The sequence below is a fragment of the Panthera pardus genome, unplaced genomic scaffold (genome assembly GCF_024362965.1).
Source record: "Panthera pardus isolate Hobbes unplaced genomic scaffold, ASM2436296v1 HiC_scaffold_8, whole genome shotgun sequence".
Lineage (NCBI taxonomy): Eukaryota > Metazoa > Chordata > Mammalia > Carnivora > Felidae > Panthera > Panthera pardus.
In genome coordinates, this window is record NW_026527013.1 from 154,408,330 (window position 1) to 154,696,687 (window position 288,358).

General features: G+C 40.7%; 4 protein-coding genes across 9 annotated transcripts; 2 read left to right on the top strand and 2 right to left on the bottom strand.

The window, feature by feature from the left end:
- The first annotated feature begins 11,043 nt into the window (after positions 1 to 11,043).
- Positions 11,044 to 28,619, top strand: ADCK2 (aarF domain containing kinase 2). 2 transcript variants are annotated; one of them, XM_019452946.2, is made up of 8 exons: positions 11,044 to 11,978; positions 13,884 to 14,030; positions 16,484 to 16,612; positions 18,632 to 18,727; positions 21,006 to 21,257; positions 22,638 to 22,766; positions 24,075 to 24,128; positions 28,189 to 28,619. In XM_019452946.2, exons 1-8 carry the CDS (start codon positions 11,046 to 11,048, stop codon positions 28,330 to 28,332), a joined length of 1,884 nt encoding a protein of 627 aa, XP_019308491.2. In that variant the 5' UTR covers positions 11,044 to 11,045; the 3' UTR covers positions 28,333 to 28,619. The 2 variants fall into 2 exon arrangements, with proteins under 2 accessions (XP_019308491.2, XP_019308492.2); XM_019452947.2 differs by lacking the exons at positions 24,075 to 24,128; positions 28,189 to 28,619 and adding an exon at positions 23,048 to 23,490.
- Positions 28,620 to 33,089: 4,470 nt separating this feature from the next.
- On the top strand, positions 33,090 to 41,260 carry NDUFB2 (NADH:ubiquinone oxidoreductase subunit B2). Its single transcript, XM_053897738.1, has 4 exons — positions 33,090 to 33,239; positions 38,261 to 38,405; positions 39,557 to 39,659; positions 41,182 to 41,260. The coding sequence occupies exons 1-3, from the start codon at positions 33,142 to 33,144 to the stop codon at positions 39,629 to 39,631; spliced, it is 318 nt and encodes a 105-aa protein (XP_053753713.1). The 5' UTR covers positions 33,090 to 33,141; the 3' UTR covers positions 39,632 to 39,659; positions 41,182 to 41,260.
- Positions 41,261 to 53,422: 12,162 nt separating this feature from the next.
- Positions 53,423 to 221,434, bottom strand: BRAF (B-Raf proto-oncogene, serine/threonine kinase). 5 transcript variants are annotated; one of them, XM_019452950.2, is made up of 21 exons: positions 221,092 to 221,434; positions 143,193 to 143,294; positions 128,292 to 128,555; positions 121,985 to 122,088; positions 121,034 to 121,136; positions 116,163 to 116,311; positions 115,088 to 115,207; positions 108,907 to 109,066; positions 101,395 to 101,431; positions 99,864 to 99,983; positions 97,598 to 97,734; positions 97,233 to 97,350; positions 95,114 to 95,198; positions 94,089 to 94,265; positions 75,755 to 75,801; positions 74,813 to 74,931; positions 71,110 to 71,241; positions 63,918 to 64,052; positions 60,906 to 60,956; positions 59,852 to 60,005; positions 53,423 to 53,565 (listed from the first exon to the last, which is right to left on the bottom strand). In XM_019452950.2, the coding sequence occupies exons 1-21, from the start codon at positions 221,218 to 221,220 to the stop codon at positions 53,543 to 53,545; spliced, it is 2,466 nt and encodes an 821-aa protein (XP_019308495.1). In that variant the 5' UTR covers positions 221,221 to 221,434; the 3' UTR covers positions 53,423 to 53,542. The 5 variants fall into 5 exon arrangements, with proteins under 5 accessions (XP_019308495.1, XP_019308496.1, XP_019308497.1 ...); XM_019452951.2 differs by lacking the exon at positions 60,906 to 60,956; XM_019452952.2 differs by lacking the exon at positions 99,864 to 99,983 and having other exon boundaries at positions 221,092 to 221,433.
- A 54,782-nt stretch (positions 221,435 to 276,216) lies between these two features.
- MRPS33 (mitochondrial ribosomal protein S33) lies at positions 276,217 to 286,836 on the bottom strand. Its single transcript, XM_019452956.2, has 3 exons — positions 286,761 to 286,836; positions 280,795 to 281,036; positions 276,217 to 276,989 (listed from the first exon to the last, which is right to left on the bottom strand). The coding sequence occupies exons 2-3, from the start codon at positions 281,007 to 281,009 to the stop codon at positions 276,884 to 276,886; spliced, it is 321 nt and encodes a 106-aa protein (XP_019308501.1). The 5' UTR covers positions 281,010 to 281,036; positions 286,761 to 286,836; the 3' UTR covers positions 276,217 to 276,883.
- Between the last annotated feature and the right edge of the window lie 1,522 nt (positions 286,837 to 288,358).

A 288,358-nucleotide genomic window follows, 5' to 3' on the forward strand; every position in this document is an offset into this window, starting at 1 on the left:
TCAGGAGAAGCTTCCCAGAGGGGACACGACTTTATAGTGTCCACTGCCCCCGCTTACGTAGGGCAATCAAGGAACACAGATCGCGTGAGTTGGGACTGCCAGAGGAGGAGTACACGCGAAAATGCTGTGGGCTTCTCGTGCTGAGGACAATGGGGGGCCACGGAAGGTTTTTGAGCGGAGGAGTTCCCTGATGAAAGGGAGATGGAACTGACAGTGGTGATTTATGGGTGTGTGTGTGGAGGGGGTGGGGGGGAGACTCCAGGCGAATCTCTATACCAGAGAAAAGTCACTCATGTCTTTAGCTCAGGGGCCCCTAGAAGGAAGGGTCTAAAGCCTAGGCAACGGGGGTGGGGGGTGTGGGGTGTGGGGGGGGGGTGTGGGGAGATAGAGCCCTAGCCTATAAATCCACAAAAGGGGTGTGTAGGAGAGAGAAAAGAAAAACTATTGCAGAACATGGGGAACATTAGATACTGTCTAGGCAGTCCTTATAGACTGGGGCCCAAGATTTGAGGGACTAATTTAGATATCAAAGTCACAGAACAGAACGTCGCCTGGATGGCTCAGTGGATTGAGCATGGGAGTCTTGATTTCCACTCAGGTCATGATGTCTGGGTCATGGGATGGAGCCCTATGTGGGGATCCTTGTTGACCCGGGAGCCTGCTTAACATTCTTTCTCCCTCTGCCCCTCCCCCACTCTCTCACTCTCAAAAAAAAAAAAAAAAAAAAAGTCACAGAAAAAAAGCTGTGTCTCCTTAGCTCAGGGTTTTGCTCATTCTGTGAGATTTTTGAAGCTTTTCTAGAGCTTGTTAAAGCTTCCTAAACTCCATCATGCTATACCCACTTCAACTAAGCACAGTAAACTTCCAGAATACAAATTTGCAAGGTACAAGCAAATTACTTTTTTTAAAAGTATAAGCATTTAAATTATTGTTTTGTTTGCTGAAGCATCATTTAATACGTTTCCACTTTATTTTGAGAGAGAGCAAGCACACGAATGGGGGAGAGGGGCAGTGGGGGAGAGGGAGAGTGAGAGACAGAGACAGAGACAGAGACAGACAGAGAATCTTAATCAGGTTCCATGCTCTGCTCAGAACCCGATTCGGGGCTTGAAGCCAGTCTGGATCCCACGACCCTGGGATCATGACCTCAACCAAAATCCAGAGTCAGGCACTCAACTGATTGAGCCACCCAGGTGACTCAATACCTTTTCACTTTCTAAAAAATAATTCTAGGACTTGGCTTCAACGTTTATTACTCCCGGGGCTCTGGGTTATCATGGGCAAACTGGCAAAGTGGGGCAAATGGCAAATGGAGCTGAGAGCCCAGCTGGCTGCCTCCCCCAATCCTACACACAGCGCAGGCTGGTCACCTTTGATTCCGTGGCTTCCAAATTGCCAATCCCACGTCAGCTGGACAAACCAAGAGGAGGCTGGCTGGGGAGCTCCTTAGTGGCAACTCCTTGGTGGTGGCCAGCACTCCTTCTGCTCCTTCATCTTTGAGCTCTAGACACTAGCTTGTTTTAGAACCAGACCCTGCCTCAGTTCCCTGGGGCGGACTCTGTTGAGTGGAGCCTGTGCTTTGCGACTTTCCATCCCTGCCTGCCTGTTGGAGCCCCCAACCCCACGGCTGCTCCTGTCTCTGGGCCTACCAGCCACTGTCGCCATGGCAGTGCTCGGCCTCTCCTGGGTGGCCCTGCCCCGCCTGGCTCTCTGGAGCTTTCCCAGCTGGTGTTTGATCCATCCCAAGCCCTGGTCTCCAGCTCCAGAGGTCAGGGTAGCCATCCAAGGTGAGGGCTGTGCACAGGAGCCTGGAAGACCCTCTCAGTGGTCCCTCTTCGCCCCGTTCCTGACACTTGACTGCTCCAACAGTGCCCCCGGCCCTCCCCGTCTGTCTTCGACGTCTCTCCATGTTGGAAAATGAGGTCTAGGGTAGGAGATACTGCCTGGCCTCAAGGCGGGAAAGGTGTGGATGGGAAGAGGGAGACAGAGTTGATTTTTCTTCATCTCGGATCCTGTTTTTTCCACCTAGAACAACCAAGGAGCGCCGCAGAACCTCTCTTACCCCTCCCTTCTCTTCCTTCAGCATCCTGTCGAGGAGCACGGGCTCAGGAGCAGGTTGCTTTGCCTCTAACAGTGTCTTCATCTGTAAGGTGGAAGTAGCAATGGTTATAACCCACTTCATCCTGTTGGGAGGGATTAAAAACAGATCAGCAAGTAAATGGTGTGGTACTGGGTTTGGCCTGTTGGGGGCACTCTCGGTCACCTCCTGTTTGCTATTTTCCTAGGACAGCAGCCCATTTTCTCCTCTCATATCCGAGTGGAGCTTCCCCCCAACCTCTTTTAGGTCCAGGGCCTTCTGCACCACAGCACTGAGCCTGCTTCATCTCAGCTATAAACCAAGGGAAGGAGTACCCAGGGCTGGAAGAAGGCTAGCCTGATGAAGACGGGGAGAGAGCCTGAAAAGGAGCCTTTGAACAACTCCTCTTCCCCAAATTGTTTAATTTCCACTTAAATTCCTTTTTTAAAAAAGTTCATTTGAGAGAGAGTGCATGTGCAAGCAGGGGAGGGGCAGAGAGAGAGAGAGAGAGAGAGAGAGAGAGAGAGAGAATGCCGAGCAGGGCCCACACTGTCAGTGCAGAACCCATGGGGCTTGAACCCGCAAACCCTGAGATCATGACATGAACCCAAATCGGGAGTCAGATGCTTAACTAACTGAGCCACCCAGGTGTCCCAATTTAAATTCTGTTCGGACGCTAAACATTTACCGAGCACCTTCACGAATGGTCTTGCCACATAATCCTCCCCGCACCCTGGGCAATCCGATATCATCCCTGACATTTTATGGACGGGAAAACTGAGTTCCAAGGCCTTTTTGGCTCAAGCCAGGTTCTTTGTTATGCCAGCTTGTCTGAGAGCAGTGGTTCTGCCCAGTGCCAGCCACTCCGGACTGGGATTTCTGGATCAGCGATCAATCCGCGTCCTGGCTATGCTCCCCCAGGCTCAGGCAGTGCAGTTCCCCCAGACCTCTCTGACACCCCTCCTTAGAGACAGCAGACCCCCTGCTTGGGTCACCGGGATCCATTCCTTCTCAGCCCTTGAGAGATAGGAGCCCTCTCGTCTCACTGGCACGCAGGCGGCATAGTTGAAAGGTATACACACAGCGGACAACAGAGGAGAGGTTTGGTTGTTACTATTAAATGTTTATTTAGTTATTTGTTTATTTGAGGAACGGTGGTGGAGAGAGAATCCCAAGCAGGCTCCACACTCAGCACGGAGCCTGACTCGGGGTTCGATCTTACAAGCATGAGATCATGACCTGAGCCGAAATTGAGAATCAGATGCTTAACTGACTGAGCCACCCAGGTGCCCCTGGGTGTTGTTATTATTATTATTTTATCCAGAAAGCTGGTGTGGGGAGAGGAATCGCTCATTTTTAAGCGCATGACATCTGAATGAGGTAGAGCGAGGAAGGAACTTATGTTAGGGGCAGGAAAAAATCCACAGCCTCACCTTGATATGCCCTTGGCAAAGCTCCTCCACAGCCCTCCAGTGGCTGACTGGAGCCCACTAGCAGCAACGCTCCCCTGCTCTTTTCCTCCATAGGAGGCCCGCTGCCTTCTTCCCTTCTCATTCCATTGCTAACTCATCCTTGGCCCATTCTGCTCCCCTGCCTACAGACAGCTGGACGCACGTTCCTTCCTATCTGCCACAACCCTCATGTGCCTCCCTCTGGGGAAACAAAACCAAGCCAGCCATCCCACCCAAACTTCAAATCCAGGTTTGGTTTGTTCTTGGTCCCAATCAAATGTCATCCAGGAGGAGGGTCAGAGGCGCAGCCACCCAGGGGAAGCAGTGAGCAGGGCCCACACTGAAGGCTTCAGGTTCCTTTATCCTCTCCTGGCTGTGAAGGGCCCGTCTTCCGCGGAGATGGCTTTGTCTCCTCTCTTCCTCTCTCCGGGTGCCCTGCTGCCTTCGGTACTGGCATGGGAAGACCGGCGGTTGTGGGGGCCCATGAGGGGGCGCTGTGGAGTAACTGACGTTCGTCATCATAGACCCACTGACATTTCTCAGGGTACCCTGGAAATCTCAAAGAATCACTGAATTGGCAGCTAACACAATAACATAATTTTTGCCTAAGAACCATCTGTTGCATTTCCATGCCCTTAGCTTTGGAGGGTCATTTTTTTTCCCCCACAAAGAATTAAGGCATTCATCACTTTACAAGAACTAGTGTGTTTACGACAGAAAGCCGAGAACAAAGTCAAGGACATTCTGCAGCATTCACCGCCAGGCAGTTTCAGATGTTAGCCCTGCAAAGCCAAATACCCTTGACTCATATATTCTCTTCCTGTTGGGAGACCCAGTTGAACATTGAGGAAGGGACACAAGAGTGCGATGGTTTAGATTCTCTTTTCTGAAGTCACAGATTTGTTTGTAGGAGCAGTTCTAGCTCTTCCTGTTCATTGTGATTCCAGAACATGCCAGGTCAGTCGGACCAGCTCTGGACTGTGCTCAGGACACAAGACTCCCGTCTTGCTTCTCAGAGTTTTCCTTGACCTACTTCCTGGCCAGCTAGACGATCTCCTCAAACCTGAACGGGGAGGCAAGAATTCTCCAAACGTTTCCATCACACAACGTTATGAGTTGGGTGCTGCACCCACGGCCTCAAAACCTGCCAGCTCAACCCCCCTGGCTAACGTTCACCCAGGACCTGATCTCAGCCTTTAGACCTCCAAATAATTGCAAAGCCCTGCACTGCCTCTCAGAGGCCACACCTCGCTTAAAGGAACATGTTTCTGGGAGGCCCTAATATCTTTTTTTTTTTAATGCTTTAAAAATTTTTTTTTTTTTACTTTTTTTTTTTAATGTTTATTTATTTTTGAGACAGAGAGACAGAGCATGAACAGGGGAGGAGCAGAGAGAGAGGGAGACACAGAATCTGAAACAGGCTCCAGGCTCTGTGCTGACAGCTCAGAGTTCGACGCAGGGCTCGAACTCACGGACCGTGAGATCATGACCTGAGCCGAAGTCAGACGCTCAACCGACCAAGCCACCCAGGCGCCCCTTTTTAAATTTATTTTTGAGAGAGAGAGAGAGAGAGAGAGAGAGAGAGAGAGAGAGAGCTGGGGAGAGGCAGAGAGAGAGAGGGACAGAGGATTTGAAGTGGGATCTACACTGACAGCAGTGAGCCCGATGTGGGGCTTGAACTCACAAACTGTGAGATCATGACCTGAGCTGAAGTAGGATGCTCAGCTGACTGAGCCACCCAGGTGCCCCTTAGGTTTATTAATTTAGAGAGAGAGAGGGAGGGAGGGAAAGAATGAGTGGGGGAGGGGCACAGAGAGAGAGAGAGAGAGAGAGAGAGAGAGAGAGAGAGAGAGAATCCCAAGCAGGATCCACGCTCCATGCCAAGCTGGATGTGGGGCTTAACGTCACAACTGTGAGACCATGACCTGAGCCAAAATCAAGAGTCGGACGCTCAATTGACTGAGCCACCCAGGTGCCCCTGGGAGGCCCTAATATCTGATCTGCTTCCTCTATCTCTCAGATCAACTTAGAGCAAAATAGAAAATATTGCCCAAAGGCAAGCCAGGTGACATCTGACTACCCTCAGATGTCAGTGTGACCTTGGGCACGGCACCTCCCTTTCGCGGGTCTCAGGTGTCCGGGGAGATCAGGCCACTTGGCCCTCAGGCCCTACCCAGCTCCCGCCTTCTCAAACAGTCAGAAAAAGCACAAAGCAGCTACCGGTTCTCATTCTTTCTGCTTTTCCCCGTATGGCTGAGTGTTGCCAGGTAATGTTAAGGTGCTGCAGAGACCAGCTAGGAGGGAGGTTCTAATAGCCTCTTACCAATGCAGACACAGCCAAAAAGAGGTAGGTGCCTTGCTCAAGGCCACTGCGAATGAGTGCCAGAGCCCGGAAGTACCTAGCCGTCTGACCCAGGACGACCTGAGTGGCTCTGCCAGTAGGACCACTAGCCGGGGCTACTGGTGTCATGGGCCCGGTTTGACAGCAGAGACGTGGAAGGCCCGGGAACATCAGAGCTGCGCATGGGTGGGGCCCCACAGAGCAGAGCAGAAAGGGGCCTCAAAGGTGGGCATGGCCAAGCCCCTCATCGAGGAGGGAGGGACCTGCCAGGACACCTGGCGTTGGCACAAGAGCGGCACCTGCCCCGGGTGGTGCCGGAGCAACCCCAGAAAGCGGAAAGCGGGACTCAGAGGAGGGGCAATTCCTCTGACAAGCCCGCTAAGGAGAAAGAAAGGAGAAAGCGGAAGGCAGCCAGGGGGCCCGCGTGAGGAAGGTCTGGGACAATCTTTGTGGCAAGTGGGGAAAGAGGTGGGCGAGCCCGCCTGCTTCAGCCTCGTCCCAGACTGTCCTTTTCCAGTGTTGTTTCTGATATTTTCTACTCTGCAGGCTTGAGGAGTAGATGTACATGGGTGGCCCACGGCCAGCATTTTCATGCCAAGGTCCAGCTCTCTTAGGCGCCAACTGCAGGCCAGGTGTACCAAGCGGGACCTGGGGGCAGGATAGAGTCAGTCCTTCTCCAACTTTTTGTTTGCCTGATAGGGCCCTTGTATTGGGAGGGGAGGGGAAGCAGGGGTCCTAATGAAGGGGGGCTGGGTGGGGCCCGGGGATTGCAGCTTTACAAGCTCCCCAGGTGTTTTCAGTGGAGGTGGCTCAAGTCCCCGCCGGAGACACGCTGGTCTAGGGTCTGCTCGAGGCAGGACGAAGAAGGGGGTGCTGCAGCAGGCGTGCTCCGGGCTTTCCCTTCGCTGATATCCTGTTCTGAAGAAAACGAGTATGTGTGTTGAGGGGGGAGTGGCTGAAAGGGTCTCAACAGAGAACTGTCCTCCAAAGGAGCTAAGCCCAGTGGTTCTCAGCTGGGGGCAACTTCGCTCCCCAGGAAACATTTGGCAATGTTTGAAGACATATTTAAAAAAATTTTTTTAACGTTTATTTATTTTTGAAGGAGAGAGAGACACAGAGTGTGAATGGGGGAGGGGCAGAGAGAGAGGGGGACACAGAATCCGAAGCAGGCTCCGGGCTCTGAGCTGTCGGCACCGAGCCCGACACCGGGCTCGAACTCACGAACCGCGAGATCACGACCTGAGCCGAAGTCAGACGCTCAACCGACTGAACCACCCAGGTGCCCCATGAAGACATATTTTAAAGTCATAATCGGGAAAGGGGGTTTCCAGCATCAAGTGGGTTCCAGCATCCTACAAGGCACCGTTCGGTTTCCCCTCCCCCTTGCCCACCCCTCCTCACACACAACAAAGAATTATCCTGCCCCGAATGTCAAATGTGCTGAGGCTGAGAACTCTGAAGCCAGCCAATCCTGCATCTTTATCCCCTATCCTGGGGCTTTGAACAAGCACTGGCCCTGCATCACATCTGCTCTGTCACAATGTTCCATGGGAAATGCTAAAATCACAGTCATTTGGATCACGTAAAAAGATAAGCACAGCCAGGTGGGCCTTTGCAATTCTCTTCCCGCACCGTCAGGTCTGGGAACCCCGAGGAAGCCTCGGTTGCAGGTCACGAGAGAATGGTGCCACCTAGTGGTGGCAGAGTTAACAGCATACGCAGGAGCGTCTCCAAGAACTGGAAGCTATGAATAGTTAGCGGGCTTAGGTGTCACGAAAATTTCTATGGAAAAAAAACGGAGATCACCCAAGTGAGAACAAACGGAGGCCGTGTATCCAGAGCTTTCTATAGCAAGGAAGTCAGCCATCATCACTTGCATGTGGCAGAGACTCAAATACAAGTGGCGACTCAAATGCTAGTGGGGACAGGTTATACAGAAAAAAAAAAAGCACCAAATGGGCCCTAATTGGAGGTTGTTGGCACAGGGACGCTGGGGGCCTGGGCATCTCCTGTGACCGGTTTGGAGTAGACATCTGGCTTCCCGTGGTTGGTCCTGAGATGGAAGTTGGGGATGAAAATTAGAGAAGCTGGCAGTCATTGACCGAGTCCTGACTGTCCAGGACCTATTACCACAGAGGCTGCAGGTCAGAGTTCCACCGTCATATATCTGGCCAGTGTCTGTTTGTATATTTGGTCTCTCTCTCTATTTAAGTTTATTTTGAGAGAGAGAGAATCCTAAGCAGGGTCGGTTTTGTCAGCACAGAGCCCGATGTGGGGCTCAGACCCACAAACTATGAGGTCATGACCTGAGCCGAAATCAAGAGCTGGATGCTTAACCGACTGAGCCACCCAGGCACCCCTGTTTGTATATTTAGTCTCTTAATTCATTCATCATTCCAAATACACTCCTGCTGTTAAACGTCCTTTTTTTTTTTTTTTTTTTTTAATGTTTATTGATCTTTGAGACAGAGAGAGACAGAGCATGAACAGGGGTGGGTCAGAGAGACAGAGAGGGAGACACAGAATATGAAACAGGCTCCAGGCTCTGAGCCGTCAGCACAGAGCCCGATGCGGGGCTCGAACCCACGAACTGCGAGATCATGACCTGAGCCGAAGTCGGACGCGTAACCGACTGAGCCACCCAGGTGCCCCAACACATCCTGAAACAGATTGCATAAAATGACCCATGTGAGAAGCAGCTTGACTGCAGCAACATCTGCGATTTTTAAAGGCTGCCCCTTACAGGTTCTGACTTAGGGTTTATATTTGATATAACTGATTTTGCTGTCCATGTACCTTAATATGGATAACATCATTCTGCTCATTGACATTCACATGGGCCCCAGGAATCCCTCAACTTCACCTGCTTGGGTGCCTGTAGCTCCTTAAGAAGTTGCACCTTCACCACCACCATCACCACCACCACTAGCGTCCCACGACCCCCACCATCACCTCTGTTTCTCTGCCCCTTGGTGTCTAGAACCATGGGACCTTCCTTTGGCTTTTCAAGGTTAAAGCAACCCCCCCCCCCCATCCTCACACTCAACTCCTTCCTCTTGAGGACCTTATTATTATTTTTTAAAATATTTATTTATTTATTGAGAGACAGAGACAGAGCATGAGGTGGGGTAAAGGCAGAGAGAGGGAGTCACAGATTCAGAAGCAGGCTCCAGGCTCCCAGCTGTCAGCACAGAGCCTGACACCGGGCTTGAACTCAAGAACCATGAGATCATGACCTGTGTGAAGCAGCATGCCCAAACGACTGAGCAACCCAGGCACCCCAAGGACTTTACTCTTTATGAATCTGAACACCCTCCCACTCCTAACGCCTCTCTCCCTTCCTGTCCAAAGTAGTCGCCATGCTTTGGGTTCTTCCGATTCTTCCTGTCTTTCATGCTGTGTCACACTTGGAAATTGTACATTATGTGTTCCCCTGTGGGATCTCCCTCATAAGTGATCAGCTTGTAAAGTCAGGATGTGGGTCTCCACGTCCCCGGGGCCTAGCGTGATACCTAGTTCAGAACATATTATGAGCCTCGAGGCACCTGGGTGGCTCAGGGGGTTAAGGTTCCGACTTTGGCCCAGGTCATGAGCTCGCAGTTCATGAGTTCCGGCCCGGCAAAGGGCTCTGTGCTGACAGCTCAGAGGCTGAAGCTGCTTCAGATTCTGTGTCTCCCGTTCTCTCTGCCCCTCCCCTGCTCATTCACTGTCTCTCTCTCTCTCTCAAAAATAAATAATAATACATTGAAAAAATTAAAAACAGAACATACTATGAGCCTCGATAATATTACTAGATTCTGCTTAAGAGTTACGTATTGGGCTCAAAAAGCATTAGTTAAATGAATATGCCATTAGCCACTCCCCAATGTCCAAATACATCCCTAGATTAATGCAGCCTGGTACTCCTGGTCCAAGGATCACCTCCCTCCCCGACCCTCCTCACATTCTGCTTAGCTGAACACTCAACCTGTGTGCAGACCGGGCTTTCAGTTCACTGCGCGTTTCCACGATTTCTGTAAGGAAGGCTGCAAAGATGTCCATGGAGACCCAGAGCACGGGCAGAAGGGGAGGGCGTGAAGGGCCCTTCGAGTTTTGCGCGAAATCGATTTATGCAGTCCTGGAGCGGAGGGCGGGGACGAGCCTCCGCCGCGTCCGCGCCGCTTCCGCTTTAAGGGGAGGTGCCCGAGCGGGCGCGCCGGGCGCTCCCGGAAGACGCGGGCGGCACGTCCTCTGCGCCGGATCCTCGGCCCTCCGCACGCGGTCCCGGGCTCTCGGCGGCGGGTTCCTCGGCACCGGGATCCCCTGTCCCCCGCACGCCCTTTCCGCTCTGGGCTCCCGGACCCCGGCCGCCTGACTCCCGCTCTCCTCGCCCCTCTCCCCCTTTTTCTCCAACCCGATCGCCGGCCCTCCGCACACCCTTCCCGCTGTCGGCGTCCGGATCCTCAGGCCCTCAACGTTGGGTCTCTGCACCCGCCCCTCCCAGCCCCCACCCGCCACCTCCCGGCCCCAGGCTCCTTCCCACCCTGGTACCCGGGGTCTGGGTCTTCGGCGGTCCGTACTGCCCACCGCCCCGGCTTTCAATCCCTTGACCCGGGTGTACCTTCCTGCCTTCCCCGCACCCCTCCCTCCTGGCTCTCAGCACCCGCGCTCTGCGCCACGACCCTCACCCGCACCTCCACCCAGCCCCTCCTCGCTGTGGCCCTCCGCGGGTGCCCGGCCAGCGACCTGGAGTGGGGTGGCACCGCCTGCGCGGCCACCTCGCCGCAGGTCGCGTCCCCGCTCTGGGCCTGGCCTGGCGTCTGGCTCGGCCCCTCCGGCCCTCGCAGTCGGTGCAGTTCTGAAAGCCCCCGAAGGCGCAGGCGGCCTCGGACCTTAGATCTAGGCGAGGTACCGGGAGGGAGCTCGGGGTGGAGCCGGGACGGAGGGGCCGGGCTGCGAGGCCTAGGGGGCGCTCCCTGCAGGGCAGGACCGGGAGCCAGACTGAGCACCGCTTGCACTCGCGTAGTTAGCACGCGGGCTCTGAGCGTCGCCGCATCTCGCTGCTGCCCCACTTTTAAGTGGGATACTCAGCTGTGGCCTGGACTCATGTCAGCCTTGCCCAGAGCGTGAACATAGATGGGTGCCCTTTAAGTCGAGGGCGGGCAACCTAGGCGGGGGACCTGACCTCTGGGAGAGGATGGTGACCCCCTGGCGTTTTTCTGTTAGGGTCTGCTTGTCGTACCTAAGAGGTTTTGAGCTCAGACAGGAACTCGGCCTTCTAAGATCATCTGGGTGCTCTCGTAATGCCAGACTCTGTTGGCTTCTGCTTGGCACTTTCCCCAAACTTATCTCAGCCTATGGAGACGTTGGTGAGGGGGGCCCTGAGAGCGTGTGCCAGCAAAGAGCCAGCTGGAGTGACCTAGCTGAAAATGGGCCACCCCAGAGAGTCTCCCAAGAGGGGCCGCTAGGATGCCTCCTTCTGCACCTCCGTATCTGGCTCCGGGCTGGGGCTCTCTTGATGAAATTCTTCCCCCTCCTTCTCTTCTACCCCCTCACCTACCTGGCACCCAGCATCTCCAGCCTCTGGCTCTATCTGCTTCTGAAAGCCACGGAGACCTCGGGCCCAACATACATCAAACTGGGCCAGTGGGCCAGTACCCGGCGGGATCTCTTCTCGGAGGCTTTCTGTGCCCAGTTCTCCAAGCTGCATGTCCAGGTGACCCCCCACCCTTGGACTCACACTGAGCACTTCCTGCGGCAGGCATTTGGGGAAGACTGGGGAAGGGTCCTCTGCTTTGAGAAGAAGGAACCTGTGGGTTCAGGCTGTGTGGCCCAAGTGTACAAAGCACGTGCAAATCCCGCCTTCCTGGAGAATGTCAGCATCCAGAGACTTGCCGAGGCCTCCAGTCTGCAGCCTTCTTCAGAAGCTGGGGCAGTCGGGAGGCTGGGAGAGCTCTTTGGACCCCTGGGAAAGGGGTGGAAGTTTCAAGGAAGTCTTGCCGACCAGTCATTTCTAGAAAGGCTGCTCCTCCCTAAAGCTGACCCGGATGGATCAAATGCAGTCCTGTCTCAGTCTTCAGCACCTGCCCACCAGTCTGAGCCAGATCACCTCATCCCTGTGGCAGTGAAAGTAAGTGCTCTGATGTTGTCACCTGTCCCTCCTGTCTCTAAAATCTCACCGACCCCACAGAGCTGTCCCCGATCAGAAACCCCCATTTGCAAATCACCCCACATTACCTTCCACTGATTTCTGTTAGCTTGACCTTTATCTGACTGCCTATGCTTTGCAAGCTGTTATTTCTTGGTTCTAGGGAGTGGTTGTGTGACTAGTCCAGTAAAGGCAAACGAAGAGGGTTTGGGGTCCGCTGCCTCTGTGGCTAGAGGAACCACCCAATGGACCCACTACTCTGGGGTCAGGGTAAGTCACAGACAGTCTAGGTTAGATACCATGTGGTGAGCCCAAGATGGCAGTCTTCATTTTTACAGAAGTGGCTCCCTTGTCTCTTCATTTCTTTTTTTTTATTAAAAAAAATTTTTTTTTACATGTTTATTTACTTTTGGGAGACAGACAGAGTGGGGGAGGGGCAGAGAGAGCGGGAGACACGGAATCCGAAGCAGGCTCCAGGCTCTGAGCCATCAGCACAGAGCCCGACGTGGGTCTCGAACCCATGAAGCGCAGGATCATGACCTGAGCCGAAGTCAGATGCTCAACCGACTGAGCCACCCAGGCACCCCTCTTCGTTTCTAGTCACCCCTGCCTGGGCTCCATCAATTTTTAGTCTCCACACTTTTCCATTCCTTTTCAGCATGACCCCGGGGGTCTGGCCGACCCAGGTAGCAGGGGTCTGATGCTCTCTTACACCTCCTTGGAAAAAACCCTCCCAAGCGTTCCTCAGTTCACACCTACTGAATCACACTTTCCAAGAGAGGAAGCTGAGGCCTGTCTTTTTATAAAGGCTGCAAGTGATTCTCATGAGTAGGCATGTTTGGGGAACACTGGACCAAAGTATCCTCTGCTCTGTGGAAGGCAAGGAGTGGGTGCCTGCATGATTTAATCTGTTCTTAAAGAACAGATGTTATGTTCTGCATGTTAGATGCATGATTTAATCTGTTCTTGGTGCCTCTGAAGTAGGCATTTCTTTAATTTCTATTTATTTATATTCCCATTTTATTCCGGAAAGGACTTGAAGTGGGGGTAGGGACTGTTATCTTCATGTTTTCAAAAGTGGAACAGGGGCACCTGGGTGGCTCAGTAGGTTGAGTGTCCGACTCTTGGTTTTGGTTCAGTCCATGATCCCAGGGTTGTGGGATCGAGCCCTGCATCAGGCTCCACACTGAGCATGGAGTCTGCTTGAGATTCTCTCTCTGTCCCTCTGCCCCTCTCCCCAACTTGGATGTGTTCTCTCTCTCTAAAAAGAAAACGGAAGAAAAGCCAGAAAACTTTAAAAAGTGGAACAGGAGGCTGAGAGGTTGAGTACGTGCCCAGTTTCGGACTGGGCAAGAGTTGCAGAATGAATAAACAGGCATTTGAAAGCAGACTCTTCCCGTCCCACCGTGGTGCATCCTTGCTGGAGTTCTGTGACTCTAGATCCTTATCCGACTCAGGCTTTGGACTACCTGACTCATTTACCTGGTGCGCTGGCTCAGTAAAATGCAGATCTCTGGTCCCATCCCCAGGGTAGGTGATTCACTAGGTCTTGGAGGAGGCCCAGCAGTCTTTGTTGTCACGAGGCACCCCAAGGTGACTTTTATGCATGCTAATGTTTGGGAGCCACTGACCTAACCTTAATGTATTTGGAAGGAAAAGCCCATCTCTTCTTCCCAGCAAAGCCAAGTGCAGCACAGAGGAGTTGCCCTGAGCATCTCCTTATCGAAGGCACATGGGAGTGAGGGCGGCAGGAGCATCCCGGGTGTCGGGACCCCATCCGGTTTTGCTCTGATGAGCATCGGGCTTGGCTCTCCTTTGATGGTGGGACCCAGCCCTGTCTGGGTGAATGTGCCCTCCTGATCCCTCTTCTGTCTGTCTTCCTGGCAGGTGTTGCACCCTGGCTTGCTGTCTCAGGTACAGATGGACCTGCTGCTGATGAAGACGGGCAGCCGAGTCCTCGCGCTTTTGCCAGGAGTCAAGTGGCTGAGCTTGCCGGAGATTGTGGAGGAATTTGAGAAGCTCATGGTCCATCAGGTGAAGCCTCCTTCCCTCGGTTGTAAATAGCATCTAACATAGTTCTTGCCGTTGGCCGTTTCGTAAATGCTGAACGAATGCGTGATTTCCTAGAATGTCGTGGCTCGTGTGGTGTAGTAGTCGGGGTAGGTACTGCTAACTGACATAACCAAGAATACCCCAATCTCAGAGGCCAAGTGCAGCGAGGTTATTTCTTGTATCAAAGTGCCATGCAGATGAGCCGAAGGAGGGAGAGGGGACTCTACTTCATGGTTATCCAGGGACCCAATTTCCTCCCAAGTTTGGTGCTGCCATCTTCAACCTGGGTCATCTAGGGTCCGTGTGGAGTGGAGAGAGAGGCCACTGTGGCCTTCTTAGTCTACAGGTCAGAGCTTTAATCGCACGGGCCCAATGTCACTGCAAGGTGCCTGGGAAACACCATCTTCCTTAGCGCCTGGGAGGAAAGTACCAGGATCCTGGTGTTACCTGTGTCATCTGTGTTACCTGTGCCACAATCGATGGCTGATGTCCAGGGTGAGAAGAATTAGTGAAGTCACACACTGTGCCTTTGCTTTGTTTCGTTTCCAGGGTTTTTGAGTAGACAAGGACCTGCTCCCTGTCCAGGACCCTTGGGATACTTGTTTAAGTAGCCGGACTTGGTGAACATGTTTTGGGGGCAGCCGGGGCTTCAAGTAGGCAAGTGCACTGGCTCCCTGTTGGAGAGTGCAGAAACTGGCCGTCTTTCAAAAGCAAGGTGCTCAGTCTTCATTTCTGTCCTCTGATGGAAGGTTTTAAGTCCCGGTCGGGGATGCATTTGAATGTTTAGAAAGCTTTGCTTTATGCTGCGGGCAAGGTAGTTTCCATGATAAAAGAAAATTAAAATAGAGGAAATAGCTTCTATTCCAGCAACCAGCTCTGCATCACTGTCATTCCTACCACCCCTCCTCCAAGTCCGATAGACACCATGGGGTGATGGGGGAGATTTTCTCGTCCATAAGGAATATATAGTACGCAGAAGGGGACTGGCCCATAAATACCTGCAAAAAGAGCACGATCCCGGTTATAGTAGGAGTCTCTCCAGGTTCACGTGGGTAGAGCTGGGGCCCGAGAGGGGAAGTGGTCATTCTGTCCTGAGGGTCAGGCTCCCCAGACTCCAGCTGAGTCTTGAAAGGTAAGTGGTGTTTACGGTTGGACCAAATGGGGGAAGAACATTCCCATCAGAGGGACTAAGGAAGGCGAAGGGGATGGGGAGCATGAGGCAGGCCAGGATGTTCAGCACCGTATAGACTGGCTGAAGCTAGAGTTCTGGGAGGTGGAGGAAGCGGGAGGCACAAAGAGATGGAGCTCAAGAGAGCAGTGGGGGCCAGACAGTGAGCCACCTTGGATGTCATCCTAAAGAATTTAGGCTTCGTCCTACAGGTGGTAGGGGGCACCAGCAGATGGATTAGAGAGAGGGAAGATGGGGGTCAAGGAGCCCAGTGCCTCTTTTGGCTGGGAGTCACCCTGGGAGCTGTAGTGAGGGGGAAACGGGGGAGTGGATCCGAGAGAGGTGTGGCTGCAGCCTTGGTGGCCTGGAGTCACAAATAGTGTGGAGGACAAGAGAGGGGTAATCTGCAGTGACTCCCAGGTGACTGGCTGCATGGGGGGCGGGGGGAGTAAATTCCGTTGAGATGTGGAGTTCAAGGGTGTTCAAGGGTGGACTCCATTCAAGACACGGAGTGTGGGCTTCTAGGAAAAGAAGTGTGGAGTTGGTAGCGGGGTCTGGACGGGAGACCACGGTTCTGTCGTGAGGAGGTGCTGGCTGAGGACGTGAGGGGATGGAGAGGGAGAGTGGAGGCTGGTGGAGGTCAGCAGCTGAGACCGCGCGTGGGGGCACACAGGGGAGGAGTGGCCAGGAGACCAGACCTAGACGGAGCGGTTGGAGGCAGGGGGAGGACCGGGGGAGGGAAGGGTGGGTGCCAAGAGAACTGTTCAGGAGGAACAGGGTCATCAAGGGCACCGGTAGCAGGTGCCTGGAGAGATGGGAGCGGTCCCTTGAGTGGCAAGGGAACGGCTTGCCGAGCGGAGGGAGCTGCGTCAGCGCGGTGGGCAGAGGGCAGCGCCGGCCCCTGATGGAGGTGGACCTCAAGAGGGGGACAGGTCTAGGGCTGGTGGAGGCCAGAGGGCCACCGGAGAGCACGGGAGAGAAAGCCCTGGGACGTGGGCAAGGGCTCCGTGGCCTGGAGCCACGCGGGGTGGGCAGAGAGGGAATAGCGGGGAGGCAGTGGAGTCCAAGTGCGGCGAGGGGGTCTGCAGCTGTGGCTCCCAGGAGTTCCCGCAGCCAAAACCGCCCTCCCTTGTCTCCTGAGGAGTTCTGCAAGAAGGCAGGTGCAGAAGGCCGCTGCACGTGGTGACTCACTAGCTTGCTGGCCATCCAGATACTGCTCTCCCTGGGACCAGGTTACCCCTCATCTTTTCTCTCCACTTCCCTCTAGATCGACCTGCGTTACGAAGCTCGGAACCTAGAACACTTCCAGTGCAACTTCCTGAATGTGAATTCTGTCAGATTCCCCACCCCTCTGCGTCCCTTTGTCACCAGGGACGTCTTGGTGGAAACTTATGAAGTAAGAGTGAGCGCTTCCCAGGCTGTGCCTTCCACTCACAGCTGGGCCATCTCCGCTGTTCAGTCTGAAAAGGCAAAAGCCAAGAGAAACTGAGGGCAACTCAGATATGGCATGAGGCAGGGAGGTCGTGTAGCGGGGTGGCTGGGAGCCTGGGCGTGGCTTCAGACTTTCTGGACTTGAAAATCTGCTTTCTTTTTTTTTTTTTTTCTTCATATGTCAAATTGACAGAGATTTTATTTTACTTTATTATTTTATTTTATTTTTTTAAATTTAATTTATTTTTAAAATTTACATCCAAATTAGCATATAGTGCAACAATGATTTCAGGAGTAGATTCCTTAACGCCCCTTACCCACTTAGCCCATTGCCCCCTCCTACAGACCTCTCTAGTAAACCCTCTGTTTGTTCTCCATATTTAAGAGTCTCATGTTTTGTCCCCCTCCCTGTTTTTATACTATTTTTGCTTCCCTTCCCTTATGTTCCCTTCCCTTATGTTCATCTGTTTTGTCTCTTAAAGTCCTCATATGAGTGAAGTCGTATAATTTTTGTCTTTCTCTGACTAATTTTGCTTAGTATATAATACCCTCTAGTTTCATCCACGTAGTTGCAAATGGCAACTGATTTGATTGCTGAGTAATACTCCATCGTGTATATATACCACATCTTCTTTATCCATTCATCCATTGATGGACATTTGGGTTCTTTCCATACTTTGCTATTGTTGATAGTGCTGCTATAAACATTGGGGTACGTGTGTCCCTTCGAAACGGCATACCTGTATCCCTTGGATAAATACCTAGTAGTGCAGTTGCTGGGTCATAGGGTAGTTCTATTTTTAATTTTTTGAGGAACCTCCATGCTGTTTCCAGAGGGGCTGCACCAGTTTGCATTCCCACCAGCAGTGCAAAAGAGATCCTGTCTCTCTCTGCATCCTCACCAACATCTGTCGTTGCCTGAGTTGTTAATGTTGGCCATTCTGACAGGTGTGAGGTGGTATCTCATTGTGGTTCTGGTTTGTCTCTCCCTGACGATGAGTGATGTTGAGCATTTTTTCACGTGTCGGTTGGCCATCTGGATGTCTTCTTTGGAGAAGTGTCTATTCATGTCTTTTGCCCATTTCTTCACTGGATTATTTGTTTTTTTATAGATTTTGGATACTAACCCTTTATCTGATATGTCGTTTGCAAATACCTTCTTCCGTTCTGTCGGAAAAACTGCTTTCCATTTTATTTGCTGGTGACTTCAGTTTCTTGGTGTATAACAGCAGGCACCTGCCCCTGCCTCATAGGGTTGTTCCAGGACACAGTGACACATTGAATACAAGATGCCTTCAGCAGAGTTTACACAGAGAAAGTGTTCAGCAAATGTTTGTGTCACATCATTGCCCTTAGCTGTTGCCTGGTTCAGCCTCCTTTGTAAAGATAGTAAGGTGAGATCCAGGGAAGTGACACGAATGACCCGGTGTTACTAGCTGTGTGATCTTGAGTAAGTTATTTAAACTCTCTGGGCTTTAGTTCTTTTATTTGCTCCTGAGGAATAACAAGATCTGTCTTAGCGGGCTGCTTTGACAATTAAATAACTAACCTGTGTGAACTGTTTATTTACTAGCTCTTTCTTGTCTCTGCCCTTTCATCGTCCTTTCCGTTTCCCTGCCCAAGGCCATAGAGCTCATTCACGTCCCTGTTGACTGACTCTTGATCAGAATCTAGTTCTCCTGGGGTCTGTTCCTGTCTTCTCCCACCATCTTACAGCATCTCTTACCTGTGGGGGGCAGAGTTGTGGGTTTCCTCTGTAAAATGGGACTTGTTTTCCTTTGAGAAGTGTTTTAGAAGGGATAAGTAAGTAGATTAAAATTAACTTGTGGGTGACAGATTCATAGGGATTCTAAGGAAGGAAAAACTCTTGAGAAGAGTAGGGATGGGAAGGCAGTGCCCATGTGTCACGTGGGGATGAGGAATACGTGGGGTGTTCAGCGGGCTTTTCAGGGTAAAGCTGTCTCTTCCTTGACCTTTCTTCCAGGAAAGTGTGCCTGTGTCCAGTTACCAGCAGGCGGGGATTCCTGTAGACTTGAAGAAGAAGATTGCACGTCTGGGGATCAACATGCTTCTGAAGATGGTGAGTTCATGGGCATGGAGAGGGTGCCCCAGCCCAGCATGTGGTCAAATCTCACGTGGGAAGATGGTGGAGACACTGGTCGGCTCCCATGGGCGGGAAGATGAGGAAAGCAGCAAGCCGCCATCTTGAAAATCTGCTCTAGGAAGAGCTGAGCCACCCACCACGAACGTTCATTCTACATCTTTCTGTTAAGCGCTTTCTTGGTGGCATGTGCTTGGTCACCATGCAGGGTGCGGTGGGAAGAGTGGGGAGCAAGACCCAGGCTCTGCCCAAGTTGCCTACAGTTTAGGCAAACAGCGGAAGATACCGTATGTTAAATGGTACTTCATTCATTCAGCAGTGTTTATGGAGCACCCTCTCTGTGCTCAATAAACTAAATTGAGTGCTGACTTTACAGTAGTGAGCGAAACCGATATGATCACAACGTTCATGGGACTGTCACTCATTGGGAAGACAGGCCACAGATGAGTAAATGATACACAGGCACAAGAGGGTCATTTAGGTGGGGCCCATCCTAGCCTCAGGATTCATTCAGAAAGCGATGCCGTCTGAGCTGAGATGTAGAGGAAGTCTAGGTGTCACCTATGAGGGCTCAGCCTGATGATGTAAATGAGCTGATGCCCGTAAAAGGACATAGTGAGCCCTAAGCAGTGTTAGCTTCCGTGTCATCATTAGTACTAACAGCAGCAACTGGGATTGATAGCAGCTCACGTGTAGGAGTAAAGAAAGTGGGTACTGAGGTTATCCAGGGTCTGGACTCTCCCTGGCAGTTGGCACAGAAGGGAGTGGCTGAGGGATGGATGGCATGTTGTAGGCAAGAGAGAGGATATGAGCCCAGGTCTGCAGCATGTGGAATACGGGTAAGAAGGAACCAGGTGTGTCGGCACAGTGGGAAGAAAGAACCTGCGTGACTGGCATGGAGCTGTGGGGGCCGAGGCCAGTGGCCAGAGAAGGGCAGGGGTGAGAAGAGGAGCTCGGAGCAGGCCTCGACTCCACCTCTGGCCTCTGGTGGAAAGTCAGCAGCACCCCCCCCCACCCCCCCTACCACCAGCTACTCCCAGAGAAGCCGGATTGTCTGGGGAGAGCTGGGTGTTCTCTCAGTCGGTGCAGTGGGAGTTCAGTGGGGAGAGGACTTTGTCCCCAGCAACAGGGCTCCAAGGGGCACCTTGGGCCAGAGGGGAGGGTGCGGTGGGGGCAGCCAGGGGGGAAGGCAGCAGGAAATAGCACGCAGAATTGGGGCGATCATGATGGGTTCCAGCTTGCAGAATCAAGGATGGGGGTGAAAGCTGGGGGGCCAAGGGGACAGCAAGGTGCCAGGAGGTTCAGCCCGGGGTCAGGGGTCAGCCAGCCTCTGGAAACCACATCCTGCGGGTGTGCTAGCCCTGGCTTCTCTAGTTCCAGGATTTTCACCAGGGCAGCGGGCTCTCTTACCTCCTTCACAGCCAGAACCTGGCCCAGGAGGGCCTCTGGCCTGGGTCTGCAGCCAGTAGGAAGTAGGAGGGTGTCCCTGAGAGCCTCTGAGGCTCTTCTTCCCCTTTGGAAGGATTGCTGGTGGTTTCTGACCACAGAGATGAGCTTTCATAGGAGGCAGATCCTGTCCCACCAAGTCACACCTGACTTCCTGTCTGGCATCGTCCTGGGGCTTTCTTTCCTGCTTAGTGGGTTCGAAGCCACTTCTCCCCACCCACCCGATGCTGTGTGCCCGTGTGGGTTGTTGGTATCATGGTTAGACTCTACCGTGTGGACGGATGGAGGGAATGGAGGGGATGTCTGATTAATGAAATGTTTTTCTAAAAAGGTGGTTCCACGAATTTTAAGAATATAGAATTTGGGGGAACCTTTAAACAATGAGTAGATAATTCGTGATTAGAATATCAATTGCTCAAACTACAGTATAAAAATAAGTCCTTTGAAATGCAGTTTGGCCTTTGATTTTTCATGTTCCCTTCTAATCTTTTTTAATGTTCTTTACTTTGAAAATAACTTTTCTCTTAAAAATGTCAACCTGGCCTTCGGCAGTACAGATTCTGAAGTGAGAACAGAAGCCACGAGGCTTTATAAAATGTACACCTCTTTGCCATTGTACTCAATCGATGTGGGGCTCGAACTTACAAACCGTGAACCCTGAGATCATGACCTGAGCTGAAACCCAGAGTCGGACACTTACCCGCTTGAGCCACCCAGGCAGCCCCCACCCCTGTCCCGGAAGCTTTTTCACGTGTGGTCTGGTGGTGATGGGGTGGTGACTCAGCCTTGAATGGCACTGATCTCCTTCCAGATATTTGTGGACAACTTTGTCCATGCAGACCTCCACCCTGGGAACATCCTGGTCCAGGGCGCCGACGGTCTTTCCAAGAGTCAAGAGGCACGGCTGCAGCAGGTGGATGTCTGCGATACGCTGGTGATGGCCATGACACCTGCCCCATGCCCGCTGCGCCTGGTGCTGCTGGATGCCGGCATCGTGGCCGAGCTGCAGGATGCCGACCTGAGCAACTTCCGGGCAGTTTTCATGGCTGTGGCGATGGGCCAGGTGAGACCCACTGGGCCGGCGGGAATCGGAGATGATCTTTTAGGCTCTTGGAAACCGTGGGGTTTCCCTTGTCACTCTTGTTAATGCCTGCCTTGGCCGGGGGTGCTCTTGATGGACGCAGGTGGAGTGGAGTGGAGCGGGGAGAGGGAAGGAGAGGAGAGGAAACGAAGCTATCCAACGGGTCTTTGGTCAGAATGCGCTGATGCCCACGCGTGACGCCCGTTCTAAGCAGCTCACAGTTTGGGACAGCATCCCGAATGCTGTTTCGTACTGGTAGTTTCTCTTCCCTCCTCAGCAGGCATGTGGGTGGGCACTGGGAACGCCGGCTTCTCGTCTGAATAACGGCTGGCCTGGCCTGTGCCATTTGCTGCAAGACGGCAGGCTGGTGAGAAGCAGCAGCTTAGAGAACTTACTCTCCAAGTGTGGGGAGATACCTTGGAATCTGGAGTGGTCTTTAACCCCCAACCCTGTGGCTCGGAGGGGCTCCAGTTGCTGAGAGTGATTATTTACAGAAAGGGATTCAGCAAAACCTCCACAGAGTCAACTTCAGGTACTACATCAAGAGTGACCGTGAAGAAACCCTCTGGCCAATGATGTGGAATTTTCTAGCAAAAAAGACCCTGCCAAAGAGAGAGCTGGTTTAAAAAACAAGGCAAAATTCAGGGGAGGCTCTGCTTATTTAGGAGGCTTCTGAGGGGACAAACCAAAGGCTCGAGCCTGAGACCTTATGAAAGCATCCCCTGGGCCAAGGTTAAACACTGAGGTGCAGTGGCAGGTGGAGGGTGGGGGGACGTTCCCCTGCGCAGGTGGGGGAGACAGAGCTTGGCTCCTGGGGTGGCTCTGTGGGAGGTGAAAGGCATTGTAGTGACCGCTCGGGTGTTCGGGGAGACCGGGAGGCTCTCTGGTCAGAGGGCGCCCTGGGCAGAGGAGGCGGAAGGCTGGAGCGCAGAGGTCAGGTCGGCTGTGAGGAGGGAATTCTCCTCGGGCGGGGAGAGAGCCCACGAGGAGAGTGTGGCTGGTCCGGTCCAGCAGCAGGTCCTGGTGACTCTGGGGGATGGGCTGATTGGTCGGCAGTGCCTCGTGGAGCGCGAGCAGCAGGGCACTGGTTTTGCCCCGTCCCCCGTGTGGCTGTTGAAGGTGAAGGAGGCGAACACAGCCCCTTGCCCTGACTGCACTGGAGCCTGTGGGCTCCCAGCGACCGACAGAGGCTTTGAAAGTCTTTGTTTGGTCACCAGGTATTTTGGAGTGGGTATAATTAGAAAAGCTCAGGACGGTAGACAACTGAGGTGGAAGCAACTAGAATACAAAGCAGTTTGGGCAGAGCGTCCAGTTTTATGGCCTCTTGACTCTACCGAGTTTCCTTTCTTTCACGTCTTGCAGGGCCAGAGAGTGGCTGAGCTCATCCTGCATCACGCCCGGGCCAGTGAGTGCAGGGACGTGGAGCGGTTCAAGGCCGAGATGGCCGCCCTGGTGACTCAGGCCAGGAAGAACACCATCACCCTGGAAAAAGTGAGCAGGCCACTTGAGGGGCAGAGGCCTTGGGGTGTTTACTGCCCTTGCCCACGGATGGAGCAGAGGTTGAAGGGAGACCTGTTCGCAGGGAGAAGTCTTGAGTGGGGTTGAGCGTTAAGGCAGATAGAGAGCGCACGTTTCCTCTGCCCACGTCTTCCGGGTGCAGGGCGACCCACTGGAGGCCCGGCTCTCAAGAGTGACTCCTCGACCAGGTTCTCCTGGTGGCTGCTGGGGCAGGGACATTTACAGTGCCACTCTCCCACCCATCCCCCATCCAGGTTGTGGCCCTTCTGCAGCTTCGCCTGTGTCTGGAGCTCAGCTGAGTGGGGAGGGAAGGAGGACGAAGGCCCCGGAGCAGCCAGAGGACATGCCTAACCTTCGTGTCCTTTATTTACAGCCGAACCAAAGCCCACTCGGTGTTTTATACACAGTTCTAACCCGTTTTCTTGCCAAGTTCATGGCCTACACTAGCAGGAGCAAGTCAGAGCAAGGAGTGGCCCCCTGTAGCGAGGAGCTGGCACACTGGCACTGGCCATGTGGTGTATTCACCTAAGATTTCTGTGCGCCGAGAGGGATGGGATCCACGGGCCCCCAGGCTAGACCGTGGCGGGGGGCTTGGAACTCAGTTGTGCGATGGGAGCTGGGCTTGTATGTATGCGGTCCTTTCTGGAAGTTGTCCGAGAGCCCCTTTCCCGACGTCTGGTGTGTGTGTTTGCGGGGGGCGGGTCGGTGGGGTGGGGTGGGTGTGTGTGTGGTTGTGGGTGTGTGTGTAGTTTGTGTGTGTGGTTATGGTGTGTGTATAGTTGTGTGTGTGTGTGTGTGTGTGTAGTTGTGTGTGTGTGTATGTGGTTGTGGCTGTGTGTGTGTGTGTGTGTGTGCGCGTGTGTGGCTGTGTGTGTGTGTCTGTGCGTGTGTGGGTGTGTGGTTGTGTGTGTGTGGTTGTGTATGTGTATGTGGTTGTATGTTGGTGGTTGTGTGGTTGTGGCTGTGTGTGTGTGTTTGGGTGGGTGTGCGTGTGTGGCTGTGTGTGTGTGTGTGTGTGTTTGGGTGGGTGTGCGTGTGTAGCTGTGTGTATGTGGTTGTGTGGGGGGGGTAGTGTGGGGGTGGTTGTGTATGTGGTTGTATGTTAGTGGTTGTGTGGCTGTGTGTGTGTGTGTGTGTGTGTTTGGGTGGGTGCACGTGTGTGGCTGTGGCTGTGGCTGTGGGCAGGGGCGGGGGTGGGTGGTAGGACGGGGTGGGACAGGGACCTGGAAGGTACAGAAGTGGTTGTGGGGACTCCGCAGTCCGTTTTATTCTGTTTTCCAGCTTCAAGTTTCCAGCCTTCTGTCGAATGTCTTTAAGTTACTGATGACTCACAAGGTGAGGCCCGAGGCGCAGCTGAGCCTCCACGCGCTGCTCAGGCTGGAGGGCAGGCGTCTGGGGAAGCCGGAGGGCGGCCGCAGGGTGGAGGGAGGTACTTCCCCTCCGTGCGATCTCGTCCTGGCGGACATTCGTGTGGCGAGTGCTGTTCGTGTTCGCTGACGCGGGCGTGGCGGGCCGTTTCCCTCTCACGGTGACTCTGAGTACCCCTCGGTCGAGCGGCCCAAGTACCCGCGATACCCAGCTGGAGAGACGAATACCCGGCTGTCTTCACAAATGCCAGAACCGCCTCACTCGGGCTTTTCATGCCTTTTCCATCCTCAGTTCTCATTAGTGATGCTTAGTATTAACGTAAGTCATACTTAACCTCTTTCCCGTGTGGCATAAAGTCCCGGGGCCAAGGGTGGCCCACGAGGAGGTGCCTCTTGTCCTGGTGGGTTCAGAGGCCCCGGTGGGGCTGTCCTGGCCTTCGCCTCCTGCCCCAGTCCCTTAGGGGGAAGTGGCCTCATGGTTCTTCACCTTGGCCTTTGCCTCGGCTCTATCTGCTCCTGATGGAGTGTGGTCTTGGGCCACTCTTCAGAGTGAAGCCGCCAGCCAAGGCGTTGAGGGTGGGGAAGGGAGGATTCTCCTCTGAAGATGGCCTTTCCCATCATTTCCCGTGAGGCTCTGCAGTCTGGTAATAAAACACCACGTGGAGGAGGCAGCTCTTTGGCAGGGATCATAGCACAGAGCTGAGAGTCCTAAAGTTGTCTGGCCCGGCGCCTTCACTCTACAGAAGGCACAGCGGGGGAGGCCGGTCTGCTCTCTTTCTCGGGCCTCAGTGGTGGAGCCGGGACTTGACACGTAACCAGGTCTCTCAGTCCTGTGCTCTCTGTGCTGCTCCATGACTCCTGTGCAGTAGCGGCATGCTTGGGACAAAACAGACTCACAGACCAGGGGTCTCCAAGTACCCTATGGATTCATGAGATAACAGGTGCCGCTGGCTCGTGTAGGACGCCTACCACCTGGGTCCGTTGCGCATCCAGCTTCTCGTTAAATCTCAGGACGATGCCCGCAGGCAGGTCTGATCTCTATCGTGTTATCTGAATGAAGAGACGGGGCACGGAAGGACTAAGTGACTCCCCACGTCCCACCAACTGTGCGTGGCACAGCCTCCCCCCTGCCCCCCTGCAACTGTCTCTTGACTCTAGAGTTGGCTTTGTTGGTGGGGTTTTGGTAAAAAACTTTATGCTTTCCAAAACTTCTGACACTTTCTGTTTTGCAGGAGGCTTCCATACGGCCTCGGGGTTGGGGAAAGCTTTAGTCATCGCTAGGGAGTTGGGTTGGAGGGAAACAGGACTGAACATCCGCTCCCGGGAGTTCAGTCGCACACAGTGCAGAGCAGGTGGCCAAGACTCAGGCTCACCAGCTCTGACCTGAATGAGCGCCTCCCAGCCCCCAGGGCCGCCGTGAGTAACCACAGTAGTGTGCAGGGGCTCCCTGTGTGCGCCCTATATCATGTTGTCACTGTCCCATTTAAAGCCCTCAACATCCTCAAGGCAGGCACCTGTGCCAAGAGGCCCAGCCACGAACCCACGGCCACACGGCGCCTGTGGTAATGCCAGGACACGGGTGCCGGCCGTCTGACCTCAGAGCCCGGACTCTTCCTGCTTTGTCCTCCTGTCCCCCGTGCTCTAACTCCACAGACAGCCTTCCTTACACACAGTGTGGGACACAGTGGTTCAAAGCTCTTGAAGTGTTTGCTGTTATCGTTGCTGTTCCCAGGATGGGAGAGCCGACAGAGTACCTAGTACAAGTACCGCATTCTGGACACTTGACCAGGCATTTAATTTTTTAACAAGCTTAAAAACGTTTATAGGTAAAATATATGTATACATTTATCCTAACCATTTTTTAAAGTTTTTTTTTTAATGTTTATTTACTTCTGAGAGAGAGAGAGCGCACACATGTGTGCTCGAGCAGGAGAGGGGCAGAGAGAGAGAGGGGGAAGCAGGCTCTGTGCTGAGAGCAGAGAGCCCGATGTGGGGCTCAAACCCATGAACCGTGAGATCATGACTTGAGCTGAAGTCAGACATTTAACCGACGGAGCCACCCAGGCACCCTAACCCTAACCATTTTCAGTGCATAGTTCAGTAGCGTCCACCATATTCACATTGTTAACAAATCTCTAGAACTTTCTCAATTTGCGAAATGGAAGCTATATCCGTTGATCGGCATCTCTCAGTTAATTTCTCCCTCCTGGCAACCCCTGGCAACCACCGTCCTACTTTCTGTTTCTGTGATTTTGACGACTCTAGATATCCCGTATAAATGGAATCGCGCCCTATTTGTCCTTTGGTCACTGGCTTCATTCCACATCATGCCCTCGAGGTTCCTCCATATTGTAGCACGTGACAGGGTTTCCTCCTTCTGTAAGACTGAATAATATTCCACTGTATGTCTACACCGTATTTTCTTTATTCATCCAGCCACGGATATTGGGGCTACTTCCCCCTCTTGGCTGTTATGAATAATTCTGTAGTGAACATGGATGTGCAAATATTTCTTTGAGGTCCTGCTTCGAGTTCTTTGTATATTTACCCAGAAGTGGGACTGCTATATCATATGGTATTTTTTTTTTGGTTTTTGAGGAAGCTCTGTACCGCTTTTCCATGCGTGATTTTACCTGTCCGTCACCAATATACAAAGGATCCAGTCCGGCTTTTTGCTAGTGCCCATCCTACCGGGCGTGAGGTGGTATCTCCTTGTGGTTCTGATTGCGTTTCTCTAGTGATTAGTGACGTTCAGCATCTATTCATATGCTTGATGGCCATTTATACATCTTCTTTGGAGAAATGTCTATTCAAGTGACACTTAACTTTTTAATAAAATATTTGCCAGAGGGGAGCCTGGGTGGCTCAGTCGGTTAAGCTCTGACTTCGGCTCAGGTCATGATCTCACAGCTCCTGAGTTCGAGCCCTGCGTCGGGCTCTTTGCTGACAGCTCAGAGCCTGGAGCCTCCTTCGGTTTCTGTTTCCCATTCTGGCCTTCCCCTGCTTGTGCTCTGTCTCTGTCTGTCTCTCTCTCTTTCTCTCAAAAATAAATGTTAAAAAACATACACATTTGTCAGAAACAGTGGAAGAAAGAATACAACAAACACAAGCTCACCCCTCAGCTTAAGTTAAGAATGAAAACATTTCTGGTGGTGCTGAAGCACGACCTGACCCCCAGACAACTTCTCAGGTCTTAACTGAGACAAATGCCCTTTACCTTTTTTTTTTTAAGTTTTATTTATTTTGAGAGAGAGAGAGAGAGCATGTGTGCCAGCGGGGGAGGGGCAGAGGGTGAGGGAGAGAATCCACACTGTCAGCGCAGAGCCTGACAGGCTCGAACTCCCGAACCGTGAGATCATGACCTGAGCGAAATCAAGAGTCGGACGATTAACCCACTGAGCCCCCCGGGCGCCCCAATAACGTTTCACTTTTAACAGAGAGTATTTCCCCCTGAGTCAGCCTTCCATTTTCTGACCTTCTGTGCTCTCGAAAAGCAGATTCTTGCTCTTCCAGGTTTCAATTCTGGCTCTACTCTCCCTCACGCAGCGGCCTGGAATAAATCACTTAACCACCCTGCACCTGAGCTTCCTTTCTCTAGCATGTGGAGAACAGTACGTTTGCGGACTAGTTGAGTAATTTACTTAAATCGCTGCTACTATTCCCCTGGCTCCAAAGGGGAGGCAGCCATGCTGTATGAGCAAAGCCACTTGCGCGGTCTCACAAAGGCCGTTGCAGCTCTTGAAGGATGACCCTCGTGCAGCTGTGAAATAGTCATTTTATCATTTTTAAGTCATTCATCCACACACACCCCTAGAGAAGTACGTGCTTCATCCCCCAGATTTTCCGTCAATATTTCTAGTAGAGGGGAGGTTGGGGGACTGGATGATGGTGGGGAAGACGATGGGGTCGGGAGAGGAGTGGTAGGTAGGTGGTAGAAATCCCAGGCATGGAGTGGACGGTCTCATGGTTATCCGGGATCCTCTCTCTCTGTCGGTGGGCTTTGGCAAGAACCAGTTTTTCTGTTTCAGGTAAAGCTAGAGAGCAACTTCGCCTCCATTGTATTCGCCATCATGGTGTTGGAGGGGCTTGGCCGCTCCCTGGACCCCAAACTGGACATCCTGGAGGCAGCGAAGCCCTTCCTTCTGAAAGGACCAGCGTCGTCCTCCCGCTGACCGCAGCCGTCGGCAGGCAGCGGGCTTTCGTCTCAGAACTGAAGGCCACCCCCGGCAGCCTCCCCTGTGGCAGCTTGGACATTTTCAAATTGGTACGCGTGGAAGGCATGCCGAGGTCTGGCACTCTGACCTGGTTCAGGCTTCTGTGTGAAAAGCTTTGGGTTATTTGGGGAAGGAAAGGGAGGGGAGACTCCTCTCCGTTCAGCGTGGGAGATGGGCCCGGTGTCAGGGAGACTTTCAGGGAAAATGTTCCGCGGAGGAGGACAAATAAACTTAGTTATTTTGTTTTCTCGTTTCTCTCTTTTCTTCTTAACCCTGTACATTTCCCAATCAGGGAGGCCCTGCAAGTGCTCTGATATTTAGGTTAGAAAATGTCACAGAATCCTGTAGACCCATGGCTTCCAAATGTTTTTGATTAGGTACCCTCCTAGTGAAAAGTTGAATCTATTTACATACATACCTGCACGCACATAACGTATTTAGAAGTTTTACACAGGTTCTACCGCCACCAGCAGATCTCTGAAGGCACGGTATATGCTCTGGGCAAATTTTGCTGTACTTCAAAGTATCTTCTTGATAATCTTTCATATTTTTTGGTGACCTGCTAAATTTTATGACCAGGTAAAGTGATTAATATGGCTGCCACAGTAGGGACAGGGACGGAATCATCTCTGCCATTTTCTTAAAGTTCCCCGGTGCTCACATATCAGCATTCATACTGCAGTCTCTGAGCAGTGTTCAGGCCCTTTCCCATTCGTCCAGGGTTAATTTTGGCTGATATTAACACAGAGCTAACATAATGAGAACTTCCTGTAAACCAGGGCCCGACATCTGCAGTAGCACACGGTGACACTCTCCAGCAATGAATTAAGGAGGCCACTGCCTGCCTTTCTGCCCTGGGCCCACTCACGGTCAGTTCCCCAAAACGGGTGGGCCCCCATTGGACTAAGCGGGTTCCAGGGTCAGCTTGTAGAGCCAATATCAGTAAAACTTAGTTTCTTTCTTTTTCTTCTTTTCTTTCTTTCTTTCTTTCTTTCTTTCTTTCTTTCTTTCTTTCTTTCTTTCTCTTTCTTTCTTTCTTTTCTTTCTCTCTCTTTCTTCTTCTTCTTCTTCTTCTTCTTCTTCTTCTTCTTCTTCTTCTTCTTTTCTTTTTGATAAAAAATAGTATTTTCTCCCACATCACAGTGGATTCTCTTGTTTGTTTTGGAGACTGCTGCTCTAGATAGTAGTAAGTCAAGCCTTCCCACTCTCTGGAAGTTCTGGTCTGACCACAGGACTAGATTCTTCCACTCTTTCCTTCTCAAGGATGAAGTTCCTCCCCTTTGTCTTTTAGGGAGCAAAGAAGGTTTAGTTGCACATAGGATCATTTGGGGCAGTTTTTTTGAGGGGTATGGATAGCAATTTTACTTATCAGGTCTTTTTTTAATGTTTATTTTTGAGAGAGAGTGTGTGTGAGCAGGGGAGGGGCAGAGAGAGAGAGAGAGAGAGAGAGAGAGATTGATTGAGATTCCCAAGCAGGCTCCATGCTGTCAGCACAGAGCCCCTCGCGGGGCTCGAACCCACGAACTGTGAGATCATGACCTGAGCCCAAATAAAAAGTTGGACGCTTAACCAACTGAGCCGCCCAGGCACCCCTTTACTTATCAAGTCTTGAGGGGAGGGCACTCTAGTCAGGCAGTGAGGGGTTGGGGTGGCTCCAGATAGCTGGGGTGGGCAGTGGCACTGTTCAGCTTCCTCACGGGCACTCTAGCCAGACACAGAGCCCTTGTGTCCGGTGCACGTACACCTACGCTGTGAGGTGAGAGAGGGTCCAAGTGCAGGGTGGGTGCCGCCCTGAGCCTGTCTCAGCAGTACTGAGCTTTGCCTTAAAGCCGATGGATTTAATCAAACTATTGGCATGTGTTAGTTATCTAACATCGCATACAAACTACCCCAAACTTAGTGGCTGAAAAACAACAAAACTTAGTACCTCACAGTGGCAGGTCAGAAATCTGGGTGCAGTCTAGCCAGGTCCCCTGCTCAGGGTTTTGCCCAGGCTGCGGGCATCTTGAGTCTCCACAGGGGTGGGTGCGATGCCAGGCTCATTCACGTGGCTGTTGGCACACTTCAGTTCCTCGTGGGCTGTTGGACTGAGGGCCTCAGTTCCTCAGGAGCCATTATAGCAGCAGCCGAAAATGAACACAGACTGTCTCAAAGAGGAGAAAAATGGGCAACAGATGTGCTTTAATGTAGGTAATTGGCTGATTTTTAAATTCAGCATCTTAAAGAATGCTACATCTGATTTCTAAAGTCGTCTTCTTACCGAGAAAAGGCTACTTCCTTGGGTGTAAGTGGATAAAGGGGCAGCATGGTGGCTGTCCCCTGAAGAGCGACCACAACTCAATCCCTTCTAAAGTAGAAAGAATAAGGTTCATTTCTGTGTTACTAAAACCGCTGGACAGATGGGTTCCTTTCTTCTTTCTAAGACTTCTAGAGAAAGGGAGATCAAGCCTTTAAACGTAGGAAATGAAATGATACATGAAGTTGTGTGAACAAAAGTTTGTTTTGTTTTTTCTCTCCCCTCCTTGCTTCCTTGCTTTGTTTTCTATTCCCAGCCAAGGAATAGGTTCTTGATTTGGGGTTAGATGCTGTATGTTAGGTCAGTTAGGGTCTGTCCCTAACTGACAGAGCCACCCAGGCGCCCAGCCCCTTTGGAATTCTTAAAGCGTGTCTAGAAAACAAATAGGCATCACTGCTACCTGGTCAAAATATTTTACTGATTGGGACCATAAACTTTATAGTAAAATCAGAATTTGTTAATGCAAGGCATTAAAGCTAAGGGTCCTACAAATGGTCTATAAAACAATATTTTTCTTACAAGCATTATTATAATTATTTAATATTACAAGCAAGCATTGAAGTTAAAACTTCTTGTTTAGTAATTCAGCAAAAAAGATGGGAAGAGTGGATGAATTTTAATTCCCCTGAATAGCTTTTGCTAGGAGGAAAGGAAAGAATAACAAAGAATAAACATTTCCTGAGTACATGTGGTGGGCTAGGTACTCTTAGAAGACTCGCACTCAGATGGGGCCACTGATACTCAGAGAAGTAAAGTGACTTAACTTTAATAGAGCTAATAGAGCTATTAACTCGATTTGACTCTATTCACTCTATTTGAACTCCAGATCTTTTGGCTTTTTTTTGTTTAAGCTGTGCTCCACCTCCCCCCCCCCCCCCCGCCCCGCCCCTTGGCCTTGCAATCACAAATTCATTCTTTGCTGGGATCGGGGAAGTTGTGTAGCTTGGGCAGTGAGCTCCCAAGGAAGAATGGAAAGCTCTGTCTTCCCAGTTCATGAACTTCATATCTTAGTGGTCATACATGTCACTAGAAAGGGTAAGTGGCTCAGAGGAAGCCATGCTCTTGTGTATCAACTGGAAAGTCAACTTTCATCCAGAAAATAGTGGATTCTCTCCTCTATACACCAGTTTACAAGTTGGGAGGGGAGAGAGTTCTACAGGGCCAGGGGTTAAATTAATAGGCTGCTCAGAAGGTCACAAGGCAACTCAGTAATCCCAAGCTTTATGTGAGTGTAACTCCAGGGAGACAGGTTTCCTGTTACAGGGCACATGGAGACCCAGATCTTGGCACAGGAAGGATGTCAGTTATATTCAGTGCACTGAAATCCCTAAATTTAGGTCTGCATTTCTCTCCGTAAGTATCCTCTTCTTCATGCTTGTGACTCTGAGAATGAAGTCTTCAGGGCTTAGCAAACGATGCATTTCAAATCTCCAAGGTGTGAGGCTGGCAGGCTAAGTTTATAAATTAACCTTGTGGGGGGTGCCTGGGTGGCTCAGTCGGTTAAGCAATCGACTCTTCACTTTGGCTCAGGTCACGATCTCAGGTTGGGGAGATCAAGCCCCAGCTGGGCCCTGCCCTGACAGCATGGAGCTTGCTAGGGATTCCGTCTCTCCCTCTCTTCCCCGCCCCCGCTCGCATGTGAGCACACTCTCTCTCAAATAAATAAACAAACTTAAAAAAATAAATCAGTTAATCAAACTTGCAACTTTTTAGGAAGACCATAACCGGTAAGTAAAGACCCTAAGAATTTCTGGGAGGGTTGGGGGGAGATGGTGGTGTGGGTGTCTAGAGGAGCTTAGAGTCCATCCAGGATTTAATAGAAGGCAATATTAGGAGACAAAAGTCAAGAATCTAGGGTTGGCTCAGGATCAGGGAATTAGAGCACTGCATAAACTGGAGGGCACGCTAACATGCAGATTCCTCGGCCTTGCTCCAGACTGAAGAGTATCTGGGATCGGGCTCCTTAGGTGATTCTGATGCCACCAGTCCATGTACTGGTATTTACGCACCACTGGCTGCTGGTTGGTAATCAAGTGGCAGAACAATAAAAAAAACGAAGACTTTAAAGAAAACTGTTGTGAGCCTCTTGCAGGAGAGGAAAGCACAAAGGACTCGCTTTGGGCAGGTCCTCTGCTTCAGAAAGGGTCTAGCAGCCTTAAGGGGGGTCCAGAAGGCAGTTAACTAGGGAAGAACAGGCAGAGGAGCGGATGGAGGTGGGAAAACACCGTGTAGATGAGCAGTCAGAGAGGAGCGAGTGAGCAGACTCAGTGTTGGTTTCCCAGCACAAGCGCGCCAAGAGGGTCTCCTAAAGCTGAGCCTGAAGCCAGGAGACTCCTAAAGCCTTTCCCCCGGCAAACGCCACCTTCTGGGAGAGGGGCGGGGCGACGTCATGACGTAACGGGGCGGGGCGCCGGGGGAAGTGACGTAAGAGGCGGTGCGGCCTGGGAACGGCGATCCGGACGCGGGCTGGCATGTCGGCTCTGAAGCGGTTGGCGCCTTTCTTTCGGGTTGGAAACCACTTGTTCAGAGGCCGCGGCTCCGGGGCGGCTGGAGGCACTGGAGTCCGTCAGTGAGTGTTGGCTGGGAGAGGGGCCCCGCCTGTTTCTAACGGAAAGCGCCGGTCTTCGGGACGCCCTCACCTTGACGCCGGGCACCTGGGCGGACCGGGTCTCTCCAGCGATCTCCGCCCCGAGGCATGCTGGGACTTGGAGTCCCGGTCCGTGACGTGGGGGCCAGGGAGAGCCGGGGGGCAGTGGGCGCCGGGGCACTGTTTGCTTGGCAGGTTTTCCACTGTGCGGGGGGCCGCTCCTGCCCCAGGGGAGCCTGCCTTTGGGAAATTCAGTTGAACGTGGAGGCAAGCTGGAGCTGATCTGGAAGCGAGAGCAGGAGTTGGGGGAGGCGAGGGCGTTCTGGCAGAGGAAACAACCTGTACGGTGTGTTTTGAAGCGTCAAGTGCGAGGCAAGGAGTGTCCGAAGTGCCTCGGGAGACCTTGGGACGTAGGGAGGGAATGTCCGCATGCCCGGCTGGAGGATTTCTAACGGAGGCGATAGCGATCCCAGCGAGGTTTTAATTAGATGTCACATAACCAGATTTTAATTCCATTCTGAATAGTTACTCTGGCTTCAGGGTGGAGGATGAATTCTCTTAAGGTTGTGGAGGTGATCACCCAGAGAGAGTGCCGAAGGGTGAGAAGAGAGCCAAAAGTGGATGCTTGGACAATATAGGAATAAAAAAAAAAAAAAAAAAAAGAAAGAGATCTTATTTTTTAGAACTGTTTTGGGTTCACAGCAGAATTGAGTGGTAGGTACAGAGACTTCCCATAAGGCCCCTGTTCTCATGCATAGCCTCCTCCATTATCAACATTCCCTATGAGAATGTTCCCTTTGGCAGAATCGATTGACACATTATCTCCGAATCCCATAGTTCGTGTTAGGGTTCACTCTCGCAACGCCAGAATTTAGAGAATGAGCAATGGAGGAGTCACCCGTGAGGCAGCCCAAAAATTCAACTGGAGATCATAGTGCTGGGATGCCAAGGGAGGGCACTTCTGCCAAAAATGAATTGGTAGTGCAGAGATTCAGTACGAGCAGGACAGAAAGTAGAACGCCCGATTTTTACAGGTGATGTCCCAGGCCCCTTAGATCATCATCTACGTTTTTCCAAGAGGCAGGGTAGGGTAGTGGTTAAAAGCAGGATTGTGGCCTCAAACTGCCTCAGTTCAAATGTCACCTCTGCCACAGTCTAGCTGTTTGGCCTTGGAAGTTTGTTTTTTTCTTTTTACTGTTTATTTACTTATTTTGAGAGAGAGAGCATGAGCAAGGGAGGGGTAGAGAGGGAGAGAGAATCCCAGGCCGACTCTGCACTGTCAGGGCAGAACCTGATGAGGGGCTTGATCTCAACTAACCGTGGGTTCGTGACCTGAGCTGAAGTCAGGAGTTGCATGCTTAACCCACTGAGCTACATAGGTGCCTGTCTTTAAAAAAAAAAAAAAAAAAATTGTTTGTTTATTTTGAAGGAGAGAGAGAACGTGAGCAGGGGAAGGGCAGAGAGAGAGGGAGACAGAATCCAAAGCAGCTTCCAGGCTCTGAGCAAGCTGTCAGCACAAAGCCGGACATGGGGCTCAAATCCATGAACCGTGGGATCATGACCTGAACCACCCATGTGCCCCTCTTTTTTTTTTTTTTAAATGCTCTCTCCACCCAGTGTGGGACTCAAATTCATGACCCTGAGATCCAGAGCTGCGTGCTCTACCAACTGAGCCAGCCAGGCGCCCCAACGACCCACTTATTTCAAGTCATAGTTAAAACAGCAGGTCACTGTGGCAATAATGAAATGTGGAGAGTTCCTGGTAGTGAGTTTGAACTGTAATTCTCAAATATTATTTTAATGAATTTAACTGATGGGCCCTTGTATCTAAAACGTATCAAAGAGGAAGCCTGTTGTTACAATATATTGAATTCTCATCCCCATAGTTTGTTTGTAAAATGAAGTATTTATATGCATAGATAGGTCCTGAATAAATACTGTTAAATAAAATTGGCACATGATGGCATTGCAGAAACAGTGTGATATATTCTTCAGGTCGTAAAGCAATGATGCTTGAGGGAGCCTTTTATTTTTTATTTTTTTTAACTTTTATTTATTTTTTGGAGACAGAACAAGCAGGGAGGAACAGAGAGATGGGGGAGACACAGAATCCGAGGCAGACTCCAGGCTCCGAGCTGTCAACACAGAGCCTGCCGTGGGGCTCAAATCCACAAACTGTGAGATCATGACCTGAGCCGAAGTCAGCTTCCCAACTGACTGAGCCACCCAGGCGCCCCTTGAAGGTACCTTTTAAAAGTAATATGTGGTCACTATTTAAAAACAAACAAACAGGGGCGCCTGGGTGGCTCAGTCGGTTAAGCGTCCGACTTCAGCTCAGGTCACGATCTCGCGGTCCGTGAGTTCGAGCCCCGCGTCGGGCTCTGGGCTGATGGCTCGGAGCCTGGAGCCTGCTTCCGATTCTGTGTCTCCCTCTCTCTCTGCCCCTACCCCGTTCATGCTCTGTCTCTGTCTCAAAAATAAAAATAAGACGTTAAAAAATAAAAATAAAAAAATAAAAACAAACAAAAAATCCATATTACTCAGCCATAAAAAAATGAAATCTTGCCATTTGCCACAACGTGGGTAGATCCAGAGTGTAATGCTAAGTGAATTCAGTCATAGAAAAAGACCATATTATTTCATTCATATGTGGAATTTAAGAAAAACAAATGAGCAAAGGCAGGGAAAAAGAGGCAACCAAGAAACAGACTCTTAACCCTAGAGAACAAACTGATGGTTACCAGACAGGAGGTGGGTGGGGGGATGGGTGACCTAGGTGATGGGGACTGAGGAGGGCACTTGTGATGAGCACTGGGTGTTGCATGGAAGTTTTGGATTTCTATATTATACGTCTGAAACTAATATTACTCTGTATGTTAACTAACTGGAATTTAAACCAAAACTTAAGGGGTGCCTGAGTGGTCAGCCAGTTAAGCATCAGACCCTAGGTTTCAGTTCAGGTCATGATCACGTTATGGGAGATAGAACCCCACGCTATCCGCTTGGGATTCTCTCTCTCCCTCTGCCCCTACCCTGCTCATGCTCTCGCTGTCTCTCAAAATAAATAAAATAAACTTAAAAAAAAGTTAATAAAAATTTAAATACATATGCAAAAATAGGAATCACCTCTTACACCATCCATTAATATTTTATGTAGAGCCTTCCAAATAGATGTGTAATATACTGGGTAAATACTTACATAAAAATGAAACTTTATCTCTTCAGTGTGGTATCATGCTGATGGGAATTCTAATTAAGAACTGTGTCTTTGATTCATAAAATGAGAAAATTATTAATGTTGTTTGTAGGCAGTATTTAAGAGCTTGGGCTTTGCCACCAAATAATCCCCCAGTGTTTTCATTTGTGAATATTAGTAACCATAGGCTCAGTCTATAGGGTTATGAAAATAAATGATAATGCATTTAAAATGCTTACTTTGGTGTTTGGCACATGGTAAACAATATATGATGATTATTAATAACCTTTAACAATTAAAGGGAGAGGATAGGGGCGCCTGGGTGGCTCAGTCGGTTAAGCGTCCGACTTCAGCTCAGGTCATGATCTCAAGGTTTGTGAATTTGAAGCTCCCAGTTGGGCTCTTTGCTGACAGCCTGGAGCCTGCTTCAGCTTCTGCGTCTCACTCACTCTCTCTGCCCCTTCCTTCCCTTTCAAAAACATAAATGAACATTAAAAAAATGTTAAAAGAGTAGGAGAGGATAATAAGGGTGGTGGGTAAGAATGTATAAGGAACCATAGATCTAGTGATGTTCTCAAATCTACAGCACAGTTTGAAGAAATGTTAGTGCAGTTTTGGTACAGTTATTCATTTCTATGCTGCACAGAAGAGAACATTGTTTTACAAGCTGGGTCTTACCTGAAATGAAATTTGTGAACACTGTACATTTTATATAGAAATTCTCTTTAAACTTCTGTATCATAGAATATGTATAGCTGCTAAATAGATCTTGACAATAACACCATTCGGTACAAATTATATTATGTTAGAGTCCACCTATAATAATTAAAATCTAACTGAATAAAAAGACTGCAGCCCTTAGGGATTGTGTCCCCCAGTTTATCAATATTGAAATGAAAACAAAAACCAGGAAGAGTTGATTGGACTTACTGTTTTGAGGCTCTTTGCTCTGTTCAGAAGTATTAGCTTATTATTTATTTTTTTAAAGTAAACATTTGCTTTTATGTATTAAAAAAATTTTTTTTTAGGGTCATGAGTTCCGGCCTCACATTGGGTGTCAAGATTACTAAAAAAAATAAATAAACTGAGAAAAAAAAAAAAAAAGGATTTGCTGAGTCGTCATTCCCATATAGTGGTCTTTTAATAAAGACTGTAATAGAGCAGAGGACATAATTTGCCTTTGAAATAGATGGCTAAACAGAACAAAATTAATTTGCCCATTTGTTTTTCTGGATCAGCTAAGTGACGTACTGCTGCAGGTTCACTTCCCTGGACTAAAACTTGAGGCCGGTATCCCATTATCAACACGTTCATATTTCTGCTGTAAAATACATGAATATTCACTAAAGGGAAATAATAATCTCATCAGTGCAGGCCAGTTTTTTGCTGCCAAACAAATTTAAAAGCAGGCTTATGAAAAATGAGTTTCAAGGGACTGTGCAGGTCTGTCATCCTGTATTTCATGGAGGAGATGAGAAATGTTAGATTTGGGGGCACCTGGGTGGCTCAGTCGGTTAAGCGTCTGGCTTCGGCTCAGGTAATGATCTCACGGTTCGTGGGGTCAGGCTCCGCGTCGGGCTCTGTGCTGACAGCTCGGAGCCTGGAGCCTGCTTCGGATTCTGTGTCTCTCTCTGTCTGTCTGCCTGTCCCTGCTTGTGTGCTTTCTCTCTCTCTGCAAAATAAATAAATAAAACTTAAAAACAAAAACAAATGTTAGATTCAGTTTCTAGATTTAACTTTAAAATTTTGTATGATTTCATACTTTGAAGAGGCACCAAGCGGTGTAACATTTTGTTTTGCATCATAGTGCCGGTGGCGGGGGGCATATCGAGCCTCGGTATAGGCAGTTTCCCCAGCTGACCAAGTCCCAGGTGGTCCAGGCCGAGTTCTTCAGTGGGACCATGTGGTTCTGGATTCTCTGGCGTTTTTGGCATGACTCGGATGCTGTGCTGGTAAGTGCAGGACAATAATTCTAATATATTAATAGAGTATTATAATTAATTAGATTGTTATTACTAATATATCAATAGCTTAGCTTTTTCATTTCCTGTCTGTAGACCGTTTTGCTGTCTGGATGTATCCCTTTACCATGTTGTCCTTGGGGACATGCAGAATCCTATTAACAAATGAAATACATGATCTCTGACCTTTTCTACCCACAGGTGTACAGGTTGGTAATCCATCTCTTACGGTTTCTGTTAGGTTGTCATATTCGGAAGGAAGACTAGAAACTAATTCTTTTACCTTCTGAACCAGGGGTTCCTTGGTGGGTTAAGTTTCAGACTTCACTTGCTTTAAATGCTCAATGTCATCTAGTCTGTGCAGGGGCCCAGGGCAGCCAGATCGGGGTGGGAGAGACGTGGGCTAATTTGTCTTGAGAAGTTAGCTGCTGGTAACCTTCTAACATGTTACTAGCCTCAACTGAGTTTTTATCACCTTTGCACGGACTCTGTTCTCCAGGAAATTAAACCTTTCCACCGTTGAAATCTGTGCTCGTTGATCTAGATAGGAAAAAAATCTTCATACGCAAATCTTTGATGCATCGGCTTGATTCATGTCCCATTTCCCTTAGAACTCTGTGCTCTTGTCCCCCTGTAGGGAGCTGTTTGGTGTCTGAATTGGCAGCACGTGGACACCCCTAGCTCGCTGTAGGTCCGCTGTCAGGCCTGTATGTGGCTGCTTGGCCTGAGACGATGATGCCACCAGAAATGCCCTGAGTCGGGACTGAAGATGAATGAGCCCACCTGAGGCTTCCTGATCTCCCGTCAGGATTGACAGGACACTTTGAGACGTTATATTTTACCAGGGCTTTAACGCATTGTCGAGATGTGGGGTACCTTCTCCCTACCGTCCATCATGGGTGCATACTGAAATGCTGGCTCGGGCTGCTGGCTCCAAAATGGGTAGGCTTTGAAGTTCAGGCCACAGCTCATATTGAACAGGTTGAAGAACAGTCGGATGAGCAAATAGTATAGTAGAATTTGTTCCTGTGGCATGTCAGCGTCTGTGTGTAGGACAGCCTTGAATTTTTTTTCTTTTGAATTTAATTCACCGTATGGAATATATGTAGATTCTTTACCTTTTTTTGAACGGTTGTCCCCAGGGTCACTTTCCATATCCAGATCCTTCCCAGTGGACAGATGAAGAACTAGGTATCCTCCCTGATGATGAAGACTGAAAGTGTCGATTGAACTCTTTACAGGTGGGTATGCCCCACATTCCTTTGGAAACTTGTTTGCCTTGTGTCAATAAAAATGTTTTTTGACTTTATGATGGTCTTTCTAAAATCATGATGGACAATTAACTGTATTGTGTCTGACTTCTGCCTTTAGTATTTTCATATTTGCTGTCTCCTCTTCCTTTTCAATATTTGTTTTAAAAAATTCTCTTTTCCTGAGTCATGTTATGATTTAGGGTCCCATTTAGCCATTTTTTTTTTTTTTTTTTTTTAGTGTTTGAGAGTGCAGGAGAGGCAGAGAGCGGGAGAGAGAATCCCAAGCAGGCTCTGCCCACAGCACAGAGCCCATTGTGGGGTTCCGTCTCATGAATGTGAGATCACGACCTGAGCCGAACGTGAGTCGAACACTTAACTGCCTGAGTCACCCAGGCGCCCCTATCTATTTATTGATCAAAGACTTTTCTAAAGTATCAACTCCACAGGGGGATTATAGTGGTGGATAAGGCAGATACAGAGCTTGCAGTTATGTTTGTAGTTGCAGAAATACCATGCTCTACTCTGAGTGTTAAAGTATAGAAAGTTCCAGCTTATGAGAAGTGTTACGATACGGAATTGTGTGGAGATTAACCCTAAACAGTAAAAGGTTATGGTCCTTTCATTTTTCCAAATTAGGAATCAGAGTTTTTCTTAGTTTGAAAGGAAGGTTCTACTAGCACCTTCAGGGGTTAAGACATTCTCATGTAACATGTTTTTTAAATCAATCATTGCATTAATAATTGCCAGCACTCAGAAGGCCTTAGAAATTGTTTTATTTATTTTCAGGAATTATTTTAAATGCTAGGAAGCATTAAATGAAAAATGTTCCCATTCCATCATACTATTAGTATTGCTATTATAATTTTAATTAGAAGTAGCTTATTGAGGGGCACCTGGGTGGCTCAGTTGGTTAAGTGCCCGGCTTTGGCCCAGGTCATGATCTCATGTGAGTTTGAGCCCTGCGTCGGGCTCTGTGCTAACAGCTGAGAGCCTGCAACCTTCTTCAGATTCTGTGTCTCCCTCTCTCTGCCCCTCCCCTGCTTGCATCCTGTCTGTCTTGCTCTGAAAAATAAACATTAAAAAATAATTTTTTTAAGGAAAAAAAAGTAACTTATTGACATGAAAATTACAGCAGTTTTAGGGTATGTGGGGAGGAGAGGGAGAGGAAAAAAATGTCCCCCAAGGGCAGGTGGTTAAACTGTCTCACAGCTTGTTTTGTGTCTCTGGATTTACTGTGGGTAAACCAGGGGTCTCCGTTAGCAGGACCCTCCTTCCCTTTGGTAACGTGACTGCCAGCACAAACCTCCTCTTCTTACAGATTTCCCAGTATTCTCACACAGTCATTAGCATTTTATTTTAAAGATGAGACTGTAAACCCTTTGAGAAGGTACTCTATAAGACTACTCTCATGATTGGTGCTCAGTGAATGCTTGAATAATTGAATAAAAGTTATGGATTTGAATTATTGAAAATAAAAGTACTTAAAGCTTTCTACTTTTGTTTCCCTGCAGGAGTCGGGCGAAAGTTTCAAGCGATTGAGGACTTCATATCGTACCTGAAAGTTGTACATTAAAGTGTTTTGGTCAACAGTGAGGAACTGAGTTATGGATGTTTCTGATAACGACAGCCACCCTCTATGGATTATTTCCTATGCTCCCAACTGCTGTCCTAACTGGTTACAGGCCCCGTCACTGGATCCTCTGGGGTACCCCATGGTGTAGACAGACATTAGCTCCACTTCTCAGTGAGGAAATTCAGGCTCAAGGAGATGAAGTAACTTTGCCTTAGGGTCACACGTTGATGAGTAGTGACATTAGGCCTGGTCCTGCACTTAACTGCAGAGCGATACCGCCCTCCTAGTGAATGTTGTAGTCCTATGTATGTTGACAGTTAACGTGAAAACTCTTGCCACTTCTCTACTGCTGGTGTTTTCTTGCCCGACATACAGAGGTGAGAGGTTTGTGTGGTCCATTTCTTGTGTTTATATTATCGCTTGTGGGCTGGGCGGTGTTAAGTGGCCATTTGTGGACCTGAGATACATGTCTAACTAGGAATTCTTACGACTGGAGGAATGGGAGATACTGGTGAAATAGGATATTCCACTTGTTCTAAAATGTGTTTCGAAATACCTTCCAACTTTCTGTAGCATCACAGTTCTGATAGGACAGAATTTTCTTCTGTCCACAGATAAAAATCTGCAGTATAGAATGGCTTCATGATTTGCCCAGAAACATAACTGTTCATATTTTTAATTTAGGTTTTTAACCACTGGAGTGTAGGCAATACATTGCTGAACAAGACCCATAAGATGATTTTTTTTTCATGTTTAAGGTTTTTGATTTAGAGAGAGAGCAGGAGTGGGGGAGGGGCAGAGAGAGAGAGGGAGACAGAATCCCAAGCACAGTCTGCGCTGCCAGCACAGAACCTGATGTGGGGCTTGAACTCACAAAACCATGAGATCATGACCTGAACCGAAACCAAGAGCCAGATGCTTAACCGACTGAGCCATCTAGGCATCCCAAGATGACCCGGTTCTTAAGGAACTTAAAAGACTTTAGGAAGGGAAGACAGACACAAATTGATTACGTGAGATTTACTAAGTGCCCCGAAGGAAATGATGTTGGGTGATGTGCTACAGATAGGTGGGTACTGATCTTTTGGGTGGGAGGCACCTGAACAGGTAGGAGAAACCATCTGTGTGAGAGTCTCAAGGGGAGAGTGCTCCAGGGACAAGCAGTCGCAAGAAGCAAGGTCTAGGGTGGGACCAAGGTCACTATGTTTCAGGAGCACAAAGTCCGGTGGGGCTCCAGTAGGTGAGGAGCCCAGGGGACTAGGTGAGGTTAACAGGTCATGGTTGCAGGTTTGGATTTTATGTTCGATGCAGTGAGAAGCCTCTGGCAGGCTCTAAACAGAAGTGATCCTTGGTCCTCAGGTGTCAGGAGTAGGCACAAAGGCAGCAAAGCTGAAGCAAGGGGAACAGTTTCCCCCTCCCCCCTCCAGCTCCAGTAGTCAAGAGCCTGTTGCTAGACACTTCTTTTTGTTTTGTGTTCACTTACCTGGAGAAGAGGGCATGGTCTCAGCTGTTAAGTCTGTAAGATCTTTAAAAAGCCGTCTCTTCTCTGTACTTTTTAGGTCTAACTTTTATTCTCTCTGCGCCCCCCCTCCCCCTCACAAAGTGTTTTATTGATCCGTACTCATCTGTAACCCCGAACTCAAGTAAGATAGTCCCATTAACCTCTTTGCCTTAGAAGTCAGAGTTGCCTGATTTGAATGAAAGGTAACTTTAAAAAGCCTCCACCCTATCACATTTGACTCGAACCACCCAGGGGTTGGGGTGCCACCCCTGTGGAGTCGAAAGTCCGGGTATAACTTTTGGCTCCCCCAGAACTTAATGGCCTACTGCTGACTAGAAGCCTTACTGGTAACAGGCAGTTAACATGTTTGGCACATTATGTGTGTTATATACTGTATTACAGTAAAGCTAGAGAAAAAAACAGAAAATACGTTTATAGTACTGTACTGTCTTTATCAAAAAGAATCGTGTATAAGTGAACCATTATAGTTCAAACCCATGTTCAGGGGGCAGCTGTACAGCTTATGGGAAAATAAAGTAGGAGAAGGTACCAAAGCGTGACGTACATGTGAGCGATGGCTATGTAGTTAGAGAAAGCTTATGGCTTAACTATGGGCCAGGCACCGTGGCAAACACTTTGCACATGTTAAGTCCACATTTTATAGACGAGGATACTGACCTATAGATTGGTAACTTGCCCAAGCTCACACAATTGAGAGCTGAGGTTCAGATCCTGGCTCGCCAGCCTGGCTCTAGGCCGAGTCAGCTTGTGAGAGTCAGTACAGCATTGTGTGAGCCTTTTTGATCATGACCTACTCGCTAATTTTACACGGTGGCCTAGAATATATGCTTGTGTGTATAATCCAAAAGTTTTATGACACAGTACTTACCTGTGATACACACTACTTTCTCTTATTCTAAAATGGTTAACTGAGCCAGGTTCTACCACCCACTAAGGGACTCCGTTTGAAAAACTGGCACAGTGCTTCATGAATTCAGTCTGGGGTCAAACTTGCTGGATCTGACTCACTGCTTTACCATTTACTTGATGTGACTTTGGGTGCATTCCTTATTTGATCTCTTCTTCAACTTCCACATTTGTAAAAGGGATTAGATTAAATGTGTTAGCACATGAAGCCTCTAGAACCACATCTGCTGTGAAGGAAATGATCTCTAAATGTAAGCAACTGTTATTTCTAGACCACTGGGTCCAAGCCAAGTTTATGGTGACGCTTGAGTCCCAGTCCAATTTTATAGGAAAGCCTCAAACTTTCCTGTAACTTGTGAAACATTCCCGTATATGCATACTCCGAGTGTTAGGGTATGGCCTGCTAGATGGAGGGAAAAGATGGACCTTCACAAAAAGGAAAGGCAGGTGGTGAAGAAATGACTGATGGCAACAGAGAGCGTCAGATTTTAACACAAATTTATAACGTTTCCCATGGAACCCTGAGTACAAACACCACAAGGGAGGTACTGTGTAAGGACCCCTGGTTGTACGCATGTTACAGGAAGGTACGGAAGTCCTCTGGGTCCTGTGTGCCCCCAAAACTGTTCTGTGGGAGGTCAGCCTGGCTGTCCGCCGCTGCCACCTCCTAGAAAGCACCAGTGGGGCCACAGCGTATGGTGCGGGGAAACAGGAACTGCCCATCCCAGCAGCCAGGCCTCCGCCTCTTGTCACGTACCTGAGCAGGGGCTTGACCGACTGGCAAAGACAGCAGGGGCAAGTGCAGTATGCTTGGCACAACATCCACTTCTTGCTACAAACTCACTGTCACGGAGTGAACACCCACTTCTGTCCAAATTTTGTTACAGCTATTAAACCATAACAAAATCGTACACACACACATACATGTAGAAAATAAATGGCGCATGCTGCTGATGTTGGAAACAAAAGTCCGGAGTCTTGGCTGTGTCATCCTTGGGGATTCCTACTGAGTATCTGACAATGAGGGGACCTGGACCAGAATATCTTTTTTTTTATTTTGAGAGAAGGAGTGGGGGAGGGGCAGAGAGAAGGAAAGAATCTCAAGCAGGCTCTGCACCGTCAGCACAGAGCCTGATGCTGGGCTTGAACTCATGAACTGAGATCATGACCCGAGCCAAAAGCAAGAATTGGATGCTCAAGCGACTGAGACACCCAGGCGCCCCTGGACCAGAATTATCTTTAAGAGCTCCTTCTGCACTGGCATTTATCAGCCTAGGAGTACTACATAATCCAGACAGCAGGTCCAATTATCACAGCCCCTGATAAAGTCTCAAAACTGGTGTGGTAGAGTGCTTTGTGATAGAATTTTATCACAATAATGAAAGCGTTCACGTTCTAGACCAAGTTTTAAGGAAAATTTCTAGTAGAGTAATACGTTCTTAAAACATAAGGCCCCAATCACTTTGTTGTAATCCTCTATGAAGTTTACTTTAAAATGAGTTTCTAAAAAAAAGTTTTGGGGCACCTGGGTGGCTCAGTCGGTTGAGTGTCCGACTTCGGCTCAGGTCATGATCTCACAGTTCGTGAGTTCAAGCCCCGCGTCGGGCTCTGTGCTGACAGCTCAGAGCCTGGAGCCTGCTTCGGATTCTGTGTCTCTCTCTTTCTCTCTCTCTGCCCCTAAACCCACTCGCATTCTGTCTCTGTCTCTCTCAAAAATAAATAAACATTAAAAAAAGCAATTCAAAAAAAAAGTTTCTATAGTATCTGTATTACAGAACTACTTTCTTTTTTTAAGATGAGAAAGCTATAGTTCAGAGAAAATAGTGGTCTCCACAGAATTTTATGATTAGCTGGAGGGGCATGAAAAACAAACCAGATTCCTCAAATAAGGTACCAACCTGAAGATATTTCTGTTCCTTCGCATTATTCTCAGACATAGGGTTTCCAGGTGAAGTTTTAAAATGGTTGACTTCTCTTCTGGAAACTGCCCAGTTATCTGACATCACCTGACGTTATTCTAGGAGTCATTCAGACTTCAGGTCGTGAAATCATGCACAAAATGAACTGTTTGGGGTAACTAGCATTTTTAAAAAACACAAGTGCGTAGTTTCAAATACATGTCTATGAGCACATTCTGTGTTCCTACGCAAAATGTTTTGGAAGTTGTGTCAGAAAAATTGGAAACCTATACAATTCAAGGGGAACTTCTCCAGACTGATTCCTTCAATGACTCAGTTACTGCACACACTTCAGCTGAGCCACTGGAGGGCAGCAGTCAGCTCACAGCACCGTAACATACTTGAGGGTCACCACCAACACCAAACACTGGACAAAAGGCTGTCCCCACCACCCTAGTGCAGTCGGTACAATGTACCAGGCATTCATCGCGACTACTTACTTTAAAAATATTTTTCATACAAGTAACTTCTACTCACCAAGCAGGGATTGACATGTATGAAACAAAACGCACATCTCCGGGTCTCCGCATCGCCTGGAAGTACTGTCAAAACCCCAACTACTTACGTTACTGGATGGGATAGTGCTAGAAAAAGAGTCTTGATAAAGACTTCTCCATGCAGTCAATCTTTATTATAGCAGTATTCGCATATTCACATCAAGTACATAGAACTTTTTGCCTTTTATATAATACAGAGTTTTTAAATAACTTTACACAGAAATAAATCTCTTCAATCTGAATTTCAGCTATTTTTTTTTAATTCTCCATGCTTTCTATCCAAACTGAACAATATTTTCCATTGTACAAATTTACATGAGAAAAACTCCAAAGTACAAATGAAGGGACCTGAGCAGGAAAGAACCAAAGTATCAAGGAGTGGGTATGGGGAAGATTTAAAAAAAAAAAAAAAAAAAAAAAGAAAAAAAAATTTCAAGCAAACACTGAGGATTGAGGGACAAGAGGGAGACATTATCCATTTGACTGAAAATAAATGTCTTTTTTATGAATTGAAAAATAAGCTTTAAAAATAGTTACTCCATTGTAATTTTTGCAAAGCAGGTATAAAGAGGTCTGTGGACAATTTAAAAGTCCCCATTTTTTTTCACTGGGCACACCCCAGACTCCATGAGAACCTTTTCAATGCTTGAGTGGAACCGAAGTGAACTAAAGCCAAACAAACCTTTGGCAGCAAGAGAGAGAGGAATGTGTGTGTGAATCGCCGTAAGGTCTGAAGTGGTAAACCAGGAGCCATTAATTCACTGCAGTTAAAACACGAAGGATTTCCCTTTCCTCTCCTTTCTAGAAGAATTGTCCTCAAACCAAGAAGTGAATGACAACGGGGTGATTTCCTTTTGCCTGGTTTAAACCAAAGAGCAATCCTAAGTACTGAACTAGAATTCAAAGGGACGTATGTCGAGGAATGGTCAAATTCAGTCCCCTCATCAGCTGTACGCTCCTAAGAAAGCTACTGCTGAGTGAGGAAAGGGTCAGCGTGTACAACTAACAAATGAGAACACCACAAAAATACAGCACTGTGATAGAGTCCTTCAAATCAGGCAATATCACGAAGGCCAAATCAAGAACATAACCTGTGGCATGGCCACAGGAAGAACAGAGGACCCAATGAATGCATTTCCAAATGGAGGGAAATACAGCACATACACACATACACACACGCACACGCACGCACTCCTGTATGTAAACTATTAGAACATGAAGATAAATAAGACATAAAGGTTAGCCACTTATGTTGGTAATTAACATGAATAAAAAGGCATTATATGTTTACATAGCCGGTTTTAATCAGCTATGGAACATACACAAATGTTAGTAGGAAGGAATAATTTCTTTTAAAAAACTGTTCACAGCTTAGAATAAAAAGCACACTTATTGCACTCTTACGTTTTATTTCAGGTAATTATAGTTTATTTCCCACCATCACATCAATTTTTCCCTAGCCCCCGACTTACTCCCACACCCTCCCACCTCCCATTTTGGTCCATGTTCTCTACATCTGTGCCTACTCCATGAGCTTTGCTGCTTATGCCAGTCTCAAGTTTCTTCCACCAAACTACAAGTGGGTTAAAAAAGGCTTAACACACAAATGCAACACAGAATCATTTTCAACACAAAACTGGTACTGAAGCAACTTTTAACCCCATCTCGGCCCCTGTAAGCAGAAGCCCTCTGCCGCGTCTCTTCAGCGAATTTCCCGCCCACCTCCCCAGACTGATGACAGCCGGCTGCTCGTGGCGGACCATGTGCCCAGCCTGCCAGAGCGGCAGATGCTTGCCCAAGTCCTGTGTTCGGGACTAACACGAACAGACATTTCGGCTGCTTTCCAAGAGTACTTTGATCTATAGAATCCTTAAAACACAAACCCATCACACACACACACACACACACACACACACACACACACACACACACGGATACACTGGCTGTGTCCCCATGCACTACAATTAGAACAGAATTCTGTTAAATAAAATTATACATTTTAATAAAATTAAACATTTTAATAAAACTAATTTAGTAATTAATAAAACTAAATGAACAGTTGGGTAGAAGGGGTCAAAGGATAAAAAAATTAAATAAAAAAGGATTAAAAAATTAACAGCTGAAGTTGTGGATGTTGAAATTAAAGATCTACCTAATCACTTTTTTGAGGTGAGGACGAACAATCCGATGCGTGTTAAAATAAAGCACTGCTGCCTTACTTTAAGATTGTGGGACTTAACGTTTCTGTCATCCTCTACCTTAAAAATCCTGATAGAAACCATCAATTAGCCTTTCCGCCACTGGCAAAATTTAGGAGTCAATTTCAATTTCAATATCTTTACCCAAACAGAAGTGAAAATAAGTTATCTGAAAACAACAAAACAAAGCTTACTCTCTAGTGTGCTGATTAAACAAAATCTTCCCAGTATTTTCAATTTTATCAGAGCTAGCAATACACTGGCTACCTCCCTCTCCTCTGGTCAATGTACACATCAGGCAGAGATCCTACTGCACTCCTTGGGGCTCAAGAGCCCATGGGCATCATAGTACATACGTACCAGAGTACAACAGCCTATGGGCATTTACAACCTAGTAAAACATCTAGAGAACCTGCTGGAGACAGTACAGTGCCTTTCCTGGGGGTGGCAAGAAATGAAAACAAGACACAAAATGCACACCATGGAGTGTGTCCAGTTCACAGCCACCGGCCACGTCCCCAACTGGTCCAATGCCCCCTCCTAAAGGGGCCCCCCGTGGCACCCCGAACAGCATGACCAGGACAGCCCCACTTAATTTGCAAACAAGTCCTGGGAGGCCAGTTTACATTTTAAACTCTGAAAAATCCCTGTTCAGGTTGGCAGTACTCTGGAAAGTGATAAAATCAAATTCTGTCCTCTATGTTACTAGCATCCTCCTTCTCACTCTTGAGAAGGGACTGCTGCCCAGCATATATTATTTCCAACCCCAAACGACAGCAACTCCTTAAAATGTCTGTCAAACGTTTCTGTTATATAAAAGTTCCATGCTTTGAAGAACCTATTGGAGTAGAAAAAGTTTCTCTAGAAATGTCACTGAACTATAATTTTCAACCTACTTGCTCTATGTGATAAATATATCTGACTCTACTAGGGATTACGTGCTTTAAAAAAATAATTTTGTTCACCGAAAATTTACCTGTGTGTTTTCTCATTTTTTAAATGTGATTTCGGCTATAAACCCGTGAGTGCACTGATCTTTGCGGTCTACGTTGCGCTCTACAAAATATTAACACAGCTGAGTTAGACCAGAGTGGCTGCTCTCTTCACATATCACTGATTTCTGCTAAAATTTTAGCTTTTTTATTGCATCGTGAAGGCACAGTAAAGATCATTTGGCAAATTGTCAAGGTATTTTTCTAGAGCCTCGTCTACACCGTTTCAGTGTATGACCCCTAAGCTATCTGCTGTCATACTCACAGTAAACTTTCTATGTCTGGTTACTGTTTTTGTTTTTTTGTTTTTTTAAATAGCCTTAATGGTGGGAATCTGCTAGTCCCAAGGTGCTGATATTCTAGTGCTAACGATGCCAACTCAGACAAAGAAGAGGATCAGGGGGCATCATTCCACCCTCTTCGCTGGGCAGTCTCTCTACAGGAGGATCTGTGCATGTGATGAAGCTGCGGCTAACTCTTTATGAAGATGTACTGTCTTGCCAAGCCTACTGAAAATTAAGTGTATCACTGTTAGTGAACTGTTACCGTAACTATCTAATTTCATGCAACTGACTTAAGGTTAAGATTCTGAAGCGTACCCCTAAACAGATTCTGGCACCACCTGCATTAACAATCAGAAACTCTGAGCTACATTTTTCAGTATTACTGCTGAAATGCATAATGCCCTTTAGGACAAAATGAGAGTGCTCAAATACAAGTACACATAAAAGCTAAAATCTTAAATCATCTTCATGTTCTAGAGCTCCCGACTTTTCATATTTTAAAATAAATAACTATTCATTACCTCATTCTAAGGAGGTAGTTTTTTGAAGAGGTCACCTGAACCCTGCAATGTGCTTCAAACTAAAGCTAGACGGGGTCCACACAAGGCTGGGGAGTGAGTGCACAGGAGGGGCAGTGGGGGCCTGGGAGGGGATCCAGCAGCCCCAGCACTGCCTGGTGACGCAAAGAGAACATCGTGTGCTAAGAGAGCTGGGACTGCACCAAAGGAGAATCTAGGAAATATTTACAGAGTTTCTGGTTGACAGTGTTGAAGCCTTGATTACCTCTTTAGAACTACATAATAGGCTCTTTCTCTTCCAACAGCAACATAAATGTAACATACATGCTTTACATGGCATTTTATCTTCTAGGACGCTCCAGTACATCCTACAAGATCGTAAGTGCAATCAGGGACTGGATGTTCAGGAACCAGAATTTGACAGCTGGACAGAATCTTCTTTTAAGGTGCATATAAATACGAATGGTCACACTGGATTTTCTATTCACAAATCCCTTTTCTAAGTTTTTTGGTCAATTTATTTCAGTGGCAAAAGTCTAAACTCTACACTCTGGTTTGATGACAAAAAAGTCCATCAAGAATACTACATATTTTCAAACAATCTTTTATGTTTGCTCTCAAATTTTTCAGAAGGCTTCACCTTTCCTTACCCAAAATAAAATACACTATAGAAGGCACCGCAGCCACTTTACGGAAAAGACAGGTTAACTACAACCTTACAAGACAGTCAGTGAAGCAGCCACACACTATCTGTACAAAATTATTCATAAAGTGCTTTGCACAAACAAGGAGTTCTTCCTTGTATCTTCTTAGGAGCTCAACAAGTCTATCTGTAGTCTAAGCATCAAAAAGTAAGAGGAAACCCCTTTATCATGTCATTTGTAAACTAGAGATGGAAAAAAGGGAACAGAAATATTAAAATTTTATTTTTACTTTTTAAGGGCGCTATAAAAATCTCCCAAGAACACCCTGAGCCTGGCTTCTGGGCACAGCTTCATCTGAGATCAAGTCTGTTTCCTCTTTTCAAGTGAGACAGCAACCTATTCTAAATAGGATGGAAAGAAAAACGTGTATCACCTTGAATTTTATTTTGAAGATTCCAATGCTAAGCTTCCTCCATCACTAGTGCTGTGCTGGCTCCCGCCACCGGAGAGTGATGCGGCCAGGCCTCCTCCGGCAGGCTCTACCTGCTCAGCAGGACAGGCCTACTTTTCCAGCCCAGCTCTCTCCAATCTTGGTAAAGGGAACACACCAACCAGCTTAAGAGCATGGATGGGGACATATTTAAAAAGAAAAATAAACAATGCTTTTAGAAGAGAAGCAAAATTATGCACACAAGATGCTGTTCAGATCAACAAGAATCTTTGCCATTTCTGAATCTGTTAAGATATTGCTCTGCTCATGTAGGACTTAAGATAAACGCATTGCTTTTCAAACTCATCAATAACTTCAGGATACTTTCCATTTTACTAGGACAACCTTCTACAAGTCTGCACAGTTTTCAGTAGGCCTTCCCCTGAATACAGGTATTTTAGCAAAAAGCATCGAATGGCAGTGAGCTTAACAGGCTGAAAGATAGATAGTGGAGTGAGTTACAATTTGAAATGTTTAAATACCAATTTCTAATTCCCTGATTTATTTCATAAGTCCTAATTTCCGTAAGGTCCTTGGCTTCATAGCTTGGTTGTGCTAAGTATGTCTGATTTGATTTACATTCCTAAATGCTGACAAGAGATTCTAGGCTGGATTTGTCATTAATTTGCCATTAATAAATATATCCAGAATTACTTTCTTTGTTACTACTGCAATTATACCACCGTTTAGTAAAGGCCAAAGGAAGCTACGAGTAGATTATATTTTCCACTTATGCAAAGACAAAGGATGAGGTTCTTGGTACTACAGCAGCCCTTTCTATAAAAACAACTGCTGTTAGGCCTCATGCATCCTCCCCTCAGTCCCAATACACCTAAAATTGCTCTATTCTCTACTAAGGGAACTCAGCTGCCAAATTACCCGACCTTTTGAAGACCAGGCTTGGGAAAAAAGGAAGAAGGAGAATGAATGGAGACACCACCATTTTTATTCTCGGTTGCATATTCCAGATAAAGACTGGAAAGAGGACGGAGCATGTAGTGTAGGCATAAGTTGGAGGAAAACATGAGATATTAGCAAAGATGTTAGTGTGGATCCAGCAAGTACCATTAATTTAAAAATTATAAATATCTGTCATTACGCTAAGACTCCCCATATTTAGGTAGAGAAAAGGATAACGATCTTTCTTTAAAAGTTGTTTCTATAACAAAAATACAATTTTCCAGGAATATAATTCTGGCGGGAAGTATTATTTTATTCCGATTCAATTAAATCTGAAAATTATTTTCTTTTTAATAAAAATATAATAGAAGAAACTCAGAAATTAAAACTTGTACCTTACATTTAAATTACATAAATGTCTCACATTCAAAACCGTTATCAAGCAGTTTTGTAGGCTTTTAATTAGATAGATACCGCCATGGCATTTGTGCCCTGGACCAAGTAGCCACATAAGTACTTGATGACTGGAAGAGCTTAGGAGGAAGATATCAACTGTATTTTCCTGAGAATGTGCTACATTGTGGAGGAAAAAAAAAAATCCCCAACACTTGTCTTCATTGCTGGACCCAGTGAGAAAAGAAGGCAATGTGTGCCAGCACGTCCCAGCCTGCGCGGTTAGGCAGACACCCTCAGTGAGCAAGGAAACAAAGGCCAGAAACCCAGTAGGTCAGGAAAAAGATGCAGCATCCCCTTTTCCTCTACACCAACACGGATCTCGTCCTCACCTCTCGTTCTCCATTTAAATAAAACAGCTTCACTTGATAAAAATGCGTCAAAGACTGGACATGCACCACACAGAAAGGCCATGCTGCATTTTTGTTCCATCCCTCAGAAATGAACGGTGGTGGCTAGGGGAAAGAGCTCCGCGACAAAATCCCAGAACAGGAAAGAGAACGATGCTTGGCGATTGCAAACTGCCCCGTCAGGTGACCAGCCACACGCGGATCTGGCGGTTAGAAGGGCAGAGCCGATCGGCAGGCTCTCCACAGCCAATCTCCCAAGCTGTAGCAGCAGCTCCTTTCCATCATGCCAGACCACCAAAAGGTCAGAACTCAGGCTCTCTCCTCTTCCTTCCTGGGAGTGGACAGACTTGTATGCACGTGGTATTTGTGTTGAAGAAGAAACACTGGCAGCAGAGAATTCTGGTTCCTAAAACATTCTTCCCTCTTTTGTTGGATGGGAAATTCCATTCTGTTCCACACCAGCTTATGCATTGAAAATTCTGTATCTTTAAAAAAAGAGTTGAGGAACAGAAGAACTGTGTTTTGATGTTAACAAACTGTACGAACACAAGACTTAAGAAATAAGAGTAGATGTTGCCATGATGGTGTGGCTACTTGAAGGCTGCAAATTCTCCTGTAGAGGGAGGACAAGAGCTAATTTTAAAAAAGTTATCTCAAATAACCTAGAGACCCAGAAAAGCCTCACTGAAAGGTGACTAGCTATCTATTACAAATCTAGCATCATCATAACTAATTTAAAAGCAAAAATGGCTGAAACCCATAAAAGAAGATAATTTACAGTATAGAGAGTAGGGTTCAGTTACATCAATTACATATCAAGTCTGCAAGTAACTTCCCAGCGGGGATGTACATGTTATGGTTCTAGTCACGCTGAAAAGCACTGCGACGAACAAAATTTCTCAGAAACTGACTGTAAAATAGTAAGTCTGATTTGTTGAATACTTTGCCCCCCAATTATCAACTCATTTCCATTTTTATAATGCCACTATTAGATTAGAAAGGAAGAAACAAGAATTCTCCCCTTTTGGAAAAAGATAAAATTAAGAGGTCAGCTGATTTGTCCACATGACACATTTGATTGAAGGAAAGAAAATCTAGACTGTCCATTTTCTAGTTCATTTCCTTTTAAACTACCAAAATATTACACATAGGCACGTGTGACTGAACATTACTGTCAGCACAAGGAATTCTTTAAACCACAAAGTCCCTTTGAGGTCCTATATTCCGTTAGCTTACCGACTTTGAGGGTTCATGCCATTATTTTTCATCTATCGTTTTGTTCATAGCTTCTACTTGTAACTAGAGGCTGGTTCTTCTTATTATATACACTGTAGTTAATTTTGGGGGGTTGGTTAATAACCGACAACCCTCGGAATTTAGCCAGCCTTAACATCGTTTCTCAGTAGTAACAGCTTGTGTGATGAGGATCCAAGCAATCACTAACATGAATACGCTATTTAATCTAGGAATAACCTATCCATCTTCTAATTGCTGTTAGATTCCAACTGGTTACTAGAGAACACTGGTATATCCCAACAGACTGCTAATGACTGGATGGCAGAACCCTCAGACTGTAGGCTAGTAATATTAGTCGATTAGACTAATATGAGACTGTTTGAATGCCTGTTATATGCCAGGTGCATCAGTCAATACTTTACATACATTTGCATCTAAGCCTCACAATAATTATAAGGTAGGTGCTATTCCTTCTCTTAGTTTGTAGAGAAGCAAGCTGGGGGTTTAGAATAGTTAAGTAGTTTGCCTGCTATCTCACAGCTAGAAAATGGCAGAGTTAAAATGCAAGTCTGGTGGTAGAGAAGAGTCTTCACTATTAACACACCCCTAAACAATTTTCAATAATTAATCACTTGTTTTCCCATTCTGAATATTATTACTAATTGGACTGCACATAGTGAAACTGTCTTTCTATCTAAAGATTCCTTTCACCAAGGAAGTAACCACGGCATTGTGAGTCAAAAGGTCAAGGAAGGGTAAAAGAATTATTACCTCATAATTAAAGTTAAAAGGATTAGGGAGTATGGCACTAGTGAAAAAATTAGCCAAATTACTAAGACTTTGGAGAGCCAAATATAGCATAACCACAGGAGGCTGTTAACAGCGACTCTAGAAATGTATAAACATTCACACTACCTTTGCTGATAGCTTGAGTGCATTATGGTTTTAAGGTTGCTATTTTTTCCAGTATTTTAATACATTTCTTCAAAGCAATTTCCAACATTCTAATTAGTAATCACTGTATCTGGCAGAATCTAAATCTCATCGAAGGAAGCCAATGTGAAAATAGGATTTACTTAGAAATCTTTATTTTAAAAAATGGCTAAATTTTAATCTATTAAGTGAGAGTATCAAAAGTGACAAAATTCTAAGTTAAATCTTATATACTGCATTAAAAAATAACTTGAAAAAATCTTCAGATGTTGTCCATTAATTATGATTAGGCACTCCACTTTGTTGAAGTGTTTTACTCTACAAACTTAAAAATGTGAGCCATGAAAAAAAAAAATTACAAAACAACCGCCCAAGGACAAACTCTTACCAACAAACTGCAAATCATACGCCAGTAAAGGAAACAGTTAAGATCATTCTACCACTGTCTGCTGCTTCTAAAGGAATGGACTTCTTTACATCAACAGACTTCAGGTCCAGGAAAAAAAAAAAAAAAAAAAAAGACAAAAAGAACTCAAGAGTTTAGGGACCAATAAAACTCTTTCTATATATGACCCTGAAATCATGGAGAAATTTAAGAAAAATTGGGGGTAAGAGGCGATGGATCTGCTTTTGGGAAAAAAAAAACATACTCCTTCTTGCGTATCTGGAAATCTCTATTATCCCATCCCCTACCCTATTTTATTTGAGGTAATAACAATTATTTGAAGTGAAACACCCAGAATACTATGTGGCTTTTTGAAATCTTGGTATATTAACTTAACTGTTGCCTGAAAAATCAGAGGCCAAAATGAAACTTTTTTTTTCATCTCTTTTCTGGCTAAGAATAACCTAAGTTCTATTTTCCATGTGACTTTAGTTAAGATTAGGGGAGAGAACACTTGGGAAGGCCCTGTGATTTTAGATACTCTAAACATCAAGATTTGTTTATTTGAAAGCTAAGGATTTTATTAACTAGTTTTAAGATATTACGAAATAATTATCTTTTAGTCCAGAATTGAATGTATTTCAGAGGCTCTCATACATATAATTTGATGTATACTTCTTAAAGATAAAATATGCTATGAAAAATCTAGTGTTATTTTGCACACAAATTGATCACTGCTTTAGATGTGGGGACAGTCATCTGAAACTAAAGCAAGTCCCATTCTTTCTCTGTGGTGACCTTTAAGGAAGTTTCAAAAGTATAACATTCTGGCACGGACACACTGGACTTGTTAAATTCTTAAGAGAAATTATCACAGGAGAGATGAAGTATTTAATAAAATAAAAAGTGCTATAGAAATACTCGATAATTCTCAATCTAACAGACTGTAACTGATAAAATGTTTTAGCCATAAAGTACCCGTTTCATAATATTAAGCAACAAAGGCAGTTCATTTCCTTACATCGAGAGCGACTCACTTGAGTCAGAGGCCATTTAAGTTGCTGTGTTACATGGTCTCTATTTAAAGAGAATGATTTTTTAAGAAATATTTGTAATGTTTATTTATTTTTGAGAGAGAGAGAGAGAGAGAGCAAGCAGGGGAGGGCAGAGAGAGAGGGAGACACAGAATCCGAAGCAGGCTCCAGGCTCTGAGCCGTCAGCACAGAGCCCAATGTGGGGCTCGAACCCACAAACTGTGAGATCATGACGTGAGCTGAAGTGGGACCTTTAGCCAACTGAGCCACCCAGGCGCCCCCAAGAGGATGATTTAACTAATGCTTTAGTATGTAAATGCCTAGTACAATATTAATATCTGAAAATAAACAACCTAAAGTATTTGATTAAATGTTGTGATCCCTCAACTACTTAAAAATCAAGATGAAAAATCTTAGTCCTCACCACTTGACTAGTAAAATGCCTAACATGTAAACCAAATTTTATAAAAAGGCTGTCTGCTGAAAAAGGAAATCAACTTTAATAAACATATCTGAGGGTTCAGGTTTTAAGAAAAAGAGCAGGTCATAAGAGAACGAATGTCCTTCTGTTTCAATTACCTAGTCAGAGAGGTGGACTCCACATACGGTTAGAAAAACGGTATTTTTCTTTATTTGGAGAAAGCATCTACAATACAGCATAAAAGAACAGAAAAGGAGACTACCATATGTCATTCTAATGCTCCCTACTCCTCTGCATCTACGCTTTCTAAACATCTCGCTCTGCCAGATTTTTCATGTTCTTCCACCACACGTCCAGGGGGCCGGGTTTGAAGACAAGAGAACTATCAGGTGACCCTTTGGAGGCACAATGGAGAGTGTGAGACAACGCTGTGGCTGGAAGAGCTCAGCAATGCCCTCTGGCAGAGGAGGCTGAATGGAGTCAAAGGCAGACAGTGGGGTTGCTGGGTAGTTTTCAGTGAAGGGGGTAGTCAGGGGTAAAAACGGTGAGCAAAGAAAAGAAAATATGAGTGAAGCAAGTATAGTGAAGAACTATAGAAAGAACTGTATCAATATAAAGATCATTTGACTCCTGTGCCTTAAAATGCTTTCCAAAGCTTTGAGCATTGAGCATTCCACAGACCAATGTAAAAACTTTATCAGCTACATTCTTGCTATTCAATTTGTGATAAATAAAACCCCATTTAGTAATTACTACTAATCACATCTTTAAAAAAAATTTTTTTTAATGTTTACTCATCATTTTTGAGAGAGAGCGAGAGCGAGCGAGCAGGGGAGGGGCTGAGAGAGGAAGACACAGATTCCGAAGCAGGCTCCAAGCTCTGAGCTGTCAGCACAGAACCCAACGTGATCATGACCTGAGCCGAAGTCGGACGCTTAACCAACTGAGCCACCCAGGCGCCCCACTACTAATCACATCTTTAATGTCACTGGAGGATTTGGAAATCCTACATTTTAATGTTTTCCAACATGCTCTATTCTTTTATGCCTTTCTCATTTTTATTTTTGAAAACGTGAGAAATGTTCTTTTCCACTACTCTTGCCTAAATTGAAAGGCATGAATCCATTTTGAATAACATGAATGGTATTACTTGTCTTAAACTGCCCAAATAAGGGGCCAAAGGTATGCCATGCTTCTCACTGGGTAGTTTTCCTGGACGAAATTTCATCCATTCAAATTAGAAAGTTATTTTATTTTAATTATTTATTTTGAGAGAGAGAGAGCGAGAGAGCACAAGTAGGGAAGGGGCAGAGAGGGGGGGGAGAGAATCCCAAACAGGCTCCACACTGTCAGTGCAGAGCCTGACATGGGGCTCAAACTCCCGAACCGTGAGATCATGACCTGAGCCGAAATCAAGAGTCTGATGCTTAACTGACTGAGCTACCGAGGCGTCCCAAGAAAGTATTTTAAAAACTTATTTGTGGTACCTAAGAACTAAAATATCATTAAAATCTTCCCAATTTTCTTCTTTATTGGCTTCAAAGGATGGTATTTACGCAGATGTTGTCTGTGTGCCTGCATAACCCTGAACTGTCCGTTATATTTAAAAATCATCACAGTTCCAAACCGAATAAATGAAAACGTATTTAAGAGGCTGGCTTTTGGCACTGACTCACAAGTAGAGATGGTAATCTCTTTGATAAGATGCCAGCAATACTGCCTCTTTCACTTTTGATTCCAGTAAGATTTTGGTTCACAATAAGAATATTAATGACTGCCACAATACAGCCATTTTTTACATAAGAAAATGTTAAGTATTAGCTCTAACAAATACTTCGTACCATGGGATTAAAAAAAGAATAGCATTCACTCATAAGAAGAAGAACCTTTCTGGGCAAAGAACATATGGAACACAAATTTTATGAGACACATGGATAAGGGGATTGTTAAAATAGGCATCATGAGAGGGAAGTATAATCTGAAGTAACAATATTTAAGAAGTCTGTGACCTTGCTGTTTGGCAACTAAAGACATCTAAACAAACAAACCCAAAACTTTCACAGAATTCTGTTAAGCTTTTTTGGGGGAGGAGGAGGCAATGCATTTGTAAGGTAATTCACCTTCCATGTGTATATGACACCTTTAGTAATGAGGAAATACTACTTAGAAGGAACCTCAATTTATAACATTTGTCCACTAAAAATCCAAGCTTCAACCGTATTACTCATGTCAGACATCCACTCCTCAGCAATGTCTTTCGTTACCCACACCCATAATTTATAAAAAGAAATTCAGTCTATTGCTAAGGTGTATAAAGGACATCCATATTTTCCAAGTTATAATAAAAAGTAGTTATAGAAAAAATACTAAGAATAAAAATAACTTATTCAACTCTCGTGGCTTCCTAAATGAGATCTGTTCGGACTGCCTTGCCTCACACGGGCGTTAAAACCTGTCATCCCCTTTCTACCTGCAAGCCCATACACGGGGGCAGTACTGCTTTTGCGAGTCCCTAAGGGACATGTGATAGCTCATAACAAAAGGTGCAGGAGAAAAGTTTAACTGAAGTTTAATAATTAGGATAAGCCAGTAAACAAAACCAATTTGTAACAGGAAGTAAAGCCTCCAGAAGAGGTACCGCAAATGTTCAGCAATGTCTGTGCATTTTGAAAACCCTTGGATATTTAAAATCCAAAGCTAAGTATACATTTTAGATCAGGAAATAATTATATCTAGTCTTTAAAAGCATACACATTCTTTGGTTCATCTTTTTTTAAAAAAGAAGATGCTATCCAACTTAGTACAGAAGCACGCACATTTCCACCTCCTTGGCCCCGGCCCCCTGCACTCGCGCAGTCATCTAACTTATCTCAGTGGACGGGAAACGCACCATATCCCCCTGCCTGGATGGGTGTTTTTGGAGAAGCACAAGCATAGAGACTAAAATCCTCTGTCTGGAAGCCAGCCCGATTCAAGGAGGGTTCTGATGCACTGCGGTGAATTTTTGGCAATGAGCGGGCCAGCAGCTCAATAGAGGCAAGAATCTAAAAAAGGGAAAAAAAAAGAAAAAAAGAAAAAAAGAAAAAAGTAGAATGAAAATCTAGGTGGTGTTAATCTTTAATATCCGCATCATACTTAACAAGAAAGCACCTGAAATCTTACACTGTTTTGAGTATTATCCTAAACGCTTAAGAAATTGGTATTTTTTTCCTTACAAAGAAAAGATTATTACCAAACTCCATTGTCTTTAATCTCTGTAAAATAAATGGGGAAAGCAACCTATAGTTAGCTTTTATTTACATTTTAGATTATTTGCCAGCCTTGGAACAGTAAATAATACAAAATTTTAAACCAATTATATACCTATCCCACAGACCACAGTCCCTTTTGGGAAGAAGAAGGAGCATAAATCAGTAAAGCACTATATGGCTTCACAAACAGAATCATCAGAGCAACCCATTCTTTAAGAAACTCAGTAATAGGAAACGTCTTACACATACATGATTAAAAGGAGGGTCCCAATGACCCAGACTGCTAGTGGCACAGGAGTGAGAAGTGACAGGTGACAATCCAAGAGTGAAGGAGAAGACAGGAAAACAACAAATAGACACCAATCCACAAAATGTAGAAACTCAGCATACTTTAAGGTACAAAGAAACAGGTTATGACTTTGAAGGCGTACAGTATAATAACAGATGTTCATAATCATGAGACATATGTGTAAAAGGCTTGGCACAATGCCTAGAATATATAGTAAGTACTCAATAAAACTTTAGCAGCCAACACTATTATTTTTCTGAGCCACCAAAACTTTTTTAAAAGTTAAACTATAATCTGTATAATGATTAGTATAAGGCAAAGAAGCAATGTTACAAAACATTTTAAATTACAAGCATAACACACAAATAAAAATTCAAATAATACAGAAAAAGTATAAGTCCTACCTTCCAGGGGTAACCACTGTTAAAGAGTCTATACTTTCTTCTGGACCTTTCCTATGCATAAACATGCACATATGAAAACAGAGCCCATCCCCACCCTCATCACCATTTAAAGTGGTATCATTCTATACATACTTTTCTGCATTGCTTTCTTTTTTTTCCCCCTCCCTAACATCCATGCCATCTAGAGAGCTACCTTGATATTTAATTTTTCCTAATGGTAAGCATTTTTGTCTATATCTGAACACTTGTGGAAGCAGGCTCTGTAGTATACCTTTTCAGGAGTGGAATTACCAGAGCACAAAGTATATATATTTTAAGTTTATGAATTCTAGCAAGTCCTTTCAAAAGGCCAAACCAATTTACATTCCCAACCACACTGTTAAAAAATTTACAAGGAAGGCTCTTCCTTACTTCCCAACATCGTTCCCAATGCTGGATATTGTCAATCTGAGAGAGAAAATCAAAATGTATTTCACCGTTACTCTACATTTTACTGACTGTCCCAGAACTTTTAACATCCTAAGTTCATTCGCCATTTGTATTTCTTTATGATTCACCAGTTCATATCCTTTGCTCATTTTCTATTATCTTTTACTTACTGATTTGTAGGAGGCCTTTATATAATACCGGTATTTATACTTTATTATATACATGCTACAATTATTTTTCTATGTTTACCTTTCAATATTATTTTTATTATACAGAAGTATAAAAACTTTTATTGTAGTCAGACATGCTCATGTTTTCCTTTATAATTTCTGGATTTTGTCTCTTGCTTATAAGGAAAGCCTTTTATCTCAAGGTTATAAAAAATGACTTCCTATTTTAAGGTTTTGTTTTCTACATATAAATCTTTAGCCATTTAAAATTTATGTTTTTATATAGTGTGAAAAGAGATCCTGTAATGAAAAATTAAAAACAGTACTTAAGGTAGCCTTCAATAATCTGAAAAATTCAGATATGCATTTCATTTTCTGACATCATGCAAGGAATAAAATGTTACTTATATTTAGAAATATGAACATTTTGAAAGAAAAAAAAGAAATATGAACATTTTGTCCCTTTTAATACCACTCAGAAAGTGGGTCAGTCGCCTGGCTGGCTCAGTTGGTAGAGCATGCAACTTGATCTTGGGGTTGTTAAGTTCGAGCTCCATGTTGGGTGTAGAGGTTACTTAAAAAAAGAAAATCTTAAAAAAAAAGTGGTCCTATGGATATAATTTGCATTATTAATGTACACCAAGCAGGTTAAACAGGAAGCTCTGGCACCTGGAATATGAAATGAGAACATGGTACAGGGGACCTGCTGACAATGGCCAACAGCACTGGTCCTTTTACTTTGATATCTTCAGCCAGTGGTTTTCCGGGTTAAAAAAAAAAATAACTCTTCCTCAAAATAGTAACTTAGAATTCCAATACGTAAAACCTAGATCTACCGACGCTGAGGCAGCCCCTGAGAGATATGTTCAAATTATAAATTCTATCTTTAATTCTTTATTTAAAAAATTTTTTTTTTTTTAAATTTTAAGCAGGCTCCACACCCAACGTGGGGCTTGAACTAATGACCCTGAGATCAAGAGTCGTATGTTCCACCGAGACAGCCAGGTGCCCTGGTCTTTAATTCTTTTTTTTTTTTTTTTTTTAATGTTTGTTTATTTTTGAGAGGGAGACAGAGTGTGAGTGGGGAAGGAGCAGAGAGAGAGGGAGGGAGACACAGAATCCAAAGCAGGCTTCAGGCTCTGAGCTGTCAGCACAGAGCCCAACGTGGGGCCTGAACCCGCAAATTGCAAGATCATGATCCAAGCTGAAGTTGGGCACTCAACCAACTGAGTCACTCAGGTGCCCTGGGTCTTTAATTCTTTAGATGGGCATAAAAGATCCACTAGCTCCTGTAACAGTGACTTCTGTCTAAGAGACCCAGCTAGCGCTGTGCATTCAAGGGCAGAAGGTTCACAAAAGACCAACTCTGTGATTACAGTAGCTGGATAATTAAGGGAGTTAGCACTTCCCACTTGCAAACTGTATTGATTTATCAAGACCTATTTATGTGGTGCTATCAGGAACTTCCTAAGCATCATAAAAAACTCAATTTATATTACAATACCTAAACTTTCTAAGTTTGTTCAGGTACTTAGTTTCAGTTCATGAAGCTTAATGAAAGATTATGAACTTCAGGGCTGTAGCCTTATAACATGAAGAGACAAAAGTGATAATTCATTTTCTAAGAATCAGAGAAAGGCAGACAGTACCAACAGCTGCCTTTTCTTTTTGCTCCAGGTGGAAACGTTCTTCCAAAAGACCCAGTATGTAGGGAAGCTTGGAATGTGTTTATCTTACCACCAAGAAGAATTAAAGCAGTAGTTCTCAAAGTACAGTCTGTGGGAAAACTATTTTCATAGTAACACTATGGTATTATCTGCCTTTTTCACTGTCATTACTTTGCAAAAGTCAGCAGCGTTTTCAGAAGCTACACAGTGGAAGGTACTGCAGCATAATGGATGCAGAGAATCCAGATGTCTTCTTTTTGTAGAGATTTGCAAAAAAGGTAAAACAATGCCACTCGTCTAATTTTGTTGGTGGGGAAAATGTAGTTCTTTTTAATTTCATAAAAATGTTATTTAGCATGTAATGGTTTTATTATGCTTAAATAAACATCAACATTTTTAAAACTTAGTTTTAATTTCTAAAATGGCAATTACTACTTATATAAACAAAAGCTCTTTGGGGGGCCTTCAATAATTTTTAAGTGTGTGAGACCAAAAATTTTTGTTTGAAAACTGCTAGACCAAAGTCAAGTCTTTCTGAATACTCTGTCCTGGGATTCCAGGTTTCTAGATGTACCACTGTTCAACCTTTATAAAATCATCTCTGTGCAATTACTTCTCTGCTGCCTGCACACGATCACAAGGCATCCAAATCCATAAAACACAAAACTGTGTGCCCCTGAAAGTATTTAAAAATCTGCATCTGAGTATTAGTCTGTCCTCTTAGGTAACATCAAGCTTCTTCTTACTTGGGGAAACAGTGGCCTCTCATCTCTTTTCTTTTTTAGGCACTCTGCCATCAATCTCTTCATGGCTTTCGGACAGTTACTTCGTACCTTACTGAGATCTGGAGAAAGATATCCTCGTCCCACCATAAAAATTATCTGGGGAGGGAATAAAAAAAAAACAAATCAAACAACTGCACTGATAAATTGAATAATACTCCAACACTGAGAATTCAACAAGCTGCACATTTGTGTGTACTTTTCTGCGTGTACATTTTCCCTTAATAAAAAGTTAAGAAACACAACGCTAGTAATCTGATTCTCACACATCTTATCGTGGGGACCCGACACTGCACGGGCCGTCAACTGAAAACTTCATGACCCATGGACTGTTGTAAAGGTCTCCTAATCGCTCCCCAGGTCTCTGGTCTCTCCTTCCCCAATCCATTTCCCACTGCCAGGGTAATCAATCCTGAGACACAGATCAGGCTGTGCCTCTTTTCTACTTAAGTATTTTACTGAGTACTTGTTGGGCATCATACTGAGTCCTTTATATATATGTAGCTGGAACTAAAAATGTTAACCTTCTTAGGAGTTGTTTTGGCATCTGCGTTTTAAATTTGTTTGCTGAGGAAATGGGTGATATGGGGCATTTAGTTATGTAGATATGAGAATCACAGCCTCCTCCAAAGAAAAGAAGGTAAACCATCTGGGAACTGAAGTTTTCTGTTTAATAAAGTAAAAAGGCTTGTCTTCCCTGGGTGCAGAGATTTATAATTTTTCCAACTTCTTAACTTTCTAATTCTCAGCTCTTTTGATAATGGGCAGAGACAGACATCAGAAGTCTTGGAGAGGGGGGGCGGGGGTTTGATCTTAGAGGGAACAGTTCCAACAGACAGCCTAGTGGCTAGGTGGACAGCCAGTAAGAGATCCCTTGTTACAGGCCGGAGCTTATCAACTTTAGAACAGTCGAGCCTGGTCTCTTAACTTGCTCTTAGTCCCTGTTCAGTGCTGTAAGAACCGGTGCTGACCCGAGAGCAGATGTGCTCGAGGACCACGCGGTGCAAGTGTGCAGCTACCCTTCCATCTCCCCTGGCAGAACTGCCCTACTCCTGCTTTGTAAAAAGCATACCTTTTTTACCCACATGAAATTTAACGATAGTACACATTGCACCAAGGTATAAAACTGCTGGGGTACCAAAGGGACACTATTGGTATTTAACAGGGCTTTCATGAATGGGTAACAAATACCTTTGCAAGACAGCTAGTTTCCAAATCTTTGCTCTCAGTAAAATTAACTGAACCGTCAGCTGATTACAAAACTCAGTGACAAGCTATTACGCAATTTTTTGGTACATTATAGACATGAGTTTTGAGTGATATGGTGTACGGTAAAGAATTTATCTTGCCCAGAAAAAGGGATGGCCTTTGCCTTTGGCTCCTAGGAGATAATCCCTAAAAGTTTGGAATGTCCTGCCTGATGAGAGTATTTCTGTTTATTTACCTGGGGGCTTATAGAAGGGACTTTGAGTCATATAGTACCAGTTTGACTTCCTGAGGGCTTGAGAACTAAGGCCAGCCACAGAGGTAGTCAACCTTATCTACCTGACAGAGCCCCAGTGATAACTCTGGACTTAAGAGAGTCTCTGTGGTTGGCAGTGTTCTGCTGTCGGGAGAATTCAGTGCGGTCCACAGTTACACTGGGAGAAGACAACTGTGACCTCCACATGTGGAACTCTCCTGGATTCTGCCCTATGTGCCTCTTCCCTTGGCTGATTTTAATCTGTATCCTGCTGTTGCACTAAACCATAACTGTAAGCATTAACAACCTAGAGCGAGTTCTCAAACTTAATGAGCAATTGAGTCTGAGTGTGGTCTTGGGGACCAGTGAACTGTGCATGTGGGTACAACAAATTCCTGACTTTCCCATCTTTGTATCTACCTGAACAATACTGCTCAGTGCTTAATTCTTTCTCATTTCAGCAAAAGCCTATTTATCCACAAATACATGAATGAACTGAAAAGCCCCATATGTTCATGAAGACACACATTTCCAATAAAATTTTACCTTCTTTATTTCTATATACCAAAACTTACATTATTTTCATCAGTTATATATTAATACTCATTAATAGAAGCATAGTTCAGAATTTAAAAAATTAACCTTCAAAGACTAAAGTCACAGGAAAGATTTTTGTAATTCTAAATTTAAATACATATTTTTTGTTGCAGAGATGTTATTTGAATGATCAATAAAAGGCTTGAAAGTATAAAAGTATGTTTAAAAAAGAGCCATATCAAACTTTGAAAAAATATAATACAAAGGAAATCACATTCTTTGCAATTACTTAAACTTAAAGGGAAGACTCTCCAGGATATAATTCATGTACAGAAGATTTAAGTGGCACATAAAAGATAAAATCAGCAGTTCAATTTGAAATTCTGGAACTGACTGGTCATTTCCATTCTCAATCCACATTCAGCACTCCTGGCACCTCCACCCCTTGATTCATGCCTCTGCATTACTGGAGCACAATGTCTACTCGTTCTCATCACCCCCTCCCCTTGTACTGCTTCAACAGATTGGTAAACTCCACCAAAAGCATGGCCTGTGTATTATTCATCTTTGTATTCCTTTATATCCCATAGTGCTTTGCATATAGTAGGCTTTGAAAATTTCTTATTGAAATAATTTGTGTGTAGGTAAGATACTGGTATTTATCATTTTGTATCTCTTGAGAGCTTGTGCTTAGAACCTAGCCACCAGGCTCTAACAAAGTCCACACTTTCTAGAAGACGTCCCCATAGAAAGGTCCATGTCGACAAGAACTAAAGCCCTTGGCCCTTGACCCTGACCAAGCTTCCAGCAGACAGCTAGCACCACACCTTGTCAGAGGTATGAATGAGCCATTTTGGAAGTGGATCCTTTCACACCCAAATGAATGCACCCTAGGCAACACAATGTGACACAGACATAAATCTTCCTCACTGAAAGCAGTCCAAACTGCAGATTCATAATTTGCTTAAGCCACTATGTTTTGGGTGGTTTGTTATACACCAACAGTAACTGAAAAAACAGACTTAAATAACGGTACTTAAAATAACAGATAAAAATTAGTTGTTATTTTCTTCTAAGATGACCCAGCACTTCTACTCCAAGAAAAGAAAACCATGAGGACAGAGAGTCAATACACGTAGCCTAAATGAGCACATTATTAACCCCAACTCAGTAGAAAAGCTGCACTGGAAGAGGAAAGAGCAGGGTGATTAGAGAGCAAAATGGAAGGATAAAGAGGGGGAAAAAATGACAGCAATGTCTTAGATTTCAGCACTAGAGTAAGGAAAGCAAAAGGCATGCTATACGATGGCTATCCCTTGAAGCGCTAAGAGAACTGCTCTAGGAAAGAATCTGATCTTTACAACCAGAACGAATTCTTTAGTGCAATTTCTTATTTTTATAACTGAAAAAAAAAAAAGACACCTGAAGAGCTAAAGTGACCAGGTCATGAGTCCAAGGTCGGCCATTACACTGAGTTTCTTAACCAGAGTCCTGCTTTAAATTTACAGGCAAAACCTGCCACCCAAGACTATGGGGGGAAGAGTACACAAGAACAGTTCCTACAGTGCGTAGTAAAGAAGGAGATGTCCTATCTCCCATGAGAAAGAAGAATATTCCTAAATTTTCAAACAGAAGTCCAATCTGAGAGCCATGGTGATGAAAGTTCGAGAGAAAAAGAAAAATCAAATCAAGGGGACAGACGGAGCAATAGCTGGGGTTACGTCACTGAAAATGACTAGAATTAGCAATTCCCAAAAGGGACTTCCATGGAAAGTGCCATTTGAAGAAAGCAGACAAGAAGTAATGAAATAGAATAGGGGTAAGGGATAGTGCATATATCATTCTTTGACCCCCTTTTTCTTTCTTTCTTTTAAAGTTTATTTATTTATTTTGAGGTGGGGGGCAGAGAGGGACAGACAGACAGAGAATATCCCAAGGAAGCTCCCTGCTGTCAGCAAAGAGCCCCAAGAGGGGCTCGATCTCACAAACTGCGAGATCATGACCTGAGCCGAGATCAAGAGTCAGACACTTAACTGACTGAGCCACCCAGGCGTCCTCCTTTTTCTTTATCAAATATTCAACCTGGTTTCAGACTGGCAAATTCCAGAAGGTTCTTACTACCAGACAGAATTAACCAGTAAAGGCCTTACCCTTCTGTTGGTCACTCACTTACTTCTCTTATGGAGAGTAAGCCCTTGCCACATCATTTATTATACTCCTGTGGAAGACAAAGCACCTAAAATGCCAAGAAGTGGATGAGTGCAAAACTCTGGGTTGCTTTTTATCCATATTTTGGAGATAATAATACCCATTTCCATAACGTATTATTTTATTAAAACAGAAGTATTCACTGGATTTCATCCAGATCTTAGATTCACAAATTTTTATTTGTTGTCTCTATGATAAATCAACTAAAACTAAAGTTCCCTTGTAAAGTGGATCCTTTAACACCGAAATGAATGCACCCTAGGCAACACAATGTGACACAGACATAAATCTTTTTTATGTAAATCCCTTTTCCCTTGTAGAAAAGTTATATGCAAAGGAAAAGTGAACATGGCACAGGGTATTATGTCTTATGGTTGAATTAATAGGACTGTAGGAGGCAGGGCACAGGAAGCTTGCAAATTAGAACCAACCTTGCTACTCAGATTGCCATCATCCAATCAATCATCTCAGTGATCTAGAATCTGTCACAAGTCCAATGAGTGCAATGGGTTGACTATGCTCCTTTGCTAGTAGTTTGGTCTATCTTGAATCTATGCTTCATGCAGGGCTTAAAATGTCAGGTAATTAGGAATCAGGTCACAGATTTTTTTTAACACTCAAAGGTAGTATTCAACATTCAAAAGCTATGTAGTAGTTAGAAAGACCAAACAGCAACTAACCAATTAGCTTTGTGCTGACCTTGGTAGAAACAGTCATTTAAATCACTTTTTTCATCTACATAGAATCCAGAGCACTCTGGGTAAGGGGCCATCTGGTCACTCAGCAAGTATCTACAAAGTACAGGACAACTGAGACTACTTCTCTGAAATCACATACTAGCTGAAGTTCTTAGAAAGATACTCAGAGTTATTACCAAAAAGATGGAGAGTTGAACTGATGACCAACACACATACACACACACTACTTACATGAAGTTAACACATTTATAAATTAAAAACTATCATTTCACTAGATTGAGAGCTTATGATAAAACACATACCACATTCATACTGTTGGATTTTTTTTTATTCTTTGGATTGGGGATTCTCAACTTCGGTATGTATAAAAATCACCTGGCGGGGCGCCTGGGTGGCGCAGTCGGTTAAGCGTCCGACTTCAGCCAGGTCACGATCTCGCGGTCCGTGAGTTCGAGCCCCGCGTCAGGCTCTGGGCTGATGGCTCGGAGCCTGGAGCCTGTTTCCGATTCTGTGTCTCCCTCTCTCTCTGCCCCTCCCCCGTTCATGCTCTGTCTCTCTCTGTCCCAAAAATAAATAAAACGTTGAAAAAAAAATTTAAAAAAAAAAAAAAAAATCACCTGGCAAACTTATTAAAAAAGCAGGTGCTTGGACTTCACTCCATGGAATCAGAATCTGCTCTAGTATCTCTATGTTTAAACAAATTACCCAGGTAATTCTTCTTCTTCTTCTTTTTAATGTTTATTTACTTATTTTGAGAGAGAGAGAGAGAGGTGGAGGGGGAAGGGGAAGAGAATCCCAAGCAGCTCCAAGCTGTCAGTGCAGAGCCCAATGTGGGGCTCAATCTCATGAACTGTGAGATCATGACCTGAGCTGAAATCAAGAGTTGGGTATTTAACCAACTGAAATACCCAGGAGCCCTTACTCAAGTAATGCTGATGCAAACCACGGTACAAAGTATAAATATTATTTATAGTTTATATGGTCAACTATTGTTTTATTTTTATTTTTTATTTTTTTAAATGTTTATTTATTTTTGAGAGAGAGAGAGAGAGAGAGAGCAAGCACGAGTTGGGGAGGGGCACAGAGAGAGGAAGACACAGAATCCGAAGCAGGCTCCAGGCTCTGAGTTGTCAGCACAGAGCCCTACACGGGGCTCGAACTCACGAACCGTGAGATCATGACCTGAGCTAAAGTCGAACGCTTAACTGACTGAGCCCCTGTTTTTTAATATATTAATGGTGGAACTGCTGCAATCTCTCTCTCTACACACACACACACACACACTTTTTTACATACTGAGGTATACAAGATAATTTTAGTAAAGACAATTTCATTTTCTTGGTTAGTGTCAAAGTCCTGGTGAATTTCATGCGGCTGGGACAGAAAAGGCAAAGAGCTGCCTGAGGCTAAGTTGGGTACTGGGGGTGGGGCGGGGGTGGGGGAGGTAAAGGACAGAGAACAGGAACTTAGGAAGAAATAAGCACAAAAATTTCCTATTAGAATTCTCCTTCTAGAAAAATGGAAAGCATGAAATAAGTCTTTCCATTTACCTAGTTAACAAAAGGGAGAAACCGTACTAGGTTCACAAGAATCCGATATGAAGAACAGCACAGCCAGGCCGCTTAGCACAAGCGGTGACGGAACAGAGAGACGGCATAAAGCCCAGTCGCTGCAGCGGCAGCGCCTCCTTCTGGCCGAGCTCGGTCAAGAGATGTGACCACCACCCACCGCTGCAGCTCTAGCTTCTAGTCAGAACATCAGGAGCTATACTCCATCACAACACTTAGCACTGAGCTTCCAAGGAGAGGCCTTACATGCAGCTACTATTGCTGAGAGTATACCAAAAGTTTCCAAAACTGGTAACAAAGATCAAGATACCCATTTTTCATGCCTACCCGGACTCAACGCTTCTTTTCTTGCAACAAACTGGAGTCTTTTTTTTTTTTAATTAAAAAAATTTTTTTATTTAACTTTGAGAGAGAGAGAGAGAGAGAGAAAGAAAGAAGGTGCACAATCAGGGAAGGGGCAGAGAGAGAGAGAGAGAGAGGAGGAGACACAGAATCTGAAGCAGGCAGGCTCCAGACTCCAAAGCTGTCAGCACAGAGCCGGATGCAGGGCTTGAACTCACAAACCTCCAGATCATGACCTGAGCCGAAGTCGGACACTTAACCGACTGAGCCACACAGTTGCTTCCAAACTGGACTCTTTATACATATAGTAAAATAAACCCCAAGAGATGGTAAAGATTTACCTGGTCCCTGTTGTTGATGTTTGAATAAGGTAACTGTCCAGTCATCAATTCATAGAGAACAATTCCAAATGCATATACATCTGACTGAAAGCTATATGGGTTTTTATCTTGCATTCGAATTACTTCTGGTGCCTGTCAGAACACAAAAAGACAAATATTCTTGTTTATTCTTCAACTTCAACTGAATAGACTGAAAAGCAGATTATTAAAATTCCCAGAACAATGCTTTTGCCATTAAATAATTCATCTAATATGCAATCAATTCTCTTATTAATGGGCAAAGAAGTAGAACTGATCAAGAAGAAAAGTGCTTGGTAAACTCTGAAAGAGGTGGTATTACCCGAGATTCCATGTGCATTACTAAGATTTTATAATTTTATCAGCCATCCTCTTTCAGCACAAAATCCTGTCATTGCTATTTGAATCCTTCCCAGGACTAGTCCTATCAAGAATCAGTTCCCATTTCCCATTCTTGATTCAGTAAAGAAATTTTAGATCTGTGTTCATGTTTGGGAGTAGCACAACCACTATGGTAACTGCCTTAGAATTTTGGTTTTCCCCCTTGGTACAATGGTTTTCCTCGTCTCAGGGCACCTTAGAGAATACTGGTAAAACTCCTGCCTCCAAAAGCATTGTCAACATGCTGTGGATGCTTTATTAACAAAAACAAGAGACAGCAGGTTGACTTAGAAGATGGTATAAAGAATCTTGGCTGCTTGCTTCTTGGGAAAAGCTATAGACCAAAGCATATTTGCTACATTTTTACACATTTCACTCACTGTACTCTAATACTTAATTTCTTCTTGGCTGTTTACATAAAATACAATAGATGGTCAGTTAAATATTAGCTTAAAGGAATTACTTCACCTTGCATCTTCTGTTCTGTTTCATTTGGAAGAATTGTCTCATTAGAGAAATTGCAGAGTATAAATAAAAACTCTTGTGAAAGCGTTACTTTGATACCAAAACCTGGACTGACTGCAAAAATGGCCGGAAGACCTGGAACAAGATTCCTGGTCACAGGTCAGGGTAAGGCCAGTCAGACTCTCTCAAAAGGCAGGCAATGACATTCAGCCTTACCCGAAAATCACAATCACCTGTATAGACTTTAACCTCTCAATGTCCAGACTACAATCTAGAACAGAATCTGGGGAGGGGATCCAAGCACTGTTGTTTTTTTAAGTTCCCCAGATGATTTTAATGTCTAACCAAGGTTGAGAACCACTGATAGATGTGCGGAGGCCCTGATGGAAGGATGGGGGCGTAGAAGACTGTCTACTTCCTTTGGTCAAACATCTTACTAACTGCTTTTAGTAATATAGTACAAAATAAACCACATACAACTGTGCTATAGTGAACAAGCCAGAATACTGAGAGGCTGGTTATGATAGACACAATCTGAAAAGCCAGAACACAGTTTTGAGAGGAAGAGAGTAATAAATCAGTTGAGGAACTAAATGTCTTTTTAAAATTTAGTTTTACCTCACTGTTGTTGGTAGATGGCTTGATGTAAAGTTGTATGTCATCTATTTACAAGAAACGCATAATCAATCCTCAATTAATTTAGTGATTTAAGATCCTCAATTAATTTAATGATTTAATTTGTAAAAATTTTCACAAAGGTGTCTTTCCCCTCTAAGATAAATAAAACAAGGTTGAGAAGACTATTGTAAATAGTTCAGAGAATTACATAACCTTAGTCCTGACCCAACTCTTCTCTCTTGTCTACGGATGTTCCATATTTGCTTCTGAAGGCACTATCAACCCAAAAGGATTTATTCAATAATTAAGTGTACTATTGGCTACTCTTGTATTAGAACTCAGCTTGATGGAACAAAGGATGAACCAATCTACCTAGGTATCAACAAAAAAGAAATTAGAAGAAAATGTAACACTTCATGTATAATAATCTACTAACTGTATAAAACTACGGTTTTTGAAAAAAGGACAAACCTGGAGATTTAACTGAGCCTCTCGTCCACACTAGTTAAGATCAACACACCTTTAAAACATGTATTAATTGTTTCTTTTTAATATTAGGTTTTATAATTTCAGTACTTAATATCTGCCAGCCCACCCCTCCCTAGGATACACTGCCATCTTGTAACAAGGTGTAGGACTTAAAGGTGCGTGAGATCCAGTTTACAATTATCAATTAGCCTCTGGTTTATAATGACTTATTAAACAATTAGAATAATCAAAGTCACAAACCTAGCTAGCTCTAATTACTGAATCTTAGACACAGAAAAGGTATTAGAAATCCACTAGTCCAACCAACATTAAAAACTGAGAGATGTGGAGGAGGTTAACAAACATGCAGGCTAAGAGTCAAATAGAGCACTTAAGTACCAATCTCCTAATTCTAAGTCCAGTGAGCTCCTTCCGCTTGCTACTTGGCCTTAACTCCAGTTATTATTACAAGAAATCATAGCCGAATTGAACCCTAAGTTTTCCTCACTGATTCAGACATCTATCTTGGAATTCCCTTCCTGGAGACTGCTATGGATAGTTCGGGGAATATACGCAAATGTGGCTTCAAGAGCCCTTGCAGCTTTTCTGTTTCCAGCATCGTGTCCCAAAGTCTTTGTGCAGATTCAATTATTTAAACCTTCAAATTGCACTAATGGCTTGGGGACATCCTATATTCAGCTGAGAGCAGCGGTTCTCAAACTTTTTTGTCTCAGGCCTCTTTTAGTCTTGAAAATTACTGAAGATCCCAAGGGCATACATAGGTATTTATCATTTTTAAACCTAAAGGGAAACTGTTAAAATATTTAGTAATTCCATAAATAATAAAACAACAGCCATTAGATGTTAACACAGATGACCCATGTTTAATGAAAAGTGTATTTTCAAAACCAAAAACAGTTCAGTGAGAACAGTACTGCAATTCTCTTTGACTGGTTTAACAGAGTCAGCTACAGACACATATATGTTGCTGCATCCAATCTGTTGTGATGTGTCATTTCTGGTTGAAGAACATGAAACCAAATGTGGCTTTACACAGGGATGACCTTGAAGACCTCCAAAAGGGTCTCAGAGTCCCTTTTAAGAACAGCCAGCTTAGAGGTTGATTCCTATGCCTGCCCTTTTCAGAGCCTGCAGAAAGTAACTGAAGTTTTCATTCCCTTTTTTCCAACAAAGCAGAAATAGGAATAAAGCAAGAGCTATGCAGGGCAGCACATGGCTGACAGTGTTAAAAATCTACCTTTTTTTTTTTTTTTGTCTTTCCTCTCCCAGCTGCCCCATAATTATAGGTTCTTTCTAGTCTAACGGAAGTACTTGCCAATTTAGGCTTAAATAAGATTGTGAAACAGCCTCTCTCCCAAAAAAGAGGAGTTCTCTTAGCAAAACCTTAATAACTGCTGCAGATCATACCTGCTTAAATGGCATACTTGTTTTTTTCTTTTTGCAACAGGGTACACAGAACATTTTGAACACAAGATATTTTAGAGCCAATTCTGGGTAAAATTTAAACAGTTTATAAAATACATATATTTTGTTTGAAATGTACTGAAACTGGTATCATAATACTTTTTGTAAAGGTAAAGAAAAAGGTTAAAATCTATTTACATAAAAAATAAGATCAACATTGATTTTTGTGAATACTGGGCATTATGAAACCTTCAATGATTTTCTAGTAGTTCAGCAGCATCGCGGGGTCCACAAATTTCATTAATGGAGAAACAGCCTCAATTCTTACCATCCACAAAATGGATCCAGACAACTGTTCAAACTGATGGGACCCACTCCATCGAGATTTCACTGTGGCTAGACCAAAATCACCTATTTTTACTGTGAGGTCTTCATGAAGAAAAATATCTGAGGTGTAGTAAGTAAAGGAAAACAATAGATCTCATTTTCCTATCAAAGTAAGCATTATGAAAATTTTAGGTAAGAGATCTAATTTCTATAAGCCTGTAATATGATTTTCTTTCCTTGGTAATAATGATATTCCTTTAAAAAGTACAGTTCTTCCTACTTCCTCTTAAAGTTGACAAATATGTTTTAAAAAATAATTAGTTCTGTTTGGCCTATGTGGCCTGCTTTTAAGATTTTTGGGGCTTGAAATGTGGCAGGGTGAGGTGAGATGCTTTCCTGAGTTTCTGGGAAATCGTGAAAACTTTCCCATTAGATTTCAGTAACACAGATCCATTCTTTTGGCACTGCTGACAAAGACACAAAGGTTCTTCACTGGAATGAAGTTTAGTTGGCGGACAGGGTCTTGAGCTGGGTTTATGGAGGAAGAAGGAAAAATATGTCTTTCTCACCTCCTCGTTACGTAAGTTACAACTTTCAGTTACATCTGCACCACTGGGGGGCAGCGTCAGAGCACTGACAGAAATGAGTGGGCAGCTGCGCAACTCTCCGTTTTATGGAGCTGACAGAGTGGAGGCACGCAATCAAAAGAGTACTACTGTTAGGAAGACTTGGTAGATTTTTTTGATAATGTTCAAAAGTTCAGAAACCAAAAGCAGGTGGTAGTATCCTGCTTCAGTATGCTCTCATGCAAACCCGTTTATTAATTCTCTTTACAGTATATTGAACTTAGCATGAAAATTGTTTTTACATAATGTGAAGACAAAATGCAGAAGAAAAAGTCAGGATGTTTTCAAACTTCGCAGACAAATTTCAGGAAGGATACTATTACTCTTGAGGTCTCTGTGGATGATTGACTTGGCGTGTAAGTAACTGAAAAACAAAACATCATTTCAACCTGAGTAGGGGTAAAGACTCTGGCCTCAAAATCTATAGAACATATTTAGGGGTGTAAATAAAGACTTATTCAAAATTATGATACAACTGCAAACTATACATTATGATAACCTCTTTACATAAGAATATTAAAATAAACGGTCAATGAATTTAGGATTATAGGAACATATTACTATTACGGTACAGCCAAAATCCTGTATTGTGTTAAAAGACTTTGCTTCATCTTTTACTATTTACCAATACAAACCTTTCACTCCAGCCAAGCCTATTTATCCGTGTCTTTTCAACAGACATTGATATTTAATCCCACCTCTGTGATCGATGCTCCCCTCCCAAACCCATCCCCAAATGAACTTTCATTCTATTCTCCCCCATTCATTCCTATCCTTTTAGACTGAACGTTCACTCTAACTTCTGAATGAAGCTTTCCCATGATTAACTCAACTGAAAGTGATCTTTCAGTGTTCACTCATGTAGTAATTATTTAACAGCTTGATTCATGTATTTTTCCCTCTGTGCCTTTGGTTTCCACCAGAATATGAAGATTTGATTGATAAAACCATTTTAAAGGTAGTAGTATACATTACTAAAATACCTTCTTCTTTTTTTTTTTTTTGAAGATTTTATTTTTAAGTAATCTCCACACCCAACATGGGGCTTGAACTCATAACCTGAGATTAAGAGCCGCATGCTCCACCAACTGAACCAGCCAGGCATCCCTAAAATACCTTCTTAAAAATACAGAGGAGCTTTACCAGACATGTTAATCTTAAATTAGCTACTAATGGCCACAGTAAATAATCCTATTGTTGATTAGTTTAAAATAGCATATAATAAGAGAAAATTAAGTAATACAGACTAAATTTTCAAAACAGACAAAAATGGTGAGGAGGAAACGTGCTATATAACGTCCCCAGTGAGTCTATTTTAAAGCCGATGATAAATTTAAATTATCTGTTACCCCTAAAAACTGCTTGAGTTCACTGAGGGAAAGGGCTCTGCCTACTTTACTTCTGTTTAGTCTCCAGGGCCTAGCACAGTGCCTGGCATATGGTAAGTATTCAACATGTCTGTTGAGTGAACTACAATGAAATGCATATAATATTCTAGTCAAAGTTATTTTTCTTCATCTGATACTACAGAGAAAAGATACAGGAGACTTCTGAAATTTGACAATGACCATTAGGAAACAAATTTTGCCTTAAAATGACACTTTAAAGTCTAAATGGTATAATCAAAATTATGTAATAAACAGTTAAAAATGGAAGATTTACAATGATTAAGCTTTATTTATGCTTTTACATCTTCATTTAAACTTCCTCATTCTCCCAGAGATCAAGATTTTGAAACTTTCTTCTCAGACAAAATTTTCATTTCAAACTACTGTTTATACAAAGTAACTCCTTCTCTTCCAATTTCTCTCTTGTATCAGTTTACTTCCTGCATAGATTACTGCATTTTAAAGTTTTCTTGTTGTCATGACTTCTTAAACTCAATCTCACTCTATCACCCGCTCTCTCTTATGTTGAAGGAAAACATGATGTCATTTATGGGTCTCATTTGCTTAAAAAGTTCTGCAGTGACAGAGAGAGGTACAGATGGAGAGAAAGGGGCCTCAATCAAATGCTTTTTCAAGATGGGGAGACCTTGTCTCCTCTTCAGAAAGAAAGGAGAACAAATGGTGATGGTGCTCAGTGGCGGAGCTTGGTGCTTTGGTCAGAGATCTGGTATTTAATGCACAGAAAAAGTGTTGGTCTTTGAAAAGAGATTGTTTTCTTTGAAATTAAAAACAACAACAAATGGGTGGTAGAAATGAACTATATGGCAGCATGATTAAGTTATAAGAGAAGATAAAGGTGTTCCTGATGTTGTCAATTTTTTCAACGAATCTGATACAAAGAAATATAGCAAGAATAAAGTAAATAGAAATGTAACCAGAGGGTTGAGGGGAGAAAAAAATTCTGAATGGGAAAGTACTAGATAATTAACAAGATATAAATACAAGTGCTGAGCTAGTGATATAACCCTAGTAGAAGGTGGACAATATAAATCTAACACAGGCCAAAGTCATATACAGCTGCAACCTGAAACAGCACCCCCTTATCCTTGGGTAATCCTTTACTGGTTGAGGGTAGGGAAGGGAACAAGAATAAATTAACTTTACTATAGATTATACAGAAGTCTATCCATTATTTAAAGCAGTCAAATTGGACTCCCTTCTTAACTTTTCAAAGATGTTAAAGAGAACCTTATAGGTTTATAAAAGTAGCAAGAAAGAAAAAACATGCTATAAACTAAATGAGTATCACATCTTCTTGATAGGTTTCCCTTGGGAGTTTCCTTCCTTGAAGCAAAAGTATCCACCTACAGAATCATTTAATCTGAAAGCTGGGCAAATCATCTAGTAAAATTTGTTCTCTATGCTACTTCTTTCAAGCTATTATCCAAGATTCAGGTTTTTAACATTCTTTTAAGAGCTTAATATGATGCCTCAAGAGTAAATACAATACTCTAGATTTGATCCGATCAACACAAACTAGAGCGACTCTCATCTTAATTTTCTCCTTGAACATAAGACCTGAAACCATAAAACTCCTAGGGAAAACAAAATAGGTAGCAAGGTCCTTGACATCAGTCTTGATAATCATTTTTTTTTTTTTTTTGATTTGACACCAAAAAACAAAGGCAACAAAAGCAAAAATAAACAACTGGGACTACGTCAAACGAAAAAGCTTCTGCACAGCAAAGGGCACAGACCACCAACAAAATGAAAAGGCAACCTACCAAATGGGAAAAAATATTTGCAAGTCATATATCTAATAAGGGGGTATCCAAAAAATATAAAGAACTTGTAGAACTCAATAGCAAAAATCCCAAACTGATTAAAAAACAGACATTTTCCCAAAGAAAACATACAGATGGCCAACAGGTACATGAAAGGGTGTCCAGCATCATTCATCATCAGGGAAATGCAAATCAAAACCACAATGAGCTATCACCTCATACCTGTTAGCATGGCTATTATCAAAAAAACAAGAAACAGGATGTGGTGACAAGAATGCAGAAAAAAGGGAATTCTTTCAAGGGTACACTGTTGAAGAGAATGTAAACTGGTACAGCCACTATGGAAAACAGTATGCAAGTTCCTCAGAAAAACTTAAACATAGGATTATCATATGATCTAGTAATCCCATTTCTGGGTACATACCCAAAAGAATTTATTTTTTATTTTATTTTATTTTATTTATTTATCTATCTATCTATCTATCTATTTATTTATTTATTAACGTTTATTTATTTTTGAGACAGAGAGATACAGAGCATGAACGGGGGAGGGTCAGAGAGAGGGAGACACAGAATCTGAAACAGGCTCCAGGCTCTGAGCTGTCAGCACAGAGCCCGACGCAGGGCTTGAACTCACGGACCGCGAGGTCATGACCTGAGCCGAAGTCGGCCGCTTAACCGACTGAGCCACCCAGGCGCCCCAAGAATTTATTTAAAAAAAAAAAATTTTTTTTTTAACGCTTATTTATTTTTGAGACAGAGAGAGACACAGCATGAACGGGGGAGGGCCACAGAGAGAGGGAGACACAGAATCTGAAACAGGCGCCAGGCTCTGAGCTGTCAGCACAGAGCCCGACACGGGGCTCGAACTCACGGACCTTGAGATCATGACCTGAGCCGAAGCCGGCCGCTTAACCGACCGAGCCACCCAGGCGCCCCGATACCCAAAAGAATTTAAACCAGGCTCTCAAAGAGACATCTGCACCCTCATGTTTACTGCAGCATTCTTCACAATAGCAAAGATACAGAAACAACTTGGTGTTCATGAGTGAATAAAGAAAATGTCACACATACACACTCACACATGAATATTATACAGCCACAAAAAAGGATATCCTGCTGTTTGCAACAACATGGATGGACCCTGAGGGCATTATCTGCAATGAAACAAGTCAGACAGGGCAATCCAAATACCACATGCTCTCACTTAGATGTGGAATCTAAAAAAACAAAACAAAATTTAATTCATCTTCATCTTCCTTATGTGGGCTAAAAAATTATATCAGCCATTATTGAGAGTGTTATGGCAGCCACAGTCACTCAACAGACTTCTATTAAAATTATATTCAGTTCCAACCCTACAGGGTTGTTCTTGCATTGGTCCTACACAACAGTTTCCCCATCCTATATTTGTATGTGTATCTTTCTTTTCTGACCTTGGGTAAGATGTCGATTATCTTGTAGACATGGCCTATAATCTCAGCTGATTGAAATTTTAGTTTTCATTAAAAAATAAGTTTTAAAAGATCAGTGTGCTCTTGATGCCCTCACCTAAGTTATGTGTAAACATGCTAGTCATACTCAGCAGCAGAATGAAACAAAAATCTCCTTCAGCTTAATAGCTTCAGGGATGATGATCGTCATACACTTATGAACCTAGTCCAATTCTCCATGCATTTACATCTCTTGATCCTCTTCTCAACGCCATCATGAGAATTATCACTCAAACGCCTTGCTGAAATGCAATCGTTAAGGCTACATCTGCTGTAGTATTTGCCTGATTTATCGGTGTTGCCTGTTTGTAACAGTCCCAAGTGTCTCTCACTGAAGTTCACTCTTCTTTTCTTGTATTTTCAACTGTTTCTAAAACCAAAGAACTGGCTTCCAAGACATTAGCATTTGAATCCCGTTTCACCAAATGGTACACAATTTCAAAAATGTTCATTAGACTTCACGTAGCAAGCTGAATCTCTCCCCAGAAACCTAGGGAGGGTGTGGCAGCTGACGGGACTAATATGCATGAAGGTGGTGACAATATTTGATCCAAACAATTTCAATTACAGTGTCCCTTCTGCTTTGATGCTCTCCACTCTCCTCATAACCACACTGTGCAAAGTGAGTAAGACTGAAGGGAATGAGACTCTGCTACTCCTCTGCAGTCAACAATCATTTATACTTTAAACAATAATTTATATTTTAAATAATTAAAATATCAGGCACCTGGGTGGCTCAGTCGGTTAAGCGTCTGACTTCGGCTCAGGTCATGATCTCACGGTCCGGTCCATGAGTTCGAGCCCCAAACTGGGCTCTGTGCTGACAGCTCAGAGCCTGGAGCCTGCTTCAGATTCTATGTCTCCCTCTCTCTCTGCCCCTTCCCCACTCATACTCTGTCTCTCAAAAATGAATAAATGTTAAAAAAAATTAATAAAAAAATAAAATAATTAAAATACGTAAGAAGTGAAGTTCACACCTTTTCCAGCTGTGTTGTGCTCTGAGTGGCCTAAAATCCATTTTTAGGTAGTTTTTGGTTTCTATCGCATTAAAAAAAATCAAACTTATTAAGGTATAACTTGTCTACAACACAGGATGCACCCAATTTTATGTACGGTTTGAGTTTTGCCAAATATATATATACTTGTATAATGACCAGCCACAATCAACATGAAGAATATCCATCACCCCCAAAACTTTCTTCAGGTATTTCTGCAATTAATAACACCCTCTTCAGCTCAGGCAACCACTGATAATGATTTCTGCCACTAGAGATTAGTTTTGCCTTTTCTAGAACATCACATAAACAAAATCTATGGCTTCTTTTGCTCAGCATCATGATTCTAAGATTCACACACTGGCTGCATGCAGTATTACAGACTATGGACATACCACAACCTAACCATTTAGCCCTTGGGCATTTGGGTTGTTCCTGATTTTTGGCAATTATGAACAAGATACTATGAACATTCAAGTACAAGTCTCTGTTGTTGACTTATGCTTTCACTTCTTTTGGGTAAATAACTAAGACCAGGATTGCTCATGTGGTTTTTTTAACTTTAAAAGAAACTGCCAAAGTGGTTGTCCCATTTAAGATCCTTACCAGCAACACGTAAGAGCTCTAGCTGCTCTAGAAACCTTATCAATAATCGGAATGGCTGGTTTTGATGGTAAGAATTCTAGTGGGTGTGTAGTGAGTGGTGTCTTGGAGTTTTAATTTACCTCCCCTAATGTCTACTGATGTTGAACATCTTTGCACATGTTCATTTGCCATTCTTATGCCTTTTAAATAAAATACTCCAATCTCTTGCCCACTTTTTTTGTTGGATACTTTGTCTTAACTACTGAGTTGTAAGAGTTCTTGTATGGTTTAGATACAAGTCTTTTAATCAGATAATGTATGTTACAAACATTTTCTTAAAATCTGTGGCTTATCTTTTCATTTTTAACAGTGTCTTCAAAAAGCAAAGGTTTAAATTTTGATGAAGTCCGATTTATGAATTTTTTCTTGTATGATCCTTACTTTTTGTATCCTAAGAAATCTTTGTCTTTCTTTAGGCTATAAAGATTTTCCCCAATGTTTCTTCTAGAACATCTAGATTTTCAACTTTTAGTCTTTAATCCATTTCAAGTTAATATTAATGTCTTGTGTTGCGTAAGGGTTAATCGTGTGTTTATTTGTTTATTTATTTATGGAAATCCATTTGTTCCAGCAATATTTGTTGACAGGACTACCTTTTCCACATGAATTGCCTTGACGTCTTGTTAAAAAAATCAACTGACCATAGACTTATGGATATATTTCTAGGCCTTCTATTCTGTTTTGTTGATTTATATGACCATTCTTATGCCAACATCACATGGCCTTGTGGCTTTATACAAAGTTCCGAAATCTGACACTAGAAGTCCTTCAACTTTGCAAAGATTTTCTTGACTATTCTAGCCATTGCATTTCCAAGTACATTTTATGATCAACTTGTTAATTTCTACAGAAAAGTCTGCTGATATTTTGACTGGGGTTAAAATGAAATCTACAGATCAATTTGGGAAGGAAGACATCTTAATAATATTGAATCTCCTAATCAATGAATATGATACTTCTATGTGTTTTTTGTTTCCTAGCTGGGACCTGCATTAGAGAGGGTATAATCCCCCTTGGAAAATCAAACCTTCTAAGTAAAACATTGGCCTAAAAATAATAAGTGGGAATGTTTTATAAACATGGAATATCATGGTACTGATGGAATAGCAAAAACCCTATTATTCTTTTTAAAAGTTCATTTCAAATACAAGTCCAAAATCAGAAGCATATTTATTTTTTTTTGTAAAAGCAAGGTAACTCAGTGGAGGAAAGGATAGTCATTTCAACAAATTCTGCTGGGATATCCATATGGAGAAAAAAAATCTTCAACCCTCATCTCATTCCAAACTCAAAAATCAATCTAAAGTGGATTTAAGACCTAAAACTAAAAGCAAAAACTGTAAAACTTCTATAAGAAAAAAATTTCTACCACCCTCATGTACACATACAGCCTTTTAAAGTTTTCAGGATATTTTTGCATCACTGCAAAAAAAACAACACTGTTTTTTGCATCACTGCAAAAAAAAACAACATTTTTTTTTGCATCACTGCAAAAAAAACAACACAACAAAAAAAACCCCACTTTGTGTTTCTTTGGGAGGCAAGCAAAACAGCAATAACTGCACTTATACTAAGGGGAAAACCAGAGCCAAGAAGACGTAAGAGACATAACCAGAGGGACAGAGTGGAAAGGGCATGGGTTTGGAATTCCAACTGCATCACTTACTAGCCATATGACCTTGGGTACATTTACATAATCCCTTTTAGCTTTAGATTCCTAACCTAAAAAATGGAGGTAATAATGATTACCTTGAAGGGGTTCCTTCTAAAAAAAATTTTTTAATGTTTATTTATTTTTGAGAGAGGAGTATCAGTGGGGGAGGGACAGAAGGAGAGAGAGAGACAGAGAGAGAGAGAGGGAGAATCCAAAGCAGGCTCCATGCTGGCAGCACATAGTATGATGAGGGGCTTGAAACCAAGAACCGTGAGATCATGACCTGAGCCAAAGTAAGACACTTAACCAACTGAGCCAGCCAGGCACCTGTGAAGGGGTTTCTTCTTTCTTTTAACACGTGTTTATTGAAAGCCCACTATGTGCTAAGCAACAACTGTTCTAAGTCTTGAAGATAAAGCGGAAAAGCCCTACCTCAAGGTGCTTACATTTTAGTACAGAAGATGGAAAAGAAAAAAGATGTGTCAGTATTCTGTGAGTGGGGGGACAGGAAATGATGAGTTGGCAGGGGGTTGTGATTTTAGGGCAGGGAGGGCCTCTTTTCAAAGGACCTTTTGATGAAAGCCTGAAAGGAGGGGAGGGAGAGAGTCACGAAGATATGGGATAAGAGCATAGAAGGCAAAGGAACTAGCAAGGGCAAGGCCCTAAGGGAGGCACGCGCTTCCCAAATTCTAAGAGCGGCAAGAGGGCAAACTGGCTTGCAACAGAGGGAGCAAGAAGGAAGAGCAGTAAATGAATTGAGAGGTAATACGAAAGCAGAGAGATTGTGGTGGTGGTTACCTTGAGGAACTATTGTAAGGACTTTGGCTTTCTTTCTGAGTGAAATGTGAGACGCTCGGAGGCCAGAGGAGCAACATAACCTGAGTTAAGTCTCAAGAAAGACTCTGGGTGCTGAACAATAATAAACTGAAGGTAGGTAAGGGTGGAAGAAGAGCACTAAGTCAGCCAAGAGTTAATGGTGGCTTGAATCAGAGTGAACGGCAGAATAGGAGATGAGAATTTGTCAGATTCTAGGTATACGTTTTTCTTTTAATTTTTCAATGTTTACTTATTTTTAAATGTTTATTTTCGACAGAGAGAGAGCGAGCGAGTGAATGCAACTGGGGGAGGGGCAGAGAGAGAGGGAGACACAGAATCCGAAGCAGGCTCCAGGCTCTGAGCTGTCAGCACAGAGCCCTACACAGGGCTTGAACTCACAGACCGCGAGATCATGACCTGAGCCGAAGTCAGACGCTCAACCGACTGAGCCACCCAGGCGCCCCTGTTTATTTTTGAGAGAGAGCACATGAGCAGGGAAGCAGCAGAGAGAGAGGGAGGCAGAGAATCCAAAACAGGCTCTGCGCTGTCAGTGCACAGCCCAACGTAGGGTCTGAACCCATGAATCGTGAGATCATGACCCGAGCTGAAGTCAGACGCTCAAATGACTGAGCCCCCCAGCTGCCCCAAAAATGAAAACAGGATTTAAAAAAAAATTTTTTTTCAATGCTTATCTTTGAGAGAGAGAGAGTGTGAGCACATGTGCGAGTAGGGGAGGGGCAGAGAGAAAGGCAGACAGGAGAATCGAAGTGGGCTCTGCGCTGAGAGCCCAATGCAGAGTTTGAATTCACGAACCATGATATCGAGACCTGAGCCAAAGTCAGACACTTAACTGACTAAGCCACCCAGGCACCCCTCTAGATATACTTTAAAGACAGAGTGAACAGGAGATAATAGGCTGGGTGTATTGTGTGCCAACAAGAGAGGAGTCAAAGATAACTACAAAATGTTGACATAAGCAGCTGACAGAACAGAGTTGCCAGTTACTGAGATGAAAGGACTGTAGGAAGAGCAGGCTTGAGGAAAAAGGTCAGGTCCTCAGTAGGAGACACACTAAATATGAGATGTCCATTAGACAGTCAAGCAATGTGGATAGGACAGTTTGGAGTTCGGAGGAAGTGAGTTGGATGGTGATGGGCATATAAGTGGTAACTGAACAGTATTTTAAGCCATGAAACTGGATGAGATCACCAAGAGAATGGAGATTCCTGGAGAGTTCCAACATTCAGCGAGGTTCAAGCGTTGAGGAAGAACTAGCTACAAAGGAGAAGTAGAAGGAAAATCAGGAGAAGGGTGCTTCTCAAATTTTAATATGCATCCAAATCATTTAGGGACTTTGCTAAAATACAGTCTCTAATTCAGAAGATCTGGGGTAGCACCTAAAACTCAGCATTTCTTTTTTTAAATGTCATTTCGCAGGGCACCTGGGTGGCTCAGTCGGTTGAGCCTCCGACTTCGGCTCAGGTCATGATCTCGTGGTTCGAGAGTTCGAGCCCCGCATCGGGCTCTGTGCTGACAGCTCAGAGCCTGGAGCCTGCTTCAGATTCTGTGTCTCCCCCTCTCTCTGACCCTCCCCCGTTCATGTTCTGTCTCTGTCTCAAGAATGAATAAACATTAAAAAAATTTTTTTTTAGGGGCGCCTGGGTGGCTCAGTCGGTTGGGCGGCCGACTTCGGCTCAGGTCATGATCTCGCGGTCCGTGAGTTCGAGCCCCGCGTCGGGCTCTGTGCTGACAGCTCAGAGCCTGGAGCCTGTTTCGGATTCTGTGTCTCCCTCTCTCTGACCCTCCCCCATTCACGCTCTGTCTCTATCTCAAAAATAAATAAACGTTAAAAAAAAAAATTAAAAAAAAAAAAAAAATTTTTTTTAAATGTCATTTTCACTAATACTTCTTAATGTTTATTTATTTTTAAGAGACAGAGAGAGAGACAGCATGTGAGGGGCAGAGAGGGAGACAGAATCCCAAGCAGGCTCTGCTCTGTCAGCACAGAGACTCATGGTGGGGCTTGAACTCACAACCTGTGAGATCATGACCTGAGCCTAAATCAAGAATCAGATGCTTAACCGACTGAGCCACCCAGGCACCCCTAAAACTCAGCATTTCTAAAAGGCTCCCAAGTGGTACAGATGCTACTCAGACCAGATTCTGAGTAGCAAGGGATTAAGGATGGGTTTCATCGGAGAAGGGTATGATCAACTGCAGAATATGTTTCTGACAGTACAAACAGATGGAGACTGTAAATCTAACCACTGGACCCACTAAGAAGTATTTCAGTGGAGTATTGGGACAAAATCCTGACCAGGTGGGATCCACAATAAAAGGGAAGAAGAGAAATTACAGAGTGAATATCAACAACTCTTTTGTCAAGTTTTACTGTAAATAGAAAAATGAGGTGGTAACTTGAGGGGGAAGTAGAATCAAGGATGGGTCCTCCATAACTTTTTATTAAGAAATTTTTAAGCATAAAGTTGCAAGAATAGTACAATAATCACCCTACAATCTCCACCTAGATTCAACAATTGTCAACATTCTGCCAAATGTGCATTATAAGGAAGATCTTCTAAATGAAAGAAAATCCAGTAGAAAAGGAAAAGCTGAAGATGAATAGGGGAGATTTACTCCAAAGATGTCAGTGAGTAGGGGAAATAAGACGGGGATCTAGCATATGAAAAGGAAGGGTTGGCTTTCACTCCTAGTGATAAGGCAGAAAAACTGAGCATGAACACAGGCGGGTGGGCAGATGTGGTGGGTGCTTCTAATTTTTTCAATGAAATCACAGGCAAGGAAACCAGCTGACTGTTCTTGGAGGAGAGGTGTTGAAGGTTTGAGGATAGAGAAGGTAAGACACCCTCTGGGAGAAAGTAAGAACCAACAATCTTGAAAAAAAGTATGGCTGCTGTATTCCATTAAGAGCCCACTTGAGGTGTTGAAAAGACTAAGTTGGAGAAGCAGCAACGTGTAAAGGAATATACTCTGACACCAAAGTGTCGGCGCCAGGTTACTTGATCTCTCTAAACCCTAGTTTCTTTATAAGTAAATGGGGATAATAATAGGATATACCTCACAGGGCTATTGAGGATTACATGAGGTAGCATATGTAAGTACACAGAACAAAGTCTGGCACATAGTAAGTACTTGCTAAACACATTACTGCATATATAAAAAACCAGAGAATGTAGCTGGTATAAAAAACAGAAGGAGAGGGTAAGTTACTAGTATGTAGCAGAGGTGGGGTCAAAACAGTATTTACTGATCAAGAAAGATATTTAAAATAAGAATGAAAAAAGGTAAAACCAGTGCGAGTCCATACTTGGAACAACAACATAACTCACTGTGTATACTATTAAGTACCAAATTCTGAAAGGACACACAATACACATCAGAATATTAATGGTGATTATCTCTCGGCGGATTACTGGTGATGATTTATGTTCACATTTCCTGGGTGTTCTCCAGTGACTATGTATTCCCTATAATGACTTTTATTTTGAAATTAAGAACCGCACCAAAGGCAATCACTGCAGCAATCACTCGTATTTCTCACCATAATTAATTCTGTTAAAAATTTTCCACATTGGCCTCCCGGTTTTCACAGTTCATAAAACTTACGAAAGTAAAACACAACTATGGAGTCTTTTGTTTTAAATTAAAAGACAGAAATAATCAACGTGTTATAGATAAAACAACTGCTCTTCTCTCCCTGCTAGCTGTCCCCATGCTGATCCCTTCCACCATTCTTGCAAACCACTACTCAATTTGGTGTGTGTCTGCTAATCCTTATTTTAATACTTTTGCATACTTATGTACACCTCTCTTAAAAAAAAAAAAAAACCCACATATAAAAATGTTTTGTTTTTAAAATTTCAAGTGGTCTCGTGCTATAGCTTTGCTCACCTGATACTGTATGTTAAAGCTAATGCTGATACATAATTCATTTCTGCTGTGTATTATTCTCCTGCACAGAGGTGCCAATATTCTATTCATCCAAGTCCTCTGATGGACATTTAAATTTATAATTTTTCACTGTTATATATTTTCCTGCAATACATCTCTTCCCATATAAACCTTTTATGGAACAAAAGCTGGCATCTCTTGGGGCAGGTCAGGTACTCTCCATTTTATCAGACCTTCTGGAGCACACCAGGGGTGGCCGGTTGCATCAGGTGCCAGTATGCAGTTCCCCTCATCTTTCTCAACACGCAATTCTGTCTGAATTCAGGTATTCTGCTAATCCCAGTGGGTGAAAAATAGTACTTGTTTTAGTTTTTATTTTTCTGATTACCAGTACCCTCTTTTGTATCATTGTTCTTATCCACTGGAAAATCATGCTCACTATAATTAAATATTCTTTGATCAACTGGAATTATTTTCAATCACTGATACACGTTCACCTCTTTTCAGCTTTAATTCATCCTTCCATCTTTTTTTTTGACTAGGTTTATTATCTTTTTTTAATTTTATTTTTTTAAATTTACATCCAAATTGGTTAGCATATAGTACACAACAGTGATTTCAGGAGCAGATGCCTTAGTGCCCCTCACCCATTTAGCCCATCCCCCCCTCCCACAACCCCTCCAGTAACCCTGTTTGTTCTCCATATTTATGAGTCTCTTCTGTTTTGGCCCCCTCCCTCTTTTTATATTATGTTTGTTTCCCTTCCCTTATGTTCATCTGTTTTGTCTCTTAAAGTCCTCATATGAGTGAAATCATATGCTTTTTGTCTTTCTCTGACTAATTTCACTTCGCACAATCCCCTCCAGTTCCATCCACGTAGTTGCAAATGGCAAGATTTCATTCTTTTTGATTGCTGAGTAATACTCTGTTGTACATATATATACCACATCTTCTTTATCCATCCACTGATGGACATCTGGGCTCTTGCCATACTTCGGCTATTGTTGACAGTGGTGCTATAAACTTGGGGGTGCATGTGTCCCTTCGAAACAGCACACCTGTATCCCATGGATAAATGCCTAGTAGTGCAATTGCTGGGTCGTAGGCTAGTTCTATTTTTAGTTTCTTGAGGAACCTCCACACTGTTCTCCAGAGTGGCTGCACCAGCTTGCATTCCCAAAACTAGGTTTGTTTTTAAGTAAAGAGGCATACTTTTCATTATTTTTTAAAAAAGTACATCGTGAGGATTTATCCCCAAATTACTTTTAATTATCTTTATTCAGATTATCACACTTCTGTGGGTACAACAACAGACCACAACTTTCTCTTGATTTAACACCTAGTAAATTTTCTGATAAAGTTAAATGAAAAGTTATACAATAAGTATTATACTGAAATTAAAAGTCCTGCAAGGAAATGGCATGACAGCTTGATCATTTGTGAAATTTCTTTAGTAACAACATTTTTAAAACACCTTGGCCCTAAGGTCAATGACTGTCAGGTGAGAAGATGATAAACATACTATACTAGCCCTGATTCGGGGGGAATGAGACTCTCCTTATCTACCATTACAACAACTCTGCTCTCTTCAGGTAAACCTAGCAATCAGAAATGATCCTTCACGGAGGAAAGGAGACAAAATCACACAGGAAAAATGTCACCCATCTGCTTATATTCTGTAATCCAATGAAGGGGACACATCTGAAAGTCCTAATGATTCAGTTTCCTAATTACTAACGGTTTTATCCTATGAATGACTACAACCCCAGCACCCTGTATCCTTATTCTGCTTATACTCTCTGACTTCAAAATACATTTTGTGTGAGCAGTGGCTGACTGTATCCTTTCAAATTGGGAAGGAGTTAGGGGAAAATAATATGTTTCAGAAAGTATTCAGAAAAGATCAACAACATCTGGAAAACATTCAGGTGGCAGACTATTTTGAAACGGGGGCTTCGCAAAAGTACACTATTAATAGGGTGGCTCTTTAAATAGACTATGGACTTATCGGTTAGCTACATCTAGCTTGCTCTGTCCTTTGTGAAATGATGGTGGAGGACAGGGAAGGAGGAATCAGACATTTAAAAGTTTAAATAAGTACAAAGCATATAATTTGTGCTGGGCTACAATATCAACATTTTAACACTGCCGTTGTTGTTATTATCCAAATGTTTCTAACAAAGCATCTATTCTTGCTTCATGAATAAAAAATCTTCTTTCATCTCTGAGGAAACTGGTAGGTATTCGGGGGAGAGAGGTGTCTCTTCTCCTTGCCTTGTGTTTGTTTATTCCTTGTTGCCTCTTTAACTCCGTTTGTTTTGGTCTCTGTCATTGGCATCCCACCCTTTACCTCTGACATTTGATGATCCAGAGACAATTTGTCTTACTCAGACTAAATGAAGGTTCAAAAAACTGTCTGGAAGGTTTGAGCATATGGATGGGCTTCTTGTTTTTTAACTTCCCTGTGTAGTGATCTAAGTGGAATCCCTGATGTCCCTACCTTTGGGTCTTTTCTCTCGGTTGATAAGATTCCTCAGAGAAGACTCTCCCATCTCCTGCCTAAAGGGGAAGGTTTGGCTGCCAGCATTTGGCTGGGAATCTTTGAAAACAGAGTGCTGGGGAACTCTCCATTCATCCTTCCGGAAACAGTCACTCAACCCCCGTTTCTGACAAAATCTCCATGCCCATGTCCCCAGTCCAGATATAACTGATTTTCCTCTCTCCAGAGAATATAAAAGTCTACAGTAGGGCAGGGAGGGGGCAGTCACCCAGCGACCCAGAGCAGGACGCAGGATTTAGAGAAGATTTGCAGATATGCTCTCTCACTTACGTATCTCCCCTCTTCTGAAGGCAGCCGGCACTGCCAATTCCTGACACTTTTGAGGAACCTGTGGTGTCAGGTTGGCCTTTATTTCCCCATTGCCAACTAAGGCTTTAGCTTTTTTTAGGTACATTAATTCCATTACCACTTCATCTGCTTTCTGGTTTTCAAAATGTTGTTATTGTTTCCTTCCTCTCTGTTATCTCTGTCCTTATATGTTCATGCTTAAAAAAAAAAATTCCTTGATTGTAGTTTTAGTGGCGTTTCAAAACACAGCAAAACTTTGTCACCTTAACTTGAAACCCACATCTGCCAAAGCCGTTAGAAACTAAAGATGTGTTAATACATTTAACCGGGTGCATGTTACTGTCTTATAAAGAACAGAAAGAAAAAATAGGAACTGTATCTTCTTTGGTTCATTTAAAGCTGGTAATAAACTCTTGCTAGAGGGCTTAAAATTTACAGTTAAAAAAAAGTTTATTTATTTTGAGAGAGAGAGAATCTCAAGCAAGCTTTGGGCTGTCACCCCTGATATGGAGCTCGATCGAACGACCCTGGGATCGTGACCTAATCCAAAATCAAGAGTCGGATGCTCAACCAACCGAGCTACCCAGGCACCCCTAAATTTTACTATTAATACTTTTTTAGCTATTAAAATCTATGATAAATTTATAGAATGATCTGAATTCATAACTAGGTATACTCATTATATAGTCAGAGTTACCTAAAAATATAACCAAAGTGTTTTGGAATAGACAGATGCAAAGGTTTATGCTTACAGAACCCAAACTGTAAAGTGATGGGATCATATTATGCCTCTTCACTGACTATTCCCCAGACTACAGAACTATTGCAATTTGATAATGTTCTCTCTACTGTACTTCTTGTCTTTATCAATAGTGGCATTCCACTGCCCCATCACTGTTCCTGCTTTTTTAGTGTTTATTTATTTATTCTGAGAGAGAGAGCGAGGGAGAGAAAGACAGAGATACAGCACGTGGGCACGTATGCACACGAGTAGGGGAGGGACAGAGAGAGGGGGAGAAAGAGAATCCCAAGTAGGCTCTGCACCATCAGCACAATGCCTGATGCGGGGCTCAAACTCACAAACCATGAGACCATGACCTGAGCTGAAACCAAGAGTCAGATGCTTAACTGACTGAGACACCCAGATGCCCTACCCATCACTGTTTCTAAAAACAATTTTTAGTACTATTCTTTGCTGCCTCTGTTTATAGCAAAAGCATTTCCCCCCTTATTCTTTTGTTATTCTCTTTGACCATTTTCTCTTTCCTTGACACTTGTTTTGATATGCTTCTCTCTCTTCCAAAAGGTAAACCAGCAATCATATGCAGTTATGTGTAATCATTCTTTCATTTTGTGTGTGTGTATAACAGATCTGTAGTGAGTACTTATCATAGGCCAGGCCCTGTTCTAGGCAATAGGGATAAAACAATGAACACAACAAAGCCCCTCATCTCATACAGCTTATATTCTAGTGGGGGTGACAGACGATAAACAAATATGTCCGATACAGCTGAGTCTCAAAAACAAAAGGATAGGGATACAAAAAGTATCATCGGTGGGGTAGGAATCTTAGTTACATAAGATGATGAGTGAGAGAAGCCTTCTTTTAAAAGGTAACATTTAAACAGAGACCTAAGGGAGAAGCTCTATGGATATTTCCGGAATGAGTATCCCAAAGAGAAAAATAACCAGTACAAAGGCTGAGGAGGGAAGATGCTTGGCTTGAAGAAACAGCAAAGAGACTGGTGGGATGGGAGCAGAATAAGCTTTGTTTTCTTATCAATGTTTACTACTTTTGCCACGGTTTACTCTTTCCAAGAGTTTAATATACCTTTCAGATTTGAACAGATTCAGATTCTAACTTATATGAAAGGCTGACATTGTTTGAAGTCTAGTGGGTAAGTGGGAATGTTACTGAAGAGGTAATCATTTGCTGCAATAAGCATTCTGGCTGACCACAGGCTTGTAAACAATGTAAATTACTTAGATATATTACATAGTCTTGAGACAGGGAGGGTGATAGTTCAGTGGGAAGATTTAAGAGCCCAATCTGATTTTCAGTCCTGGTCCTACACTTACACACTAAGTGACCTTGAGTCAGAGCTCTAGGTACTGGTGCTTATATACACTTTTACTCTTTTATTCTAATTTTAAAATGTAAAAGTAGCATAGTGAATATGGGGAAAGAATAATGGCTTGGAAGTCAGATTCTGAGTCAAACAACTCTGCTGCTATTTATTAAATGTGCAGCTATAGACATCACTTAAAAGCCTGAGTTTCCTGACCTTTAAAAGCAAAAAAAAAAAAAAAAAAAAAAAAATCTACTTTATAGCACTATAAAGATTAAATGACATAATAAAAGCCATTTGTATACTATAAAATATAAGATACATACATATTTTTAAACTACCCATAGAGCTTTTAAACTTGTATTCTACTAACTTAAAATTTTTCATCTAAGTACTTTCAAAATTCATTCTTAATTTTTACCTTTTGATTTCCTTCTTCATTTGTACTTAAGAGCTGCATGCAAAATTTATCCCTCCCAGTTGGTTCCCTATTGTGACCGATGATAAATTCTATTTAAGCAACATTTTATCTTTTAAATTACATAGCAAAATTCAACAGATATGAACAACTCAACTTGGAATCCTTAAAAAAGCATCAGAATGCAGATTTTCATTTTATTTTATTTCACTCAGATGACATTTTGTAATAAAAAATATGGGTACATGGAGAAAATAATTTGAAAGGATAACTTAATTATTTTGTATACTTCAGTAACTGTTAAAGACTTTTTTGTAGACTTTCTTGTTTTTTTGGCTTATTTTGTTTTGTTAACCTTCAATACTAAATCATTGCATGCTAAACATAAAATTGCAGTCACGTATTTGTTATCAAATATTTGATACATGTTTTTGAAGACTATACTAAAGATATACTAGAGAGACATTTTATTTCTTAATATCATATTTTTAGCCATTAGTTAAAAGTGTTCCTATGTTACTAGACAGTAATTCAAAAAGCAACCCAAAAGAATATTAGCTAAAACCTTTAAAATACCATCAGTGGTCTTCAAAAACAATTTACAAGAGATTTAACAGAATGGAACTTACTCCATGCCCTGCGCAGTCTGCCGAGCAATATCTATCAGCTTGATCATCTCGAATTTGGTCTCGATGATGTGGAGATGGTGGTATAAGCTGGAGCCCTCACACCACTGGGTGACAATAGCCAGCTGGGGCTTTGTTGAATAGCCCATGAAGAGCAGGATGTTCACATGCCGAGTTTTCCTGTAAAAGGAAGTATGTCAGTAAATAGTAAATGTCGATAAACTTCAGCAAATCTTAAAAAAGTGGACCAAAGCAGTCTGATTATCAGGAAGATGTTAGAACATAAGGAAGGATAAGTTTAGAAATTATTTTAGGAATTGTCTAGTCTAATATCCTACCCCTTGCAGAAAGATCTTAGGTTTTAATATACCTCACAACAGGCAACTGAAGTTGCTTAAATACCTTCAATTGTGCAAAGCTCTTCACTGAGACTGCAGCTTCTTTTTTCACCCTTACCCCCCTTTTGAAAGTGGTTCTAGTATTAAAAAGTTCTTTGGGGTTGAGAAAAAACTATTTCCCTACAACTTCCGCCACTGGCTGTCCTGTTCTGCTCTCTGGAATAAAACAAAGTCTGTACCTTCTTGAACATAATAGCCTTCTGTGGACCCAAATATACTCAGTTCTATCGACTGTTTTCCCCTTGTTACAGTTTCAGAATCCTCCTCATCTAAGTTGTCCCTGCCTGGATATTCTCTAGTTTGTTAATGTTCCTCAAGTCCCAGGGCTTGACACAATCTTTAAATGTGTTCTGATAAATTTAGAATTTTGAGAGTATTCTTTCCATAAGCGGAAATAGGATTTTTCATGATCAGAACATTGTATTTCCATTAATTCACCTTAGGACTAATTTTCCTATCAGTTATACCATATAATATTGTACACCACTTAAACAATACGGTTAAAGACATAGTATACTCAAACTCTGTCTTATCCACTTTTAGTAAATCTGTAAAGCCAACAGTGGCTATCACTGGAAAATAGAAGATAAAGATAACTTCTCTGGAAAACAGTAATGCACACAGGCTCACCTGAGTACTCCTACTTCATTTTTGAAGGCCTGTAACTGCTGAGGTGTGGGTGCTGTCACATTCAACATTTTCACTGCCACATCACCTAAAAAAAAAGTTGTCATTCCAAATGTCATTCCAATTTTTTAAACTTAAAAAAAAAAAAAAAGATATATATATATATATATATATATATATATATATATATATATATATACACATATATATAAACCTCTTGAATATTTTCACTAATTACCATGGCCTTAAATCCATACCATTATTAAATTGCAAATAAATGAGATCTTAACTTCTAAAATGTATTAATTTTCTAAGGATAAAAACTAAATGAACAATGACACTCCTATACTAGTATTTCAAAATACCACCTCCCCCCCAATAGCCAATGTTGTATTTCCCCTAGAAATGTAGTTTAACCAAGTAAGTACCCATGGTATTTTCCTGATTAATTAACAATACTAAACCAAATGCTTTTATTATCTGAATGTTAAAACAAACTATTGATGACAGGGCCAATGAAGCTTGGCTGAAATAGAAAACTGCAGAGCTTCTTTATCAGAGTAGTTAACATGGTTTTCAAATCCAAGGATCACTTGCTTTTGCTCAGGAAGATTAAAAAAATAATTTTATGTGAAACAGAATTCTTACACATCGCCAGTGGGTGTGTAAAATGGTGCAAGCACTTAAAACACTTTTGGCAGCATCTACTAAAACTGAACATATGTATATCCAGTGGTCCCACAATTCTTTCCTAAGTATATACCCAGCAAAAATGGAACATATGTTCTCCAAACAACATGTACTAAGAATATTCACAGCAGCAGCATTCGTAATAGCCCCAAACTGGACACTATTCAAATGTTCATCACACAGTAGAGATTGGAAAAGAAATCATGTTAGAGTCACACAATGAATTCTATTCAGAGAATGAATGACCTATAACCACATACAATAATACAGATGAATCTTGTACTTTTTTGCAGGTTTATTATACTTTGATATAATTATGGATTCTTCCTGATTATCGAAGTAATACAGTGCTCATAGTGAAAAACATTTTGAAAACAAAGAAAAAAAGTAAAATCTCCTATAATCATGCCACTCAGAAGTGATCATTGTTAACACACTGATATATAAACTTATTAGGCTTTTATATGTATGCAGTGTGAATATTTACGAATACATATGGAAAAAAATCACCTAAAAAGATACATACTAAAATGCTGACAGTCATTTTAAAAGTTTATGTTATATGTATATTTCTAGGCAGTACCATAGTATAGGATATTATACATGCTGTTATGTAAAATTTAATATACCACACATACCTTTCTGTATCAATAAATATAGATCTACCACACTATCTCATGTCTATATAATCACATATGAAGGTTATCAATTTATCCAGTCCTCTGTTAACGAACACGTAACTTTATTTCCACTTTCTCATTAAGTCTCTAATGAATATACTTGCACACACATCTGTTTGTTTCTGCCCAATGAGTTGTAGTTCTACAAATGGAATTGTTGGCTCAACACACATATTGACAAGCTGCCCCCCAGAAAATCTGTAGCAATTTATTCTCCCTCCAGCAGTGTTACAATCACAGCTCTAAACATGGCCAATTTAAAAAAAAAGCAAACAAACACAAAAACAAAAAAAAAAAACCTATCTGTCCACTTGAGAGGCAAATAATGATTTCTAGCTTTTGAATTTGCAATTCTTTGATAATTAGTGAGGCTAAACATTTCTATATGTTCCCTGGTTGTTTCTTCCTTTGGTAAGTACAATTTTAATGTTTACCTGTGATTTATAACACAAATAAAACTATCAGCAAAAAGACTTCTAAAAGAAAAAAAAATCTTGGGGCGTAACTCACCCAGGGAATTGTCACCTTTAAAAATTATTACTGTAATGATAGGAGTCCTCCTTGCTGTGAATTGTTTTTATTTCCCATAATTTTTGTTAACCCTTTCTTTGGAGGACTCTTTAATCTGACCTATTTGCTATGATGCTATTTGCTTAGTGATTCAAACAGTGCATATTCCCTTTGATTTTTTTAAATCACAGTTATGACACGTATCCTATTATAACTTGTATGTCACTGTATTGCATACGTACCATGCCACTTTCCCTTATAGACTGTCCCAAATGACCCGGATCCAATTCTCTGTCCCACTGTGATCTGCCCATCAGGAATCTCCCAATCATCACTTGAATCCCTTCTACCAAGTGTTTTCTTCATAAAAATAGCACAGAAGTCAAGCCAAAACAAACAAAAAAGGAAGAGAGCAAAAATCAGTGTGTGGGAATGCTTTAAGCAAAAAACTATCAAGCTTTTAAATTTACTTTGTTAAGGGAATTCTGTGTCACATACTGACATCTCATACATCACTATATATCATATAATCTAAAAGGTGACATTACATTTAGCTAGCTTATAAAACAAAAGAGCTTAGAGGACAGAAGATCTCATATATTCTCACCATTCGATTCCTATCTTCTGAGGATGAAGAAGATTTCCTTTCCCGCTGAGGCCCTGGAGATTTCTGTAATGCTTTTACATTAGTGAGAGAGCCCGGCAATGAGGCAGGGGGGGTGGCAGACAAGCCTGTGGTTGATCCTAAATTAGTGAAATGAAAAATGTACCTATTAAAGGAGGATTGAGTATGTTAATTTACTGGGGGAAGAGGGTGGGGAGAGATTTAGACTTCTTTTCAAAATGCAATGTATGTTTAAAGGCACATCTTTTGGAAATGATAGGACAAAAAAGGGCCTCATTTGGTGATCAGCACTGTAATTTCTTTTAGTTTTCTGGTCAATTTAATGACTTTTAAAACACCTGATTTCAGATACATACTTTGCTTATTGGTGTAGAGTCTGGAAGAAAAATAATCTTTCTAAAGTAAGAGATCAATACTAAAACAATACTCCCAAGTCTTTGTTTGGTTTAAAAAAGTAAAATCAATTTAAAAGCTTATAGAAAAAATAAACTTGTAACTATTTTATGTTACCTGAACAGCCAATCAATATAAAAACAGATGGAAACTCCCAAATGGGAACATATAATAATGGCCTTAATGTTAAAAATATCTGGCTCTATCATATTAGCCACGAGAACTTTAAAAATCCTATACTGTTTAAGAGTTAGAAATATCGGTCAGTTCAGTGGTTCCTGGATTCCTGTTCTACCAAAGACTACTTGTTACCTGGATAACAAAGTTAATACAAACAAAGCCAAACAGGTTTCTCAAGACTTTCTGAAAAATCTCTACAGGTATAAAGTGAGAGAAAAGTTAAGTGCTATGGCCTCTTGGCCAAGCTGCTACAAGTGGAAATATTCTATGAGTCAAGTGAGTCCAGTGGATACACTGAAAGTAGACTCAGTAGGCAGGGCTGCATACTTCTCTAAACACCGACTGAGCACAACTCCTAGATTCACCTAGCCGGTTTAGAGGGGTTCCGGGCAATGACTCCTAGTGGTGTCTGAATACAGTTAAGGAGAACTGAGATGTCCACTAATATCTGCATATACAGAACAAAAAGACCTCGAAAGAATTTTTTCTTTTATAAGATTACTATTTGGGGGTAGGGAGAATAGCAATGTCTACATTTAAATGTTCAAACTGTATAGAATTTTATCATTACCACATCACACATGTCATCACATGGAGAATGTACCTGATCTGATATGCAATTTTCTAGAAGGAAATGGGGCCTGGGACGCCTGTAACTAGAGCATAATCCATTTTCTACCTTCCAACTGGTAATTTTCAACATCATAAAGCTTTAACTGCTTGCTCAGGCCTCATAGATTCTGATCTACTCAATAATGTACTGTATTACTTATTTCAGTGACACTACTCAGTACTGTAGGAATTCTAGCCCATCCTATGGTTTTTATGAGAAACAGCTGGGCTGAGACAGCAAAAATCTGAACCACCACCATCACTTTTAGAGTAAATAAGAGACACTAGCAAAAGCCAGTAAATATAATTCTTTAAAAATATTTGTAGTAAGATACCTGTCTGAATTTTGAGTTAAAACGTTAAGAGATCAGTTTAATTACAAAACAGAGTGAGATGAACTGAGAGAGTGGAACCACACTGCTATAGTGCTTCCTTCATATTAGGGTGTAAGTGAGGGTAGCAATCCTCAAATTTTCTGAAGTATGCTAAAAGTACTCCAAATATATTAAAAACCTTTCTTAAGGCTCCCTACCTCTGATATAAAATGTACATGTCCTGCATTAAAAAAAAGGACAGTGCTATTATAGAAAAATAAAGCCAAAAATCTGGCAAAATCTCCTAATTGGGGTTTCTATTTTTACTTTATTAAAAACCACAAGAGTTGATCACAAATATTAATAGTCATGAAGGCTATTATGTAAATGGATTAAGATAAAAGTTATTCTGATTGAGGCACCCCCCCATATACATTATTTATTGCCACCCACCGAGTTTAAGAAATTATCAAGACCAAAAAGTAAGTAATAGAACAAAAAACAAGATGGATATCTTAGCTCAGAATTTTCTTGCTTTTAAAAATTTATGACAGACAGCACACAGAAAGCTTGTGGTAGTGAGTATGTGTGAGAAGCACATTCAGAGCATTCCAGCCAGGCCAAGCAGAAATTTAGTACTGAAAACTCTCACACTTACAAACACACGCTGTGAAGGTGAGGCACAAACAGTATCTGTAGTTTATATTGAGTTTGCTTTGGGTGAAAACAAGAAAGAAGAGCCCAACTACCTCTGAACACTGGGCCAGGCTCAAAATCAAACACTATTTCACTGGGGACAGAATGTAGGAGGGGACTGGGAGTCCGGGATTGGTATTTCCGAAGACCACGCATCAGCTGGTTCAAAGGGGCTGTTAGAAGAGAAAGAGAGGGGCAGGCAAACACAAGAAGACAGACACACAGAAGAAATGAAAGAAGTCATGGGAATAAATGAGTTGAAGCCTGCTTCACAAAATATTCTGGATGTCTAAAAAATCTGCTTGTTTTCATAAAATCCCAATGACTTTTTATAAAGTGACTCATAAAAAGGATAAGAAGTGCCATTTGATTTTTGGAACTAAGCAGGCAGTTTTTAAGATTAACTTAACTTTGTGATGCTAATATGACGGCAACACTTAAATGCTGGATGTACTGGGCAAAATTATCAGAAGCCACAGTCATTAAGACATATGAAAGTCAAACTGGCAGCAACATTAACTGGTGGATTCATGGAATAACAAATGGAAAACAACCACAACTTTTTAAACTACATGCTATAATGAATAGTAAGTCCAAGATACAGTGCAGGGTTTTCACTGAGGCAGATTCACAGGTATAGAGAAACATAACACAAGATGACTTACACAATGTTTATTCAATATAAAATATCTTTAAAGTCTGGGTTTAGGTATTTTGAAGATAAAGCAGTTCACAGTGAGGAGACCGACTCTCAAAAAGGTAAACAGGTACTACAGGTCCTCTTTTTTAGAGAGAAAATACTTGAAAAAGTAAGCACTAAGGACCACCTGGAAGAAATCTTCAAGACAGTTTCAAATACCATTTCGTGGAAAACACTGTATAGGGATAAAATCTTAGTTAAAAAGTAAGCAATGTTTTCGTATGTCCCCAATTTTTAGAGTGCTAGAGTGAACATCTGATGAAGCGATCTCCATTCAATTTCTCATTTACTTCTTTTATTTACTGGACTAATAAGAGGACGACATGCTTTCTTTCTATAAGGGTCCATTTTGTATAAGATACATTCCAAACCCTTCTAGAAAGCTGAAGAGGCTGACAATGTCCAACAAACGGAGATGTTGTGACAGGCAATCTAAGGGATTCTTCACAAGAATGACTTAGGAAAATCAAGTGTTAACTGACCCTAAGCTCAATCATTAAGTATGAGTGGTACTAGTTAGAGTTCCCTCCCAAAGGGAAGTTAGCACCTCTAGTTTTAGAGATAGTTAGGAATCAGTAAGGTGGGTAAGATAGTTGATGATCTGTCTTTGAGGATAACAACATTTTAAAATTGTAGATAGTACATTTAAGATTCCATTTTATGTCTTCTCTTTTTATCTACTCATTTTATAAATCAGTTAAAATTTTACCAGAGATGAATGATAAATAATAAAGAAAACTAAAAAAAAATTTGGGGGTTTTCCCTACGCATTTTTCTCTGTGTCTGTGTTTCATGAAAGAAGCAAATATAAAGGAGACAAGCAGCAAAGCAATTGCATTTTTCCCTGATTTTTTTTTTTTTTTTTAATTGAAATCACTACTTACCTCCATCACTACGAAACCCCTGGTCTCTAATCAAGTCCTACAAATAAACAGTAATGGATATTTATTCAAAGCATATGGTAAGAAAGTAATAACAACACTGAACTTTCCACTAACCATTAACAGAAAGGTTAATTCAACATAATACCTGCCATACAATTACTTCACAAAAGAATATGAAATTAGGGAACATAAGATAAACATTTTGAAGCACTTGTCAACCTAACCCCTATATTGAAGGGATTATTAGTCCTAATCAAATGTTGAAATCCCTTCCAGGCCATTCAAAACCAATGGCTACATCAATTTTTTCTTTTTTTTTTTTTTAAACGTTTATTTATTTTTGAGAGAGAGGGAGACACAGAATCTGAAGCAGGCTCCAGGCTCTAAGCTGTCAGCACAGAGCCCGATGAGGGGCTCAAACTCACGAATCATGAGATCATGACCTGAGCTGAAGTCAGATGCTTAACCGACTGAGCCACCCAGGTGCCCCTGGCTATATCAATCTTAAAAAAAATTCTACTGGCACATATTAGCCATAAAATGTTCATACCCTTTGATCTTGTAATTCCACTTTTGGGAATTTTTCCTAAGGAAATAATTCAGAAGAAAAAAATGTATGCATAAAGATATGCAGTGCAGCATTATCCATCATACTAAAAAATCAGAAATAATTATTTCCCTATTATAGACATATGACATTTTAGTTAAGTAAATTATGGTGCATCAGTTTAGTAAGTATTATGCAGCTACTGAAATAAGTATGAATCTTGTATCGTGAAACATGTTTACAATATAAAAAAATATTAAATGTACACTGATTACAATCAAAATACAGATGCGTAAGGAAACACTAGAGAGGAAAAAAATCAAAATGGCTCTAACAGGGTTTTGTTAAAGTTTGTCTTTATTATTAAAACATATCTTTCTACAACAGACAATACTGGGTGATGGGGAGGGAAAAGTCTACTGGCAATGCGATGCACTTTGGACAATGATAGGTGGAGCTTAGTATGTTTACCCAGTTTAAATAGGAGGGCCTGAACGGCCCCAAATGTCTCTAAACAGGCTCAAAGACTCTTTGCAAACAGGCAGCTTTTTGTTTCTAGTCTAGAATAAATTCTTTACAAATGCATTTCTATCATGTGTAATGTATTATATAAAGCCTTTGCCATCTTCTACAGAATAACCAACAAATATACATCTGCCAACAATGTGCTAGGTGTTAGGGGCTGCATGGCTACCAATAAATACAAAATCCTCGTGGTCTCACTAACTTTCTCTGTGTTCTTGAGGACTTGTAAACTAAGTGGAAGAAAGATGTACAAACATGGAAATGAAATGATAAAAGAGTAATAGCTTAAGAAAACAATAAAAGAGGTGCCAAAGTTGCTTAGTTAACTGCCAGACAAATAGTATGGGAGAAAAGACTCCTGGTGCCACACGAGTTCAAGGGATAAAGAACTGTAAGACCTGACTGTGGAAGCATTTCAAGAGAAGAGCTAGGAGTTGGGGGTAGATAGGAACGCAGGGGTGGAAAGAAGCAGAGGACCACCTACATTTTTAAAGTAGGCTCCACATCCAGCTTGGAGCACAACCGCGGGGCTTGAATTCACAATCCCGCGGTCCAGACCTGAGCTGAGATCAAGAGTCTGACGCTTAACCGACTGAGCCACCCAGGTGTCCCAGAGAGGAACTTCTAGACACAAAGAACCGCAAGACAAAGGCAAACATGCCACATCCCTTTCCTTTTTGCTTCACCAACCTTGTGACTCCCCACAACCAGGGATCAGCCACCTCTGGCTTTCTCCGCTCTTACTGCTAATTAACACCATAAACTTCTATTTTTCAATCTGTTCCTAAAGCTCTTTGACAATCTTTTCACTTATTCTAGGTTAAAGAGGATCTTCTAGTATTCCAATACTGGCTATTTGCAACTCTCCCTCATCTCCTGTAGCTCCTTTTGTTACTTATATCTCTTCCCTTTAGCATGATAGAGGAAACAGAAACCTGTCCCTATATTAACAAGTACTTGCACAGTAGCGTTAGCTATAATTTCTGAATTCTTACTATGTGCATAATAAACATTTTAAAACCAACAAAAGAGGTAGACATGGCTAGCTTCAAGGTTAAGGCATTTGCCCAAGGTCATACAGCCTGTAAAGAGCTGCAGAGAGAGCTATGTCCATCTCTAATTCCTCACAGCCTCTGAGGAATATCGTTTCCACATTTAGGAACTGGACTATATCCATTATCCCCTCTCTTATTATTTTCAACCTCTCTCTTCACTTGCTTCTTCCCCTCAAGTTACAAACACGCTGAAGACTCTCACATTAAAAACAACTGTCCTTCAACCCTGTTTTAATCTATGGCCCTTACATTATTCCTTTACAGCCAATCTTCTCAAAAGTGACACTTACCCCCACACCTTCACCAGCCTTGCTCTCCTCCACTGGCCCTCTAAAACAGCTCTCAGTGAAGTCAAAGTGACATTTTAATTGTTCAGTAGTCATTTTCAGTCCTTATCACATGTGAGTCTCAGTGGCAACTAACATCAACTACTTCAGCATTCTTCAATTCCCTTTCTGCCCTTTGGGGTGACACTACTCTCTCTTACTTATGTAAAGTTAGACTTGGGAAGAGGAGCCCATAAAAGGCACAGAAAAGGACAGTCTTTGCCCGGACCTCAAAATGTTAATAATATTCAGTGGGGTTGCATATTCTACCTTCTTTTCAATTTACATGTAGTCTTTGAGTAGTATCATTTACACCCATGGTTTTAATTGAGAAATATGCTAATTATTCCAAAATCTGTTATCTCTACTCAAGGTCCTTATATTCAACTGCCACTGGACTTCTAAACCAATGAAGTCCCTCAGACAACTTAATGTCAGTATGTCCAAAATAAAAGTTACCATTTTCATTTCTATAAGACCTGTTCTTCTTCCTTTGGTATTTCCTAGACTACTGAATGGAATGAATACTATTTACCCAAGCCAGAGAAGTGTGGACATTATCTTCTAGATCTCATCTCTTTCACTTCTTTCTACTACTCTACAGAACAGTAGTTAAACATAAGCAAGAAAGACCAGGTTTTACCCCATTTCAATCATTTATCAGCAATGTGATCTTGGGTAAGTTTCTTAACCTCTTCAAATAGGATTTTCTCAACAGTAAAATAAGGATAAAAATAAGTACTTAATCCATGAGTGTTTATGAGGACAGACTAAGAAAATTTATGTAGGGGAGCCTGGGTAGCTCAGTCGGTTAAGCATCCGATTCTTTGTTTCAGCGCACGTCATAATCTTATGGTTCTGTGAGTTCGAGCCCTGTGTCAGGCCCTGCACTGACAGTGTGGAGCCAGCTTGGGATTCTCTGTTTCTCTCTCTCTCTGCCCCTCCCCACTCACGCTAGCTCTGTCTCTCTCAAAATAAACAAACTTAAAAAAAAAAGAAGAAAATTTATGTAAAGCACTCAGTATAGTACTTAGCATATAGTAAGCATTCATAAACAGTAGCCATTTTTGATACCATTCCTAACAATCTTGCCTTCTAAATCTCTCGTGAACTCAAAATACTCTTCCAAAATACAGAGCTGAGCACTTCCTCTCCCACTCAAAAGTTTTCCAGACTCCCTACTACCAGCAACCACAGAAACCTTAAAGACTTGACAATGCCTTTAGGTATGGACTCTACCTACCTAGTTTTGTCTTCTTTTTCCTACTCTTCTCCTGAACCAGAAACTCCTACAATGTGCATTATTAATTACATCCTAAGTAAAGGTACTTCCATATTTTTTGCATGTGCTATTTCCTTAACAAATGCCCTTTCTTCTTAAAACCTCCACCTAGTGAATTTAATGAACTCCTATGCATTCATCTTTTATAATGTGGCTTAAATGTTGTCCTTTCTCTGTTAAATACAGTGATAAACTCTACCCTGTGGCATATAGGATTATCACCCTCTTCTATAAACTACCCCTATATATTTTTGCATCTATTTATATGTCTGATTCATCCATTAGACTGTGACCTCTTTGAGATCACAGACTATGTGCTAATTCATCTTTAATTCCCAATTCTGACAGTGCCTATCCCAGAGTCAGCATTGCCAAGTATGTCAAAAACAAGTTAAAAAAAACTTATTTACTAGAATAATAAATGATAAATAATGATTGGATCTGAATGACTGAAATTGAATGAAAATGCTAAAGCATTTATATATTATCTTATAATCAATGGAAGTCAATGAAAGTTTTGGAACAAGGAAACAGATGATGGCAGAGGTATAAAAAAATTATTCTGACGCTAACATAAAGAATGGAAATGGATAGAGAGAAACCAATGGCAGGAAATCCATTTAGGAGATTAATTAATTCAAATAAAGAAATATGGGCTCAGAGGGTGGTAGTAATGAGAACAAATTTGAGATGCATTACCAAAAGGAAAAGTTGAAACCTTATGACTATTTGGTTAAAAGGAAGGAAGAAAAGGCAAGATATAAAGATGATACCCCAAATATTCAAGCCTCAGAGAATAGAACAGTAACACTAAGAGGAAAAGTCTAGAGGGAAACAGTCTAAAATGATGTTAGTACTGAAAGGAAAACTGGATATAACTTTTTTTTTTTTAATTATTTATTTTGGGGTACCTGGGTGGCTCAGTCGGTTAAGCATCCGACTTCAGCTCAGGACATCATCTTACACTTCGTGGGTTCGAGGCCAGTGTCGGGCTCTGTGCTGACAGCTCAGAGCCTGGAGCCTGCTTTGGATTCGGTGTCTCCCTCTCTCTCTGCCCCTCCCCTGCTCGTGCTCTGTCTCTCAAAAATAAACAAATGTTTAAAAAAATCGTTTAAAAATTTTTTTTAATTTATTTTGAGAGAGGGTAGGGGCAGAAAGAGGGAAGGAGGGAGAAAGAATTCCAAGCAGGGTCCATGCTGACAGCAAGCACAGAGCCTGACAGGGGGCTTGAACTCACAAACTGTGAGATCATGACCTGAGCCAAAATCCAGAGTCAAAAGCTTAACTGGACTGAGCCACCCAGGCACCCCAAGATAGCTACAATTTTGAACATAATGAGAATAGACCTAATTTAGAAATAAGATTTGGTTTCTTATTTCACAATCTCATTATTCCCATATTTCCCTCTCCTACTATTTTCTTCCTTTGTATTCAGGCCTACCTAGACCTTATTAGTTGAGAAAAATTAATATTAGGCAAAGACCACTTAAAATAAATCCAATAAAAATAGAGAAAAAAATCTCATAGTAAAAAGTAGGAAGGATGTCTGGAATTTGGAAGTTCGTCTTGAAAAATGAAATTAAAATTTATAATAAAGATTTTCTTTTATATTTAATAAATTTTAAGTTACAATTTCAATATGCTAATTATCAGAACACAGGAATCAAGTTTTTGTTGTTCATAATACGAAAGCTATAGCACCAACTGAAATCCTCGTTTTCATATTCATGTTTTACATAGCAAGCATAATCATTTTTATAAAAATTTTAGAGGGTTTCATCAATTCCCTGAAGGGCCTCTAACAATCCTTTGATATTTAAATCATTTTCATTTGAAGAACCTATTATATTGTCATCTCTAAGGATCTTTTCTCTTCTATTGTTACCTGGACTAATTTAATTCTACTGTATCCTTATTTTTCAATGGCTTTTTATAATTTCAGTAGTTCTCCAAAGTCATTTTTCACTATCTTTATAAAATCTTTAAATCTTTTCTTTCTTTCTTTTTTTTGCCAGATTTGCAATCAATGTGCATTATATTTTCATTGAAATGTTGGATAATGATGTATGGGGGTTGGAATGCAAACTGGTATTAGATGGGGAAGGATATCTGAGTGGGGACTAATATTAAAGTAGCCTGTTAATAAGTGAATATTTTCCTGTTAGGAAAATTTTTGCTTCTCTACTCAACTTTATATAACTAGGAAGACTCACATAAGGAATGCTTGTATAATGAGAACAACTCCTATCTTCTAACACACACACAAAACCACCTCACTAATTTTAGTACCCTGTTTATGTGGGGAAATAGTTTTTTAACTTCCGTTTTAAATATAATTAGTTTCCAAGGCAAACAAGGTTGGCAGCTTTTCTGTTTTGTTGCTTATTACAGAGATTAGGAATAACTTACACTCTTTATCTGAAAGCACAAATTCTGGGAGAAATGACACCTAATTCCAAGATCAGGACCCCCATCCCACGACAGCTCAGGTAGTAAGAGCACATTATTGTCTTCTGTAACTCAATTACTGGATTATTTTGTAAATAAAGTTTTATGAGAATAAAGCCATTTGTTTATAAGGTATTATCTCTGCTTTCACACTACAATGACAAAGTTCAACAGCTGTCATCAGAAATCATATGACCCATGAGACTAAAATATTTACTTTAAGAAAAGTCTGTTGGGGCGCGTTGGTGGCTCAGTCGGTTGAGCGTCTGACTTCAGCTCAGGTTATGATCTCGTGGTTCACGAGTTCAGGTGTCTCACGAGTTTGAGCCCTGCATTGGGCTCTGTGCTAACAGCTCGAAGTCTAATCCTGCTTCGGATTCCTGTGTCTCCCTCTCTCTTTGCCCCCTCCCCTGCTCACACTCTGTCTCTTTCTGTCTCTCAAAAATAAATACATGTTTTGGGGCGCCTGGGTGGCGCAGTCGGTTAAGCGTCCGACTTCAGCCAGGTCACGATCTCGCGGTCCGTGGGTTCGAGCCCCGCGTCAGGCTCTGGGCTGATGGCTCGGAGCCTGGAGCCTGTTTCCGATTCTGTGTCTCCCTCTCTCTCTGCCCCTCCCCCGTTCATGCTCTGTCTCTCTCTGTCCCAAAAATAAATAAAAAACGTTGAAAAAAAAAATTAAAAAAAAAAAAAAATAAATAAATAAATACATGTTTTAAAAAGAAAAGAAAAGAAAAGAAAAGAAAAGAAAAGAAAAGAAAAGAAAAGTGAGTTGGAGTGCCACACTGGGCTCTGCACTGACAGCATGGAGCCTGCTTAGATCCTCTGTCTCTATTTCTCTGCCCCTCCTCCACTTACCCTCTCTCTCAAAAATAAACATTTAAAAAAAAAAGTAAGGAAGGTAAAAAGTAGCTTTGCATATCTTGTACATAAAGTAATGATTAGTCCTAAAGGGTTATTTAACTTAAAACTGTACTTTTAGAAATTTAGATACAGATTTCAAATTGATCCAAATAGAAAATCTGCAATGGTACCCTTATTTCTTTACCATGAAATGGCCAAGGGATTATCTATTAAATAAATGAAGATAAGACTTTTGCAGAAACAATATCATAAGGCAACAAATCCGAACAACTCCACAATTTGGCATCAGTTAAGTATTAGTACCATCAGAGAAGATGACATGGTTCTTCTGATCACTAATTCATGAAGTCAATCACCTAATGACTGTGACACTTGAAAGATGGCACTTATTTCTGATCTATATTATAAATGTAGCAGAAAAAGAAATATAATTGAATTTTTTTAATTCTAATAATGCTGGATACTTACATCAATATTGACAGGTTCTATTGTATTTATATGCACATTTGGAGCTGATGAGGACCGGTCTCGCTGTCCAAATTGATTTCGATGATCTTCATCTGCTGGTCGGAAAGGCTGTGGAATTGGAATGGATTTTGAAGGAGACGGACTGGTGAGAATTTGGGGCCTGGAAAAATCAAGTCATTGAAAGATAAGATTCAGAGCAACTCTAAAGAGATAAAAACAAAAAATGGGTGATCTAAAGATTTCCTTGTTTTCGTATTCTCCAATAAAATCTTTAAAGCATTAAAAACCCAGCAGTAACGGTGTTTAAAAAACTAATATATGCCTATAATTAATACTGAAGAGCTGCTTTTGCTGAAGCAGACCCTCTAGGGACGATTAATGACAAGAACACTGATTCTTATCCAAGAACTCCAGGGAAATCTAAAAATGGCTAGAAATTACCTGTAGTTAATCAGCTAAAGAAACTCTTTAAAGTTACACAAAAATCTCTAAATACTAGAGACTGACTGAATAAAATCTATTTTTTTCTACCTTTGCCATTTCTAGATCCTAAAATGGAATTTTTATGCAAAGTATTAGGAAATTATATTTTGAAAATACACCTGTGGATTCCAGGACCTGAAAGATGTATCTGTTGCTTTACACAGAGTTAAATTAAAATCTTGAACAACAGCAAAAGACCATTTGCATATCCAAAAGATGATCCTTATAGTGTCAGCCTCTCATATTTTATCATTCTTACCGTGTCCAATAATTAAGAGATGCAAGAGAATCAAGTATTAAGCATTAAAGCAAATCTTCTTTAAAACTGCTTTTGATGAAATCATCAAAATAGGTGACAGTGATCTATTTTGTTACTGTAGATAAATAACAAATTCTACGATCTCTCATTGCCCTGAAATGAACCTCACACTCACAAAGCACACTCAAGTTTTGTGAACAGACTGTAAATACCTGTGAGTAGTCTAGGCTCCTCAGAAAGAATATCCAAGGGAGCTGGGAAGGGAGTATCGCGTGAAAGAAAAGGTATGGCTGTCCTGATGAGCTCCACCAAGACCAATGAATGATGCAGTGCTCACAGCCCCTCTACAAAGACTGGTATCATTTCACCCCATTTATTTTATTTTTTATTTTTTTAAATGTTTGTTTATTTTTGAGAGACAGAGCACGAGTGGGGGACAGGCAGAGAGAGAGGGAGACAGAGAATCCGAAGCAGGCTCCAGGCTCTGAGCTGTCAGCACAAAGTCCAACGCAGGGCTCGAACCCACATACTGCAAGATCATGACCTGAGACAAAGTTGGATGCTTAACCGACTGAGCCACCCAGGTGCCCTCATTCCACCCCATTTAATGCAAACTCTATAACTAATCATCATTTTTTATTGTTATTAAGACATAGCCAAAATGAAAACGTGGAGGGGATAAAAAGACATTTTGTGAGGAGACAGGTTTAGGAAGGTACGGGAAGAAAAAATAGTAGAAAAGCTCTGAAAAGCCAAAGAAGCCAAATAGTGACAAAAAGATTTTTTTTCCCTAAGGTTCTGAATAAAGCATTTTAACAAAATCTGAACCCCACCCATTTATTGTTTTACTCTTTGAAGTATGCTATCAAAGGTAGGGAAAGAAATTTTGAGCTTATTTGTTCATACTCAATCCACTTATAACTGAAATAAAAATAATAAAATATTATGTAGTTTAAAGACCTGGTTATCACCCACTGAAAATTACAGGTTAAGACTGATGGACCTGGCCTTAAGAAGATTTTTATTGTCATTATTGAGAAATTTTTAATTTGTGACAGAGCTTTCTTTAATTTTGCCTTAGGCAGCCAATATATGGCTTTTGCTAAGGGATTTTGAGAACAGGTAAAAGAATGTAAAAATGACAAATGGTTTTTAAAAAAAGTTTTGGAAAGTGTGCCTACTTTTAAAAAACTATAGTCTAATTTAAAGTCTCAAGGCAATTGCATACTTTAAGTTAGGACTTAAATGTGGAAAAAGCCTGAATTAACTACAGTTGTACAGGGCATTCTAATTAATCTAATATAATGGATCAATCTAATATAATTGATCTGATGCAGGCATTAAGTGACAGCAAGTCATTTTTGAAAGTTACTGAATTAAGACTATGACTGCAACATGTAGTCTATAACAAAGCAGAAACATGTATTCAAAGGGCATTGGTTCAGAAGTAGGAGAAACGAAAACCAGGATTTAATCTGATAAATTTTATTATCTAAAAAAATGGATACATAAGAAAGTGACGATATCTGTCTATTCACAAAATGAGAAAGACTATAGTTGGCAGCTGGTATCTAACATCACCCAGTGGAGGGCATATGGTGGTCCATGAAATCAATTTACCTAGCATTGATGCCCAGTGTATTATAATTTTGTGAGAAACTTCAAGTTATTATATCTTTTTTTTTTTTTTAATTTTTTTTTTCAACGTTTTTTATTTATTTTTGGGACAGAGAGAGACAGAGCATGAACGGGGGAGGGGCAGAGAGAGAGGGAGACACAGAATCGGAAACAGGCTCCAGGCTCTGAGCCATCAGCCCAGAGCCCGACGCGGGGCTCGAACTCACGGACCGCGAGATTGTGACCTGGCTGAAGTCGGACGCTCAACCGACTGCGCCACCCAGGCGCCCCTCAAGTTATTATATCTTAATGTCATTAAACATCTGAGCCATGTCCTTTTTTTTTTTTTTTTTTTTTTTAAGTTTATTTGGAGAAAGAGAAAGAGAGCACAAACGGAGAATGGGCAAAGAGAGAGAATACCAAGCAGTCTCTGCTCTGTTAGTGCAGAGCCCGAAATGGGGCTTGGTCTGACGAACTGCGAGACCGTGACCTGAGCCGAAATCAAGAGTTGGATGATTAATCAACTGAGCCACCCAGGTGCCCCTGAGCCATATGCTAATCCCATGCTTAACAAAAGCAATCTTTGGATTATAATTTGGTTTCTCAAAAATATCTTCCAACAGTGGAGTGCTGGTCCATCCAACACAAGAACTCTGGTCTATACAACAGCTATATTTCTCAAAGAAATGAATTACCTAGAATTTTGATTCAGTCTTTTCTAATTCTGGTTACTGTAAACCAGTGTATCTCTAACTCTCATCATTTCTGGGGACTGATAAAATTGAATTTCCACACTAGGGCATCTTTACCCGGACTAACACAATTTATACCCAGTGAAGTATGTTGGCAGCCAGTAACTGGCTTTCTCCTAATGACACCTCTACCTATCTTGTTGCAAACCTCTTTAAAGCAGTATCAGATTAAAAATAAAAAAATTTTACCTCTAACACTCTTCAGCAAATTACCACTTAGTTTAGATCTTATTTTCAATCTGGAATATTAAAAGTTGTGGGTGGGGGGGGCGCCTGAGTGGCTCAGTGGGTTGAGCGTCCGACTTCGGCTCAGATCATGATCTCACGGTTCACAAGTTTGAGCCCCGTGTCGAGCTCTGTGCCGACGGTGTGGAGCCTGGAGCCTGCTTCAGATTCTGTCTCCCTCTCTCTCTGCCCCTCCCCTGCTCACACTCTGTCTCTCTCTCAAACATAAATAAACATTAAAAAAAAAAAAAGAATATTCAAAGTTTTGGGGCGCCTGGGTGGCTCAGTTGGTTAAATGACTGACTTCAGCTCAGGTCATGATCTCACAGTTCCTGAGCTTGAATCCAGTATCAGGCTCTCTGCTGTCAGTATAGAACATGCTTCGGATCCTCTGTCTCCTCTCTCTGCCTCCCCCAACCCCTCTCAAAAATAAACAAACGGTTAAAAAAAAAAAAAAGAATATTAAAAGTTTTGAAGCAATGTGACTCCTTCTGCTCAGCAATGTGTAAATTTTATTTTTTAAAGTTTATTTATTTATTTTAAGAGAGAAAGAGTATGACCAGGGGAGAAGCAGACAGAGAGAATCCCAAGCAGGCCTCATGCTGCCAGTGCAGAGCCTGATGTGGGGCTCGACCCCACAAATTGTGAGATCATGACCTGAGCCAAAACCAAGAGTTGGTCACTTAACTGACTGAGCCACCCAGGGGCCCCAGCAATATGTAAATTTTAAAATGCTGACTTTTTATACATTCACACATTCCACAGCATTTTTAAAAAGCAGAAAAGGAGGTACCTCTAACTTTTAATTCAAAACTGGGCAATGTATCACTTCTCCAATATGTCTTGGTTACATCCATTATTCTATGCGCTTCATGACCACTAGAATTATTATAAAGACTATTAACAAAATGCAAAGGAGCAGCAATACAGAACAGGATTGGCTTCTATCTTTTCACAGGCATACACAGACACTTGTGACATAAAAGCATCAGGGAAACAAAAGTCTGAATATCTTTTTTATCATTTGCTCAAGACCAGAAGGTACTACAGTTTAGTTATACAGAAAATACTCATGGCATAGGCAAATGGTTTCTCAATTTTAAGACAGCATCCCTTCACTGAAAGGCACCTGCCCTGGATCATTACCATTATAAACCTTCAGAGAAACCAAGTTAATTTCATTATGGTGTTCTGTAACTCTGCTCATAGAACTAGGACCTGCCACTGGAAAGGCATCATGGTCTACAGAACTGTCAGGAGTAAATACCATAGCCAGAAGGTTAATTAAAAATCAAAACAAACAATAACACTTAGATCTCCTAAGGAAGACACAGGTGCAAAGAACTAATGACAGAGACAGCAGGAATAAAATGACTCCACTAGAGCAGGTAACTGTTATGACCTGACTAAATAAATAAATGGTTGCATTTTCTAGTGTTTCTAAGTAGATAAAAAATACAGTCCTTAATACAAGTCTTTAGTAAATTTTCTAGCCTATGAAACCTCTAGAAAGGTTGGCTTTGTAAAATTACAGGTCTCTTAGGATTATCCACTTACTGTCTTCTCTCTCTAGGCAGAAAAAATAGCATTACCTTGTGAAGAGAGGAAGGAAGTAGGGTTCAAACTGACAATAAATATTTCTGATCTTAACTATCTCTGGAATATTATAAGAGAGAATGCCATGTGAGGACTTTATTTTTTTTTAACCATATGCTTCCAAATATAGCATAATTTATTCTGCCTCAAACCCAACAGAGAAAGAGTATGCAGACATGTGTAAGAAATTCTCCAACAAAATACAAGTATCTATTAAACTCATCATCTTTTTTCTTTTTTTTCCTACTATGAAGCTTGAATATATGATGCCTTTATATTATCTTTAAAGTCAGTTTTCTCATTTATCCTCCACAACTAACAATACTATTAATTTTTTTCCTTACACTTTGTGCATATCCATCCCTTCTCCATACAGCCCACTTCAGGTCTTTATTGCCACTTGTTGTCTCCACTATGAACAGCATCTGAGTTGGCCTTCTTCACCCTAGACATTTCTCCATCAACCTATCTCTCCTTGCTACATGGTGATCCTTTCCCTAAAATCATTTTGACCAGCCAGTTCTCTGCTCGAAAACTACCTTTCCCCCCTCTTGTGTTAAGTCTTAAGCCTAACTTCTAGTCTGAATTTCAGCACTCTTCATTATTTGGGTTTACGCATGTTACTTATCAACTTGATTAGCCTCTGTTCACGGTCTCTCAAATCTACCATCCCACCACCCATCACCATGCTTTTTATTCCCTGGGCTCATCCAGATTCTGGAATCCACATCCCATTTCTTCACTCAATGTTCTTGCCTATACTCACTACTCTCTCTTCTATGGTAAACATGGTAATATTTATGTCCTTCTCACATCATTTAAAATATTACGTCATAAATTGCAGACTATTTTTAAATTGTTTGCCATTGTCTCATTGGTTTAATGCTGCTTTTCTAAATGGGAATCACAGACTTCTATATTTGATATTACCTAGTAAAGTGATGAGCACAAGGCAGGAACTCTAAATGATCTGCTGCTTGATTTTTTTCCCAGGCTGGTCCTGAAAGAGTCTAAGTCAGTTTTAATCCCACGTACCTTTACCGAATTCATGTGCATTTGCCTGATGTGATAAAATTGTGTACATTTGCCTGTGTGATCATTCATTTGTCTGATGTGATAAAATAAGTTACTTGGAGAAAAATCCTTAATTTAACAGTCCAAGTGTTGGAAAGGTTTATAATTAACCAAAAGATCCAAAAGAAACCAGATCAAGTAGCATTGTTATTGAACAGCAGGAGTCAAGTCATACCCAGGAGAATCGGAGGGGGGGGCAGAAGGGGACGATCCAGACGTTAGGGCAGTCTCTGCTATGGAGGCCTCCTCCTGTGGTATTGGGTGGTGTTCAAAGAACTTGGAGACAAACAGCAAACTGTGAGGCAAAAACAAAAACAAAACAAAACAAACCTAACTTGTGCAAAACCCAGAAGCTTCACACACCAGAATACATTATAGAGTTAACAGAAATATTTGAGATCAAATTCCACTTTCAGAAATGACTGTTAAATTCAATTAGTCGTTTTTTGCCTAAAGGCTTATTTAAAAAGAATTATATTGCACTTTGAAAGGCAAGCTTATAATCTAGAACTAATTGTTCTATCCAGCGAATTTCTATATATTAGAGGGGAAAAATCATGCTTTATGGTTAAAGAATTAGAAGAAAATGTATCAACTGCTAAGTTAGATTACATCAAATGTACTTTAAAGTACAGAGTTGAATTCTCTTTGCTCAAGTGATCAAGCAAAGTAATAAGACCTTAACGGTAGTAGCAGCAGCAGCAACAACAAAAGATTACAATAGACTCAGTCTAATCTATTAGAGAAACTGTGGCATAAAGCAAATAGAAGTTTTAGAAAGATACACTGGATACAAAGATTTTATATCTTACTTTCAAATAAACTGGGCGGGGGAGGTTGAAGGAGAGAGAGAGAGACACCGAAAGAAAGAGAGAGAGAACACACATAATTTACAAAATAGTGATAGGATCAGAATCTCTGATCTGTGATCCAAAAATATAATGGTTAACTTAGTTTAAATCACACCACTGTCCTCCCAAAAACCATCTATCAGTGATGTCTATGGGCAAGGGAACTTTATTCATTAGAAGAGAATGTAACACATAAATGAAATGTACAGCTGAATCAGGATTAAATTTGGGGGAGCAGTACTGGCTACACTACATTGTATTCCCTAGCCACCCTTTTTTAATTCCCTGTAACTCTATTGGAAAGAAAATTCCCAGATTCTAAGATACTCTAGTTTCACATTAAGAAAAGTTAAATGTAAAATGGTAGATAGAAAAGAGACTTTTTTTTTTATTACTTACTCAAGTTGGTCATAATTAACACACATCAGTGGAACCTCTGTACTACAACGCTGGTGAAATTTATAACCACACGTTTGACAGCGAAAACCTTGGAAAAGCAGCTTTCGACAAAAGTCACAAAATGCTAAGGTGAAAAACGTTTTCCGTACCTGCAAAGTAAAAATATCAGAGAGCATTTTAAAAACTTGCAAGAATCTTTTTAGAAATCAGCTTATTCACTCTCTTGCTTAAAATAACAAATCTTTAATATGTTCATATCATGAGAACTGCCTTACACACAAAGATATTAAAATGAAGACCAGGGGGTTCAAGGCAATAGATGAACCATATGCACTTATCTCCCACTCAATATCCAATTTAGAAAACTCAGAAGTCAAGAAGATGGAAAGTGAATAAAAGACTGGAAACTATTTTCAACCTGACTCCATGAAAGTAAAAGTAGAGATAACAAGTACAAAGAGGGAACAGGCGTGAAAGGAAGGGTGAGGGCACACGGTAACAACTGTACCACGAAAGGAGTTAAGTGATGCTTGCTGCTGCTGACAGAACAAGAAACAATGGCATTCTATCTATCTATCTATCTATCTATCTATCTATCTATTTATTTATTTATTTTTACATGGTGGGGTGGGATGGTATATTATTTAAAGGGGAAGAAAAAGGTAAGGTTGTAACACTACAAATGAGCTAATTCCCTATAAAATCAGTGATCAGTAAATGATGGCCGAGGTTGATAAAGCAAGGAACTCTGGCTTAAAGTTACTACTTAGTAATAAGAAAAAGAAAACCACCCAAAGAGCTTTAAAACAGAAACGGACTAAGATAAGGGATAGGAAAATCACCTAAAAGACAGTAAGAACCACGTTTAACAAATTATCAGTTAGAGGATTAGAACACCTAAATGGGTTTGTGAACATTCCTCTATGGGAAACTTAAGAACTCCATGTCAGAAGGCAAATGATCTACAACATGGGTCACATAATAAGAACTGCGTCAGGGAGGCTCTATCCCGATAACTACTGAAGCCAGAAATTATTTTTAGAGTATTTGTTTTACATATAGAATAAGCAGAAAATATAAGAAAGATAAATACCGAAATGTTAACAGAGGCTATTTCAGAGTGGTGAAAGCATTTTGTGCTTTCAAAGGACTCTATTTTGTCCTTTGTCTTTCCTATATACCCTTAATTCATCTCAGTGTCTCAGACAGTTTTAATCACAAACAATAGTAAGAAGTATATTTTACATCATGACCCAGGACATACCTTTATTCATGTAACAGTATTTATCCTGACCATATATAATGTACATCAGAACTTTCTATTCCATGCAAATGCTTTTCATGAGCCAGTAGGTTTATTTCAATACCCACGGTATACCAAACTCTTTTCAACAAACATACATTTAGCAGGATAAAAAGATATTTAACAATAATGTCTCATCAGGAAAATGATATCTTGGCACATGATACATTCCAGCTTTTTGAGAACATTCAGGTGATTTCAAGAGTGGCTCTTGTTTTCTTCACCTAAAAAGGTCTACGTATCACTTTCTAGAGAATATAAAAGGCAACTACTTGTTTTTAGCTTTGTTACTTTTCCATTAGAAAACCTTTAACATTTATGTGGCCATTACTCGCCAACGTGAGGATTTTTTGTATTTCTCGCAGGATCTCAGAAGATAGAGCACAGAAAAATACAAAACGTGTTCACAGGAATTATTTTATAGTCACCTGATCCTCTTTGCTAACCATTTCTCACTCATCTGATAATCTGTTCAGTTTCATGAAGCCCTAATTTCTTTTTTCATTAATCTACTCACTTGCAGTCTTTCTTCCTGTTACTGACTTCTACTTGAAACCTACGTGTACCAGGCTGTTTGTGTATGTACACAAGAAAAAAACACACAAGGCAAGAGGGGAGGAGGAAGGGAAGCAGAGAGGAATGGAAATGAGAAGCAAACGTGGGTACGCAGGAGTATAAATTGTGACATGCACTTGAAGATATGAGTATACTCTTGTCAATAAAAGTGGGCACGGGAAGGCAGATTTTCTACCTTTCCTGCCACTTCCACCGTGTCAGTTCCCAGGGATTTCTGGAACCCAGACAAATACCAAAGGAACTGCTTTTATAACGGATTCTATGGAACCAGGAGGCATAAACAGCTATCCTCCAGTAGCCAGCAAGATCCAGCAGAGAGAAGCAAAGAGAGGAATTCTTTCCCTTTCTTAAACGGAACGCAGGCTTTTCCTCTGCCTCTACATGGCACTCACAGCAACTGTTCTAAAACACAAATCAATTCCCAGGTCTCCCCTGTTTACAAGCATTCAATTTCCAATTATTTTGGAGAGAAGTCCAAGTCTTTAACATGCCTTACAAAGACTCCCACGAGTTGGATTCTTCTTACTCTAGCCCTAACTCTTGCTGCACTGTAACCACCCCCTCTCCAATTTGATTCCATACCCCCTGAACTTCTTTCAGAGCTGGTAAGTACCATGCTTTTACACTGTTCCTTCTGTTGAGAGTATTCTTCCCTCATCCATTGGGCCTTAGCTTAGATAGTTCTTCCTTTGGGAAACTTTCCTGATCCTCCAAGGCCTGGTTAGAAGTCTCTACTCTGTGCATCTACTGTACTTTATACATACACGGTAATTAAGAGTGTTTATGAAATGTTCTTATCGAATCATCTGTCTCTCTACTCTAAGACAAGGATATTGTTTTTCTCATTCATTGTTATATCCCCAGATCAGAAACAGTGTTGGTAAATGGAAAGTTCTCAATAAATATTTACTGGCAAGTCTCCAACTGTGTTGTGAGGATTTTTATACTCTGCAGTTTGTTTTCATTATTCTCTTGTGGCAAGGACCTTCCCGAGGCACTACTTTAACATTAGATTTTTCACCTCCTCTTAACTAATTTCTAGCTAAGAAGAATAATTAAGAAAAAGAGTAGTAATCATTGTGAAATGTAAGCTCTACTGTTTTGGGATCCTAAAAACTTAAAATTATCTTCAGATTTATCCACTCCAAATTCTACAAATTAAAAAAATAATAAATAGTAATGAACTTGCTAGGTCATCATTACAAAACTACTTGCTACATAGTAAATCTGACTGACAACATTCATCAAAAAGATGCCTTATTTATTGGGGCACCTGGGTGGTTTAGTGGGTTAAGCCTCTGACTTCAGCTCAGGTCATGATCTCGTGGTCCATGAGTTCAAGCCCCACGTTGGGCTCTGAGTTGACAGCTTAGAGCCTGGAGCCTACTTCAGATTCTGTCTCTCTCTCTCTCTCTCTCTCTCTCTGCCCCTTCCCTGCTGTCTGTCTGTCTCTCTCTCAAAAATAAGTAAACATTTGGGGTGCTTGAGTGGCTCAGTCAGTTAAAGCATCTGACTTCGGCTCTGATCATGTTCTCACGGTTTTGTGAGTTCAAGCCCCACGTCAGGCTCTGTGCTTACAGCTCAGAGCCTGGAGCCTGCTTCACATCTTGTGTCTCCCTTTCTCTCTGTCCCTCCTCCACTTGTGCGCTGTCACTCTCTCTCTCTCTCAAGAATAAACAAGCATAAAAAAATTTTAAAATAAACATAAAAAAAAGATGTCTTATTTACTGAAGCACAAATTATTCACCACTAATGGAGCCCAGAAAGCACAAACCCCCAAGGAAATCAGCTCATCATTCATCTGTTTTAGGAGTCCGGCTGTACTGATCACCAAAGCACACGAGAAAGCACTGGATGCCCAAAGGTGAGCAATAACTATCCATCTAGAAAAAATAAACTATTGTCAAAACTCCATATACAATACAAAGTAAGAAGTGCATTCCTGCCTTACAGATCATTCTACTCTAGGCTTCTGCCTATCCTTTAGAGGGTAAGTTCTCAAACTCTGGGCACTATACCCTCATCACTAAGGTGGAGATGTCCCACATTCCAGGTCTCATGCTGGTGACACTTAGCTTTAGGCTAGGTTCCAGCAAATGCAAACCCCAGATGAAGGGAGAGGTCCTCAAGGAGCACTACTCCACTTCCATTAACTCATCCTTCAGAAACATTTACACAAGTGTATCAAGCTGTATGCAAAAATTCTGTTTAGCCCTGTACAAAATAGATTTTAAAACCCCTTATATGTCTATTAATAGAGGAGGGTTAAATATGGGCTATTATGCAATCACTATAAACACAAACCTAGGTGTACTGATGTGGCAAGGGATCTATGATACACTGTTGAATTTTTTTTTCTTTAAGGTGAAGAGTATCATACAGAATATGACTCCATCTTTCGTTTAAGGAAAGAACGGGAAGGGAAGGAAGGAAAAAAGAGAAAGGAAAAAACTTTGGGCTCACAGGTATAAGCACACATTTGTATATACAGAAAGAGTTTAGAAGAATACAAAATAACAAATGTTTACCCTCTTATTTTCATTTTTTTACTTGATATACTTCTGTACCATTCAAATTTTCTTTTTAATTCTTTTTAAAAAAAAAATTTTTTTTTTTGAGAGAAAGAACATGCACGCGGGGGATGGGCAGAGAGGGAGGGAGAAAGCGCATCTTAAGCAGGCTCTACCTCACGACTGTGACATCATGACCGAGCTGGAATCAAGAGGTGGACGCTTAACTTACAGTCACCCAGGTGCCCCTTCTTTTTAGTTCCTTTTAAGGAAAGTCATCTATTGCTTTTTCAAGTTAAAAAGAAAGTATATGATGAAAATAAAACTCTAGTTTAAATACAAAGTTTTTAAAGAACTGATTTTAACCTAGGCCAAATATCAATCCCTAAGTTACTCATCCATATTGCATATTCCTTAAATAAAAATTCATGCACAAGAACCTGAACGGTTTTGACACTCAGAAAAAATGTACAAGTACATACAAAGTTGTGAGTTGTAAGCGGAACATTTTCCAACACTTCTACATGCAATTCCTCTCCGGTGAGCCAGGAGATATCAGTGTCCCAGCCAATTGGTTTCTTCTCTCTGCAAAGTGTAGACACAGCCTTTCTTGGTTAGCGTACCTAAAAATCTTCACGTACCTCATGCTGAAGACATGAAAATTGGTTATTGAGGGGCTAGTAATGGTGAGGGAGGTTTGGCTCCCTGGTCTTCCATCGTTAGAAATTTAAATGGCAATAAATTAATTTTTAAGTTTACCCCAAATAAATGTATCACTCTTGGACAAACAGCAGGGTAAAGAGATGTACTCTTTTCTTCAAGTCAGCTCCAGAAAAGACCTACAACAGCAGAAAATTGATTGTTCCTAGGGTCCCCCCTCCAAAAAAAAAAAAAAAAAAAAAAATCACAGGTACGGATTTATCTATCCATTTAAAAAAAAGTAAAAACTAAAAAAATAAAAACAGCACTCAAGGGACAACATGCCCCAAAAAGGATATTTTTTAAAAAACAGGATTCAAAATTTGGGGGGTCTTGGCACAATTTTAGACACTTTTTTGAAAGAAAAACAGTTTAATATAAAATGTTAATTGTGATAAGCCTTGTGTGAAACTATGAATTTATATTAAAAATGGGCGTGGGGTAGAGTCCGTTATTCAAATAAGTCACACTCTAAATGGTTCAAAAATTTTAAGATTCTCCAACTCCAAATAAAGTCATTTGATCAGAATAACAAAATACTATAATCACACAAAACTGTCTAATGTTAACTCCTCAAAAGGCTGGCAAATTTCCTTTAGGTTTTTTTTTTTTTTCTAAACTTACATTTTAACACCCTAGGTTTGGGTAAAGATGCTACAGAACACCCCAAAGTTCAATGTCTGAGGTTTTTTTTGCCTTTTTAAACAAAGTTTCACATCACATACAAACCATACCCATCCTGAATTCTGTAAACAGCACAGCACTCAGGGATTAGACCTCTCATCATCAGAGCTTTCTTTAGACTGTCCCGGACTGTAACTCCACATCTTGCAGGTACCTATAGTATCAGAAATATATAGTATGAGGTAAAAGGAATAAATTATATATTTTTTCGCATCATTTCATAAAGCTCAATACCTTACCTTTATAATACCTTTAAAATGTCATACGGATTACTATGTTAGATACAACATCATTTATAGAGCTAACTTAGTATTAAAGGAAAATCATGACTCAAGTATCTATTATTCACCAACTGAAAGCAAAACTGATTTTGTTTTTTATTAAGATTATGAAATATTTTGTACATATAGAAACAGAAAGTATAACAGATTCCTATATACCCACCACTGAGAAACAACAAGTCAACATTTAAAGCAAAATCAATTAAAAACATTTTTTTAATTTGAATATAGCTGACACACATTACCTCAGTTTCAAGTGTACAACATAGTGATTCAACTTCTCTATACATTATGCTGTGCTCCCAAGTATAGCTTACTATCTGTCCCCATACAACATCAGAATAGTAATATTCCCTATGTCTTTCACCCCCATGACTTACTAATTCCATCAACTGGAAGTATGTCCCCCCACTTCCCTTCACCCATTTTGCCTATCCTTCTATTCTCTGGCCCTCTGGCAGCCATCAGTGTGTTCTTTGTAGTTACCGGTCTGATTATGCTTTGTGTTTATTCCTGTTTTATTTTGTAGATTCCACATGCAAGTAAAATCATATGGTATATGTCTTTCTCAGTCTGATTTATTTCTTAGCATAATACCCTCTTTGGCAAGAGCTCATCCTTTTTTTTTTTTTTTTTTTTTAATGTTTATTTATTTTTGAGAGAGAGAAACAGACTGCGAGCGGGAGAGGGGCAGAGAGAGAGGGAAACACAGAATCTGAAGCTGGCTCCAGGCTCCGAGCTGTCAGCACAGAGCCCGACGCAGGGCTCGAACTCAGGGACTGCAAGATTCTGACACGAGCTGAAATCAGATGCTTAACCGACTGAGTCACCCAGGCACCTCAGCTCATCCATTTTTATGGTTTTGTAATATTCCTCTGTGTGTGTGTGTGTGTGTGTGTGTGTCTGCTGTGTCTAGGACTTCTACTACTACTTTGAATAAAACATGTTATTCATTCTTTCTTTCCCTTTCTTTTTTGCTTTCTTTCTTCCTTTCTTTTTTTGATAACAGCCATTCTAATGGGTGTGAGGTGGTAGCTCCTTGTAGCTTTGATTTGCACATTCCTAATGATTACTGTTGAGCATCTTTTCCCGTGTTTGTTGGCTATTTGTATATCTTCTTTGGAGAAATGTCTATTTAAGTCCTTTCCCCTTTTCTTAATCGGGTTGTTTACAGGTTTTTTGTTGTTGAGTTGTAGGAGTTTTTAAAAATACGTTCTGAATATTAACCCCTTATCATATATATGATTTGTAAATATGAAAAGAAGTTGTCTTATTCCATAAGTTGTCTTTTCACTTAGATGACTGTGTTCTGATTCACATAGTTTTGTGGGCTTTTTTAATTTAAATTCATGTTAGTTAACAGTGTAGTATTTGTTTCAGGAGTATAATTTAGTGATTCATCACTTACATGTAACACCCAGTGCTCATCCCAGTAAGTGCCCTCCTTAATGCCCATCACCTATCTAGCCCCCCCCCCCCCCACCGGCCTCCCCTCAACCTTCAGTTTGTTCTCTATAGTTAAGAGTCTCTTATGCTTTGCCTCCCTCTCTGTTATTTTATTTTTCCTTCCCTTCTCCTATGTTCATCTGTTTTGTTTCTTAAATTCCACACGAGTAAAATCATATTTGTCTTTCTCTGATTGACTTATTTCATATAGCCTAATAATCTAGTTCCATCCACATTGTTGCAAAATGGCAAGATTTCATTCTTTCTGAATGCCAAGTAATATTCCATTGTATATAAATACATCTTCTTTATCCATTCATCAGCTGACAGACATTTGGGCTCTTTCCATAATTTGGCTATTGTTAATATTACTGCTATAAACACTGGCCCCTTCAAATCAGCATTTTTGTATTCTTCAGCTAAAAATGTAGTAGTACAATTGCTGGGTCATAGGGTAGTTCTATTTTCAACTTTTGGAGAAACCTCCATACTATTTTTCAGAGTGGCTGCATCAAAGCTTCTGATTCATATAGTTTTTAATTTTGATATAGTCCTATTTCTCTATTTTTACATGTTGCCTGTACTTTTGGTGTCTTACCTAAAAAACTACTGCCAAGTCCAATATTGTGAAGCTTTTCCTGTATGTTTTCTTCTAAGGGGTTTTATAGTTGCAGCTCTTATGTTTATGCCTTTGATCTATTTTGAGATAATCTGCATATAGTGTAAGGTAAGGGTCCAACCTCATTGTTTTGCACGTGCATATCTAGTTTTCCCGGTAACATTGTGGAAGGGTTTTTCCTCCCCGCCTCCCCCCGCAAAGGGGGCTGTGGCACCCTTGTCAAAGATCCTTTGACCACATACACGATCATTTATTTCTGGACTCTTTATTTCCTTGATCTGTATGTCTGATGTCTATGCCACTCAGTAGGCATGTAAAAAGTTCAAAGATCAGGAAGTGTGAGACCTCCAACTTTGCTCTTTCTCAAGAATGCTTGGTTATTCAGGATTCATTGAGCCTCCACATGAATTTCAGGATGGATTTTTCTAATGTCTGCAAAAAACACTGTTGGGATTTTAAAGGAACTGAATTAAATAAAACTGCCAAATTGTTTTCCAAGGTGACTGACTGTACCATTATACATTGCCACCAGCAGTGTATAAAAATTTGTTATTCCACATAATAGCTGCCAATAGTTGGTATGACCACTCTTTCATTCCAGCCATTCTAGTAGGCGTGTAGTGACATCTTGTGCCTTTAGTTTGCATTCCCCCAATGACCAATGATGTTGAGTATCTTTGCATGTGTTTATTTACTGTCTACATATCTTCTTTTGTGAAGCATCTGCTCAAATCTTTTGCCTATTTTTTGAGTTGTTTGCTTTCTTACTATTGAGTTCAAAGAGCTCTTTCTAATGCTGTGGATACATGTCTTTGATCAAATAGATGTTCTGCAAAGATTAGTCTGTGTGGTTTGTCTTTTTACTCTCTTAACACTGTGTTTCAAAGAGCAATAGGTTTTTAATTTTGATGAAGTCCAATTTATGAATATGTTCATTATGGATTTTTCTTTTGGTGTCATATTTATGCAATCACTGCCACAAATTCGAGGTCACTAAGATTTTCTCCTATGTTTTCTTCTATAAATTTGATAGTTTTAGGTTTAATTTTTACTTTTCATTCCTTCATCTGTATTCAACTTTCTAAAGTAATTTTTGAGTAGTTCCTTCAAGCAGAGCATGGGAAAGGTAAATTCCCCATCTGGAAAGGCCTTTATTAGTGAATGTACCTTCAACTCATACTTTAGCTAAGCAACTTAACAGGCACCTCTCAGCATTCTTGGTACAATATTCTATTGTCTTCTGGCTTCTCCAGCTGCTACAATCAATATTTTTTAATAATCCAATTGTAGTTTTTTATTATAGATAATTCTTTCCCTGAATGGTTTTAAAATAGTATTCTTTCATTTTGTTATGTTTAATAATTATGGACTAAAATTTACTTATACAATTCAGGGCCTGTTTTCCCCAAATCTTTAGATTCATGTCTTTCACAAACATTAGCCATCATTTCTTTGAATTCTGCTCTACTCCTTTATTTCTATTTTCACTTTCTGGAACTCCTCTCAGGCATATAATGAAACTGTTCATTTCATCTTTCATACCTCTTCTCCCCTCTTTTATATTTTCTTTGACTCTCTTTCCTTGCTTTCCACAGTTTACTAATTTTCCCTCCCTTCAGTTGGCTTTAATCTACTTTTAATCTCATCCACTTAGTTTTTTAAAACAAATATTCTAATTTTTATTTAGCATTTTGACAGCTGTTCTGTAATACGCTGTAACTACTAGAGATACTGAAATTATATTTCAAGTTACCTTGCTACTTCATCAAATCAAATGTTCATTATTTCTTTTTTTCCTTAGTGACAACTGTTTCTTTTGAACTTTCTATTTTTCCTTTGGTATATGTTTTTGCATTTTTCCAACTCTATTATGAAAATTTTCAAACACGGAAAATGAGAACGATACAATTAACATCCAAATTCTCTCTACATAGATTCTAACATTTAATATTTATTTTCTCTGACATTTGTTTTCGATCTTATCATTTGAAACTATGTTCTAAATTGACTGATTGAGATAGAAGTCAGAATAGTGGTTACTCTGGAAAATGATGACCAAATTGCAGGGGGCTTGGGAGAACCTCTTCCCAAGCATTAGAAATGGTCTGTATCTTCATCTGCATGGCAGTTACATATGCACAAAGTTACATATACATACTCAGCTGTACACCTGAGATTTGTATACTTTACTGTGCCTAAGTTTTATTTAAAAAAAGAAGGTGGACAAAGTTGTAGGTGTCATGACGATTTACCCCTAAATATTAAAAAATGTATTTCCTAAGAATAAAGACATTCTCCTACATAACTACATTCCTATTATCACACATAGGAAAATTAGTAGCTCCATAATAACATATTTAATCAGCATTCACCATTTCCCATCGCAAGAATGCCTTTGATAGCTCTTCCCCATCCTAGTCCCAAACTAGGATCACACGCTGCAATTGTTTACATCTCTTTAGTCTTGTTTAGTTGTAGAATAATCCCTAATCTTTTTTATCTTCTGTGACATTGAATCCAGGCCATTTGTCTTATACAATGTCCACATTCTGAATTTATCATTTCCTCATGGCACTTAACTTTTTCTTCTATTCCTCGTGTTTCTTGTAAAATGGAAGGTGTGGAAGCTTAACATTCAATAAAATCATCTTTAGCAAGAATACTTCATAGATGGGAACTGTCATCCACTGAGTTTAAAATATTAAGACCACTTAGAAGTCCTATTTGGTTCCTTCTTAGGAATCCTGCTGTTTTTAAGTCTTCTAATGTGCTGATAGGCTCTTTCCTTGTATATTTTACGACATGGGATTTTGAACTTGTCAGTGGGCATTATCTATATGAATTTCATGAGACCTAGATCGGCCAAAGAGGGTTTGCATTTGCTTCTACCCAGTGCCTGAGCGCTATTATCTCTCTAGGACCATTTGTTGCGTTGACAGTTCCTGGACAGGACCCATAAGTACAAATATGAATCCCACACCATGATGAGAACAGGCCTATAATTAGGAATTCACAAGGGAAGCTTTAAACTTTATCTGGACCACTGGTGAAGACAGACAAGTTTCATTGTTATTTATGTATGCTGAGTAAGTAGATTTTCTTCTAGTTCACCCTTTTGCTGAAGATAAAGCTCCTCAAAGACTCAGCTTTATGCAAGGACCTGAGTTCCAACTACCTTTGTGACACTGGCTGAAGGCCTAGTCTTGCATCCCCACACACTGACACTCACATCTCTTTGTTGCACAAGGTGACAAATTAACCTCACTGGAGGCCACCATAGCCTCCAGGCTATAGCCTCCAAGCAACAGCCTAGTCATCAAACTTTTTCTATGAAAATCTAGCATTACTACTAATGCTGTGTGAGGGAAAAAAAACTACTTTGACTTCAGTTGTATTTGGAAATGAAAAGGTTTTTTATTAACCTCAAAAGTAACCACATGTATTTTTAAAAAGTCACGATGCATATAGATGCATTATTTAAGGCAATGACAGTACTTGTACTCAAGGATTAGAGACCGCCCATAAAATTGTGCAGATTTCCATTCTTTAAATGTTACTTACAGAATACTTGTTCCAATGGTAATGCTAATGATCAACAAAAGTTACACAGAGGAAAAATATCAAGCACACTAAAAATCCAACATTTGATAAGTCCAAATAGGGATTTCTCAAGGGCAAAGAACAAAGCTTACCTGACATGTGTTAGACAACAAACAAGCTCAAGTCTGGACATTCTTTTTGATTCTGAACTAGTACTTAGGCTTGAGTCTGATTCAAGTTCGGCAGATAGGTTAAAATGTCAAATCTGACACTAAACACAATACAATTTGTTCCAGTTAAGGGACACAGACATTGGCACCAATTAATTATGTCTTTTCCACTCCTTTTTGAAATGGATGCTTCCATTTGCATGACCACAGAATATGGAGTGATAACGTATTTCATTTTCAACAACTACTCTTTCTGAAAAACACAAAGAAAAAGCAATGATGATATTAAAAGTTGACTCACCACTGTCCTCTGTTTATTAGGCAGGAAGACTCTAACGATAGGTTTCTGTGGTGACTTGGGATTGCTCCGTGATACATCTGTGGGGTTTTGAAAAACTGAAAGAGATGAAGGTAGCACTGAAAGGCTAGAAGAGGAGGAAGATGTAACGGTGTCCGTGGATGCAGAGCTAGAAACAGAAAAATCAGTTCCATTCCCCAGGGATTCCAATAACTGTTGTTCTCTCTGTTGGAGGGCATCTAGCTTGCTGGTGTATTCTTCATAGGCCTATAAAATAAAGTAAACATACACTGAATCTGGACTTTTTCCTGACAGTAACAAAAGGAAATATGAAATTTAAATCTTTGATTGTAATCTCTTTATAATCTAGCTAATAGGGTTTTAAGTACAAGTTACAAAATAAGTGCTGAAAGTACTGTAAATTAATACTTCTACTTTTAAATTGATCATTTTGGTGTGTATGTGATAAGACAGTACATTGCACTGAGAAATCAACAAACATATAAATGTCTAGAATAACCCACGAATGTTAATTTTAAAATGTATTTACAATGTTCTGGTCATACTGCAATTTAAAAACAAAAATATTTTTTAATGTTTACTTATTTTAGAGACAGAGTGCAAGCAAGGGAGGGGCAGAGAGAGAGGGAGACACAGAATCTGAAGCAGGCTCCAGGTTCTGAGCTGTCAGCTCAGAGCCCGATGCAAGGCTTGAACCCACGAACCATGAAATCATGACCTGAGCTGAAGTTGGATGCTTAACCTACTGAGCCACCCAGGCGCCCCTGGTCATATTGCAATTTAACTTCCAAAGTGCATATCCAACATAAGATAAAATACTATATGAAATCAAGGATAAGTACCCTCTCTATTAAAAAAAATTTTTTTTGAGGAAATTGTAGGCATATAAAGTTTCATACCTTTCTGCCCTCCAAAGAACAGAAAGAGAAGTTGAAAAGGAGATGCGGGGTTAAAAGAGATTTGTCAAAAAATAAGACTCAGGTACAGGGTCAGATCTCGCCATTACCACCAAAATCTTCTCAACAGGGCTTAGAAGTTATGTAACTGCCACCTTCTTTCTGAAACAGGTATTAGTTAAAATACTTTATTCTCTTCACTATGGATCTCTGACGATCCCATCAAATACTGCTTAAAGAATAAAATTTTATTTGAAAAGGTGGTTTATGCCCTGCAGTCAAGAAATTCTGGTCCCATTATCCACTAGGGTGGAAACTTCTAGAAGTTTCATTTGATTAAAGCTATAAAGTCAAATGACCACATAAGATGTCATATTCTAAAAATAACAAGAATTTTGAAAACAGAGTGATATTGAGAGTAAAGGGATGGAATAAATTGGAATATATATGTCCATGGTTCTTTAGGGCAATGGAAATCACCCTCCCCCACACTATGGTCCACCATTTCTCTCTACCATCATACATAGATGTAATACCACAAACATTTATAAAAGGCTACAAGGGAGAATCAAAGATTTTAAAACTTCTCATCACTCAAGGAGTTTATTATTGGGCTGCAGAGAAGCAGGTGGATGTATTTTAGTATGCTTAAGTGTTATACATGAGAAATAAAGGACATTCTTGATATAAGGTGAGAATGAGGTAGGATTATGTTAGCATTTAGATAGACGGAGTTAAGTGGAGGAGAAGAGAGAGCTGTGTACAGGAGAAATTCTGCAACAAATAGAGAGGTAGGAAACTTTAAGGCATAGAGGGAAAACTACAGACTAGTATAGCTGCATGCAATTCAGTATCTGGGACACAACAAGGGATCAATATATGTTTGCGGAATTAAATGAAGAATAGCAATACAGGGAAACAAGTAATACAACTGGAAAAGTGGGTAAGGCACCAGCTTGTAGAGGGTGTCTATACCATGCTATGAAGCCTGAACTTCATTCTATAAGCAAAGGAGAATGATCAAAGATAGAGGAGAATGAAGAAGAAATTTCATTTCAGTAAAGACCACTGACTGTACTTGCTATGCTGGTTCTTAAAATATAATTCTGAAGATGAAAAAAAGGAAAAATAGTAAAATGAGCCATTGGGGTAAAGGGCATAAACTGCATCTAAAAGCCCTCTCCTGGGGTGCCTGGGCAGCTCCATCGGTTAAGTGTCCAACTTTGGCTCGGGTCATGATTTCATGGTTCATGGGCTCGAGCCCCGCGTCAGGCTTTGTGCTGACAGCTCAGAGCCTGGAGCCTGCTTCGGATTCTGTGTCTCCCTCTCTCTCTGTCCCTTCCCCGTTCTCGCTCTGTCTCTCTCTCTCTCTCTTTCAAAAGTAAATAAATATTTTTTAAAAATTTTTAAAAAGCCCTCTCCTTTATAACCTACTAGCTACCATACCCTGATTCTGGAAATGTTTCATAACATTTTGAGGCATTACAATCAAATCACTTCAAAATTATCTGAACTGTGTTTTGTGTTAGCTTTCAGTTCCAAGAGCTAATTACTTACGGGCATCTCTTTTAATATGATCCATTTATCCAGCCTTTAATCCGTCAATTAGTATATACTGAGCATACATGTGTCTGGCACTGTTTGGGACTCAAACTAAAAAAATAAAGACTGACGCAATTCCTACCCTAGGAAGATCACATACATGCAGTCTGGGAGATAAAAATTCCCCCTTGCATATATCAAATCTTATTTACTATCATCTGGACAAGTACACAAAGTAAGCCTTAGGGAAATGGAATGCACTTAAACAATAAATTTTCAGAATGTTATTTCTTTATCAAAATGTTAGTCTTAATTTTTGAAAATATACTGTTCCCTCCATTGTGGATTACAAGCTATTATTTCACTGCACTTATCAATAGCTCTTTTCTTTTATTAAGTACAAAGCAGTTATTCCACCTCTCTCCATCCTCACAGCTGCAATCAAGGCTCTTGCCTGCCTTTTGTCCCTGGATTGACTCATTTCATCCCACTATCCTTGATGCATTCAGTGTGGATTACTCTTTTAACATTCCTGCCGTAAAGTTCTCTAAACTTATTTCTAAAGGTATTAATTTTCATTCTACCTTCAAGATCCAGGAGTTCCAAATGATGACAAGACCTCAATGTGGAGCCTCCCCTGTCCCTGAACACACCTTCTCAAGTTTCCATCTTACTACATTAATCTGTTTATGATATCAACATTAATCCCTTGAAGTTTCTTAGATTTGGGCCTTGACTGTCTTATTGCCCCTACTTTGCGGCTCACCATTTCAACAATACCACTAGTAACATCTCTGATTCTCTAATTCTTATTCTTTTACCAACTTGTTTGTCAAATACAAATTTGGAGTAAATTCTAACCACTCAAGTATTCCATTCTTTCTCTCAGATTACCATACACTGCTGGAGAAGATAGTAAGGTAGGTCAATTAGTTAAGGTCAGTTAATTAAGTCAAGAAGATAGAAGGAGGTCAATTAGTCCCATTATCAATTCGTGGAAATTAGTCCTTTAGGGTACTACCCAAAAATTTTTACTTATTTTTAACATCATATTACATTTTTCACAATATTTACTCCAACCTTTTCTATGCTTGTCTGCCTCCTTACCTTCATCACCCAATCTTCAACTCACTCAGAAAACAGCATTACATTACCTTCAAATTTACTCTGGAGGTCAAAGCCATCAAATAAAAGCTTCCTCTTCTTTCTTTGTCTAAGCGATTCTCCATGCATTTCCCTATCTCTCTTTTCTTTTAATTCATGTTAGAGAGAGAGTGAGAGAGCACACACGAGTGGGGGAAAGGGGCAGATGGAGAGGGAAAATCTTAACCAGACTCCATGCTCAGTACGGAGCCCAATGTGGGGCTTGATCCCACGAACCCAGTATCATGACCTGCGCCAAAATCAACAGTGGGATGCTCAACCGACTGAGCCACCCAGGGGCCCGCCCCATCTCTCGTCTGTTCTCAATTTAGTAATGGCACTGAATGTTTAGGGCCTCTACAGAGGCCTTGGTACACTGTTATCCCCAATTTCTCTTATATCTTCCAACTTTTCCTCTGCTTCCTTAGTCAGCAAATATGGACAAGTCCTCCCACAAAAATGCACACCTCAGCCACCACCAGTATCATCAACAAAATTCTTGTGGTTCGTTCTTCCAGATACTACAGATACCAGATACTTCTTCAGGATGAAGCTTTCCCAAAACCTTATTCTTTCGCATCAAAATCCTACTTATTTTTCAAAGTCCAATTCAAAGCTCTGCTTGATAAAACCCCAAAGAAGTATTCTTTCTCTTCACCTCCTTTAGACTATTATCATGTTCTTCTTTATAGGACTATGTTTTTCTCATTATGAAAAAATTTCGTGAGGATTAAATGAGATAATACAAGTAAAAGAAGTTATTACAGAGGCTACCACATAGCAAAAACCCAATAAATATTCTTACTAGCAGGAATACGTAGTACTAGCAATTCTTATGTTTATTACTGTCATCCCTGTATTACTTAGCTGAGTTCTTTAAAAAAAATTTTTTTTAACGTTTTTATTTATTTTTGAGACAGAGAGAGACAGAGCATGAACGGGGAGGGGCAGAGAGAGAGGGAGACACAGAATCGGAAGCAGGCTCCAGGCTCTGAGCCGTCAGTCAGCACAGAGCCCGACGCGGGGCTCGAACCCACAGACCGCGAGATCGTGACCTGAGCTGAAGTCGGACACTTAACCGACTGAGCCACCCAGGCGCCCCTACTTAGCTGAGTTCTTAACATGACTCTACTAAACTGTAAACTAGTTGAAGGCACAGATCATGTCGGATGTTTTTGAATTAAATAATACAAAAACACTTAATATTATTAAGATGACAATTTTCCCTAAACTGACCTACCAATTCACTACAATCCTTCAAAATCCCAATGGCTTTTTTATAGAAATGGGCAAGCGGATGTTAAAATTCATATGGAAGCGTAATGTACTCAGAAAACCAAAATAATCTTGAACAAACTTGGAGGCTTCACATTTCTTCATTTCAAAAATTACTATAAAGGTACAGTAATCAAGACATTGGAATAAGGATACATATATAGAACATCACAGAAGACTTGAGAATCCAGAAATAAAGCCTTACATTTACAGCCAACTGATTTTTGACAATGGTGCTGGTACCACTGAATATCTACAGGCAGAAGAATGAAGTTGGAGTACTACCTAAGATTACAATAAAAAAGTAACTCAAAACGGATCATACACCTAAAACTAAGAGCTTAAACTACACAGTTCTTAGCAGAGGGGCGCCTGGGTAGCTCAGTTAACCACTTAACCAGTGTCTGACTTTGGCTCAGGTCATGATATTGCGGTTGGTGGGTTCAAGTCCCGCGTTGGGCTCTGTGCTGATGGTTCACAGCCTTGAGTCCGCTTCAGATTCTGTGTCTCCCTCTCTCTCTCTGTCCCTACTCTGCTCATGCTCTCTCTCTCTCAAAAATAAACATTAAAAAAAATTTTTAAATTCAAAGTTCTTAGAAGAAAACATAGGAGTAAATCATCATGAACCTAGATTAGGCAGTAATTTCTTAGGTATGACACGCTAAATCACACCAACCAAAGAAAAAAACAGATAAACTGCACTTCTCAAAATTAAAACTTTTATACTTCAAAAGACACTACTGGGGCGCCTGGGTGGCTCAGTCGGTCGAGCGGCCGACTTCAGCTCAGGTCATGATCTCACAGCCCGTGAGTTCGAGCCCCGCGTCGGGCTCTGTGCTGACAGCTGAGCCTGGAGCCTGTTTCGGATTCTGTGTCTCCCTCTCTCTGGCCCTCCCCCGTTCATGCTCTGTCTCTCTCTGTCTCAAAAATAAATAAACGTTAAAAAAAAAAAAATTCAAAAGACACTACCAAAAGAATGAAAAATAAATCCCACAGATTAGGAGAAAATACTTAAAAAATATATATATATCTCATAAGGATCTACTATCTAGAATATGCAAAGAATTCTCACAACTGAACAATAACCCAGCTTAAAATGTGGGCAAAAGATTTGAATTAGTATTTCCCCCAAGAATATAAACAGTTAATAAGCACATGAAAAAGATGCTTTACCATTTTTAGGTCAAAACTACAAGCATGACTGTTTAAAAAACAAACAAGAGAGTAAGTGTTGGTAACGATGTGGAGAAATGAAAACCCTCATGCATTTCTGGTGGGAATTTAAAATGGAGCAGCTAACATTGAAAAACAGTCTGGTAGTTCCTCAAAAAGTTAAAACATAAAGTTACCATACATAGGACACAGCAATTCCATCCCAAGGCATAGAACCGAGACAAGTGAAAACAGATGTTACACAGAAACTTATATATGAATGTTCATAATAGCTTTATTCATGATTGTCAAAAAGTGGAAACCCAAATGTCAACTGATAAATTGGCAAACAAAAGACGATATATCTACATGAGGGAATAAAAAGGAATGAACGCTACATGCTACAACATGGATGAATTTTGAAAACATTACGCCAAATGAAAGCAGCCTGTCACAAAATGCCGTATCATGTATGATTCCATTTACACAGAGTGCCCCAAAAGGCAAATGTATAGAAATACAAAGCAGATCAGTGGTTGCCAATGGCTTATGGCAATGACTGTTAATGAGTAAAGGGTTTCTCTTTAGGGTGATGAAAATGTTTTGGAATTAAGACAGTGGTGATGACTGCACAACTTTGTGCATATACTAAAAAAACCCCACTGAATAGCACACTTTAAAAAAGTGAATCTCACGGTATGTGAATCATTTCTCAAGTAAAAGTGGGAGGGATGTCTGGCTGGCTGGGTCAGTGGGGTGTGCTACTCCATCTCAGGGTTGTGGGTTCAAGCCCCACAATGGGTGGAGAGATTACTTAAAAATAAAATTTTGGGGAAAAGTGGGAGGAAAATTATCTAAGGATCTACTTTAAACAAATGGGAAAAAGCAGTGAAATAAACATTTTTTATCATTAGTCCATTAAATTTATTGTTAAACTTCATTTCACAAGATACAATGAAATCTTACAGATTGCCCAAAGATGGTATCTAATGGACTGCTCTGTACTCCACATGAAGGACCTTGCTGCTAGTATTCTTTTCACTTGTTTTAATAAACTATCTCTGCATCATCCTGGGTTCTACACAGATTAAAGACCAAAAAGGCTGTCAGTATCATAATAATGATATAGCAGTTAAGAGCAGATGCTGAATTCAGAATGTGTGGATTCAAACTTTGGCTACATTATTTACTAATTTTGTAGCATTAGCCATGTTATTACTAAACTCCTCTGTGCCTTAGTTTTTTCATCTATAAAATGAAAATGAGAATAGGAAGTGTAACTCAAAGGATAGGTTGAGGATTAAACGATCGACTATCTGCTTGGAACAGTGCCTGGTATATAGCAAATAATAAATGTCAGGAGCTACTACCGTTACCATGCCTCTGTCTGCAGGGCACTCTGGCATACATGTCAATTCTATGGTAGCTAGGACTCAGTGTGTAACACCCGTGTGTATCACCAGCACAGTGATTCCAGAAACACTATTCCTTCTCTTCTGGAATCTAATATGTCAGGTCCAAAAAGAAGAACCTACTACTAGAGAAGCATCTAGCATTTTATCTTACACACAGAAGGCATTCAAATAACTTGTTGGATGTATGGAGGGAGAAAAATTGGGTAAAAAAAAGATTTCCTGGGAAATGACTCTTCAAGGCAAACTTATCTTTTCTTCCTTTGGATGAAGATTTATGGGGCGCCTGGGTGGCTCAGGCAGTTAAGCATCTGACTTCAGCTCAGGTCATGATCTCACGGTTCATGGGTTCAAGCCCCACATCGGGCTCTGTGCTGACAGCTCAGAGCCTGGAGCTTGCTTTGGATTCTGTCCCTCCCTCTCTCTCTGCCCCTCCCCCTTGTGCTCTATCTCTGTCTCTCAAAAATAAATAAATGTTAAAATAATAATAATAAATAAAAAGGGAACCAAAGACTAAAAAGCCAAATTTGAAATTCCTTAAGAGTACTATAGTTCATTTCACTGAAGTTATCATCAAGAGAATCAATATAATTTTAATTATTATTCACGTCAGTAGGAAAAAATCTAGAACAACTTAAAAGCTAGTTTTTAAATAAATTAGTACAAGGACATAAGATTTTGATGGTGACAGAACTGATTTCACTCTGTTCTGCTACAAGGAAGAGATGCAGGGATAGGTAAAGTTTTATCTTCCTGTGGAAATACCAAAAATATCAAACATAGAAAACATTATTTCCTATCTTGAAATGTTTGGAACGAAATAACTATAGCATAACTTCTAGTCACCAATGCTCAAGCTTATCTTAAAGCCAAACTGTGAACATTGGAAAAACTTCACTTTTTAGCCTCTTATTTCAAGAAATATAAACATAGTCCCGGTGTAGGGATACATGTGACCCCATTCTGGTCAATGAGATATAAAGGAAAAGACGTGTAGGGGATTTGAAGGGAAAAATTTCCTCCTTGAAAGCGCGTAGGATACAAGAGAGCGTCTGTGATCCCAGCTCCTGCTTTGAGGTGTCCTATGATGGCATACAGATCTGTGGCACTCATGACAGAAGGCCTAAAGGACTGTAGAGATCCACCCCAGCATCTGACAACTCTGAGCTGTGGAATCAATCTTAAAATAATTTACCTCCACGCTTCTTGTTACAGGAGGGGAAAATAAAACTCTTATTTGTTTGGGCAACTTGTGATTAGGTGTTTTTGATTTTCTGTAGCTAAAAGCATTTGGTATTTTTATAGCTCTCCTAGATTTATTCTCTAATTCTTATCTTTCTTCTAATACTTTCCATCTTTATTTTTATTCTGCTTTCTAGAGATTTCCTTAATTTTATCTTACAACAATTGTTTATATATATGCACACAGACACACATACACATATGTATTTACATTTTCTGCTTACTATTTTAATTATTTTAATACCAAGAGCTCTTTCTTGTTCTCTATTAAGACTTTTGTTTCTTTAGTACAGCCATGAAATAAGAACAGATTGTCTTCTCTTATCTCTGATGTTAATTATAGTTATTTTCAGGTTCTCATCTGTTCTGTGCACTATTTCTCAGTTGCTTTGACCATTTTTGCTATTGTTTTCCTGCTATAAGCTTTCTTCCAATATTTGGTTATTCTTAGCTGTCCATTCATATTTAAGACTTATGAGCTCTAAAGATGTCAATACTACACAAAGCAATCTATGGATTCAATGCAATCCCTACCAAAATCCCCATGCGTTTCAGAAATAGCAAAATCCACCCTCAAATTCATATGAAATCTCAAAAGATAGTGAAATGCCAAAGCAATCCTTAAAAGGAAAACAAAGTTGGACATCTCATACTTCCTGACTTTAAAATCCTTACACGGCTACAGTAATCAAATCAGTACAGTGTAAACTGGCATAAAGTTGGACTATAAATGCCAACGGAAAACAAAAGAGAGCCCGCAAATAAATTCTCACATACATGGTCAAATGATTTTTGACAAGGGCATGTGTCAAAGTTTCTATTCAATGGGAAAGGACAACCTTTTCTTTTTTTTTCTTTTTTTTTTTTTTATAATTTTTTTTAAATTTTTTTTAACGTTTTATTTATTTTTGAGACAGAGAGAGACAGAGCATGAACGGGGGAGGGGCAGAGAGAGAGGGAGACACAGAATCGGAAGCAGGCTCCAGGCTCTGAGCCATCAGCCCAGAGCCCGACGCGGGGCTTGAACTCACGGACCGCGAGATCGTGACCTGAGCCGAATTCGGACACCCAACCGACTGAGCCACCCAGGCGCCCCAAGGACAACCTTTTCAATAAATGGGGCTGGGAAAACTGGATATACACATGCAAAAGAATGAAGTTGAACCCTTAGCTTACATCATACAGAAAAATTAACTGAAAATGGATCAAGGACCTCAACGTTAGGGCTAAACTGTAATTACAAATCTTAGAAGAAAACAGAAAAAAAAAGGTTCGTGACACTGGGTCTGGTAATGATTTCTTGGATGTGACACCAAAGGCACAGGCAACATGAGGAAAACAGGTAAATGAGACATCATCAAAATAAAAAAAAAACTTTCGCATAAAGAATATAATCAACAGAGAGAAAAGGGAACCCATGGAATGGAAGAAAATATCTGCAAATCATATATCTAATTAGGAATGATACTCAGAATATATAAAGAACTCCTACCACTCAACAAAAAACCAACCCAATTAAAAAATGTGTAGAAGACTTGAACAGACATTTCTCCACAGAAGAATGAATGTCCAATAAATGCATGAAAAGATGTTCAACATCATAAGTCATCAGGGAAATGCAAATCAAAACCATGAGATACCATGTCACACTCATTAGGATGGCTATTAGACACACACACACACACACACACACACACACACACACAAAGTAAGTGTTGGCAAGGATATGGAGTAACTGGAACTCCTGTATATTACTAACAGAAATGTAAAAGGCAGCTAATGTGGAAAACAGTATGGCATTTCCTTAAAAAATTAAATACACTTTCTTAAACTATTCACAAAAATAAACTCAAAATGGATGAAAGACCAAAATGTAAGACAGAAAGTCATCAAGAGCCTAGAGGAGAAAGCAGGCAAAAACCTCTTTGACCTCGGCCACAGCAACTTCTTACTCAACACAGCTCTGGAGGCAAGCAAAATAAAAGCAAAAATGAACTATTGGGACCTCATCAAAATAAAAAGCTTCTGCACAGCAAAGGAAACAATCAGCAAAACTAAAAGGCAACCGACAGAAGGGGAGAAGATATTTGTAACTACATATCAGATAAAGGGTTAGTATCCAAAATCTATAAAGAGCTTATCAAACTCAACACCCAAAAAAACAAATAATCCAGTGAAGAAATGGGCAAGACATGAATAGACACTTTTCCTAAGAAGACAACCAGATGGCTAACAGACACATGAAAAAATGCTCAACATCACTCATCATCAGGAATGAAAACCACGATGAGATACCACCTCACACCAGTCAGAATGGCTAAAATTAACAACTCAGCCAACAGATGTTGGCGAGGATGCGGAGAAAGAGGATCTCTTTTGCACTGCTGGTGGAAATGTAAACTGGTGCAGCCACTCTGGAAAACAGTATGGAGGTTCCTCAAAAAATTAAAAATAGAACTACCCTACGACCTAGCAATTGCACGAGTAGGTATTTATCCAAGGGATACAGGTGTGCTGTTTCGAGGGGCACATGCCCCCCAATGTTTCTAGTGGCGCTATCGACAATAGCCAAAGTATGGAAAGAGCCCAAAAGCCCACCAACAGATGAATGGGTAAAGAAGATGTGGTGTGTGTATATATATGTGTGTGTGTGTGTGTGTGTGTGTGTGTGTGTGTGTGTGTGTGTACACACACACACACATATATGTGTATGTATATATGTGTGTATGTGTGTATATGTGTACATATATATGTGTACATACACACACACACACACACACACACAATGGAGTATTACTTGGGGATCAAAAAGAATGAAATCTTGCCATCTGCAACTACGTGGATGGGACTAGAAGGGATTATGCTAGTGGATCCTGAGAAACTTAACAGAAACCCATTGGGGAGGGGAAGGGAAAAAAAAAAAAGAGGTTAGAGTGGGAGAGAGCCAAAGCATAAGAGACTCTTAAAAACTGAGAACAAACTGAGGGTCGATGGGGGGTGGGAGGGAGGGGAGGGTGGGGGATGGGTATTGAGGAGGGCACCTTTTGGGATGAGCACTGGGTGTTGTATGGAAACCAATTTGACAATAAATTTCTATATTGAAAAAAAAATATTTAGAAAAAATAAAAACTTTTATAAATTAATTAATTAACTAATTAAAAAAAAAAGAAGGGATTATGCTAGGCAACATCAGTTAGTCAGAGAAAGACAAATACCACATGACTTCACTCATATGAGGACTTTAAGATACAAAACAGATGAACATAAGGGAAGGAAAGCAAAAATAATATAGAAACAGGGAGGGGGACAAAACATAAGAGACTCTTAAACATAAAAGAACAAACAGGGTTGTTGGAGGGGTTGTGGGAGGGGGGATGGGCTAAATGGGTAAGGGGCATTAAGGAATCTACTCTTGAAATCATTGTTGCACTATGTGCTAACTTGGATGTAAATTAAAGAGAAATTAGTTAATTAAAAAAAATTAAATACAGAATTACCACATAATTCAGTAATTCCACTTCTGGTATACAGTCAAAAGGAGTAAAATCAGCATTATTCGTGGTAATGAAAAGATAGAAATGACCAACCATCAATGGTACACTGATAGATGAATGGATAAACAAAATGTGGAAACATTATTCAGCCTTAATTAGCAAGGAAATTTTGACCCATGCTACAACATGGATGGACCTTGAAGACATATGCTAAATGATATAAGCTGTCACAAAAGGCCAAATATTGTACAATTCCATTTGTTTGAGGTTCCTAGAGTAGTCAAATACATAGGGACAGAAAGCAGAATGATGGGTCTCAGTGGCTAACCAACAAACTTGGTTTTTCACTGAAGGGCCTTCAAATATCAGTACCCAAAGGTCTTCCCACTGGCCCTCATCAACTTTCCCCAGGGAAGAATACTGTCATCTCCAGGTAGGCTCCTCTTCATAGTTTATCCAATGTTTATGTAGGTTTATTGTTTATTGCCTGTAATTCCCTCCTCTGATAAAACTATAAGCTGCTTAAAGGCACAGTTGTGTGGTGTTTTTTTTTTTTTTTGTGCTATATCCCCAGAGCCTAAAAAAGCATAAATGCATAAATATAAACAGGCACTTAATAAATATCTGCTGAATGAATGAATCAAAAATTTATGGGTAATCAATATGTGTGACGAATGATGCTATTTCCTAATTATAAACTTAATTAAACCTTAAGTTACTACATGTGTGACAGTATTCTCATTTTACCAATGAGGTCAGGTATAATGAGATTAGGTAACCTATTTGCAGAAGCTAAGTCACAGCTAAGATTCAAACATAGGGCCTATGTGACTTCAAAGTTCATCTTAATCACTATATTATATCGCCTTCTACAGAGAAATTCTGTAGTGTGTCCCTAAGAATACGAATCTACCTGCATGGGGTGCCTGGGTGGATTAGCTGGTTAAGCGTCAGACTTCAGCTCAGGTCATGATCTCGTGGTTCATGAGTTTGAGCCCCACGTCGGGCTCTGTGCTGACAGCTCAGAACCCAGAGCCTGTTTCACATTCTGTGTCTCCCTCTCTCTCTCTCTCTGCCTCTCCTCTGCTCACATTGTCTCTCTTTCTCTCTCTCTCTCAAAAATAAATAAACATTAAAAAATTTTTTTAAAAAAAGAATCTACATGCTAATGATATAATCTATGAGGTATGGTCTGCTTTATATTGTCCTAGTTAGATGTAATATGAACAGTGAAGAGCGTGAAGAATGTGAGTGTGTGGAGGGGGCACTGAATCCCTGCTATAGTCAAAAACGGTTATTGATGCAAATGTATTACGACTAAGGGTGGGGGAGAGTCTCACAAGACACAGAAATGGTTGGCAAAAACTGTTGGTTAAACTGTCTAATTCTAATTAATAAAGAATCACTATTTTCACCAGGACTCTTTGCCTCCTATGACTCCTGCACTTGCCCTCCTCAGACAGAAAAGTAAAACAGCATGGGATATTGGAAAGCACACTAACTAGTATTCAGAGGTATGAACTGTGGTCCTACTACTGGTATCTGACAGTGTGCTCTGAGGGAAGCCATATGAAGAAGCCAACAGTTTATCAGTGGTTATTTCCAAACTTCTAAATTTATTTTAGAAATGCAAACTTACTTTCTCATGAAAATACTTGAAAGATTTAACGTCCTTTAAGTGCAACCAGATTACTGAACTAGAAATTTAGTTTAGGAGTCTACCAATCCATGCCTAAAAATGTAAGGCGTTTGAAGGCACATGATCATTTGTAATTTATGGTTATATTTCTATATGATTAGTGATTACAGCTGGACCAGCTTTTACAGCGACAGGCAGTGTAGTGCAGCGGGAAGCAGTGTGGACCGTGAAGCCTGACTGCCTGGACTCCCTAACAGCTTGCTCGTCATGGAACCCGAGTGACTTACATCAGGAAACCAATAGCAAGAAAGGTTATCTGCGATTACAACAGAAACTACTACACCACAGGATTAAGAACAATGACTATAAGTTTATGATGCTCAAGTCTTGATACAAAAGCCTCAAACACTAAAGCTAAGCAATTCTGAGCTATTTAAATATTATAAATTTTACCTATTAAGAAAGCAAACACCAATTTGGGGGGATTTGCTGGAAAAAAAGATATTTCACAAGGAAAAAAGATACTTCACAAAACTTGGCCCCACTTTCTAACACAGCAACTAGTTTTCTAACCTCCACAACTGAATGCTTTCTCTTTCTCTCTTTTTAAATAAGTTTTTTAACAGAGTAATATTTTGAGGTTTATACATGACTTCTCCTTTTCCAAACTACAAAATACTCTATGTTATTGTAACAAATGAAGTAAGATTAAGAAGTATAATATAATAAAGACGAAGGTAATCCACCTTCCCATATCTATTTCTCATCTTACCCCCTAGGGTAAACATTATTACTAGTACAAATGCTTTTTGTAAGTTCTTGTTTTTATTTTCCAAATCACTACAGGTGCACCTGGTGGCTCAGTCGGTTGAGCATCCAATTCTCGGTTTCAGCTAGGGTCATGATCCCAGGGTCATGGGATTGAGACCTGCACGGGGCTCCGTGCTAAGTGTGAAGCCCGCTTAAGATTCTCTCTCTCTCCTTTCTCCCCCTCTGTCCCTTTCCCCCACTTGTGTTCTCTCGCTGTCTCTAAAATAACAAAAATAAAAAATCAAAAATCACTACAGATATGATACTCAAAAGCTTACCTCTAGATATATTGATGGCGGATTATGCTCCCCACCAAATTTGTCCAATAGGGCCTCTATATGTTCCTGTGTCAACTTAATCATTTGTTTGATATTCCACACCTGAAAAATAATTTAAAAGAATGTAAATAAGAATCATTTAGGATATGAATTAGAGATATTTTAAAATTTGAAATTTAGAGCTGAGAACTGTGAGACCATTTAGCATAGCAGTTTCTCCCATCTTTTATTAAACACCTAAAAACTCTTTTCTACACTAGTAGTACAAATATTCTCAACTGTAAAAGATTCAAATAATACATGAGTATTCAGAATAAATGACAGGGGCGCCTGAGTGGCTCAGTAGGTTAAGCGTCCGACTTCTGCTCAGATCATGATCTCACGGTTTGTGAGTTCGAGCCCCGCGTTGGGCTCTGGGCTGACCGCTCCGAGCCTGGACCCTGCTTCAGATTCTGTGTCTCCCTGTCTCTCTGCCCTTCCCCTGCTCGCACTCTGTCTCTCAAAAATTGTCTCAAAACTAAATAAACATTAAAAAAAAATTAAAAAAAAAAAAGAATGACAAAAGTCTCTTTTCACACTTCCCCACATTCCTGGACCCTTTGCCCAAAACTCAACTGCCGTTTACAATTTGTTATACATCCTTTCCACATCTCCTTTTTATTAAAGTAAATATAATAATACATATACAAAGTATACAAATACATATAAATATTATATTTAAAAAACATTTTTAATACTTGCTTTTTTCCCTGAACAACATTCCTCAAAGTTGTTTCCATATCAATACATATGTATTTTACTGTTTTTAAATGGTGGTGTTAAGGATAGAAACATTTATTTCATAATATTGTTATGACACTGCTTATTGTCAATGGTCTTCAAACTTCAAGAGCAACCTAACAGTGGATGGTCACGGATAATTTTAGGACAATTTTCAGCTCCTTGATGTTTTTGTGTACTCCTAATTGAACTGCTTGAGAACTAGTCTCCTTTCCTCCTCTCCCTTTAAAATCACCACATTGTAATTCTCCGTTCTATACAAGAAAGGCAAAATTCTTCTCCATCTCAGATCCTACTAATGTGCACTGTTCTAAGATGTATAAATTTTAAAGTACGGAGTCAACACGAGGGAAAAACCCCTTGAGAGAAAAGGGGTAGGGGTTAAAACCAAGACCTTATTTTATCAGTGAAATAAATTCTTGGCAGGGTTCCAAGCCTCATTCATTTATCCAGCTGGCCAGCCTAGAATTCAGAAGTTGGGTGGTTATAGTATAGGCATATATTATGTGTTTATTTTTTAAAAAGTCATTTTTTTCCTTGATGAAGAATGAGTCCAATTTATCTGAGTGGTTAGAGAATGTGCTTGCAAATTACACTGTATACTAGATACTCCATAAACTGCATGATCTAAACCTGGAATTCTAAGGTGTGACCAAAAATGAACAGCATAAATATAATACACACTAGAGATTAAGGCCTTTTAAACTACTGAAAGTTGTAATTTAAAAATGTGTGGTAATTAAAAAATGTACAAGAGGGTATACAGATAGATGAACAAGGAGGGGGCTTCAGGACCCTTGGTTTATTTAATAATTCTCTTCCTAGAGGATATTCAGATTATTCCATTTTTCTCAACTTCAAACAATGCTTCAATGAATAGTTCTGAACTGCCTTTCTGGGCACAGGTTTAAGTTTCCCTTTTAGATATCAATGCATAGAATTCCTGAATTGAATGTTATGTGCACTTAAAAATTTAATAAATGTGTCAAATGGTTTTCCAATAGAAAAAAAGTCCCAAGTCATATTCCTACTAGGAGGGTATGAGTCCATGCTTTTCCCTATAATCCCACCAACACTGGGTCTTATCAAACTCTGAAACGTTTGCCAATCTGAAGGGGGAAAGGTGATCTTGTTGTTTCAATCTGTATTTCCCAGGAAACCATTTTTCACGTTTACTGGACATTTACATTTCTTTTTGGAAAATTCCCTATCCATATTCTTTCTTTCATTCTATTTTTTTTCTTGTTGATTTATAGACAGCCTATGTTCTAGATATTTTATATATTAACCCTATTCTCCTCCAAATGTTGTGGTTTTTTCATGTTTTTCACTTTATGCCTCGTTTGTCAGACAAAGTCCTGCTACTCAAAAGTGGTCCATAGACTAGCAGCAGCATAATCTTCCAGAAGCATGTTATACATGCAAAATCTCAGAATTTGAGAAGCAATGACAGAAGTTTCCTTTTCTTTCTATTGTCAGATATAGTATTATTTTCCTTTACGACTCCTTGGCTAATTTTTCATATCCCCCAAAAAGCACTGGATGTCTTTTTTCTCTAGCTATACTTATTCTCCAGGTGATCTTATCCAATCTTGTGGCTTTATATGCCAAATATGGACTGATGAAGCCCAAATTTTAAAATCCAGCTCTGTCCTCTCAACTCCAGACTTTTTGTCCAACTGCCTACTGAACATCTCCACTAAAATAACTAATAGACATTGCAAACTTAACATGTTCAAAGACTTAACTTCTGGTCTAGCCCACAATCCCCCCAAAACTTCTTTTTCCTATAGTCTCTTCATCTCAGAAAATGATAACCTCCCTCTATGTTGACTTCATTGACCACTCAGGTAGAAGTGCTTTATAGTCAGAATTTGATATCCTAAAATTGATTATGTTTTTCATGTCTATTAGCTGCTCTGAGATCAGAAACATGTTTTATTTATCTTTCGTTTCCCCATCACTTATCTTGGTGTCTTAGTCATAACAGGTATTCAATCAGTGATGAAACTAAGATTCAGGCTGTCTTTAGAATAGGGGAAGAGAGGAAAAATTAGGCCTAGTTCGGGGATTCTTTCCACTTCAGTAAATAAATGAAGATGTTATTATCCAAAGCCTTTTTTGTTGTTGTTGTTGTTTTGTTTTTTTAAAGCTCCACAGATAAAACTCATGTACAGTTAGGGTAAAGAACCACCCCCCAAGGAATGAGAGAGAGAAAGGAAAAAATTAGATTAGAAAAGGAAAATGAACATGAGGGAAATTATGGAACTGAGCTGATTAAAACTGATTAGAATAAAATTTTTGTACTGGGGAGTAGAAAATGACAGGTTTGGTGAGGTAGGGCAGGGCCAGACCATGAATGTTCTGGAATAAGATTTCTTAATTCCCGAAACAAAAGTATTTTATATCCAAAGAATGAAGAAAAATCACTATGAGCCGTCACTGAAATTAGGGAAGATGAGTCTGGTAGAAAAAATTTGCTCAGATTTCCCAGAAGAGTAAGAGAAAGAACTTTGATGATAATTATTAAATATAAATAGTTTAAAAAATAGAATAAGATATTGTAAAACTAAGAGAAGATATATAGTTTTGGCCTTAAAATGCCTTCTTGGAAAAAATGAAGAAAATCTGTTTCAACAATCCTGAAAGGGAAATGAAATAATTACAAACAGAAGCAAAAAAATTCAAGAAAGGTACTAGATTTCCTGTCCTGTTTTGATCTCTTCAGTGGACCACAGCAATTAAAATCAGGCAATCTTAGTAAACAATCGATCATTTCTAGTGACTTTACAGATGGCAAAATTCCCTCCCCCACAAAAATTAATTTTTTTTAACACCCACCTCAGAAGACGCCTATGTTAAAATATAAATTAATAAAATATAAATTCAGACCAACTGCTATGGAAGAACTGCAGGGCAGTAATGGCACAGAAAACTACAGCCACTGCCTCCCTTCCTCCCAATAAAAAGGCATCAAGTCCGGATTATTATAGGATTGGCTTCTATCAAACCTTTAAAGAAAATACAGTAAGTTATTAATATGTGAAAGCATATAAAAAAGGAAAATCTTCCAAGTTCATTTCATAAAATTAGCAAAATCCAGATATCCAAACTTGACAAAAAGAATACAAAATGAAAAAAAAAAAAAAAAACCACACAGACACACACAAATAATCCAAGCTGTGAGGATAGAAAACCTCTTAAATTCTATTTTCCCTCTTCCTTTCAGTTCCCTCTCCCTCTCTCACTCTTGTTCTTTCCCTCAAATTAATGTTAGTCATTCATCAGGAATCCAGTAAAATAATACTTAACAGGTCAAAGGAGAAAATTACACGCTAGTCTAACAGATGCCCAAACAACAAATAACTATTACCAAAGGTAAAACAAATTTATGTAAACAAATTTATTTAAAATAAATAATTCAAAAAGAGAGACATGGTCCTAAAATTTCAGAAGAATTGCTAAAATAATCATGGCAGTGGAAGCATGAAGGCTAGACAATCAGTCAGTGGAAAAGATTCTGAAAAACTCCTCTAAAATAAAAAACAAATACAATCAGCTTGAGAAAGAAATCAAAGTTTATAAATTGCCGACCAAAATATCAAAGTTTCTTTTGAGATAATTCTAGAATATCTCCAAGCTTAAAGACAATACATATAAAAGGGGAGCATGAGAAAATGATAAATCACAGTCATTAAAATAAAACCTCACCTGAAGTAAACAGATTAGAGCTAAAGAAAGAATTAAAGAACTAGAAGAGGATTCAGAGAAAATTGGCCAAAAGACAGAGAAAAATGAAGGGAAAACAGGAAAGGCAAAGAATGGAATTAGTAAATTCAGAAGGTAAACAGACAATGGGAGACATATTTGAACAGAAGATGGGTGTAATTTTCTAAAACAATTGAAAATAAAAAATTCTCAAGAGTAGCACAAGGAGTCCTGTGTCCTGTCCATGACAGAAAAAACTAAATCCACAGCCATATAGGTCGAAGTACAAGTTCATAAAAGTTCTTAAAGTCAACCAGAGAGAAAAAAAAAAAAAAATACACTGACAGCATATTTCTTAACAACAGTATAAGAAGCCAGAGGATAATGAAATGACTTCAAGAAACAAAAGAAAATAGCTAACAACCTAAAAGGAAACAGAACCCAGAATAATGTAAAAGACAGAGCAGCATGGTAGGCTGATTAACAGCCCCCAAAATATCTACACTGTAGACCCCAGAACCTATGTTACCTTATATGACAAAAAGAATTTTGCAGATGTAATTAAGTATTCTGAATTAAGGAGATTATCTTGGATGGGCCCGAAATGTTATTCCAAGCTTCCTTATAAAATGGGGAGATTTTATTACAGAGGATTAGGTAAGTGAAGACCTACCAGAGAGATCTGAAGATGCTACACTGCTGGCCTGGGTAGCCGAAAGAAGGGACCATGAATCAAGGAATTCAAGGAATGCAGTTCTACAAGCTGGGAAAGGCAAGGAAATGTGCTCTAGAGGGAGAACAGTCTTTCTGACACCTCGATTGGCCTAGTGTGAACCCCATTTTGGATCTCAGACCTTCAGAATTATTAAGGGAATGCATTTGCGGTTAAACCCCAGGTTTGTGGTAATTTGATACAGCAGCCACAGGAAACTAATACAAATGGGGAACCTGGAAACTAATAAACACAAGGGTAAATCTAAATAAGCAGACTATACAAAATAACAACAAAAACAATGACAACAGTTGCTGGGGGCAAATGGGCAGCAGTAAAGCATTCTAAGACCCACTTATTATTCAAGAGGATCCTGGAACATCTTCATGTGCCAGACAGATGTCAAAACAACACAGGAGCCAGCTTGAAGGGACTCCTACTAGCCAAACTTGGGAGATTTTCAGCAAAAAGAGTAAAAACTATAATTAATTACAACAGGTTGCATACATAAAAGATAAATAAATAAAAACTCACTAGTCCATAAAAGTAAGAAGTTTGTTGGGAGACACTTGCCACCACTGTAGGTGACTGTTACATCTTTAGAAAAATTAAACATTAGTGGAAAAGAATTATGTATTTTATATTCTACCTTCTTGGAAAAAATTCCAGTTATTCCCATTTGATGTGGGAAGCTCTTTCTAAAAGAATGCCAGCTAATATAAAATCACTGATTCAAGAAAGGATCACAGGAGGCTGAAGCTGTTAGGTGAAAAGCTGATGAAGAACAGAATACTCCTATAGTGTCCAAGCATTTCCACACAGATTAAAGACAGAGGGAAAAACACACATCTTTATAAGGAGATGTAGCTTAGAATCATTAATAGAGGGACAACCAGACAAGTACCTCTTAATGTGATACAACATAAATGACACATTATCTATCACCCATGAAGTTTACCTGCAAAACATTAATACAGAATCTAATCAAACATTTTTTTAATTTTTTAAGTTTATTCATTTGTGTGGGGGGGGGGCGGGGTGGTGGTGGAGAAAGAGACACCAGAGCACAAGTGGAGGAGGGCACAGAGAGAGAACAAGACACAGAATCTCCAGCCGGCTCCGGACTCTGAGCTGTCAGCCCAGAGCCCAATGTGGGGTTTGAACCCATGAACCATGAAATCATGACTTGAGTCAAAAGTCGGGCACTTGGGGCGCCTGGGTGGCTTGGTCGGTTGAGCGTCCGACTTCGGCTCAGGTCATGATCTCACAGTCCGTGAGTTCAAGCCCCGCGTCGGGCTCTGTGCTGACAGCTCAGAGCCTGGAGCCTGTTTCGGATTCTGTGTCTCCCTCTCTCTCTGCTCCTCCCCTGTTCATGCTCTGTCTCTCTCTGTCTCAAAAATAAATAAACGTTAAAAAAAAAAAAAAAAAAGTCGGGCACTTAACCGACTGAGCCACCCGGGCACCCTCTAATCAAACTTTTACACTTAGCTTCAAGTTGAGAAGAAATATACAGGGTAAAAAAAAATAATGAAATAATCAGACATATACAGAATATGGGACATTCTATAAGACATTTATCTTTCTCTTTAAAAGTCAAAGCCATGACAATCCAAAATGTGGGACATTCCAGGACAAGTATCCTAGTCTCTTTAATAAATCATGTCATGGGAAACAAAACGGTGGGTGGTCTGTTCAAGACTCTAAGACAAGAACTATTAAAAGACAACAACTAATTCAACACATGCACACAAAGAAGATCTTAGTTTAGGGATGGAGAACAGCTATAAAAGACATTCTTAGGATAACTGTGGAAATTTAAACATGTACTACACATATGATTACAGAATTGTTAATCTCCCTAGACATAATTTTAGACAAGTGAAATAATTTTTCAGGACCTATTAATCTAGCAAAATGTTAACAATTGTTGAAGCTATGTGGTGTAAGTGACATCAATGCAAACGTTTGTTGTACTGTTACTTCAACTTCTATGTAGGATTGAGTTTTTCTCCAAACTTTTTATCTCTTTTTCCTTTAACTCTCCCCAACAATGCTTTTTCTCTTAAAGTCTATTTTATGATACAAACCTACTTACACCAGCATTTGCCTGATATGTCTTTTCTCATCTTTGTGTTGCCTATAAATGAACTATGCAAAGTTTTTTTTTTCTTTTGCTAGCATGTTTTGTTTTAAACATATTTATCTGTTTTAATCAGAGAATTTAGTTCATTTACATTTTTGTACCTGATTTATTTCTAGTCTTATTGTGTGCTTTCTACTTACACTGCTTTTTTCTTGATTTTCTGACTTCTACGGAACTGATCAAGTTTTGTTATTGTTCCTTTTTTCCTCTATGTACCAGTCACATTCAAGGCCACAAAACATGTTTCATAAACACAGAAAACTGTTGTCATACAAACCCTATTTCTTTATCATGATGCAATTAATTTAAAAATCAGTAACAAAATTCGAGTGTATTTTGAAAAATTCAACATTTACTTATTTTAAAAATCTTGGAATATTAGAAATAGTGATCTTTTAACTTAATAAAGTATATCTACAGAAACCTGCAGCAAAATATCACAGTGAAAGGTCAAGCATAAGACAAGGGTGCCTGTTACCACTGATATTATATACAGGAGGTTATAGTATGGAAGGGTTATAGCATGGAGGGGTGCCTGGGTGGTTCAGTCGGTTGAGCATCTGACTGCAGCTCAGGTCGTGATCTTACAGTTTGTGAGTTTGAGGCCTCCATCTGGCTTGCAGCAGTCAGCCTGTAAGCAAGGTGCCCGCTTCAGGTCCTCTATCCTCCTCTCTTGTGCCCACCCTCCACATTCCCACTCTCTCAAAAAATAAATAAAACATTAAAACAAAAATTTTTTAAGAGTATGAAAATATAAAAACAGACATAAATAAATAATGCAAGATGGGTGGATAGAATAGTAATCCAGTGCATCAGCCAGAGCCAATTTTAAAAATATGCCCTTCAAAATAGCAACAAAAACTATAAAGAATCTAGAAAAAGATCTTTAAGATTTTAAATTTATTTTTAAGTAATCTCTACATTCAACATGGAGCTCGAACTCACAACCCTGAGATCAAGAGTCGCATGCTCTACTTACTGAGCCAGCCAGGCGCCCCTAGGAATAAATCTAATAAAAGATTTGCAAGATCTTTGTGAAGGGAACAACAAAATAATATGCAAAGGCATAAAGGAAGACTGAGAAGAGAAACTCAAATGACTCTGGAGGTTTATTTCCTCTTCTCTTTTAGTAGCCTATCAACAAGCTGACTTAGGAGGTCTGAGTTTGCTCAATGCAAGAAAAGGCTGATGACAGCCACAGAGCTCTCCGTTCTAATAAGGCCATTCCAGCAACCTCAAAGTTCCAATTATTACTTAGGAGCCCCCTTCTCTGGTATATTAGTTCTAGTTAGGTCTACCCTAAGTATATATCTGTGTGAAGATAACAGAACTCAGGGGATTCTGTGTGCTCTGGTACTTACTGTTTTCCACTAAATCTTACTTCACATTTATGCCATGTGATGCATGTGTGTATGTGCATGTTCCACCCCTTCACTTGACAAAGACTAACATAAATGCTCTTTTATGTGAAGATTCAATATTGTAATAATCTCAAATTTTCCCCAAATTAATTCAGTGTAGTACAATAAACAAAATCCTGAGATTTTTTTTTTCCCCATGGATTTGGCAAACTGATTCTAAAATTCTTACAAAAGTACTATAAAATGATACAGTCTTTTAGCTATTTTAAATAATGAGAGTAAGACTGTTATTACTAGAGAGCAAGATTTATAAAGCAATAGGATAGTACAGCAATAAACAGAGCAAAGAGAACGGATATAGTTTGTGTTGGCATTATAATTTAGTGGGGGACAACATGGACCATATAATAAATAATGCTAGGGTGCCTGGGTGGCTCAGTCAGTTAAACAGCTGACTTCAGCTCAGGTCAGATCTCACAGTTCGTGGGTTCGAGCCTTGGATCGGGCTCTCTGCTGTCAGTTCATAGACTGCTTTGGATTCTGTGTCTCCTGCTCTCTGCGTCCCTCCCTTGAATGCTCGCGCGCGCGCGCTCTCTCTCTCTCTCTCTCTCTCAAAAATAAACATTAAAAAAATAAATAAATAATGCTGGGGTAACTGGCTATCCTTTTGGAAAATGTCAAATAATCCAAAAGATAAATGGGCAAAGGATTTATGAACAAGTAGTAGATTTAAAGAGAATTCAGACTATCCAACAGATACATGATAACATGAATGACCTCATTAGCAATCAAAGAAATGCAAATTAAAATGAAAAATCATTTCACACCCATGAGACTGGCAAAAACTTTAGGTCTAACTATGTACGGCAATAGGTGCTTTTCTATTCTACATGTGGGTATGATACAGATGCATAAGAGTAAACTGAAAATATCTAGCAAAGCTGATGGTGGGCATTATACTATCATGCAGCTATTACAACATTAACATACGTACAAGAAGTATTCATTGCAGCACTGTTTTAATAGCAAAATACTAGAACCAACTAAAATACTCCCTAAGAGAAAAGGGGCAAAAAAAAAAAAAAAAAAAAAAAAATTGTAAAATGGAATACTATACATAAGTCAAAATGAAGAACTAGAGCTACATTTATCATTGAGGATACGTCTCCAACACACAATATTGAATGAAACAACCAAGTTCTAAGATATATACAGCTTTAAAACATGCCATTGATATTGTTTATAGACATACACCCATGTCAAAAGTTTAGAAGCGTGAATGGTATGATGAACATTAAATTCAGGATAATGGGTACCTCTGAAGATGAACAGAGCAGGGAACAGATACAAAGGATACACTCTGATTATCTTTGATTAGCTAGAAGGTGCTTTATCTGTGTCTGTAATGTTTTGTTTAAAATATCTGAAGCAAATATGATAAAAGACATGATTCAACAACATAGGGTTATAGGTACATGGATGATCAATATTATTCTCTGTACTTTTTTATATGCTTGGGAAAGGAAGGAAGGAGAGAATGAAGAAGGAAATGAAGGTTGTGAGTTGGTTAGCTCCCTCCATACTTTTGCTGACCTTACATTTATAATTAGGGTGGCCCTAAACCTGCCTACTCCAATCCCTGTGCCCTAGAAAAAAACCACCAATGAATACACAAAGTTCAAGAGAACCCACAATCAGACTTCCCATTTAGAACAAAGGTCTATATTTGTATAACTGCAAAGCTCTCTACCATAATCAACTTGGTCCTTTATTCATGAATATGAATCAAATACGAGGGTAAATGAAAACTTTTGTGGACATGTGAAGTCTCAAAAACTCACCTCAATAGGACTCATAGGTCTGAAAACTTTCCTATCATTTGACTTAGCAATTCCACTTCTAAGAATTTTATAAATCTCCCACAAAACTGGAAAAACACAGTAGAACCCTGGTCCTAGCACTTAAAAAGAAAGTCACCAGGTTAAAAAAAAAAAAAAATCAACTAATTTTTTTAAATGGCACTATCTTTATATACAACAAAACAAACACAAAACAAGAATGTTAATAAACTGGTCTAGAAAGCAAGCAAGCAAGCAAGCAAGCATACCCCACCAAAAGCTATGTTTGCAAGTAAAGAGCTAAAAGATACTAAAGTGTGGGTTTAGTAAGGTAAACAAGGAGAACATGAAAACAAGAGGTCAGGAACATTAAGCAAAAAGCCACGGTAAGTAGTTTGGATTTTATTCTTAGTGCAGTGAGAATCCAAACTTTCAAAACCAGGTATGTGCGTGTGTGTGACATAATCTGATTGATATTTTATTATTTCTGACAATTACCATCCCATTTTCTAGATGAGAATATCTGTGGCACAGAGGTTGTATTTCGCTCAAAGTCACAGAACTGGCAAACAACAGAGTCAGGATTTAACTCTAGATAATGGAAATCCAGAGCATAAATATTATAATGCCTCTAAATATCACTCCAGTTAAGAATGGATTATAGGGGGCAAGAGTGGATGCAAAGAAGACCAGTTGAGACTACGGTTGTAGGCTAAGCAAGAGATGACTGCCTGGACTAAGGTGGAGGCAGTGGAGGTGGAGAAAAATTGGTGCATCTGGGATATATTTTAGAGGTGGAGAAGATAAGACTTACTAATGGATTAGACATGGGGAAGGGGTGAGAAAGAAAAATAAGAGTCCAGAGCCAAAATGTCGGCGTAAGCAACAGTATGGACGGTCAAGTCATTTACTGAAGTGGGGAATCAAGAGGGAAAGAAAGCAAGCATTGTGTCCCCAACAGGTGAGGTCAATTACATGATCAAGGAGGGAAGCTGGTTATGAACTCAGGAGGAGAGAGAAGGCGGGAGACATTTAGGTGTCACAGCATACTAATGAGCAGACCTCCAAGGGAGTGTAGGCAAAGACTCAACCTTAAGGCCCACCAACATTTAGAGGACTAGTAAAACAAAACAAGACAAAACAAAAACCAGAGTCCACAAAAATGGTTGAGAAGAAACAGACACTAGGGTAAGAGAAAAACTATTCAGAGAAGAAAATTTATTGGTTAAAAAGTGGGAAAAGAATAGCAGACAGAAGACACTAAGAAGGATGTGTCTTCTATATATCTGATTACAATATCTGCATATATTTGTATATACAGCAGGGCTGGGAGATAACAGCATGTTTGGAGGCTAAAAGGAAAATCCAAAAGAGAGGGAGACATTGAGGATGTGGAAGAGAGACACGAACTGCAGGAAAGAAGCCCTAGAGACAGTAAAAAGAAGATGGAACCTGAGTCACAAGAAGAGGAATGAGACCATCAGGGAAGGTCTCTGATAATGAGTGAAAGGAAGGTAGAGAACACCAAGACCAACACAGACAGGTTTGTAGATTCGGTGGTGAGATCAGAGCTGCATCTAACTTCTCAATGAAGACTTTGAGGTAAAGTCCAGAGATGAAAGCGGGAGCTGTGAGAAGTTCGCAGTGAGTGGACAGACAGTCTTCACCGGGAGACAGAAGGAGCAGCACTGCCAGCAGCCATTGCTGAAGACAGAGATGGAAGAGAGATGGTGTGCAGTTGCTATTTTGTTAGACTCACAAAATGAAAGGGGAGACAGACTAAAGAGTCAAGGAAATTAGTAACTGTTACAGTCATTCCTTGGTCCCGGAGTCCACGGGTTGTGAAATGAGTTTCTCTCGAGAAGGCTGAAGAAGCACAATGATCAGGGGCCAGACAGGTGTCTGGAATCTTTTTAAGGTTAAAAAAGAGGTTGAGGATTTAAGAGTTTGTTGATAATAGCTTCACAATTACTTTGTTCAAGGAGAGAGTGAGATATACAAATAGGGAAGTGGTGTTCATGAAATCAATATGCGAAAAATATCCTGACTTTTGAGTCAAACTTGGAAATTAATTTAAAATTACCCAAAATGGAAGTAAGAGGAAGAAAAAATTTTTTTCTGGCTGACAGCAGGTAAACCTTATCATTTCACGGATCCTGGAAAAACAAAACAGCATCAAAAATGAACTATTTTAAACTGTCTATAAGGTCATCCACTAAGTTTATGTAACTTTATTTTTTAATTTTTTTTAATGTTTTATTATTTATTTTTTTGAGAGAGAGACAGAACAGAGCATGAGCAGGGGAGGAGCAGAGAGAAAGGGACACACAGAATCCGAAGCAGGCTCCAGGCTCTGAGCTGTCAGCATAGAGCCCAACGGGGGGGGGGGGGGGGGGCTCGAACCCACGAACCGCGAGATCATGACCTGAGCCGAGGTCGGATGCTTAACTGATTGAGTCACCCAGGCGCCCCTATGTAACTTTATTATTATTGTTTTTTAACGTTTTATTTATTTTTGAGACAGAGACAGAGCATGAACGGGGGAGGGGCAGAAAGAGAGGGAGACACAGAATCAGAAGCAGGCTCCAGGCTCTGAGCCATCAGCCCAGAGCCCGACGCGGGGCTCCAACTCACGGACCGCGAGATCGTGACCTCAGCCGAAGTCGGACGCCCAACGGACTGAGCCACCCAGGCGCCCCAACCCCCATGTAACTTTAAAAACAAGCCACCCTCAGTTCTCCAAAGCCCTGGCACACCATTCCAGAGCACGTGTCCCACGACTCTAAAATAAAAGATGTGTGGGAAACAGAAATAAATAACTGGGGTATAATGGCCTATTAGGGCTGTAAACTCAGTGAAGTTAAGATCTATAGCACACTGATCACTGCTTTATTCCTAGCACCTAACTAAGTACACTAGTATGAAGTAGGTAGTTTACCAGTCAATGAAGCAGGAGCCACCCTAGTCAAGGTATTTTTTTCCTTCTTTTTCAAATGGAGTTCCAGGACAGAATTAAACCCTAATGCACCCAGTGTGAGTCCAAGGCATTCTCTCTGATGTATCGAGAATGATGCTTATATGACTCTCAAAAGAGACAGAGTTAAAATATGCGCTCACTAATTTAGGTATTTTTATTTTTTATTTATATTTTAAAAAGCGTATTTATTTTAAGAGAGACAGAGACAGTGTGAGTGGGGAAGGGACACAGAAAGAGGAGAGAGAGAATCCTAAGCAGGCTCCATGCTGCCAGCACAGAGCCCGACATGGGGCTTAAACCCACAAAACCGAGAGATCATGACAGAAGGCAAAACCAAGAGTCGGATGCTCAACTGACTGAGCCACCCAAGTGCCCCAATTTTAGGTATTTTTAGTAAATTCTAAAATAAAGAATATTTTGTTAAGAGCACTTCATGGTATGTGAATGTTTTCAGAATACAATGTTCCTATACACACACTGGAAAAACATCACCTATTTCCTTTGCTTTGTGGGCTTTTCCCCTTCCAAAAAAGTATAGTCAAGTTTTCAACAATTTTCTCCATCAGTATAAGACCTCTCTAGCTTCTAATTCCATTTACCCTGTGCCATGTACTCGAATAACAAGTGGGTGATAGAAACATTAGACAATAATTGTACCAATCTTTTATAGTGCTTACTTTGTACCAGGCATTGTTTTCACACTTTATACATATTAAACTCGTTCAATTCTCCCAACAGCTCAAGCAGTTTGAAACTATTATTATCCTTACTTTATGGAACAGGAAACAGGTGAAAAAATAAACTTGGCCCAGGTCAGAGAGTTAATGAGTGGCAGAACGATTCTTATACACCACATGGTCTGTGTGTCTGTAAGAAGTGCAGTAGTTCCCCTGATCTACCATTTCACTTTCCACAGTTTCAGTTACCTGTGGTCAACCACAGTCTGGAATCCTAGATAATCCTCCTTCTGATATATTGTTGGAAAGTCAATAGTAGCCTAATGTTACATCACGGTGCCTACATCATCCTTCACCCCACTTCATCTCACATGTAGGCATTTTATCATCTCCCATCATCACAAGGATAAGTACAGTACAATAAGATATTCTGGGGGGGGGGGGAGGAAAAAACACATTTACAAAATTTTTATTACAGTATGTTGTTATAATTGAACTATTTTTATTATTATATTTTTATATCTCTTCCTGTACCTATAAACTAAACTTTATCACAGGTATATATGCACGGGAAAAAAACCAGAGTATATCTAGGGTTCAGTACTACCTACAGTTCCAGGCATGCGCTGGGTGTCTTGGAATGTATCCCCCAGAGAGTAGGGGTGGGGTGGGGGGTACTATTACTGACGAAAAAAAATCATCACATATTCTAACCAAGAGCAGCTGACACTTTACACAGTCCACAGTGTAACACAGGTGAGAACTTTGAGATAATTAGAATTTAAGAAAAAGTGGATCAATGTAGATTTGTTCCTTCATTTAACAACTATTTAATGAGAGTCCTGTGCCAGGGTTCTAGGCATTGACAGTGCATTTAACCAAAATCCTTGACCTCACAGAAGCCGAGGGAAGTCAAGCATAAAACAAAATACATATGTCAGACGGAGATAAAAAGTTATAAAGAAGGGGCACTTGGGTGGCTCAGTTGGTTGAGCATCCAACTTCAGCTTGGGTCATGATCTCACAGTCTGTGAGTCTGAGCCCCATGTCAGGCTGGCTGCTATTGGCGTGGAGCCCACTTTGGATCCTCTGTCTCACTCTCTCCGCCCCTCCCCGACTTGGGCGCACACGCGTGTACTCTCTCAAGAAAATGATAAATAAGCTCTTAAAACAAAGATATAAAGAAAAATCTAGCTGTAAAGCAGGAAGGAGGGGAGTGGCTATTAATTCTGTAAAGTAGTCAGAGTTGAAGGGCTCACTGATAAGATGATAAATGAACAGAGACCTGAGGGAATGAAGGAGCAAACTCACCATGCAGGTATATAAAAAGAAAACCAGATGGAAAACAAATACAAGGTATTAAGATACAAGAAGAAAGGAGGTGGTAACAGGCTGGCTGCATTCATGACCCCAATTAATGGCTTCCCTGTAGGCATACCTTCTGTTTTCTAATTTGTAGTCCCTTTCCATTCTAATCCTAGGCTTCTCCTAGTGACTTGCTTTAGGCAACAGGATATTAGCAAATATGACCCAAGGAGAAGCTTAAAATGCAAACACAAGCTTCTTCTTGCTTTCCTGCACAACTGAACTTGATTGCTAATATACTTGTGCCTTGCTAAAACACATGTTTGGGCTAGCCTCCTAGAACCAAGTTGTGTCATTCAAGGCCATCCGAGACCAGATAGCCTACCTAGAACCACCAGTTTGGTTACAGAAAAATAAGAAAGCCTAGCCAAGGCGAGCTCAGTCCAGAATAGCCTGTTCACAGACTCGCAATGGTTGTTTTAAGCACTAAGCTTTGGGGTGGTTTGTTATACCATAGATAATTAATACACTGTGTTAGAAGAACAGCACAACAACATACAACAGAACATCCAAAAACTTGTACACAAGTCTTCATAGATGCATTATGCACAATAACCAAGAAGGGGAAACAATCCCAACCATTCATCAGCTAATGAATAAAATGTGGTATATCCATATTCAATGGAATGTTACTTGGCAATAAAAAGAAATAAAATACTGATATATGCTAAAACATGAATAAATTTTGAAATTATACTTCGTGAAGGAAGACTGTCACAAAGGACCACATATTGCATGATTCCACTTACAGGAAATGTCCAAATTAGTGAAATCTATAGAGACAGAAATTACTGGTTGCCTGGGACTGAGGAGAATTAAGTGAATAAAGAGACTGAGGGCTGATGGCTACGGGGTGTGGGGTTTCTTTTTTGGAGTGATGAAGATATTCTAAAATTGATTTTGGTGATGATTGTTGCACAACTCTGAACCTAGGAAAAGCCAATGAACTGCACACTTTAAATGGGTAATTTGTATGGTATGTGAACTCTATCTTAATAATGATTTAAAAAAAAATTTTTTAATGTTAATTTTTGAGAGAGACAGAGTGTGAGCGGGGGTGGTGCAGAAAGAGAGGGAGACACAGAATCCGAAGCAGGCTCCAGGCTCCGAGCTGTCAGCACAGAGCCTGACACGGGGCTTGAACCCACGAATCGTGAGATCATGACCTGAGCCAAAGTCGGACGCTCAACCGACTGAGCCACTCAGGTGCCCCAATAATGATTTTTTTTTTTTAGAGTAACATGTTCACTCAGATCTTTTTAATAGCTGCTATACCGAAAATGAACCATAGTGGGAACAAGAGTTGATGCCAAGAACCAAGTGGGAAATGACTGCCAAATGAAATAAGATGTTGCCTTTTACCACACTGACACAGGCAAAGGTGGGAAGATTCATCACAGCCTGGATATACTACAGAGTCAATAGGTTTGCTGATGAAATGAATGCAGGGTATGATAGAGGGGAGTCATCTTGGACTCTACAGTTTTTAACCTAAGTCAATTGAAGACGAAAGAGCCCCAAATCCAAAAGACTGCACAAGAAATACTGGAGGTGGGACTGAGAGACACAGCATAAAGAAATAAAAAATTTCTATTTTAAACATCCTGAGAGGCCTTTAAACAAACAGAATAGAGAGCTGAAATAGGAGCTACATATCTTTATCTGGAATTAAATTAAGAGGTCTATGTTGGAGATATAAATTTGGAAGTTGAAAAGTAACATGTTTTTCACTCATTCTAAAAGACACCTAATTTCTTTTGCATTGTAACAGAATTTTTTCCTTCTGGTTGATTTCTAGTTTCATAGCGTTGTGGTCAGAAAAGACGCGTGGTATAACTTCAATCTTTTCGAATTTGTTGGGACTTGTTTTGTGGCCAAAATGTGATCTATTCTGAGAATATTCTGTGTGCACCCAAAAAGATTAAGCATACCTCTGTTTAAGGATAGAATGTTCTGAGTATGTTTGTTAAACCCATCTGGTCCAGTGTGTCATTCAAAGCTTCTGTTTTCTGGCTGATTTTCTGTTTGGATGATCTGCCCATTGATGTAAGCAGGGTGTTAACGTCCTCTATTATTATTGCATTACTATCAATTACTTCCTTCATGTTTGTTACTAGCTGCTCTTTGTATTTGGATGCTCTCATGTTGGATATGTAAACATTTACAATTGTTATCTTTTTGTTGGATTATCCCCTTTATTATTATGCAGTACCCCTTCTTTGTCTCTTGTTACAGTCTTGGTTTTAATGTCTATTTTGTCTAATACAAATATTGCCACCCTGGTTTTCATTTGACATCCATTTGCACGATAAATGTTTCTCCATCCCTTCAATCTGTATGTGTCTTTAGGTCTGAAATGAGTCTCTTGCAGGCAGCATATAGAAGGGTCTTGTTTTTTATTCATTCTATCACCCTATGACTTTTGGTGGGAGCTTTTAGTCCATTTACATTCCAAGTAATTATTGATAGATATGTACTTATTGCCATTTTTATACTTGTTTTGTGGTTGTTTTTGTTGTTCTTCTCTTGCCCTCTTTCATGGTTTGCTGGCTTTCTTTAGTGATAACTTTAGATTCCTTTCTCTTTACTTTTTGCATTTATATTACTAGTTTTTGATTTGTGATCACCATTCGGTTTATATACAACACCTTCTGCATATAGCAGTCTATATTAAATTGACGTTTGCCTAACTTTGAATCCATTCTTTACTCTTCATCCTCGCCCCCCACCACCACACACACACCTTTTAGGTATATGGTGTCTTATTTTACATCCTTTTACTTTGTGAATCCCTTGACTGATTTTTTATTTTTACACATATACTTATTTTTACTGCTTTTGCATTCTTAGTGTTCTTACTCTTACTCATAGTCTTTCCTTTCTACTCAAAGAGTCCCCTTTAGTGTTTCTTATAGGGCTGGTTTAGTCGTCATGACTACTTTAGCTTTTGTTGTCTGAGAAACACTCTCTCTCCTCCTATTCTGAATGAAAGCCTTACTGGGTACAGCATTCTTGGCTTCAGATTTTTTTTCCTTTCAACACTTTGAATACATCAGGCCACTCCCCTGTGGCCTGCAGAGTTTCTGCTGAAAAGTCCAGGGATACCCTTATGGTGTTTCTCTTACATGTAACTGTCTTTTCTCCTGCTGCTTTTAAAATTCTCTTTATCACTGTTTTTTGTCATTTTAATTACTATGCATCTTGGTGTGGACATCCCTGGAATGACTTTGTTAGGGGAACCTCTGTGCCCCCCTGGATCTGGATATCCATTTTTGTCCCCATATTAGAGAAGTTTTCAGCATTATTTCTTCAAGTAAATTTTCTGACCCTTTTCTCTCTCTCCTTCTTCTTCTTCTGAGATCCCTATAATGTGAATGTTATTACACTTGATGGAGTCGCTCAGTTCCTTAAGTCTATCTGCATTTTGCATATTTTTTTCTCTCACCTGCTCAGCTTGATTGCTTTCCATTACTCTGTTTTTTGGTCGCTAATTTGCTCCTCTGTCTCCTCTAGCTTGCTATTTATTCCATCTGGTGTATTTTTTTATTTCATTGTGTTCTTCATCTCTGCCTAGTTCTTTTTTGATCTCTGTTAAGGTTCTTACTGATGTCCTCCACTCTCTTCTCAAGTCTAGTACCTTTATGATCATTACTTCGAATTCTTTATTAGGCGTATTACTTATATCTGTTTTGTTTATTAGCTCTTTTGTTTTGATTTCGTCCTATTCTTTCATCTGGGACACAGTCTACTGTCTCCTCACTTCATCTAACTCTGTGTCTGTCTCTGTGTGTTAGAAAATCAGCTGTGTCTCCTGCTCTTGAAAGTAATGGCCTTATGAAGAAGAGATCCTCTAGTGCCCTGCAGTACAATGTCGCCCGTTCACCAGAAACTGACACTTCAGGGGGTGTGCTATGTGTGTTGCCCAGGCCCTTTTATGCTGGCCACTTTTTTCTTCAGTTGTCTGCAGATGTTCTCTTTGCCTGCTGCGAGCAGTGTCCGAGCCCCAGCTGAGGTGGTGAGTAGTGTTAACAAGGTGTGCACTGGTGTGTGTGGAATGAGACCTGCTGTGGCTGCCGCCTCCACCAGGACCAGGGGCTGGCCAGGGCAGATATGCAAAGCATGCCAAGCAGGTAGGGGCACAATTTTAACAAGGTGCACCTGGGGCTTCTGCATGGCCCACCACCACCACCTGCCGAGACCGAGGCCCCACAAGACACGTGGGCTGGAAGACATGGTGTTGGCAAGGTCTGGGGGAAGGGACCCGCAGTGCCAGGAATGAGGTAAGGGGACTGACATAAGCATGATTGAAAAGGGCAGATCCACTGAAAGCATGGGGTGGAGCCTGGTGTAAGCATGTTAGGTAGTGAATGTGGGAGCAATGCTGGTTCCCACAGGTGGCTGTGTGTTTATGCTGGGGGTGAGGGGAAGGAGATGGCGCCCGCCAGCTCCTCTCTCCCTAGAGAGGTCCCTCAGTGATCTTTGCCCCTTGGGGACACACTCCACGATGAGTAGCGTACTTTCCCTCCCAGTATGTCCTAGGTGTTTTTCGAACTGCTGCTTCTATGCTATAAGTCTGTGGGCTCTTTGTCTTGCTATCTCTTTAAGAGCAGGGACTCAGCTTCCAATCACCCTCTAGGCTCCCGGGGAGCCAAGCCTACTGATATTAACATTTCAGGCTTTAAGTCCTGCTGGTTTTAAGAACTCATTAATTCAGCCCCTGGTTTTCAGCACCAAATATTATGGGCATTCGTCCTCCCTCTGCAGGCTCGCTGATATTCTGCTTCTCTCCATTCCCTTAGCTGTCAGCTCCCCGGCCCTGTGGGTGGTCCAAGTTCATTTAGCTCCCCACTGCATCTCCACCCTTCCTACCCTCTTCAATGTGGCCTGTTCTCTACTTACAGTTGAGGAGATTGTTCTACTCCTCCTCAGGTCACTTTCTGGGTTATTGATTTTGATGTGTTATCTAGTTGTATCCATGGCACAAGGTGAGCTTAGGGCCCTCTTACTCTTCCACCCTCCCAGCCATCTCTGCATACTGTAGACTTTCTTCTTGTAAGTTTTTATTTAAATACCAGTTAGTTAAAAGACAGTGTAATATTAGCTTCAAGTGTACAATATAGTGATTCAATATAAACTTTTTTTTTTTTTTCAACGTTTATTTATTTTTGGGACAGAGAGAGACAGAGCATGAACGGGGGAGGGGCAGAGAGAGAGGGAGACACAGAATCGGAAACAGGCTCCAGGCTCTGAGCCATCAGCCCAGAGCCTGACGCGGGGCTCGAACTCACGGACCGAGAGATCGTGACCTGGCTGAAGTTGGACGCTTAACCGACTGTGCCACCCAGGCGCCCCTCAATATAAACTTTTAAGATAACTTTATTTGATTAAAAAATTAAATTAATAATTCTTTCCTCTACATACCTAAGGTATCTATTGTGATATTCAAAAAATAACATGCTCTGTGCTCACTTCAGTAGCACATATACTACTAAAAAAACAATATGCCCTTTTCTGTGAGCTACAACATGAGAATATAAATCCTTCTATTAACGTTTAAGAAAATTTAAAATAGAAACAGATTTCAAAAATACCATTCAAAACTACATTTCAAAATTGTATGCTAAATCCTTAAGGAAAAAAGCAATTCTATACTGTCTCATTAATGTTACTAATTTTAGTTTATTTTTGAGAGTCTTTAACTTTTCTTAATACTGAAAAGGCCTACCTGAAGAGAATACACAGCTCTAAGGTTCCAGATAATCTTAACACTGTAAGTCCTTACAGGCAGCTCTCTTTACTTCTGAGTCTCTGGTGAGCTTATCCTTCTGACTTGGATAACTAGAGTAAAGACTTTGGCCTATTTTTCAACTTGCCTGCTCTAAGTTTCTGCTTTCCTGAACACAGCCAAAACAAAAAAAGGAGAGATAACTGCAAAGAGCATTTCTATGCCTCAGTATGAACCTGTAAGTCTCATGTCTTAGATTAATTCTCTTAACACAATATTAAAAACACCAGGAAACAATTCAAAATTACTCTGCACAAAGAACCAGGAAAGTCCCCAACCTGCATGGAAAAGACAACCAAATGATACTAACCCCAAGATGACCCAGATGTCAAAGTCATCTAACAACTGTAATAAATATGCTTCAACAAGTGATCAAAAAATATTCTTGGGGCACTAGCTGCTCAGTTGGTACAGCAAAGACTCTTGATCTCAAGGTTGTAAGTCTGAGCCCCACACTGGGTATAGAGATTACTTAAAAATAAAATCTTAAAAGAAATAAGACTAGAGAGCCTCCACACAGTGAAGACAGAAGAATCAACAGAAACTTTACAACTGAACATTTAAATAACAGAAAATTTGAAAACTCATGGTTGGATTCCACACCAGAATGAAAATAGAAGAGTCAGTGAACATGAAGACAGATCAACAGAAATTATCCAATCTTAACAGCAGAGGGGAAAAAAAGAATTGAAAATTAAAAAAACAGAACTTCAAAGTTCTGTGAGACAACAGTAAGATCTAACAGATGTGTCACTGAACTCCAAATGGAGAGGAAAGTGAAGCAAAAAACAAAAACAAAAACAAAAACAAAAAAAATTGAAGAAATAATGGTTGAAATCTTCACAAATTTGAGAAAACGTGTAAGATTCTGAAATGACAGTAAATCCCAAAATGGATAAATACACAGAAATAAACATATACTTCATTAAATGTTGAAAACCAAGACAAATTATCTTGCAAGCAGACAAATAAAAATTACCCATAAACTATAAGAAAACAACATTTCACGGGGCGCCTGGATGGCTCAGTCAGTTAAGCCTCTAACTTCAGCTCAGGTCACAATCTTGTGGTTTGTGAGTTCAAGCCCTGTGTCGTGCTCTGTGCTGACAGCTCAGAGCCTGGAGCCTGCTTCGGATTCTGTGTCTCCCTCTCACTTTGCCCCTCCCCAGCTCATGCTCTGTCTCTATGTCTTTCTCAAAAATAAAATAAAACATCAACAAAAAATTTTAAAAAAACAACAACAGAAAACAACATTTCAGATGACTACAGATTTCTCATCAGAAGTAAGTAGCATAACATTTTCAAGGGCTGAAAGAAAAGAACTGACAACCTAGAATTCTATATCCGGTAAAAATATCTTTCAGGATTAAGTAAAACAAAGATATTTTCAGATAAATGAAAACTAAGAGTATTTGTTGTCAACAGACCTGCTCTATAAGAATTGCTACCAGAAATGGCAAATGTCTAGGTAAATATAATACATGGGGACACCTGTGTGGCTCAGTCAGTTAAGCGTCTGACTTCAGCTCAGGTCATGATCTCACAGTTCATGGGTTCGAGCCCCATGTCGGACTCTGCGCTGACAGCTCAGAGGCTGGAGCCTGCTTCAGATTCTGTCTCCCCCTCTCTCTGCCACTCCCCCACTCATGCTCTCTCTCATAAATAAACATATATATATATATATATATATATATATATATATATACATACACACACGCACGCACGCACATATATATACGTGGATTTATTATATATATATATATAAATATAAATACATGAATCCTCTAGTCTTACATTCTGTTTTTTTTTTAAGTTTATTTACTTATTTTGAGAGAGAGAGAGGGAAGGAGAGAGAGACTCCCAAGCAGGCTTTGTGCTGTCAGCACAGAGCCTGATGTGGGGCTTGAACCCACAAAACCGTGAGATCATGACCTGAACCGAAACCAAGAGTCAGACACTTAACCGAGTGAGTCACCCAGGCACCCCGTCTTACATTCTTTAAATATGTTTAATAGTTGAAAGGAAAATTGATAACATTGCCTAATGGGGCTTTGTATGAAAACAAAGGTAACATGCAAGTTGACAGTAACAAAAGGGGGGCAGAAGGATAAAAACAGCTATATAGTGGTAACATTTCCATAATCCATCTAAGGGGATACAAAATTTATTCTAAGCAGACACTGAAAACTTTAGTATGTATATTATAATCTCCAGAGTAATCACTAAAGAAAAACTATATATAAACACAGGATTACCACACTAAGGAAATTTAAAATAGAATACTAAAAATTATACACAGAATCCAAAAGAAAGCAGGAGAGGAGAAAGAGAATAATTAAAAACAGAGAAAACTAACATAAAACAAATTACTAAACTGGTAAACCTAGATCCAAACATATCAATAATTACATTAAATGTTAATGGGTCTACAGATACAAATTAGGAGATGATGATTGTCAGAAGAGATTACAAAATATCCAACTATATGATGTCTACAAACAACTCAGGTAGGATAAAAGGATGGGGAAATATATATATCATACAAACTATTATCAAAAGAAAGCTTGGGATGTCCATTCTCGCCACTGTTATTCAACATAGTATTGGAAGTCTTAGCCTCTGCAATCAGACAACACAAAAAAATAAAAGGCATCCAAATCGGCCAGGAGGCGGTCAAACTTTCACTCTTCACAGATGACATGATACTCTATATGGAAAACCCAAAAGATTCCACCAAAAAACTGCTAGAACTTATTCATGAATTCTACCTGCAAAGTTGCAGGATATAAAATCAATGCACAGAAATCGTTTGCATTCCTATACACCACCAATGAAGCGACAGAAAGAGAAATCAAGGAATCAATCCCATTTACAATTGCACCAAAAACCATAAAATACCTAGGAATAAATCTAACCAAAGAGGTGAAAAATCTATACACTGAAAACTATAGAAAGCTGATGAAAGAAATTGAAGAAGACATAAAGAAATGGAAAAAGATTCCATGCTCCTGGATAGGAAGAACAAATATTGTTAAAATGTTGATACTACCCAAAGCAATCTCCATATTCAACACGATCCCTATCAAAGTAACACCAGCATTCTTCACACAGCTGGAACAAATAATCCTAAAATTTGTATGCAACCAGAAAAGACCCCGAATAGCCAAAGCAATCTTGAAAAAGAAAACCAAAGCAGGAGCAAACCAAAGCACAATCCTGGACTACGGGCTATACTACAAAGCTGTAATCATCAAGACAGTATGGTACTGGCAGAACAGACACTCAGATCAAGGGAATAGAATAGAGAACCCAGAAATGGACCCACAAACGTGTGGCCAACTAATCTTTGACAAAGCAGGAAAGAATATCCAAAGGAATAAAGACAGTCTCTTCAGCAAGTGGTGCTGGGAAAACTGGACAGCGACATGCAGAAGAACGAACCTGGACCACTTTCTTACACCATACACAAAAATAAACTCAAAGTGGATGAAAGACCTCAATGTAAGACAGGAAGCCATCAAAATCCTTGAGGACAAAGCAGGCAAAAACCTCTTTGATCTTGCCCGCAGCAATTTCTTACTCAACACGTCTCTGGAGGCAAGGGAAGTAAAAGCAAAAATGAACTATTGGGACCTCATCAAAATAAAAAGTTTCTGCACAGCGAAGGAAACAATCAGCAAAACTAAAAGGCAACCAACAGAATGGGAGAAGATATTTGCAAATGACATATCAGATAAAGGGTTAGTATACAAAATCTACAAAGAACTTATCAAACTCAACACCCAGAAAACAAATAATCCAGTGAAGAAATGGCAAAAGACATGAATGGACACTTCTCCAAAGAAGACATCCAGATGGCCAACCGACACATGAAAAAATGCTCAACATCACTCATCATCAGGGAAATACAAATCAAAACCACAATAAGATACCACCTTACACCTGTCAGAATGGCTAACATTAACAACTCAGGCAACAACAGATGCTGGCAAAGATGCGGAGAAAGAGGATCTCTTTTGCATTGTTGGTGGGAATGCAAGCTGGTGCAGCCACTCTGGAAAACAGTAGGGAGGTTCCTCAAAAAACTAAAAATAGAACTACCCTACAACTCAGAAATTGCAATACTAGGCATTTATCCAAGGGATATAGGTGTGCTGTTTCGAAGGGACACATGCACCCCCACGTTTATAGCAGCACTATCAACAATAGCCAAAGTATGGAAAGAGCCCAAATGTCCATCGATGGACGAATGGATAAAGAATATGTGGTGTATATATATACAATGGATAAAGAAGATGTGGTGTATATATATACAATTACTCAGCAATCAAAAAAAAAATGAAATCTTGCCATTTGCAACCACATGGATGGAACTGGAGGGTATTAGGCTAAGTGAAATTAGTCAGAGAAAGACAAAAATCATATGACTTCACTCATATGAGGACTTTAAGAGACAAAACAGATGAACATAAGGGAAGGGAAACAAAAATAATATAAAAACAGGGAGGGGGACAAAACAAAAGAGACTCATAAATATGGAGAACAAACTGAGGATTGCTGGAGGATTGTGGGAGGGGGGATGGGCTAAATGGGTAAGGGGCATTAAGGAATCTACTGACATCATTGCTTCACTATATACTAATTTGGATGTAAATTTTAAAAAATAAAAAAAAGTTAAATCAAAAAAAAAAAAGAAAGCTTTACTATGTTAATATCAGATAAAATAGACTACAAGGAAAAAAAAGGACAAAAAGTGACATCACATAGTGATAAAAGGGTCAATTCACTAAGAGACAAGTATTCCCACTAACAAAGCTTTAAAAAACATAGGGGTGCTGGGTGGCTCAGTCGGTTAAGCATCCGACTTCAGCTCAGGTCATGATCTCACAGTTCGTGAGTTCGAGTCCCGCATTGGGCTCTGTGCTGACAGCTTAAAGCCTGAAGCCTGCTTCAGGTGCTGTGTCTCCCTCTCTCTCTGCCCCTCCTCCACCCATGCTTGCTCGCTCTCTCTCTCTCAAAAATAAACATTAAAAAAAATTTTTTTAAACATTAAATAAAAACTTAGAACATGAAATGAAAACAGACAAATTCACAATTGTACTTGACTTCAACACTCCTCTTTCAGCAACAGAACTAGCAGAAAGATCAGTAAGGATATAGAAAAAAATAAACAACTTCTTCAGCCCACTGGATCAAATTATCTTAAAAACATAACACTCGACTTAACAATAGCAGAATACAAATTTTTGTTAAATGCACACAGAATATTTACCAAGATACATGATATTATTCTAAATCATAAAACAAACCTTCAAAGTTTTAAAAAATACAAACTATATCTCTAACCATAACAGAATTAAACTAGAAACATAAAGATAATCAGAAAATCTCCAAACACTTGGAAATAAAACAACACACTTCTTAACAATGCCTGGGTCAAAGAGGAGGCCTCAAAACCACAAAGGAACAGCCTTCAAAAGCACAGACGCAAAAATCATTAACAATATTTTGATGAACAATCCAGTAATTATAAAAAGAAGTAAAAATGAAAATGCAACATACTGAATTTGTAAATTGCAGCTAAAGTATGACTTAAAGGTGACTTTATGCCATTAAAATTATATCATTTATTAGAAAATAAAAATGGTCTCAAATTCACCTCAAGGAACTAGAGAAAAGGCAAAATAAACCCAAAGAAAAGGAAGACAGATACAGAGGAGAAATCAGTTAAATCGTAAACAGGGAAGGAAATACTTTTAACAAATTACACTGGTAAGTAAGACAACAGGCTAAAAATGGAGTCCCTTGTGCTAAGCCCACATCCCCAAACCAAGACTTAATATCTGACATAACTGTAGTTTTGGTCTTTCCCAGGAATGTAACCTTACCCAGTCAGCCTGGAATACCCAGTCACTAATTTGTAGACCCCTGCTGTCTCCCACAAAGAAAGTGACCTTGCCTGGAAAAAAATTAGCTCTTTGCTAGAATAGCTTCTTTGTCCTACCTCCTTCCGCCTGTAAAAGTCTTCCATTGTGCATAGCTCTTTGTAGCTCCTTTCTATCTGCTAGATGCAACGCTGCCCAATTCATGAATTGTTGAATAAGGCTAATAAAATATTTCTTTATTTATTTACTTAGAGAAAGTAAGCAAGCATAAGCAGGGGAGAAGGAGTTGGGGGGGGGGGGCGATGGAGAGGAGGAGGAGGGAGGAGGGAATCTTAAGCAGGCTCCAGGCTCAGTGTGGAACCTGACACAGGGCTTGATCCCAAAACCCTGGGATCCTCACCTGAGCTGAAATCAAGAGTCGAACACTCAACCAAGCTACCCAGATGTCCTGGCTAATAAAATCTTTAAAATGTACTCAATTGGTTTTTGTTTTTTAACAAACCAAAGCTAGTTCTTTGAAAACATAAATTTATAGATCTCTAATGAGAATGAAAAAGAAAAAGGAGAAGATATAAATTACCGGCATTAGTAATGAAAGAAAAATAAACTATAGACCCTCAAAGATATTTAGACGTTGATAATAAGAGAATACTATGAAAAATTCAAGATGTACATAAATTCCAAATCTTAGAAGAAGTCAACCAATTCCTCAAAAACCATACACACACACACACACACAATATCTCCCACAAGGTGGGAGAGATCATCTTAATGTTCCTCAAACCATGAAGGAAACTAAAAAAATATTTTATAAACCTTCCTAAAAAGAAATCTCTAGATTCAAATGATTTCAGTGACAAACCCTACAAAATGTTTTAAAAAATAAAAAATGAGACTAATTCTATACAATGTTCTTCAAAAAATAGGAGGAAACCTTTTCCAACTCACTTTTTGAGGCCAGCATTACCCTTATACCATCATGAAAGACCATACTAAAAAAAAAAAAAAACAAAAAAATTAACTACACACCCATATCCCTTTTGAATATAGATGTAAAGTCAAAGAAATCACAAGGCATATTAGAAAATACTTTCAGATGGGGAGCCTGGGTGGCTCAGTCGGTTAAGCATCGACTTCAGCTCAGGTCATGATCTCATGGTTTGTGAGTTCGAGCCCCATGTCGGGCTCTGTGCTGTCAGCTCAGAGCCTGGAGGCTGCTTCGGATTCTGTGTCTCCCTCTCTCTCTGCCTTTCCCCTGCTCGCTCCCTCCCTCTCTCTCTCTCTCTCTCTCTCAAAAATAAATAAAAAACATTAAAAAAACTCTTTTAAAAAAAAGAAAATACTTTCAGAGAAATGAAAATGAAAACAGAACATATTAATAAACCTGATGGGATACAGCAAAAGCAGTGACTCGTAGCAAATTTATACTATAAATGCCGACGCCTACCTCACATGATAGATGAAAATTAACTCAAAATGGATAAATGACCTAAACATGAGAGCTAAAACTATAAATTCTTAGAATAAAACAGGGGTAAATCTTAATGACCTTGGATTTGACAATGGATTCTTACTTATGACACCAAAGCACAAAAGAAAAACACTGGATTTCAACAAAATAAAAAATATTTGTGTAGAGGACATTATCCAGAAAGTAAAAAGACAATCTACAGAAGGGAAGAAGATATTTGCACATCTTGTGTCTGATAAAGGTCTGGTATCCAGAAGATAGAAAGAACTCAAAAACAAAGACTGCTCAATTAAAAAATGGGGAAACTACTTTAAAAGATATTTCTTCAAAGATATACAAAAAAAGCCAACAAATCCATAAAAAGATGGTCAAAATCATGAATCAACAGGGAAATGCAAATCAAAATCACAATGTGTTTTCATCTCACATCTACTAGAATGCTTATTATTTAAAAGCACACACACACATAAAACAAGTGTTGGTGAGAATATGAAGAAACTGGAACCCTCATGCACTGCTGATGGGAATGTAAAATGATGCAGCTGCTGTACCAAGTTTGCTGGTTCCTCAAAACAACAACAAAAAAACAACACAGAATTACCGTGTGACCCAGCAATTCCCCTCCTAGGTATACACCTACAATAAGTGAAAACAGGTACCCAAATACAAGTACACCAATATTCATAGCAGCGCTATTCACAATACCCAAAAGCTGTAAGTAATCCCCAAACATCCATCAATGGATGAATGGAAAAACAAATTGTGGTATAGGACAATGGAATGTTATTCACCCATAAAAAGGAAAGTACAATGTAGATAATCCTGGAAAACATTATGCTAAGTGAAAGAAACCAGACACAAAAGGTCATATATTTTATGATTCCATTTGTATAAAATATTAAGAATAGATACATCCATGGTAACAGAAAGCAAACTGGTGACCTTCGGAGGTTGGGAGAGAGAAGAATGGAGAAAAATTGCTTAGTTGGTACATGGTTTTATTTTAGTGATGAATGTATTTTGAACTAGACATCAGTGGTGGTTGTACAACATGGTGAATATACTAAATGCCACTGAATTTTTCACTTTAAAGTAGCTTATGTTATGTGTATTTCACCTCAATTTACAAAAAAAAAGGGAATGGAGGACTGACACATGTGACAACATAAATGAACTTTCAAAGTATTATGTTAAGTAACTGAAGACAGACATTAAAGGGCACATATTGTATGATTCCTTTTATAGGAAATACCCAGAACAGGCAAATCTATAGACACAGAAAGAATGGTGGATGCCAGGGGACTGAAAAAGAGAGAGAAATGGAACTGACAGCTAATGGGAATAGGGGCTTTTTCTGGAGTAGCAAAAATGTTCTGGACTTAGATACTGATGATGCTTACACAACCTTGTGAGTATACTAAAATCTACTGACTTGCATACTTTAGAAGGACAATTTTTATGGCATGTGAATTATATCTCACTTAAAATAACCTTAGAATGGGGGAGGGGAGAAAGCTAAGGATCAGTATTTAGAAAACTAATTATGTATTAGAACATATAGGAAATCTCAGGAATGCCAATATGTAGATACTTATAGCCTTCTTCTCTAACCATAAGATAGACAAACTGTAAATTAAGAATAAAATTACAGCAGGGGCACCTGGCTGGTTCAGTCAATAGAGCATCTGACTCTTGATCCCAGAGTCATGAATTCAAGGCCCATGCTGGGTGTGGAGCCTACTTGAAAAAAAAAAAAAAGACTGAAATTATAGCTAAAAAATAAAAATCAATCAGTCAGTCAAACAAACCTATGAAAGTTTTTTAAAAACTCAACTTCCAGGGGCGCCTGAGTGGCTCTGTCAGTTGAGCGTGAGACTTTGGCTTAGGTCATGATCTCATGGCTCATGAGTTCGAGTCCTGCATTGGGCTCTGTGCTGACAGCTCAGAACCTGAAGCCTACTTCAGATTCTGTCTCCCTCTCTCTCTGCCCATGCCCACTCGCGGGCACGCGCTCTCTCTCTCTCTCGCTCTCTCTCTCTCTCGCGCGCGCGCTCTCTCTCTCTGTCAAATATAAACATTAAAAATAAATAAAAAATAATATAAAACAACCAAGAGAAAACATTCAACTTCCAAATACCTCCTGACTTAAAGAAAAATCCACAACTGAAAGTACAATATTCAGAACTGATTGATAATTAAACACTGCATATCAACACTTATGGGATGGAGCCAAAGCAATATTTAAAAGAGAAAATCAATAGCCTCAAATGTACTTATTAGGGAAAAAAAAAATCAATCTGAAAATAAACTGATGTAAGATAGAACAATAATCACAACAAAAAACCCTGAGAAAAAATAAATTTAGTAACAGGAATTAACAAAAGAGCAAACAAAAATTAAGTGCATTAAGTTAAATAAACTAAGAATTCGTTGAAGAAATTAATAATATTGATCAATACCCTGAAAATCTCAAAAAGAAAATAAAATACATTAAGAATCAGAAAGGTAAAACACGTGGAGATAAAGATTAAAGACACTGAGGGCAGTATTATAAACAATCTCAATAAATTGAAAATTTGGTTGAAATAGACATTTATATAAAAATCTAAATTGCCAAAACCAACTCAAAAAGCCTTATAAAACCTAATTAGGACAGTAAGCCCGCAGAGAATCTAAAAGGTTGTCCAAGTTCTATCCAAAAGAAATACCAGGGCGCAAGGATGACAGGTGCCATCGTAACCTCCTCCAAGGTCTGCAGGTGCCAAGCAACTGGAGTTCTCTAACTTTAGTAAACAATTGGCACATATATTCAGGTAATTTTGTACCAAACTCAGACTTAAATCCCTCTTTTGACTAAGGGAGTTAGTAAAATACCTGTATTCAGGTATTTCCTATCATACATACACACAGTAACACAGAAAACAATAAACAGATGAATGAACAGATTGAGATGCCACATTTATGATTATGCCAGACTGAAAACCGTCCAACAACTTTCTCTTACTACCTGATAGAAGAGGACAAGTGTCAATGTCTCTAATAATTCAAAATATTGAAAGGAAAGGTAAATTTTTTGCTTTTTCTACTATTTATCTAGTTATTATTAAAAGTTAAAGTCAAGTGGGAATGCAAGCTGGTGCAGCCACTCTGGAAACAGTATGGAGGTTCCTCAAAAAACTATAAATAGAACTACCCTCCGACCCAGCAACTGCACTACTAGGTATTTATCCAAGGGATACAGGTGTGCTGTTTCGAAGGGACACATGCACCCCCATGTTTATAGCAGCACTATCCACAATAGCCAAAGTATGGAAAGAGCCCAAATGTCCACCGACAGATGAATGGATAAAGAAGATGTGGGGTATGTATGTATACACACACACACACACACACACAATGGGGTATTACTCAGCAATCAAAAAGAATGAAACCTTACCATTTGCAACTACGTGGATGGAACTGGAGGGGATTATGCTAAGTGAAATTAGTCAGAGAAAGACAAAAATCATATGACTTCACTCATATGAGGGCTTTAAGAGACAAAACAGATGAACATAAGGGAAGGGAAACAAAATAATATAAAAACAGGGACGGGGACAAAACATAAGAGACTCATAAACATGGAGAACATCAGAGGGTTACTAGAGGGGGTATGGGAGGGGGAATGGGCTAAATGGGTAAGGGGCACTAGGGAATCTATCTACTCCTGAAATCATTGTTGCACTATATGCTAACTAATTTGGGTGTAAATTAAAAAAAAAAAAATTAAATTAAAAAAATTAAAAAAGTTTTTAAAAAGTTAAAGTCAAGGGTGCCTGGGTGGCTCAGTTGGTTAAGCATCCAACTCTTGGCTTTGGTTGAGGTCATCATCTCATGGTTCATGAGTTCAAGCCCCACATCAGGCTCTCTGCTCTCAGCACAGAGCCTGCTTCTGATCCTCTGTTCCCCCCCTTCTGCTCCTCCCACATTTGAGCTGTCTCTCTCAAAATGAATAAATAAACTTAAAAAAAAAAAGTAAGTTAAATTCAAAAGTTTTCCCTAGATCAAAAATATTCTGGGCATTGATTAAATAAATGTTCTTTATTTTTTTCCAATATAAAGAATATATAATTTACATTATCAGTATAGCAAAAATATATACAATTTAAAAAGTTGACAGCAGGGTGCTTGGGTGGCTCAGTAGATTAAGCAGCTGACTCTTGGTTTCGGCTCAGGTCATGATTTCACAGTTTATGAATTCAAGCCCCACACTGGGCTCTGTGCTGACAGTGCAGAGCCTGCTTTGGATTCTCTCTCTCCCTCTGTCTCTGCCCCTCTCCTGCTCTTTCTCTCTCTCTCAAAAAAAAAAAAAAAAAAAAAAAAAACAACAACTAAAAAAGGAGGCGGCAGCGGGAGGTGTCTGGGGGCTCAGTTGGTTGTGCATTCGACTCTTGATTTTTGGTTCAAGGGATCCCAAGGGATCAAGCCCGAGCTAGGCTCCATGCTCAGCATTGAGCTTGCTTAAGATTCTCTCCCCCTCTCTCCCTCTAACTCTCACATACATGCACTCTCTCTAAAATCATCATCATCATCATCATCATCATCATCATCAAAGTCCACCAACAGTTGGCTTTATACAGACAAACTCAGAAATAACACACAGAAACTACTGACAGTGGTTACATGTGAGAGGTAAGACTAGAGCTCTGTCAGAATGGAAATTAAAGTTGCCCTTCGGTGCATATGCTTTTGTATTTTTTTTAATTTTTTGGCAATTTTCAATAAAATACTAGCTACAAAATTTTTAAAGCGATAATGAATCAGTACAGTCAACTCTATTAACAGTTTTTGTGGGGTTTTTTTGTTTTGTTTTTTGCATTTCAAGACCAAGTTTTAAACTGATAAGAACAGATACTAATCAAGACCAAGTTTTAATCAGGTAAAGAATTTATCTAATTAAAGCTGTTTAAAATATATTCAAATGTGAAGGTTAATGATAAAATCTGCTTAACTACTGAAATTTAGTTAATTAAATAAGTAAAATTCCTAAAGTAATATTCACACATCAGATAAATCTGATTCTTACAGAACATTTTGGGGTTATTTTTGGTGGGTCCAGTGTATGTCATCCTACTTTAACATTTAAGGAGAATTTTCATTCTTTTTTTAAACTTTCACTATTTTTTAAAAATTTTCATTTATTTATTTTTATTTTTGAGTGTGAGCAACCAAGCGGGGGCAGGGGGAAGGGTGAGAGGGAAGGAGGGAGAGAGAATGAATCTTAAGCAGCCTCCATGCTCTCAGCACAGAGCCTGACACAGGGCTCCATCTCATGACCTGAGATGAAATCAAGAGTCAGGTGCTCAACCAACAGAGTCACCCAGGTGCCCCTAAGGAGAATTTTCAATACTAATACACATTCATGAGTATTTTATGATCTTACACGTATTTTAGAAATAAGCCACCTAACTATGGATCACACAACAAAAAAGTAGTCCAAAACGAAGACATTTCGACATTTCTAAAGATACATCCATCAGTCTACATCTAACATTCTAAACTGGAAAGTTTTTATATTTGGCAAGCAAAACACCAATCCATTCCCATTTCGTCTACAGACTTAACAGACAGACACACAGACACACACACACCCCTTGTTCCACAAAAATCAAATAAGGACATTAAAAAAAAAAATCAGTTTGTAATTTTCCCTTCCACCTTCACCCCAATCCTATGACTCTGAAGTAATCAATGTTAACACTTTGAGTCATACTCTTCCATATTTTTCTCTCTGCCTTTCTTCTGTTCTTTTTAAAAACAAAACCAAGATTATACTTTATATATTATTACTTGGCAACTATCATTGTTCTGGTAATTTTGTGTTCAAGTTTACTCAACCATGTATTGAGACATTCACATTCTGGTTGTTGGCACACTTTGCTGAGTAATGCTGCAATACACAATAGTTATACAGTTATCCATTTACCAGGGCTTTTATTTCTGTGGGATAGATTCCCTAAAGGGCAATTAATTGCTGGATCAAAGGATGGACACACATGCACACAGCTTTTCAAATCTGTAACAGACATTAACATGTACTTTTGCAAAAGGTTTTAGAAATTCTCAATCCTTATCAGTACCCGTATCTCAATCCTATCAGCACCTCAGCCCTATCATACCCAAACAGGTGCTGATAGGATGCTGAGAGATACTGAAAGGATTTTCCTATATTCCAGCTAGTACCTGATGTCATTTTTTTTTTTTTTTGCTACCACACAGATGGAAAAACAATAATCTTGCTGTTAATACCAACTTCCTTTTCTACTACTAATGAGATTTGAGTATCTACTCAGATATTATGAAATCTGCATGTCTTCTTTTATTAATTATATAGGTTTGTATCTTTTGTCCATTTTTAATGTAGTCATTTTCTTAACAATTTGTGAGAGCTCTCTGTATAGCAGAACTGTTAATCCTGTGTTACGTGTCAGTTTTGCCATTGTATATCACATCTTTTTCTTTTATGTGCATACTATTTTCTTATAAAAATCTTAAATTTTTATATATTCAGGTGTGTCAATCTTCTCCTTTATACTTCTTGGATTTCCTAACTTGCTTAGTTCTCCATCCCCCAAATTGAAGAAAGCACTAGGGCTCTGTAGCGGCTAAAAGCATGGGCTTTGTAGTCATAATACTTTGATTTCAATCTTAATTCACCACTGGGGCACCTGAGTGGATCAGTTGGTTAAGCATCTGACTTCAACTCAGGTCACGATTTCATGGTTCGTGGGTTCGAGCCCCACATCGGGCTTTGCGCTGACAGTGTGGAGCCTGTTTGGGATTCTTGCTCTCTCCTCTCTCTCTCTGTCCCTCCGCTGCTTGTGCTTTTTCTCTCTCAAAATAATTTTTTAAAAAGAGATAATTACCTCCTAAAAAAAAAATCTTAATTCACCACTAACCAGTCCTGAATACTTGGCCAAGTTTCTAAATTTCTCAACTACAAAATGGAAATAATGAGAGTACCTACTTCATAAGGTAGTTAGGGGAGAAATTAAATTAATATATGTCAAAACCTTAGAGTAAAACATACAGAATTACTTAAAATGCTTGTGTTTATTATTTTAAGTTGGATCTAGGATTAGCAATGGTCTTCAAAGTCTACCGTGTACAAAATCACTAGAACAGCTGGTTAGAATATAGCTTGCAGAGCCTCTTGCCCAGAGTTTCTGTTTCAGTAGGTCTGCAATAGGGCCTACATTTTTTTAAAAAGACATTTCCAGGGGCGCCTGGGTGGCTCGGTCGGTTAAGTGTCTGACTTCGGCTCAGGTCATGATTTCACGGTCCGTGGGTTTGAGCCCCGCGTCGGGCTCTGTGCTGACCGCTCAGAGCCTGGAGCCTGTTTCAGATTCTGTGTCTCCCTCTCTCTCTGCCCCTCCCCTGTTCATGCTGTGTCTTTCTCTGTCTCAAAAATAAATAAAAACGTTAAAAAAATTTAAAAAAAAAAAAAAAAAAGACATTTCCAGGTAATGCTGCTGCCACTGGTATAGGCACCTCACTTTCAGAATCACTTATTTAGAATTAAAATAATATTTTTTAATTTCTAAAAAGTTAACATTACAGTATATTACAGTAAATTTCCACTTTTTTTTTTTTTTAAATTTTTTTTTTTTCAACGTTTTTTATTTATTTTTGGGAGAGAGACAGAGCATGAACGGGGGAGGGGCAGAGAGAGAGGGAGACACAGAATCGGAAACAGGCTCCAGGCTCCGAGCCATCAGCCCAGAGCCTGACGCGGGGCTCGAACTCACGGACCGTGAGATCGTGACCTGGCTGAAGTCGGACGCTTAACCGACTGCGCCACCCAGGCGCCCCTAAATTTCCACTTTTAATCATGTCTCTTTAGTGTACAGATAGTGTATATGGGGGATGTATATACTTTGGTTCCATTCTTGTCTGAAAATACCTTGGCCAGATATGGGATTCTTAAACACACTTTCTTCTCTCAGTGTTGTCAATGTTGACTTATCTTCCCTTTCTGTTCTGTCTACAAGCTTATGATCATCTCTTTTCCTGATATTCAGGAATCTCAACTGGAAATGTAACTTTTGCTTGTTATCCTATCTTTCGACATACAGATTCAAGTCTTTCTACAGCTCAGAGATACAGTCTTCTATTACTTAACTAATTTTTACTTCTCTGCTTTTTTCCTTCTAGAAATCCTTTAATTCATGTATTAGATTTCCAGAGTATGTATTCTATATTACTCACATTTTTACTCATGGATTCTGTTTCTGTGTATTTTTACTTTTTTCATTGTCAAAAACCGATTAATCACTCATGTACCCAACACTGTTCAAGGCTCTCGCCTCATAGCAGTGAACAAAATCCCCACCCTCACAGAGTATATATTCAGGTAGGAGACCAAAACAGGAAAACAAACATATCACTTAATTTCCAACAGTGACAAGTGCTTGGAGGAAAATTCGGTCTAAGTAAGGGACAGGGGGTAGGGAAGAAACTCTTAGAAAGAGCAGTTTGCTGTTAAGAAAGGTCTCATCAAAGAGGTGGTGACATATGAACATTTGAATGAAGTGAGGAAGCTTGGAAGAATACCCTTCAGCCATAGGAAAAAATACCAGCTGCTGAAAAAAGCCCTAGGTTAGAAGGGTGCTTGGAGATTACAAAGAACAAGAAAGCCAATGTAGCTGGTGTTAAGAAAATGCTGATAGTGCAAAACAACAGTTCTCAAACTTTTTGGTCTCAGGATTGCTTTAAACTTTTTTTTTTTTTTTAAGTTTATGTATTTATTTTTTGAGAGTGAGAGTGAGCAGAGGAGGGGCAGAGACAGAGGGAAAGAGAGAGAATCCCAAGCAGGCCCCATACTGTCAGCGCAGAGCCTGATGCGGGGCTCAAACTCATGAACCGTGAGATCCTGACCTGAACCAAAATCAAGAGTCAGATGCTTAACCGATATGCCCCACCCAGGCACCCCAGGATCGCTTTACACTCTTAACAATTATTGAGGATCTCTAAAAGCTTTGGTTATGTGGGCTATATCTCTTAATATTTGCCACACTGGAAAATAAGACTGAGAAATTGTAAAAATATTAATTTAGTAGGAAATCCATCATGTAACACAAATTATTTTTAAAGTCCACAACAAAAAAAATTTAGTGAGAAGGATGTCAGTGTTTTACATCTTTGCAATTCTTTTTAATGACTAGCTTAATAAAAGATAGCTGGATTCTCATATGACTTTGCATTAATCTGTAGCAATAAAACACATTAATGAACAACTGGAAACTCTGAAAAATTAACATATTAGTATTTTTATAAAAAGTTTTTACAAAATATCATAATTATTTTATAAAAATAGTTTTGGCCTTGTGGATCCTCCAAAAGAGCCTTGGCGGCCTCTAGCTGTCCCTGGACTACATTTTGAGAATCACTAGTTATTTTATTTTATTAATGATATTTTTAATGTTTACTTTTGAGACAGAGAGAGAGAGAGCAGGGGAGGGACACAGAGAGGAGAGAGAGTATCCAAAGCAGGCTCTGCGCTGACAACACAGAACACCATGTGGGGCTCGAACTCACAAACCATGACCTGAGCTGATGTTGGATGTTTAACCAACTGAGCCACCCAGGCGCCCCGAGAATCACTAGTTTAGAAGATGAAGTGACAGAGGCTGGCAAGAGTCAGATTATATAGATCTTGAAAACCATACAAAGTCTAGGTTCCATTTTAAGTGTGGTTTCGTGAGCAAAGAAATAACATAAATTACGTTTTAAGTGATCACTCCCATTGCCATGTAGAGACCACAATGCAAGGGGGCAAGACCACTTATATATAGGTTATTGTTATTGGACAGAGGAAAGTAGCTGAGACTGACATGGTAGCAACGAAAGCAGTGAGAAATGGTATGGTTCCAGATATATTTCAAAAGTAGTGCCAATGGAATTCACTAGAAGGTTGGATCCTGGATATGAAGAAAAAAATATCTTACTCGATCTTGTAGAACAAAAATTTGGTTCGTAGCAGTGATTTCTCTTGTTCAGTTCGTCTCTGAAATTTATGCACTTGGAAATTAGTTCAAGAGAAAATTCTCTTGGATCTATGGCTGAAATATATCATGTATCAGATTACTTTGTATCACTTCCCCTGTTATCACTCTAGTCTAAGTCATCTTCATCCTTTCCCTAGAATCTCTCATGATTTGTTCACTCAACCCACAGATGATTAGAGTAAAAAGAAAACAGGTGGTTATGGATAATGCATCATAAGTATTGTTGAGACACGAAAAAACACATGGAACTCCACTCAGAGCACATTAATCAAACATTATATCAAAATATAGGTATAGGAGAATGCATTTATATGTTTTAAATTAAAATGTGGGGTTTATATTTTAATATCCTTAAAATTTTTCCAGTTAAACTATCTTCAATTAACAACCCACTGCTGGCACTGACTGCATAATATAAGCATCTACTTAAATACCAAGTGTGAATGGCAACACACTTTTCGCTTGCTCTTACTACAGATGACATCTCAATTTAGTCGCCTATAAATTCAAAGATCACAGCTATCGAGATAATACACATTAATAATCTATGAAAATTCAAACCTTAAGTTGATAAAAACCTTCAAACGAGAAAGAAGTTTTATGAGATAATTACACAGGTAGTTTCTGTAAAGCTTTCTAGTTGTAAAAAGAACAGAAAATCTACAGCCCTTTCTGTTTAAAATGTAAGCAAATCTGGGGCCCCTGGGTGGCTCAGTCAGTTGAGTGTCCGACTCTTGGTTTCGGCTCAGGTCATGACCTCACAGTTTCGAGGGGTCGAGCCCCACGTTGGGCCCTCCGCTAGCAACACAGAACCTGCTCGGCATTCTCTTTTTCCCTCTGTCTCTCTGCCCCTCTCCTGCTCACACGTTATCTCTGTCTCTCTCAAAAAATAAGTAAATAAACTTAAAAAAATTTTTTTTAATGTAAGCAAGCTCTAGATCCAGACCTCTGTGTTGCTCTAGCCAACTTTTGTTGTTTTAAAAAAAAAAATTTTTTTTCATGTTTATTCATTTTTGAGAGAGAGACAGAGCGTTAGCAGGGGAGGGGCAGAGATAGAGGGAGACACAGAATCTGAAGCAGGCTCCAGGCTCTGAGCTGTCAGCAGAGCCCGACACAGGGCTCAAACTCACGGACCGTGAGATCATAACCTGAGCCGGAGCCGAAGTCGAAGTCGGACGCGTAACCGACTGAGTCACTCAGGCGCCCCCAACTTCTGTTGATTTTTATCTCAAATAAGGAATAACAATATTACTTTTTCTTTAATTTTTGTATTTGAGTATAGTTGACACACAATGTTACATTAGTTGCCAAGTGTACAACACAGCCATTTGACAAGTTTATACATTATGCTATATTCACAAGTGTAGCTACCATCTGTCACCACACTCTTTTTTCTTTCTTTTCAGCACAACTGAACTACCTGCTTCAAAAGAGAATATATAAAAGGATAATTTTCCTATAGCTCTCTGCCATGAAAAGCAAAGCAAAGCAGTCACTTGATCTTCCTAGCTATTTTCTTGTCATCCCTTGGCACTGTGATCATTCTGCACTGTGATCTCAAGGAGTCTACCTCTAATATAGTTAAGATTTTAACTGCTAAATTTGGAATCCACCGCAAGATGCCCTACTCTGTCCTATCTTATTAGATCCTGTTTAGTCACACTTTATAACACTTCATGTTATCCCCCAGGGCAATTCTGTTTTTCTTCCAGGTTCCTTTATTTACTTCTCCAGTTAGCCATGTGGGATATTTTGAGACCTGACCTTTAAACTATAGTACACATTTTTGCAAGGTTTCTAAAAATGTTTTTTAGTATTTCTAGCTATTTAACATTGTTTAAATATTCAGTAAATGTGAGGCACTGTTGGGGTACCAGACATATAAAACTCTGTCCCTATCCTTACAACGTACTTGGAGTTATTTTTATTTCAACTATTCTAAGCCTACATTTTGTTTCAGTTCCCTCTTCTAAAGATGAGTAACCATGCAATGGATTACTTTGGCTTTCTCTCCCTTCCTAATAAACTATTAGATGTACTCAAATGATGATTATTTAATTATATACTAATTCACCCACAGACCTCTCTGCCCACTAACTAGAACTAAGCTCAATATGCTATGTATGTAAAATAAAAAGTTACCATTTTATTGCATGTTCTGTGCCTGTCAGGTTATATACATTGGCTCATTTAATCATTACAATACAGTAATATGTACTCTATCTTACAGACGAGTGGCAAGGTTCATCAAGGTTAAGCAACTTCACACCAAGAAGGATGTGAACTCAGATCTATCTCCCACAGTAATCAGAAATAAAGATGGTATCTTCAATAAAGGCTTCAAACCAAATTCAAGAAATGAGGACCACGTACAGTAGACCTTGGCAATAAAACATTATTTAACCAACATACCCATTATATGCAAAGAAGTACAGGCTTTGGAGATATGGAGATAACCAGACTTTACTTTTTAGGTAAGAGCTTAAAATGAGACATAAGCGATCTTTTAATTCTCTAGAAGACCCCAATTTAAGTCAGGTCCCCACCACAGAGGTTCTTAAACTTGCTAGTTTCTTCTTTTGTTTTTTAAAGATTTTATTTTTACGTAATCTCTACACCCAACATAGGGCTCAAACCTGCAGATGCAAGATCCAGTCGCATGCTCCACCGACCCAGCCGGCCAGGTGCCCCTTAAACTTCCAGGTTTCAGAATCTCTTTATAATCTTAAAAATTATTGAGGACCCCTCATAGCTCTTATTCATGCAGGTTGGAGCTTTCAATGTTTACCATATTAAAAACTATAACCAAGAAATCTGTATATTTAATTCATTTAAAAATTACACTAACCTAATTTTTATGAAAAAATAACTACATTTTCCAAAACAAAAATAATGAAAAGAGAAAGTAATATTTTTTATATTTTTTACAGTGTCATTAACATCCACCTTAACAGAAGACATCCGGATTTTCATATCATCTTCTACATTCAATCTGCTACACTATCACACATTTTATCACTGAATCCTCATGAGAGAATGAGAGTGAAAGGCAAACAATGTCTTAGTATTATTACAAAAATAGTTTTGAACTCAAGGCCCCTCCAAGGCAATCAGTCCTGTACTATTTACTAAGAACCCACAGGCATCCTTTACTATTCCTTCAGAGCACTTTTCAAGATTTATAATTACATTGGTATGCACAGATTCTGTTTACAAGGTCTGTGTTGTCTCTAGACTATAGGTTCCATAGTGACGCTCTATTTTTGTACATGAATATATCCACAATGTCTACACAAAGTGCCCAACACATATCTATGGAATTAACACACCATGACATAAAGAAACTACTGTGGTTAAAAGAGGGAAAATGGACAATGTGTGTCTGGAGACAAAGTTGGAAGGCTTCCTCTTTGATCTGGATCCTAATGTTAACTATGTAAGAGTATTCCAGCCACAGTAAACAATCATCAGTGGCATCTAGGTACAAGTTAGGTTCATAATAACTATTGTAATAGTATGGTTTAGCTACAGCATAGGTAAATAAGAGTTTAGGAGGAGATAAAGGTAATAAAGGTAGGCTAAAAAATCTTCACTGAAGTTTGTTTTTTGTTTCAGAGACAAAAGCCAAATGGTCAACATCCATGGTTTCAATTCCTTATACCACTATTTACTGGATGGGCTTGGGTATGTTCATTCCAAACCTTATTCTGCTCATACTTCACAAGGCTATGATAATGGTTTTTTGAGAGAATAATTTTATGTGTTAACTTGTTTACTGTCATTACTCTAAACTATTATCCTTTCTCCTTGAATCACTACTTACAAAGGTATCTTAACTGGTTTTCCCGTTTCTTTTGCCCTACTCCCACTCCTCTCTGATCCATTCTCCATAATCAGAGTGAATCCCTAAAACACAAATCTGATCACATCACTCTCCCTGCTTAAACCCTTTACTGGCTCCCCAGTGACTCAAAAATAAAACCTAAACTTCTTAGCACAGATTACAAGATCCTAAATGATTCTATCCCAGCCAACTTCTTGCCTTATCAGGCACTATTCTGTTTATCCCTTACTCAATAAACTCAACCACCAACGACCTTCCAGCAGGAAAGCCTTTACCCAACCTATTTTTTCTTCTTGTAAAACTCTGCCCAGTGCTTTTCCAAACAAGCACAGCTTCTCCAGATAGAAGAGATCTTTAGGTCTCACTTCAGCGAGGCCTTTCTTGATCACTCTCCCCCAGTCTATACTAGACTCACATTCAACTCCACAGTACCTGCTATTTTTTCCTTTGGGCACATACAATTCAGAATTTATGTGTGTAATGTATTTTTTTAAATAATTTGTTTAATGGACATCTCCTGATTACAGAGACCACATCTAAGCCAGCATATATAGTAATTTTTTAAAAATTGCAGTTCTTATTGTTATAAATGGCTTTTGATCTGTTTAGACATATATTTTAGATGTTTACTCTGGCAACAATGTTCAGGTTAACTAACAAGCCAGAGAGGCACTAAAGGCCAAGAGTACCATTAAAAGCATGCCACAATTATAGGCAAGAAGTAATGAGAGTCTGAACGACTGTTGACAGATTTAATATCCTCGCAATAATCCTGTAAATTAGCAAGAAGGAAGCCAGGGTTGTTTTGAGAGAGCAAATAGCCATTCCAGAAGACAAAGTTTGAAGACTTTTTGTATAATAACGCAGCTGTGAGTTTAGATGACGAGAGAAGTAGGGTGCTGAGAGAAACTGTAATCCCAACTCCACAAAGTAAACCATCACAATTGTAATACCTAAGTGGGTGCAAAAGAAAGCCCTTTATTCAATGTAATAAAGTCTGGTGGTTGGTTAAGAGAAAAGGTTCGCTAAATCAGGGAATCATAAGCAACGGTAAAACCATAAAGATTTTATTTTACCTTAAAACTGTAACATGAACACTCATTCTCCAAACCTTGATGTAGGTGAGGAATCTTCCTTTAAATATAACCCACATCTAATCGGACAGCATATATTTTTTTAAGTTTATTATTTTGAGAGAGAGTATACACGTGTGCAAGTTGGGGAGGGGCAGAGACAAAGGGAAAGAGAATATCCCAAGCAGTCTCGGCACTATCAGCAGAGAGCCCAATGCAGGGCTCGAATTCACGAACCACAGACCGTGACCCGAGCCAAAGCCAGATGTTTTAACCAACTGAGCCACCCAGGTGCCCTTGACAGCAAATATTTTTTTTAACAGGAACTATCAGTTAACCTGATGAGTTGGGTAGGTAGAAGTCAGTTAAGAGAACTTAAATTGTTTTCCCCCTTTTGAGTTCTATAGTTGAAATGATGCAAACTCTACAGCAGTTGACAATGTGATGGCCGAACACATGATTTACACCTATAAAGGGCAAGCAAGAGACTCTTTATTAGGGCTGTAGGCAGACATTATTTAGTCATGTATTCATCTAGAAAACTAAGAAAACTTCAGGTTTTTCACTTACAGATTTTTCAGATTTACTATTTACAAAGCCACCCTCACTCAGGATTAATAGACAGGTGTGTCACACGTGGTTAAGAGGTACGCCAAAGCCCTGGCATTCCACACTGCACAGCACTTAACTAAGGGAGGAGTTCTCCCTCTTCTTTGCACATCTGTCTTACTATGACATGCTACAGCTTAAATACACTGAGTGAAGTGAATGTACGGTTATTATCCAGCTTTACTAAATAAACCTCACAAAATAGACATGAGGCTTGAAAGGAACTCATACCAAAAAATCTCAAACCTCATACTGAAGGTAACACTACTGCTGCTAGAGAAAAAGGCAAAGCTGACACATTGCCTGCTCCTAGCACAAGCTGTTTGGCAGGCACAATACAGGATTAAAACAACACTCTAACCCAGTGGTTCTCAACCAGGGGTGATTCTGCCCCCAGGAGACACTTGGCAGTGTCTTAAGTATTCTGATTGTTAGAACCGAGGGGAGGATACCTTGGCACCTAGGGGGTAGAGACCAGGGATGCTACTTAACGTCCTACAACGGAAAGGACAACATCCCCCTCCCCCCGCCAAGCCAAGAATTATCCAGGCCAAAATGCAGACAGTGTCCAATTTGAGAAATCCTGACCTAATCAGATCTGATAAGAAACTAGCCAGTTTTTAAGAATTATCCAGATTATTCAAAATATAGATTTGTACCCACTATCGTTAATGATGAACCTTGCCATAAGGGTGTAATGGCCTGAGATATTAGCTGCAGACAAAGAAAACCATCACAAGTTGTTTCATTTTTGGCTTAGCTTTTAAAAATTTATTTTCGTACAGCAGTACACACATAATTTACAAATAAAACAGACGTGCAGTGACGTTAATAAACTCAAATTTTACTGGTAAGAGTACAGAATTTTTTAAAGGCTGAAGATTCAGACAATGAAAGCTAATAGATATCAGTACACTGACATAAGCAGAGTTTATCAAAATTCTAACTTAAATTCCTAGGTAAAAGAACACAACTAAGTAAAGAAACATTTTATTCTCTAGCACAAGCAAACTCAGAGTACTAAACAGATTCAAGATAATAATCCAGGCTGAAAAACATCAGTAGAAAGCCAGTGAAGGTGCCAAAAGGTGTAACATGAGCTATCAATTGTGGTTAACAAACTCAAAAAGTATAACTGATTGTGATACAATAGGAAGTGGGGAGGCTCCAAGAGCAAGGTGGTTAAGAGCCTCTGGAATCACAAGGTCTGTGTCCAAATCCCCAGATCTTCTACTTAGGCAATGTATCCCTAGGCAAGTTGCATAACTTTTCTAAACCTACTTCTTCATCTACAAAATGGGGATTACAGTATCTAATTCTTACAACTCTTGTAAAAATTTATGGTACAGAATAGTAGAGCACAAGCTTTAAAATCAAAGAATTTCAGCTGACACTTATTTGCTCTGTAATCTTGGGCAAAGTATTTACCCTCCAAGTGTCAGTTTCTTCATCTATAAAATATCTACTTAAGGTAAATTTTATTATAGAAGTATGTAGAGAAGAGTTTATAAAATATATCTACAGTTTAAAGCATAACGGTAAAGTTAAGAAACAGCATTGCCAGTACCTTAAAACCTTCCCACATGTCCCTCCTCAATTCCATCCACTGTTTGCCATCCCTGGGGTAAACACATCACTCTTCACCTTTGTGATAATTATTCTCTTTTTTTTTTTAATTTTTTTTTAAACATTTATTTATTTTTGAGAGACAGAGAGAGCACAAGCAGGGGAGGAGCAGAGAGAGAGGGAGACACAGAATCCAAAGCAGGCTCTTGGCTCTGAGCTGCCAGCACAGAGCCCAACACGGGGCTTGAACTCGTGGACCTGAGCCGAAGTGGGCCACTCAACCAACTGAGCCACCCAGGCACCCCTGTGATAATTATTCTTGATTTTCCTTTAATTCTGTACTTCTGTTTGCATTCCTGAACAATATAGTTAACCCCATGTTTGGAACTTTTTATAAATAGCATCACGTTGCATTGAATTTTTTTGTGACTTATCTAATGTTTGACTAATATTAAGTTTATGGGACCACACATATTGGTGCAGGAGCTGTGGGTTTTTTTCCTGGTCCATTTATACTAAGTTTTTATCAAACTGGTAAGAACAGATTTTAGCCATAAGACCGAGAAGCGATAAACTAAGTTTTTATTCCATAAGTGAATATACCATAATTTACCTATCTAATCCACTGCTGATGGACATTTGAATTTTTTTCTTTGTACTTTGGAGTTAAAATAAATAATAGTGCTATGAACAGTCTTACATTCACACGCTTCCTATTCCCCATATTCACAAATTTCGCTAGGGCAATGGTTGGTTCTCAAATTATGATTCTTGGACTAGCAGCACCAACATCACCTGGGAACTTGTTAGACACACAACCTGTCAGGCTCCACCCCATTCCTACTGAATCAGAAACTTTGAGGGTGGGGCCCAGCAGTCTGTTTTAACAATCCCTCAGGGGATTTTGATGCACAATCAAGTTCGACAACCACCAGTCTTGGTTAAATGCCCAGGAGTGGTATTGCAGGTTGTAGAACACACTATTATTTTCCAAAGTGGTTCTTCTAATTTATACTCCCACCAGCAGTGGAAGAGCATATCCCTCACCAATGCTGGATGCTGTTCAAATGTTTCGTTTCTGCCAATTTAGTTTGTATAAAATGGACTCCTATTTCTATTTTCATTTCTATTCCTAATTGTTGGTTGGTTTTCATTTCTATTCCTAATTGTTGATGAGGTTAATGACCTTTGCATATGTTTATTGGTCTTTTTTTTTTTTTTTTTAACTCAAATGCCTGCTTTTTCTATTTGGTGTTCTGTCTTTGTCCTAGTGATTCATACCTGTTCTTTTTAATGTTTATTTTTGAGACAGAAAGAGAGAGAGGACACGCATACACATGTACACAGGAATAAGCGGGGGGGGGGGGGGGGGCGGGGCGCAGAAAGAAAGAGGGAGACAGAATCTGAAGCAGGCTCCAGGCTCTGAACTGTCAGCACAGAGCCGGACATGGGGCTTGAACCCACAAACCATGAAATCATGACCTGAGCCAAAGTCAGACGCTTAACCCCCAGGCGCCCCTGTGATTCATACTTCTTTACATATACACTTTGTACTAGTTGTCCATTCATTGTGATAGGTTACAAGATTAAGTTATTTGTGGCCTACATGCTGTGAACTCTCTCTCACTCTCTCCTGGATCTTTCACTCTGGAAAAAGCCAGTTGCCACTCCGTGAGGTAAGCCCTGTAAAGAGGCCCAAGTGGCTGAATTTGGAAGTGGATCTTCTGAGGCTCCTGCCACAACCCATGGGAAAGCACAAAAGGAGATCTTCTCTCAGTCCAACCTTGAGATAACTACAGGCCAGGCTGACACTTGACTTCAACCTCATGAGAGACCATAAGCCAGAGTCACCCAGCTAAGCTGCTCTCAGATTTCTGACCCACAGAAACTGTAAAATAAATGTTTACTGTTTTCAGCTGCTAAATTTTGGGATAACTTATTACACAGCAATAGGTAACTAATACATGTACGTTACAAATATCTACTATTCTGCACTTCGGTCTTTTCAGTCTCTTAAGGGGGGTCTTAATAAATCGAAGTTCCTATTTTTAGTGTAGTCAAATTTATCAATTTTTTAAAAAATGTTTATTTATTTTGAGAGAGAGAAAGAGAGAGAGAGAGAGAGAGCACATGCAAGCAGGGAAGGAGCAGAGAGAATCCCAAGCAGGCTCGGCACAGAGCCCAACGCAGAGCTCAATCTCAGGGAGATCATGACCTAAGGGGAAATCAAGAGTTGGATGTTTAACCTACTGAGCCACCCAGGCATCCCAAATTTGTCAATTTTTATGATGTTTTCAGTCTTCAGAAATCATTCCCTGCTTTGAGCTCATAAAAGTATGCTGCTTTTTAGAAAAAGCTGAGTTTGTCTTTTTGTATTTAACCTTCAATCTACCAGGAATTGATTTCTGTGCACAGTAAGAGGGGGTTCAACTTTATTTAACAGGGTAAGCAAGGGGCCCCTGGGTGACCCAGTTGGTGAGGCATCAACTTTTGGTTTCAGCTCAGGTCATGATCTCATGGTTCGTGAGATCAAGCCCCATTTTGGGCTCTGTGCTAACAGTGCTGAACCTGCTTGGGATTCTCTCTCTCCCTCTCTCTCTCTCTGCTCCTCTCCCATGTGCAGGCACTCTCTCTCAAAATAAATAAATAAACATTAAAAAAGTAATATTACAGGGGCGCCTGGGTGGCTCGGTTGGTTGAACATCCGAATTTGGCTCAGGTCATGATTTCAGCTCGTGCGTTCGAGCCCTGCGTTCGAGCCCTACATTCGAGCCTGCTTCACATTCTGTGTCTCCCTTTTTCTCTGCTCCTCCCCTGCTCACACTCTTTCAACAATAAATAAATGTTTAAAAAAATAATAAAAAATAATAATAACAATAATACAGTAAGCAAGTGTTCCAAACAAGTGTATCCTTTCCCAACTAATTTAGCAGCATGTATTCACCCACGTACTTCCATACAGGCATATAAAATTCATTAGCAACCTCTACCTACTTAAGTTCACCTGTCATTTTGTTATTCATCTTGCCTTTTCTTTTGTAAGTTCCCCAGACACCTGACACACAGGCTAGGCCTCGAAACCTATGCGTGTGGGACCCTCAAAGTCACCCTCCCTCGCTAACTCCCCAAGGTCGCATAATTGCTTGATACATCATTCAGCAGCAGAACCTCCCTTTCTAACAAGGCTGTAATCCAATTGACATTCTTAAGGATCTATTTAAGGTAAAACCTGCCTACTTCTGGCATCCTACAGTTAAAAGAAATTGAAACTAATAAAATGTAAAGAAAAATCTTACACAACCAGGAAAAATTTTAAATATAAAAACCATGTAATAAAATTACAGTGATAAGTTTGTTGGTAGTCCTGGCACTCACCTGATATTTCATGAAGTGGTTTATTTAAAAACCTCAGATAGGCTCTCTGCTGACAGCTCAGAGCCTGGAGCCTGTTTCAGATTCTGTGTCTCCCTCTCTCTGACCCTCCCCCATTCATGCTCTGTCTCTGTCTCAAAAATAAATAAACATTAAAAAAAAAAAAATTAAAAAAAAAAAAAAAAAGGGGGTGCCTGGGTGGCTCAGTCTGTTAAGTGTCTGACTTCAGCTCAGGTCATGATCTCACGGTCTGTGAGTTCGAGCCCCGTGTCAGGCTCTGTGCTGACGGCTCAGAGCCTGGAGCCTGTTTCAGATTCTGTGTCTCCCTCTCTCTGACCCTCCCCCATTCATGCTCTGTCTCTGTCTCAAAAATAAATAAACATTAAAAAAAAAATTAAAAAAAAAAAAAAAAAAAAAACAACCTCAGATATCACCAGAAGTGAATCTGAATGTGCTTTGGGTAGGAGACATGTCTCGTGTTCACTAAGGTAATAACAAGGGTCTCACATGTAGCAAGCATTCAAATTTGTTGACTGAAAAAACAGATTAAGGAAGTCTTTTCTTACTGTTCTTTAATAGTAACTTGTCAATTCTTGCCTCTTTTTACTTCCATAGAAACTGTTAATCAAGTTGTCAAGTTCCACAGAAAAACCTACAGGCATTTGGATTTAAATACATCTACTAGTCAATTTGCAAAAAAACTGACATCTTTACCATACTCAGTCTTCAACTCATTCTCAGTACACAGTATGTACCTCCATTTATTAAGGTCTTCTTTTATGTCTCTAAATAAAGCGTAATTATCCTTCTTTAAAAAGGTTTGTACATTTTAAATATTTAAAATTCACTTCATCTCCTTTGGGAAATCTTTCATCCTCCCTCCCTTAAACCCATGTTGCATTACGTGCTCCTCTTCTGTGATTTCTCTGCACCTGGAGCACACTTTGAACATAGTACACTGTCCTTAATTCTTGATTTATTTGGTTCTACCACTAGATTGTAACCTCCTTGAGGACAGAGATAATCATGTCTGTATCAAAGCACCTAGCTAACACACAACCAGCACAGAGGAGTTCAGTATTTATTCTTAAACTTTAAGCCAATGAATGAATAAATGTAATCAATGAATGTAAAGTACAAACTATTTTATAAGGAAAAGGACTACCATTTATGTGTACCTTGTATGTGTTGGGCACAATGCTACACTGAATGCTTACATGCTGTATCTAATTCTAAAAGTAAATCATCCTTTTGACACATATTTTGTAAAAGCCTAGTATTAGTATCACATGATGTACTAGGCATTAGAAATACTGTAGTGATAGTCCTTACTGACCGGGAGGTCAGAGTCTCATAAACCTCAGTAAGAACAGCAGCTGTCTTCATTTGTGTGGGCTGTTGTAAAAATAATACCATGTGGGTGTGTGGATGACTCAGTTGGTTAAACGTTCTACTCTTGATTTTGGCTCAGGTCATAATCTCATGGTCATGAGATGGAGCCTCATGTCAGGCTCCGCACCGGGTATAGAGCCTGCTTAAGCTTTCTCCTCCCCTCTCCCTCTGTCCCTCCCCTGCTCATGCCCCTTCTCTCTCTCAAAAACAAAACAAAAAACTGGGTGGCTTACAAACAAAAGAATTTTGTCACAGTTCTGGAAACTGGCAAGTCCAAGATCAAGGTGCCAGCAGATATGGTGTCTGGACCCACTTTGTGGTTCACAGACGGTGTTTCTAGCTGTAATCTTATATGCAGGAAGGGAGGAGTTGGCTCTTTGAGGTCTCGTATAAGAGCACACAAATCCCAATCATGAGGGCTTTGCTGACTGCACAGGAAAAATAAGGAGACAGGAGAAATGAAAGATGCTCTGGGGTTTCAAGAATAAACTATAATAAGTAGAGAATATTACAAGAGGGGAAGAAGTATTTTAAAGGGAAAGAACTGATTCAGTTTAGGACTTGCTGAACTTTGTGATGTCAGTGAGACATTAAAAGATAAAATACTCAAGACACCACCGGAAATGCAGGACTGATACACTAAATCAGAGGGTAACTTGATTGTTAAGGTTACAGAGTAGCCTCGGAAAGAATACATTCAGTTGTGCAATAAGAAATGAAAGACGGACTTTCAAGAGGTTAGGTTTAAGTGAGTACTAACACAGCCAGTGACCAGAAAGAAAAACAAATGCTCAAGGGGGTACCAGAGTCGGGGAAGGTATTTTTGGTTTTGGATAGGATGACCTGGATACAAGGGAAAGGACAGAGCAAGTAACCAGTGTCGAAGAAACGTCTAAAGGAGTGTGTATGTGCGTATCAAATAGTGAGAGAGTGGGGACGTGAGATAAAAGAGACAGCTTGTCCTGTGCTTTTCCAAAGGACTAAACTAGGATGATGTTACAACTTAGAGACAGAAGTTCAAGAAGGTATATTTGAGATTCACATTATTAGATATCTTTATTAACAATAAAGATATTTAGGGAGCCTGGGTGGCTTAGTCAGTTGAGTGTCCAACTCTTCATTTTGGCTCAGGTCATGATCCCAGAGTCATGGGATTGAACCCCATGTTGAGCTCCACACTGAGCGTGGAGCCTGCTTAAGATTCTCTCTCTTTCCCTCTGCCCCTCTTCCCTACTAATTCCTCTTTAAAAATAAAAATAATAATAAAGATATTTAACAAAGGAAAAAACTGCCTTCCTATTATGGATATTCAATTGAATGCTTAATCATTTGTCAGGGATGCTACAGAAGAAATTTTGTATTATATGAGAGTTAAGCCTAGGTTCCATCTGATACTAAATTCTGACCTTTCTCATATTAAGCAGTAACTTCCGTTCCCTCTCCTCCCAGCCCCTGTTAAGCTCTATTCTACTTCCTGTCTCTATGTACTTGCCTCTTCTAGATATTTTATATAATGACACAATAGTTGCCCTTTTGTGTCTGGCTTATTTCACTTACCATAATGTTTTTAAGGTTTCCACACGTTGTATCATGTATCAGAACTTCTTTCCTTTTTCAAATTTTTAAGTAGGCTCCCTGCCCAACTTGGGGCTTGAACTCACAACCCAGAGATCAAGAGGAGCATGCTCTACCGACTGAGCCAGCCAGACACCCCAGAACATCTTTCCTTTTTATGACTAATATTCCATCGTATGTATATACTACATTTTATCTATTCATCTGTCAATGGACACTTAGGATGTTTCCACCTTTTGCTTATCATAAATAATGCTGCAATGAACATCAGTGTACGAGTATCTATTCAAGTCTGTTTTCAATTCTTATGGGTATGTACACTTGGAAGTGGAATTGTTGGGTCATATGGTAATTTTATGTTTAGATTCTTGAGAAAACTCCACTAAGAATTACATAATACAAAGTCACAATGGATACCAATTCATGCCCATTAGGATAGCTAAAATCCAAAAAAAGGAAGAAAAAGAACAATAACAAGTGCTGGCAAGGATGTGCAGAAACTGGAATCCTCATGATCGCTGGAGGGAATGTAGATGGAATACTCGTGAGAAAACAGTTTGGCAGTTATTTTGATATATGTCACTTTTGATATATGGACTTTGAAAACATATCTTAGTGAAATAAGGTACAGAATGACAAATATTATACCATTTCACTTATTCAATGTACCTAAGAATAGGCAAATTCATAAAGACAGGAGGTAGAATAAAAATTACCAGGGGTTGGGAAAAGGAGAAAGAAGGAATTATTTTTTAATGGGTAGAGTTTTTGCAGGAGAGGTCAAAAAAATTAGGGATACAGATAGTAGTAATGGTTATGCAACATTCTGAATGTATGTAATGCCACTGAATTATATACTTAATAAATGGTTAAAACATGAATATAGTTTACCACAATGTTTAAAAATTTTTTTTAAATGCCAAATGATTCCTTGAGCCAATAAAAATTTATTTATCAGGACCCAATGCAGAAAAGAAAATGATACATATCACATATTTCAACCAGACAGGTATTTAATACAAGGACTAAGATGGGGGTACCTGGGTGGCTCAGCTGGCTAAGCATCAGACTTCGGCTCAGGTCATGATTTCACGGCTTGTGGGTTCGAGCCCCTAGTCAGGCTCTGTGCTGATAGCTCAATGCCTGGAGCCTGTTTCAGATTCTGTGTCTCCCCCTCTCTCTCTCTTTGTCTCTTCCCTGCTTTATTTATTTTTCAGAGAGACCGAATACAAGCAAGGGAGGGGTAGAAAGAAAGGGCAACACAGAATCCGAAGCAGACTCCAGGTTCTGAGCTGTCAGCACAGAGCCCGACGTGGGGCTTGAACCCACAAGCCGTGAGATCATGACCTGAGCTGAAGTCAGATGCCCAACCAACTGAGCCACCCAGGCGCCCTGAAAAAAAAAAAAAAAAAAAATTTTTTTTGATTCTCAAAATTTTATTGCCTGTCACAAAACGTACTTGTGCAACACCATGGGAGTCTCTCAGGATCACACCGATTTGTGAGGGAGACAGGCCCTTCTTGGCCAGTTTGTAGATATGCTCCTTCACATCGTCGGACATCAACTTCAGCCAGGTGGGCACGCTGCGGCAGTAAGGCAGAGCCGACTGGGACTGGTCCTTCCCAGGAGCGTGCATGCGACCCATGATGGCGGCCGTAAGAAAAACTTTTTTAAATACAAGGACTAAGATGGTTATCATTCAAAATATGTAAGGATTAAGAATCAGGAGTAGCTACTGGAATGAGGAGATAAAGGCTACATTGCAAACCGGATGTCTAAAAGCTACTGCCACTCCTGCCTGGAGTTGTATTAAACTGGTATTAAACACTGGAATCTCAGTCCAGACACCTCAACTGCTTCTATTCATTCAAATCCCACAACTGTGCTAACCACCCAAAGCAGCAGCAAAAACAAGTTTCCTTGTCCTCTTTGCCTTCCAAATTTTGGGAATTCATCCAGTGGAGAGAACCTAAGCTGCATCCACATTTGATGGAAGGAAGTTCAGGAAGTGCACTGTATTTCATCACTTGTGTAAGATTAAAAAAGTGAAAACTGAGTGCATTTATTTTACAGTCAATAGCATATCATGGTTATCTGGCAATATTTTATTTTAGAAATATAAAATAATGGTGAATCTTAGAATTCATGGCATCTTAAATTTAACAAAAAACGTTAATTTTCACTAATAAATTCTAAAAGCTCTCTAAATAAAAATATGTTTTCATATTGTCTTCTAAAAGCTTTATATTTTTGCATTTCACATCCAGACATTTGATGTAGCCAGAATTTGTGATCACTGTGAGGTTAAGGTCCAAATTAATTTTTCCAGCCATTTATTGAAAAGGGCACTCTTCTCACTGATTACCCAGCATGTATCTGTCATATATTAAGTAACCTATATCTGTCATTCATCAAGTAACCCATAATTATAGACCTTCTTCTGTTCCACTGGTCCATCCATCACTAGACAACTTATGACAATGTCTTAATTATTATTCTTTATAGTAAGTCTCAATAACTGGTAAAGTAAATCCTCCCCTACTGTCCTCTTTGAGAACATCTCAACTACTTCGGCCCTTTATTTGTTTTCCAGAGAATTTTAGAATCTGCTTTTTAAGTTCCACCTAAACAACAAAACCGAAAAAAAAAATTAAAAAAACAACTAATGCTTTGATTGGAATTATATTAAATATCTATAACTATAAAATACTGATAGAATTATATCTACATAATATTGAGTGTTTCAATCCATGTACATGGTATTTTGCCCCATTAGGTCTTCTTTCATTTACTTCAACAAGGCTCTTTACTCTTCATTTTACCTCATACCTCAGACCTTTATCTGGAATTTTCTGCCTAAAGTACATCCTTCATAATTTCCTTTATAAAGGACTGATGCAGTTTGTCAAACTAAACTTTTAGTTTACCCTCATCCTTAAGAGTTACTTTTGCTAAGTGTAGAATTTATAAATACAAATTAGCAATTATTTTGAAAATACATATGCTGTTCTGTTGAGAAGTTAGCTGTCAGTCGATAGCTGCTCCTTTGAAAGAAATCTTTTTTTTCCTCCGGCTGCTCTTAAGATTTTTCTCTTTGTATTTGGGTTTATGCCATTTCACTGATTTGCCTGGGTGCAAATTTCTTTTCACTTATACTACTTGAAATTTACTGAGCTTCTGAAAGTCTATCAACTGGTTTCTCATTAAAACTAGAAAATGTGCAGTCAGAAATATCTTTTCAAATATTACCTCTGCATCATTCTTTCCTCTCTTTCTGGAGCTCTGATTAAAATTTGATAGATCTCATTCTATCTTCCTCATCATGTAAGCTCTCTTCAATATTTTCATTGTTTTCACTCTCTAGGTGTGGCTGGGAAAGTTTCTCCCACCTTATCCTCCAGGTAACTAATTCTTCTTCAGTTAGGTATGATATGTTCAATCTCTCCCTTAGGTATATTTGGCACAGTTTCATTTCTGCATTTTCCGTGTGTGTGTGTGTGTGTGTGTGTGTTTTCAAGTCTACTAAGTGTCATAGTCTCTTGTTCTCTGCTTGTCTTCAAATATGTCTTTCATTCTTGGGGTACCTGGGTGGCTCAGTTGGTTGAGTGTCCAACTTCGGCTCAGCTCATGATCTCAGTTCGTGAGTTCAAGCCCCACATCAGGCTCTCTGTGGACAGCTCAGAGCCTGGAGACTGCTTCAAGTTCTGTGTCTCCCTCTCTCTCTGCCCCTCCCCACTCACACTCTGTGTCTGTCTCTCAAAAACGAGTATTTTTAAAAAATTTAAAAATATATATGTCTTTCATTCTTTAAACATTAAGAAACAGCAATTGTTTTAAATCCATCTGATATTTGAGAATTACGTGGATCTGTTTCTTATTCACAGTGCCATTTCCAAGTAGGTTATATATTTTTTTAAAAACTTATTTTGAGGTATATGTATATAAATCAAACTACACAGTTGTCAATTATACCTCAATAAAAAAACTACACAAATCTTAAATTATATTGCTTAAAGAATTTTACATACATATATCATATGATTTTATGTGTGGGTGTGTATATTTTTACTATGCTTGGTTACTTGTGATAGTGTACTATTAACTGCTCTTGAAAAATTATTGGTGGCAATCCTCTTCAGAATGAAGGGCCTCTCTCCAACGATAATTTGCCTTTCCTTCTGCCAAGCCTTCTGAGTACTACCAGTCTGAAACCAGGAACTAAGATAAATGGCTTGAGGGTCCCTGGACCACCCAGGCAAGAGAAATCTAAACTGCTAATTAGTGTGAGAGCTAAAACTGTGGTCACAACTTGAAGGATTTATTTTTCTTAATTTCTTTTCTCTTCCCCTGCTCCAATCAAATCCACAATCCCCTAGATATGGGAACGGGTAGACAGTCTAGTTCTGTTTCACTCTTAACCTAATGATGGAGTCCTTGGGATATCATCTTAAGAGGGAGTTATTCTTCTTTTTGACTGTCATTTTGGAAGAACTCCAGGCTTTGACTTCGAACTTCTTCATCCCATGAAGTACCCCAAAACCAAAGCTCAAATCTGAATAGGTTGGCAATTGCCCTTAGAGCAAAAGCTACTTCATTCTCCACTTTATTTTTTTGGGTTCCTATTTTTTTCCTAGTATTTGGCCTTGTAGCTCTCTACTAGCTCTTCAGCTCTTTAATTCCTCAAAAAAATGTTGAAATATTGTTTCCAAGATTTGTAGTTGTTTTCATCAAAAGGGCTGGTCTGAAATAACCCAATCCACCATTAATGAAAACAGAAATCAATTTCCTCTTTTTATGACCACTATTTTGTAACACCCCCTGTACTATCCTAAAATTAAATTCAGAGATAGCCTAAGTGAAATTTTAAAAGTCAACAATACTCTAATTGTATTTTCAAGCATATGAAAGAAATAAATTTGTAATAATATTACAAAATGTGCAGGCAATTATTAAAATAAACATAATGAGAGTATCTGATGCTTAGATCTATATGGAGAATCACTCCAACTGTGGTGGTTACCACTGTAGACTGAAAGGAAAAGTATCTGAGTCACCCAATACTATGCAGGTGGCACTGCTAGCAATCGTGTGATTTTCTGAAGTAGTGAACTCCCGATAAAGTTCTGATCAAAATTTTTAATATTCAGGGGCGCCTGGGTGGCTCAGTCAGCTGAGTGTCTAACTTTGGCTCAGGTCATGATCTCAGGGTTCATGAATTTGAGCCCCGCATCAGGTTCTCTACTGTCAGTGCAGAGCCTGCTTCAGATCCTGTCTCCCCCTCTCTCTGCCCCTCCCATGTTCTCTCTCAAAAATAAACTTAAAAAAAATTTTAACATTGCTCCGATTTATGTGATAACTAAATTCTTGAAACTTTTGGTGTATATTAATACAATGCCTCATACCTAAAACAAAGTTAGTTTCTAAGCTCAGATTATCATTACCACTTTTTCACCTACAAAGTCCAACAACAACCATTCAAAGTCATGTAGTAACTCAAACAGTTCTTTTTTTTTTTTTTTTTAATTTTTGGGACAGAGAGAGACAGAGCATGAACGGGGGAGGGGCAGAGACAGAGGGAGACACAGAATCGGAAACAGGCTCCAGGCTCCGAGCCATCAGCCCAGAGCCTGACGCGGGGCTCGAACTCACGGACCGCGAGATCGTGACCTGGCTGAAGTCGGACGCTTAACCGACTGCGCCACCCAGGCGCCCCACTCAAACAGTTCTTAAACGTGCAGACTGTCCTGAACACTGTGAGAGGGCTGACTTTCCCTCTCCTTGCTCATTAAAGGCTAATACCACCCTCTTCCCCGACGTTTGAAAAACCAAAATACCTCCAACTATTTCAAAACTGCCCTCTGGGGAAGAAGTGCGCACACTCAGACCCACTGTCTATGGAAGACATAGAGAGATGTGCGACCAAGCTCCCCCTTCATGGAAGGAACTGCTGACCAGCTATGAGAACAGCCAGAAGACAGAGCTTCCAAATGTCACCTCCCTCAAAGTCCGCTTCAACTTCGGCCCACATCCAGTGACCAAGCAAGGAGGGGTACAAAGGCCCAGCCATTTGGCTCAACTCCCTCTGACAGGCAATCCTCACTCCGGAGCCCCGCGCTAAAATAAAAGGCAAGGGTTTTATGAGGCCCGCATCACAATACAACTTCGTCCTGTGCCCAGTCTTCCTTTCACAGGTGTTAATTCCTAATAAATACCGCACACTACAGTGTCTCAGTATCTACTGTCAATGAATGCAACCTTCAACAGTGACACGAACAACACCTTACTGCTTTTGTCTCTAAATATCTAATGTTTGACCTCTTCCCATCTGAAATCCACCGTACAAACCCTTATCAATTCAATCATCCTGAAACACTGCTTTTATCATTTTAAATCCCCACTTTCGTCCCGCTGCATATAATATAAAGTTAAAAATTTTCCATTTGTAACTATTTTACACAATGACGTCCTGTCTAACGTAGCCAAATTTTATTTCATGCAATTCACTCAACTATTATCATGGTGATCCTGTTCCTTAAACAAAACTACCATATGTATTTCTAACTCTAGTTCTTTGCAAAGTCTATACCCACCACCTATTACATCTTGTTTTCCCTCCTTCTTCCTGCCTAGGTTAAACACTAACTTCCATCAAGACCTCATTAGCCTCTAATAACCTTCCATTTCTGAACTCCTCCATCATCCACTCTGGCACTTAATCACATACTGCCATGTGCATGCCCTGTTTCCTCCAACAGGAGTGTTCTCTTTTAGAAGCGTTTTTTCCCTCCAAGTGAAATCTCAAGCACAATTCCAATATAGTAACTTACAAAGTGGAGCTACTTTGGTTGAAGCGGAAATTGCCTCCCTACCCTCCACAAGCCCACTAAACCTCTTCCTTGCCGCTCCTTAACCCTCAGAAATTCCTTGAGGTAGCCTCACAGTACCCAGTTTTTCAGTCCAAAAGAGAAAAACAACAGCAACACAACAACAAAAACCCTAGCTTCACAGGATGGAAGAACTTACCGCTGCATAAATCAACGTAATCTGAAAACAAGCTGGAAAGCTAAGGTTAAGAATGGAAGTAGAGAAGAAAACTGCCATGTTCCAGGTGACAACTATTTGGACTAAGATTATTGAGAAAGAATGCAGTAATTTAAGTAGCAGTAAGTATTGCTAAGCAATGAAAAATAAATATGAATCCCACACAAGCCTTGACTTTCAAAGGGTCTAGAGTGGCACTGATCAAAGTACTGGTCAGCAGCCACATGTGACTATTTAAATTTAATCAGATAAAATTTAAAATCCAACTCTTCAGTCCTACTATACACGTTTTGAGTGCACGGTAGCCACATGTGGACACACAAGACAGCAGAGAACATTTCCATCATGACAGAAAGCTTGACTGAACGACATTGGTCTGGAGGGAAGGGATGGATATCAACAAAAACTATAAGACAGTAAGTCAAATGATACAAGTATACCCTGAGATACACTATGAAAGCACAAAGTAGAAGCACCTAAGCAGGCCTTGGAAAGAGGTTAAGGAATGCTTCCTGAGATAAGTGAGCTAAGTCTAAAAGGTATGGATGGGTTGAGGACAAGGGAAAGAATTCCTAATTCAGGCAGCAGGAAAAGAATGAGCAAAAAGACAAGTCAAACTTGGAAAATGTTTGAAAGAAAGTAACAGGACAGCAACTGCTTCACTGTACGGTATAAAAAATTAGACTGCAACGATGAGGATGCTATTCTACACAGACAAAATAAATATTCAATAAAACTTCAATACAGAAAGAATGAATTCTTTTTAAAAACAACCTTAGTAACCAGACCTCTCCAAATTTAGCTTAAATTCCACAGGATAATGGCATATACTTCACGAAGAAGTAATAATTCATGTTCTATTTCACAACGATTCCATGTCTGAGTCAAAATGAGAATGACTCATATCAATTATTAAATTGCCTTCAGCAAGTTACATTTAACTTTGATCTGAGGACCTGCACCAAAAAGCCAGAAGTCACAATGCTGTTTGGACAACTGGTCAACTAATTTAATATTGCTTATCAATTTTATATTTGCCCCTTATCCATTCACCCTCATGTGTTCCCAAACAACTTTAAGACATTCACCTCTCTCCTTAATGCACCTATCCCTAAGATTCACTCTTAGCTTATAACCTTATCACATGGACCTATCAACATTTGCATTTATATACTCTGCCTTACCACCTATTACCATAGAATATCCATGCTCCTATTGAGAGCCAATCCTTCCACATATAACTAAATCTCTTTCCCTCTTGCCTCTTCAGAGGCAATGTCCCTCTCTCTCTCTCCTTCTCCCTCCCTCTTCCTCCTCCTCTCCCTGTCTCTCTCCAGAAACCATTAATGATTTACTAAGGATTCATTCCTATCACCATATGTCCTTATAATTTTTTTTAATCACTAAAAAAAAAAATTCTTTGACCCCACTTCCCAATCACTACCTACCTACTGCCCCATTTCTCTGTTCCCCTTTATAGGAAAATTCTTCACTATCCCCACTTCTTCTATTCTCCCTTAAAATCACTCCATCAGAATATCTCCATTGGAATCTCATCTCAATGCTCTATTCTTGTCTATATCACAATAGCTCTACTTTGTTAACTCCAATGATAAATTGTTAGTCTTTATTTTTCTTGACCTAGCAGTATACACAACTGACCACTCTCTATTAAATTTTCTTCAAAAAAAAAATAATAAATAAAATAAAAATAAATAAAAAATAAACTTTCTTCATCTGATTTCCTACCCCACTGGTTGCTCCTTCTCAGGCTCCTCCTCTTTTCTCCAACCTCGGCTCACTGTTTTCCTATCTCCACTCATTCCCTTGATGACCACATCAGTTTCATAGCTTCAAATACCATCCAAATCCCAAATTCAGGGCTGGGTAACTGCTATAATACACCCAAAAGGTATAAGAACTCAAATACAATGTAAACTTATTTCTTATCCATCTAATAATACTAGGTTGTTGAACAGGTTAGCAAAGTGGTCCTTATCCATACAGTATTCAGACACCCAGGCTAATCGACAACCTACCATTTACAATATATGGCTTCCAACTTACCCTTAGGATCATCTCAGTGCAGCCAACCAGAAGGGAAAAAACAGGATGGAGGGTGTTTGTATGGACCAGACCTAGAATTAGTGTATATCACATGTGTTCATATTACATTAGCCAGAACTTAATCATATAACCACACCTAACTACAAGGGAGAAATGTCTAAGTACATATTCATACTCAAGAAGAAAGTAAGACATAGATACAGTGAACAGTCTCTGTCACTGGGCCTCACTCCCAAACTCCAGACTCATAACTGCATACTCAACATCTTTGACATCTAATAGGTATTTCAAACATGCTCCAAACTGAATTTTTATTTATTTATTATTTTTATTTTTAGGAGAGAGAGAGTACACGAGCAGGGGAGAAGGGGAGGAGAGAGAGAATCCCAAGCAGGCTCCATGTTCAGCGCAGAGCCCGAGACCGGGCTCCATCCCATGACCCCAGGATCATGACTGGAACTGAAATCAAGAGTCGAATGCTCAACCAACTGAGCCACCGAGGCGCCCCTGGGTGGCTGAATTCTTAATCTGTGCCCTCCCCTTCCCCCTTGACAGCTCTCTTGCACACCTCACATTCAACCTATCAATAAATCCTGTTGGCTCTACTTTAAAAACATCTAAAATTTGGGGCACCTGGGTGGCTCAGTCAGTTAAGCATCCAACTTCGGCTCAGGTCATGATGTCACGGTTTGTGAGTTTGAGCCTCATGTCAGGCTCTGTGTTGACAGCTCAGAGCCTGGAACCTGCTTGGGATTCTGTGTCTCCCTCTCTGTCTGCCCCTCCCCCACTCTCACACTCTGTTCTCAAAAGTGAATAAACGTTAAAAAAAATTTTTTAATAAATAAAAATAAAAACATCTAAAGTCTGATCATTTCTATATACCTCTACTGCTACCATTCTGGTCTAGACCATTGTCTAGATAATTCCAAGAGCCTCCTCCCTGGTTTCCCTACATCTACCCTTGCCTCTTTACAGTCTATTCTCTACATAGCAACCAGAACCTTTTTGTTAAAAACACGTGGCTCAGTTTTGACTGCTTAAACTTTGAATGGCTACCCATTTCACCTAAAGCAAAAATCAATGGCTTTTGGTCATGCTTCTGTTCCCACTCTTACCCCAACACCTCTTAGATTCCACCTCCTACTACTTGCCTCCCTTCTTTAAATTTAAAAAATTTCTTTAGAGATAGATCACATGGGCAAACAGTAGAGATGGGAAGAGGGAAGAGGAAAAGAGAAAGAATCTCAAGCAGGCTTCACACCTAGTGTGCAGCCCCATATGGGGCTCAATCCCACGAGCCTGGGATCACTACCCGAGCCGAAATGAAGAGTCCAACGCTCAACTGACTGTGCTACCCAGGCACCCCTCAGCTCCCTTCTTTAAGCCACTCCAGCAACTTTGACCCTCTTGCTATTTCTCAAATAGGCAAGGCACATCCTGACTCAGAACCTTTGAATTTGGTTCTTCTGTCTGAAATGCTTTTCTTTTACCTCTTGAAATCTTTGCTCAATGTCAACCCTCTCAACTAAGGCCCTAACCTAATTTCCCTATTTGATTTTTTTTTTTTTAAGATATTTATTTATTTATTTATTTTGAGAGAGAATGCAAAACAGAGTAAGAAAGAAAGAGAAAGAGAGAGAGTGAGCAGGACAGGGGCAGAGAGGGAGGGAGAGAGAACCCCAAGCAGGCTCCCCACCATCAGTGCAGAGCCCAATATGGGGCTCAAACTCACAAACCATGAGATCGTGACATGAGCTGAAGCTGGACGCTTACTCAACTGAGCCATCCAGGTGCCCCTAATTTGTCTATTTTAAATTGCAACCTACCCCCCAAAATTTGCCCTGTTCTGTTTTGATTTTTCCACACAACTTATTACCTTCAAACATACTATGTAATTTTCTTTTTGTGTGTCTATCTGTCCCTCCCCCACTATATACACATACCTCCACCAGAATGTAAGCTAGATGAGGGCAGAGATCTTTGTTTTGTTTTCTAATGTACTCCTAAGCACCTAGATTACTACCCGGCATATTGTAGGCACTCAAATATTTATTTACTGAATACTTGAATAATGGCCTATGAAACGACTTACTACCAGTCATCAATGTAGTTTTAAAAAGATGACAAGTAAGGTGCACCTGGGTGGCTTAGTCAGATAAGCGTCCGACCTCGGCTCAGGTCATGATCTCACAGTTCACAGGGTTGAGCCCCAAATTGGGCTCTGACAGCTCAGAGTCCTGGAGCCTGCTTCAAATTCTGTCTGTCTGTCTGTCTCTCTCTGCCCCTCCCCGACTTGCACTCTGTCTCTCAAAAATAAATAAGCGTTAAAAAAATTGTTTTTAGGGGCGCCTGGGTGGCTCAGGCGCTGGCTATAGCTTGCTGGCTATTGTGAATAATACTAGCATCTCATTTATGCATTGTCTTATTCCATAGGAAATGGGGCTAACATTAATATTCCAGTGGTTAGAACATGTGTGAAAACCAGCAACTGCCATTTCATGGGTCTGAGCTCTGAAGCAAATGGCTGCTTCATAAGAACAAATATAAATAAGCCACACTGCAGGGATTAGGCGGTGAAGGCAGAGACCTCATTCAGGTTCAAGGCAAAGCCAGGACAGGGTTAGGAATGAGGAATTCACCGAGAGAGCTGTCAAGGCCAGTGTTGGGCCACCTCGCAGGACCCAGAGTGTGCAGGTGTGCAAAGATGTGGCAGGGCAGTGTCCTAACAGTCTGCAGAGCCGAGGGGCCGGGGCCCAGGCCCGCCGCGAGGAGACCTGGAGAATGAGCCACCTTCCTCCATTGGCGGTCCAGCACTCCGGCTTGTGGAGAGGAGCTGCTGAGCTGCTTTAGGGACTGGGACAGAGGGACGGAGGGCAGAGATGGGGATTGGCAACAGCTAACCCACTGTGCCCACCTGCATGCCCATCACCCAGTTCATCATAGCACATCCTCTCTCCAGTTCTTCCAGTGCAAAAAAGAATATAAAACTTTTCAAGGCAGCTTATAAACACAGCTCCCCTTTAAAATCACCAGTTGGGGGGGGGCGCCTGGGTGGCTCAGCCGGTTGACCGTCCGACTTCGTCTCAGGTCATGATCTCACGGTTTGTGAGTTCGAGCCCCGCGTCGGGCTCTGTGCTGACAGCTCAGAGCCTGGAGCCTGTTTCAGATTCTGTGTCTCCCTCTCTCTGTCTGACCTTCCCCCATTCATGCTCTGTCTCTCTCTCGGTCTCAAAAATGAATAAACCTTAAAAAAAATTTTTTTTAAATAATAAATAAATTGTTTTTAAAAGAAAGAGGACAAGGAATATGGTGGACCATAGCTTTAAAAATGTTAAAACACAAGTCCTAATGCTTACCATTTTTCCAATAAAGTCCTGAGACACAGTCTGTGTACTATCATATTAACACATTTTACCTCTTTCCTAAGACATGCTTACCAAAAAATATAAGTATTTTGTCACTGTGTGTGTCTTTAACTCAGTGGTGGTTTAAAGATAACACTGAATCTGGGGCGCCTGGGTGGCGCAGTCGGTTAAGCGTCCGACTTCAGCCAGGTCACGATCTCGCGGTCTGTGAGTTCGAGCCCCGCGTCGGGCTCTGGGCTGATGGCTCGGAGCCTGGAGCCTGTTTCCGATTCTGTGTCTCCCTCTCTCTCTGCCCCTCCCCCGTTCATGCTCTGTCTCTCTCTGTCCCAAAAATAAATAAAAAACGTTGAAAAAAAAAAAATTTAAGATAACACTGAATGTAATCAACATTGAAACAGTCCTATTAGGTCAATCAGCAACCTTATATTAAGAATTGCCAGGGGCGCCTGGGTGGCTCAGTCGGTTAAGCGTCCGACTTCGGCTCAGGTCACGATCTCACTGTCCGTGGGTTCGAGCCCCGCGTCGGGCTCTGGGCTGACGGCTCAGAGCCTGGAGCCTATTTCAGATTCTGTGTCTCCCTCTCTCTGACCCTCCCCCGTTCATGCTCTGTCTCTCTCTGTCTCAACAATAAATAAACATAAAAAAAAAAAAAAAAAAAAAAAAAGAATTGCCAAAAGTCTGTAACATCTAAAGCCCTGAGCTGTGTCACTGAACATCCTAAAAAATGCCATAAGTATTTCTGAAAGGAAAAATCTGAATATATTTATTTTTAATCTTGAAAATGAACAGAAAAATAACATGACTATAATTTTGTGAGGGGTTTTACATGTTCACAATCTCATTTTATTCTCATACCACTATGATCCACTTACAAGTTCAGTGGCTATCACAGGGGACGGAGGGAAAAAGCAAATGCCGCCATTGATAAGCAAGCTGCATAGGAATGGCTATGACACAGAACAGTTGCTAGAACTATTTAAACCTTTCTCTCAAAGAGTCATCCATGATAACCAATAACCAAAGTTTCCTTCATAAATATATACAGAAACTTAAGTGTCAAACTCAAAGGCAGAAAAATCCTCTACAACAGAGTTATCACAAAGTTACACTGAACTAAATGTTCATGCATAGTGAAACTAACTTCATATTGTGTAACTTAATATTAATATGAGAAGACACCTGCAGAAAGAAAATATGGGTGGAATATTTCAAATGTTAAAAGCGTTAAAAGTGTACAAAAACTAAGGGGAAATGAACACTTTCAGTGGTTGTACAATAGGAACGTAACGACTACAACGAATTGTAACCTCTTCCCTGTCTGAAGTTCTGACACCATTCCCATGGACATACAGTTATACAATTGTGTAAAAATGCAATTTTGAGGTATTTAGGAATAATTAATAGTACTTTACCTTTTTATATTAAAAAATTATAAAGGCAATAATTGTTTGGTATTGATAGGATACTTTTATAATGAATGGGAATGAAATTACCTTCATATAACATTACCAGAAATTATGCTAATAAGAACTCTAAAAAAACAATACCTACATAAGACTTAAATTACAGGGGCGCCTGGATGGCTCAGTGAGTTAAGTGTCCACCCTTGGTTCAGATCATGATCTCACGGTTCATGAGTTCGAGCCCTGCGTCAGGCTCTGTGCTGACAGGTCAGAACCTGGAGCCTGCTTCAGAATCTGTGTCTCCTGTCTCTGCCCCTCTCCCACTCACACTCTGACTCTCTCTCTCTCTCAAAAATAAATAAACATTTAAAAAAATTTAAGACTCTTACATTAGTAATTGTTATGTTTTTCTTCAAGTTACAGAGAGATTTCTAAGTAGATGGTATAACTTTAAAAACAGAGAAAAAGGGGGCGCCTGGGTGGCTCAGTCAGTTAAACATCTGACTCTTGGTTTAGGCTCAGATCATGATCTCATGGTTCGTGAAACTGAGCCCCGCATCGAGATCTGTACTGACTGAGCATGGAGCCTGCCTGAGATTCTTGCTCTCTCTCTTTATGTGCTGCCACCCCACTGTCTTCTTCTCTCAAAATAAATAAACTTCTCTGGTCTCTGTCTTCTCTCAAAATAAATAAACTTTTTAAGAAGAAAACAAAAATAAAAAAAATATAACAGAGGAAAAGAGATTAGACCCAGGCTGAGAATACAAAAAATTCAGGTTCTAATAAATATTTACAACATTACTGCTGGAGCTATTAATCCCCTTTAATGTTAAAAGTCCATCTATGAGACCAAACAAATTTATTTTGCAAAATAAATGTGATAATATAGAAAATGCAGTTTAGAAATTCTAACAGAGGAACGAACAAACCTAAGCAGCATTTTTAACTGTTTATTTTTGGGGGCGCCTGGGTGGCTCCAGTCAGTTAGGTGTCTGACTTTGGCTCAGGTCATGATCTCACAGTTTAGTCAGTTTCAGCTCTAAGTTGGGTTCCGTGCTGACAGACTGGAGCCTGGAGTCTACTTAGGATTCTCGATCTCCCTCTCTCTCTCTCTGCCCTTCCTCTGCCCTTGCTCGCTCTCTCTCTCTCTCTCTCTCTTTCTCTCTCTCTCTCTCTCTAAGATAAAAAAAATAAACATTTTTAGAAAATAAACTATTTCTTTAAAAAAAATTTTTTTTAATGTTTATTTTTTGAAAGAGAGAGACAGACAGACAGAGAGAGCATGAATAGGTAAGGGGCAGAAAGAGATGGAGAATCTGAAGCAGGCTCCAGGCTCTGAGCTGTCAGCACAGAGCTGGATGCGGGTCCCGAATTCGCAAGCATTGAGATCGTGACCTGAGCCAAAGTCAGACACTTAACCAACTGAGCCACCCAGGCGCCCCTTAAACTATTTCAAAATTAAAAGCATCCTAAAATTTCATTTAATTTAAGCTATTCTAAAAATAGAAAGTCTTTTTTTGATGTTATTAATTTAATGGTTATATATTTAAAAATATAAAATATAAAACACGAGTAGAGTATTTCTCAATGTAAACACAAAGTATCTTTTACAAAGGAAAAGCATTTTTTAAACACACTAATTTTGAAACAACAGTTGAAAATGGTCTGCCAAAATGTTGAGCTTCTCTCTCCCTAGAAGAGCATTTTCCAAATTTGCAAGGTAGCCAGATACAACTGGAATAACACTCCTTACAATGTGCACAAAAGCCTGGATACTATCTACCTTCCCACACAGCCCTGTACGAGTCAGGTATCCAAGACTTATGCTCTATGAACATGTTGGCTGATTTTTTGTTTAATACCTAGATGAAAAACATGACCAGAAATAGTTTATCTTGTAGGGACTTCCCCTAAGCTAAGCAATCACCAGTGTAATTAAAAAAAGATGAAGGATCATATGAGCCACAATGAGAAAGGTAGAAATATGACCAACAATCACCAAATGCTTATCCTTAGTAAAAACAATTTAATGATGCCTTGAAGATTAATAAAGGTGCTAATTCTGGAACATCACAGAACATGACATAGGTTTCAAATAGAAGAACTATTACAATGAAGATGGAGAATAACAGAGTAGAAACTAATATCTTCCACCAGCTGACATTTTCAGTGACTTTTGTAGTGAATAAACATCTTAATATACTTTCACCCACACATATCTTCTTTACAGTTAATATTTTTGCAATATGGTAAAAAGGACATTATTGACTGCTTTGTGCAACCCACTGAAACATCTCCTTCATTTCTTATAAAGAAATGAACTTTGAATGAAAGTTTTTCTTTACCTGCCATTTTTTCATGAACCTCACCACCAAATAATTCAAGATAGGGGTGCGCTAATTATAAATAGCAGTAAGTCTTTGGCTTTTGGGGGTAGAAAATACTTTTCAGAATAAGAAAATTATGGACCTTTTCCTTCTAAAAGTATAGTTAACACAGGAAATTCAAAAATCAAATTTTAAAGTTCTAAAAATCCAAAGAATTGGTTCTACCTAATTTTAAGACTTAACTATAAAGCTATAGTCATCGAGATAGTGTGATATTGGCCAAAGAAAAGACATATAGGTCAATAAAACAGAGTTCAAAACTCACATATATGATCAATTGATTTCAATAAAGACGCTAAAGTAACCTGACAGAAAAAAGTTTCTTCAACAACTATGAAACAGGACATCCATATGAAAAAGAATGAACTTTAACCTCTACTTCACAACATACACAAAAATTAACTCCAAATGGATCACAGACCTATGATGTGTAACAGGTGAAACTGTAACATTTCTAGAACAAAAACATAGGAGAAAGTATCATGATCTTAAATTAGGCAAAAATTGACTAAATAGGGGTTCCTGGGTGGCTCAGTGAGTTAGGCATCAGACTTTGGCTCAGGTCATGATCTCACGGTTTTGAATTCGAGCCCTGCACTAACGTTGCAGAGCCTGCTTGGGATTCTCTCTCTCTCCCTCTCCCCACTCGCATGTGTGTGCACGCACGCTCTCTCTCTCTCCAAATAAATAGATAAACTTAAAAAAAAAAGGATTTACTGAATAGGACACAAAAAGCAGAAATCATAAAAGAAAAGATGATAAATTGAACTTCATCAAAAATAAAACCTCTACTCTTCAAAAGACAATTAGGAAAATATAAAGAGAAGCCAGACTGGGAGGCATGTGCGAAACAGATATCTGACATAAAGGACTTGAATCCAGAATATAAATATAGCACTCTTACAACTCCACAAGAAGATAAATAACTAAATAGAAAGATTTAAATGGGAGACTTCACTAAATATGTGGATAGTAAATAAGCACATAAACAGATACCCAACAACATTAGTTATTAGGAAAATACAAATTAGAACCACAATGGGCAACTACTATATATCTATCAGAATGGCTAAAACTAAGAAGACTGACAATACCAAATGCTGGCAAGGATACAGAATAACTGGAATGCTCATTCACTGTGGGCAGCAATACAAAACGGTATGGCTAGTTTAGAAAATTTTGGCAGTTTCCTTTCTTTTGTTTTGTTTTGTTTTAATTCCAGTGTAGTTAACATACATTGTTGTTATTAGTTTCCAGTGTATAATATAGTGATTCAACAGTTCCATATATCACCCAGTGCTCACCAAAGTAAGTGTACTCTTAATCCCCTTCACCCATTTCACCCATCCCCCTACCTCCCTCCCTCCTGATAACCATTTTATCTGTAGTTACAAGTCTATTTTTTGGTCTCTTTTTTCCCCTCCTTTGTTCATTTGTTTTATTTCTTAAATGCCACATAAGAGTGAAATCATATGGTGTTTGTCTTTGACTTATTTCATTTAGCACTATACTGTCTAGATCCATACATCATTGCAAATGGCAAGCTTTCATTCTTTTTATGGCTGAATAATGTTCCATTTTACACACACACACACACACACACACACACACACACACACACACCACTTCTTTATCCATTCATCAGTGTATGGACACTTGGGCTGCTTCCATAATTTGGCTATTGTAAATAATGTTGCAATAAACACAGGGGTGTATATATCCCTTCAAATTAGTGTTTTTATATTCTTTGGGTAAATACCAGTAGTGTGATGACTGGATCGTAGGGTAGTTCTATTTTTAATTTTTTGAGAAACCTCTATACTGTTTTCCATCAGTGGCTGCACCAGTTTGCATTCCCACCAGCAGTGCACATCCTCACCAACACCTGGTTTTTCTTGAGTTTTTGATTTTAGCCATTCTGACAGGTGTGATATGATATCTGATTGGCTTCGATTTGCATTTCCCTGATGATGAGTGACATTGAGCATCTTTTCATGTGTCCGTTGGCCATCTGGATGTCTTCTTTGGAGATATGTCTGTTCATGTCCTCTGCCCATTTTTTAATTGAATTGGTAGTTTCTTATAAAGTTAAATGTATACTTACCATACAACCCATCAACCCTGCTTCTAGGTCCTTACTCAAGAAAAATGAAAACCCACGTCCACACAAAAACCTGAACCCAAATATTTATGGCAACCTTTACTGCAATTGCTGAAAACCAAAAACAACCCTACTACCCCATCAACTGGTAAATGCAGAAGTTGTGGCATATCCACACAATAGACTACTACTAAATAATAAGCAAAAACTAATTGCTGATACATACAACCTGGGTGAATCTCAGATGTATCAAACTAAATCATAGAAGCCAAATACATAAAACCACATACTTTATCATTTCATTTATATAACTTTCCGGGAAAGTATATAGCTTTCTGGGAAAATAAGACTAGAGACCAGACCAGTGTCTGCCAGGAACTGAGGGTCAGCGAAGGGGACTAAATACAGAGGAACTAGGGAACTTTTTGAGATGATGGAAACGTTCCGTATCTTGATTGTGGCAGTGGTTACATGACTATATACATTTGTCAAAACTCATCAAACTATATAGTTAAAATGGCACATTACAGTATAGTAAACTATATCCCAATAAACCCGACATTTTTTCAAAAAGCAATGATCAACTTCCTATAGACCTCTAACCCACACCTTCATTTCAGAACTTTTAATAGGATATAGTCAGTCTCCCCTAGACCAGTAATCTGAAAACTCTGGCCCATGAACTAAATCTGGGCTATCATCTATTTTAATACAGCCCACAAGAATAGTTTTACATTTTTAAATGTTGAAAAAACTTATAAGAATATTTCATGACACATGAAAATTATATGAAATTCAAATTCCATTGTCCGTAAGTTTTATTGGAACACAGGCTAATTCACTTACAGAGTCTATTAGCTGCTTTTGTGCTACAATGCCACTGTTGAATCTGTTGAGTTGTTTTGACTGAGACAGAGTAGTTAGGCCCACAGTGCATAAAATTTTACCATTTGACTCTTTACAAAAAAATGTTTGCTGACCACTATCTTAGATACAAGTTGTTGACATTTTCTACACAGATTATTACAATTGGGAAGATTTATGCCAGTACACATCTCTAAAATTTTCACAGCCATAAAAGCCTCTTTTTCAAGGAAACCAACATGCAAAGCAGATAACTGAAGAGCTTCAAGAGTTAAAGTGTAGAACTAAACAGAGCCTTTTCGTAACTGCTGAAGTTACACCACCCTTCAAAATGCCTGTTACAACCAATTTGTTATCAATCTAGTAAACTGATTTATGCATAGCATAAAAAAAGAGAACTGAGGGACGCCTGGGTGGCTTGACTGGATAAGCATCTGACTTCAGCTCAGGTCATGATCTCGTGGTTCCTGGGTTCAAGCCCTGTGTCAGGCTCTGTGCTGACAGCTCAGAGTCTGGATCCTACTTCAGATTCTGTGTGTGTGTGTGTGTGTGTGTGTGTGTGTGTGTCTGTCTCTCTCTGCCCCTCTCTCACCTGTACTCTGTCCCTCTCTTTCAAAAATAAACATTAAAAACAATTGTAAAAAAAGGAGAACTGAAAAGTACAGAAAAACAGAGTGCATCATATCTAATAAGGTTCCATTCACTATTTCTTTCATGAAGTATTTGAGTACTTATGTGCCACATATTGTTGCAAAACACAAAGATTAAAAAAAAAAACTGTACAAAACAGGGATACCTAGGTGGCTCAGTCAGTTAAGGATCTTGATTTCAGCTCAGGTCACGATCTCAGGGTTGTAAGATCAAGCCTCATGTTGGGCTCCACACTGGGCATGGATCCTGCTTGAAATTCTCTCTCTCTCCCTCTCTCTGCCCCTCCCCCACACATTCTTTCTCTTTAAAAAAAAAAAAAGTTTAAAAAATGTACAAAACAGACAAAAACTGTTTCTCTCCTATGTATGTATTAGGGTAACTGAAAACTTGAATTTCTTACAGTGGTAGTTTTTTAAAAATTGTCTAGTGCTCTACAGTAATTTAAAAACTACCATCCTATGGTATATTTTTCCCAAAAGTGCTGTCAGTAACTGCAGCTATATTACAAGAATGAAAATGATGTTTCATTTGATGTTACAGAGCTTCCCAAAGACATAAAGTTAATTGAGTTCAGAGTAATTTTTATACTCTGTATCAAGTACATTCCCAGGACCCCGAAAGGAATGTTAAGTTACTGGGCATCAATTTCCCTCCATATGCATAGTCTTGATGGAAGAAACAAGACTAATAGTTTTTTAAGCCCAAGAGAAAACATGGAAACCAAAATAATCTCAGAGGGTAGAGGGTAGAAAAAAAATAATTGCTTAATGTTAGGGTGTAGGCTGTATTAAGAGTTTCTTCTACCACGCTAATTATGTATGATAGTAAATTAGGTTGGTAGCCAAAAGAAACTAAAAAATAAAAACTACCTCCCAGAACACATCAATGCCTCCAGCAAATATTTAACGAAGGAACGATACAAATGAGACTACCTTTTTGGTTCTTTTATTATCTGTAACATTATGTCTACAAAAGCAGTAGACATAATTGAGAAGTCAGTTCTCTAACTATTGCTGATCCTAACCTCACAGAATAACCAATGTGGAACAGACGAAAGGAATGAGTAAAGGACTTAATTCAACTTCTGAGGAAGATGAAATCCAGTAAGAGCTACTGACAATAAAAGCTTATTTTTAAAAAAAATTTAATGTTTATTTTATTCATTTCTGAGACAGAGACAGAGCATGAGCGGGGGAGGGGCAGAGAGACAGGGAGACACAGAATCTGAAGCAGGCCCCAGGCTCTGAGCTGTCAGCACAGAGTCTAATGCAGGGCCTGAACTCACGAACCGTGAGATCATGACCTGAGCCGAAGTCGGTCGCTCAACCGACTGAGCCACCCAGGCGCGCCAATAAAAGCTTATTTTAATGACAATTTGAGGCAGAAATATAGGAAGCATAGCAACATACTGCATTTCCTAGAACAAGGGAATTGTGACACAAAATGTTCACACTAAGAACTCAGCTAAATTAATACCAAGATGTCAAAGGAAATATGCACTTTTCAATTCTAAAGGAGAATACAATTTTATGATTGGGAGAAAAGGAAAAAGGAAGAATTCTAAGCAGCTGCCACATTTAACAAAGTAAGCATCAGGTCACAGAAAAGCCTAAAAAAAACAATATAGCCTGCTCCTTCCCTCTCTCCCCCACCACTCAGAGAAAATAGGTTTCCAGGTGTTAGATCAGCTTCCTATCCATCCTTATCAGGAAAGCAAAGGACAGGGAATTGAAAAAAAGTCAAACCTCTCTCTAGCTTGTTATCCTAATATAATTCTTCTGGCCTATTATCCAAACAAGATTAAATCAAGTTTGCTTCGAGTTTACTACATTCAAAGATTCAAGCATCCAGAACCAACATTCCTTTCTTATCGGTTTACTGACAAATGATTCCTTTAACAGCCAGCATATGTAAGTGACTGATTATCAGATAGTTTTCTAAATAAAAGTAGATGCCTAAAGGAGGGAAGGAGAGAAAGAGTACAGAAAGGGACCAGTAAAAATATTAAAGACAAAAACAGCTATCTTATAGTTATGCCTAACAGGCATGTTTTGACCACCTTCAAAAATACCTAGACAAGTATTAGCAGCAATACCAGAACTAAACAAGCACGCAGTACCCTAATGGGACTATCTCTGGTTTTTCATGGTTTATAAATATGTGTTTTAATACAGTGAACCACATTATAAAGATTCCATCCCAGAATACTGCTTAGTCAATGCATTATTATAATTACATAGCTTAACTAAGGCAGGCAATAAGAAATCATGAAAACAATATAATTTTAATTGTAATGAATGATAAGAAGCTCCTTCTACAGAAACACTACAGAAGAACTGTTAACAAATATCATACCCTAATATAACACGTTTTTCAAATAAATGTATTCATTATACTATTTAGTCACAATATCCCAATATTATACCATATAGTCATAGAAAGAAACATCAGGGAAATATAAATGGTCAGAAATAAAGGTTTAATACCACAAGTATAAGCACATTCATTTCATAAATATTTAATAAGATCCTGTTATTTCTAGAATATTCTACTTTGAGGTCTACAAATACAAATACAGGACAAAAAAATTTGTTCACTTCCCAACATACATCAAAAACTAAAATCTACATTCTGTGTTCAAGATGTTTGATAACAAGTAGTAAAAAAAATCTTTAATATCCAAAAAAAATTATTATTTTTTTAAAAAAATCACAGTATTACCTAATGAAATGTAAAACATTTTGCTACATTAAGTTTAAAATATTAAAACCACATATACTATATCATACAAGCATTAAAAAAGTTCTGGATATACACCAAAATGTTTATACTTTTATATCCCAGTGACATAATTAGATTTTTTTCTTTTTTTTCTTTTTTTTTTTTTTTACTTACAGCTTTGTAATTTTTCAATAATGAATGTGTTTTCCCTCTGTAGTCAGAAATTTTTTAATGCACCTGAAAGCTGAAATTTCCCTCTAAGAAACTTAAAAAAAAAAAAAAACCCTCTATTTTAATGTCAGGCAAGGGAATTCTTTAGAATGTGTCATTTTACCAAGCACAACTTTTCATTTCTTTCCATGCACTTGGCAAGTCTACCTCTTTAAGTGCACATAAGGAAGATAGTTCAATTAAAAGACCACACACAGTACCTTTCAGTTTTCGCTGAATTAACAATATCAACTTCAAATTTTAAAGTATTTCTTAGAGGAATTTATTCTGCCATCCATAACATTGATATCTATACTCAAAAGAGATTCACTTTTAATCATTTATTCTCCATTCAAATACCTTTTATATCAGCTCTTGTAAGAAATTATAGAGATAAAACTATTCATCAATAAACATTAAAACCTGAGTGGAGGACGCAGCACACAACACTTCTAACTAATTAAATTTAGTTACGAGAGTTAGAGGAGTATCCTTGTAGTTTTAGGAGATACCAATACGTTTTCTAATTATTGGCGACTTAAACTTAAATTCATTAGCCTAGTGATTCTCAATCATTAACACATGAGAACGGCACAGGAAGTGTGCCAAATACAGAAACTTATGGCGCTAGCTCTCACGTACAGAATCAGAATCTTCAGAGGGTAGAGCTCAAACAATCCGGCCCTTTCCAATTAGATAGCGGAGATTATACATAACAAAAGACTTCTCTATATCATTGCAAACTGTTCTACTAAGTCTTAAAGTTCTCAGTATAAACAATGTTATGGTCAGAGAATTACAATTTCATGACCCATACCCAATAATTTGTCCATTCTTCCATTCTGTAATAGTCTTCAAAGTTAGAATTCAACAAAACCACACATACACTACAGAGTAAAGGGAGCCTGGAGGCACCTGTGCCTGGTAAGACAAAGGCATATCCGATTCATGGAAAAAATAGACAGCAGATGTGACCCCTAGTATTTATCCATTAAAAACAATGTATCCTAAAAATAAATTTCCATGTCAACGGAACAAAGCTGTTTATAAATAAGAAGGAATGTGGAGGTGCAGGGAAGACAAGAGGAAGCTTCAGAGAGTTAAGAACCAAAAGTCAGGAAACAAGGCCGAATGAATGGTTAACTGGGGACAAGGAAATCAGAATAAACTAGGAAATGGAAGAAGGAAAAGAGCTATCCTTAGAATACAAGAAGTTGGTGAAAATGAACAGATGTTAGAGGAAACTGATCTGAGCAAAAATGCAAAGTAAAAATTAAGTGGAAAGAGGTGCAATTTAATGAAGAAGAAAACACACGAGAACTTTAGACCAGATGATGGCATAGAACACATCATGGGCATAGATGGAGGTGGTATAGGAGACTGAGAAACAATTATAATTGTGAACAAACTAATACTAGAGCAAGCATATGGGGTGAATTTCCAAAGTAAAGATGATGAAGCAGGAAAGAAGCACTGCATACATAGAAGAAAGAGTGAGACATTATGAGAATTGGGAAACAAAATGTAAACAGTACAGAAGGAAAGAGAACTTTGAGCAAAGTCAACAGAATTAAATCACATAATCTAATCAATAACTACAAAGCACAGTTATTATACTAATATCTCATTATCTGCAAAGTATAATAAAGTGTATTACTCTATATAATACAACACCAGATAGTAAATGGAGTAAGTTTTCCTTAAAAACCAAATGTAAATAATTTGACAAGGTGATAATAGGCTCAATAATGCAAAAAACAGGCTGAGAGAAGCAGAAGCCAAGCAGGAAAAAAGGAAAGCAAAAAACTGGGACAAAAAGGAGGACAACAGAAAGAAATCAATCAAATCTATTTAAAAACGGGTAGGAAAAAATAAAGAGGTATGAATGCACAATGGAAGACTAGCCAAAAAGTGCCAGTAGTTCAAGTGAAACCTGATGGAATCCTGACAGCTTCAGGATTCAGAAGGGAAGGAGCTCCAAAGCCTCCAAACGGATTTATGAAGATAATAGATAACAATGCTAGGGAGCAGGAGAATGATCCAGAGGGCCTAAAGAGAACTAGGGTAAGAGAAGTGCAAAAATGGTCTTAAGTAGATACTGAGGCTACAAGGCTGGCAGGTCCGACAACCGGCAAAAGAGCGGAGCGGCCGATGAGAATGGGATGGGGGGGGTGGAAGGGTTACCACTCAGCGACAGAGCACAGGCAAACATAAGAACCGGGGCCCTGACGCCGGGAAGGAGAGGAGAGCGGAAACAGTGGGATTTAAGATTGAAAAAAGTAAAAATTAAATCAAAACCATCTGCTGGGTAAAACAGGTGAAAAGAAATCCCCAAACAAGTAGAAAAGTGGAGGGGAGGGCAGAGGCCTGAAAAGGGAGACATCAGGGAGAGTGGAGGGGAACGATGCGCCCCATCACCACCACCACCACCACCCCCCCCCCCCCGACCGTGTAGTAATTACAATGGTAACTCAGGCTGGGGTCCCGGCCCCGGCTACTAACCTACATCTATCCACCTGGATGCCGCCCCCCTTCGCCGCCCCCCCACCCCAAAATAACGAAAACATCGAAGAGATGAGAGCCTGGCTACCTTCAGCCAGCCGTGACCTTCTCGGACCAACCCTGAGTCTCGCCCCCTACTGATAGCCTCCCGCTCAGCCAATGCCGCCTGAATCCCCCAGACTGGGGTGCGAGCCAGGGAAACCCCCCCTGGGCCACTGTGTGTGTTTACGTAGCGAGGAGCCGCATGACGGAGAGGGACACGGCGGGGATGCCCATCTCCCACCCCGCAGAACCCAAAGGAGAAGGTGGCTCAGGGCACCAGAGCCCCCACCGTCACCTCTTTCCCCCCAAAAACACCAGCCAGCCGAGCCCAGAGACCTGAGGGGTGTAGGGTGCGCCGGCACTCACCTCCTCGGGAATGGCAGGGTCCGCAGCCGAAGAGGCCGCGGCGCCGGCTTCGGGCTCCATGTCCCCGTTGAACAGAGCCTGGCCCTGCTCCGCGCCACCGCCGCCGCCGCCGCCGCTCAGCGCCGCCATCTTATAACCGAGAGCCGGGGCCCGAGCGACCGCTGCTGGGCGGGGAGGGGGAAGAGAGGCGGAGGGCGGGGGGAGGCGGAGGCGGAGGGCGGGGGGCGGCGGGGAGGGACGGCCCGGGCGGCGCCGGCGGCGGGAGGGCCCCTGGGCCACCTCAGGAACCGGCCCGCGGCCCCCGGCGCAGCCGAGCCTGAGGGGATTGGGGGAAGGATGCTAGGCGGGGGGCGGGGGAAGGGGGCGGAGACGACTAGAAGTCGCCGCGGCAACGGCGTCACCCGCGTCACCCGCGTGTCACGGCCGTGACGTCACCGGGGTGCGTGACGTAATCCTAGGAGCGCCCTCGCGCAGTCTTCTGGGGAGGGTTCTTTCCTTTCGTGCCCACCCTCGCGCGTGCACGTTTCCTCCGCTCTGCCGTTTCCATGGCTCCGATTTCCTACTTCGTTCTCTTCCCTGTGCTAAACCTGTGCCGTAATGTGGGATTTACTAGAAGAGCATGGGTGGTGTTCGAGAAGTTGAAATCCTAGAGGGAGAAAGATGGGGAAGCCCATACTGCTTCTGTTTTTTCCATTACAGCGAGTGTCTCTGTCGTTAAAATAAGACTTGAAACCTCAAGGGGGAAACATCTGAGCGAATTTGATAGAAATATATTTAGGAACAGCTAAATTATCAGAATGATTTTTGTATCCGTTTCATTAAAGGATCTGGCCTGCTAAAGTAGGTCTAAATGGAAGTCTAAAAGCTTTTCCCCATTATTGAGGAATAAAACGTTTTCTTTAAGTGTGTTTTTCGTTTTGCAGATTCATTCAGCAAATGTAAGTGGAAAACTTGTCGTGTGCAAGGGCCTGCACAAGACACAGCATTCCAGTCATCTGAAGCATCAAAACTTAAATGATTTTTATTTTCAAGAAAATCAATGAAAACATTTTAAATGCTTCGTGCCTTTCGTGAATAGAATATTCTAAGACATTATCTGTAAAAAGTATGCATGAAAATAAGAGTTAAATTCCCTTTGTGAGGCCCAATTACAGAATGAAATTAAAGACACCCAATCCGTTACTAAAAGTACATTTATTTTAAAGGAAAGGGAATATGTCCGGGGGGGGGGGGCGGGGCGGGGGGGGGGGCGGAATAAGGAATGGAGAAATAGGAGTGAGAAACACAGTGGAAGATACTGTGGCCCTACTGATGCTGTACAGTTTTAATCGCCAAAGTAACCAAACTATCAAGTTATAGAAGCATTGAGTGAACTACATTTCTTTACTTCCCATGAGGAGGAAATTCACCAGTGACCTCCTTATAGTATTCACCATGATTAAAGAGATGGAAAGCTGTCCTACTGACTTGTGAAGCTGAATGTCTGCATACCGATAGAGTCACTATGAGCCCAGGAACTGATCCTTAGTCTAAAGGTAAGGCGTTGTGTGTGAGGCTGCTTGATTAATCAGAATACTAACATTCCTTTACAGTGAAAAATGCAAAATGCAGCCTATCAAGTGAGTGTGGTAGGTTTGTTAGCTTCCTTGTGCTTTCCCTTCCAAGTGGAAAAGTCTGCTTGAGGAACTAAATTTAAATCAAAAGTGGCTTGGCAAAAGTAGAGTAAATGAAGACTGTCCTAAGAGATTATGTCATCAAGCTATACTAGTCTGAAGTGCCCTTCTTTACTCTAAGGACATACTCCTAAACAGACTAAAATTGCACCATTAGCCAGTCATGGCACTTTTTACCCTTAGTTTTATCAAAAACACAACTTGCAGCATTTTTTATTCTTTAACAGTGCTATTTCATTTTCTAATCAGACCCTTAAAAAAATATATCATTATAACACTTCCTCATAACATTCAAAGTTCTAAGATTTGTTTTCATTGGTTCTATTTTAAATTATAGCCTTCTTTATCAGCAACAACCTGTAGATCATCTCTTACATAGTTATTTCTTCACAGGATGATTGATCTCGTCCATTTAATATTGATTCTTGTTAGCCTCTATTCACTCAACATTTTCTGACTTTGTCTTTAAATCTGGATATATCTTATTTGATTTCCCTAGGCCATTCTAAAGCCCCACAGGATCCAGATGGGAGAATATAGAGGAAGCATAAACTTTGTAGAGTACAAAGATCAGTATCAGCATGCCATATCTTAACTATATATAATCTCAAAGAAGGTAAGCTCGCTCGAACCCCTATTGTTATTTTAATGTGTAAAATGATGGTGGTAATAATGCCAACCCAACCCGCCTAACTATATCATTGTGAGGACCAAACATAGTTTTGCCCTTAACAAGATGTAAAGTTACCTCCTCAGTCGTAATTCAGACAAGGCACAGCAGAGATGGCTTGCCTCTGCCCCATGATATCTGGGACCCTCAGGTGGGAAGACTCAATACCTAGAAGTGTCTCAATGGGTGGGGACTGGGATAATCTGGAGGCATGTTTCCTCATATACCTGGTGATTGAAGCTTGTACCTCAGCTGGGGGCAATCAGCCAGAATACCCAAACATACTTTCCTCATGTGGCGTGAGCTTCCTCGTAGCATGGCTGTTTCAGGGTAGTCAGCCTTCTTACAAGGTGGCTGGGGGCTCCAAATGCTAGGCTTCCTATAAGCAAGGTGAAACCTGTATTGTATTTTATGACCTAGCCTCCGGAGTCACCCAGTGTCACTTCTGTTGAATTTTTATTTTTTATTTTTTATTTTATTTTATTTTATTTTATTTTTATTTTCTTCTACTGCATTTTATTGAATATAGGTAAGTCATTAAGTCTAGCCCAAATTCAAGGAAAGGGCATATAGATCGTACCTCTCAGTGGAAGAAGTGTCAAAGAATTTACAGTTATCTTAATTTACAGACAAATTGTGTTTAGAATAATGAGCTATAGGGGCACCTGGGTGGCTCAGTGGGTTAAGCGTCCGACTTTGGCAGGTCACGATCTCCCGGTTTGTGGGTTCGAGCCCCGCATTGGGCTCTGCGCTGACAGCTTAGAGCCTGGAGCCTGCTTCAAATTCTGTGTCCCTCTCTTGTTCTGCCCTTCCCCCGCTCATGTCCTGTCTCTCTCTCTCAAGAATAAATAAACATTAAGAGAAAAAAATTTAGACTACTGGGCCAGCTTTTCTAGAAATGGTTACTTACCTTCACCTTCTCCCCAGGGGACTCTATACTCGAATCCTCCCCCTTTTATTACTGGGAATCACCAAGACATATCTCAGTATACTAATGAAGAAGCCCTTACCTTCTTTCTCTAGCTTCTTACCACTGCATGCAAAAATGAATGCAGGTCCTTGGCCGTAGGACACAGCCTAACTGTCTCCTCTTGGGCACTTCCCCCGGCCAAATCCGGATACTGCCATAGACACTATGCTGTGTTGAAACTCTCTACCCAAAACTATGGCACTGTGTTCTTGGAGCCTGCAATAAATCAAGCCAGTTTGTGTTCTGGACAGAAACAGAAAGACACCTCCCTCCTGTGCTGTGGTATGTCATATGGGCATCAAAGCAATATTATCTTGCATTTAGTCAATGCAGTTCTTTTAGGTGTTGTTCCCAGTCCCCTTTTCCCCTAAGGCATTTGTGTATTCACAGGAAGTTGGAAAACACATCCAGGTGAGGAGCATTCCTCAGATCTTTGCTCTAGTTCGTGTCTGAGACACTAAGAAGCCTTCCTGATATATCTGACCCTCTCTTCCAGTTACTTTTCAACTGGAAATTCTATCTTGAATCCTGCATTCTAATAGACACTGGGTAGTCTCACCCATAAGCTGGACCTGACCAGCTGGGTCTGATCCATGTTAATGTAGTCAACTACTGGAAAACAAGTAAGCAGTTTCTAGGAAGCTTCTACAGCTCCAACAAGATTCAATGATGTATAGCTGATTACAGTTTAATATTTTCTTTATGAATCAAGGTCATCATTGTGAATAACACGTCTTGTATTAATAGAAAGCTCCTCTCTTGGGGCGCCTGAGTGGCTTGGTCAATTATGTGTCTGACTTTTGATTTTGACTCTGGTCATGATCTCACTTGATCATGAGATCAAGCCCTGTGTTGGGCTCTGCACTGACAGTGTGGAACCTGCTTGGGATTCTTTCTCTCCCTCGCTCTCTGCCCCTCCCCCACTCATGCTCTCTCTGAAAATAAATAAATAAACATCAAAATAAAAAGTAGAAAGCTACTCTCAGAAGCTATTTAGGTGTGGATAGAAGATAGAATCATAGAGTTGATTCAGGGCAGCCTTCCTGTAGAGAGATACTTGGAATCTTCACAGTGGAATCCCAGACTCTATACAAATGTGATGGGGACCTCACTAATACAGTGCCTTCAAGGGGAACTTCTTTGTTTTCTGAAGTTGAATTAAAACCCTCCTCTTTATGACATCTATGTTGTGGTCTGTTTTGCCTTCTAGAGGAACACAGGATGAGTCTATATGTTATTCTGTCAAGTGCTTTCAAGTATTTGAAGGGACTTCTGTTTCCTCTAGTTCTCTCCTTGAAGTATTTTCCCATCTTTCTGCTATTCTTTTCAATTTTCCTCTTAGAACATGGTCCAGTTGAACACTTTTCCAGATTTCGTGCAACTAACAAAGAATAGAACTGCTGATTGCAATAACCTAGGATCCGTGCTTTTGGTAATACAGTAAAAAATCAGGGGTGCCTGGGTGGCTCAGTTGGTTAAGCATCTGACTTTGGCTTAGATCATGATCTCACAGTTCATGAGTTCGAGCCCCATGCCGGGCTCTGTGTGGACGGCTCAGAGCCTGGAGCCTGCTATGGATGCTATGTCTCCCTCTCTCTCTGCCCTCCCCCGCTCACACTCTCTTTCTCTCTCAAAAATAAATAAACATTAAAAAAAAGAGAGAAAACTAAATATTAAAAAAAATACAATCAAAAATCATATAAGCAACCCCACCTCATTACTGGTACCTATGAAACTGGAAGTCAATAAACACTTTTGTTTTTTGTTTCTTGTTTTTTTTAAAAACTCATATCAAGTCTAGGATTTCTGTCTTTTCAGCACAGTTGTCATCTCCTCTACTGAACTCACATTTCTCAGGCTTTTAATTCTTGAAGGAAGACTTTGCTTTTAGATTGATGAAATGTATTAGAAGGTGGCTCAGTTGGTTGAGCATCTGACTTTGGCTCAGGTCATGATCTCACGGTTTGTGAGTTCGAGCCCCACATCGGGCTCTGCGCTGACAGCTCAGAGCCTGGAGCCTGCTTCAAATTCTGTGTCTCCCTCTCTCTCTGCCCCTCCCCCACTTGTGCTCGCTCTCTCTCTCTCTCTCTCTCTCTCAAAAATAAACATAAAAAAAAAAAATATAATTTAAAAAAATGTATTAGATATTATATTTCTCTCTTTTTTTGAGTTTTTAAAATAACAGCTTTATTGAAATATAATCCATATATCATATAACTCATCTCTTTAAAGTATACAATTTGGGGTGCGTGGGTGGCTCAGTTAGTTAAGCCTCTGACTCTTCTTCCAGCTCAGATCACGATCTCAGGGTTTGTAGGATCGAGCCCCACATCAGTGCAGAGCCTGCTTGGGAATCTCTCTCACCCTCTCTCTCTCTGCCCCTCCCCTGCTCATGCTCTCTCTCTCAAAATAAATAAATAAACATTTAAAAAAGATAATAAAGTATACAAGTCAGTGGTTTTTAATATATCCATAGAGTCAGGCAGCCATCATCACAGTCAGTTCCAGAACATCTTCATCACTCTAAAAAGTGATTTTTCAACATTTTTTAACATTTACCAAAGGATATTTATATGATTATTTCATTTTGTAACATCTTGCTTATACTAACCCTTTGGTGTGTTAATAAGATACACTGTTCTTTTCACTATTCTTTGTGAATTTGGTAATTTGGAGCATTCAAATTTTTTTTAATGTTTATTTATTTATTTTGAGAGAGAGAAAGAAAGCATTAGCAGGGGAGGGGAAGAGAGAGAGGGAGAATTCCAAGCAGGTTCCATGCGGTCAGCAGAAATCCCATGTGGCGCTCGAACTCATGAAACCGTGAGATCATGACCTAAATGGAAATCAAGAGTCAGACACTTAACCTACTGAGCCACCCAGGTGCCCATGAAGTGTTCAACTATTTTTAAATTTGTTTGTATTTCATGGTGCAGTAGACTATATACAGTATGCTACCTTTTTGGCAAGAAGTGAGGGGAAACTATATATGTATATATACATAATGAAAATGGCACCTGGTAAGGGAGGAGTAAGAACAGGGTGAAGGGGATAGGGTAAGAGTGAGACTTCTCTGAGTATATCTTTTAATATACTTTTACTTTATGGATGTAAATAAATGAAAAAGAGTAAAATCTAACCAAATGAACCTAATCATATATCAAATTCATAGCATAATCACACAGAGAGAGTGATTAATTCCAGTAGCTTTTGCATGTCCCTTTCTGACTGTAGACTGTAGTGGACTTACATTGTGTTAAATTAGCTAAACTGGAACTATTTCCCAGAATCCTCTTCCATCATTTAAGACCTGCTCACCCACTCCTGAAATATATCCCCTGAGAGTGTCCAGAGCAAACTCGTTCCACCAAGGCTGTGAGAAATGCATTTGTGAGCATAATTCTTAGAGTTCTTTGCTGGCTCTCTTCTGAGAGAAGAAATGACAAGTGCTACATTTGTATGGGATGCATGTCTAACTCTGTGATGATGGGCTTCTCCCGCAGAAGCCCCATCACTGGCATTGTCACAAGAGCCCAAGGTAGTGACAATCTGACTTGTATTACAGTCTTTCCTCCTAGCTTCCAGCTCAGCCTCATAGATTTCATTTTTTCCTGCTTTTCCCACTTCACCTCTGACTTTTATTCCTGACTGTCTGGCTGAGGATTTTAGGTTCCAGCAGCAGACCCAGAAACACCATCCCCACCTAGACTGTTTAACCAGCTCGACAGTTGCCTAAGACCAAATCTCTGCAGTACATTCCTGTTATTTACGTTTCTTAAGTACTGACTGGATTACATTCAAAGAACAAAATGAACTACGAATAAATCTTTAACTTTTTTTAGAAGGCTTCTTATGGGTAGTGATGTTGGTTTTGTAATTCCAAAACAACTTGTATTTATTGTGGGTAGAGAAATGAGTATATATGATGATGTTGGGAATCAAGAGTCTTACTGTGGAAAAAGTAAGAAACATGTTATGAACAGGAGAAGTTGAAGAAGAACCCCGTGATACTGGATTTGAATTGGAATAACTGTATTAATGTAGGACTTAGACAAAAATAATGTGTCTATGAACATGTATGTATGTATAATTTTAGAAGAATGTGTGCTAGTTATTACACGGAGAAGAAATGATAGAATTAGGAAAGTACATATGCTGTGTAATATTTGTATTATATAGTATATGTATAATATGTAATGTATGTATTATACAATATATGTACACTTATAAATCCTTATATAATTCTTATCCGTATGTACATTTATATGTACATATAGTATACATAAGTATTTATATGTGTATATACCTATATATAGTATGTGTGCATATGCATATATATAAATGTATAAGTATAGACGTACATGTAGATTCGTGTGTTCTTAGCTCTGGGCACTGAAGGGAGTGCCGAGGTATACCTGATACCTGATACCTGAATCTTGATTTTGAAATACCATTCTCCCCTAAAAGTCACGAGGGCTCCTTTGAGAAACGGCTGATTCCAGATCTAGGACAGCAATGTATAAATTGAGCTTGCACAGGATGCACTTTGGTATACTCCAGAGCAAGGGCATGATAGAATTAGAAAAATCACCATTTTGCAACTGCCAGTGTGATAATTACTCCAGGTCAGGACCATTAATAGTTGCTGAAATTCTTATTTGGGTAAAAGACTGTTGGGGACGAGGGCAGTCCTTTGGCTTCTTATTGCCACCACACAGACCTCTCACTAATTATAAAGGGGGAAGTATACATTTACAATAGCAGTTTAATAGCCATGCTAGTAAACTCAGCATCCCCAATAGGGGGATAAATCAACATTACGTAATGAGTCCCGATGTGGTACATCATCTATGTAGTATTGGGTCCAAAAAATGTTTAACCTGAACACAACCATGAGAAACCTATCAAATCCAGAATGTGGACGATTATAAGACGAACAACCCTAACTCCTCAAAAATTCAGTATTACGAATAACAAAAAAAAGTCGAGGACAGGAAGTTAAAGAGACTATTCTACATTAAAGAAGTTAAAGAGCTTTAACAACCAAATGTAATACATGAAATTTCACTGAACCCTAGATAGGAAAATAAACTATAAGACACATTCTTGGGACAACTGGGGAAACTTAAAGGAGAGCTATATATTAAGTAGTAATTGTGAATTAATGTTAATATCTGTATTTTCATAAGATGATCGATGAAGTGTTTAAGGTGAAATACCATTATGTCTGCAACTTACTCTAAAATGGCTCCGGAAAAAATGGAGATAGAGATAAAGAAAAGGTAACAATTTATTAGAATCTAGATAAAGGATATATGGTAATTTGTTTGTAGTAATATTTCAACTTTGTTGTATATTTGAGATTTTTCAAAAAATGTTGGAGGGGGATGCCTGGCTGTCTCAGTCAGTGGGGCATGCAGCTTTTGATCTCAGGGTTGTGGGTTCAAGCCCTGTTTGGGTATGGAGATTACTTAAAAATAAAATTTTTTTTTTAATGTTTTTTATTCATTTTTGAGACAGAGAGAGACAGAGCATGAGCAGGGGAGGGGCAGAGAGAGAGGGAGACACAGAATCCACAGCAGGCTCCAGGCTCTGAGCTGTCAGCACAGAGCCCGACGCGGGGCTTGAACTCACAGACTGTGAGATCATGACCTGAGCTGAAGCCAGACACTTAACCGACTGAGCCACCCAGGCGCCCCAAAAATAAAATCTTTAAAAAAATGTTGGAGAACATTTTTCTTTCATTGTATACAAAGAGCACATACTTATGATAATAAGACATTGTCCTAAGTTTCTGAAGGAAAGTGTTTTCAGGCACTTAAAAACTTGCTAGTCGGGGCCCTTGGGTGGCTCAGTTGGTTAAACGTCTGACTTTGGCTCAGGTCATGATCTTGTGGTTCCTGGGTTCGTGCCCCACTTCAGGCTGTGTGCTGACAGCTCAGAGCCTGGATCCTATTTCAGATTCTGTGTCTCCCTCTCTCTCTGCCCCTCCCCTGCTTGTGCTTTGTCTCTCTCTGTCTCAAACAAAATAAAACAAAACAAAACTTGCAGTCATCCACTATTAATATTGCATTAAGTTTTACCTTCTTACATAGGATCAATTTCTAGATAAAACTAGATAAATCTAGTTTTATGATGCTTTTTATTTTTTGGTATATTGGATTTACACCTTTTGTCATGGACATTAAGAGTCTGTGAGACAAAGTTTTTGTTGTGTTGCACTCAGGTTTTAATAAGACCCTGTAATGTATCTCTACATGTTAAATAGGGATCTTCTCTTAAATGTTGTTGTGTTATTCTAAGTATGTGTTTGTAATGCACTTTTATGATAAACATTTGTAGCAACACCTGTCCTGGTTATCTTTTTGTTCTTAAGATAGATTTATGAGGTCTCATGGTTCATTTCTTTCATTCATTCAACAAATATTTATTGCATATCTACTGAGTGCCAGGAACTGTGCTAGGCTTTTATGTAATCTGAACAATAATGACAGTCTTGGGTTTTTTGTTTTTTTGTTTTAACATGTACCATTGCTCTGGGAGAGCCTGTCAAAGAGCAAATATCTAACAGTACCCAACTTTTATACACATCACAACTACTGCTGTGCTTCATGTTTAATGTCTCTAAATGCTGATTTTTACATCTGTGTTTTGCTTCTGTCTTTTTCCGAGATACAGAAACCTTTCTGTGAGATCTTGCTTCCTACATCACCGAGAAAATAAAGGCTTTAAGACAGGAACTTTCTAGCTTCTAACTCCCCCAAGTACAAATTTCTATGCATTTTTTAAAAATTTATTTTTATTAAAAAAATTTTTTTAATATTTATTCATTTTTGAGAGAGAGAGAGAGAGCAGGGAGGGACAAAGAGAGAGGGAGACAGAATCCAAAGCAGGTTCCAGGCTCCGAGCTGTCAGCACACAGCCAGATGTGGGGCTTGCACCCATGAACTGGACCCAGGAACTGTGAGATCATGACCTGAGCTGAAGTCAAATGCTTAACGGACTGAGCCACCCTGTGCCCCATGCATTTTTTTTTTTTTAACCATTCTTATTTCCTTGCCTACCTCACAGTATGGGGTCTTGCTCCTCTTTTTGTATTTGTAACAACTGTTAGCTGTTTTCTTTTTCTTGAAAATCTCTTATTACCTTAGATTTCATGATTTCACACACTACTGGTCTTCTCAAAAAAAAAGGTCAGTTCTTTCTTGGCTTCCTTTTTGGGGTCAGTTTTCACCATTGGCAGTTTAACCGTCAATATAACCCAGAGAAAGAGGACTCCACCCTTTCCCTGTTTCTTTCCTATTGGAACTCCTTTCACCCTTGTACTCATCTCATAGGTTTTGTTTACAATGATGACTTCTAAATGTGTATCACAGTGTAGATATCTCCACCTGGACTCAGACTCAGCCTTTAGTATCCAACTTCCTGCTACATGTCTGTACCTGAATGTGTCACAGACACTGCCAACTCCCCAAGTCCAAACTGAGCCCTACATTCCCTACTTGATGCTATAACAGCTGTTCAACCTGTATTTGTTTTTAACTAACTGATGTTATTGCATTTTGACCCTCTTTTGTAAAGATAAATACTAGTTCCCCTCAAAAAGCAAGAGGACAAGAAATTTTTGGAGGTGATGGATATGTTTATTACTTTGTTTGCAGTGATGGCATCACAGGTATATGCCTATGTCCAAATTCATCAAAATGTACATATTAAATACATGCACCTTCTTTTGTATATTAAGTTTACTTCAATAAACTTTTTTTAAGTTTATTTATTTATTTTGAGACAGTGTGAGGGAGCAAGGGAGGGGCAGAGGGAGAAAGAGAGAGAGAGGAGAGGGAGAGAGAGGGAGAGAGAGAGAGAGAGAGAGAGAGAGAGAGAGAGAGAATCCCAAGCAGGCTTCACTTGCTGACAGTGTGGAGCCCAACGCAGGGCTCAATCCAACAACAACCCTGGCTGGGATCACAACTTGAGCCAAAATCAAGAGTTGGATGCTTAACTAACTGAGCCACCCCAGTGCCCCTACTTCAATAAACTTTTTAAAAAATTAAAGATAAATGCTAATTCCTTATTCTCTGTTACTGATGTAACAAAAATCTTTGAGTTAATCCCTGGAATCTTTTTTAATATTTGAATTCAGTTAGTTTAGAAGTTTTTCAACAACAGATTGTTAAATGTATGTCTTTCCACCTTCACATCTTTTCCCATACTGGGTGTCCTCCTATGAAGGAAAATCTGGATTTTTCCCTTTTAAAACCCTTTTATTTATTATTTTGATATGTCTTTTTTCCTCCTGAATCTGAGTTTCTGGTTTTGGCATCTGCCGGGATCACTTCCCGGCTCTATTCTTATAAAGACTCAATATTGGGCCTAACCAAATGTTAATTTCACGGTGTTATAAATATGTTTGACTTAGATCGCTAGTATATTTATTGATCACAGTTTATGTATTTAAAAAAGTTTTTTTTTAAGTTTATTTATTTTGAGAGAGATAGAGACAGCGTGAGTAGGGGAGGGGCAGAGAGAGAGGGAGAGAGATAGAATCCCAACCAGACTGCACAGTCAGTGCACAGTCTGATGTGGGGCTTGAACCCACAAAACCGCGAGATCATGACCTGAGCCAAAACCGAGAGTCAGACACTTAACCAAGTGAGCCACCCAGGCTCCCCATAGTTTATGTATTTTATATTTTAAACTAACAATAGCTTTGGCAGGCAAATATGCTAATTATGCAGATCCTTCAGTCTCTGTATTAGCATCTCTCTTACACCATTTAAAATTAGCATGGTTTTCTGGGTGGCGCTTTTCACATAAGAACTTTTCTTACATGAATATAAACATATTTTCCCTCATTCTGTACAGGACAGTAATTCACTCTCTAGGAAATGTTATTAGTTGTTAGAATGATAAAAGAAGTTAGATGTTGGGAAATTAAGGGGCCAAAAACTCTGTTATTTTAATGAGAAGATTGAACATTTTATGTTTACATTTCATATTACTTAATACATTCCAAACATAAGTGCAATGGATTGTTTTGGATGAGAGTAGGACCAAAGATTTTTGAAACGCTGAAGAGAAGCTGTAGCTAACACTGCCATTTAAAAGTTATAAGCAGAAGATTGTGGGTGAGAGCAGGGCTATAGTGGTGGCAGACAGCCAGGCTGGACTCAACCAGAAGCTGAATATTATTGCTACTAATTTACAGAAGACTGATAAACGCAGAGGCAGCTTCATAATATTACTGTACCTTTAGAAGTTTTTCAATATATAGATCAAGACTGAAACTCAGTCTTGGTGACTCAGTTTGTTGAGCATCCTCCTTCAGCTCAGGTTATGATCACTCGGTTTGGGAGTTCAAGCCCCTCATTGGGCTTGCTGCTTTCAGCACAGAGCCCACTTCAGATCTTCTGTCCCCCTCTTTCTCTGCCCCTCCCCTGTGCTCTCTCTCTCTCAAAGATAAATAGACATTAAAAAAAAAAAGACTGAAACTCCCAACCTTATATGGAAATGTGCTTAGAGACATCTCTAGCCAAAAATGAGCAAGTTAAAGGCAAAATTGACACAATGAAAAATGTAAAACCCTTTTGCTTTAAGAACTGGTGGCTAAGCATTGAAGTATACAAGGTGAGGATCACCGTCTTCTTAACTAGCTTGTTTTTACTGAGTCTGAAGGTAACTATTCCCTTCATTGAATTAACATGCCTATTACAATGTGTTAGGGACCAATAAACAATATTAAAGGTTTCTTAATAACGTAGAGCTGGAACAATTACTCCAAGGCCATTATAATTTCCTTAAGACACTTGCCCTTGTAATTTGACCTTGCAGGATGTTGGAAACTTGAAGTTATCGGAGGTATAAAACCAGCGTTCCCTTCTTTTCCTGAAGATTTATTTCATTGTCAAGTTTACAGCATATAGCTAATCGCACATCTTTGGGCCCGAGCCCAAGTCAGATGCTTGACCGACTGAGCCACCCAGACACCCTTCCATACATACATATATAAAGTTACAATTAAAATAACCACATGTGTTAAGTGTTCTGGTTTAGATATATGCTTCTTTGTCCTTTTGGATGGAGGTTGGAGAAAACATATGGAGATGTTGGTACATTATGCACTGAGACAATTTATACCTACCAGTTACTTATTTCTGTGGCAAAAAATGTTTTGTTGGTGGGGGATAGTGTTGAGAGTTGCTTTCAGGAGATGAAGAATGAATGGAAAGTAGCCGCTGATGGAACACTTAAGTGAGAGACTTTGTAAGGTCCTGGGTTTGAGTACTTGGGAAGCAAATTGCCGTAGAAAGCACACCTTTCTCCCCAGTCTGCACAGAATGTAGCCTGTTTTGCCAATGTGCAGACAGTGGCTCTGGGATTATCAGGGGGCTGCATCTTTGGTATGAGTAGTAGAGAGCCTGCAAAGGTCACCTTCAACATTAGCATCAGTGGTTCTCCTTCAGGCAATGTCAAGGACAGTGGACAATGGCCAAGGCAACTGAAACAGAAGAGGAAGAACAGTAGATCTGGAGTGGGAATTGGTTTGTGAACACCTGAAAGGTGCAGGGTCACTGTTACATTATTCCAGGGACACCATTCACATTTTATGCAGTGTGAATCTCAGGTGTGCGCCAGGGAGTGACATTCACCTGGGACGCAATATCAGTCACGCCTCCTGGAATTGGGCAAAGTGGCTGCCTGGTCCTGGGAAGCCATAGGAGACTCTAAGAAATAATTATAGCCTGCTTTACTTGGGCTGTTGAGGTTCAAACTATCAAATTGGTAGAGACTTAAGCCATTGTGATTTTGAGTTTTCAGTTAATATATCTTCATTTTATTCATATGGTCTGATAACATCTGGGAACCCTGGCTGCTTAGTTTTATACTATTCTTGTCAGATATTGTTGTGTTCTCTTATAATAGGGGCCCAGCTGGAGTCTAAACTGTGTTCCAGATTTAAGTGTATTTGGAAGCCTGGTGGCACATGCCTGCCAGCAGCCCATTTATATGACAGCTTGGAATGCCTTGTAGGTGGGTCAAGGACCATGAGCCAGTGTTGAATACAGTGATTCTCATAATAATATATTATCTATTATTTAGATTATTCTCCATTCTTGCAGCTCTCACTCACACCTGAGTTTTGAGGTAAATCTACAAAAATGTCACATTTAATTTAAATCTGTTCAGTACGGGGGCACCTGGGTGGCTCAGTTGGTTAAGCAGCTGACGATGGCTCAGGTCACGATCTCACGGTTCGTGAGTTCGAGGCCCGCGTCGGGCTCTGTGCTGACAGCTCAGAGCCTGGAGCCTGCTTCAGATTCTGTGTCTCCCTCTCTCTTTCCCCCTACTCCACTTGTGCTCTGTCTCTCTCTCTCTCTCTCAAAAATGAATAAACATTTTTTAAAAAATCTTCAATCTGTTCAGTATGGAGTTGATAGCAAACTCCAGTGGGAGAATCACACAGTGCAGACCATTCTCTGTGCGGCGATGCCATCTGAAGAAGAGAATCAGACACCTTTGAGAAACATTTCTTGGTACGTTACTGGGCCATGATGGAGACAGAATATTTGACCGTGAAGAACCAAGGGACTGTGAGTCCAGATGCCCATTAAGGATTTTGTCCGTCCTTGCCAACTTATAAAGTCAGACGGGCCCAGCAGCAGTCAAAAGACTGAAATGGTATATTTGGTATCAGGCTTAAACAGGAAGACCCTCCTGTCAACCACCACAATTGCACAGTACCTCCCTCGCTCACTCATGCCTCTGGCTATGTCGTGAGAGGAGGTCCTGTAAAACCAGCTAAGGGAGGAGGGAAAAGCCCAAATTTGACTCACAGATGGGTCAGCTAAGTACATGAGTGAACACTGAATATGCGTATGGCTGCATAATATCCACATTTAGGGAGGGCCTTAAACAGTTGTCGGCATGGAAAATCTTCCCAAAAGGTAGTACCTGCTTTGTGGAGAAGGAGACGTGGGCCAAGATGAAAATACATGCATATTCCCGGGCAGTGGTCAGTGATCAGGGCCCTGGAAGGGACAGGCTGACAGACTGGATATGAGGAAATCTAGGGGCGGGCCTTATGAATAGACCTAGGAGAGTTGGCACAAAGTGTACAGATCGGCATATCACGTGTTCGTGTCTACCAGAGAGCACGCACCACGGATGAGACATTAACAACCACAGGGACCAAATGATTAGGCCGGTTGATGTCAGCCAGTCTACATCACAAAATCTCCCAGTGCCGACACAGTGGGCACATGAGCAAATTGGCCATGGTGGCAGAGACTGAGGTTAGGCATAGCCCCAAAGCCTGGCCCCCCACTTGCCAACGCTGCTCCAGCTACTGCTGCCAACCTGCCAGCTACAGAAACCAGCACTGAGCCCCTGATAAGGCGTCATTTATTGAGGAGACCAAACGGTTACTTGGTGGCAAATTGACCATCTTGCACATCTTGCTTTCTCAAGAATACCAAAAATACATGGTAATCTCTCAAATCTCTCAACTAACTGAGTTCTACTTTATTTTATTTTATTTTATTTTATTTTATTTTATTTTATTTTATTTTATTTTATTTTATTTTATTTTATTTTATTTTATTTTATTTTGTTTTTTACTATGAAGAAAGCTGAAGAAAACATCCCTTTACGTGTCATCTTACCACTTGATGCTTTTACTACTATGGGATATAAAGCTGCTATGGCATTACTTGAAAAAGGTACAAATAACTGTAATTTAAATAGATATTGCCAGGGGTGCCTGGGTGGCTCAGTCGGTTAAGCGTCCGACTTCAGCTCAGGTCACGATCTCATGGTCCGTGAGTTCGAGCCCCGCGTCGGGCTCTGGGCTGATGGCTCAGAGCCTGGAGCCTGCTTCCGATTCTGTGTCTCCCTCTCTCTCTGCCCCTCCCCCGTTCATGCTCTGTGTCTCTCTGTCTCAAAAATAAATAAACGTTAAAAAAAATTAAAAAAAATAAAAATAAATAAATAAATAAATAGCTATTGCCAATTGTTTATAAAAAAGGCTCCAACGCTTCCTATTTCCACCAACAGTATATGAGACCATCCTTCTCTGCACATTCTTGCTAACAATAGGCATTTTTCACTTTACAAAAATTTTGACAAATAGATTTAAAGCGATAACTTCTTGTTATTTTAATGTACATTTCCCTGACTACTGGTGAATTTCGTGTATTTTTATGTGCTTATTGGTCATTAGGTTTTTTTTCTCTTCTATGAATTGTCTTCATATCTTTTCTCAGTTTGTAAGAGCTCGTTACTGATTATTGTTATTGAATATCTCTCCTCTTTATTATAAATATTTTCTCTGAATCTACTATGTATTCGCTTAAATTATAATATCTCTTCCACATTTATTCATACAAAAGTTGAGGGGCACCTGGTTGGCTCAGTTGGTTAAGCGTCCAACTGTGGATCTCCACTCAGGTCATGATCTCATGGTTCATGACATCGAGCCCTACATCAGGCTGTTGACAGCGCGGAGCCTGCTTGGGATTCTCTCTCTCCCTCTCTCTCTGCCCCTCCCCCACTCGTGTGAGAGCTCTCTCCCTCTCTCAAAATCAATAAATAAACTTTTTTTAAAAAGTTGATAGTATTTATAGAGTCATATATGTCTTGTGTTTTATATGTTCTGGATTTCCAATGTCTTTTACCTGTTGGTAAAATACATTATTTTCCTGTATTCCCCCCAAGGATTTTGTTTATTTGTTTGCTTTTTAAGTAGTTTATCCATTTCTTTTTATATCTGGCACAAGATAGAGAAATGTAGTTTCTTTCAAATACACAGCTAGTTGTGCTAGCCCCATTTATTAAATAATTCGTCTTTCCCACAATGACTTCAACCACCACATTTATCACATATTACTTGTATATATCTGCTGAGATCCCTTTGTGGATTCCTATTCCATTTCACCAATATAAAAGGTTTGTCTAACCTTTTAGAATTCTGTAATCATTTCATAGCAGTGACTTTCTAATCTGTTCTAATATCTGGTATGTCTCCCTTCACTGTTTATGTTGCTATACTCGTCATTTATTTTTCTGTATAACTTTTAAAAGTATTTTACCCAGGGGCGCCTGGGTGGCTCAGTCCGTTAAGCGTCCGACTTCAGCTCAGCTTAGGTCACGATCTCGCAGTCTGTGAGTTCGAGACCCCGGGCTCTGTGCTGACAGCTCAGAGCCTGGAACCTGCTTTGGATTCTGTGTCTCCCTCTCTCTCTGCCCCTCCCCTGCTCATGCTCTGTTTCTCTCTGTTGCAAAAATAAATAAAAACATTAAAAAATATTTTTTGTTAAAATAAATAAAAGTATTTTATCCAATTCCAACCTGTACCCATACTCTATTAATTAATTGGAATTTTACTAAATGTATACATTGTTTTGGGAAAATTGACTTTTTTTTAAATGTTTATCTGTTTTTGAGAGAGAGGGAGAGAGACAGAAACAAAGACAGAGCACAAGCAGGGGAGGGGCAGAGAGAGAGGGAGACACAGAATCCAAAGCAAGCTCCAGTCTCTGAGCTGTCAACACAGAGCCCGACTCAGGGCTCAAACTCACGGACTGAGATCATGACCCGAGGTGAAGTCAGATGCTTAACCAAGTGAGCCACCCAGGCACCCCGAAAAATTGCCTTTTTATATTAATGTTCTCATATAATGACAGGAATGCTTTTCCTTTTGTCCAAAACTTGTTTTATATTCTGAAAAAAGACATTATTATGTTTCTCATTTAAGTTCTGTGCTTTTCCTGTCAAATTTAACTTTGGGTGATTTAGATGTTTTTCTCTTATTGTTAGCGGAGTATTTTCCCTCACTACCTTTTCTAAATGTTTATTAAAAGAATAGAGAATAACTCTTAAATACTGAGAACAAACTGAGGGTTGATGGGGGTTGGGGAAGAGGGGAAAGTGGGTGATGGGCATTGAGGAGGGGACCTGTTAGGATGAGCGCTGGGTGTTGTATGGAAACCAATTTGACAATAAATTATATTTAATATAAAAAAAGAATGAAGAATAGCCATTAACTCCAATATATTTATATTGTCTTCAATCATCTTACCAAATTCTCTTAATTAATTCTAGTCTCTTTTTACCTGAATTTCTTCAATTTTATCTGCTTTTCCCTTAAAATTTATGCCATTTTTCCTATCTTACTGAATGTACTACACTGCCCAAGGCACTGTTAAATAATACTGATATAGCATCCCTGACTAGTTATCGATTTTCATGAAATGGTTTTGGTGTTTTGCTACATAGGATATTTCCTGTTGGCTTTTGGTAAGCGGTCCTATTAAGAGGTTCCTTCTGTTTTATGTAGAGTTTTTAAAATTAGGAATGGCCAGTGGATTTTATCAAACGTCTTTTCAGCACTTATTGACATGATGATATAGTTTTTCTCCTTAAATTTGTTGATATAATGGATTATATTGATAGAATTCCTATTATTGAACCATCTAAAAAAAAAAAGCTTGATTACATTACTGTATTTTTTAAATCTTTTTTTCATGTTTATTCATTTTTGAGAGAGAGACAGAGCATTAGCAGGGGAGATGTAGAATGAGGGAGACACAGAATCTGAAGCAGGCTCCAGCCTCTGAGCTGTCAGCACAGAGCCCACAGACGTGGGGCTTGAACTCACAAACCGTGAGATCATGACCTGAGCCAAAGTCAGATGAGCCATCCAAGTGCCCCTATTACATTACTGTATCAAATGTAACTGTTTGGGTCATGCATCTATATTCATAAGCTAGGAAATGTGTATCTATACTCACAAATGAGACTGGTCTACAATATGGTCTACAATACTGGTCTACAATATGCTGTTTGTATGGTCTTTATTTAGTTTTAATGTTAAAGTTGGCTGACTTCATAAAATGAATTAGTGGCTTTTCTATCTTTTCATTAATATCCTGGAATCACTTAACACACACTGAAATTTTGTGCTTTTTAAAGAACAAATAGGGGCACCTGAGTGGCTCAGTCAGTTAAGTATCTGACGGGCTCAAGTCATGCTCTCATGGTTTGTTGGTTTGAGCCACGTGTTGGGCTCTGTGCTGACAGCTCAGAGCCTGGAGCCTGTTTCGGATTCTGTGTCTCCCTCTTCTCTCCACCCCTCCTTCCCCCTCAAAAATAAATAAAACATTAAAAAAATTTTAAGAACAAATAAAAACACATGGGGCACCTGGCTGGCCCTGTCGGTAGAACATGCAACTCTTTTTTTTCTTTAATTTTTTTTTAACGTTTATTTATTATTGAGAGACAGAGCATGAGCATGGGAGGGACAGAGAGAGGAGGAGACACAGAATACAAAACAGGCTCCAGGCTATGAGCCGTCAGCACAGAGCCCGATGCGGGGCTCGAACTCACAAAGCTGCGAGTTGGATGCTTAGCCGACTGAGCCACCCAGGGGCCCCTAGAGCATGCAACTCTTGATCTTGGGGTCATGAGTTCGAGTTTCACATTGGGTATAGAGTTTACCAAAATAAAGAGAGAAAGGAAGGAAGGAAAGAAGGAAGGGAGAGAGGAAGGAAGCAAGGAAAGAAGGAAGGATGAAGAGATAAAAATTAGGTAAATAACTTTGGTGCATTTTACAAGGTTAGAGTTTAATACTTTCTCAGTTCCATCCTACAATTACTATAGATGGAGCTATTTATGCTTACCATCTTTCATGGGTCAGTTTTGTTTATAAAGGAAATCATCTATTTATCCTAGTTTTCAAATTGATTGACATAAAGCTGCATGTAGTATTCTCTTAGAATTCTTTTAATCACTCTGTCTGTGAGACATCTCCTTTTCCATTCTAAATCCTGTATATTTTTATCCCCCCTATTTCTCCCTAATTGAACTAATGACGTTTTATTATTCTTTTTTTTAATCTAAGTTAGTTAAGATTTATTATTCTTTTTTAAAAAAAATTTTTAATGTATATTTATTTTTGAGAGACAGAGACAGAGCACAAGCAGGGGAGGGGCACAGAGAGGGAGACACAGAATCTGAAGCAGGCTCCAGGCTCTGAGCCGTCAGCACAGAGCCCGAGTCGGGGCTTGAACTCATGAACTGAGAGATCATGATCTGAGCTGAAGTTGGATGCTTAACCGACTGAGCCACCCAGGTGTCCCAAGGTTTATTATTCTTTATGAAGAAGGTGTTTTATGTTATTAAAGAGAATAATTGAAGTTATAAGACCTCATATATTTCTCAGTTGTTTTTGATGATGAAGAGAGGTGATGTATTTCCCCAGAAAAAAATATTAAAGAAATTTTTTTTAAGATTTTATTTTTTTATTTTTTATTAAAAAAATTTTTTTAATGTTTATTTATTTCTGAGACAGAGCATGCGCAGGGGAGGGGCAGAGAGAGAGGGAGACACAGAATCCAAAGCAGGCTCCAGGCTCTGAGCTGTCAGCATAGAGCCCGACGCGGGGCTCAAACTCACAAACCATGTGAGATCATGACCTGAGCTGAAGTCAGTCGCTCAACTGACTGAGCCACCCAGGCACCCCATTTTAAGATTTTGTTTTTAAGTAATCTTTACAGGCAACATGGGGTTAGAACTCATGATCCCGAGATCGTGTGGCATGTTTCACCAACTGAGCCAGGCAGGTGCCCCTTAAAGAAACTTTTTTTTTTTTTAACGTTTATTTATTTTTGAGACAGAGACAGAGCATGAACAGGGGAGGAGCAGAGAGAGAGGGAGACACAGAATCTGAAACAGGCTCCAGGCTCTGAGCTGTCAGCACAGAGCCCGACGTGGGGCTCGAACTCACGGACCGTGAGATCATGACCTGAGCCGAAGTCGGACGCTTAACCGACCAAGCCACCCAGGCGCCCCAAAGAAACTTTTTTAAAAAGCCACAAAATAGGGGTGCCTAGGTGGTTCAGTTGGTTGAGCATCTGACTTTGGCTCAGGTCATGATCTCACAGTTTGTGAGTTCGAGCCCTACATCCCGCTCTGTGCTGACAGCTCAGAGCCTGGAGCCTGCTTCGGATTCTCCCTCTCTGCCCCTCCCTGGCTGGCGCTTGCTCTCTCTCTCTCTCTCTTTCTCAAAAATAAACATAATAAAAGCCACAAAATAAGCAAGGTAGACATTTATATGGTAGACAGAAAATAATGGGGAGAAAAGTGAGAAATGAATATAAATTAAGTGTAATTATCTTCATTGTCATTAACGAACTCAAAGTAAACCTTTAGAAGTAAATGCCTGTCCCCTTTAACAAGGAGATGTGTACACTTAAGCATGTGCACCTTGTGAGGAGTACTCTTTCCCATGGGGGAAATGTGCAGCCAAGCTTCTACTGAGAAAGAAAATGTTCCCTCAGTTATCAAGGTGTCTTGTCTCCATGTATTGTGGGGAGTAGCGTTTGGTTCTTGTTTTGCTGTCAAAGACTGTTTTTAAATTGAAATACTTCTTATCAGCAGGTAAATAGATTGCCTTCGTTAATACCTTTGTTTGAAACCAAGTAACAAATCTATAAAATTTCTAATAAGGTTGAAAACATCAAAAAGAAGAAAGAATGGGGGCACCTGGATGGCTCAGTTTGTTAAGCATCGACTCTTTTTTTTTCAATTTTTTTTTTTTTTTTTACTGTTTATTAATTTTTGAGGGAGAGACAGCATGAACGGGGGAGGAGGCAGAGAGCAAGGGAGACACAGAATCCAAAGCAGGCTCCAGGCTCTGAGCTGTCAGCACTGAGCCCGATGCAGGGCTTGAACCCAGAAGCCTTGAGATCAGAACCTGAACAGAAGTCAGATGCTTAACCAACTGAGCCACCCAGGCGTCCCTAGCATTGACTCTTAATTTCACCTCAGGTCATGATCTCATGGTTGGAAATCAAACCCTGTGTTGGGCTTTGTGCTGACAGTGCAGAGCCTGCTTGGGATTCTCTCTCTCTCTTTCTTTCTTCCCCTCCCTGGCTTGCGTGCTCTCTCTCTCTCTCAAAATAAATAAATAAATATTTTTTAAAAAACAAGAAAGAATGTAGAAGAAATGGAAACCAGGAGTAATTCAGATGAAGGCAATGCTTGTTTGGTGTCCTTAGGGTTTATCTTGTTTTTTATTTTGTTGTTGTTTCTGTCTCTGTTAATTGAAGAGTATTAAAAAGTATTATGTATGACAGTTCCTATAATAATTATGTTTGGGATACTAAAATTTAAAGTATCACTGATTAAAATAATTCCATTTTGGGGTGCCTGGCTGGCTTAGTAGGTGGAGTATGCCACTCCTGCTCTTGATGTTGTGAGTTCAAGCCCCGCATGGAGTATGGAGATTATTTGAAAAAATAAAATAAAATCTTAAAATAAGTCCATTTCATTTAACTACCGTTTTCTTATAAATAACACCACAAGCTGCTAGTCTTTAAGGAATCCGGCATTATTCATTGCTGCAAGCTTGTGAGATAAAAGTAAGAATGCAAGGAAAAAACATCACACATTACACACAATAAACTAAAATTATATTTGTGTGTGTGTAGAATACCAATGTTGTAGAAAAGGAACTGAGAGAACAGGATTTCAAAATAATTAAATGCACCTCCTAACATATTGCTGTCATCACCATTGTTTATGCTAATTCTGATCTGGTATTTTTGACATTTAATAATATTATTATCACTTATTAATAGATTAACTATATGCCAAACAGTAAAATACATGATTATAATCTTATTTAATCTTCCCACCACACTGTAAACATGTTTTCTAAGCATTTATTTATATCATTAATTAGAATACCTATAATGTTTCTCAGGACCCACTGGATTAGTAGAACAAATTTAGTGTCTCTTCCCATTCAAAATGTATCATTTGTTCCTGAAGAGTAGCTTAATTATGCAATGCACCAATGAGCTTTCACAGTATCCCTAATGCAGAATTGAAAAGTACATAATTCTTTCTATATATACACACATAGCATACCACCTCCTCTACCTTTGACACATCCTCCCTGCCCCTCAGCTCCTGCCCCCCCCCACTTGTCCACCTCCTCTTTTTCTCCCAACCCTAGAAGGCTTTCTCTCATCCTTGAAGTTATCCTTTGTTTACCTTCTCAGCGTGAGTGTAACGTATCTTGTTTATCAACATACAAGACACATCTGAACACATTCAACTTAATTACAACTATGATGACTTCTCCTGTGCAGTTCAGGGTCTAGGCCTGTTCCTCCCCATGAATTTCCAGTAAGCTCACCCAACTCCCCAAACTGGTTCCTCTCCTCTCCTAGCTTTAAACATCTCAGCAAAGGAAGGGATGTAATTGAGCAATCATCCACTCAGTTTTTCTAAACATAACTTAAGAAATCATCCTTGATCCCTCTTTTTACTTCTCCACAGCACCCCCAACCATTACATTTACCTTCATATCTGTATCCCCAAAATATATCCTGAATTTACCTCTCCCCTTTGTCACTTGGGCCATACTTGTCTAAATGATCATCATCTCTTACTTAGATCCTAATAACATTCTAAAAATCTTCCTGCTTCTACTCTTGCCGCTTTATGCTCCAGAGTTTACCTGGCATTCAGATGATCTTCTAAAAATGTAAATTATTTGATCTCACTTTCCTGCTCAAAACTATCCAGTAGCTTCTTAACACATTTAGAATAAAACCCAAATCATATACCCCTGGCCTCAAAGGCCGTATATGGACCAGATCTGCATCTATCTCCAATCTCATCTTCTCCTCTTCTATTCCATTCTCTAGTGTGTTTTCTCAATAGCTTTTTTTTCCCACTTGTTTGTTTGTGCTAATGTGTGTGGGCTTTATGATCTGTATACCTTCTAATGAACCAGACCAGTACATATCTATTTCAGAGAGGGAAACCTCTTTGGACAGTTGACATATTAAAAATCGAGAGGAAACCCATCCATCTGTAGTCAACTCATTTTGGACAAAGATATCAAGACCATTCAGTTGGGAAAGAATGGTCTTTTCAACAAATGGTGCTGAGACAGCTAGATATCTACATGCAAAAGTATGAATTTGAGGGGCGTCTGGGTGGCTCAGTCGGTTAAGCGGCCGACTTTGGCTCAGGTCATGATCTCGCGGTCTGTGAGTTCCAGCCCTGCGTCGGGCTCTGTGCTGACAGCTCAGAGCCTGGAGCCTGTTTCAGATTCTGTGTCTCCCTCTCTCTGACCCTCCCCTGTTCATGCTCTGTCTCTCCCTATCTCGAAAATAAAAAAATAAAACATTAAAAAAAAAAAAAAAAGTATGAGTTTGGACCCCTAAGTGCATGGGTTCAAGCCCCACATTGGGCTCTGCTCTCATAGCTCAGAGCCTGCTTGGGATTCTCTTTCCCTCTCTCTCTGTCCCTCCCTGCTCTCTCTCTCAAAATAAATAAATAAATGAACTGAAAAAAATTAAATGCTTTAAACAAAAAAGCAAAATCCGTAAAGCATCTGAAAAGACAGGAAAATATCTTTGTGACTTGTAGGTAAGCAAAATTAAAACACAGGCCCACCCAACCATAGAAGAATAAATTATAAAAGGAGAGATATTGAACAAAGGGTACAGACTTTTAGTTATAAAATGAGTAAGTTTTGGAGATGTAATGTAGAGCATGCTGACTATGGTTAATTATCATGTATAAGTAGAAATTCTGGAGATGAAAAACACACTAACTGAAATGCAAATTTCAAATCTGAGGTTGAGCTCCTCAGATTTGAGCAAACAGAAGAAAGAACAATGAACTTTAAAGTTAGCTAAATTGAGATTATTCAATTCAGTATGAGGAATAGGAAAAAAAAAAATGAACAGAGCCTCAGAAACTACTCCACTGAACAAACAGGAGTGAGTGAAACTGAATTGAACGTGTCAGTGAAATTTTTTGCTTGTAGGTCTGTGGAGTCCTGTACTCTCAGATCTAACAATGCCTGGTACATTGCAAGGTGGTTAAGAATGAGGCCTCTTCTGGGCGCCCAGGTAGCTCAGTCAGTTAAGCGACTGACTTCGGCTCAAGTCATGATCTCGTGGTTCATGAGTTCGAGCCCCACATCGGGCTCTGTGGCCTGTGGAAGCACCTACTTAGGTTTGCCTCATAGCCCCACCACACTCTAGCCTGTGACTAGCCTTGGTTTCCTCATTTGTAATATAGGGGATGATACTACTGCCTACCACATAGGGGTGTTAAGAGTGCAATGAGATAAACCATATAAAGTTCTGAACATAGTACCTGGAACATAGTAAGCACAAAGTAAATGTTAGTTATTATCAAGTTTGTTGAATGAAGACTTGCATCTGAAAATCTTCCCCTGGGTATATTCATACCCCAAGTACTCTGGGGCTCAAGCAAGTTCAGCATCAAAAGGCCTTTCTTCTTCTCTCTGACCTGGCACATCACAGAAATAGATGGGAATAATTAAGTGGACCGCAAGCAGTGGTTTGCAGCACTTGTACAGCATTTGAAGCAACAGCATTTGAAATCTGATTGTTCTTTTCCCAACCAGCGTGTTTCTCTCCATCTGCCTCCCTGTGATCTATTTTTCTTTTTGAGGATACCTTGCTCTTGTTCTGGTATTTGCCTTGAATCTCTTTCTTTTCCTTTCTCTCCCCAACCCCACCTTTTAAAATCGTGAAATACTACCAACACAGAGAAAAATAGAATAATAAATCATGAGGGGACCCATGACCAAGTTTTATCAAATACTGCGATTTTACCCATTTGCTTCAAATTTACATTAAAAAAAAAAAAAGGCAGAACTGAACCCTTGAACCCCTTAGGCTGCTACCCTCCCTCCTCCAGAGGTGACCACTGTCCTGAATTCATTTTTATTCTCATGGATTCTTTTAATACCCATTTATTTATTTTGAGAGGGTTGAGAGGCAGAGAGAGAATCCCAAGTAGGGTTCACACTGTCAGCACAGAGCCCAACACAGGGCTCAGTCTCACGAACCAGGATCTCATGACCTGAGCTGAAATCAAGAGTCAGACACTCAACTGACTTGAGCCACCCAGGCACCCCTCTCATGCATTTTTATACTTGTATTATATATATGTTACATATATGTATGTATATATATATATATATATATACACACACACACACACACACACGCCTGTACATATATACACGCATATACATACACACATATATCTATGAATAAGATAATTATTTTGCGGATTAAAAAATTTATATAAATGATATCATACTGCACTTATTATTTTGTAACTCGCTTTTTTAGGTCAACATTATGTTTTTGAGATTTATACTTGTTGATTTATGAAACTCTAGTTCATCCATTTTCATTCTCATATGTATATAATAACATTTATCTATTTATCCTTTTGTTGATGAGCATTTAAGTCTCCCCTCTCCTTTTTTTCTTCTATTGCAAACAAAGTTGCAGTGAATACCGTTATCTGCATGTCCTATGCACAAGTACAAGGGATTCTTGGACTACATGAACCATACGTTAAATAGCAAGGGTCAGGGCACCTGGGTGGCTCAGTCAGTTAAGTGTCCAACTTTGGTTCAGGTCGTGATCTCACAGCTTGTGAGTTCGAACCCCACGTCGGGCTCTGTGCTGACAGCTCAGAGCTGGGAGCCTGCTTTGGATTCTGTGTCTCCCTCTGTCTCTCTCTACCTCTCCCCTGCTCATGCTCTGACTCTCTCTCTCTCTCTCAAAAATAAATAAACATTAAAAAAATTTTAAATAGCAAGGGTCAAGCATTTGTATCTAGAAGTGGAATTGTTATGTCCATCCTCACCTACCCTAGCAGTTTCCAAGTTGCTCTTCCAAGTGGTTGCACCAATTCACCCTTCACCAGCAGTGTATAAAAATACATGTTTTTCTGCCTCCTTGACAATAATTCATAAGGTCAGGTGTTATAATTTCTGCCCATTTGATGAGCATAGAAGGGTAACTCACTATTTTCATGTACATTTCCTTGTTAGTGTTAAACATATGGATTTACTAGGCTTAAACATGTAGATTTATTGTTGTGTTTTCATACAACAAATTCCAGGGTAAGTTTTCCTGGGCTGGTGCTTAATAGCTACTTAATAATTCCATCTAGGACTCCGGTTTAGCTTGCCCTTTTTCTTTTCTTTCTTTCTTCCTTTCTCTTTCTTTCTTCCTTTCTCTTTCTTCTTTCTTTCTCTCTTTTCTTTTTTCTTCCTTTCTCTTTCTCTCTTTCCCCTTTTTCTTTCTTTTTTCTTTCTTTCTCTTTCTTTCTTCTTTCTCTCTTTCTTCCTTTCTTTTTCTTCCTTTCTCTTTCTTCTTTCTTTCTCTCTTTTCTTTTTTCTTCCTTTCTCTTTCTCTCTTTCCTCTTTTTCTTTTTTCTTTCTCTTTCTTCTTTCTTTCTCTCTTTCTTCCTTTCTTTTTCTTCTTTCTTTCTTTCTCCCTTTCTCTCCCCATCCCTCCCTCCCTTCCTTGCTTTTTCTCTTGCGTTTCCTTCCCCCTGTTCCTTCTCCACCATTGCTGGCCTGTTGGCTTTTATCCTCACCTGGTTGCACTTGTTGGGAGACAGCTTCTCCACCTCCAGCTTCAAGTCTGGGCTCCAAGGTGGAGGAAAGAGGAACAGGAAGCATGTATCAAAAAGCAAAATCTTTTCTCAAGTTGCCAGTAGATTTCTGCTTATATCTTAGTCAGATCTCGGTTACATGTTATAGGGCTTCAGAATATGTCACCCCAAAGTATGGGACTTTGGCATATTGACTATTTTGAATTAAAGGTACTTGAGAAACAGTTGTTGCAGGAAGGTGACTCTGACCCTCCTCTGTCTCCTTGAAAGTAGGAGATAAAGCTTCCATGTGAAAGGTACCATCCTTGTGCCAGGATGGTTCAAAGCAACCTATCATTGGATACAGGGAATTTAGGGCCAAAAGACTGTAAAAAAAAATCAAAACAGGGGCACCTGGGTGGCTCAGTCGGTTAAGCATCCAACTTCAGCTCAGGTCATGATCTCACAGTCTGTGAGTTCGAGCCCCACGTCGGGCTCTGTGCTGACGGCTCAGAGCCTGGCGCCTGCTTCGGATTCTGTGTCTCCTGCTCTCTCTGCCCCTCCCCTGCTTATGCTTTGTCTCTCTCTGTCTCAAAAATAAATAAAAACATTAAAAACAAAACAAAACAAAAAATGAACTTGTTACTTCTTCACCATTTTACTATCCCTAGCCCAAACTCCTTTGTCTTGTCAATTTGTCACAAATTTCTTGTTTCTTTATCTAAAAAATATAAAAGCTTCATGCTTCTGATGAGACTTCTTTGAGTCTCATCTTTGTGGGGCTCCTGTATGTATGTACATAATTTGATTTGTTTTTTATCGTGCTAATCTTCTTTTACAGGGGTTTTACGAGAACCTAGAAGGGTAAAGGGAAAATTATTTTCCTCCCCTGCAATGGTCACCTTAGTATCAAAGATGATCAGAAATAGCTTTACAACTTCTGTAGTACAACCGGCAAAAGATAAAGTGGTCAGCGGCACCTGGGTGGCTCAGTCGGTTAAGCGTCCAATTTCAGCTCAGGTCATGATCTTGCAGTTCATGAGTTCGAGCCCCGCATCGAGCTCTGAGCTGTCAGTACAGAGGGAGCCTGCTTCGGATTCTGTGTCTCCCTCTCTCTCCCTCCCCTGCTTGCGCTCTATCTCTCTCTCTCAAAAATAAAATAAAATATTAAAAAAAAAAAGATAGAGTGGTTAGAGGTTGAGACTGGGTCACACTACCTGCCATTGCTACTCACATCATTCTGTACACTCCCTTCTTTCCTTTACATGAAGCACATCTGCCTCATCTAAGAGACAACCACCAAGTTTAATCCACAGACCTTGCCCAGCTTGACATCCCAGACAGGTACTCTGGAGGAGTACCACCCTCTCCGTTAGGTATGAACTTGGCTTATACTCCTGCAACTCATAAGCTTAATTTTTTCTTTTTCAAGAGAGAAGGTGCAAATGAGTGAGGGGCAGAGAGAGAGAGAGAGAGGAAATCTCAGGAGGGGCAGAGGGAGAAAGAGAAAGAGGGAGAAAAGCGGGGCTTACCTGAAGTGGGCCTCGTGCTCGCAGATGTAGGACTCAAACTCATGAACTGTGAGATCATGACCTGAGTTGAAGTCAGATGCTTAACAACTGAGCCACCCAGGCACCCCCAACCCATAAGCTTAAAGACAACTTGCTAGTGATCCAAATACCTAATATACAATGGTGGGGAAGACCAGGAGAACTACATCGAAAAATCCCGCTCAGAAAAGCAGGAGAATGGAAAATTACAGCAGTTACTGATCTTTAGAAATTGTTAAATCCTCCTAGACAATTACTAAGGCAGGAACAGCAAGAACTCCTGCCCTGGTAGGAAAAAAAAAAGTTTCTTGAGGAGCCAATCCGCAGCCACCAGTCTTTTTCGTGGGATAAACCTGTGCTCAGTATCCCTCCCATCATTGGAGATTAAGCCCTTCTAGTCTTGCTAGTACTCTCTGGGGGCCCAGAGATTGCTTTAGGGTTTAATAGCCACAGGCTGTGGCTAACAGCCTGTGGGTTTTGTTTGGTTTTTGTTTGTTTTCTTTTCTGTTTTTCAATAAACACAGTTGTCTCTTAAACCTAGTAGTGGTTTGGTTTTTTGGGTTTTGTTTTTGGATTATTTTTTTTCCAGTTAATTCTGTGTGCAAGTAAACAAGGCCAATATTTTTTCTAGTCTTTGAATCTGAGAATTTTTGGCTCTTGGACTGGCCTTAGTGCTCTGCCAATCCCCCACTCCCAGAAATTAATGGCCCCAGCCTCGAGGCAATTTTTAAGAATAGGCAGGAAGACAACACCCTTAATCCCATCTTCTTCCACTGCATTCCTTCTGTGTCAGGCAAAGAATTCTAAAAGTGAAGGTATTGACTAAAGTTCTGGACAACTGGTCTTCTGTTTCGCTGGGCGTATTGCTTCACAGACCCCTTGCTGGACCTCAGGGTGGGGATCAGATGGAAGCAGTTGACTTTCAGGCTCACCAGGCTCCCTAGTCAGGACTCCAGGCTTCTGCAGAGAGAGCCTGTCCTGGTCCTGCAGTCGTGCACATTCCCTTCCCTTTCTGCATGCCTTCTGGCTTGCTTGAGTCTCAGATTGCATCTCTCTACTCCAAGTGGCAAGACCTAGGGCTTCCCAGCACAGAGTAAAAGCCATGGTCTTTACATTGCCCCAAAGGCCCGCATGCACTCGTTCCCCTCCCCAACACACATTTTTCTGTCACTTTTTACAATCCTCCTCTTTTTGTCTCCTTATTCTTTCATGAACCCTCCAAGGATGCTCCTGCTTGGGCAGTGTTATTCAAGTAGCCTCATGGTTCCCTCTCTCACTTCCTTTGGGTCTTTGCTTACCTGTCACGTTCGTTATCAGAGTAGCCTTTCTGACTGCCTCATATAAAAGCAAAGCCCTGGGTGCCCAGAGGGCTTCGGTCTGTTAGGTCTCCGACCCTTGGTTTTAGCTCAGGTCATGATATCACGGTTGGCGGGTTTGAGCCTTGCATCGAACCCCGCATGGGGCTCTGCATTGACTCAACTTGCGTGTGTACACACATGCTCTCTCTCTCAATATAAATAAAAGTAAAATGGGGCGCCTGGGTGGCGCAGTCGGTTAAGCGTCCGACTTCAGCCAGGTCACGATCTCGCGGTCCGTGAGTTCGAGCCCCGCGTCAGGCTCTGGGCTGATGGCTCGGAGCCTGGAGCCTGTTTCCGATTCTGTGTCTCCCTCTCTCTCTGCCCCTCCCCCGTTCATGCTCTGTCTCTCTCTGTCCCAAAAATAAATAAAAAACGTTGAAAAAAAAAATAAAATAAATAAATAAATAAAAGTAAAATAATAAAGCACGAGTGAAGAAGTACCTTTTCTTTTCTTTTTTTTAAAAAAGCAATACCCGGGGCGCCTGGGTGGCTCAGTCGGTTAAGCGTCCGACTTCGGCTCAGGTCACGATCTTGCGGTCCGCAGGTTCGAGCCCCGTGTCGGGCTCTGGGCTGATGGCTCAGAGCCTGGAGCCTGCTTCCGATTCTGTGTTTTTCCCTCTCTCTCTGCCCCTCCCCCGTTCATGCTGTGTCTCTCTCTGTCTGAAAAATAAATAAACGTTAAAAAAAAAATTAAAAAAAAAAAAAAAAGCAATACCCATCCTTGGAAATCCCTGTCTCTCTTACTCTCTTGAACTTGCTATTTTGCTCCCATAGTCCTTTATAGGTCATGCATTGTATATTTACTCACTTATTATGTTTCCCTTACTAGAATACAAATTACTTGAAGGCAGTAATTCACTTTTACTCACATGTTTCTAGAATAAAACCTGGCATGTAGTAGTGGTAGCACATGGTAGAAACTCAAATACTAACTTTAAAAAAAAAAACAAAAACCCAAACAAAACCCCAAGGAAAAACTTCAACGTGGCTGTTCGTTAGATGGAGATTATTTGTCTCAAGCCACGAGAAGTTTGGAGATAGGTGGGTAATCCAGGTCTGCTACAATGGATTCTCTGGGTCCAGGCTTCTTCCACGTTCCCACACTTTTCTCAGTATTTACACCAGTTCAGCGTCCACATTATTGTGCTACCATCAACACCACCCATCCGTGGAACTCCTTCAGTCTTGCAAAATGGAAACTTGGTACCTATTAAACAGTAACTCTCCATGAATTCATCATTCATTAAAAAAATAATAATAATAATGTTTATTTTTGTGAGACAGAGGGAGACAGAGTGCAAGCAGAGGAGGGGCAGAAAGAGAGGGAGATACAGAATCCAAAGCAGGCTTCAGGCTCTGGGCTGTCAGCACAGAGCCCTACGCGGGGTTCACACTCACGAGCTGTGAGATCATGACCTGAGCCGAAGTCAGACGCTTAACCAACTGAGCCATCCAAGCCCCCCTATCATTCATTCATTCTTACATTCATTCACTGGAATTAGAAAGCTGTTTGTTACCACAGCACCGCATAGGCTATCCTGACTAACATGAGTGGCAAGAGTAAAAGCAAAGAGACCAGATAGAAAGCTGTATTCATAGTTGAGATGATGGCTGGAAGAAGCTAGAAAAATGGGATTTATGATAAGTCCTGAGCTCCTCAGAGATTGGATCTGGGGTTCACTGATGGTGACTCACAGGACTTTGGCTTGAACTGGCGGTATCATTAGCTGAGAGAGGACACAATAACTGTGGAGGAGACTCTTGGTTGCCTGATCCAAGGAGAAAGGATTCTTTCTCCTTAGTAACTGAATCCTGTGTTTTCACCAGGTGTGTGACTGTCCAGAATAAAAGATTGCAGTAGGTCAGCCTTCCATGCAACTAGTTACATGTGACTAAGGCCAATGAAAGCTAAGTGAACATATTTTGTGGAATTTCTAGTTCTCTAAATGGAGGGGAACATGACCCTCTCATGTCCTTTCTTCTTCCTGCTTTGTAAACCTTGAGCAGTCATCTTGGAGCAAGGGACCATGCATACAAACAGCAAAACACCAAGAGAGAAGGGGCTGTGGAACCAGGATATGAGTGAGAAATAAACCTCAGTGGGCCACCTGGGTGGCTCAGTCGGTTAAGCACCTGACTTCAGCTCAGGTCATGATCTCACTGTTTGTGAGTTCAAGCCCCACATCAGGCTCTGTGCTGACAGCTCAGAGTCTGGAGCCTGCTTCAGATTCTGTCTCCCTGTCTCTGCCCCTCCCCTGCTCACACTGTCTCTTTGTCTCTCAAAAATAAACATTAAAAAAAAAAAAAAATCCCCGCGTTCTGGGTGGTTCCTGAGCCCGGAGGTGGCGGCCACACGGGTCCGAGCCCTGAGTGCCTAAGGCCCGGTGATGTATTTTTAATGTAATAAATCTTTATCAAGCACCAAAAAAAAAAAAAAAAGAGAAATAAACCTCAGTGTTGCTTCAACCACTTGCATAGCTGAAAGTTTGTGCCCCTTGCCCAACCTCTCCCCATTCTTCTCCTCCCCTACCCCTGGCAACCACCGTTGGTTCTATGAGTTTGGCTATTTTAGATTCCATTCTCCTCCTGCTTTTACCACAGTTCCCTCTGGCTGAAGCATTCTTTTACTGCAGCTTCACATGACTCAACTCTATTATTTCCTGCCCCCACTTAGGTCTGCTGTCACCTTCCTAAGCTCCGTACTTGAGGCGGTTGCTTTCCTCCTGGGCTCCGTGGCAGTAATACCCTGCAGGTATCTCTACCGTAAGTCTTATTGGCTGTTTGCCTCTGTCTCCCCCTAAATATGTAATCATGTCTTCCTAGCATATTGGAAGTATTCAGTAATATTCCCTGAGTTTATGGATGAGGTACTGAGGCTAACAGAGTATTCTCACAAGCATAGTGTGTGGAGAAGCCAGGAGTAGGACCCTGGCCTTTGACCTCCAATCCCAAATTCTTTCACTAGATATTACGCTGGAGGTTTCTGTCTATCCCCAGCGCAAGTCCCCACTGCCGGGCCTTTGTGTGATTTTGTTTTGAAGCTCTTGTGTAACTTCAGGTGGCCAGTACATTGAACGAGCAACCCTTATGGGAATGTGACTGGAGAAGGCATCTTTATTTTTGCTTCCCACTGTCCCTGTTCTCCAGCTGAGACCATCTGCAGATGTGAAAAACTTTCTTCATCTCGTACTTCCACCTCTCCCCTCCGTCTTGCTAACCAAGGGTCCTGGGTTCTCTGACTTTGAAGGTAGTGAAAAATGAAGGAGAAACTGAGCTGAAAAACAGGGCTGGCAGGAAGGCACTTGCCTCAAGTGCAAAAGTGAAAGGGGCTCAGTAAACAAGATCCATATTAATGCAGTATTTTTTTTTAAGTCTCATGCAAAAAATTCAGGATGAACAACACACCAAAAACGTAAATAAAGACAAGCTGTCATATTTTGTTTGTTTTATGACCTTGAGGTATTGTGCAACGGGAACAGTATTTCTAATCAGCCTGTAGTTCAAGGGCCACCGGGTCATTGTGTCCCTCGATGGATGTGTTTATGAGGCTTTACAATGGTGTGAGAAACAGATTGGGAAACACAGGACTTCATATGTAATCATGTTTTTTGATTGTAGAGCTTTTATTAACTTTTCCACTCGTTAACATAGGAGAAGGTATATATTTTTTAAATGTTTACTTATTTATTTTGAGAGGATCCCAAGCAGGCGCCTTGCACGGAGCCGGACGCAGGGCTCAAAGTCACAAACTGTGGGCTCATGACCTGAGTGCTCAGGAGTGAGATGCTTAACCTGCTGAACGACCCAGGCGCCCCTAGGAGAAGATATTTTGACAAGTGTATGTGGGGGTACAGATTCTTTCCTGTGGCCTCAGGCTCCAGTATGGCCTGGCACAGCCCTGCAGGAAATTCTTAATTTACTGGTGCTTGGAAGAGGGCTTTACGATTCTGGGTCTGCCAGGTGTTTAAAGGTGCCTTTTTTTAATGTTTTCACCGACTCTTCTGGGGTTCCTTGGAGGCAGCCCCTGGGCATGTTTGGCTGCCCTTCCTGTGATACGGGACAAGTGTCTTCCATGGGCTGGCCGCTGTTTTCTCTGGTTTTTCTGAGTTGGTTCTACACAGATTCTTGCCTTCTGCTGTTGTTCATTCCTTCGTGTGGTCCTCTGGGCAGGATTTTATTTTATTTTTAATTTTTTTTACATTTGTTTATTTTTGAGAAACAGAGTGAGACAAAGCGTGAGCAGGGGAGGGGCAGAGAGAGAAGGAGACACAGAATCCGAAGCAGGCTCCAGGCTCTGAGCAAGCGGTCAGCACAGAGCCTGATGTGGGGCTCGAACCCATGAACTGTGAGATCATGACCTGAGCCGAAGTCGGGCACTCAACCGACTGAGCCACCCAGGCGCCCCGTGGGCAGGATTTTAAAAACCTCCAGGCTGTCTCTCCACTGAGAGGGCCACCATGGGCTTAAAAATGCTCACACAGGGGCGAGCCAGCCTGGCTGGCTCAGTCTGTGGAGCATGTGACTCTTGATCTCGGGGTTATGAGTCCACGCCCCATACTGGATGTGGAGCCCAACAAATAAAATAAAAATTAAAAATTAAAAAATGCTCAAGCACCTTTTCCTCTGACACACTCTGGGAACACAGGCCACCCAGAGCGGCCACCCCGTCTTCGCTCCCACCCCCTTTATCCAGTTTCTGGATCTAATGCCAGCCTGTCTCTGGCTTTGGGACTTTCCAGGTGGGAGTCAGGCACTAGTGCATCATGTGCCTTCTTTCCTCACCTGATACAAAACGAGAAGACCCTTCCACCATTGCCCCGAGAGGGCAGGAGACTCACAGCACCGTTTCCTGCCAGTTAATTTTGGCACAAATTCTTGTCATTTCTCAACAAGTTGCTCCCTTTATATTCCCGACGTGGGCAAAGAGATTTTAAGAGCCATGCCACCGACTTTGAGACATCTCCTGAAAAACTCCGTCAGGCTAGTCTATCTTGAAACTGCCTTTGGTGTCAGATACCTATGGCCTTGGGGGCTCGGCTGAAAATTCCATTGAACATTCTGCTACTCTTCTAACGAAAAGGCATTCTCTCTGGAGACTTAGACATGGTGACAGAAAAGAAGTGGTAAATTAAGATTCCACAGCTCTACTCTTTCACACAGGAGTCTGCATGAAAAACAAAACAAAACAAAACAAAACAAAACAACACATCATGTTTCAAACTGGACCCCGTGGAGTCCTTGCAAATGTTGTGACAACGGAGTCAACACCTGGACCATCACCTGAAGTTTGCTTGACGCATGGCCCAATTGTTCATTTCAGATAGGGTAGTGAGTCATCAAACCTCGTTTCCTCTCATACATCCTACTGAGAATGGCTACGATCCAACAGGTAAAGATCCCAAAAGTAGAAATAACTACAGTCTCATTATCAGATCAGATGTTATACATGAAAGACTTAAAAATTTTGAAGAGCTATTTAAAGGCTTGTTGTTATTATTAATTCTCTCTGGAAATCTAATTCTCTATATGCAGTGTCAACGTAGAGGCCAGCCAAGTTTCTAAGTGAGTAATTCACAGATTCAAAATTAGCAGAATTCAATTAAATGAGGTTTGGCTGTGACTGTCTTTATTCTATAAAATGAATAGAATGCCAGTCTTTTTAGGTGTTGCTATGGAAGTTAGCAGCCAGGCTCAGGCCAATTTGTCTGTGTTGTCTCTGGTAGCACTCCTTATAAAATTTACCTTATCTGAGAAAACCCTAATCCTTGTGTTTGTCCTTGAGTCTATTATCCATTGAGGTGGGACAATGCTGCAGAATAGGAAGTTATTTATATTATGTCCGACCAATCTGACACTCATTCATCATGTTAAATATCATTTCTTCCAAGAAGCTTTTGGAGTGTCAACGTGCCTTAATATAATATAAAATTCGTGAAGGCAGGGACCACGTGAAGCTCATCCACTGCTGTGTCTCCATGACCTACCATAGTGCTAGAAGTAAGTAGATCCTCAGAAATCAGTCATTTGATGAAGGGATTCTTGACACAATAGTATGTGACCAGCCCACTGTTTGGTAGTGGGATATAAAGAAGAAAAATGAGGTCCCTGTCCTCAAACAGCTTCTGGTCCCTGTAGGGAGACTGACCATCGCCGCGCAGTATGAAAAACACTTTGCTAGAGTATGTCTGAGTTGTGTGGTTGCACAGGGGTGGGGGGATGTAGCCTAGTCTGGGTGAGGGCAGAGAGAAGGTGGGAGGGCTCAGAGAAAGCATCCCAAAGTGGTGTGGTTTGAGTGTTTAAGGACAAGTAAAATTTAGCCAGATCAGAATAATAAAGAAGAAATTGCACATTCAAAAGGAAAGAGGCCAAAGTATGTGTTTGTGTGTCAGCACTCACTAAGGCAGAGTCTAAGAGGTGCCCTGATGTATGTGTGTGCATGTGTGTGTGCATGTGCATGTGAGTCAGTCTGTCTGTGAGTCTGTGGTGAAAAGGCTAACTGGTTCTCACTCACTTCCCTCCCCAGGGTTCTTCCAAAGACCCACGATCCTATTTCCAAATAATGCATAGGGCTGAAACAGTTTTTGTTTTTGTTTTTAATATTTATTTATTTATTTTGAGAGAGAGCAAACGGGGAGGGGCAGAGAGAGAGGAGAAAAAGAATCCTAAGCAGGCTCCGCACTGACACGGGTCTCAATCCCGTGAACGGTGAGATCATGACCTGAACTGAAATCAAGACTGGGACACTTAACCAACTGTGCCACCCAGGAGCACCTGAAACACTTCTTTTTACATCTGCTTATCCTTTGCCTTGCACCACTTCCATCCTTCTCTCCCAAGTTATTTGATTGTCCTTGAGGCCTAGTCTACCTGGCCAAGGCTCTTTCTCTTTCTTGCCCCTGTGTAGGTGTAAAGCTCCTCAAGCTGCTCGCCAAGGCGAGCAGTACTTGGCACAAAAACCATCTTTGCGTCAGCCCCAGGATGGTCATCCCAGGACAGCGAGACTCTCTGACATCGCAAAGGGTGATGATTTTACCCCCTGCAGAATTATTTAATTAATTGTCTTAATCTTGTATTTTTCTTTGCATTCAAAGATAAAGTCTTGATATGCAAATCTTAGTTTTCTCTCTGGGAAAATCAGTCGAGGATATCATACTGCTAAAGCAATGGAACAATAACAATGGAATACAAGTTCAGAGAACTGGGCTCCCGTAAACACCAGTACCACTAATTAGCTGTATAACCTTGGGAAAGTGGGTTTCTTGTGCTTAAAACAGTAGATGGGCTAGTACTAGATGCACCCTAAGACAGTCCCATTTGGATTCCTGTCAAGCAGAGAAAAAATATTTGGCCTTACAAAGAAGACGAGCAGAAGCATGCTATTGATATTGTTGAGCAGAAACAGTAGTAATTGCAACTCTTTCCCTTTCTCTCTCTCTCTCTCTCTCTCTCTCTCTCTCTCTCGATGGGAACATTTCAGTTAAAGGAAATCAGTTTAACAGAAACCCAGCAGTGGGTGTAAGGTTAGCGTTCTCCATAAATGTTTTGATGATTGTACAGTTGTAATTAAGTTCTGCTTGAGAAAATTGGTTCTCACGGTGCAACTTGAGAACTTCCTTCATTGCTTATTCAACTCCAAAGCTGTGGGTCTGTAACATCTTACAGGCCACCAATTTACGTTGTTGTCCTAAGGTCCAAAGCACTATGCTACCGCTGGTAGATGGTATCATCTACCTGACTTTAACTAATTTGTGGTGGAGATTGGTGATCTATATTTTTTAAGAAAAAAAAAAGTACAATCTGTTTATATTTAGATTTTGAAGACTATCTTCCCATCTAAAGGAGACCTAATTACTCTGTTTTTCTTCAAGAGGGTAGTTGTTTCTGAATTTCCAGCATTGTGTGTGCGTGCATATGTGTGTGTGCCTGCCTCGAATAAAGTAATAATTCCAGTTTGGCCACCCCCTAATTGCAGGGATTGCTAAAAAGATTATTATGCATGTTATTGCAGAGAACTCAGCACCCTATAAAGTCATGTGGCAGGAACTAGGCCGTTTCTCAATTGACCACATTAACACTGCAATAAACCAACTCCTCTCTGTAAACATCAGGTTAAGAGCACTACCTGGAGGGTGGGTTTTCAGGGTCTTCTCAGGAGACTTTTTTGTTGCTGTGGGAGGGTGGGGAAATCATAGTCATTTTGTTAATTAATCTTGTGCTTTAGCTTTTCTCCTTTTATGTCTCTTTTTTTCTTATTAGAAAAGTAATCCATGCTGAATGTAGAATGTTTGTAAAACACACAGAAGTATAAAGAAGCAGAAATAAAATGAACTGAGATCCCATCTCTTAGTTACAACCACTGTTAACCTTTCTCCCTTCCAGTCTTTATACTCCTGCGTTAAAACAACAGTTATGCCTTGCCTTTTACACTAACTATTACAGGCATTTTTCTTGTTTAAAAAAATTATTTCTGGGGCACCTGGGTGGCTTAGTTGGTCAAGCATCTGACTCTGGATTTCAGCTCAGGTCACCATCTCACGGATCACAAGATTGAGCCCCTCTTGTCAGGCTCTGTGCTGGCAGTGTGGAGCCTGCTTGGGATTCTCTCTCCCCCTCTCTCTCCGCCCCTCCCCCACTTGCACTCACTCAAAATAAATAAAAGAAAAATTTTAGAATTAAAAAAAAATTATTTCTAACCATAGTTCTTAATGGCTGCCTAGTATGCTATTTATGGAATTTGCCATAACAGACCTCTATCATTAGATTTTAAGTGTCAATTTTTCACTTGCATACAAAATGCTGCAATGATCTTCTTAATTTCAAAATATTTGTGCATATTTTGGATTACTTCTTTAATACAAGTCACTAAAAGTGGAATTACAGGGTCAAAACTTAGAATATTTTAAAGCCTCTTTAAATTCATGGTGAAATTGCTATTCAGAAGATGTGTATTAATTTTTATTCTTACTGCCAACAGTATGTGAAAGGACCCATTTCACCACAACTGTATCAGTTGGGACATTCATATTTCAATACATCTTTGCTAAGTTGTTGGGTAGGCAATATATCATGTTTGTAGTTTTAATTCTGTTATTTGATTTCAGTGAAGTTGATCATATTACCAAATGTTTATCATCTAACTGCATGTGCCTTGTCTATTCATGTTCTGTTTCCATTGTTTACTGGAAATTTAGAGGGATTTTGTTTTCCCTATTTGTAGGAGCTCATTGAATCCTTAGTTCATAATATTGCAGTTTTTCTCTTAAGTGATTAGCTTGTATTTCAAACCTACTCGTAACTTTCTGATGTACAGAGGTTTAAATATTTGATGCACTTCACCTTTTTAATCTTTTATTTTTTTAAGTTTATTTATTTTGAGATCGTGTGTACACATGCACGTGTGCACGCACACACGCACGCACGCACACGCGACCAGGGGAAGGGCAGAGAGAGAGGCAGAGATAGAGAATCCCACGCAGGCTCAGCACTGCCAGCACAGAGCCCGATGTGGGGCTTGAACTCACAAACCTCAAGATCACCTGAGCCAAAACCGAGAGTCAGACGCTCAACCAACTGAGTCACCAGGTGCCTTTTCTTTTCTTTTTAAACTTGGAAAGTTACCTCCAGTCCAAGGATTTGATAAAGTTTTCCTTCTCTTTTATTGTATGTACATAAACTTTTTTTTTAAGGTGTTTTTTTTTTGTTTTTGTTTTTGTTTTTTTTTAAGTAGGCTGCATGCCCATCGTGGAGCCCAATGCAGGGCTTGAACCCACCACCCTGAGATCAAGACCTGAGCTGACATCAAAAGTCAGATGCTTAACTGACTGAGCCACCCAGGCACCCCAAGATTTTTCATTTTTGAGTAATCTCTATATCCAACATGGGGCTCAAACTCACAACCCTGAGATTAAGGGTCGGTCCTATGTTCCACCGACAGAACCAGCCAGGCGCCCCTACATAAACTATTCTGAATGCAAAACACATGCACACCCCAAAGTCTGGGATATATCCAACAGCTCAAAGAAAGCATAATTAATAATTCAGTACGAAGTTAAAGCTGGCCTCTGTTGGGCACCTGGGACTGTCCCTGAGCTGCTGACCATGAAGAGTGAAGGTGCATGGGAGGAAGCTGAGGAAACTTCTCACTGGAAAGATGGACTTTCACACTGACCTTGAGGTCTCTTCATGTTCTCCATTCATTTCTTTTTCTGACTTTCTAGAAGAAATTTGTAGCAGTCGTGGATTCAAGGAACAGACCTGAGACCTCTCCTAAGGCTGATAGATAGCTGTGGGTTGCAGAACGCACAGTTCCTCATTTTCAAAGGAACTGACAGCAATGACAGAGTTAGACAACTAGAGGAGAGCTGAGTGGGAGTGCCCGGGAGTCTCCCCAGCCTCCCCGAGGTGGGTAAACGTAAAACCTGAGTCCCAGGGCACCCAAGGTGAGCTATGCAGCAACGTGAAGCCTAAGTAAGAGGAAGCTGGGAGGTCCCCTTTTGAAATAAGGAAGATCAGAATTAGATTAGCATTCATACAATTTGAAATCATATGTGTGAGAAAGGCAGATATTTGTACTTCATAAACTTTTTAAAAGTTTTTTTTTTTTTTTTAAGTTTATTTATTGAAAAAGAGAGAGAGCGCGCGTGAGAGCAGGGGAGGGGCAGAGAGAGAAGGAGAGAGAGAATCCCAAGCAGGGATTTCAAGACAGGCTTCGTGCTGTCAGCACAGAGCCCAGCACGGGACTCCATCTCCTGAGCTGTGAGATCCTGACCCGAGCCAAAATTGAGAATTTGGACGCTTGACCAACTGAGCCACCCAGGTGCCCCTGTACTTCATAAAATTTTAGTCTACACTGTAAACCCGCTTCTCTTACTGTTGTGGAGTAAATGTTTGTATTGGTTAGCAATTCCGCAAGCACATTTATTTTTTAGTTGTAATTATAATGTCTGTCTTCATAATCCTTCCTACTTGCAAAAAACCTAAGTGACTGGTCTAACAGCTGGTAATTGGAGTGTGTTCTTTAACCTGTCTGAACTGCAAGAATAGTGACTAAGAGGAACTACTTGGTCTACACAGAGCTAGCTTGGGGGCGCCTGACTGGGCGCAGTTGGAGGAGCATACAACTCTTGATCTCAGGGTTGGAAGTTCAAGCCCTAAGTTGGGGTGTAGAGATTACTTACATAAAAAAAAAAAAAAAAAGAACTGGCTTGGTATGGGCACCTGGCTGGCTCAATCTATATAGTGTCTGACTCTTGATCTCAGGGAAGTGGGTTCAAGCCCCACGTTGGGCATGGAAACTATTTAAAATTAAAAAAAAAAAAAATTTATTATTTTATTTTATTTTTTTAAAACATTTATTTATTTTGGAGACAGAGAGAGAGAGACACAGCATGAATGGGGGAGGGTCAGAGAGAGAGGGAGACACAGAATCCGAAACAGGCTCCAGGCTCTGAGCTGTCAGCACAGAGCCCGATGCGGGGCTCAAACTCACAGACGGCGAGATCATGACCTGAGCCGAAGTCGGACGTTTAACCGACTGAGCCACCCAGGCACCCCCAACAATTTTTTTTTTTTAACTGGGTTGGTAAACCTAGCCTTATAAAGTGACTGTAAATTTCACAAATTGACATTCGTATCCTGTTTGAGCACATTTGTCAAGGGTCCCTATGTAACCTGGGATCTAGTTCTGTGTCTCCAAAGGATCTCGGGTAAAACATCTGCCTCTTGAGATGCCAATTTCTTCTGCTGTAAAATGTGGGCTTTCCCTAAATTTCTAAGGTGGCTCCCTGCTCAAAAAGTGGGATTTTTAAAATCCTGCACTTAGGGTAAATCTAACAAGGATTGCTTTTCTTTCTGTTCCTTTGTAGCAATATGAAAAAGACATTTCAGGAGAGTCATAGGAAGCAGCCCAGAACTTTCTGGCTGATTAGGAATACTAGAAAGACAGACTAATATTAATCTTTTATGTAACTCTGATTGTCTAAGCAGTGTGACTGGGCTGTCTCTTTTACCGGAATGTTTCTTTTTTTCTTTTAATCTTTCTTTTTTTCTGTTTTATTTTCTTTCCAATCTTGATATAAAAGAAATATCTAGTATATTCAATTAAATTCAAATATTTTAATGAAGAATTAAAACATTACAAAGTAGGGGTGCCTGGGTGGCTCAGTCGGTTAAGCGTCCGACTTCGGCTTAGGTCATGATCTCGCAGTCCGTGAGTCCGAGCCCCGCGTCGGGCTCTGTGCTGACAGCTCAGAGCCTGGAGCCTGCTTTGGATTCTGTGTCTCCCTCTCTCTCTGACCCTCCCCCGTTCATGCTCTGTCTCTGTCTCAAAAATAAATAAACATTAAAAAAAAAATTAAAAAACAAACAAAAAAAAAACCACTACAAAGTATAAAACCATACATCTCTCAACATATTATAACACCTTGCAGCAAAATCCTTACTCTTCAGATAATGAGGCCATGACTGAGGCACTACTGCCACCTGGTGGCGTATCATCTAATTACAGGAAAAATATCTAAAGAAGAGAAATTTTTTGAATGAGTGAAATTCAAGTGACAACAGGGGTGCCTGGGGGCTCAGTCAGTTAAGCATTGGACTCTTGATTTTGGCTCAGGTCATGACTGGGCTCCAAGTCCCACCCCGCACCAGGCTCTGCACTAACAGTGTGGAGCCTGCTTGGGATTCTGTCCCACTCTCTCTCTCTTTCTCTCTCTCACAATAAATAAATACACTAAAAATAATAATAATAAAATGATAAAAAGTGATAACAAATATTATAAGCAAACCTCTGAAGTTTATATTTAATAAAGCAATCACTACATAAATACATTATAATGTACTAGTGACCGGGTCAGTTCTGTTGAACCTAAAGTCATACATCATTGGCTATTAAATTTTTGCATTTGTGCCCTTGGGAAGGAAAAACCCACGTTTTTTTCAGTTGTTCCAGTAACATTCGTTTATTATTCTTTAAAAATGTTTAGGGGCACCTCGGTGGCTCAGTGAGTTAAGCGTCCGACTCTTAATTGCAGCTTTGGTCATGATCTCAGGGTTTGTGAGATGCAGCCCCAAGTTGCACTCTGCACTCTCAGTGCGGATTCTCTGTCTTCCTCTCTTTCTGTCCCTCCCACATGCATGCTCTCTCTCTCTTTCTCTCAAAATAAATAAACTTTAAAACAACAATAACAAAATCCAGTGAAAATGTTTGTGCATTTGTATCTGTATTTCTTTCTTTTTAAAAAAAAATATTTATTTTGAGAGGGGGGAGGGGCAGAGAGAGAGGGAGAGAGAGAATCCCAAGCAGGCTTCACCCTGTCAGCGCAGACCCTGATGCAGGGCTAGATCTCACAATCGTGAGATCATGACCTGCGTCAAAATCAAGAGTCATTCGCTCAACCGCCTGAGCCACCCAGGCACCCCTGTATCTGTATTTCTGTGCTCTAGACCTGCGGGACACTGGAGTCAAAGGCTCATATTTAATCTCTTGATAAATATTGCATGGGCCACTTTAGAAAGCGAAAGTTCACCTAAATAGTGTCTCTTATTTACCACTGCCAGAACCATACATTCAGAAATAAACGTGAACAATGACTAAGACCATCTGGATGAATCTTATGGATGATGAGCAGTTTATAGCTGTGCACTGCTGACTAGCACTGAGCAGTGATAATTGCTCATTGTATATTCCCAGTGAACATCTCAGGCTGTGTGTTATCTCGTGCAGGCTGGTGCATGACTACATACAGCCTTTCAAGAGTTCATTGTTAACCTGAGGGGTTATGCCAACTCTGTAAATGCCCCATAATTACCTGCATGTTTTCTGGTGTGTTTGTCTTAACACAGCTATTAATTATTGGGACTCTTGGATCACTACTTATTTTCTACTTTCTTTACTGTTTTCTTGCCTTTCACTCACAACTGATTTATTTAATATTATCAGTTATATATTTGCAAGAAAATATTAGAGCTACCAAGACAGGCTTAATAGAAATGAGGAAATAAAATAATTCCTTTTATTATACCACCTCCCATCCCCACTAAAAATATCTGCTCTAAGTTGGCTTTTCAACAACGGATATGTTACCTTGTGGGAGAGGGGTGTGTGCAAGGGAAAGGGGGCAGAAATCATTGTCCCAATGAAATGTAGGCTCAGAGGTTGTTTCCAGGCCAATGGAAATGTTTTTGAATAGTCACTGTAAATCAGCTATCAAAGATATAAGAAAGGTTTTTATTTTTTTTAATTTTTTTTTCAGTATATGAAATTTATTGTCAAATTGGTTTCCATACAACACCCAGTGCTCATCCCAAAAGGTGCCCTCCTCAATACCCATCACCCACCCTCCCCTCCCTCACACCCCCCATCAACCCTCAGTTTGTTCTCAGTTTTTAAGGGTCTCTTATGCTTTGGTTCTCTCCCACTCTAACCTTTTTTTTTTTTTTTTTTCCTTCCCCTCCTCCATGGGTTTCTGTTAAGTTTCTCAGGATCCACATAAGAGTGAACACATATGGTATCTGTCTTTCTCTGTATGGCTCATTTCACTTAGCATTACACTCTCCAGTTCCATCCACGTTGCTACAAAGGGCCATATTTCGTTCTTTCTCATTGCCATGTAGTACTCCATTGTGTATATAAACCACAATTTCTTTATCTATTCATCAGTTGATGGACATTTAGGCTCTTTCCATAATTTGGCTATTGTTGAGAGTGCTGCTATAAACATTGGGGTACAAGTTCCCCTATGCATCAGTACTCCTGTATCCCTTGGGTAAATTCCTAGCAGTGCTATTGCTGGGTCATAGGGTAGGTCTATTTTTAATTTTCTGAGGAACCTCCACACTGCTTTCCAGAGCGGCTGCACCAGTTTGCATTCCCACCAACAGTGCAAGAGGGTTCCCGTTTCTCCACATCCTCTCCAGCATCTATAGTCTCCTGATTTGTTCATTTTGGCCACTCTGACTGGCGTAAGGTGATATCTGAGTGTGGTTTTGATTTGTATTTCCCTGATGAGGAGCGACGTTGAGCATCTTTTCATGTGCCTGTTGGCCATCCAGATGTCTTCTTTAGAGAAGTGTCTATTCATGTTTTCTGCCCATTTCTTCACTGGGTTATTTGTTTTTCGGGTGTGGAGTTTGGTGAGCTCTTTATAGATTTTGGATACTAGCCCTTTGTCCGATATGTCATTTGCAAATATCTTTTCCCATTCCGTTGGTTGCCTTTTAGTTTTGTTGGTTGTTTCCTTTGCTGTGCAGAAGCTTTTTATCTTCATAAGGTCCCAGTAATTCATTTTTGCTTTTAATTCCCTTGCCTTTGGGGATGTGTCAAGTAAGAGATTGCTACGGCTGAGGTCAGAGAGGTCTTTTCCTGCTTTCTTCTCTAGGGTTTTGATGGTTTCCTGTCTCACATTCAGGTCCTGTATCCATTTTGAGTTTATTTTTGTGAATGGTGTGAGAAAGTGGTCTAGTTTCAACCTTCTGCATGTTGCTGTCCAGTTCTCCCAGCACCATTTGTTAAAGAGACTGTCTTTTTTCCATTGGATGTTCTTTCCTGCTTTGTCAAAGATGAGTTGGCCATACGTTTGTGAGTCTAGTTCTGGGGTTTCTATTCTATTCCATTGGTCTATGTGTCTGTTTTTGTGCCAATACCATGCTGTCTTGATGATTACAGCTTTGTAGTAGAGGCTAAAGTCTGGGATTGTGATGCCTCCTGCTTTGGTCCTCTTCTTCAAAATTACTTTGGCTATTCGGGGCCTTTTGTGGTTCCATATGAATTTTAGGATTGCTTGTTCTAGTTTCGAGAAGAATGCTGGTGCAATTTTGATTGGGATTGCATTGAATGTGTAGATAGCTTTGGGTAGTATTGACATTTTGACAATATTTATTCAAGAAAGGTTTTTAAAGGATACAAAATTATAATGGGAAAATTTTCAAGTAGCGGAGTAAGATTTTACTATTACCTGACTCAATGAAAGAAAAGATCAGACGGTAGTGTGTGTGTGTTTTTTTAATTTGGTAGTTAGAGCTATTTTTCTTTTCTTTTTTAAAATTTATTTTGAGAGAATGGGGGGCGGGCAGAGAGGGAGATAGAGAATCCTAAGCAGGCTCCAGCTGTCAGCCAGAGCCCGATGCAGGGCTCGATCTCATGAACCATAAGATCGTGACTTGAGCCAAGACCAAGTGTCGGATGCTCAACCATCTGAGCCACGCAGATGCCCCCAAAGGTAGTTTTCATGACACCTTTACTGAGACTCTGTTTCAAGCCCTGGGCTGGGTGCTAGGGAACATAGATGAATAAAGTGTGTTCTTTGTCCTTACGTAACTCACATTCTTATGGGGGACACGGACATGTGAGCATATAAATATAATATGGCATGAAAACTCGATAATATTAGTATACACTGAATATAAGAGATGTAATGTATCAAGGAAACACAGAAGAGGGAATGATTAGTTTTGACTCCCTCCGGGTATCAGGAGGGTTTCAGTGGGGATGTGATCTTTGGGTTGGGCCTTGAAAAATGAGTAGGAGTTGGCCAGGATGATGAACTGCTATGGAAGACATTTCCAGGCAGAGAGGATGGACTGCATGAGTAAAGGCAGGAAGACTGTATTTGGGTCCCTGGGACCGCTGAAAACTCTGAAGGTTAATACAAGTCTAAACCTTAAAGCTTCTCCAGCTTTCAGGTGCATACAAACCACCTGGGGATCTTGTTAACATGCAGATCCTGATTCAGAAGGTTTGGGGAGGGCCTGCAGTTGTGCATTTCTAACAAGCTCCCAGGGGGTCCTGGCAGCACACTTCCAGTAAAAAGGCTCAGACACTGTAAACTGTTGTCTATTTCGGCTGAGCCCGCCAGTTGGCACAACCTTAGAGCAAGCTGGCAAGCACAAATTTGTCTCTTGCCAGGAGCAGTTAATAAAAAGTATTAGAAGCCTCTCTTTTTGAGACTTTGGCATTTCAGAAACAGATTCTTCATTGTACCTGAACCAGCCAGGGGTGTAAATGAGGGTGACTCATCCTGGAGGTCACCTGTTCAGGTGACGCAGGAGCAAGCACTGCAGGAAAGGGAAGAGAGGGGTTCAGGCAGGCCTGGTCAGCTGCTGTGGATCAAGGCAGCAGGGCCGTGGGGAACTCCTTAGTCTGAGGGTCTTTGGTGGGAGATAAACAGGAAGGCAGGACTCATGGGGTTTGCACACATTTTTCAATTGATTTGGGTTCCTGAAGAATAATAACAATTAGAAAAACATAACTCAAATGACCATTTTGAGTTAGTTTGATGCTTTCTCAGGTGCTTCCTTTTTAGTAAGAAAATAGCTGCATCAGTTGGCAAGCTGTTAGGATCTCATGACAGTGTTCTTTCTAAAAAATAACGTGGTTTTTTTTTTTTGTCATCGAAATAATACTTGTTCTTTGCAAAACACTTGACAATGAATCATGTTTTAGGGTGGTCTTGATTTTCTTTTTTTCCTATTTCGCATCACCCAGTCACCCTTCCCTCCTTGGGGAGCTGGTGCCTGCCTGGTTTTGCGATGTGGCAAAAACACTGGAGGCCCACCTGTTGTGCTAACTAGACAGACTGTGATCTCCAAATGAGATCACTGAGCTTCTCTTAGCTTTAATCTTCCCTGCTCTTTATGCTGGTTGTGAAATGCAGTGGGAGACTTTATAAGACCTGTAAAAGAGGAGGAGAGATCAAGTGATTATTTTTCACAAGAAGAATAATTCTGATTATGCTTTCCTTTCTGTGATGAAGTTTACAACCTGCACAGATGGTCTGGAAGAGCCCACAAGCCTGGAATTGAGCATCCAGGGATTGCAGTATCCTTGCTACCTCTGTAACCTTGAACATGCCCCCACAAAGACCACTGTAGAGATAAGATCATCCTAGATCATTATAGAATGATAAGCAATTATTAGCGCCAAGGACTCACTAAGAATAAAATCAGACATGTGAGCTTGCTGGAGAGAATTATAAAATCAGAAACCGAAGGAGGTTGGTGGTGAGGATATTACAATTCACGGTTGATTCAAGACATGTGTTGCTACATTGACAAGCACAAGGTCATCTGGATGCCTCCATCTTGTGGCTCACTAGGTTGTCGTGGAACCAGGTTTTATCTTCTGGTTTTCAAGGGTTCCATCAGAATTTAGATTGCATATTAATCACCTGGAAGGACTTGTTGGAAATGCAGATGCCTAGGCTGCATCCCTGCCTGCTGACTCAGAGAAGTCTCTGGTGATGATTCAGCTGCAGGCCGGCTGAGCCCATCCTCTGAGCCTTACTGTCTTAATGGAGTCACACTGACTGACAAGTGTAGGTCTTGTGTCACTGGGAAAGACAGTCATGTATTTACTCCCGCCTAGTCTCCTGCCAAAAGCTAAGAGTAAAGGCTAAAGAAAGGGAAAGCGTGCAAAGAAAACATTGAATAGACGATCCCAATTTTTACATTCTACGTGTATTTCTAAATGGCTGCGTACAGAGTTACGTGAGTTAATTTTTACTTCCCCTTTACTGAATCCTAACAGGTTATATCTACTTTTCATTTTCACATGGCAGTGACTTTGCCACCCTGACTTTATTTTCAGCTCCATCTAGCCTTTCCACCAAGAATGTAACTGCCTGTGAATGCAGTGTGATAAGCAAGGGTTGTTACCTGGCCTCTGTAGCCACAGAACTCATTCCCCTGGAGCTCCCCTCACCGCACTGACGGCTGCTGTCGGCCTTTCTCTCTCAGGGGGTCACATTGCTCCTGGTTTCCTGCATACCGTGTGGTACCTGCTCTCTGCCTGAGGACCTGGCTTTCCCTGCATTATGCCCACCAGCCCCCCTCAGTGGTCCCTGGCTGACCTATCAAGTGGCCGAAGTCCCAGGGTGACCTAGCCCTTCCTACTCCTTCAGGACTCACCACCTGTCAAACCAGTCACCCAGGCCCCCAGTCTGGCTTCATTCTGGGTCAGTACCACCTACTGACCAGAGGACCCAGAAGTCCTTCCTGGCTGGAGCTCATGCTAAGCAGCCAGCAATTTCAACCTGTGTTTGCTACCAGAGTAGGCAAAATGCACACACGCAGAAAGAGACGACTTTAAACGAATGGTTCTCAAAGCGTGACCCTAGACCAGTAGCACCTGGGAACTTATTACAAATGCAAATTCTTGGGCCCCACTGAGGCCTCCTGAAAAAGGAACTCTGGGGGTGGGGCCCAGCCCTCCGTGTTTAACAAGCCCTCTGGATTACTGCTAAATACCAAAGCTTGAGAAACACTGCTTTAAACCAGGGATTCTTAACCTCCATCGCACAGTAGAGCCACCTGAGGAGCTTTTCAAAATTATCAAAGCTGAACTTACTTTTCTCCCTCCCCCGCCTTAGGTTGGTCTGGAGTGGAACCAGGCACAGCGTTCTAACCTCCCCCAGGTGATTCGGATGCACAGCCACAGTTGAGAACCACGGTGCTAAACTTAAGTTCACCTACAAAACGGGAAAGGTAATACTTACCTCAAAGGGTTGTTGGAGGAATTAAGTGGTATAGCTTACAGAGCTACGCACAGTTCCCAGCAAATAGGGAAGCGCTGGACAAATGGTAGTTGTTGTCACAATACCGTTCAGACTCAGAGAGGTCAGTGCTGCATTGTCGGGTCATAAAAGGACACGGGGAACTTCAGGGCTCATGAAGTCATGGCTCTGAAGTTGCAAGGCCACGCTCATTATGGCTCTTGCCAACTAGAATTCTGTCTGTGGGTCTTCGCACACGCTATTTGCCGTAACCCCCTCTCTGCGTGGGATGATCCTACTTGCAACAGTGTGGTGATTGGTGGTGTAGGCTTTGAAGTCAGGTGGCTTGGATTTAAACCTCAGTCTAGACACTTAGAACTGTGTGATCCTGGGCACAAGAGCTAAGCCTCAGTTTCCTCAGCTGTAAAATGGGACTACTTATGCTGGAGTTACATAAGGCCTATAAAATGCAAAGCCAGGTGTGGGGTAAGTGCTCCAAAAATGTTGACATAACTTGCATTCATTGCTTTCACTGCTTGTGAAGTCATTCTGGATGATTGGACTGCATTGATCTCTATCTTTAACTTTAATTTGTTTGGTGCTTAATGAACTGGTCAGTTCTCATGCTAGATATACTCAGTCTTTTAGATTTGACATGTGTCCTAAGACTTTTCATTTGTTTAGAATGTTGTTTTTATGCTAAACTCAGTGGGTCGGTTAGTCGTTTTGTGGCTCTTTTGGGAAGATATTTTGCACTTAGCAGCAGTTTAGATTGTCAATAAGGAGCTCATATTTTCTGTAATAGACACAGAGAGTTCTCCAAAAATGAATCTATTCTCTGTCTCAAAAAACACGTTTAAGTGGAATGAAAAAGGCCTTAGGATCTACACTGGTTTAGTTTTGGTTTCTACTTTGACATGAACTTATAATATCGCCAGACGTCCAATTAAGTTAAAAAACTGCATCTGGGTAGTTTCTTTGACAAGTACTCACCCTAGTTTCATGATCCTCCTCTTTTGCTGTCATGGTATCATTTAAAAAACATTTCAGGGGCACCTGGATGGTTCGGTTGGTTAAGCATCTGACTCTTGATTTTTAGCTCAGGTCATGATCTCACAGTCATGAGATCGAGCCCTGCATTGGGCTCATCGTGAACCCTGCTTGCAATTCTTTCTCTCTCTCCCTCCCTCTCTTCCTGCCCCTCCCCTACTTGTGTTCTCTCTTTCTCTCTCTCTCAAAAAAGAAAAAAGCCAAAGAAAAACATTTCAGTGTTAAGTTCAGCATGATGTTTTACTGGTTTCTAGTTCTTAATACCCAGGGCTTTACTGTATTTCCCTGTTTTTCTAAGTCTTCTTGAGTGTTTTACTGTTTGTTTTATTCTTTTTTTAAAAAAATGCTTTCTTTTGAACTTAAAATGAGTACTTAAGAAAAAGGACAATGAAGACAGAGTTGGCAGTTTAAGAGACATTTCCCTCTATTTCCTTTGAAGTTTGTTCCTGCCTGTAAATCTCTAAAATTAGGCACTTAGAAGCTTTGGGGGACATGCGTGAGGAAAAAAGGAAAGGGTGAACAGGGCGGAATTTTTAATTTTGACTTCTTCTTTTTCAGAAGGTGCTTAACAAGTAAAAGCATCCTGTTTATACGCTTATGCACGTTTAGATATACATACACACATCTACATGATGCTTTTTAAAAAATGAGTTTCATGATCACATAAATAATAAAATGCATCTCCCACCTACTGCTTCCTGAACCTGTCGTGTTGCATGTAAATGTAGAGAATTTTATATTTTTAGCATATATTTGTCAACACTACCTCGGAAAAATTTATTGGGAAGATGTAATAATTCTCACTAGTCACACAAAGAGCTGTGTGTGAAAACATTGGATTCCTCTTTTACAACTCACATGGTGCTTTTCACAAATCTTAATATTTCATGAATGTAGTGAAGCATCACTATGATTTTAGAGATGGAAGGAGGCTCAGAGAATGTGACTTAAGGTCACAAAGCCTGTAAGGAGGACTGCATCCACAATCCGTGACTTCTGAATCCCAAGCCCCGTCTGGTTTACTGTGCCATAGTGAAATCAAGGGCAAGATCCTCCATGCACACAGAATACCAAACATTGGAGGGAAAACACAAAAGTCTTGGTCTTGGCCAGAGAGGTCCAGTTAAACATCTGTCTAGCCTACACCTGCAGTTAAAGAGTTTTTTCCGATTGCACTTTGTCCTTGTCTTAAACCACAGTCGCCGGTGTCCTGAAAGGTGTTGTTTTTATGGCACCAAGAATCACCCCTTCCCTTTTATCCTCTACGTCCTGTCTGTCCACCATGTTCAGCACAGGCTGTTTTAAGTCAGGTAGCATTTACTGTGTCAGATGGGTTTCAGGGTACAGCTTATGTACAAGTAAATTTTAGGTGTAGTTTTGGATTTTCAGCATGGAGCAGTGGCATACTAGCCTACTGCTGAGTCACTTACAAACCTATCAACCACTGCTAAGGCTCTTTGTAGGTTCAGGGGCCATCAGCAAACCAACACCCAGATCCTTTGCTCGTTTCCGACTCAGGTCAGCTATTGGTATCTGATGTGGTCTCTCTTTAAAATACCATGCTGGGGCGCCTGGGTGGCTCAGTCGGTTAAGCGTCCGACTTCGGCTCAGGTCATGATCTCACGGTCCGTGGGTTCGAGCCCCGCGTCGGGCTCTGTGCTGAAAGCTCAGAGCCTGGAGCCTGCTTCAGACCCTGTGTCTCCCTCTCTCTGTGACCCTCCCCTGTTCATGCTCTGTCTCTCTCTGTCTCAAAAATAAATAAACGTTAAAAAAAAAAAATTTATAAAATACCATGCTAACTCTTTTAAGCTCCTCTTACATTCAGGCCTTCTCCACAAGTTGGAGATGGCCTCATTCGAAACATCCACTGGGTTGTTCTACACCGTGTTCAGGCTGAGAGCCTGTTTCTCAGCCTGACATCCTGGGGTAATCTTCCACCCACCTGGCTCAGCTGCACTGGCCGAGAATAACAGAAAGTGTACACTTTTCTGAGCAAATCCCTGGGATCACACAACTGTCATTCATACAACCTTAGGGACTGAGTCTGTCTCCTCCACAACTAGCACGTGGCAGGCACAGGGCAAGTGCTCAGAGAATTCTAAATGAATAGATTCTCAGTCCCCTGATGAAATGAGACACAAATTACCCAACTTGAAGTAGTTTTTAAAGCTAATATAATGGCCCCAGCCATACCATCTGGATCATGCATCTTTAAAAATATAATTTATCTGAGACATGGGATGGGATTCTTACTGATTCAGGAATTATTTGCAGGGCAGTTATTGCCGGGACTTCTAATGCTGCAGGGAAAGAAAGTCATAGCTTCAGTAGCTGCTATATGTACTCTTGCGGGTACTTTGCTCTTTTCCAGAGAGAGGCAGAAACGCCCTTAAAAAGTCTTTTAGCTGGACAGTGTGCATCCAGTTAAAGCTACTGTATTATATACTTAAAAGTGGTTAATATGGGGGGTGCCTGGGTGGCTCAGTCGGTTAGGCTTCCAACTTTGGCTCAGGTCATGATCTCACAGTTCGTGAGTTCAAGCCCCGTGTCGGGCTCTGTGCTGACAGCTTGGAGCCTGGAGCCTGCTTCAGATTCTGTGTCTCCCTCTCTCTGCCCCTCCTCCACTCACACTCTGTCTCTGTCATTCAAAAATAAACATTAAAACAAATTTTTAAAAAGTGGTTAATATGGTAAATTTTACAACAGAAAAGAAAAAGTACTTCAAAAAATTTACTAGACGTTAGATTTTTGGAACTTGAAAAAAAAATCAGAGAGGCCTCACCACCTCTTTGGAACCTCACTGCTAGAATACAGTAAAATGAGCAGCTAGCTACTCCTTTCTCAAAGAAATAACACCTTACACACTCACTGCATTGGTTAACTCCAAGCTTTTGCACAGAACTTGCAAAGCCCTTCATGGTCTGGCCTCTTGTTTCCTTATGAAACCTATACAGTCTGTGATCTTTTTTCCACTCCGTGAACAGGACACTTTCTTCCTACCTTAGGGATTTGCAATAGAGTTCTCTGTGCCTCACACACTTTTCCCATCATTTTTTCTTTTTAAATTAAAAAAGATTTTTTTGTAGTGTTTATTCATTTTTGATAGAGAGACAGAGCGTGAGTGGGGGAGGGGCAGAGAGAGAGTGAGACACAGAATCTGAAGCAGGCTCCAGGCCCTGAGCTGTCAGCATAGAGCTTGAACCACAGGGCTTGAACCACAAACCGTGAGATCATGACCTGAGCCAAAGTCGGATGCTCAACCGAGCCACCCAGGCGCCCCATAAAATTTTTCAATTTTACAGTGAGACATAGCATGCAGGGAGGGGCAGAGAGAAAAAGGGAGAGAGAGAATCTTAAGAAGGCTCCATGGTCAGCACAGAGCCCAACATGGGGCTTGATCCCATGACCCTGGAATCATGACCTAAGCCAAAATCAAGAGTCGGACATTCAACCGAGCCACCCAGGCATCCCATTTTTTTTTAATTTTTAAGTAAACTCTACACCACACGTGGGGCTTGAACTCATGACCCCAAGATCAAGGCCTCTTTAAGGAGGCAGTTTTTTTTTTAAGTTTATTTATTTATTTTGAGAGAGAGATGGGGGGAGGGGCAGAGAGAGAGGGAGAGAGAGAATCTCAAGCAGGCTCTGTACTGTCAGCATGGAGCCCGATGTGGGGCTCAAACTCATGAACCATGACCCGAGCCGAAATCAGGAGTTAGATGCTTGATCAACTGAGCCACCCAGGAGTGCCTAGAGAGGCCTTCTTGAAACTACCTGAAGTTTGGGCCTCTTGCTGTCTCTGGATTGAGCCATCCATTGATCCACCCAGGAGGCCTTCTTGAAACTACCTGAAGTTTGGGCCTCTTGCTATCTCTGGATTGAGCCATCCATTGATCCACACTGTCGCAGAAGTCTGAATTTTTCCTTTGTAGCATTTAATACAATTTCATTTGTGTAATGATACAATATTTAGTCTTCCCCACAAGCCTGAAAGTTCCACAAGGAAGGGACTGTTTTCTATTGCTAACCATGGTATTACCAGGGCCCCAGTACATTGTATACAGCAGGTACTCAGTACTCTCTCAGCAGGTACAGCCGTGTCCCACAAATCTATCTTATTAGATAGTCTCCAAGGAATAGGTGGAGAGGTACCTAAAGTTGATGAGCTTGGTGGTGGAGACGGTGGCTGAGCGGTCAGAGGGGTGGAGGAGTTCAGGGCTGGTGCAGTGGGGGAAGCAAGAAGGGATACTGAGGACACTAAAGGATGCTCACCGAATGAGTTTGTCCCCGTGCTCTCAACATCCCATTTCCACCCCAAATGAGTCCTTCTTCAATCGTTTCTTTAGAGAAAGAGGTAAACATCTGAGTAAAAAACCAAGGCCAAAACAGCTTTGCAGAATTATAACATGTCCCAGAAACCAGTCACGATTCAACTGGATTGGACTTCAACACAGAAATGATTGTGTTCCTCCAAATCTTCAGTTTAGGAAGCTCCCACTCCTCCAAGATGTGGAAAGATGAATACACCTTCTTCTGCTGCCAGTTGCTGAGAAAGAAGTTTTTTCTCCTGATGGACCGACACTATTTCTTTTTTGCTGCTCTTTTCCCTTCTCCTTTCCTTGGTTTCCCTTTGCCACGAAGCTTCTTTAGACGCATCTGCTCATCCTTGAAGTCCTGATGCTCATCTCTGAGTGGAGAAAGAAAAAGAGCCAGTATTTGTACCTGAGTGGAAAAGCACACCAATGTAGCACTCTTCCCTTAGGCTGTTGTGGTTATCGGTCCTTGACTTCTACAGGGCACGTGCTCAGCCTGGTGAACAGAAAGGACAGCGAGTCCCCAGTGTATGCATGAGTTGTGTTCCAGAAGTTCACTTCTGAGTCACAGTGTCCCCACGAGCGACAGTTAAATTCCCAGACCAGCCCATATAAACCTATGCAACTATGATACAGTGCTAACAATTACCCCAAATTTCCCTGTAACACTAAGACTGAACAGAGGGAAGCAGAAAGTGGGTATGAGCTTCAATAGCCACACAGAGACCCTGAGGGCCGCAGGAACCAGTACGTCCTACAAGGAGAAGAGGTCTGGAGGAAGCTGCCTTCAAGGCCATGGATGATTCACACGAAAAGGCTGCTGGGGAAAGGCTCAGGCAGAAGGAAGCCAAGTCAACAGACAGATTTAGAGATCAAGAAGCCAGGGCTGTTTGGACATGTGGATGGGGTGTAAGACGGCCTATACTCTAGAAAAATGTCTGCATTCTAGGATCAAATACCTTTTAACATGTAAGTTCTAGAACCCATTTCTTTTCTTTTCTTTTCTTTATAAAGTTTATTTATTGAGAGAGAGAGAGAGCATGCGTGAGCTTGTGCGCCTAAGTTGGAAAGGGGTTGAGAGAGAGGAGAGAGAGAATCCCAAGCAGCTCGATCCCATGAACTGTGGGATCATGACCTGAGCCAAAATCAAGAGTTGGACAATCAACTGACTGAGTCACCCAGGTGCCCCTGGAATCCATTTCAACCTGGGTTTAAATCACAGCTCCATCTAACATTTAGTAGCTGTATGCCTTTGGATAAGTGACTTTTCCCTCTCTGTAGCACATCTGTAAAGAGTGGATAATAATGGCATATGAATTAAATATGGGGGGGAAAGGTTGCTGGGCCCAATTTTTCACTCCTTAGGTGGTTTTAAAATAGACTGGTTTTCCAGGGTACACAGTTTTATTCCATGAACAGGATGGACACAACTGAGCTATTTGGAATTCACTATGATTGCCCTCAAATAATCTATTCTCAACAGAGCAGCCAGAGTAATTCTTCAAAACTCTAAAACTCAAAAGTTTTCTTAAAACTTCATTCCTCTGTTCACAGGCCTATGAACGGTTCCCCATTTCACCCAGAGTAAAAGCTAAGACCTTGTCATGGCCCTCAGAACCCTTCATGATCTGCCTGTGGCCCTACTGCTCTCTCCATAGCCCGTGCTACCCCTGGAACATACCAGGTACACTCCAACCTCAGGGCCTTTGCTCTGCCTGGAAAGTTCTTTCCTAGGTCCCACTTGACTTACTCACTACCTTTAAGTCTCTGCTTAGACCTCATCTTCTCAAAGAGGCTGACCTTGACTGTCCTGTTTAATACTGTGACCCATCCTTTCCCCACCCACCACGTGCCCTTCAGCATTCTTGATCCTGCTCAGGCGGCTTTACTATTTTTTCCCCCACGGCACACTCAGCTGTGTAGCGTATCCGCTACATCTGTTCTCCTCTTCTTCCCTCCCTGCTCCACTCCCGCCAACCCTCAGCCAGAAGGAAGGCTCCAAAGGCAGGGGTCTTTGTCTCTGTGATGCTACAGCCCAAGCACCTGTGTCACTGAATGAGTCAGTGTTTATGAGAACCTATGCGTCCCTCCCTCATTTGTAGGCCTTTGAGCAATATTTTCTTTATTGAAGATCGTCTAGTTTCATCCTGCCCGATGCCACAGGAGGTCTTCCATTAGAGGCACCATTTACCATAACCAGTGACCAAATACATGAAAAGAATTGTGCTTTTCCACGGATAACTAACCACTAAGTATTTTTTCCCTATCCCCAAAGATAGTCAAGGTTTTATTTTTCAAACAAATGTACAGTGGCACCAAACAGGTAAATTAAAATAGCTGAATATGACTTTGTTATGGGTTATAATTTTCTACTCGGGAGATCTGCCTTCCAGTGATATTTTATTTTGGGTCACAATACAATTTTTATTTTCTCAGCCCAGACTAATAGCAAGGGAGAAAGCCCCAGAGCAATTCCAGAAATTCAGAATGTGTCATGGATTATAATCTCTCTTAATATATTAACTAAGAAAATCTATTCTGTTTTGTTCACTGCTGTTCCTCTAGTGCCCATCTTAGTGTCTATACATGGAAGATACTTAAAAATATTTCTGTTGTATAGATGAGTGTACCAATTTTTAGTTACCTGGAATGAATTATTAATTTTATTGCATTAAATAGTCCCAAATTAACTTTTGTACTGCTGCCTTAAGACATGTGCAATTAAAACATACTAAATTTTCTTAAAGAGTAGATTTATTTATTTTTAAAAGATTTTACTTTTAGGTAATCTCTACACCCAACATGGGGCTCAAACTTATGACCCCCAAGATCAAGAATCACATGCTCTGACTGAGCCAGCCAGGCACTCCAAAAAGTAGATTTATTTTACATTAAAAAAAAGGTGGGGGGGGGGGCCTGCGTGACTTAGTTAAGCATCTGACTCTTGATTTCAGCTTAGGTCATGATCTCACGATTCATGAGATCAAGCTCCCAGTAGGTGTGCTGTTAGCACAGAGCCTGCTTGAGATTCATATTCTCTCTCTCTCTCTCTTTCTCTCTCTCTCCCTCCCTCCCTCTCTCCGCCCCCTCTCTCTGCCCCTCCCCTGCTCCGTGTCTCTCAAAATAAATAAATAAACATGAAAAAAAGGTAGATTTTAACTTTACACAATTACACACTGTTTGAATTCTTTTATAATGAGCATGTATTAGCTTGGTAATTAAGGCTTTCTTTTAAAGAAAATGATCACATAGGCATTTGATCTCTTTTCTTTCTGGAGCAATACATAGTCCCAAGTACCTATACATACACAAATATGGAACACATGGTATTTAGAGCCTGTGCAATCCACATATTACTCTTAAAGGTGAACTACAACTTTTTTTTAGATCAAAAAATATATCAAAAAGGGTACAAACTAAAAATGCCAAAAATAAATAAACATTAGAAAAGGGGGCACCTGGGTGGTTCTGTCACTTAAGCATCTGACGTCAGCTCAGGTCATGATCTTGCAGTTTGTGGGTTCGAGCCCTGCATCGGGCTCTGTGGTCCAAAGAAGCCCGCTTTGGATCCTGTCTCCCTCTCCCTGCCCTTCCCCCACTCATGCGTGCTCTCTCCCTCTCTCAAAAATAAACACTAAAAAAATTTTTTTAAATGCCAGAAGAAGGTAGAAGCAAATAAGAACTGCAAAAAAACTGTCACTAGGAAAGAAAGAAGGCTCCCATAAACTCGCTAGGAAGGGGATGGGCTGCAGGCAGGGCCTCTCTTCATCTGACCAATCAGAACCTGCAGCTCTGGCGGCCTGCAGGGGCGGGGACAGGGTGGGGGGGGGTTCTTCTGCAGAATTTGCATCAGTTTTCCTCTGCATCCCTTTAAAGTGCTCTTAAATTAATAATTAAACATCTCTGTAGCTCAATATCCAGTCAGTTTGTCCAGGTTTAGACATAATTAAAATCTGTCTTCCACTAAGTGCATGTTTCCTTTTTTTTTTTTTTTTTTTTCCTGGTGTGACCATTGTTGAGTATTTTAAAAGCCTTTCCCCCCAAAACTGTGCCTTTTGAACAACCTGGGCACTTTTATAAGAGCCAAAAAACTATTAGGATAAAAAAACTAACTTTTTCCTTTTCTGATCTCCTAGAATAATCTCTTACAAGTTACTCTTTGTGCTTTTTTGCCATTACCTATAGAGGCCAAGACAACGTAGCGTCCCCATGAGTGCGAAGTAAGTGTTGTGATTTGGATACCAGTCGTAAGTCTCCTTCCTCTTGGCTAACGGTTGCTCACTGAAGAGCTTCACCACTTTCATGGATTTGGAATCGGTGGGCCTGGCAACTTCACCAAAGAGCCGGGCACTGAGACGACTCATGCGCAAGGCATATTCTGAAAGTGAAGACATTTCCTGAGCAGCAAGGAGCAAGGGTCCCTACAGAAAATGAGAAGAAACATCAACAGGTTAGTGTATGAAATTCTAAGATTAACCAGTGAGCACTTTAGAAAATGAAACCAGCAGGCCACACGTGCATGTCATGTGGCCGACAGGACATGCCTTGGAGTTGGGAAATGTCCACAGTCCGAATGGTGGTTTCCTTTGCATGCTTTATTTACATTTCTAATTTTTACATTTGGGATTTCCATACTATTACCTTGCTGTAGTGAACTTTTTACAGTGAACTGTTTTGTTATTTACTGACAGCTTACCTGTTTGTAGGCTAGATGAGGACAGGCAAATGAGTTATCCTACCACAGCATTGTTATTATACCTTCAGAAAACACCCACCTCAGCAATCTGCAGAATAAAAATGCTGACTGCTTGCCATCTAAAGGTTTAATCATGGCAGAGAAATAATTATCCTGTTGTCTTTATTATAAGCCCTTTGAACACTGTTCTCCTCAAGGGCTCCAGATGGCTCTGAGAACTGCTAATGAGTTATGAGGTCATTTAGCCTCTAGGTTGCTGGACTGAATTCTGCCTAGAGACTGAGAGCCATTCGGGGAAAAAAACAAAACAGAGACAGTAGTCTTATAAATAAACCCAACGGCTCTTAAGATTCATTTTATTCCTGAAAGGAAGGACTTACGGGTTATAAGGTTATCTGTCTTTTCTTCCGTCTTATATACTCTGCCTCAGTGCACGCCAGTTAACTTCTTATTAACTGAAAACAGTACATTGAATGTTGAAAGAGGTAGGAGGATGCTATCCGTAATATGAAGAAATTTCAGCTAATACATATCAAAAATTAATAGGCGATACCTAAGAATCAAGAACATTGCTGGTAGAATAGCCGTCCCATCCCATCCCAGGCCAGATGCAGAGCTTCCTGGTGGCTGATGGTGCTAGTTACTGTGAAATTTGGAGAGGAGAATCTTTGCTAAGAAACTGTCCTGGGGGACAGTCTGGTGGGGGTGAAAAGGAGTTGATATCCAAACAGAAAAAAGGCAAAAACCTATCTTGAAAAACCAATCGGGAAAAAATATAGAAAACAAAAATATTTCCTAGAGGGCCTGGCTGGCTCAGTCAATGAAGCATGTGGAGTTTACTTAAAATATAAAGTAAAATCTTAAAAAAAAAAAAAATAATAATAACACCCTCTAAACAAGAAAAGTGCCCAGTGAATTTCAAAATAACTTGCAAGAAAAGAAAAAAAAAACCCAAAACCAGTTTAAATTAAGGAATTTTTCTTGTCCATTTCAAGACCCATTGAAAGAGCAGAGGCTGACCTCAAAACAATTGCAGAATGTCGATCTCAAACCAGTTACCAATCGTTTAACACCAACCAAGCAAACCTGGGCCAATAGTGCCATCTGAAGGCCAGCAATGGGAGAACTATTGGATCTAGGGTCTCTTCTCTGCCCCTCCAACCTGGGGATCCCATGCAAACCTTGCTTTTTCCATTTCCTGTCAGCACTCCTGTTCTCAGATTCACTTCTGTCTCAACTCTTAGAGTTGTGTGGATGGGAGTGGGTTGGGTTGGGTTGGGTTGGGTTGGGTTGGCTTGTTAGGGGTAAAGTTATATTTTCATCAGTGAGAAAAAAAGGCATTAACAGTTCAATGTATAAATACGAAATCGTAATAAATCAGCGCTGTAAACCTCTAACGGCCTTGCAGACTCCATAGTGGTCTTCAGAGGCTACAAAGTTTCTTTGCATGCTTTACCTTTCCTCTTTAATCTTTTTCTGAACATCAGATTTAAAAAAAAAAACTAAAACAAACGGTTTCTTAATCACCTTTGCTTTGTTTTGCTTAACTGCTATTATGGCATTAGAATAAATTTCTTCTGCAAGTGCACAGTATTTCCACAACCAATTATTTGATGGCCAGGGAACTATTGTTTTGTTACAATGTTTTCAGACAGATAATGTTCCAAATTCCATTGCTTTTTTTCTTTTTTTCAAGAGTTCTTTTTTTTTTTAATGTTTATTTCGGAGAGAGGGTGAGCAGGGGAGGGGCAGAGAGAGAGGGAGACAGAGAATCCCAAGCAAGCTCCACACTGTCAGCAAACAGCCCCATGTGGAGCTCAATCTCACCAACCACGCAATCATGACCTGAGCCTAAATCAAGAGTCTGGTATGTAACCCACAGCTGTCCAGGCGCCCCCCCCCCCCCCCCATCGCTTTATTTTTAAATGAAGATGCAGCATGGAGTCCTGAGGCCTAGGTTTGCATCCTGGCTCTACCATTTATCAGCTGGGTTATTTTAACAGTTACTTATTTTCTAAATCTGAGTTTCCTTTTTGGAAAACAAAGCTTGCGGGGCTACTGTGAGAAATAACTAAGACTGTGACAGTAAATAGTTACTTAAAAAAAGAAAAAAAATCTAAATGTGTTTTTAAGTTTGGTGCTCGTATGATCTAATCAGACACAATTATTTATTCTTTGTCCTTATTTAATGCTTATCTTTGAAACACTGTGTGTGAACAGGGGAGGGGCAGAGAGAGAGAGAAGGGAGGAGGGGGAGAGGGAGAGGGGAGGGGGGGAGGGAGGGAGGGAGAGGGAGAGGGAGAGGGTGAGGAGGAGAGAGAGAGAGACACAGAGAGAGAGAGAATGAATGAATATCCTAAGCAGGCTTCTCGCTGTCAGTGCAGAGCCCCATGTGGGGCTGGAATTCACGAACCGTGAGATCATGACCTGAGCCGAAGTTGGATGCTTAACCAACTGAGCCACCCAGGTGCCCCTATTTATTTTTTAAGGTTTTATTTTTAGGTAATCTTTACACCTGATGTGGGACTCATGCTCATGACGCCAAGACCAAGAGTCACATGGTCTGACTGAGCCAGCCAGGTGCTCCTATTCCTTGTCCTCATTTAACCATAAAAAAAGGAGATACCTTAGGAAAAGAGGTACACACTTCATGCAGTTAAACCGCTATCTCCCTGGAATGACATCCTCACTTACAAAAACTGACAGCCAGAGAAATGCAGGGGAGGGGACCAGCAGCTCAGTAACTTGAAAGGCAGCAAGGAGGAAGGGACCCCTAAGGAGAGTGATCACTGAAGCCATCATAGGATACTAAGTTATCTCCAGGCCCACTTTGTAATGTAGGAAATTACTGGGAGACATAAATGGCAAAGAAGTCTCATTAGAATCCATTGGGACACGGCTATACCACAAAATCCAAGTCCTAAAACTTTTATGATGGAGAAAGGGAATAAGCCTCTTCAAACCTGAATCCCTTACTAGAAATAAAGATCCATTTGCTAAAAAGAAGAAAACGGAAAATGATTATAACAATTATCAATTACTGCTCTGTAGTCTCCTTCCACAGAGCAGACATACGTCTCTGATGAAGAATGGCATAGGAGCTTGGTACGCTCTGTTTTGTTTTAACTTTATTTATTTATGGGCGCCTGGTGGCTCAGTCCTTAAGCATCAGACTTCGGCTCAGGTCATGATCTCATGGTTCATGGGTTAGAGTTCCACAATGGGTGAGCTCGAGACCCACTCTGGGTAAAAACAAAACAAAACAACACAAGCCTTGCTTTGGGTGAGCCCCGCTTCTCTCTCCTCAACCCCCCTCTCTTTGCCCCTCATGGGATTCTATCTGCCCCTCACTCACTTGTGCCCTCTCTCTCTCAAAAGTTTATTTATTTACTTTGACCGTGAAAGTGAGCGAGCCGGGGGGCGGGTGAGAAGCAGAGAGAGGGAGAGAGAATCCCAAGTAGGCTCCATATTGTCAGCACAGAACCCAATGTGGGGTTCGAACTCCTGAACCATGAGATCATGACCTGAGCCAAAATAGTCAGAGGCTTAACTGACTGAGCCACCCAGGTGACCTCGTATGCTGTTCTTTTTTTTAACATAGGCTAAAACAGCTACACAGTTCTGTTGTCCATAAATACTGGTTCTAGGACTGGTAAATTGTCACTTTTTACTGGCTTTAAATTTTTTCTTTTTTTTTAACTGGAAAGCCTTACTTAGGATTTTTTAGGATCCTAGTATGCCTCCTTACAGAATCTTTGAATTTTATGTTACAAATAAAAAGATTATTTTAAAGACAATAAAGGAAAAGGCAAATAACTTACAGGTCAAGATTTTTATTTGCATGAAGCCATTCCAGCAAGTATAAAATAGTCACTTAAAAACTTAAAAACATCATTTTTCCTTAAATGAAATCTAAAGTAAACAGTACCATGAAGAAAAATTAACTGGAGTGGAAAATGCTAAGGAAAAAAATATATATACATATATATGTTCAAATGTACTGCAGCAAGACATGTTAAGCCCACGCAAGAAAATTCCCATATTTTTACTCTAGCATAAAGGGGCAAGTTTCATTGATCTTTTTGACAGGTTTGATGCATTTAAAAGTTCAGGTTTTGGGGGCACCCTGGGTGGCTCAGTAGGTTAAGCGTCCCACTTCAGCTCAGGTCGCTATCTCAGGGCTAGTAGGTTCGAGCCCCACATCAGGCTCTGTGCTACTAACAGAGCCTGGAGCCTGCTTCAGATTCAGTCTCCTCTCTCTGCCCCTCTCCTGATTGCGTACGGTCTCTCTCAAATATAAACACTAAAAAAAATTTATAAAAAAATAAATTAAGGTCAATAACTGGCTTGGGATTAGGTTTGCTTTTTTTTTTTCTTTGAAAAGGGCAGATGAAGTACAGGAGTTCTTAACCTGGGTATCCCTTAGCGGGGTGAATCCCGTCGAACTTTAAAAGTGTATGTTGAATGTGTGTGTGTAAATTCTGCTGGGGAGAGTTTTCATCATTTTCTCAAAACCACTGGTTACTGGAGAGCACCAGCTTTGCAGTAGAAAAACCGTTTGGAATCTTGCCTCTGCGCTTTGATGGCCATTTCGTGTCTGCAGAAGTAGGTATCCTTTGCCTCCGTTTTCTCATCTACCACTTGAGTAAGTTACTACCTCATGTGTTTTGAGGCTGACACGCATAACTCGTGGCACAGTGGTTGCCCTAATAATCATCAGGTCTCAGGGAACCCACACACGTTCTTCACACGTGTTTCACAAAACTAAATACGATGCTTTATTATTTTTAAAACCTGGTACAGACTGTCACTGGGTCGTAGGGACACGAACGCTCTGAACGTCAGTCCGCTTTATTCAGTTCAACAAAAACGCCACCAACCCCCTGCAAATGACTGGATCACGCCTGCTTGTGATGGAAGCAGGGGTCAAGTCAGCGGACGCTTGTATCCTTAGGATATTCCCCAATTTGTTTTTTTAAGTTTGTTTGTTTGTTTTTTAATAATCTTCATACCCAAGGTGGGGCTGGAACTCAAGACGCCCAAGATCAAGAGTCGCATGCTCTTCGGAATGAGCCAGCCAGGCGTCCCGCAAATATTTTTCTTTCAACTGGCAACAAAATTAATCTGCATCCCCACACAAAGTGACGGTACAGAATACCGCCGGATGAGCTGACAAACCGAGCCTTGCACGCTACCTAATCAGAAAGAGAGTAACTGTGTCAGAGAGGCAACTACGCTAGAGTCCTTCGTTTGGTAAATTCCCCCATTTACGCAGGAAAAGGCCAACTTGTCTGTTGGACGGTGTGAAACCACCGAGCTGGTTAATAATGAAATCGAATCGTCTTATTCTTGGCAACTCTACAAGGCTGAAGACCCTCGCAGAACCTCTTCCACGATCGCCGGAATCGCACACTTACAGAACCCCCCCAAAGCTCCCGGACAGCCTTACCTACGCGCGACCTTCCTCTCCCGCGGGCCCCTCTCCCGGAAGGCCCTCCCTTCTCCCGGAAGGCCCGCCCCCGGCCGGGCTCTAAGCTCGGAAGCCACTCTACAACGGAGAGCAGTGGAGAAACAGAAGCTTGCGGCTAGAGGGGAGACCTAGTGAAACCCGGAACTACTAGCGCTCTCTCTTGGAGGCCTCAGAGGTCCTACTTGGCACCTGCGCAGTGAGGGCAGTGCTTCGGGTGTGTGGACTGGAGGTGGTGGTTTAGGGAGGAAGATTGGCTTTGCTGAAAAGTCTTGCAAGGTTCGCTAACCGTATTTTGTTGGAAAAGAGCTACAAACCCTCCAAACCTCTAAAGTAATGGTCGTGCGCGTGCCGCGTGGTGGAGGATAAAATGCACTTTCTTTTTTCCGTTCCTCTTTTTTTTCATCCAGCTTAGGCCTTGATGTGCTCCAAGGGCATTGCTTGACTAGGGGCTGAAGGGTTTTCTGGCCCATCGGCGATGCCATTCCCCTCTCCTTGCACTTACCTACTCATTTTCTAATAGTGGAGTAGTAACACCTCTAAGAGGGCCGTTCTTGATACCTTTTGCTGGATCAGGGCGCCATTTGGAGCTGCCTGTTTATCTCCCCCAGTGGCCCTTCAGGCAGGAGGGATGGGATATTTATCTGACTTTTTAGTAGTTACCTAGATAGGCTTGGGAAATAGTGGAAATACTGTATTTTCCTCCATGCTAAATCTGCTCTCAAGCACGGCACACCTCAGGCATTGTATGAAGTCTTTATTGACTGATAGTAAGGCTGAAGACATTATTTTCTAAGCATTATTCGAAGCTATTCACAAATACTCCAAAACGTATCCCGGAAACCAGGTGCATCAGCAGTATGCCATATACCGGGAAGGTATTCTGTGGACACTCTCTTCCCTCCTATAGAATCATGTTATTTTTTGACGTTGTTTTAAAAAGGGAAAAAGAAGCCCCAAATGGTATCCTTCCTCTGCACCCATACCCACCACAGCAAACCAAAACTTAATCACAGTTTCAGCCTCTCTCAAGAACTTAACCTTTTAACAGTCAATCTGAAATTTCTTGATCTGCACTAGTGAGGTAATCTGCATGATAAAAACCCCCGTCTTCCCACCCCCCACACAAAAAATGTCCTGAGTTGAAACAATTCTTTCTTTTATTTTGCTAATAATTTTCTTGCACCACCCTACTACCATTTTGTACAACTCAGCTCGTTTCTACTTGCTAGATGGGATGCTTTCTGATTCATAACTCGCTTAATAAAGCCTAATGGATCTTTAATTTTATTCTGTTGAATTTTGGTTTTTAGCAACATCTTATCAATCTATAGAATTTGCTCTTATCAAGTTAAGTTTTGACAGTTTATCAATCTATGATATTTACCATATCAGCCTTAGAAACTTGGTCTGGTGTGAGTTTACTGCAGTTACATTTACACACAATGTAATGAGCATCCCTCATCCTTTTTTGCATAGCTCAGTCCAAAAATAATGGTCTGGGTAGAATTTTCACCTTGTCTTTTGTGTTTTTGTGTAGTTGCCTGTTTTATCTAATGGCCACTGAATCATGTAAACAA

Coding starts and splice junctions, on each gene's coding strand:
- MRPS33 (XM_019452956.2), bottom strand. CDS start 281,009: ATGTCTTCACTTTCAGAATATGCCTTGCGCATGAGTCGTCTCAGTGCC. Junction 276,990..280,794: donor CGTTGTCTTGGCCTCTATAG/GTAATGGCAAAA, acceptor TTCTCCACTCAG/AGATGAGCATCAGGACTTCA.
- BRAF (XM_019452950.2), bottom strand. CDS start 221,220: ATGGCGGCGCTGAGCGGCGGCGGCGGCGGCGGTGGCGCGGAGCAGGGC. Junction 115,208..116,162: donor GTTAATTATGACCAACTTGA/GTAAGTAATAAA, acceptor TTTGCCTCACAG/TTTGCTGTTTGTCTCCAAGT. Junction 53,566..59,851: donor CATCCAGGCAGGGGGATATG/GTGCGTTTCCCG, acceptor CTCCCTCTACAG/GAGAATTTGCAGCCTTCAAG.
- ADCK2 (XM_019452946.2), top strand. CDS start 11,046: ATGGTGACCCCCTGGCGTTTTTCTGTTAGGGTCTGCTTGTCGTACCTA. Junction 18,728..21,005: donor TCAACATGCTTCTGAAGATG/GTGAGTTCATGG, acceptor ATCTCCTTCCAG/ATATTTGTGGACAACTTTGT. Junction 22,767..24,074: donor ACACCATCACCCTGGAAAAA/GTGAGCAGGCCA, acceptor TCTGTTTTCCAG/CTTCAAGTTTCCAGCCTTCT.
- NDUFB2 (XM_053897738.1), top strand. CDS start 33,142: ATGTCGGCTCTGAAGCGGTTGGCGCCTTTCTTTCGGGTTGGAAACCAC. Junction 33,240..38,260: donor GGAGGCACTGGAGTCCGTCA/GTGAGTGTTGGC, acceptor TTTGCATCATAG/TGCCGGTGGCGGGGGGCATA. Junction 38,406..39,556: donor ATGACTCGGATGCTGTGCTG/GTAAGTGCAGGA, acceptor GGTTGTCCCCAG/GGTCACTTTCCATATCCAGA.